The 288358-nt window shown below is 38.8% G+C and overlaps 3 protein-coding genes and 3 long non-coding RNA genes across 10 annotated transcripts; 3 read left to right on the top strand and 3 right to left on the bottom strand.

Moving 5' to 3' along the window:
• The first annotated feature begins 8612 nt into the window (after positions 1 to 8612).
• PPM1H (protein phosphatase, Mg2+/Mn2+ dependent 1H) lies at positions 8613 to 115785 on the top strand. Its single transcript, XM_060777538.2, has 10 exons — positions 8613 to 9414; positions 61020 to 61188; positions 65770 to 66114; positions 70173 to 70285; positions 85412 to 85496; positions 91519 to 91637; positions 102117 to 102180; positions 104865 to 104972; positions 109457 to 109608; positions 110756 to 115785. Exons 1-10 carry the CDS (start codon positions 9152 to 9154, stop codon positions 110901 to 110903), a joined length of 1566 nt encoding a protein of 521 aa, XP_060633521.2. The 5' UTR covers positions 8613 to 9151; the 3' UTR covers positions 110904 to 115785.
• Positions 115786 to 126979: 11194 nt separating this feature from the next.
• LOC137097190 (uncharacterized) lies at positions 126980 to 132500 on the top strand. Its single transcript, XR_010910039.1, has 2 exons — positions 126980 to 127130; positions 131317 to 132500. It is a non-coding gene; the product is annotated as an uncharacterized lncRNA (long non-coding RNA).
• On the bottom strand, positions 130757 to 132605 carry LOC137097191 (uncharacterized). Its single transcript, XR_010910040.1, has 2 exons — positions 132000 to 132605; positions 130757 to 131926 (listed from the first exon to the last, which is right to left on the bottom strand). It is a non-coding gene; the product is annotated as an uncharacterized lncRNA (long non-coding RNA).
• A 3911-nt stretch (positions 132606 to 136516) lies between these two features.
• On the bottom strand, positions 136517 to 205156 carry MON2 (MON2 homolog, regulator of endosome-to-Golgi trafficking). 2 transcript variants are annotated; one of them, XM_060777539.2, is made up of 35 exons: positions 204848 to 205156; positions 193502 to 193565; positions 186012 to 186139; positions 183737 to 183868; positions 182168 to 182297; positions 181659 to 181756; positions 180100 to 180225; positions 179124 to 179318; positions 177213 to 177337; positions 176864 to 177003; positions 176073 to 176226; positions 175244 to 175479; positions 173938 to 174019; positions 173169 to 173350; positions 172122 to 172234; positions 166727 to 166831; positions 166020 to 166100; positions 165843 to 165916; positions 165653 to 165743; positions 164323 to 164424; positions 159931 to 160041; positions 158912 to 159087; positions 157948 to 158110; positions 154937 to 155230; positions 153762 to 153960; positions 150940 to 151568; positions 149049 to 149192; positions 148542 to 148559; positions 148132 to 148260; positions 146479 to 146669; positions 144357 to 144417; positions 143582 to 143705; positions 141357 to 141564; positions 139389 to 139471; positions 136517 to 138237 (listed from the first exon to the last, which is right to left on the bottom strand). In XM_060777539.2, the coding sequence occupies exons 1-35, from the start codon at positions 204959 to 204961 to the stop codon at positions 138074 to 138076; spliced, it is 5166 nt and encodes a 1721-aa protein (XP_060633522.2). In that variant the 5' UTR covers positions 204962 to 205156; the 3' UTR covers positions 136517 to 138073. The 2 variants fall into 2 exon arrangements, with proteins under 2 accessions (XP_060633522.2, XP_060633523.2); XM_060777540.2 differs by lacking the exon at positions 148542 to 148559.
• A 58-nt stretch (positions 205157 to 205214) lies between these two features.
• On the top strand, positions 205215 to 222876 carry LOC137097192 (uncharacterized). Its single transcript, XR_010910041.1, has 2 exons — positions 205215 to 205425; positions 222145 to 222876. It is a non-coding gene; the product is annotated as an uncharacterized lncRNA (long non-coding RNA).
• On the bottom strand, positions 218943 to 274147 carry USP15 (ubiquitin specific peptidase 15). Of its 4 annotated transcripts, XM_060777541.2 has the most exons (22): positions 273852 to 274147; positions 262311 to 262438; positions 261492 to 261622; positions 258564 to 258690; positions 257497 to 257642; positions 253697 to 253758; positions 241969 to 242052; positions 237325 to 237469; positions 235761 to 235934; positions 234252 to 234410; positions 233190 to 233414; positions 231847 to 231930; positions 231651 to 231745; positions 231181 to 231372; positions 230158 to 230273; positions 228184 to 228456; positions 226875 to 226945; positions 225654 to 225769; positions 224871 to 225020; positions 223877 to 223980; positions 223703 to 223791; positions 218943 to 220804 (listed from the first exon to the last, which is right to left on the bottom strand). In XM_060777541.2, the coding sequence occupies exons 1-22, from the start codon at positions 274118 to 274120 to the stop codon at positions 220619 to 220621; spliced, it is 3126 nt and encodes a 1041-aa protein (XP_060633524.1). In that variant the 5' UTR covers positions 274121 to 274147; the 3' UTR covers positions 218943 to 220618. The 4 variants fall into 4 exon arrangements, 3 of the variants coding, with proteins under 3 accessions (XP_060633524.1, XP_060633525.1, XP_060633526.1); XM_060777542.2 differs by lacking the exon at positions 241969 to 242052; XM_060777543.2 differs by lacking the exons at positions 218943 to 220804; positions 223703 to 223791; positions 223877 to 223980; ... (11 more) ...; positions 237325 to 237469; positions 241969 to 242052 and adding an exon at positions 248982 to 253080.
• Positions 274148 to 288358: the final 14211 nt, after the last annotated feature.

Below are 288358 nucleotides of genomic sequence, written 5' to 3'. Positions count from 1 at the left end.
TATATTGTAATAGATTTATTTGACTCCTACATAATATGGCACTTCAGGGCATTAAGGCCTCAAGGCTAGTTGGGAGGATCTCCTCTGTGTCCCAGGTTGGATAGTAGAAGGAGAAGACCTTCCTGACTATGTCTCCCTGTTCTGTATAGAATGCTGGCTGGGACCTCAATGTAATGTCAAGTTACTCAAATTGATTGAATACTCAATTTTTTCAGGTTCAGCGATTATAACTTGGTTTTAGCCTACTAGATTGAGGGACTTGTTTTGGTGGTGTTGAACTTTTCAAAAACTGTTTACAGTGTTTAAAATAGTTTTACTTTGACTGTAAGAATTTTATCAATTCTAAGATTCATCAAGCATATCACTGGAATATAAATGAGTTTGTGAGTTAACTCAAGCTTGAGATTCTGTAAAATAGTCTCATTTCTGAAATGCTTGTTTTATTTCTTCCAGGCTGCAATTCTACACAAACATGGTTTTCAAATGTCCATTTGGCTATTCCTTTTTGGTAAAGTGAAATGCTAATGACATAAACCTAGGGTGGCATTAAAAAGGATGTTTTCTTAGGACACCAGTTCTGTAGCACACAATAGACAACACAAGTCCAATAACCTTTATTGCAGAGAAACACAACCTGTTGCCCTGCAGATTTTTGGGACTCCAAGTCCCATAAACCCTAGCCAGTTTGTCCAATGGACAGGAATTCTGGGAACTAGTCCAATCTCCTTTCCTGTAATTTGAACCCATTGCTCCAAGTCCTAGTCTGCAGGCGAGGTCTGAATAGAGGGGCACCATGATTTTACTGAATCTAGACACTATACTCCTTTTGATGCAGCCCAGGACCAAACACTTCAGCACCACACTAGTCACTTCTTTCCAGGATGAAGTGGAACCATTTACAAATCCATGTATTTACAGTATTTATATTTCACCCTTCTCACCCCAAAGGGGACTCAGGGAAGATAACATTGCACACATACACTGCAAACATTCAGTGCCATTTTTAGACATACAAGACAGACAGACAGAGGTATTTCGGCATTTTCCAACTTCGGCGTCTGGAGGTTATGCTCAATTCTGGAAACAGGGGGGTGCTGTCGCTCCATCTGCTATGATGTTTTTATGGTGTTGTAAAATACCTCCCCGCTAAGCAGTGTCTAATTTCTCTACTCACAGCTCAGCTGATTTCGAACTGCTTAGGTGGACAGTGGGCTAATGGTCGAGCACTCAATCCAACTCGGGCTTTGAACTTGCCACCTTCTGGTTTGCAGTGATCTATTGCTGCTGGTGATTAACCAGCTGTGCTACAACCCAGCTACAGTAAATAAATACTGTAAATAAATGTAACACTAGTATTGGAGCCCCGGTGGTACAATGGGTTAAACCCTTTTGCCAGCAAGACTGATGACTGACAGGCCAGTGGTTCAAATCCGGGGATAGCAGGTTGAGCTTCCTCTGTCAGCCCCAGCTCCCCATGTGGGGACATGAGAGAAGCATCCCACAAGTATGATCAAACATCAAAACATCCAGGCGTCCCCTGGACCACAACCTTGCAGATGGCCAGTTCTCTCACACCAGAAGCAACTTGCAATTTCTCAAGTTGCTCCTGACACAAAAAAACAAAAACAAAACAGTAGTATTGCCTAACCCACATTTAACTAGTTTGTTTGCAAGAAGATCACAGGAAACCTTGTAAAAAACTTTACTGAAACCAAGATATGCTACATCCACAGCATTCCTTGCTTCTACCAAGTTCTCTATTGAAAAAAATGATAAGATTAGTCTGGTGTGACTTGTTTTTGAGAAATCCATGTTGCCTTTGAGTAATCACAGCATTCCTTTCTAAGTGATTACAGGCTGCTTCCTCAATGATCTGCTCTAGAATCTCTCCTGGGATGGATGTCAAACTGACTGGAGAGAAATGGTTTGGATCCTCTTTTTTCCCTTCTTGAAGTTAGGGACAACATTTGTCCTCCTCCAGTCTGTTGGACTTCTGTTTTCCAAGAATTCGCAAAGATTATAGCCAGTTGTTCTAAAACTCCTTTCTTCTTTGACTGAGGTTTTGTTAACTGAGATACACTTATAGCATAATAAGGTTGCAATTCAGACACATGTGTATCTGTCCATTCATCCTGATTTGTTTTGTGACTTTCTCTGGCAATAAAAAGCAAGGTTTGGTACACTAACCTCCACCTGCTCCAGCCTGAAAATACATAGAAGGCTTCCACGTGTACAAGCTGTGCCCAGATTAGCCTCACAAATGAAGGTTCTTCCCATGAGATTGAGAAAGCCTGCATTTTGCAAGGAACATACTGTGTGTACAAAGCCCACTTGCCTGAAGCTAGCAGTGTAGCATTTATCAACAGATGGAGGCTGTGGGAAGGGCCAAGCGATGCACAATCCTACTCCACCCCCACCAACTTGATGTTAGTGATACACAGAGTTACTATCTGCACCTTTGATTCCAGCAACAGCAGGGCAAACCAGAATGAATCAAAGGAGAATTTTAGCAAGTAAAATCATCATTTGGCCCTGGTGTTTTAGACAAGTGACTACAGACATTTGAGTGACTTTCAGGCTCTGCTGTCTTGGCAATCCCAGCATTCCCTTCAGACATATGGGAGGGTATTCCATGTGTTTAGTTTGGGTTCATTTACATGGCTGCAGCATGTGGCAGGACAATCTTTCACACAACCAAGGCTTAGAAATAACTGTAACTCAAAAGATAATGTCAGCCAAAGCTGTTGCTGCTGCTACTGCTATCATTAATTTATATAGTGCCAGTACTGTACATGGTGCTTTAAAGAAGAAAAAAACAACCAAATGCTATTAGGAAAAAGACACTACAGTCAAGGAAAGAGGATGGCAGTCCAGAAAGGAATTAAGTTCAGCAGAAACTGTATCTTCTTCTCTTCCTCTGCAACCAGGGCAGTAGCAGTTGGGATGGATGGAGGACCTTTCATCTGTTGCTTGGCCCTGTATAATAGAACTGTGCCTCACTCTTCTTCTTTTCAAACCTCATCATGGGATTGTCACTTGTATCCTGTTTATCTATATTATATGATTATGCCAGTTATGGGTGATTTAAGTTGTATTTTTTTGTTAATTTTATTTGGTATTAAGTTTATAGTTAGGTTGCTTGTATATTGTTTGATGTACGTCAGTTTATTATATGATTGTGTCAGTTAAGGGTGATTTAAGTTGTATTTTTGGTTATTTTTTGGTAATAAATTTATAGTTAGTTTGCTTGTATATTCTTTGATGTATTCTGTTTTGATGTAATTTGTTTATATGTTCTTTATAGGCATTGAATGTTTGCCATGTGTGTTGGAAAGCACCCTGAGTCCCTTTTGCATTTGATTTTTATTAATACATATCATCAATACAAAATAACAACATTTAGCACAGCGGACAAACTATAAATAAAATACTAATGATAAAAAATGTGGATTTTTAAAAAAAACAAATGGGCAAAAGTTGTTGTAGGTTTTTTTTTGGGCTTTCTGCCCATTTGACAGAATGACAGTCTATAATGTAATCATAGAATTATGGTTTAGAATGTAATAATATATAACATTTATCCAGATGTTTGTTGGGCTGAGAAATTGTGACACCCACATGGCCACTTGAATGAGAGCTAACATATTTTTTTAAACCCATAAAAATGTTGTCAAGTACTGGGGAGAAATGGAATCACACACACACAAATCTCTGTCCCAACTTGTCTTTTTTTAAAAAAATCGGGAATTTTGAGTGCCTTAAAAACAATAAATAGAATAGGGTAAGTTGTTAAAATAAAAGTTGAGGATGTATGTATTGTTGAAGGCTTTCATGGCTGGAATCACTAGGTTGCTGTGAGTTTTCTGAGTTGTATAGCCATGTTTCATAAACATTCTCTCCTGACGTTTCACCCGCTTCTATGACAAGCACCCTCAGGGGTTGTGAGGTCTGTTAGAAACTAGGACAATCGGATTTATATATCTCTGGAATGTCCAGTTTGGGAGAAAGAACTCTTGTCTATTTGAGGTAGGTGTGAATGCTGTAATTGGCCGCCTTGATTAACATGCAATGGCCTAGCAGTTTTCAAGGTCTGCCTGGGTGAATCCTTTGTTGTCTTCTCAAAAACAGGGGAAATCCAGACTAGAAAGAATCAGGGCCAGCTAATCACCTCCCAAGAAAGGACTCCTCCAGGCAGTAAGAAAACAGACCTTGAAACTGTCAGGCCATTAAATGCTAATCTAGGTGGGCAATTTCAATATTCACACCTACCTCAAACAGTAGGTGGACCGTGGGGAAATACATTTCTGGATATAGAACTGAAGGACTTTCAGCCCCAAAATACCATAGAATCACTCTGGGGGACCTAAACATTGCCCAGAGAGGCTATATTTTGTCTAAATGAAACCATACAGGGCTCATACTGCTTTTGTAACTAGGAAAAGAAAACTAGAATAAAACATTGATAATTCAATACCCAGAAAGACCCTGATTTTTGAAAAACCTCAGTCATTTTCAGCACCTAAAATGCTGCAAAATACTGCTGTTCCTAAATCCACTCCACATTTTCTGAGCAGTTTTAGTGTACTGAAATCTGAGGAAGATCCAACCCAGGCTTTATTAAAGGCTCACCCCGACCCCCTCACATGCAGGTTAAAGGAGCAGCCATGAAAAACTCTGGCAGGCCTCAATGTACTGGCATCAAACAGAGTACTGACAGTGTTCATAGGTTTATTTATGATTTATGTATTATTTGTAATAAAAACATGCTGTACTCAGATCATTCCTCATTATTTTCCTGAATCCCTGGAGAATCTTAATAGGTGATAGGTAAAAGATTAAAAAGTAGAAACGTAGATTTGGAAATCATCAACCTGAATATAATAACCCTTCCAGCCGAATGTTGTTGACACTTTCATTTTCCACAATGCTTTTTTTTTTGTAGATTCATTGTGATCTCTGGTTGTTTCTATTTCTCCAGTTTTGTTTCTGGTTATTCTTTTGCATCACGTGATGATTTTGGCTTGAGAATTGCGTGGGGCGAGAAGGCAGAAGAAAGAATCTGAAAGGTGGGAGAAAAGGTTTTCTAAATAGCCTTTTGCATGCAAAAGGTCAGTAGGTGGTGATAGGAAAGGCCTCCAGCAAAGACCACGGAGAGCAAAAGAATAGACAACCCTGAGGGAGCAGGATAAATAGATTTTCTTGGCATATAAAGTCTTTTTTGAGCAACAAATAACTGAATGTCAGGGAAGTGATTTAGAGTGAAAATGAACACAAATCTTCTTGGAGGACCAACACAAAAATATAAATAGGTGCCTGTGTGTGTGCAAGCTTTCAAGCCTCTTATCAATTTATATAGATCCCATGGGTTATATACTTGTGTTCTTCTGAAATATAGCCTACAATGTGGGGAATTGTAAAAAGACACCTTGATGTGCTGGGTTGACTGGAGAGGCATGTGTTGGCAGTTGATTGGCTGAGCATGCCAGGAGCCAGAATTCTGATTGGCTACTGTTTCTGGCTTGCTGCTGAGACAAACGGTTTTAACTGTCACGTTCACCTCAGAGAGTGAAGAGAGTGCTGAGTGAAAATTTCCAGGAAGGAAATGACTGCCAACTCTCTGAAGCCTGATCATTTCTAAGGCATGAAGCATATTTTAAAGACTGTTTATTCCCTCTGTTCTCTGTGTGAATTCAGAGAGAGACTGCTGTATATATTGTTGTCCTGTTTGACCTTTTGAACTGAAGTTAAGATATTGTTACACAAGCCTGAGTGACACTTTATTATACTGCAGGATATATCTTGATTCAGAAACTGTGATAAAGCTTTTGTTTGTTTACATTTACAACCCCCAACATACAGCACCTGGTCTTCACTGGCAGTCCCCTATCCAAGTCCTAAGCATACAACCCCCCTGTTATGTCAGCTCTACTGACTGCCTGTCTGCTACTGAGCACAATTCAAAGTTTTTGGCTTTATAAATGGTTCTGGCCCAGCCTATCAGTCCAAATGCATCTCCCTCTATGAATCATCTCAGAGATTAAGATTGTCTGGGGAAGTCCTGCTCTCGGCCCCACCTCCTTTGTAGGTGCAGTTGGTGGGGATAAGAGACAGGGCCTTCTCTTTGGTGGCCCCTCAGCTATGGAACTCCCCCCCCCCCAGTAAAATCAGATCAGTTCCCTCCCTCCTGACCTTCACGAAGAAAGTATAAACATGGCTCTGGGACCAAGCCTTTGACCAGTAGTGCAGTGCAATAGGTGAAGACGAATATGTGCAATAGTGGCTGGAATGGCTTTGACTATGATTTCAGATTGCGTGGTTTTAATTAATGAGTTTTAATGTTTATATTGCTTTTTAATTTTATGTTTTTAATGTATATGATTATTTTATTATGTCTGTTTGGAATGGCTCTGAGTCCCTTTTGGGATGAGAAGGGTATGATATAAATACAGAAAAATGAATAAATAAATAAATAACCAGAGCTGGCCTTGCTTAGCTTCCAAGATCAGATGAGATCTGGTGTCTTTAGGGTATTTATGATTAGTGAGAAGTAAAAGACACTATGTAACATTATTTTTGTTCCTGGGTTATAAATATCATTTCCTAATTGGTTCTATCACAAGCAACATGAAAAAGGTTTATTAAACTGCAAAACCTTTGTTTTAGTGTGACACCCTGCAGCACATTTTGCTATAGTTTTTCAAAGAATATCTCATGGAGTCTTAAGCAGTTCAACATAGTTTGTGGCCGCCACAAAAAACAAGTTTCTGGAATATAACAATGACTTTCAAAGTAAGCATCACACAGTTAAACAAGAAATAATACTTTCAAACCAGGAACATGGACAACAACATGAACCAACAATGTCATGCAGCAGCTTAAAAGGCCAATGGGATTTTGGCCTGCATAAATAGGAGTCTAGTGTCTAGATCCAGGGAAGTCATGCTACCCCTCTATTCTGCCTTTGTTGGACCACACCTGGAATACTGTGTCCAATTCTGGACACCACAATTGAAGGGAGATGTTGACAAGCTGGAATGTGTCCAGAGGAGGGCAACTAAAATGATCAAGGATCTGGAGAACATGCCCTATGAGGAGTGGCTTAAAGAGCTGGGCATGTTTAGCCTGCAAAAGAGAAGGGTACAAATGTACCAAATAAATAAATAAATAAGAAGAGTCTTCTTCCATGGCTTCCTCTTGTTCTTTGAGGTTGTGATCTCAAATGGGGAAGAAGAGATGAGAGAAAGAGTGTGTGGGGAGTGGGAGAGAATGAATGAATGAAAGAAAGAAAGAAAGAAAGGGGCACTTGCAAACCTGTGCTGAATCCAGTCACCTGGAGAAGAGAGGGAAAGGAGAGGAGAAGAGTCTCCTTCCATTGCTTCCTCTTCTTTCCCATGCATTGGGGGTGTGATGTTATGTGGGGAAGAAGAGATGAGAGAGAGTGGGGAGGGAGGGAGAAAGAAAGAAAGAGAGAAGCACTTGCACACCTGTGCTGAATCCAGTAACCTGAGGAAGGGAGGGAGGGAGAGGAGAAGAGTCACCTTCCATTGCTTCCTCTTGTTACCCATGGCTTTGGGGGTGCAACCCCAGGTGGGGAAGAAGGGGTGAGAGAAAGAAAGAGTGGGAAGAGAGAGAGAGAGAGAGAAGCACTTGTACACCTGTGCTGAATCCAGTGACCTGAGGAAGGTAGGAAGGGAAAGGAGAAGAGTCACCTTCCATTGCTTCCTCTTGTTAACCATGGCTTTGAGGGTGCGACCCCAAGTGGGGAAGAAGGGATGAGAGATAGAGAGAGTGGGGTGGGAGGGAGAGAGAAAGAAAGAGAGAGAGAGAGAGAAGCACTCGCACACCTGTGCTGAATTCAGTGACCTGGGGAAGGTAGGGAGGAGAGACGAAGAGTGCCCTTTCATTGCTTGCTCTTGTTCCCCATGGCTTTGGGGATGTGACCCCAAGTGGGGAAGAAGGAGTGAGAGAATGAGGGAGTGGGGAAGGAGAGAGAGAGAAAGAAAAAAAGAAGCACTCACACACCTGTACTGAATTCAGCCCCCTTCCATTGCTTCCTCTTGTTCCCCATGGCTTTGGGGGTGCAACCCCAAATGAGGAAGAAAGGATGAGAGAAAGTGAGAGTGGGGAGGGAGAGAGAAAGAAAGAATCACTTGTACACCTGTGCTGAAGCCAGTGACCTGGGGAAGTTAGGGAGGGAGAGGAGAAGAGTCCCCTCCCTGGCTTCCTCTTGTTCCCCATGGCTTTGGGGGTGCGACCTCAAGTGGGGAAGAAGGGGTGAGAAAGAGAGAGTGGGTAGGGAGAGAGAAAGAAAGAGAGAGAGAGAGAGAAGCACTTGCACACCTGTGCTGAATTCAGGCCCTTTCCCTGGCTTCCTCTTGTTCCCTATGGCTTTGGGGGTGCGACCTCAAGTGGGGAAGAAGGGGTGAGAAAGAGAGAGTGGGTAGGGAGAGAGAAAGAAAGAAAGAGAGAGAGAGAAGCACTTGCACACCTGTGCTGAATTCAGGCCCTTTCCCTGGCTTCCTCTTGTTCCCTATGGCTTTGGGGGTGCGACCTCAAGTGGGGAAGAAGGGGTGAGAGAGAAAGAGAGAGTGGGGAGGGAGAGAGCTAGAGGGACAGCTTCCCATCCCTGGCCTGGAGTCGCTTCCCTTGAACAGATCAGGAAGTTCCCGAGACGAGCTCAGGGCTGCCTGGGGATCACGTGACCCTCTGGCCAGTCGGGTCGGAGAGGGAGGCGGGGGAGAGGGAGAGAGAGGGAGAGAGGAGGAGGAGGCAGCCAGGTTGGTCTGCTGCCGGAGGAGGAGGAGGAGGAGGAGGAGGAGAGGCAAGGCGCGCTCGACCCCCGCTGCTCGCTTTGGCTGCTTCTGTTGCTGCTGCTTCCTTGGGGGGTTTGTCCCCTCTCCATGCGGCGCCTCCATTGCGGAAGCGCTTGGGCTCCAGGGGCGCCGCAGGAGGAGGAAGAGGAGGAGGAGGAGGGAGAGGCTTCTGCTGAGCCGTCGCCCTGCGCCCTTGCCTTCCCGCCGCCCGCCGCCGCCGCCGGCCCCGCGAGCTGGATGCGGGCTCTCCCGGCCGCCGCCGCCCCGGGGCTGGTGGCGCAGGAGGGGGCGCCGGAGGGGCTCCGGGGACAGCCTCGCCCTCCGCCGGCCGCGGGACGATGCTGACTCGGGTCAAGTCCGCCGTGGCCAATTTCATGGGAGGCATCATGGCTGGCGGGTCGGAGCACGGCGGAGGAGGCGGAGGGGGAGGCGGCGGAGGAGGAGGGGGCTCGGACCTGCCCCTGCGCTTCCCTTACGGCCGCGCCGAGTTCCTGGGCCTCTCGCCCGACGAGGTGGAGTGCTCCGCCGACCACATCGCCCGGCCCATCCTCATCCTCAACAAGGAGAGCCAGCGCCTGCCCTGGACCACGGGATACGCCGAGTGAGTGGCCCCTCCGGGAAGGGAGGGAGGGAAGGGACACCTCACCTCACCTGTCTGCCATGCGGGGGGGGGGGGGGGGGAGTGGGGGAAAGGTAACGCCAGGCCACCCTTGAAAGAGTCACGGAGTTGGAAAACACCCCCAGCACCACCCACTCCCCTTCTGTCACGCAGGGAAATACAATCAAAGCACTCCCGGCAGGTGGCCATCCAGCCTCAGCTTACACACCCCCAGAGAAGGAGACTGGAAGGACACTGGCCTCACTTGAGTGCCGAATTCATAGACTCATAGGATCCTAGAGCTGAAAGAGACCCCCAAGGGCTATTCCATCCAGGTAGAAATACACAATCAAAGCACTCCCTGCAGAAGACCATCCAGCCTCAGCCTTCACACCCCTAGAGAAGGAGACTAGAAGGACACTGCCTTCACTTGAGTGCCGAATTCATAAAATCATAGACTCCCACTTCAGACAGAAATACACAATCAAAGCACTCCCTGCAGACGGCCATCCAGCCTCAGCTTTCACATCCCCATAGAAAGAAATTGGAAGGACACTGGCCCTGCTTGAGTGCCAAATTCATAGACTCATAGGATCCTAGAGCTGAAAGAGACCCCCCCCCCCCCCGAGCCATCCAGTCCAGGTAGAAATATATAATCAAAGCACTCCCCACAGATGTCCATCCAGCCTTAGCTTACACACCCCCAGATAAGGAGATTGGAAGGACACTGACTTCACTTGAGCACCAAATTCGTAGACTCATAGGATTCTAGAGCTGAAAGAGACCCCAAGGCCATCCAACCTAGGCAGAAATATATAGTCAAAGCACTCCCGGCAGATGGACAGCCAGCCTCTGCTTACACACCCACAGAGAAGGAGACTGGAAGGACACTGGCCTCACTTGAGCACCGCCTTTATAAACCATGGCATCCTAGAGCTGAAAGACACTCCCAAGGTATCATTCAGTCCAACCCCCTGCCTGCCAGGAACACATAATCAAAGCATTCCTGACAGGTGCCCATCCAGCCTCTGCTTGAAAACCTCTAGAGAAGGAGACTCCACCACACTGCAAGGCAGTGAGTTCCAATGTTGAACAGCTCTTATGCTCGGGAGGTTTTTCCTCATGTTTTCTCCTCTCCTGCAGTTTGGATCCAGAGAGTCCTAGTCTCCAGGGCAGCAGAAAACAAACCTGCCTCCTCCTTGATGTGACCTCCTTTCCAATATTTAAACATGGCTCTCATGTCTTCTCTCAGCCCTCTTCAAGCAAAACATTCCCAGTCTCCAGCTTCCTCCCTGCGGATGCAGCAGGGGCTACAGCAGGCATGGGAAACTTGATCCCTCCTGGCGTTTTGGACTTCAACTCCCACCATTCCTAACAGCCTCAGGCCACTTCCTTTCCCCCCTCATGACTGAGCTACAGGAACAGGGCAGGAGAAAAGGGAGAGACTTGTAGGGACAGCCTCACTGGGGTTTTCTGAGCTGGAAACTCACCTTTCCAAAGCAGAGCTACCCCATCATCCTTGGGACCCAATGCCCTCAACCCTGGAAAGATTTGGAAGCCAAGCCCCCAAAGAGCTAAATGGGTTTAGCTTGGAGCCAATAACAACAACAACAACAATAACAACAACAATCCGAGAGAAGGGACATATTAGCTGTGTTTACTTATTTGTAAACATAACTATGTTTCCATATCATACATTGAGGAAGGCTTAGGTTCTGCTGCCCTAGAGACTACAACATGGAGCAATGGATACAAATTGCAGGGAAAAGTTTCTACTTAAACATTAGGAAGAACTTTTTGATGGTAATGTTTTGATGGTATGTTTGGCAGTGGAATATTATGCCTTAGAATGTGGTAGAGTCTTGTTGAAGGCTTTCATGACCAGAATAACTGGGTTGTTGTAGGTATTTTGGGCTATATGGCCATGTTCTAGAAGCATTCCCTCCTGACATTTCACCTGCATCTATGGCAGGCATCCTCAGAGGTTGTGAGGACATCACAACCTCTGAGGATGCCTGCCATAGATGCAGGTGAAACATGAGGAGAGAATGCTTCTAGAACATGGCCATATAGCCCAAAAAACCTCCAACAACCCTGTGGTAGAGTCTCCTTCTCTGGAGGGTTTTAAACAGAGTCTGGATAGTTTTTAACCTGATCTGTCAGAGGTGCTTTGATTGTGTTTTCCTGCATGGCAGAAGGGTTGGGCTAGATGGCCCTTGAGGTCTCTTCCAATTGTATGATTCTATTAGAAGAGGCATTTCAGGCTTTTCTGTAGGAAATGGAGAATAGGGAGCCCTTAAATGCTTCCTTCATTAGGTAGTAATGTCAAGTATGACACATATTGTCATCTACTTGTGATTATTACAGAAGAAAAACTCTGTCCATGCTCAAAAGACATGTCACTCTTCCTGTTCATTAAAGTGCCAACTCATTAGGAACCTTGGTTGAGGTAATCTCTCCTTGAATACTTGTGTATAGACCAGACATGGGCAAACTTTGGTCCTCCAGGAGTTAAGCGGCTGAGGGGGGAAAGGAAGGGGCCTGAGGCTGTGAGGAATGGTGGGAGTTGAAGTCCAAAACACTCGGAGGACCAAAGTTTGACCATGCCTGGTATAGACTGTGACTCTTCTCGATCCCCTTAATTCTTCCCCATAAGTGGGCTCCAAATGGCTTTCTAAGTTTATTCGGAATGGGTGCATAATTTAAGCAATTTGTAACTCCCATTAATTCCATTCAGTAAGGCTTCCACCTTCCTTCAGTTCATCTGAAAGTCTCTGGGTCTTTCCTCCCAGGTTAGCTCACCTAAGTTTGCAGTTTTATAGTCTGATCCTGATAGTTGAACAGACTTGGAAAGAGATGCCCTTGGATTTAATGAGACCTCTTGTCCAATGCTGTAGTCATAAAATACTCATCTTTGACTTAAGGCTGGGGCGGTCAGGAGAGAATGCTTCTAGAACATGGCAATATATCCCAAAAAACCTACAACAAGCCAGTGATTCTTCTCTCGAGGCATAACAGTCAAATCTTATAGGGCTAATGGAGTTTTAAAGGGGGATTTTGCTGGAAAGGGGGAGAGGGTGCTGATTACAAAATGAGCATCACTCCCCCATAATACGTGGGCTGTTTTGTGTTTCGTTCTGCTGAGTGGCATTTAGCTGAGTGGGTGTTTGGTTGCAAGCCTTTGGGATTGTTCCTTGTTCCTGTCAGATAATATGGGGCTGAGGAGGTGCTGTCAGGATATGAGGATGGGGAGTGAGAGACCTAAAATAGCCTTGTCTCCTTCTAGAGGTTTCAGGAACGGGAGAGTGGCATTTCGCTAAGAGTCGCACACGCCCCCTTTCAGGCCTATGCTGCAAAAAAAATGATGCCTGGAGACTTTGCGGGTGATCTGTTCATTCTGAAAATTTTCCATCCTCCTGCTCTGCAATCACTCTCTTTGCCGTAGAAGCAGGGCTCAGAAGGTGGAATGAAGGAGACTACAGTAGTTTTCATGCCTCTCTGCCCATCTCCTTCATTTCCCTGTAATGCCACGTTTTTTATATATTTATATATGTATTTACTGCAGGCTTTTGTAGCCAAACGGTTTGGGCTGACAAAGTTTCCCCCTGCATTAAATCTCTGTTAATTTGTTGTATGTGTTAGTGATGGGAGTGATATATCGCTTTCGAACTGATAGCAAATGCCTTTTGAACCTCAGGATTTGAGGACGGATTAAGTTACTGCAGCTCAGCAAATGTTTCAGACAGATAAAAAAGAGCACTGGTCCAAATAGAGATCTGCAATGAAGGAAAGGCGATGAAGGAGGCATACTTATTACTTGGCATCCTTTTACACCTCCACACCCTCAAGGCCCCTTCCACACAGCTAAATAAAATCTCACAATATCTGCTTTGAACTGGGATATATGGCAGTGTGGACTCAGATAACCCAGTTCAAAGTAGATATTGTGGGATTTTCTGCCTTGATATTCTGGGTTATATGACTGTCTGAAAGGGTCCTCAGATCTAGCCCCCACTTTTCTTGAAAAGCAAATAATTTCCCCCTGGTGTATATGTGGGTTCTAATGTAAAGGTAAAGGTTTTCCCCTGACATTAAGTCCAGTCATGTCCGACTCTGGAGGGTGGTGCTCATCTCCATATCTAAGCTGAAGAGCCGGCATTGCCCATAGACGCCTCCAAGGTCATGTGGCCAGCATGACTGCATGGAGTGCCGTTACCTTCCTGTCGGAGCGGTACCTATTGATCTACTAACATTTGCATGTTTTGGAACTGCTGGGTTGGCAGAAAATGGGGCTAACTGCAGGAACTCATGCCGCTCCGCAGATTTGAACCTGTGACCGACAAGTTCAGTAGCTCAGCGTTTTAACCCACTGTGCCACTGCCACCGGGGGGGGGGGGTCCCTTTATAATGTATATGAACCTATTTAAGGATTTTGAATGGTAAACTAGCAGGAAGGAAACATACCCTGAGGATTCAGTAGGCAATTAAGAGAGAATCCAGTATTTCATGAAGATAGCAGCAAAGCTCTTTTTCTGAACATAATGAGGTCTGATAAAAGTCCAAGAACTTTCTGGTTACTCAGCAGATGCTTGCAGTTTGTTGTTTGCTTATTTATTTATATCTTTACTTTTTGCCCAATATGGGAGGCAATGTGACTCATAGCATAGATGAAAACAAAACAGAGGTAAGAAAACTATTAAGACACTATGGATTTATAACCATTTGAAGCAGTGTTTCTCAACCTTCCTAATGACTCAACCTCTTAATATAGTTCCTCACGTTGTGGTGATCCCCAACCAAACAATTGTTTTTGTTGCTACTTCATAACTGTAATTTTGCTACTTCTACAAATTGTAATTGCATCTGATAATGCAGGATATATTTTCATTCACTGGACCAAATCTGGCACAAATACCCGCTATGCCCAAATTTGAATACTGGTCGGGTTGGGGGGGATACATTTTGTCATGTTAGAGTTGTAGTTGCTGGGATTTATAGTTAATCTACAATCAAAGAGCAACAATGGAATTGAACCAAACTTGGCACACAGAACTCCCATGACCAACAGAAAATACTGGAGTTTTGGAGTTGTAGTTCACCTACATCTCTTCGAGTCCTATCAAGAGAGCACTGTGAATTCAAACAATGATGGATCTGGACCAAACTTGGCACAAATAATCGATATGCCCAAGTGTGAACACTGGTCGCGTTTGGGGAAAATGGACCGTGACATTTGGGACTTGCAGTTTATATTTCACCTACAATCAAAGAGCAATGATAGAATTGGGCCAAACTTCCCACACTTCCCTATGTTGTTGTTTTTTCACATGCTTTCCCTTGCCTGCACATGCACACAACACTGTGCCGAGCACACCTGCTCTCCCCTCCCCACATGTAGTCTCAGACACAGCCCTCCCCTTGGTTGAGAGGCTGGCTGAAAGGCCAGCCAATCACAGTGGAGGAGGGCTTTTAGTGGGAGGATTCCTTCTGTTTCCAAAGAGAAGAGAAGGATAGGCAGAGAGGTCTTCAGCCTTCTCTGCCATAGGGGTTCCTAAGACCATCAGAAATATATGTTTTCTGATGGTGTTTGTATCCCTCTCTGAAACCCCCTTGTGACCCCCTCAGGGGTCCCGACCCCCAAGTTGAGAAATGCTGGTTTAAAGCATTTTGAACACTACACCATTCCTCTTTGCAAAAACCAGTAAGTAGACAAACACCTATCCAAATGAAAAGGTTCTTGTCTGGCAGAAGAAGGACAGCAGTCCATGAGCGGACTAGTTTCCCATGGGAGTGAGTTCCACAGCCTGGGATGAGCCTTCTTGAGGCCCATCTACACTGCAGTTTGATACCACTTTAACTTGTATGTTGCAATGCTATGGAATAATGGGAGTTGTCATTTACAAGGTCTTTAGCCTTCTCTGTCAAGGAATGCTTTGTGGTTTTGGGATCAAGAGAAAACCTTCTTCTGAGCATCCCCAAACTCATGCAGGGTGATATGGAGAACTATATCTTTTTAGAGAGTTTGCACAAAGCCCTATGTATAGGGCTTTATATTGTGTCATGCTGCAGCTGGAGGCTCATAGTGTAGTGGTGGCACTTTCCAAAAGTCATCTTCTACATCTATGGCAGTGGTTCAGTTCTCAGAAATCCTAATAGCTGGTAAACTGGCTGGGATTTCTGGGAGTTGAAAGCTGAAACACCTGGGGACCCTCAGGTTGAGAACCATTGATCTATGGGAATAAATAACCACTTATATGCCTTTCCACATATGTTTACTTAAATATGTGATTTATTTCACTGGAATGCCATGTGACTGTTTTAATTATGTACGGAATCAAAACTCCTTGTCTGTCCTCACAGAGGAATCAAAGTATGTTGGTGAAGATATATGAAAGTCTCAGAAAATATTTATCTCAATGGGGGTTATTAGGGTGGGGAGTCATTTGCTGTTGAGGATTTCTTAGTCCATGTTTTAGTTACAACTATTCAGCAAAATCTGGGTGTTTGTATTTCTTATCCTATGACTATTTTTGTGAGTATTAGTGTACACCAGTGGTTCCCAACCTATTTTAAAACCAGGGACCACTTGACCAGGGATCCTCTCCAACATTCGTACCAAAAGGGTTACAAATCAGTTTTTGGTCAACTTTAGATTTGGTTTGGTTACTTGGGGTGCTGATTCAAAAAATTGCATTGTATAGACCACATCAGCTCTAGTTTCTGATACAGAACATATGCCATCCGTAGTCGCCATCTGATCGCTCACAGAAACCCATATTTAATAATCTAGAGCTGATGTGGTAGTAGTAATCTTTCGTAGGTAGTCAGCCTCTCCTTTCCTGACATCCCTGTTGCCTTGGCATTATAAGAGGGTTTTGTGAGACCAGTCACTCTAGTTGCTGCGTGGTTTCGAGGCAATGCTGTAGTAATAGTGAGGTCATTGTCTATATTTTCGTTCTTGCAGACCACTGGTGGTCCATGGACCACAGATTGGGAACCTCTGGTGTATAGAAAGCCAGGTTATGTTCATATATGGCAAATACATAGTAATGTTGTCCAAAGGTCCTTATCTTTATGGCTCTCAAGCCCCTGTCTCAATTTTTAAATTTAAACTGTCCCAACCCCAAACAACACTCTCTGGCTGAGAATCCCCAAAATGGTCACAATCAAAATGGCAACAGGAAGTATTTTGATGTCATTTCTGGTCACCATTTTGGCAAAATACATCCTCAAATAAGAGCATGTCCCATGGTATGGAATGGAGTTGAACCCAATCTCAGCATCACTGCTCCCTCCTGCTTTATAGTCTAAATTAGTTGGTAGATGAGTTCTCTCAGTTCGTATTGTGCACTCTTGTTTCTTAACTATTAGTCATTTGTAAGTTGGATGTTTGGATGTTTGCAACTTGGGGACTGCCTTTTAATGGAATGGCTGTTGAAACATAATTTATGTTTGCTCAGAAGTAAGTAACTACTCATTTCAGTAGATGCATATCTAACCTATGGAAAGGACTCCTGTTGGTTCTTTCAAAAGTTAACACATTGTTCAGTGTTATTTTGAACAACTGTGCATTATTGATGTACGCAGCTTTTCAGTCCCTCTCTGCTTTTTCTTGTCAATGTAGCTGCTAAATAACCACCACCATAGTACTATTTCTCCCATCAAGATGGGTGCCAGTTTCCCATGCTCATCTTTTCCTCAACCACTTTACCTACATAATTTCCTCTTCTCTAACAGATTTGTGAGCTATTGATAGCTCTGCACAGTTTATTTCATTATGACTATAATTAACCACAATATAAATGCATTATTATATAAATGAATTAGAATATATTCTTTTGAATAAGTGCTTGTGTTCCGAAAGTTTGTTCCTTGACAGTTAGAAATGCAAAATAAGATTTTTGCATAGCTGTTTGATAAATCTTTGCAGAGTAAGCCCAAAATTTTCTTAGTGGTTTCATTTGACTGAACTGTTCTTTATAATTTACAGGGTGTTTTTAAAAGTCTGTACTCTTTCATATTCTGTTTGAAACTGAAATTCTTTGTCTGCAGAAAATGAAATTTTAACAGGCTACTGTACAGAAGCCTTTGTCTCTCTTATCAGTTTGGGATCTGAGAAGATTCTTGCTGTACATGTGACTTCATTATGCAGAAGATTTTTTCCCTTGGAGACCAAAGTCTCTTGTAGTTATTCTGTCAGCTGACTGAATTCAATCCTGTTGAGCTTTTGCAGTCTGTCTGCCCCTTTCTGGATAGTAACAAAAGGGGATGTTTATCAACTTACAGTTAGAATTTCTGCTTTATGCAATAGTAACTTGCAATATTTTTGTGACCCAGAACAGAAAAGTATTTGTTCCTTATCTGACCTGTTCTGGATGAAAATGTTCTTTTCCAATATGTTTTCAAACTACAAGGGTTATCTGGTAAGTAATGTTACAAGATTTTTTTAAATACAAAGAATGAATATATTTCAATAAAACTTACATGGATTGTAGCATAGGTATTACATTATTTTTCAACATAATCTCCATTCAGTTACATTTTGTTATCTGTGGGATTGATTTTTGATGCCGGTGTCATAGAAGTTTCCCTTCGCCCTTTTCAGCCAGTTCGTCACTTCGATCTTCACCTCGTCGTCATTGGAAAAATGTTTTTCACCAAGGTGTTGTTTCGGTTTATTGAACAGATGAAAGTCACTGGATGCGAGATCAGGGCTGTGAGAGGGGGGAGGGGGGCTTAAAACATCCCAACCAAATGAAGTCAACAACTCTTGTGTTACATGAGCGGTGTGCAGAGTAGCATTGTCATGAAGGAGACAGACTCCCACTGTCAGCATCCCACAATGTTTATTTTGGATGGCTCTGCAAAGTTTCATCATGGTCTCACAATATATTCCATACCCATTTGGTCACATGCTGTTTTGACATTACGCATCTCTCCATAAACTGAAATGATTTCACAATGAATCGCAGCAGCATTTATGCCCTTAGCATTTAAGTAGCGTATTACAGTGCGAACTTTGCACTTGGAGGAAATCGAATGAGGATGCTCATCTCTAACCTTCACCACAATGCCAGTCGATGAGCTACTGATGACTGGCACTGTTCATTTGCTTCCACTGGCTTCCTGCTACACGGCAGTGATAACAACTTCCCCCACAAAAATTGCCCACAAGAGCTATGTGCCTTGTAACCTTACTTTCCAGATCACCCTCGTATTAAATGTAAGAAACAAATGTATCCCTACAGAATCAAATTGTACTGTACATATGTCTGTACATGCTGTCCTCAAATTATGAACAAGTTTGGTTCTGTAGGTTTGTTCTTAAGTTGAATTTGTGTGTAAGTCAGAATACATACATTTTTAAGTGTAACTCTAGCCAGTGTGTGTGTGTCTATATATGTATATACATGCACATGCTTTGGATATCATAGGGAAAGGTGTACACTCTGATGGTGTTCGTTTTGCTGTCTGTGCCTCTGTTCAGAAGATATCTCACCACTTCCTGCTTCTCTGATAATTGGAAAAAAATGAAAAAATGTGATTGTTGTTGAAAAAAGGATTGGTGATAAAGCTTCAGTGAGGACACTTTTTTTCCATGAAAACTGTTTCAGGAGTGAATTTACCTTCCTAGGGGTAGATTTCTTTTACTTCCTGTTGTCTCGCCCCTGTTCTTAACTATTAGACATTTCTAAGTTGGGCATTTGCAACTTGGGGACTGCCTGTATATGTTTTCTTGCTATATTTTCTCCCAAATATTAAGGTAATGCTTTGCATACCCTCAAGACATTTTTGACTCATGGCAACCGTAAGGCAACCCTATCCCAATCTTATGAGTTTGCTTGTTTGTTTTTGCAAGATTTGTTAAGAAGTTTCATCTTTATTTTTCTCAAAGCTTATAATTGTTGCTATCTTAAAAACCGCACTGAATCCAAAAAAGTAACTTTTCCAAGTTCTACTTTCTTTGAAGATAGAGGTTCTACATCCCATCCATCTCCCTGAAAATGGAAAGCCTTTGGGGAGTATAGCAAAGGGGAAAATGTATTTTAAGAAAATTCTCTGGAAAAAGTTCTTGGTTCACATTTCACAATTTTTCTGCAGCTTCAAATTTTGTATATTTATTCAGAGAGTGATTTGTGTAGGAAATCTTGACATCTGGTGTCTGAATGCCCTCTTTATATTAAGCCCCCATCATCAATAGCTTCTCTGTTTTCAGATATAGCTGGACAACATGAGGTAAACTGCAGTTGGTCACATTTTTCCGGTGTTTGAAAAACTTCACCTGCCCTTCATACCTTGCTTTTTTACCCTGTGCATTGCCCTTTTGCAGATGAAGTAAACATGAGGAGAAAAGAAATTGATTTGCTCATACTTTTCTGGTACCATAAATAGAGAGCTATTTCTAGGCCTCAACTCTATGAAATGTCTTCTGTATATTCCCTCTTTGAAAAACAACAACTTCATGTTTCTGTTCTTATGTATAGAATTTCAGATCTATACATAAGAATTTCAGATCTATACAGGCCTATTATTAGGCATAGACAGCTAAATGCTTCAGGCATTAAGTCGTAAAAGGACAGTGAATTGTTATCTTATTTATTATGATTGCCTTCTTTATTGATGGCTGCCTTTAGAAGCTTTTCTGCTCAGGAGTAAAAGTGTCATACTTAAGGAAATTTGCCCTTTGATGTAGGAAGAGGGAGGGATCATTTTATGCTTTGGTATAGGTAACAAAATGCATTGGGCTGGACTGCTCTTCTTGTTATGAGAAAACGACTAAGTAACGTAGATTTATAGGTTTGCAATGCAGCTGTATTCCTGGATTCAGCTTTGAGGCTCAGATTTCAGCAGTGACCAGAAATGCATTTGCACAGTTAAAGCAAGTGCACTGGCTCGTCCTGTTCCTGAAGATGTCTGATCTGGTCAGAGTGACACATGCCTTGGTTACTTTTAATTTGTAAAATGATATGGTGGGCTGCCAATGAGTTTCCAGTCCCAATTCAAGGTGCAGGTTATTACCTACAAAGCCCTAAATGGTTCGGGACCTGCCTATCTTTGCAATCGCATCTTCCTCTAGGAATCAGCACGGGTTCTAAGATCTTCCATGGAGGCCCGTTTCTCTCTTCCACCTCTGTCTCAAGCATGGCTGGTGGGGACGAGGGAGAGGGTCTTCTCAGTGGTGGCCCCCTGGCTCTGAAATTCTTTACCTAGGGAGGTCAGATTGGCACCTACTCGGTCTATCTTCCGCAAGAACCTAAAAACATGGATATTCCGCTGTGCCTTTGACTAGGCAGTTCCAAAGAATTGGCCAGTGTTACCTAAGTTTCCGGCACTTTAGCATGACCTCTGCTATATAGTTCTGACATTTTAACACCCAAGAACACTATTCTCCCAGCCCTGCCTTATTGAATTTTGCACTTTCCCATAACTCTATCTAGGAATTTTGCAGAAATTCAGAGCCCTCTGAACTCTGCACTTTGTTGTTCAGCATGGTACTGTTTTTATGATGTTATGTTTTATTGTGATATGTTTTTGTTTTGTTTTTGATTGATGTATTCTTTGGTCTTGTCCCTTTGTAAGCCACCCTGAGTCCCTTGGAGAGATGGAGGCGGGGTATAAAAATAAAATTGTTGTGATGATGATGATTGTTGTTGTTGTGTTTGACACATGTGGGCTACAGGGAGCACACAGCTGACTGCTGGCCCATTTTGTGCACAAATCAAAGTACTGGTTGTGACCACTAAAGGGACTTTAGCTCTCTATTTGAGTCTGCCTGAGCTCTGCGATCTTCCTAGGCATGATTGGTAGGACTAAAGGAAAAGGTCAACTTGGCAGCTGCTCCCTGAAACACCAAGTAGGCCAGGCTCATCACCTCCTTTCAAACCTTCCACTGGCAAATTAAAACTTGCTTAATGCAACAGGCTTTCACAAATTGATTGCAAGGGGCTTTTGATTGTGTATAGTTTTGTCGTTCTTCAGTTTTTTAACAAAATTTAAATGCTTTTAATTCTGTAATATTGTTTAATTGCTTTTAAAATAACATTTCCAATCAGTATCCCACAATTGCAGGTTGACCCGATTCACAGATGTTCCATTTTAAATAGGTATTGATGAGTCTCACTTTGTGATTCCAGCCTCTCTGCAGGCCTTGCAAGGTGAGGCTTGTAAGTCCATATTAAAAATGGCATGGAGTAAAGCAGAGGAGGCAGCAACTCTGTTTCTACTTTGCAAAGTATAAAGCATATCTCATTGGTGTTTATATGTTTTTGTTCTCAGTTTAATATTTTGTATACCAGCTTCGGTTCCATTTGAGGTAAATGAATAAGATCATCGTCCTCCTCCTTCTAACTGTTGAACAAGTCTTACATGTGGAGATTCAGTATCCTGGGGCGGGGGGGGGGGGGGGTAATATAGTTCCAACAATATCTGCTTTGTTAGTAATCCAAAGTGATCTGACAAAACATCTGAATGAAACCACCATAGATAGGAGCACAATAACAGAACTTCAAAAATTGACACTGCTTGGAATGTGCCACCTTATCCAATGGTACCTTGTAGATTTCTAGACTCTTGGATGAAATCTGAATAACAGATGGTCCAATACTTCAGCCTGTAATGCCTGGTAAACTGTGGAACAGATGATAATAATTAGCATTTTCTAAGCATTTGAGATGTCCTAAGTGTGTGCTTGAGAGCTGGCATGCTGTAGTGGTTGGGATGATTGACTTGGTCCCTGGGGACTAGGGTTCAAATCCTTCCTCAGCCATGGAAATCCATTAGGTAACCTTGGCCAATTCACATTCTCTCAATCTCTGAAGAAAGCAATGGTGAAACCCCCCTCTGACCAAATCTTGCCAAGAAAACCCCATGATACATTTGCCATAAATTGCAAGTAACTTAAAGACAACAACAAGCACATACCTATTTTGTGCCTTTTCATGAGAAGTCCAGATGGCTTTGGATAGTTGAAAAGTCCTTGGTGGTTATTTGGACATTGTAAAGGGAATTACATATCAACTGCTCTTTAAACTATGAGGTGGATCTCTTTACAAGGTGTTTTTTTTTTTTTACTTTTGATGCTGTGTGTACAACAGATATCTGGAAAATACCTTTTCTAACTGTGGTTTTGGAGTTTGACAGCTTCCAGTCTTTAATAGATGCACATCAGTAGGTGAAGTATTATATAACTGTCTGAAACATCATACTCCTTAATTATAGTAACAAGACTAATTCAAAAAAACGTTTTGAACAAGGTCTGCAATGGTTAATGTGTTTAAAATAATCTCCAATAGGGAGGTGAGAGGCCAGAATCATAGTTATCTAGTAACTTTATTAAAACCAACTAAAATGCCACTTTCAGAGAAAAATGGATTTTTTGTTGTTGTTGGATGGCTGGTGTCCGTGTGTGTCTGTGTGTGTGTGTGTGTGTGGTTTGTTCAAGCAGATGTCATTGCTAAACCAGTTAGTAATAGTATTTGGTGAGTGCCATGGATCTACCCTCCGCAATGAGGATAGGAGTTAGCCAAAATTAGTTTTCTTTTTTTGTACCTCCAATAGGAAGGTTTGACTTGTGTTGCCCTTCAGGCCACCTTGTGATGTTGCAGCATTCTGCATCACTGTGACATCATTCTGTTTGGTGCAGGAATCTCATATTTGTGGACTATATAGTGGCACTATGAGGGCAAAAAGCACATGCTTCATGGGAAGACAGGGTCAATTTCTATTAACAAAACCTATTTTAAAGCAATATTTAACTACCTCTTCAGTGGATGTGCTGTATTGTCCTAATCTCAGCTTCTATACAACTGTGGGGAAACCTGAAAGTGCATGCCCACTAATTTATACATTTGCAGTCCATGGCAGGTCTTGGAACAAAACTTTGGGTAATTTGGGGGGGGGGGGCAGACAATGGTGACTGGAAGTTACATTTCTGGTTGCATTGGGATGTACTGGTATGGCCCATGGCCCCATAGGATTGATCTTCAGCTCTGCTTTAGATCACCATTGTTCAAACTTTTCCAGATGTTGCAGGGTGACAGCTGATATCTTCCTTCATCATTACCCACATTCATACAGTTTTAGATTTGGGAGGGGCCTCATGGATCATTGAGTTCACTCATTGTTCAATGCAGGATCTTTAGCATTTCCAGTAAGCTAAGCAGTTGTCAGCACTTCTCTAGGCAATTAATTCCACTCCTGAACAGCTCTTATTGTCAAGAAGTTCCTTCCAATGTTCCATCAAAATCTACTCTCATAATGCAAAACCATTAGACCTGGTCCTCCTCTTTTGGGCAGCAGAAAACAATCCTGCCTCCTCTTCTCTGTGACAGCCTTCAAAGGCAATCAAGTCACCCTCAGTCTTCTCTTTAGCAAGCTGAACAGGCCTAGTTCTTTCAACCTTTCATCATGTTCTTTATTCTTCATACCTCTTCTCAGTCTTGTTGCCTTTCTCAGAACCTACTCCAACTATAGCCATCTTACAATGAGGTACCCAGAACTGAATGCAGTACTCCAAATGAGGCCTGACCAGAACAGAATGTAAAAGAACTGTTTGCTTCCGCCATAATTACCAACTACTTTGATTCTTGATCTTCTTGTTCCTTTCTCTACCTTTTGACATAGGAAATTATCTGCAAGACACAGCAGGAATTTGTTGGGCAGCCTATGCTCGAAAGAGTGAAGTCTCCCAACAAATATCACGGTAATTAAAGTTTCCCATAACTATTTATTATTGCATCTCTGAGATTTCTGGGATTTATTTCTGAAAAGCACTACCCACCACCTCTTGCATTGTTGCATTTAGTTCTGTCTGATTTTATTTTTACTCAAATTGTCTCACCTGGTTCATTCTGATCACTCTCATGGATTTCTGTACTGGTGAAGATTAGAAGAACTATGTCAACCTTCAACCCAATATAGATTTATGATTATGATTTATGCTAGTTTTTGTTATAAGATCAAATGTATTAATCACATTGAAATTTATATATGGGACATAATGTCCAGATGGGCCCTCTGGTGGTGCAGCAGGTCAAACCACAGAGCTGCTGAACTTGCGAACTGAAAGGTTGGCGGTTCGAATCCAGGGAGCGAGGTGAGCTCATGCTGTTAAGCCAAGCTTCTGCCAGCTTAGCAGTTCGAAAACAAGCAAATGTGAGTAGATAAAAGATAGCGCTTCTGCAGGAAGGTAACTGTGCTCCATGCAGTCATTCTGGCCATATGATCTTGGAGGTGTCTACGGACAATGCCGGCTCTTCAGCTTAGAAATGGAGATGAGTACCACCTCGCAGAGTTGGACACAACTAGACTTAATGTCAAAGGAAACCTTTACCTTTACCTTTACTTAATGCCCAGATATGACTTTTCCCTTCCATCTATTTGGATGCATATACATGGCAGCATTTGATTTACATTGCAAGAGACAATGTGTTCTTGGCATTGTATGCAGCCACTGTCTTGGATGAGATGATTAATGTTTCTTGGTTTCTTTTTTAAACAAGAAGTCATTTGGAACATACATTATACTCTGGAGGGTGGAGTGACCAACGGAGAAAAACACAGACAATATCAGAGTTAAAGCTGGAGACTGTAACTTACCTGACATAATGTATAGTTGTCATATATTCTCTCTTTTTAATATATATCCTTCAGTTAGGACTTTAGGAAGATTGTATAACTTATTTTGTTTCTTCATTTAAAAAGTTATGTTTTGTTATCTTTGCTGAATTTGATAACATTATGCTTAAACAAAGGGAAACACTGGTGTTTATGTGATGCAGTAGACTAAACATCTAACCTAAACTTTTATTTATTTGATCTCCAATAAGTATTTCGAATAATCAGTCTCCAAATTCAATAATTGGAACCCAATTACATGGAGTGCCTTCTACCACGTCTGTTGCTCTAAAGTAGCCTGTTTCCTTTCCTGATTCTCCCTCACAGAGCGTTACCCAACTATGGTTATTCCATTGACTTTCATCTTCTTGTATACTTCCGCTAATGAAGAATTTTCTCTTCTGACTATGCTTTTAGCTCCCAAGATAGGTATTTAGAATGGATATTCAATTCTTGTTGCCCTCAATTTGGCAAAACCACTCAGGGAGAACCCCTTTATTAGCAAACTTATTCCTCTTTGTGCCTTGTTTCAAATGATGGAGCTCTTGGTGTGGGCCTTACCTGTCTTGAACTGTCTCCCCCTAATCTTGTGTTGATAGAAGTCTGATCTACACTGCCACATAATTCAGTTAATTGAACTGAAGAATGAATTATGAGACTCTTGGGTACAACTATGTATCTTAAATTAAGCCTTTGACTGCAGAGTTTAGTAATTGATTATGATGTCAGTTCATGAGTTGACTGATGATATTATTTTATGTCGTTTTTATGTTGTTTTATGATGTTGTTCTTATGAATTTTCATTGTGCTGTGCTTTATTTCTGTGTTTGACCAGGCTTGTCCACATGTAAGCCACCCTGAGTCACTTCAGGGAGATGGTGGTGGGATACAAAAATAAAGTGTTGTTGTTGTTGTTGTTGTTGTTGTTCTTTTAAGGGTGTATTATGTCTGCTTTGCACTATGGAGGACCAAAGGAGACAAACCATTTTCTTTGTGTTTTTTGTTTAGAAGGAGGGTCATCACTTTGATCTCTTCTGAGGCTGAGAAAGTATGACTTGCCTAAAGTCACTCAGTGGTTTCCATGACTGAGCAGTGATTCAGACCCCGGTCTCCAGAGTCATAGTCCAAATCTCCACCCACTACATTGACTTATATTTAAACTCTGAGTAGCTCCTGTACTTATAGTATGAAGAACAGAGGAATTCCTTGTGTGGATTTCACTTTAGAAGGCTGGTAAAATTTCTTCTTATGATGAGAAGAGCTGACATGAGTGGAACCAAAATTAGACCACCAAGTTAGTGATACTTAGGTAAACTTTAAAAATAGGTACAGTGAGCATAAATTAGGCAGCATACATCTCTTATAATTTTATCATTTTTGAAAGATACTGTAGTTGGCTGGAACTCTAAATGGAGTCATTTCCTGCAAATGGGTGAGGAGAGGCAAAGAGACAAGAACACACAGTGACACTTCAGTGTAGTAAAAACAGCAAAGAGTCTTGTGGCCTCCACAAAAACTGATGCCAAATAAACCTTATTAATCGTTAAGCTATCGTATGTTCCCTGATTTCACTGCAACAGACTAACATGCGTATAACACCTCCCCCGCTCTCTGGGTTTATTGCAGGTTTTGCATGTTATTTATTTGGGGTGGTGTATAAATGTGACAGCAAACACAATGAGTAGCAATACCAGTAGCGTGTTTGTTTACTTATAATACAGGGGTTTTTGTCCCATGGTTGTACATTATAAAATCGTGAAATGGAAAAGCTGTTGTAAAACAACTGTCAAGAAATGATGGCTAATGGGGGTCAATTAATGTTTCTTTATTAAGTTGCAGCTTCTCAGTGGCTTTAATGGACAGAAAATGTTTCTTCAAGAAGTGCCAGAGGTTGCTGAAAGCATCAGTCTAAAAATGCTTTTAAATATGTAGCTGGCAAATATGCCTTTTTTCTTTTAACCCTTTGCCCCCTGCCATGGGCTAAAGTGGATCGGGGCCTGCAATTTGCAATTTGTGTGACCACAAATAATGAGCTGTCAGTGGATCACTTTGGGGTCAATTTCAGATTGCCGGAACCAGCCTCACAAACAGATCGGAACTGTTATGGGGGAAGGAAAGGTTTTTAATCCTCCCTTAACAGTAGGAACCTAGTCCAGGATCAGCTTCTCACAATCACTTTGGAATAATTGTGGAAAGTATTTGAGTGCAGTGCAATCGGTTCTCTTTAGCCACAGATTGTGTTTTGGTGGATTCAGCCACCCATTGCTTGAAAATACTTTTTTTAATCCAAAAAAGCAAACTTTGATTTTTCTCGTTTTATATGCAGGGCACCATATTACAGGACTGTTGCGCAGAGTGAGCAACCATGGATTTTTATATCTGTGGAGGTTCTGTAATCAAACTCCAGTGGTACCAAGGGCCCACTGTACTAGCTGCATTTTAGGGGTAATTTGTGGTTTAACTCTTTTATGGGAGACTGAAAGCAATTGGGTCTTTGCAGTATAGTCTTTGAGAGAAGGACTGAATCTGGAGGCTGTTTAAGTTGAGGTGATGCATATTATTTTATGTGGGTGCAGATACAATGCTTGCCTGCCCATCTGGTCTGAATATGTCAGTATAAATAAGCTGATAGCACCAAAAGACTGAACAAACATCATCTTGAGGTTCACCTCTCAAAGTTGCTGTGAAACACCTTTGTGGTGCCTTTGAATTCCCTCCCACTCAAAGAAGTAGTGATCTACACTAAGAACACTTTAGAAAAACTATCTGACAGACAATATTGGTGAGTGTAATTCTATAATATGACCCCATTATGGCAAGAGCAGTGCCTGAGATTTCCATTATGCCCAAGAAAACATGCAATCTCAAGCCATTTCTAGTTCCTCCAGCATAATTCTGTGGTATCCTTGGGACAGCAGTCCTTCATTTCAATACAGTCTGCTAATGTCCACAATTTCATGGCTGGAATCACTGGGTTGCTATGAGTTTTCCGGGCTGTATGGCCATGTTCCAGAAGCATTTTTCCTTGCGTTTTGCCAACATCGGTGGCAGGCATCTTCAGAGGTTGTGAGGTCTGTTGGAAACTAGGCAAGTGAGGCTTATATATCTGTGGAATGCCCAGGGTGGGAGAAAGAACTTCTTGCAACATTCAGACTTGTCTCAAACAGACAAGAGCTCTTTTTCCAACCCTGGACATTCCACAAATATATAAACTTCAGTTGCCTAGTTTCCAACAGATCTCACAACCTCTGAGGGTGCCTGCCATAGATGTGGGTGCAATGTCAGGAGAGAATGCTTTTGGAATATGGTCATGCAGTCCATAAAACTCAAAGCAACCCACAGTTTTGTTTATACACACAAAGCCCAAGACCTATCCTAGATGGATATTGGGTCTATACCCTACTTCTCTCTCAGATGCAGCTTTGTTTATTCCACTTATCCTTGTCTGTATAAATAAAAAAAACTAAAGAGAAGGGGTTCTGGGTTGTTCTTGATTTAATTATCCACATGATTATCATATTTTTTTTGTTAAAAAAAGAATCACAGCTGCAGGGAGAAAATTCTGTCCTTGATTAAAAGTTCAACAAAGCCTTCAGCATGTTAATATTTCCCTAGATATCTAGCCAATGCAATAACTTGTCAAACACACTCAGTCAGATGTATCTCACAGGACCTTGAGTTCATTGAAAGTAATGTGATGTTGTTTGTTGTTGTTATTATGTACCTTCAAGTCATTTTAAACTTATGCTGGTCCTAAGGCAAACCAATCATGGATTTTAATTGGTAGGGTTTATTCAGAGTGGCTTTGCTGTTACATTCCTCTCAGGCTGAGAGAATGTAGGTCACCAAAGGTCAGCGGTTCTCAACCTGTGGGCTGCAAGAACGAAAATCCAATCTGTGAACCTCCTTCCTATTTATTTATTTATTTTATTCCTGCTTCTTTCCCTAGAGCTAACCATCCCTGTTCCTTTTGGTACTAATGTTGGAGAGTTGTCCCTGGTCAAAGTGGTCCCTGTTCAAGTGGGCCCTGGTCAAAGTGGGCCCTGGTAAAAAAAATAAAAGGTTGGGAACCACTGGCATAGGTGAATGGGGATTGTCACCCTGATGTACTGAGACCTAATCCAATATGCAAACCACTATATCGTGCTGGTGGAGGTCTAGGTGATAAGATAATGAAATAAATTCTTGCAACATTCACACTGTGTTATATTTTAACTATGTTTGACTGGGCTTGTCCTCATGTTAGCCACCCCGAGTCCCTTCAGGGATATGGTGGTGGGATACAAAAATAAAGTTGTTGTTGGTATTATTATTATTATTATTATTATTATTATTAAAGTGGAAAATGTATGACCACCACAGGCTGCTGATCTTTTGTGGAAGTGATAAGAAATGCTTGCTTTAAGGTCTGTTTCTTTTGTGTATGCATGTGTATTTTGATCATTAACATAATACAATATTAAATTATATTCTGGCTTTCTGCTTCATTTGGAAATGAGTAGTTCAGCAATTCATTGAGGGGGATGAAGTTGGTTGCCAGCTCTCCTGCTGAGTCACACACACTCTTTGCAGTGCATAGCGAGTTGCTCACAAGGGGATAGCTCTTCCATCTGTCAAATGGAGGAGGTTATGTAAGTGTGGTTGTGGAACTTGGCCCACTCAGGAAGGTCTTTAATTGAGTTATGTTTTTTGAAGACGCAGAGGAGACAATTTGATGCCGCAGTGGTAGAGGTAGGACAATAAATAATCAATGTAAATTGCAGGAAAATAGATGTATCCTTTCTTCAAAGTAGTGTGTTCTAAGATAGGCTTGTCAAACATCATAGCCATAAAGTATGATATTTATATAAATTGTCACTTTCATCAGAGCATTGTTTGCCAATAATTTGGTGCTTAGTAAGGGTTTTCCATGGTTTTACCATCAAACTCTTATTCAGATCTTAAAGAAGGCATAGGACAGCCAAGCAACAAACAGTCCAGAAGAACTTTTACAAAGGTTCTGCAGCTTATAACTTTTCACTTTCTCAAAGGGAGAAATAAATGATTGAATCTGCACACAGATGTATAAGAATCTGGACTGAGAATTCTCCCACCTTGTGTCCCATATTGCGAGAAAGGCTAAGAAGTAAGACCTAGAAAATGCCTAGAAATAATGCCCTTAACTACTACTCATCACCCTTTTCTGTCCAAGAAATGTTTACATGACCCTGGTTATATAAAATAAGTATAAAAAACATTTACTCATAATCGATCAGCATTTGCAAGGCTTTCTAAACAGGCTGATTTTTCTTTTATGAAGTACAGTTGGAGCATTATCTGCAGAGTCCACTGTAAACACAGCAAGTTGCTGCTGGCAGATCCATGCAAATGTCTAGATGGCATTCAGAAACCTTTAACTGTTGCCAAATTTTTCATGACTCTTAGCACTGAGCTATGGGGAGCCCACTGGTTTGAAGACCCACAGTTTAAGAAGCAGTGGTCTAGTACATCTGGAGAACATCAGGTTGGAAGAGACTTTTTTAGAGAAAGCTGTAGGAGAGGTTCTTGGCTTATGGTATTTGAGAGCTAGAAGAATCTTTTAGTTTTCCTTAGATTCATTTATGCTTTATAATAATAATAATAATAATAATAATAATAATAATAACCACCTTATTTTTGCATCCCACCATCATCTCCCCGAAGGGACTTGGGGCAGCTTACATGGGGACCAAGCCCAGTCAAACAATAAAAATACATATACAAAACATCATAAAAACATAAACCATCAAACAACAACCAATAGCTGAGCATAGTGGACATATTCAGAACTAAGCGGTGAGGCAATACAACTGCAAGTACAGAGCTGATAGCAAAGTGCAGGAGCCAGATGATAAGTTAGGGCTAGAAGGGCCAAGTCAGTTAGTGCAATACAAGTACAGGGGCAGGGACAATAGTAAAGTGCAAGAGCCAGATATTAAATTATGGCTAGAAGGGCCAATTAATCTCGTGAACCGATTAATCAAAGGCACATTGGAACATCCACATTTTAGGTATTTATGGAAGGTGGGCAGGGTGGATGCTGATCTAATCTCCCTTGGGAGACAGTTCCAGAATCGGGGGAGGGGTCACCACCGAGAAAGCCCTTCCCCTCATCCCCACCAACCGCGCTTGTGATGGAGGTGTAAGCAAGAGAAGGGCCTCCCCAGTAGATCTTAAAGTTTGTGTAAGTTCATAGGGGAAGATGTGGTCACGAAGATAGGCTGGACCCAAACTGTTTAGGGCTATCAGGTAACCTATAATAGTCTTGAGGAATTCGGAAATGTCTCAGTACAAGGACATTTTCTATAGGGCTGCCTACTTTGAACAAAACTAAGAGAAATGTATTTATTTTGGATCACCAAAATAGGTGGCCCCAGATAAGCTGTTTGGAAGGTTTGCCTTTCCAAACTGAATTGACTTCTTGGAAAAATTTGGAATGGTGGTTTACTTAAAAAGCCTAAAACAATTTTTCTGGCTGGTGTTTCATAATGTTTTTTTTTTGCACGTGACCGTAACATTGTTACATGGTCACCGTGAACTTGGGTTTATGTTGGCATTGTGTGGTTTCAATTGAATTCCACTCCTCCCACTTAATAAAGCACATTATGTACCCGGAAACTAATTCCGAAGTACAAAATGGGTGTGCTGCTGTAACATTTGCATCAATGTAGAATTTGCATCTGAACAAAGACTTACTCTTTTTGGAATGTGACCTATTTCCTTCATGCAAAGTAACAACCAGGCAGAAATGGATGGGCTTTTCTCTTTGCAATCTGTGTCATTACTACATATTTTAGTCAAAATTGTGATTCACCGCTTCACTAACCAAAAATATATCTGAAAATATATTTTCAAAAGCTCCAGCTGTTGAGCACTGTAAAACACCTAGAGATTGAGAAACCAATTAATTCCTGCCTTTTCATATGTTAGTGATACACCAATTCCATTTTGGTTTTATATTATCACTTTCCAGTTTTATTCCAAAAAATGCATACAATTTGCATTTCACTTTGATAGAATTTTGTCCCTGTTCTAAGCTTTTTATATGCAGTGCCCCCTAAGCATTTTTGTATGATGTTGCTTCTAGTTTGCACATTTGCATTGTAAATGTGCAAATGAGTCCCTCTAGGAGTGAGAAAAGCAGTATATAAATAGTGTAAATAAATAAATAAATAAATAAAATTTTGAGGCATGTATGGTCCAAGGGTTAATTGCATTCCAGTATAGTACATATAGAAGTCCCTGGTGGCACAGTGGGTTAAACCGCTGAGCTGCTAAACTTGTTAACCGAAAGGTCACAGGTTCAAATCCGGGGAGCGAGATGAGCTCCCACTGTTAGACCCAACTTCTGCCGACCTAGCAGTTCAAAAACATGCAAATGTGAGTAGACCAATAGGTATCACTCTGGCGCGAAGGTAACAGCGCTCCATGCAGTCACATGACCTTTGAGGTGTCTACGGAGGTCTCTTCAGCTTAGAAATGGAGATGAGCACCAACTCCCAAAGCCGAACATGACTGACTTAATGTCAGGGGAGAACCTTTACCTTTACTTATTGTACATATAAGTCAGGAAAATATGAGTTAGGAATGTATATATAAATACATTCCAGTTTGCATGTTAGTCTACGAGTGCTCCTATCATCGTCATTAGCAATCACTCGTGGCTGAGCACGATTGTCTTCCAAGTGTTATGTCTTGGCAGTGGGTCCGTAGGTGACTGTAGAAACCTATTCTTGATCCGCATGTTCTTCTGCAGCGAGAACATCAATTTCCAGGTAGAAGGTGGTCCCGATCAGGGTTGGCTTGGCACGCCTTCCTCTTAACACATTTCTCCCTTTCGCCCTCCATTTGTGCCTTTTTGAATTTCACAGCACTGTTGGTCATAGCTGACCTCTACTTAGAGCACTCAAGGGCCGGGGCATCCCAGTTCTCTGTGTCTATGCCACAGTTTTTATGCTTGGCATTAAGCCCATCTTTAAATCTCTTTTTCTGCCCACCAACATTCTGTTTCCCATTCCTAAGTTGGGAGTATAGTATCTGCTTTGGGAGGCAATGATCAGGCATTTGGACAATGTGGCCGGTCTAGGGAAGTTGATGGTGGAGGATCATGCCTTCAATGCTGGTGGTCTTTGCTTCTTTCAGCAACTGACATTTGTCTGCCTGTCTTCGCAAGAGATGTGCAGGATTTTTGGAGGCAGCACTGATGGAATCATTCCAGAAGTTGAGTGTGGCGTCTGTGTCTGAACGTTCCATGTTCCAAAGTTCATTTTTATTTTTTGGCCACAGAGTGGTGACTCCTCTGGACGTCGCAGTCCAGGCAGGAATAAGAGAGGCAGACTATGTTTAGGGCACTTTTTTAGCCCCCTCCCCTTATGGGGTGAGCAGAGTGGATCCTCAAAAGGGCTGCTCAGTTGTGGATACAGCTGCTGGACTACTCAACTGCCTCGAACTTTGAGGTAGAATGACTGAATCCATATCCACCGCCCATGTGCCTGTCTGTAACTAGGACCTTCCAGATTTCACAGTCCTGCTCTCGACACCACCTGCTGATCCCCATGGGACTTTGGTTGGTTTTGTTTTTTTTTTCTTGTGAGATTTTTTTCATGTGTGGAGGTCAGTTCACAGCTGATCGACATACAGTCTTCACAGAATGAGGTGCACATCCTGTGACATGGTTGACACGACAACAGTGGCTTCTCATCTGTTGCAGCCTTCTTCTGCCGTCACAGCCATTGTAACATGTACCATGTTGTCGTCCGCATGGTCCATCATTGTGGTCTTCAGATTGTTCTTGGTCTAGAACTTCCCTTGCAGCCTCTCCTGGGAGTACATGATTCCAATGGTTATGCCCCCTCACCATGACAAGGTGACAATCCACCAAGGGGGAATGCTCCTATACCATAGAAGGAATGCAGGTTGATACCACTTTAACATTGTGGAATCCTGGGATTTGTATTTGCTGAGGCACCAGCACCTTTGACTGGATCTACACTGCCATATAATCCAGTTCAATACAGTCAATCTGCATTCAGGAACTGGATTATATGGCAGTATAGATGGGCCCTCAGTCAGAGAAGACTAAAGGCCTTGTAAACCTACAACTCCCATGATTCTATAGTATTGAGCCATGGCAATTAAAGTAGTGTCAGATTGCATTCATTCAGCAGTATAGATGCATCCTAAGAATTATGGGTCAGGTCATCTCAGAAAGCAAAGATGGGCAAGTGTCAGGGGTCCAAAGGTAATTCTTTTTCTCCCAGGATCATTTGTGCATTCCCAGCAGATTGTGGAAATACTTCTGCTTTTTCCTGAAAACCTTGCGGAGATGGATACATCAAGAAACAACAAATTATGTCTTCCTTTAAAGTAGAATCATGCTTTTTTGGAATTATTTGATATAGATCTCCTTCTCTAATGAAGAAATATTTTGGGTGGTTGGGTTGCGATGATGTGTGTGTTTGGGGGGGGGGGGGTGAAAATCCAGACAGGGGTCATGTATGATCAAGGGCTGTGTATTTCCATCTGTGTTGTAGGCTATATTTCAGAGGAAGGGAATGACAAAACCATCTCTGAATACTCCTTTCGTAAGAAAAGCCCATGAAATTGACAGGACCACCATAATTTTACAAGTAACCTGAAGCATGTTCGCACACACATATCCAATATAGAAATTCATAAAGAATGGCTATCTCAAGCTTCTTTACAATTTACAAAAGTGGCCCTCAAACCAGTTGTCCCTGGACCGTTGCCAGTTCCTCAGCCATTTGTTGGCTACTTGTGGCAGCTTTCCGGGGAAGAAAGAATCAGTTGCACCCAATGGGCAGAGATATCATTATTGTCCCTAATGCACTAGAGAACCATAATTGCCACCTCCCACTTCATAGATCCTAAGAAGCACTCGTTTATAAGATGGACCCATTCATAAAAAACATCTGTGTAAATTTGGTTCTGTGAAATATGTCCCTGGTGGCTGCCCTTGCAGCTGGTAGTATTAGATTTGGCCTTGCATCTCGTACAAGACTGCAGCCAGTATATTTGTTTCTTCTTCTTCTCTATAATCTTGTCCTTCAAGAGCCTCAGGGTCTTGATGAGCAGCCAGGAAGAGACTGTTAAGGATAAAATAAAAGAGGAACAAGTGGTGATTTTCCTTTCCACCATACTCCTCTCTTCTCTACTGCTGTGCATTAAACATCCTATTGTGTCTCCTCGATGAAGAGTTGATGACCTATGTTTCTCAGTTGCCGTTCCGGATTGATGATTGCTTCCTACCAAATACAGCTCCGCTACTGTGTGTCTTACTTTTGGCTAATGTGACAGCAGCATAATAGTATTTGTCAGCATGCAAGCAGAGCTGCAACCAAGTGAGAACGTTATCCTTCGAGAATGGCAGCTCCTATGAAAGAAAAAGTATTATATAATATATAATGTCATCATTAACGCTTTGATTTCAAGTGACCAGAGGCTGTATCATGAAAGATGGTGCCTTTAGTTGATTACTGAATTATGTTCCTCATATTGTAGGATTGCTTTCTAATAGCACAGGGCCCATAGGTGTACTGGATGCACCTGGGCTGCTTTAATGAAGGTCATATATCATTAATGCTTGTACTTGGAATAGTAAACATGGTAAACTGGAAATATTCAGTTTTCAGTATGATTTACTATTGTTTCAAATTGCTCCAGATGTGGATGTAATAAGCTGGTTTAATAAAAATAATGGCATTGCATGCCTTTCCCCAGAAAAAGGAATATATAGTGATAGCGGTTTTGAATAAGCACATATTTATTTGTTTGTTTGTTTGTTTGTTTGTTTGTTGAGAGCTTTTATAACCCAGTCTTCTCAACCTCTGAAGAGGGACTCAGGCCGGCTAACAGCAGAAAATTCATACACAAACAGAGTAAACATAATAGCATCATAATACATTAATACAAATTACATTAAAATACAGATCATACAATATCATACAACATACTAGAATGGCATTTTTAAAATCAGCGTGGAGGTGATGACTGTGTCCCTTAAAGTGCATGCCTGCTCCCTGGCTTACCAAGGTGCTGCTGAAGAAGTAATGATTATTCTTTTCCTTTCTCATTTTCATCAATGAGAAAATTGTCACTCTAGATAAGTGGTTCTCAACCTCCCTAATGCCGTGACCCCTTAATACAGTTTCTCATGTTGTGATGACCCCATACCATTAGATGATTTTGTTGCTACTTCATAACTGTAATTTTTCTACTGTAATAAATCATAATGTAAATATCTGATATGGAAGATGTATTTTCATTCACTGGACCAAATTTGGCACAAGTACCCAATACACTGAAATTTGAATAATGGTGGGGATGGGGGAGGATTGATTTTGTCATATGGGAGCTGTAGTTGCTGGGATATAGTTAACCTACAATCAGAGAGCATTCTGAACTCCACCAATGATAGAATTGAACTAAACATGGCACATAGAACTCCCACGACAAACAAAAAATACTGGAAGGGTTTGGTTGACATTGATCTTGAGTTTTGGAGTTGTAGTTCACCTACATCCAGAGAGCACTGTGGACACAAACAATGATAGATATGGACCAAACTTGGCACAAATACTCAATATGCCCAAATGTGAATACTGGTGGAGTTTGGGGAAAATATATCTTGACATTTGGGAGTTGTAGTTTCGGAGATTGATAGTTCAAATACAAGAGCATTCTGAACCCAACCAACGATGGAATTGGGCCAGACTTCCCACACTGAACCCCCATTCCTTGAAGGGACTCACTGGCATGAGCCTCTCTCCCACCTCTCATGCTCTCTCTCACCCTCATATACACACCATGCTGTCATGCGCCAAGCACGCCTGCCCTCCGCTCCCTACTTGGAATCTCAGAAACAGCCTTCCCCTTGGCTGAGAAGCTGGCCAATCACGGTGGAGGAGGGCTTTTGGTGGGAGGATGTGCCATCTGTTTCCAAAAAGGAAGGGAAGGGCAGGCGGAGAGAACTTCAGCCATCTTTGCTAAAGGGGTTCCTAAGACCATTAGAAATATATGTTTTCTGATGTTCCTTGGCAACCCCTCTGAAAACCCCTTGCGACCCCCCCCCCCCAGGGATCCCGACCCCCAGGTAGAGAAAGGCTGCTCTAGACAATGAGGAGAAATTTTGAAGGCCACGTGCATTTTGTCTCCATCTTATTAACAGGAAAAAGCTTGGACATTCAGCCTCTTTTCCAGGTCTAGTCACCACCTGAGCTGATACATTGGAAATACTTGGTTTAAGGTCAGCTGAGAATATCGTCATACATTGCATTCAGGTGCACTGAAGAAGGGTTAATCATAGTCAAAGAATGCTTATTTCTTTAATTTAGATCCCACCTGTCTCACAAAATAGATGTAAGTTTTGAGAAGTTAAATATTAGGTGGTACAAGAGTTTAAAAGGGATCAAACAATCAAAACATTGCTCTTAAGGCAGTAATTTAAACAATTTTTAAAGTTTTAAGTTACTTAAAGTTTAAAATTTAAAGTTCTGCAATGTTAGGAAACTTAATTAAATTGTATGTGGGAGACAGAATTCTTTCTTCAGGAAGTAATGTCTTCATATTGCCCCTCCAAACTGATCTGCATCCCTTCTTGTATTTTACATCTTCCTGTTTCATTAACATTTTAATGCAAAAAGTGCTGTTTTTCCCCCTTTGAAGTGTTTTACAGGAATACAGCCCATATGCTCTGCTGTAACCATATTTGCATAAATCTTTGACTTGTTTGCTTTTAGTAGTACACTTGTTCTCCCTCTCCCTCTCTCTGCTTTTGCTCTTGAGCACGAAGAAAAAGATTGCTCACTTTCGCACATGGAGGAGAACGTCGGTATTTCAAGCTGGGTGGATATATAATTCAGTTCTTGGTTCTAGTAACATCTTGTTCTTTTCTGTGTGGGGTTTCCTAGTCCTTCATCTTTTAAAAACAGTAATGTGGAATAACTTTATAGGCCTCTAATTTTGCCCCACCAAATATTTGGGGCTTTGGTGTCTAGATCCAGGGAAGTCATGCTACCCCTCTATTTTGCCTTGGTCAGACCACATCTGGAATACTGTATCCAATTCTGGCACCATAATTGAAGGGAGATGTTGACAAGCTGGGATGTGACCAGAGGGGGGCAACTGAAATGATCAAGGGCCTGGACAACAAGCCCTGTGAGGAGCGGCTTAATGAGCTGAGCATGTTTAGCCTAAAGAAGAGAAGGCTGAGAGGAGACATGATGAGGGCCATGTATAAATATGTGAGGGAAAGTCATAGGGAGGAGGGAGCAAGTTTGTTTTCTGCTGCCCTGGAGACTAGGATGTGGAACAATGGCTTCAAACTACAGGAAAGAAGATTCCATCTGAACATGAGGAAGAACTTCCTGACTGTGAGAGCCATTCAGCAGTGGAATTCTCTGTCCTGGAGTGTGGTGGAGGTTCCTTCTTTGGAGGCTTTTAAACACAGGCTGGATGGCCATCTGTCGGGGGTGCTTTGAATGCGATTTTCCTGCTCCTTGGCAGGGAGTTGGATTGAATGGCCCACAAGGTCTCTTCCAACTCTATGATTCTATAATTCCCAATTAACTAGGATTTCTGGGGGTTGAAATCCAAAACATCTGAAAAAAAAACCACTGGAGTACCATTGGAATAAATTAAGATAGGATAACATTAGAGAAGATAGCAAATTATGAACTTTCCTATTTAAGAATAACTTAATGGAACTTATTTGTTTTAAATCAACAGGGTTGCAATGTAAATATTGCACAAAGGTCAGTGGTACCTAAGTTGGATCCAAATAGCCAGAAAAGGTTGCACCAACTGAATCTATTTCTTTGGAAAGTTCAGTTTTTAAAAGAGAACTGTATTTGGCATATTTCATGAATCACCACTGTGTTGCCAGTTTTTAACATACTATGATCTTGAACAGAACTGGCTGATTCTAGTAGAAATTTCAGCAGAAAATAATTCATTTTCTATACTATCAGCACTCCCACTCAATTCTTTCTCAATAACTTTGTAGTATTACTAGTAATTTCCAAGAAGTTTATATCGTCCTACCCAAGAGTACTCCTAGTATGTCATAGCCATTTGGATATCGGACTATGACTTTGGAGTTCAGGGTTGAAATCCTCTTCCAGCCACGGAAACTCACTGGGTGACTTTAGGCAAGTCAAACGCTTAGTGAACAGCAAAGGCCAAACCCACTCTGAACAAACCTTGCTAAGATGATCCTGTGATAGGTTCTCCTTAAAATTGCTATAAGTCAGAAATGACTTGAAGGCATGCAGCAGTAACAAGAAGTATCTGCAGAAAATGAAAGCCACAGAACAGCGGGGGGGGGGGGGGGCACTGCTTCCTTTCGAAGCTCATGTGATAAAGCCTTCAGGAAAAAACATCTCATCAGCTCGTGACTACTATACGTTGAGTAGATAGTTAGAAGTTCCAGATCTTCAGCTTTTCATCCAGTTAGCAAGATAGGCCTTTAGTTTCAGTTTCATTGTTTTTATTGCGCTGCTACTGTGGAATGTTGAAAATTCTGCAAAATCCATAAATATCTTATATTTCTTACACAGGGGTTCATTACATGGAATCATACTTGTTAGACCCGATGAGCAAGTTGGACAGCTCTCAAAGACCTGCTGGAATAAAAGGGGCGTACAGAACTTGCTTGCAAAAAGATTGTAAGGAGAATGCCGGAAAGAGAGTTTCAGAGCCTGGGAGCAACCACTGTGAAGGCTCTTTCCGATATTTCTGCAAATGTACTTATGAAAATAGTAGAACAGCAAGCTGAACCTCTTCAGAAGATCTCAAAAACCAGACAGGTTTATACAGGGTTGAAGAAAATATGTGCTTTATATAGATCAGTGGTTCTCAACCTGGGGTCCCCAGATGTTTTTGGCCTACAACTCCCAGAAATCCTAATAGCTGATAAACTGGGAGTTGTGGGTCAAAAACATCTGGGGACCCCAGGTTGAGAACCACTGATATAGATAAACATGTGCTTTATATAGATAGCTGGAGGAAGTATGTGTCTTATATAAAAAAGAGATTAATAGTGTTCAGGCTAATGGCCATATGTGGTTATCAGCAGTACCATATTACCAGGTTTTTCAAAACAGCAATAAGGGACAAGTAGAATTTGTGACATGCAAGGTTGACACTTGGAAAATGGCTGTTAAAAAGGATGTGATCTCCCCAAAGACCAAATAAATATACTGATGGCAGTTAACTTAGTCACGTGTTTCTGTGTAAAATCGGAGCATATTACTGACATTCAAAAATTACATGAAGTACATATTTCTGTCTATCTGTATTCAAAAACACAGAAATACATAATGTTTTCTCACATTTTGTTAAAGTGAGAAGTTTTCAAGATAAGATACAACATTAATAAGAGAAACCTGTCAGTACTGCAAGGAACAAACTTTGACTCATAAATGGGATAAGGTAAAGGTAAAGGTTTCCCCTGACATTAAGTGTTGTCATGTCCGACTCTAGGGTGGTGGTGTTCATCTCCATTTCTAAACCAAAGAGCCGGCATTGTCTGTAGACACCTCCAAGGTAATGTGGTTGGTATGACTGCATAGAGCGCCCTTACCTTCCCACAGAAGTTTGAAATGACTTCAAAACACGTGCCAAGACGACAACAACAACAAGAATTAATGATGCTTTATTGTAAACGCTATCCTGTTTATAATGGGGCCCCTGGTGGCGCAGCAGGTTAAACCGTTGAGCTGTTTAATTTGCTGAACAAACCGCTAGGTTGGCGGCTCGAATCCAGGGAGTGGGGTGAACTCCAGCTGTTAGGCCCAGCTTCTGCCAACCTAGCAGTTCAAAAAAATGCAAGTGTGAGTAGATCAATAGGCACTGATTATGATGACTCTGCCATGGCTTTTTCTTCGCAATGTTTGTTTAGAGGAGGTTTGCAATGGTCTTCCTCTGAAACTGATAAAGTGTGACTGGTAGTTTCCATGGATGCAAAGGGATTCAAATCCTGGTCTCCAACGTCCTAGTCCAACAATGAGACCACAACACCACACTGACTCCTAGCAACCCTAATACACAGTCTAATTTTAGAAATCCCTGGCAAGAATCTCTGGTAAGAGCAATTTATCCTTCTCAAAGCAGCCCACCAGGCAAGGAGGAAGAGGGAGATAATAGGGGTAGGGGCCATCTTGGTTGTCTCATTAAAAATTCCCACCTGGTATGTGCCTCTCTTTCTTGAAAACAATGCACAGGATTCAACCGCATTAACTTAGAAAATTATCCAGGAGGAGAGATTATGCAGCAGGGCATTAGATTAATGAAGCAGAATCAGAAGACAAAGCTCCATCCCTCTCTCCTTACAAAGATTTATTTTCCCTTCTTGCACAGCATATTTAGTTTTCATGGTTCGGTGGTTGCTCATCCCATTTTCTGTCCCAACGGCTACCACTGCCAAACCTTTTCTCATAAGGCAAATTCATGCTACTGGCAATTCACTACGGAGATGCAAAGAGAACTTCAAAGCATTTAGTGGGGAGCAGTGAAAATTAATAAATTACATGGAATTATGCAAATTGACCGCATAAAGTAGCACATACGCTTAAAGCTGAACTTCAGATTAATTTAGGTAGCGGTAGTGTAGATTCAAATGCCTGTGATGTATAAAGGCAGTCTTTACAATTGGATTTTACATATTCTTTTTTAAAACTCCTGGTAGAGTTCACAGTTCGAATTTATTGTTTCTGGTCACAGGAATAATCTTAGCTGTCATTTCATCTCTCCCATTGTCACATGCATATCTTTTTTTACAGTTTGTATGTCTGTGTGAACAGATTCATGTTTACCCTATCTACGCACTATGCTTGTGGAAACCGAGAGATGCCTAGCTGGGTTAGGTTTGAAAAGCATGTTATTACAATAGTTGGCTCCTTCCTTCCTGAAAATGTCTCAGAAGGTGGTGGACGGCCAATGCTATTCAATTTTATACTTCTCTCGGATGCTACATGGACCTATCTTGCCTCTTGATCCTTTAAACATCTGTATGAAGCTTGTAGGGGAAGCATGGTGATGCTGATGCTTCCTACTATCCATGTTTTCCAACAGCAAATTTCATTTAGTCTGTGGGATATTGGAACCTTCTGGATGCACTTTTGGGAAAGATGAAGGTGAACAAACTGAAGCTTAATCCAGCTAAGTCAAAGCACTATGCAGAAGTAAATTGGATGATCTGGATAAATGGATCAAGCTGGTAAAAGGGGGAATTGTGCTCTTGTAAAGGACAAAGTTTGTCTTGGATATTCTTCTGCACGTTATGTGAAGACACCAAGGGTAGCAATGTCCAGAAGAGCCTTCAACCACTTGGTTTGCCAACTTCAACGTTATATATAAAAAGCAGCTCTAGTAGCTATCCTCTTGGTCACTCACAAATTAATAACATCCAGACTAGATAACGGATGTACTTTGTATTGTGAGTCTGCATTTGATCATAATGTGAAAACTTTAGCTGGTGAATCTTGTTGCTCATTTGGTATCTTGAATAAGACAGTCAGGGCATAATGATCATACAGAGGTGAGCAAAACACGGCCTGTGAGGTGGATTTGGTCCCCAGCCCCTCTTGGTGGCATTCCAGCACCTGTGTCCTCATAGCATGACACTTCTAGGGCCTTTTCTAAACACTTCTAGGGGTTCTAATCCAGAGATTTTCCTTGTGTGTTATAGCCTTGGTCCCTTTTTAAACTTTATGTTTCTCCTACCTTTCTCCTGATATAACCTCAAGGCAGATAACAGCAAACAATTTTGAGCTGTGATAAACTTGGGAGTGTTGCTTATATCTCTATCTGTTTATCATTTGTCTGTCATAGAATCATAGAATTGGAAGAGACCTCATGGGCCATTCAGTCCAACCCCCAAGAAGCAGGAAACTCGCATTCAAAGCACCCCCGACAGATGGCCATCCAGCCTGTGTTTAAAAGTTTCCAGAGAAGGAGCTTCTATCACACTCCGGGGCAGAGAGTTCCATTGCTGGATGGCTCTCACAGTCAGGAAGTTCTTCCTAATGGAATCTCCTTTCTTGTAGTTTGAAGCCATTGATCCGCATCCTGGTAAAAGGGTGGTTTTCGGTTAGGGTTAGGGCTAGCCTTGTCTATCTATCTATCTATCTATCTATCTATCTATCTATTACATATTTATTGTTTGGTTGCATCCTGTAAGTCGCTTCTGGTCGCTTCTGGAGTGAGAGAATCAGCCCATCTACAAAGACGTTGCCCAGGGGACGCCTGGATGTGTTGTAATCCTGTGGGGAGGTTTCTGTTATGACCCCCATTGGGGCTACAAAGAGGACCTTCTTATAGCAACACCAGAGGCACTCCAAGGGCCAGATACTGGTCAAAGGACATTTAATACAATGCCAAGTTTTTAAACTTTGTGTTTTCTCAAATACATTGGTTTGTTCCTGATACAATAAATAAAAATAAATATATTTATTCTGTTTGCCACCTGTCTTCCTACCTGGGTACCAAGGCAGGTTACAAAAACTGAGAAGATTAACTAAAATATTAATTAAAAAGTTAAAAGTCAATTAAGATAACCTCCTATTAAAATACCGCTACATTTTAAAATATGGTATATGCAATCATTTACAAACTTAAAAGTCAAGTTAAAAATAAATAATCCCTCTTTCCCCAAAATATCCAATTGGCCAAATCTTTGCCGAATGAACACGGCAACCCTCTTCCCGATTTGAGTAACATCCTGGTAAACAGAATGAGGGGCTGGCCAAAAATGGACCCTGAAAAGGCATGCCTTTTGGCCAGATTGCACACCTCAACTAGACAGTTCCCATTACTCTACAACACAAAATTGGTAGCAGAATGGTGTTTCGGCAACAAGTTTATGCTCCTGATTCTGGCTTTTCTGCCTTTTAAACCCCTGTATTAGTTGGAGACAGGGTTGCTTGCCTGTGACTTAAGATGGCACCAGAAGCCCTAGGTTTGCTTACCTTTAAGATAAGTCAGGTTGGCAAGCAGTTTTCCTTTTGTTAAAATGGCAGAGAAAGTAACAGGGTTGTGAATGTGTGTGTGTGTGGGGGGGGGGGGGGACCCACCAACAGCAGAACCTGCTAAAATTAAAGAGCTACATGATTATAGGTCGTTGTGAATGAATTGGATGACAATGCTACTATTTTCTTGTTGCTATTTTCAACTTTGTTTGTATTCTGCTTTCTCCCCCAAGATTGGGTTTCAAGACAAATTAAATTGTATTTTACTTAGTGTCATTCATAAATTGCTCCAATACCCTTGTAATCATTCCAACATAATATTGTTAGTATTTTTTTAGTATTTTTGAAGCTGTTATTATCAGGTTTGCAGAACACTTTCTGGAACCTTCCAGGTATGTTCCGCTCTCTTCTCTCTTGTGTTCTTTGACCCATCTCTGAAGCATATTTCAATTTGATTGTCTAGTGTTTTCCTTGGATGCCTTCATTTCTTTCATTCTATCCAACCCTGTTGCTAGGAATATTAGTTTCCTCTCCCCCCCCCCCCCCCAAAGTATTTGCATACTTAGCTCAGGCAGTAATGTCTCAATCTACCAAGTGTGAGGGTTAATTTTAAAGAAGTCATACAAGGTGCTGGAGATAGAATAGATGGCCATACCTTGGATATCCGCTTTGAAGTTCTAACTAAAATCTGACTCATACTGACGATCATCCCTCTGGCATAGACGCCACTAGCCTCGCTGTTAATCTCATTTTGAAAATCTTGATAGGGTGAAAGGAATTTTTTCCTTACTTGGTCTTCACCTTACTTCATACCTTATTTTCTTACACTTTTTAAAACATTTGCTCTCAATTTTCTTTATATTTGCTGTCTTTCTCCTATCAGGAGCTCTTGCAGTCCTTGACATGATATGTTTTTCTTTCCTGAAGTAACACATCACATCTCTTCACCTGTTAGTAACACATTACTTATTATTATTTTTTAAATATATCTGCTAAAATACATGAAATCTCCAAATAATATGTCAAAGTAGTAATCTTATTTATTGCAGTTTGTATGGGTAATAATATTTTTTCAGATTTTTATTTGTTACTCATTATTCAAAAAGTTAATGTCATAGCACTTAAGAGGGTTTTGCGAGACCAGTCCCTCCCCTTGCAACAGTGTGGTAATGGTGAGGCCGCGGAGCATATTTTAGTTCTTGTAGACCACTGATGGTCCACAGACCACAGGTTGGGAACCACTGTTGTATATCATTGAGGAACTATTAGAATCTGCTTTTTTCGGAGATGTAAATTCTACCAATGTCTTAGTTCACCGGATTCCTATTGAGCTATTCACAATGCCAGTAAATTTAATAGGTACAGAGGTTCCGAATGCCAGTAAATTGAACAGACACCTGTCGCTCTGTACAGATGAAGGTGACTTTAACAAAATAGGTGAGCCAAACTCTGCATTGTAATAGGACTCAATTACTAGTGGTTGGGTTTAGCCATAGAATATGGAAGTCCAGTGATCTTAGTCATGGTGCAACTCAAAATACCTTGCCTCTTACAGTGTGTTGCAGTCTTAATATGAAAATGCTGCATGATTGCACTATCCACAAAAGCTTCAATTTCATTGTGCCAGGATATAATTTAGGATGACAGTTTAACTAACTAGTCAGACAGTGGGGCATTCGAGCCAAAATAATTACATTACTAAATCAAAAATATATATATGCTAGATTCAACATCTTGTATTTCCTGCCAGTTGTGTGGAGTTCATTAGCTCAAACTAACCATGAGAACACTGCTTCTAATTGGGAATCTTCCCTCCGGTTGGAAAGGCAATAAATCTAGTTGATCAGAGTAAGACTTTTAACATGCTTGAAATGAAAGTGTCTTTAGGATTGGTTTGTGTAGGTAGGTGCAGGAATAAGAAAAGGAAGTGATAATACAGTTGTAATGCGCCAAATGTCAAGAACTGATCTTGTATTTAATGAGAATGAAAAGTCATGGGGAGAAAAATACTATCTTTGCTCATTAAAAGCCTTTCTGGGAGCAATGTGCATTTTTGGACTCTCCTGTCGCCATGATTAGCTTGCTGCCCTGCAGAGCTCAGTGAGCAATTGTAAGCATGCTTATTTTTTTCCGCCAGAAGTATCAGACTTATGAAATGAGCAGCCTAAGCTCACTAATATTATTGGAGATGACTGCTCCTTTTGCCAAGACAGGCTTATAGTCAGAGACATAGGAAAGTATTGTTTCCTGATGATGTAAATGAACACAGTCATCCCAATTCAGAAGGGTATGTGCATTCGTGCGCCTGACATTAGATGTGACTAACCACCATGACCTTATAAAAATGATTGATATATGTATTTGTACTGGTGTTGTTGAGGAAGTATGCTCTCTGTCTTGAACAAAGGATACATAACAGTTTATTGTGCTGCACACCTTACCGTGTGTGTGTGCGTGTGTGTGTTTGCACATACAGTCCAGTGAAGCAGTTGATGGCATTCTCTTGAGGTGCATCTACACTGAGGAATTAGTGCAGTTTAACACCACTTTAACTGCCATACTATAGAATCATGGGAGTTTTCGTTTTGGGGGGTGGGGTTATCAGCCGTCTTTGGCAGGTAACGGATTTTCCCTGACATTAAGTGTAGCTGTCTGAACCCCCAGAGTCGGAACTCTGGGAGTTGGTGCTCATCTCCATTTCTGAGCCGAAGATCTGGCTTTGTCTGTAGACACCTCCAAGGTCATGTGGCCAGCATGACTGCATGGAGCGCCGTTACCTTCGCACTGGAGAGGTACCTATTGATCTACTCACATTTGCATGTTTTCGAACTGCTAAGTTAGCAGAAGCTCGGGCTAACATAGGGAGCTCACCCCACTCTCCAGATTTGAACCACTTTTTAGTCTGCAAATTCAGAAGCTCAGCAGTTTGTGGGATGAACATAACTCAAAACCACTGGGTGAATTGACACCAAATTTGGCCACAATACACCTATCAGGCCAACAAGTGGCCATCATTCATAAAAACACAGCGGAAGAGACTTTAAAAGCCAAAAAACAAGAAGTACATTACAACGCATGTGCAAAACCATATATATATATATATATATATATATATATATATATATATGGTTTTGCACATGCGTTGTAATGTACTTCCAGTCTGTATATGTATTTTGTGTGTGTATATATTTGCGTATATGCATACATATTTGTGTTTGCATGTATATATGTGTATGTATGTGTGTGTGTGTGTGTGTGTGTGTATATATATATATATACACACACACATACACACACACACACACATACATACACATATATACACGCAAACACAAATATGTATGCATATACGCAAATATATACACACACAAAATACATATACACAGACTGGGACACAGCAACGTGTGGCAGGGGACGGCTAGTGGGTGTGTTTGTGTGTATGTATATATATATATATGTAAAAGGTCACATAAGTTACATAAGTAAATAAAAAGATACTGAACTTTCTAAAGACTACTTAAAAGTTTCCTCAAAATTCATCCAGCAATGATTTTTTTTCTATCACCAGTCTCCAATGTCATTATGATTTCCATGTTGGTGGTCAGACTTCCAGGTCTGTGTCTTTTTCAGCTATTTGTTATAGCTGATTAGGCAGACTTATTTGTTTTATCTCTTTCTCCACCACCACAACCCCTCGCCCCCCTTCTCACGGAGGGATTCAGGAGGCAGCTGCTCTCTACTGTGGCTGTTGTAAGAAGGCACAAATCTAAAGTTCCAAAGGGTTTTGTGCTGATGTCCACTTACATTGTGCTATTAGCTTCACCAAATGTGTAAGTTTTGTACGTTATCCCACAACTGTATATGTATGCGACTTTTCATTCAAGCAATGTGGTAGTTCTCAACCTTTGGTCCTCCAGGTATTTTGGGCTTCAGTTCCCATAAATCCTAGCCATCTTACCAACTGTTAGGACCAACTGTGGGAGCAAAGTCCAAAACCCTTGGAGGGCCAAGGGTTGGAAACCACTGTTTTAGTGTCGCCAAATGTGAGATTTCCTCTTAGGCAATCCCACTTCTGTAGCCAACACCTCAAACACCAAATGTGAAGCTTTCACAGTGTTCACTGCAAGCCTTCAGTGTGAGGATATTCTCTGATTCCCACTTCTGCTGCCCATAAGGGCCTTCTTCTGCCCCTCTTGTGTGACACCAACTGTGCAGTCAGTCTAAATGCCCTCAAGCTTCTTATGAGGACTTATACTGCCGTATATTCCAGGGTACTAGACGATTAGGGCTATAAGACGACCCCCCCCCCCAACTTTTAAACACAAAATAGAGTTACGGATATACTTGCCATTTAAGACAACTTAGCATTCCAGCCAGGTGGTTTCTTTTTCCTCTCCTCTACGCCTGGTGTGCGGTTGCCTCTGGGCTGCTTTTTGCACCTCCTCCAGAAGGGCCTTCCGTGCTGCCCAGGCCGCTGTCCTTTTTCCTGGCCCCACTCCACCGCCATCGCACCTCTGCTTCCCAGCCCGCCAAGCCTCGCGAGAAGTGCCTCTTCTCCCACGAGACAACATTGTCTCACGGGAGAAGAGGTGCTTCTCGCGAGGCCTGGCCAGGAAGAAGGAGAGCGGCCTGAGCAATGGCGGTTTCTTTTCCTGGCCAGGCCTCACGAGAAGCGCCTCTTCTCCTGCGAGATGTTGTCTCATGGGAGAAGATGCGCTTCTCGTGAGGCTTGGCGGGGCTGGGAGGCAGAGGTGCGATGGCGGCAGAGTGGGGGCAGGAAGAAGTTGAGCGGCCTGAGCAGCGCGGGAGGCCCTTCAGGAGGTGGCGCGGGAAGCAGCCCAGGTGCCAACAAGGGAGAGGCCTGGACCTGAGCAAGGAAGGCAGCCAGGAAGGGAGGAAGGATGTGGAGCCCACCCGGGAGGCCACCATGAGCCAAGGCAGCAGAGGAGGAGGAAGAGGCGGAGGAGGATGGGAGCCCGAGGCCAAGGCCCTCCACGTCAAGAGGCTCTACCAGTGAGGAGGAGGAGGAGGAGAGAGAGACCCCCAAGGGCTGCGGCATGCCTGGGATGGACTCGCTGAGGCATTCTGGGAGCTGTAGTTTTTAATTTTATTATTATTTTAATTTTATACCCGGCATACTAGATGACTCCCAACTTTTTATAAGGTTTTACATGCCTAAAAACACATCTAGTACCCCAGAATATATGGTACTTTTATCTCCAACAGAGCACCACCCTTCAACCTTCAATGTGACCATTGCATATCCTTTATCTATAAGCACCAGTGGGTTATTTATAAATAACATTTGAAATACCATACTCTTTCATTTCAGGCTAAATCAGATCCTTACCAGTCACTCAGTTCAAACATGTTAGACTGAGGCTCCCATCAAGCTTTGCTAGCATAGTCAGGGATTAAGGATGATGGAAATTATAGCCCAACAACATTGGGAGAGCAGTTACTTATTTATTATGTATTATTTTTATTTATACACTACCTTTTCCCTCCAAAAAAGGAGGCTCAAAGCAACTTACAGTAAAACCAATACAAATGAAAACCCAAAAATGTACAAACATTAAAATAGAATAAAATATTAACGGTATTAAAAATAAACAATGAAATCCATAACTGCACTACAGAATTTTTACCTTGCTTATGTTCTCATGATGTTTCATGGGTCTTCAGGTATACCAGCTTAGGAAAACAAATCACGCCGTTCATTAACCTATCTTGGAAAAAGAAGCAATTATATTTTGAACATTACCTAATGTAGGGGCAAAGTAACTTAATTAAATATCACAGAGTAGCGGAAAGAATGTGCAGCAGTGTAATGTGTTAGTCAGCAATTGTGCATGTGTGCCATTTGGATAAAATGAAGATTGTAAGTAGTAAAATAAATAGTGATGTGATTTAGGCCTGATTCCTATCTTACTGCAGCAGAATCAGTGTTGCCTCTGAAAAATTCTGCAAATCTCTTGGGAAGACGGGCAGACAAATGTCAGTGTGCTGGAAGAAGCAAAGACCATCACCACTGAAGCAGTTGTCCTCTGCCATCAACTCCGCTGGACCAGCCACGTTCTCCGAATGCTCGATCGCTGTCTCCCAAAGCAGTTACTCTACTCCGAACTCAAGAATGGAAAATGAAAGGTTGGAGGACAGGAAAAGAGATTTAAAGATGGGCTCAAAGCCAACCTTAAAAATTGTGGCATAGACACCTAGAAATGGAAACCCTTCGCCCTTGAGCACTCCAGTTGGAGGTCAGCTGTGACCAGCAGTGCTGTAGAATTTGAATAGGCACAAATGGAGGGTGAAAGAGAGAAACATGCCAAGAGGAAGGCATTTCTAGCCAACTCTGACTGGGACCTCCTTTCATCCGGAAACTGATGCCCTCACTGTTGGAGAACATGCAGGTCAAGAATACGGTTCCACAGTCACATACGTACCCACCGCCAGGACACTTGGAGGACAATCTTACTCAGACAATGAGGGATCACTTAAATATGAGAGCCGTTCTTGAGTTTGCCCTAGTAATATTTAAACAGTGCATGGTCTGTATGATTGGCTTGCATTCATGCTACATAATTGTGGTGCTGTTATTCCACTTTAACAACTGTGGCTACAGTCCGTGGAATTCTGGGATCGGGAATTTAAAGAATGACATTTAGAAATCTCAGCCAGAATGCAATAGTACCTCAACAGACTACAGGCTACAGCATTCTATGTAATTGAACAATGGCAGTTAATATTAGAATACTAGTGCTATAATTATGTGGTGTGAACAGGCCTCAAGTACCATTTGGTGTATCAGACCTGCCACCTTCTAGACCAGGGATCTGTGGCTTCAGAAAAATCACATCCGTTTACTGACTTGTGAATTTTGGAGGAAAGAGTGGGGTCTTTCCACATCAGGGTAACTCCTAGGCTGCTTCGGCAGCATATGAGTTGATTAGACAGTCAGGCTCCAATAGAGGTATGTGTAGCCACGGTCTCAGAAGCTTTGGGCACCAGACTTTCGGATTAGAAGAAATTTTGAAATAATCTTCATGTGATATTAGTTATGCATGTTGAAAACTATTTTTGTTAGCTTGGACTTGAAGGTGCAGTTAAGTCCCATTAATGTCAAGGAGGACCTGCAGATGGTAGAGGTGGAGACTGTTAGAATTAGTTTGCTGAGCAGCGTCGTCAATGGATCTGGTATAGCTGCCTTCATATTTTGCTCACGGGCCTGGCTATGGAGATTTTGTGATGAGTCTCAGCACTTCAAAATTGGCTGTGATATTAGCGGGGTCCAGTTCCTTGTATCATAATTCTAAGCCTGTACTACAGGCTTTACTTTTTTTTTGCAAGCCACAGGTTGAACAAAATAGAAGATACCTGTGGGGATTCGTTAATACTAAATTATGTTTTCCTGCTTTAAGGGCAAGGGCAAAGGCAAAGGCTGACTTTTAAAGATCCATTGACGACTTAAAAGTGTGTAGTTTCTTAGAATCTAATTGAAAAAAGGACACCAGCTTCCCTAAAGCTACTAATCTAATTAGCTTCAGTTGGATTAATTCAGGTTCTTAGAAGTAGTTGCATAGCACTGCTGTATACAAATATCTGTACCTTAGACAGCTTTAATCCAGTTGAAATTTGGGGCTTAATGCAGAGGAAGAATTGGTTGGGTGCTGTTGTTCTGGGATTACAAGCTACAATGACGAGGACTCAGTGCTCATATCCAGGGTCGTCTCCAAGAGTTGCCACAGATAGGACTTGCTGAGACTTCAGACTTATCTGGGAATCCACCACTTCATCAGTGTTACTATTCTTATTTTTCAGGGGGGCAAACTTGGAGCAGTGTCTTTTAATAGGTACTTTTGTAGAGACTGGAATATATTTCCCTCTCATATTGCTTTATTCCATTTGATCTAAGCTCCCTTGCCGTGTTTGATGGGTATTTTCCTTCTTTCTGCGATAAGAGTGTTACCTACTTCTCCTACCTTTCAGCCATTGGATGCCTTTTATCTTTTTAGGAACGAGATGACCTATGTCTGCTCATGCTGCCCCATCCCTTCTCCTTCCCTTGAGAATGCATTCATTTTCAACCCCATATTCGATTCCTGCTCTTTTTTCCAACTGTTGCCAAGCAACAAGCACTTTTCATTCATGATGATACTTTCAAGAACAAAAGTGAAAGCAAAAGAGAATTTCAGCAACGCCTTAAACATGACCTGCTTTGGTATACAGAGTCTTTTAGAACCTGCTGGCACATTGGTCTCCCCCCCCTCCCCCCGGTGGAGAATGAACTTCCATGGATTTAAATTTTCATGCCTTAGAAAATGAAGGTTGTGGTGAAACACATTAACAGGGCTAGGCTTTAGAAGTCAAGACTACAAAATACAAATCGGTAGGATGCATGTTAAGAAACTAGTGTGATGTAGTGGCTTGTGAGTTGGATACAACTCTGGAGACCAGGATTTCAATCTCTGCTTACTTGGTGCCTTTGGGCAAGTCATATTCTCTCAGTCTCAGAGGAAGGCAAAGGCAAATCCCTCTCTCAACAAATCTAGCCAAGAAAACCCTTTGATAAGTTCGCCTAAGGGTTGCCATAGGTTGGAAACAGCTTGAAGGCACATAGGAATGTTGATTATCTTTCAGGTGTTTTGAACACCATAGTGCCATGGGGAGGAGTTAATCATACAATCATCTGCATTAATTGTAGAATGAGTGTTGACAAATCAGAAATTGATCTAAGAAAAGGCAGGAAATGAGATGTAAATACCAGAAAGTAAAGGTCATGCTTCAAAACACATCTGCGTTTATCTTACCATTGACATGGCACCAGGAAAACATGAAGAAAGCAATAGTTTGTGGTATGAGGAAAGTCACAGAGCCTACTTATCAAACTACAGGAATTTGAATTGATGGGAAATGAAAAAGTTTGGCACTGTAGTAGAGATTGGTGGTTGATATGTGTCATCTGAATCCGGAACAAGGAAATGAGAAGACTTGAATATGAACAATGTGATTGAGTCTCCTTTGGAGGTTTTAAAACTGAGGCTGGATGATCATCTGGCAGAAGAACGTTGATTATGTGTGCATACACACATGTGACAGATGGCCTCTTCCAACCTGATGATTCTGGAATTCTAACACCCCCCTGAAACGTTCCAAAGAAGGCATAGGAAGATAAGATAGGTGCAGTGGTTCTCAACCTGGGGTCCCCAGATGTTTTTGGCCTATAACTCCCAGAAATCCCAGCCAGTTTAGCAGCTGTTAGAATTTCTGGGAGTTGAAGGCCAAAAACATCTGGGGACCCCAGGTTCAGAACCACTGAATAGAGCATAAAGGATTTATTTGTTTTCAAGCCTTGCATCTTCTTTTAGCTGGAAGCTCACAAAGAGTGTCATACCCCACGTTCCTCAAACTTGTGGGTCCAGCATGCTTATATTGCAGGATGGATTGACCATTGACAGTGCAGATTGGAGTGTATAGGACCAAATGACTTAAGTTGCACATGGCTGGTTTCATCATTAATTTCAGAGACAGGTGGCCATTTCAGTTGACTGATTCATTGTGTTGTTTTTTTTTAAATGATTGTTTCAAGAAAGGGGAACACACATTTGTTGGAGGTGAGGAAACCAGCATTTCCTTCCTGAAAATGCTATGGGGTTGTTCTGTATTTGTGCCATGTTAGCCTAATTTCCTAGAAACCATCACAAACTGGCAGACTTTGACTTAAAAGACCAGAACTGGGTCTGCACACCATCATTTTGAGTAGCATTGACAGATAATGCATCATAGCCATGATAGCAGATATTCATAACTGAAAGATAACATTTGGTAAAATTATGTATGGATCCTAGTACACTTTGGTACTGTTTTTTTAAAAATCCATCTAAATCTTTCTTTGAATTATATAAATAGGCCATGATGCACAAAGACGCATGAAGCATAAATATCTAGGGGCTATAATTATCATGCTGTAATGGTTTGAAAATATAAATTGGAGCTAGTACTTGCCTTCAGACCACATTCTTTCCAAGTGTTTGAGGCATTCACGTTGCATGAGAACTTGTGGGGGGAAACTATTACATAGTAGTTAGTAGCATGCCTTCTCCCCTAATGAAGGAAGCAAAGAAGTCCTGAACTACAGTAAACTTAACAAAATACACTTGGTACAGGTCTGCAGCACAGAGGCGTTCTGGGATCAATTACATTCTGGCTGTATACCCAGTACATTCATGGGCACAGCATCTTAATAGCAAGTAGAGCTGTATGAGATTGTAATCCTTGGGTCACTCTATCAGATCAATGACCTCTTGTTGGATTGATCTTGGGAGGTTTGTGATTAGAGTCATTAGGAGATGTTGTGGTGCCAAGAATGTTATTCCAGACCAGTTTTGTAAATGTACTTCAAGGGCTCATTAATGATGTTGTCACACATCCGCAGGTTCTCCTGTGTCTCAAATTAAAGTCCAAGTAGCATTGTTAGTTTTTCTAGCATCTCACTTTCTTCCTGTTGAATGTAATGGACACCTAGTCCTTGAAAACAAGTCATTAAGGGACTGTGTGTGCAGTAGCATGGAAGGGAATTGAATCCTTTTCTGTATCTTAGAGCCTCTTCTGTCATTCTTCTACCACCTATATATTTGTGTTACGGAAAACTGCAAGCTCACACTAAGTCAACCAAAGTTGGACTGGCCCTTTTTTAGTCCTGGGTTTTGGCTCCATGAGGAGCAAAAAATTGCAATAATTTTTTGGGTCACTCTTTCAACAACTCTTTTTTTTATTTACAGTATTTATATTCAGCCCTTCTTACCCCGCAGGGGACTCAGGACAGATCACAATGCACATATACATGGTAAACATTCAATGCCATAAACATACATCATATATAGACAGGCACACAGAGGCTATTTAAATTTCCAGCTTCATGAGGGTATGCTTTTGAATTCCGGCTACCGGGGAGCTATCACTTTACCGTCCACTTGTAACACCGATGGAATACATCCTCATTCTTTTGCAGGCTGCTGGAGAGTTTTATGACATTGTAAATGAGTTAAATTAGCCTCCCCGCATAAGTGATACCTAAATTTCCTACTTGACATATGTAACTGTCTTTTGGGCTGCAAAGGTCAACAGCAACCTAGACAAATGGTCGGGAGCTTACTCTGACCCGAGCTGGCTTTGAACTCATAACCTTTTGGTCAGTAGTGATTTTAATCTAGCTGACTCCCAACCAGCTGCACCACAACCAGGTCCAACAACTCTTTATCCCCTTCCCCATTTATTCCTTTCTTGCTGTCCCCCACTCTTCATATCATCCTTTTGCTTGTTTATTCCCATGAGCTCTCTGTCAGGCTTCGGCCTGTTAATTTCGTCATAATCCCAGGATTCAGTTACAGAATGTAAATAGAAGAGTAGTTGTGAACCTGTGCAAAGTGCGTTTTCCCCGTTTTTGCATAATGCCTGACAATTGCTTCGCCTCTCAGTGAGAATCATGTTATTTCCGCCCATCCTCTCTGGCAGGAGTTTTGGGAATGCTGTTAAACAGATAAATGAACAAACCCGCTCTGTCCTCTAAAAGGTCCCCATTTGTGCTTCTTGCAACCTAGGGGAAAATGTACCTGCTAACATGCCTTCAAAGCAATGCATAGTGTAACCTAAGGTTACATGACTTAGTGGTGTATGATTTGCAGTTGTTTTTCTGTGCATCACCATATCTAAAGGGCATTTCTGAAGGAAGTTAAATAACGTATCTGTCTCTCTGTGTTTCAATCAATATGCAATTTGGTGTAAGCAGCTTGACACCTGCTTTTGTGCTTGCATTGCCAAAATGTTGGTTGACATGGAAGAAGAGAACTGAGTGGAAAATTAGCATGATTATAGGATGAAGTTTCTCTGCGTGACATGCCTGCAAAATCTGGCCATTCTTGGCTCAGATAACAAGTTACCACTCAGTTTATCTGTGATAGGTAGGTCAGGCATGGGCAAACTTGGGTCCTCCGGGTGTTTTGGACTTCAACTCCCACAATTCCTAACAGCTGGTAGGCTGTTAGGAATTGTGAGAGTTGGAGTCCAAAACACCTGGAAGGCTGAAGTTTGCCCATGCCTGTAACAGATAGATAGATAGATAGATAGATAGATAGATAGATAGATAGATAGATATCTTCTGTGATTCCCATTCCAAAGAATGTTTAGAGTAGCTTTAATCTAAAATCAGGACAATCATTGTTCAGCTAAAAAGAGTATACCAACATCAGCCTAAGAAAATCCAGGCAAAACAAAATCAATAGCTAATTAGAAGCCATTTTTCAAACTATTGATTTTGTCCATTGACCTCGGTGTACAATACCATTTTAATACTGTTTCAAATGGCATGAGAAAAGGGGAAAACTAGCTTCGTATGGCCAAGTCTTTTGACATTACAACTATAATCGTACAACAAATTGACCTTATTTTTTTTACAAAAACTAATCACAGTATTGTGACTGTGTAGATCTATATTTAATAAAATACAATAGAGGTTAAAATGGTTACAATAGTGCAGCAGTTTTTAGCCCATTTTTTCACAGTAGGTTAAAAACTTTCTGTGGTCTCCAATGGTAGATTACTGTAACAGAATGATAAAGGCTCATGGGTTTCTATAGACAGATAGATAAACCCTAACAGGACATCATGGCAGAAACAGATAGCTGTTGATTAAAACTTCATACACTTATAGATTTTATGTTTTTTACTTGTTTGGTGGCGCAGTGGGTTAAAGCACTGAGCTGCTGAGCTTGTTGGTCACAGGTTCGATTCCGGGGAGTGGCGTGAACTTCCGCTGTCAGCCCTAGCTTCTGCCAACCTAGCAGTTCGAAAACATGCAAATGTGAGTAGATCAATAGGTACTGCTCCTGCTGGCCACATGACCTTGGAGGTGTCTATGGACAATGCTGGCTCTTCAGCTTAGAAATGGAGATGAGCACCACACCCCAGAGTTGGACATGACTGGACTTAATGTCAGGGGACAACCTTTACCTTTTTAGTATCATTTTTAAAAACAATATTATATGGTGACATTCTTGTATTCTATCTTGGTATCTGAAGATGAAGGTCAGGTTAACAAATATTTATAATAAACAAACAAAGCAGACTGTGTGTTTGCTGGTTTTCCTGCAGTAATTTCCAGTAAGGGCTTGTAATTTCGGGTCATGGATGCCACAGAAAAATATTTTCAGAGAGGGAACAAATCCATACCTGTGGGCAAAGTGTGAACTGTTCTGGCCAGACGATGAGCTGTCTGCTAATCAAAGTTGTCAGCTGTATCAAAAGGGATTGGCACCATCACTGCCTAACTTTGGAGTTTAACTTTCCACACATGTTAAATATAAAAGGAAAAAAATTAAAAGCTTTAAGTGCTTTTAACTTTGACTATTTCCCCAGAATCTAAGAGGACCCAAGTCTACAGTTTGCCATATCTATGGAATGTTACGTCTACAGCCCTTTACATATTTACCTAGAACTAAGTGTCACTGAACCAGGTGGAAGTTTCTTCGAAGTAAACAGTCTTATGTTATATATGAGGCTGATTTTAGAGAGAGATTGTAAAGATATGGAGTGATAGAAGGAATATTTTTTCTGTATGACTGAACATTGAAAGATAAAGCTGCATTTATACAAGTAATCCCCCTCATTTTCCCTGACGGTGTAAGCATCTTTACTGATAGCAGCGGAGATGCCTAGGAACAACCAAGAGCTCTCTGGATCTCTGCAGACACCTGCCACAGTAACAGGAAGGTGATACAATCCCAATTTTTCCCCTTTTCCTTGTGCTTTTGAGTGCAGGGATAAGTGGATGTTGCCATTGGGTGTGTGGACAGTATGTTGGCTCAGATTAGGGCCGGTACAGCTGTCCACACTCACCCCGAAGTCTGGAGGATTCCCCAACTTCTTGTCATGCAGGGTGAAACTGGGCAACGGGTTTTACCCTGTGTTATGGACATACAGGAGTTATTTCTGGTTGAGCATGGGGTTAGGAGACATTGCCAAGATACATAATTGAATACTAAACTCAGAATTATCCATGGATGTTTTCCATTTCTGCGTATGGATTGACACACAGGATCCAGTTCTGCTAAAAACTCATTTGTATTCATATGAGGCAAGGATCACAGAGCATTGTAAGTGTTCTGTGACTAGAGCTCCCAGCATTCCTTCCCCTAACTTTGGTTAGGGCTGCTGGCAATCGTATTCCAATACATTGGGTCACATGATTCTCACTAAGGCCCTTTTCACACAGGTGAATAAAATCCCACATTTGCTTTGAACTGGAATATAGGGCAGTGTGGACTCAGATAACCCAGTTCAAAGCAGATTTGGATTTTCTAGTTTGAGATTCTGGGTTATATGGCTATGTGGAAGGGCCCTGAGAGTGAAATGATCTGAGACTGATGAACATTAGGTAAAGAAGAAGGAAAAATCTTATATGTGATCAAAACAAAGTCAGCAAGCAAAACATCAGCAGCTAAACTGTTACAGCCTAAAGCCAAAACAAGCTTTCCTATATTTAGTGACAAGGCAAAAGCAGTGAAAATTGATATGAAACAAAAGGCAGAGATTCAGACATTATAATACAACTTCTGATGTAGACTGCACCATTTAGAGAATACAAGCAAAACAAGGATATGAAATAGTAGTCTTATACATGCCTGCAGTAGCTGGTCCTATCACAGTCCATGTTTGTATGGCAGGTATCTTTACATACAAACAGATTAAATTAATGCATGAATACGTTTTGTGGTATCTGCTAGGCATGATTGCCAAAATGTAATCTCGGTTTTCATAGATAAATTATCTCTGCCTTCCATATGTCGAGGATTAAGAACTGGATTATGTCCTGCTTGTGAGCCTCCATGAAACAGATGTGATGCCATTGTTGATAGACAGGTTGCTGAGCTAATACACTCTTGGCTTTATCCACCACAGATGTCATGTCTTAACACTGGAGATGGATTGTGCGCTCCCTCTCTTGCTGAGAGCTTTGTACCTTTTAAAGTTTTCCCACAGGCCATGTTTTCCCGCACAAGCAAGATATGGTCGTGGAGAACCCAACATTTCTCTTTATTTCCTTGTATTTCAGGCCTCACTGCTTGCTAAGGCCGGAGCCTATATGAATATATCTCTTTCGCTCCCTAACCCTACCCTGTTCCCCACCTCGGCTTTCATTGTGGCTTTAGGATTATTTATATATTTATACATACTGGACTACTATTTCTAACTATGGACTATATCAGGCATGGGCAAACATTCTAACTTGGGGGCCACATGGCGAGCTAGAGCAGGGTGGTTGGGCTGGAAGGGAGGGGGTTCTCCCCAAACCCCCTCCCTGCCCCTTCCTCACGTTCAAAGGCAGAAAGTGAAGGAAAAATGGGAAACGTTTGGTTCCTAAAAGAGTTGGCCTTGATCTGGATGAGATAGTGGATGGGAGAGAAAAAGTGTATCCATTAGACCCCGTATTGCCTACCCCTGATATAGAATCCTAGAGTTGGAAGAGACCCCCAAGGGCCATACAGTCCAACCCCCTGCCATGCAGGAAGGCACAATCAAAGCACTCCTAGTAGACAGCTTTTGTGGAAAAGCTTCCAGAGAAGGAGACTCCACCACACTCCCAGGCAGCCTATGCCATTCTCTAGGAAGTTCTTCCTAATCTTTTCATTTGAATCTCTTACCCTACCATTTGAAACCATTGCTCCCTTGTTCCCTGGTCTCTAGAGCAGCAGAAAGTCAGTTCCTCCCTCCTCCTCAATGGGACATCCTTTTTTAAACATGGTTCTCATCTTTAAACATGGTTCTCATGTTCCCTCTCTACCTTCTCTTCTCCCAGCTAAACATCCCCCAGGAAGAAAGGAGGAAGAAAAAAGAGAAGGGAGGGAGGGAGGAAGTGAAGGATGGAAGGAAGAGTGGAAGGGAGAGAGGGAGGAAGGGGGGAGAAGAAGGAAAGAAAAAAGGGAAGGAAGGAATGAGAAAGGGAGACAGGGCAAGAGGGAGGAAAAGAGGAAGGAAGGATGAGGGGTCAAAAGGGAAGAAAGTAGGGAAGGAGAAACGGAGGGAAGGAAAGAAAGAAGGATAGAATGGTGTGAGAGAGGGAGAGAGGACCTGAAAAAAGAACCCAAAAGGCCACATGGATTTGCTCATACCTGAACCATATGTTCACAACTAGCTTTAAAGCTAAATAAGTTGGATATGAAACATAGAAAAATTCATATTCATCTAGTTTAGTGTTATAGGTAGTAATTCTTACAATACTCAACTGTGGAAACCCACTGTATGATCTTCAGCAAATGACACTCTCAGCCTCAGAGGAAGAGAAAGGCAGATCCCTGCTGAGCAAATCTTACTGATCAAACCCTATGATAGCTTCACCTTAGGTCCTCATAACTCAGAAACAAAATGAAAGCAACTAAGAGCAATTTTTGTAATACATCCACTTTGTCACATCTGTCATCCCTAGAGCAGTTCAAGGCCCCTTCTACACAGCCATATAAAATCCAGATTATCTGCTTTGAACTGGATTCAATTCATATAATCCAGTTCAAAGCTGATAATTTGTATGGCAGTGTAGAAGGGGCCGATCTCCTCCCTGCCCTATCTGCTCCAGAGGTTTGACTGTACTAAAACAAGAAGAATCTTCTGTTTGTGGTCGCCCTGCAAATATTTGGAGATTGCAGTGAACTATTTGTAGCAAACTAGGACCTGGTTCCCAAATTGTTACACAGGTGGCAAGACAGACATTCAGAGAGGAGCTTGAGCATTTTCTCAATGACCCAGATATCAAATTTAGCCCAGAAAAGTATCTCTCAATTCTGTATGTTTATTGAAAATACATTATGTGAGGAATACTTGCAGGTTTTGTAAAATACTTTGGGAATTTCATCAAAAGGCCATTTTTAAATTTTTCCCATGCCAACAAATGTGAACGTAATATTTCTAAAAATCCCTTTGATTTGGTTTCTTTCTTGATAGGGTGATCAATGCGGGCAAAAGTACACACAATGAAGACCAGGCCAGTTGTGAAGTTCTTACTGTAAAGAAGAAAGCAGGAGGAAGTAATTCCACACCAAACAAAAACTCCTCTTCCAAACGGAGATCTTCATTGCCAAATGGCGAAGGCTTACAGCTGAAAGAGAACTCAGTAAGTTGCCACTTCCTCTCTTAACCAACCACAGAAATAGCTGGGTTTGTCATAAAATGCATGGTATACATGTGATCGGTTCCTGCTACAATTTTTATCTTGTGAAACATTTGTGCTTGAAAGTTACTTTGTTAGGACTACAGCTCCTTGAATTCCTTGGTCATTATAGTCTGGGAAGGGCATGTTTCTGAACTTGGCAGAAGTGCAGGTAAGGAGCAGACATTGCCATAATTTCAACAATACTTTACTCAGTTGCTGACCAAACCCATGATTATCCAATTTGAAAATGATATTTAGCTTTGCATATACAGCACAGCTTTTTAAGGACTGGTAGGTAGGTGTCCTCTATTATAAGAAATGCTCTCTGTTCGAAGGCTAGGAAGTTTTTGCTTTTCTATTGATTGAACAAGATGCTCCCCAAATTTATGGTATGGGCCTTTCTGAAAGCAAAAAATGTGGGTGTCATTTAATTTATAAATGTGGTAAAGGTAAAGGTTTCCCTGACATTAAGTCTAGTCATATCCGACTCTGGGAGGTGGTACTCATCTCCATTCCTAAGCCGAAGAGTGAGCGTTGTCTGTAGTTACCTCCAAGGTCATGTGGCCAGCATGACTGCATGGAGCGCTGTTACCTTCCCACCAAGGTAGTACCTATTAATCTACTCACATTTGCATGTTTTTGATCTGTTAGATTGGTAGAAGCTGGGGTTAACAGCGGGAGCTCACACCGCTTTCCGGATTTGAACCACCAACCTTTCCGTCAGCAAGTTCAGCAGCTCAGCGGTTTAACTTGCTGCACCACCAGGGGGCTATATGTTAATTTCACAGAGAAACACATGGCTCGGTTTACTGAAAATAATAATTTCATTTAATATTTAGCCAGAACGTAACATTTTTAAAAGCTACTTTCTCATGATCAACCCTGCATTTCATGAATTTTGACTGTTCCTTATTGTTGTTTTGAAAAGCATATGATATTCATGTAGTCACCATAATTGAACAGTTGACTTGGGACCCTTCCACACAGCCCTTTAACCCAGAAGCAATCAAGTTTGTTGAACACGATTGTGCCTGGGTTAAAGTCCCCATCTGCCCTCCCTAAAACCTCTTAAAAACATGGAAAAGTAAAGTAACTTTCCTGGCCACCATTAAACTGCTGCCGGAGCTCTTCTGGCACATTTCTACATGCCAGGAGATCTCCAGCAGTAGTTTAATGATGGCCAGGGAAGTTATTTTACTTTCCCCCTGTTTTTAAGGGGGTTTGGGGAGGGGGTTAGAACACTCTCAGGTATTCCGAAAGGGCAGGCCAGACAGTGGCCATACTGGATTTGACCCGGGTCTTTCAGGAAGACCTGGGTCTTTCCCGTATCAAATTAATTTGGCACAGAGCAGAGTTTTCTTGCTTTGTGCCAAATGCATTCGTTTTTACGTGGGTGTCATTTGGAGGGCCCATGTAAAAACGTGGGAGCTTGTGCTTTTAAGAGGCTGTCTGGATGTGCCCCCAGAATATCAAAGCAGAATAACCCACAATATCGGCTTTGGACAGTAATATCTGAGTCCACACTGCCATATATCCCAGTTCAAAGCAGATAATGTGGGATTTTATTCAGCTGTGTGGAAGGGGTCCTGATGGCACTCTTTGTAGTTAGTTATATTATTTTATTGTTTGTTTTCCATAATGAATTTAATGATGGCAGGATAAAGAAGCCTTTTTCCCCTCAGACATGGTGAAAATGTTGTTAAGGAAACATTCACTACTAGAGGGCACTATTACTCTAGAAGTGATTTTGTTCAGTGTATCGGCTGGAACTATGAAACTGGGTAATATAAAATGCATACTAACTTATGGGATAGCATATAAGTACTGCCAAGAGTTTCTTACTCATTTCTCCCCTCCTTTATTGATTTTCTTCACTAAAAATGATGAGTTGGAACAAGTGCCACACTACATTATACCAACACAAAAGTCAGACACTCCAGGATTTGTGGTCTTGCTGAGTTATTGTTGCATCTCTTACAACTTATTCATCAACATGGACAAAATCTGGGTGTCATAGCTACTTAGGGGACATATCCCAGCAGGGCACATGCTCTAAAATATTTCAAAAGGCACCTTCATGGAGCAGTCCTATTTACCCAGGAAGGAGGGGGAGATCTGTAATGGAGGGGTGAAGCATCTAAAGCCTTGCTGACTCACAATAGTTTACAACAGGAGCAGAGGGGGCAGCTTTTCATATGCAATTTCCCGCCCTGTTTTCTTTTTTCTTTTTACTCCTCCTTAAAACAGCAGGAGGAAATAAGCCAAACTAGTTCAAGAACTAACATAGCTTAAGACTTTCTACAGGAGTTGAGAAGGTTTTGGATCATAATGATTCTAAATATGATAGTGTTAAAGAAAGGTGGAATAATTATTTTGTGATATTTCATCATTGTATTACATGGTATATAATATATGTCATATCATGTGACAGGTTGAGATTCCAGAATATCTGTATTTTCATATACATAGTGATTAAGGGATGGGTGGGAAAGAGTTCTAACTAGAATGAGGGATAGGTGGGAAAAGGGACTCAATCATTATCAGAAGTTTGAAGGTTTCCAGGATGCCCACCTGGAAGGGTGGGAGAAGAGCACAGGGTGGATTGGCCAAGCGTTTGAAGGTTTCCAACATTCCTTGAGCTCAAGGTAGCCAAATACATTTGGACTTTTCCCTTCCCTAACACCTGTTTTTACAGGAGCTTTGCATATGCCAAGCCATAGGACCTAGATTATTTCCCCCACCTTCCTTTCTCCCCATCAGTTTTTGGATAGTGGTGCAATGAAAGCTTCTTGAGGAAAACTAAGCCAGCACTGGATGTGTAACTAGCTCACTTTCCTCAAAGGCAGAAGTGCCTGTGGCAGCAAAAAGTGTCAGGTTTTGGATAATTTCTGGAAACAACCTATATCATGTATTTTATTTTATGAAGGTTGCTGTGATTAACTTTTTAAACCTGTATAATTGAGCATTTTTTTCATGAACTACTTTGTGCCTGAAATGGAAAATCATACAAATGTTAAATAAAATTGTAGAAGGAAAACTTCTGAGTTTTCCAAACACAAACCCCCAAATATTGTTGGACTTTAATTACAAAAAAAGTCTAGTGTCTAGGAAAACTGAGGAATACAATCCAAGAACGTCTGAGGGCCCAGGTTTGGGAACCATGGGTGGAATATGTTTTAACAGTTGAACGAAATGAGCAGAGAAATGGTGGATATCCACATTTATTATGGTTCAGGAGTTCTTTTGTCCATTGTACTTTGTGACATGTGGGACAAACATATGTACGTTTGTACTAGAGATGCCACTGAATTGTTTTAAGTGGTCTGGTGGCAGATATTCAATTTCTTTTGTGGAAGAGCTGCAGTGAAACCAGTCCCTATTATTTCAGCCTCACAGATGAAATAATGTTAAATTACTATAGTCATGAATCCCTCCAGCACTGGTACACTGGTCAATAAGTACAACTGATTAGTTTCCCCTTAATATGCTTCTTAAGTTAATGTGTGTTATTACATAATGATGGTTTTTACAAGTTCAACTGAATGCCAGGTTTTCCTTGCCTCCTACAATATATTTTTTTGTAAGCAGGATTGTGGTAAAGACTGTAATGAGAATCTAGAATGAGAATTTGTTGTGAATTAATTCATCCACAGGGTATAAAAATGGAACGTAATCATACTTAGAGCAGACCCACTGAAATCAATGGAGCTTGGTGTGTTCTATTAATTTGATCCATTCTTAATCACGACTAGGAGTGCATTTGCACTCTAGAATTAATGCAGTTTGACATCACTTTAACTGTCAGGGCCCAGTGCTATGGGATCCTGGGATTTGAAGTTTTCTGAGAAACCAGTATTCTTTGGCAGAGAAGGCTAAAAACCCTGTAAATCTGAAACTCCCATTACTCCATATTGTTGAGCTAGGATACTGTGTTTCCCTGGTAGAGTACCAGAGAAGTGCGTGCATCTCCATCAACAAGGTCGGCTCCCCCTGTCAGGTCCCGGTCATTCTGTGCGTGCTGCAAGCTGAGGCATAGAGGGAGACATAGAAAGCAAAAGTAAAAGTCTCCTCAGTGAACTGAAGAGCAGGATGCTCTGCTTTAGGTATTGTGTTTCCTCGGGGGAAAGAAGTAAAGCTGTGGCTGCTGTTTTACTCAGCGCTGTGGGTCTCTCTTACCCAACACTAACCAGCAACAGTCTGTGGGTCTCTTTTACTCCCCACAAACACCAGTAAAGCTGCTGTAGATTGTTGTACCATACTTAACAAAAAATAAGACATCCCTTGAAAATAAGTGTGTCTTCTTGAGGAAAAATAAATATAAGACAATGTCTTATTTTACGGGGATACATGGTAATTAAAGTGGTGTCAAACTACATTAATCCAACAGTGTAGATGCACTCTAAGTTAGGATCTTCCTATAATCTCTCCTTCCCTCTCAAAGTCATATTGCACTTGGAAAATAAGAAACTTGTGTGCCCCCTTTTCGTGAGTAAGCCACCACTGACTCTTACATTATGTTGTTATGCTTTCTTCTTTAACCAGGAATCAGATGGCATCTCCTTCCATTACTGGTCATTATTTGATGGTCATGCTGGCTCTGGAGCAGCCGTTGTCGCTTCAAAGCTGCTTCAGCATCACATTGTGGAGCAACTACAGGAGATTGTAGACATCCTGAGAAACTCTGCTGTGCCTCCCCCAACCTGCCTGGGGGAGGAGCCGGAAAACATGAATGCCAGCAGCCGAACTTTGACTAGGGCAGCCTCCTTGCGGGGAAGCGCCGGAGCCCCGGGCTCACCTGGCACTCCACCAACTCGCTTCTTTACCGAGAAGAAGATCTCTCAGGAGTGCCTTGTTATTGGGGCAATTGAGACAGCATTTAGGGAAATGGTAGGTATTCCGTTTACTGTTCCTGGTGACCATTTAGATAAGATCCTTATGTGTGTTTGTGGAGATCCAGATCCCAAGGGAAAGAGGAGCACACAAAATCACATGAACAAACTTAAGAATGATACCTCCTGAAACCAAACTAATGCTTGGTTGCACAATACAGGTTGATTATCTGTTCTCTGGAACTATAAACTCCAAAATGCAACAATCAAAAATGTCTATATGGATGGCTGAGATATTAACACCTCTGCTTTCTGATGGCTTAGTATACACAAACTGTACAGTCAATGTACAGTCAGTCCCTTAGTTACAAACACCGTACTTACAAATAACTCATAGTTAAGAACAGGGGTGAAACAAAAGAAAGTGAGAGAAATCTACCCCTTGGAAAGGAAATTCATTCCTGAAAGAGTTATCATGGGGAAAAGATGTCCCAGTTAAAACTTTCTCACCAATTCTTGCTTCCACAAGTCAAGTTTTTCAAAATCCAGTTATCACAGGGACAAAAAGTGAAGTGAAATCTCCTGAACAAGGGCACAGACAGCAAAATAAAAATGCCACGCGGGTGTTCACCCTTACCTACGCTATCCAAAGCTGTGTGTGTGTGTGTGTGTGTGTGTGTGTGTGTGTATGTGTTAGTTGGGGTTATACTTAAAAATGTACCTGTTCCGACAAATTCAATTTAAAAACAAATCTACAGAACCTATCTTGTTTGTAACTTGGGGACTGCCTGTATTGTTAACCAAAAATAAATTAATGAAGGAAATAATTTTCAAAAATGTGTAATGGGTTTCCTGATTGTTGAGTGCATCACACCAGTGCTTGGAAAGTTACTTTTTTGGACTGTAGCACTCCCAGCCTGGAACTGCAGTACAAAAAAGGAACTCTTCTAAAGACTGTGCAAGATGCCTCTTTACCTACAAAAAATACAAAATCTTTAGGTTGGTAAAATACATTACTTTAAAAGTAAAATAAAATACTTTTACACCAGCAGTAAATTTTCACCTTAATGCCAACTTTGATGGCACATTGATAGTTCATAATACATTGTTGACATGAAAGAAAAATGGCTATTTTGTCCATCCCCAGCAATGCATTTGGGAGGATGCTAAATCCAATGATTGAAATAGTTTTATACTATGACTCCCCGAGTCTACCTGCCAGCATGGTGTATCTGCAACTTTTGAAATCTGTGTGACATTATGCCCTTATTTATTTATTATTTTTATTTACTGTATTTATACCCCACTCTTCTCAACCCCGAAGGGGACTCAGAGCAGCTTACAGATTATGGCAACATTCAATGCCGCACCATACAACAAATAATAAATACAACATATCAAATTATAAAACAATTAAAACATATAAATACAATAAAACATATTAAAATATTTTAACAGAGCAGATGTTCCATTGGGGAAGAATGAGATTCCAAACCAGGGTGGCAGTGTTCACTCAAGAGAGGGCTCAGGTGAATCAAGGGCTGGAAGAAACAAATGTTGGTGCTGACCCAAGGATGCTGAAATGGAGGCCAGTCAAGATAGAGTCCAGCAGCACCAAGTGGTTCCCAGAAGCTGAGTGAGTCCCTAGAAGCTGAGCCAAAGGCAGCAAGGAAAATAAACACTGCCCGTTCCCTCAAAGCCCCTGGTGATGGTCCACTTCTTGCTTAGGCTTGAGGCCCTGCAGGTGTGGTTCTTTTTATGCCCCAGTCTCTGCGGGCAAGCAGGTGTTGTTGCTGGCCTTGAGCTACAGAGTCAGGGCCTCGGTTCTGCCAAGACTGAGTCCACAGGAGCTGAGCCAGAGGCAACAGGAGAAACAAATGCTGCCCCTTCCCTCAGTGCCTCTGGTGATGGTACCTTCACTTCTTGCTCCCTTCAGTGGAAGTATTGTGTTTGGTGGGTTGCTTTGAGAAGTCCAGCTGCTGTGGTAAAGTAGATATTTTTTCCAGTGGAAAAATGGCAGCTGATTTTCATATAAAGCTCTCCACCTTAAGAACATTTTATACATTTTTCTCCTGATCTTGAACATCTACTGATTTTTGTATATGCATACCAGCAGTCCCCTGATATTCTGCAGACTTTTGTTTGGTACCATATGTACTAGAAGTTTGTTTATAATTGATACATTGACCTTTGTTATGTATGTTATCGTAATAACAAAACAAAATCCATGTAAATGTAGAAGGAATTATCCTTCTTTGTGATGTCTGGCTGTCAGTTTTCAAATGGTTATCAGTATTCTGGTCATCAAATTAATTTAGAAGGAAAACATTCATTATTTTTGTAGATGACACACTTTGTGATTTCTTTCATTTGATTTTACTTTAGAAAGACCATGTTCTTGAAATAAGACTAATGTTCAAAAGCTTTAGTTCAGCTGATGAAATTAAAATGTATGTAAAGTATTTATATTGATTGACGGTTAACAATAAATGCTAGAGTAATATTGAATTCTGTAATGGCAGACAGGAATGCCCAAGAAAATATTTTGCGAAGTGCTTTCTGTAACAGTAGAGGGTTGCAGTAAAGAAGGTGGATGAGAAGCTCTCAGATTGTGCTTCCTTGGTTCCATGCTGGAAGCACTTGACCTATCTGTGATACTAGAAACTTATTTCACAGTGGTTCCATTGTATGGGTTCCATCTTGGGGTATCCTGAGTTTATAATTTTGGAAGCAGCACAGTGTGACCCATGTATTCATGATGGATGGATTCCTGAACTTACCTTGGAAACAGGAAACCTAGATGATAGTGAACCCTATTAAAATACACAAATGCCAGAAGTTATCATACCATCATCCTGGAGAACCTAGATTTTTTTTCCATGTCAGGAGTGACTTGAGAAACTGCAAGTCTCTTCTGGTGTGAGAGAATTGGCTGTCTGCAAAGGCATTGCCCAGGGGCTCCACCTAGAAAATTATCATTGAGGTATATCCCTTCTGGGAATTTGCTAGGTCTTCCAGATCTGCTCTGTGGTAACTTCTGGTGGAAACATATCATAAAATTGTCTGGAAGATCTAGGAAATTCCTGAAGAAGACATATTTTGTCAGATGCAAAGAAACTGCAGAGCAATAAATCATTAATAGGGAGAAAATGAGAACTGTTGCAATTATGAGCTCTTAATGTGTAAGTTGAGGGCTTAGACATTTAAATCTTAACAGACGGGATTGAGCCCTCTGTATTGAACGCACAAGGTTTTTTAATGGCAAATGTTGTTTAGCATGACAAAATCAATTCACGATGCAATTTAGACATGAGCCGCAAGATGGCCACATTGGGCAATGCAGAAATTGCTTGTGCTTTGCTTTCTACAAAACCATCCACTGATTATTTATAAAACAAATGGGATTGAGCCTTCTGTATTGAACGCACAAGATTTTTTTTATGACAAATGTTGTTTAGCATGACAGTCCATATTCTGCTTTAGGTCATGAGAAATCCTACTAAGACACAATAGAAATGCTTGTAATTTACCCATTTCTCTACTTAACTTGATATTCACATAGGGCTTATAGACAATTTCTATAGGGCTTATTCTAAAGCATGGTCATCAATACAACTAGTGCATCTTGTTTTTAAAATGGTATGACTATGTGTTTACTATAGGTACTATAGTGAATTTTCAATCGAGGCGCTCTAATTCTTTACCATACTGCTAAACCCAGGATTCCATAAGATGTTGTCATGGCAGTTAATGTGGTATCAAAGTGCTATACATGTGTGACATGAAAGGGTCCCAGGTATTTCTCTTTTCTTTGGTGAGACAGCTTGTTGCTCTTCTGCTTCCCCCTAGCTTCTCTCCCCTATCAAATCTCTGTTATTATATGATCAATTTATATCATAGCTCTCCTATATAAACAATATCTTTAAAGTATTCTACAAAGTGGGAAACATTTGTCTGATTTGATCATTTTGAACTCAAGTTGATGCAGATGGAGGAAGACATCCTTTGTAAACTAGTTTTTAATACAAGTTTGCTTGCTCTTATGAAATAACCATTGTGAGCTATTTTTTAAAACTCTTGTGGAATTGATCCACTTTCTCCTTTTTTCACCTTCAGGATTTGCAGATAGAGCAAGAAAGGACTGTGTACAATATCTCTGGTGGTTGTACGGCTCTTGTTGTCGTGTATTTACTCGGAAAGCTCTATGTGGCAAACGCTGGAGACAGCAGGTAAGCCTTTGCGAACAGTCCCTGTATGTGTGTGTTTGCTTGAAAGTGAAGCTGTGTTGCCAAGAAAACATTTTTGGGAGAGAAGTAGCCATGGTAGTCTTCTGCAGTGACATTGTGAAGACTGATCAGTTTAATTTGTCGCATCTGATATGAGCCGATGCCAACAAATACACCAAGAAAAAATTGGGTTGCTGTGAGTTTTCCAGGCTGTATGGCCATGTCCCAGAAGCATTCTCTCCTGCTTCTGGAACATGGCCATGCAGCCCAGAAAACTCACAGCAACTCAGTGATTCCAGCCATGAAAGCCTTCAACAATACAAGAAAAACATGTTTTTAAGATGCTGTAGATCAATTTGTGAATTACACTAATTAAATTATGAGCAATTTCAGATTCGAACTGCCGATCTTTCAGTAAGCAGTCCTGCCAGTACAAGGGTTTAACTTATTGTGCCATTGGGGGCTCCTTGATATTTGCTTATTTGAAAGTGTATTTTCATTGTGTTGAATTTGCCATCCCTCATCCTGTGATCTTTCACTTTTTAAGATAAACCACAAATCCCTTAATCAGAATATGACTGATCAGTCCTGATCAGATTGCTCCTGCAGACATCAACCCTATGCTCCTATCAACCACCATGATTCAAAAACCTTTGAATCATATTTTGGGTTCATTGTTTGGGGAAACCTAAGCTGAACCAGTGAATGTATTCTATTTTGGGTTCAGGTTCATGTATACATGACTGATTTCAGCTCAAAACTCAACTGAATGCCACTCAAGCAGAGATGTAAAGAGTAAAAACCAAAAACAAGAAAATCCACAATCCATCTTGTAGCAGAACATTTTGAGCCAACCAAAGGTACAAAATACATCAATCTTTTGAAGCTTATCAGGTGATAGATAGTGAAAAGCATGCAGGAAAAAGAGTGCAACATTTTGGTGATAGCATGTATATTTTAAAAAATGATGTGTGTATAGATGCAAAGACCATTTATGAGTGGGAACAAAAGCAATAAAATGGTGTCAGTAAGGGGTAACCTTTCCCTTTGAAGTATAAAGCAGCCCTTCCCCAAACTTCATTTGGGTCTACCCAGCATGAAGCTATAGAAGGCACTTAAGAAAGAAGACTGCAGTTAGTATCAGGTCTTTGTAAGTAGATGCCAGGACCACAACAAGGTCACAGTCTTCCCTTGTATACTTTTTACTATTTGTCATTTCACCTGATGAAGAATCCAATAAAGACTCAAAAGCCACTGTGATAGACTTTTTTAGTTGAACTAGTAAAGATTTCACTACAGGAAGGAATTTTTACTTTCTCGTTAACAGAAACAAAAGGTTTCTTGAGTAACAAGTGTGTTGTAAAACATCAAACATGTATGTTGGTTATCTGATCATTTCAATGTAACAATTGTTTCAAATTTAGTTTTTCCTTAAAACCCTTCACCTCCCAGCTCTCAATTCACTTCTCAACTCTGCTCATCCCCTTATTCTTCCCTCGTTTCTACCAAATGTATCATATCAAAAGCAAACTGAGGGTACAATTGTAATGTATTTTTAAAAAACAAAGTTTAAATATCTTGGCATTATACTAAATGTCCTTTGATCAGAAGCTGGCTACTTGGAGTGCCTCTGGTGTTGCTATAAGAAGGTCCTCCATTGTGCGTGTGGCAGGGCTCAGACTGCATTGCAGCAGGTGGTCTGTAGTTTGCTCTTCTCCATACTTGCATGTTGTGGACTCCACTTTGTGGCCCCATTTCTTAAGGTTGGCTCTGCATCTCATGGTGCCAGAGCACAGTCTGTTCAGCGCCTTCCAAGTTGCCTAGTCTTCTGTATGTCCAAGGGGGAGTCTCTCATTTGGTTTCCGCTATGGCTTGAGGTTCCGGTTTTTTGCCTGCCACCTTTGGACTCTTGATTGCTGAGGTGTTCCTGCGAGTATCTCTGTAGATTTTAGAAAACTATTTCTTGATTTAAGGCATTAGTGTGCTGGCAGATATTTGAACAGGGGATGGGCCAGAGATGTTGCTGCCTTGGTCCCTTATTGGCTGCTACTTCCCGGCAGATGTCAGGTGGTACAATACCAGCTAAACAGTATAATTTTTCCAGTGGTGTAGAGAGTAGGCATCCTGTGATAACGTGGCATGTCTCATTAAGAGCCACATCCACTGTTTTAGCATGGTGAGATGCGTTTCACACTGGGTATGTGTGCTCCGCAGCAAAGTAGCAAAGTGCAAGGGCAGATGGCTTCACTGTGTTCAGACAGTGATCCCCAGGTTGTGCCAGTCAACTTTTGTATAATATTATTTCTAGCACCCACTTTTTGCTTAATATTCAAGCTGTGCTTTTTGTAGCTCAGAGTATGGTCCAGGGTAACTCCCAGGTATTTGGATGTGCTGCAATGCTCCAGTGGGATTCCTTCCCAGGTAATCCTACCAAATAATTAAGTATATCTACCAAATAATTAAGTAGTCAAATCTTTCTTTCTATTTTCCCCCACCACCAGCATACCAAGAACTTTAATTTGGTGCATTTATACGTCACATATGCTACTGGTGTAAATACTTTGAAAGCACCACATCCGATCTGATCTTTGAATCAAAGCAATGTCAACCCTGATTAATCCTTGGATGGGAAACCCCCACAGAATATCAGGTACTGTAGGCAATATTTCAGAAGAAGGAACTTGCAAAAGTGCCTCTGAGGATTCCTTTCCTAAGAAAACACTTTGAAAGTCATATTGTCACCATAAGATAATGGGTGACTTGAAGACACATGTACACACATGCAATGCTAGACAGGCCTTTGACCTGCTATCTTTCATAAAGATTGTTATCTGGAGATCATGGGAATTCAACATGTCTAAGAAACCATCATCTTAGAAAGTCTGACTTAAAAGCATGGGATCCCATTCTACAACACGTTTTGTCTCTGTTCTGTTTCGTTCTTCCCCTTGCTACATATTGTTCATTTATTCATCCAAATCTTAACTTGTTGAAAGTTATAAAGGAGTGTTGCTGAAGGAGAATGTGGAATGGTGGTATGTTTCAGTTAGAGCAGTGGTTCTCAGCCTGGGGTCTCCAGATGTTTTTGGCCTACATCTCCCAGAAATCCCAGCCAGTTTACCAGCTGTTAGGATTTCTGGGAGTTGAAGGCCAAAAACATCTGGGGACCCCAGGTTGAGAACCACTGAGTTAGAGGTTAAAGGTAACAGTAAATTGCCAGCTACAGCATTTGGTTATTGAATCAAGAGAGACAAACCTTTATTTTGATATTTTTGAAGTCATCAGCAAATTCACAACACTCCAGAGGGTTGTCAATAGAGGATTGTTAAGGTAACCACCCACATCTATTCTGGAAATTAGAACTTGCTGGTTATCTGTGGCCCTGAAACTTTTTCCCTCTTGTTATCTACAAAAAAAATATGGGCTCTTCTTTATCATCTTTTATGTTATGAGACGCAGACCAAATTGGAGTAGCTTCATTATATGCAGATAAAAAGGAGGCAGACCTTGCTCTAGTTTCAGATTAGATAGTGTAGTCATTCTCAGCTGTTAACATACAATTACCTCATTGGCTATATCTGAATCCCGTCCAAAGTGGTTTTTTATGTGCTCTCCAAGATCAAGCACCATCAGAATACTTGGCAGAGATTCCTTCTCCAGTGCAGCTCTTTTTAACGGTGTTGATCTCAAGGTGAAGCTATTGATTTTCTGTCATTTGGAAATGGCGCAAAGACATGAAAGCACCAACCTCAGCAGTGTTCACAGAAATTTATCTTTCTCCCATAGTGAAGCATTACTGCCCAGTGTTTTCTTAACAATTTAACAGTCCATTACATTGCAAGGGACAATGTATGTGCCATGTGCTGATTGGCAATGAGTAAACTATATATGCATTACAATCTGTACATATACATCATACATTCCCAGCATGAAATGTACTGATCCATTCTCACAATATTGTCTCTTTTGCTCCCCACTGTACTTAAAGAATAGCCAAGAAGGGTGCAGAAAGACAGCAACCAAAAGGGTCAAGAGACTGGGCAATTCCCTGATGAAAATTGTTTGGGGTTGTTTAGATGGAAGGGGCCTGCGCAAGAGGAGACAAAATTTACATATGAAAAGGATCTACTGAAAGATAATGTAATAGGTAGCTTTAAATATCTAAAGGGACATTATGCTGAAGATTGGGCAAGCTTCTGATGTTCCAGAGACCAAATCTGGATCTACACTGCCATATAATCCAGTTTCTGAATCCAGATTATCTGCTTTGAACTGGATTATATGAGTCCACACTGCCATATAAGCCTTAGACATAAACCACTGGCTTCAAATGATAAGAAAAGAGATTCCGGGTAACCATTAGAAAGAATATATTACTGTAGGATTTGTTTGGCAGTGAAATAGATCACCTGAAAGTGAGGGCAGACTCTTAATTTCTGGAGGCCCTTAAACATATTGGATGACATCTTTCTGGGGTGCTTTAGTTAAATGTGCCTGCATGGCTGAACTAGATGAGACTTTCATTGTATCCAGCATGTTTTTTCTCATGTTCTGAGTCCCTAATAACAGTGTTTTTGCAATACTAAAATAATCTTGTTCACTATGCACAAGGTGTACTAGAATATCTGTGATGATATAGCAACTCAGATTGTGATTAGAGAGGGAGCTGACAGAAAAATCAGTGTTTTTTAAGAAAACATCTCTGGACATGCTAACCATCGAAGTCCCTCCTGTAAATGTTTGATTCAGTGGCTAGTCATGAGCAATAACCAAAAGATTTACGACTTGCCTCAGACCAATCAGAAGAACAGACAAGTTAACATTTACACTTGTCTCAATTCAGAAATCCAGATTTTGGTGCCTCTCATTGACTGTAATTGGAAATCAATTACAGTCAATGTCAGAATTAGAAGTACTTTGCCAGCATAAGTAGCAATGGATCACATCTACCACATTTCAGGTGAACAGATGTGACAGGGAGGAGATTTCGGTTTTTAAGTTTGGGACGGGACTGATTCTGTTCTGTTCCCAAAACAAACCAAACATTTGATATGCATGAAAACAACACAGATCATAAAGATGGACTACAACTTTCAGTTAAAATCAAAATATCAGCCACCATTCCAAAAGCTATTAGAGGACTAATCTGAGACCTCTTCTTAGCTGGACATTACATACTGAAGGTAGCACCACCAAGAAAGTAACACCTGCTTATTTGCAGATTTTTGAGGCCCTAGGTAGAACCATGATAAAAAGTGTATGTATATTATTTGTTTACAGTATATATACCCCACCATTCTCACCTTGAAAGGGACTCAAAATAGCTTACAGAACACACATATGGCAAAACGTATGTGTGCTCTGCAAGCCAATTATGCAATTAACAAGGACAGATAACACCGCAGAGATAAAGGCAGTCTCCCCATCTAATTTCCAGCATCTTGGAGGCTGTGCTTGATTCCAGCCACAGAGGGTGCTGGAGTTCAGTTTTCCATGCCGAGGAGCTTTCCTCCAGTCAATGCCCTTAAGGGCACCTTTATTACCTCCCCTCTAAAAGCGGTACCTATTGTATCTACTTGCATTTCTGCTTTTGACCTGCTAGGTAGGCAGGTGAGCTGTGGCTAATGACGGTTGCTCAACCACGACCTGGGCTTGAACTCCCATCCTTTTGATCAGCAGGATTTTTCTGCAGCATAGCGGTTTATCCTGCTGTGCCAAGCTCGGCCTATCCATTCATATAATACAGTTATAGTTTTACATGTGGGTCTTAGGTGTTTTCTAAGTAAAGAGATTTGTCTTGGTGTCCAGATAGTCCGTTTATTTTTATTTTTTTTGTAGTTTGGAATGAGATAATATTGCTAACAATTTCATACAGTATGTAGCACTTATGAGTAGAAATGTCCATGTTTCTTCACCTCTCCTGAAACCCATTTCAGAAGATTGTTGCTACAGAATAAGCGCTGAGACTCTTTGCATCTGCTGTCAATGAAGGGTAGTTGATTTGCAAGCTTCTCATGCTTGACTTCAGAACAAATTGATTTTTGCATTACTTGAACTCTTTGACAGGTATGTCCGAGCCAAGGAAACTGTCTGCTAGCTTTCATGCTCATTTGCTTATCTGGACTCGTCATAGCCCAAAATATCTTTTGTGAGGTTTTAAAGTAAGAAAATAACTAGAGGCTACTTTGATAGACACTCTTCATGCTGTTCCCGTAACCAGTTTCCCATCACATTTGCTACTAGTCACTACTTCCCTTCATATTCCTCATAATTCTCATTTTTCATTTAAGTGCAGAATTAAAAGGATACGCATCTCCCATTCAGATTCATCCTCTTTCAAAAGTGAAACATTTTGAAAAACTTATATAAAACTAGTTTAAACTAAACAAGCTGTGCTTATTTTAGCATTTCAGCATTTCATGGAGGTAAGAAAAAAATCCTTCCAAAAAGATGATGGGCTAAATCTCAGTCCTAGCCTGGGGAAGAGAGATTATGGGAATTGTAGTCTATTGACATCTGAAGTACCACTCATTCCTTAATATTTCCTTAGCATTACAATACAAATTTTAAAATTAATTTTCCCTGCTTCTTGGGTTTGCCACATCCACTTTTCAACATGGTTCTTGTTTTCCGACCTTCTCCAAAAATACCTACTGTACATTTTAGGAAATGCCTTTCCTTATTCCCATACTTTGAGTGAATATACACTACGCCAGGGGTGTCAAACTCATTTTCATCAAGGGCCACATCAACCTTATGGTTGCCTTCAAAGGGCTACTGAATCCGTTGACAAAGAATCTGTGGACACAGAGGGTCAACTATATATATATATTACATAGTAGTCAGTGCTCTTTACTTTTTATATAAATTGTGTCTCCAGATGTTATTAAATGACAACTCCCATCACTTTTGATCATCTGTTATGCAGATGGGGATAATGGGTATTGCAACAGACATCATATCCATGAACCTTGTATCTACATTCAAACCCCACTATTCTGATTAAACAGAAGAAATGGCAGCCTTCCCTGTGTTACTGTATCACAACTCCAGTCAGCTCTAATGAGGTATAATGAGGTTGAATACATAAATTGTAGACCAGCATCTGGAGGGCCACATAGTTTGACACATGTGCACAACACAGTTCTAGCAATTCCACAGTAGTTGTTGAAGGCTTTCATAGCCAAAATCACTGGGTTGCTGTGAGTTTTCAGAGCTGCATGGCCATGTTCCAGAAGCATTCTCTCCTGACATTTCACCCACATCTATGGTAGGCATCTGCAGAGGTTGGGGGATCAGATGTGAGTGAAACATCAGGAGAAAATGCTTCTGGAACATAGGCATACAGCTTGGAAAACCCACAGCAACCCAATTCAACAGTACTTAAACTGCTTTGGTTTCATCCTATGGACTCCTAGCATTGGTAGCTTGGAGAATTCTCTATTATAGAGCTTGTGCATCCATTTTTCTTGAATTATAGCACTAAGCTCTGTAGCAGAAATGCTAAATATGGTACTTAAGCAAACTACACTTCCGAAGATTTCAAAGTGTGTAGACATTACAGTTAACATAGTATAAAACTGATATAATCTTGAGGTGTGGATCCTTGGTGAAGCATTATCTACACAACTGCAAGCCAGACATGTAGAGAAACACATCTCACATTCTCTGCTTGAACTGAGTGGGTTTGAACCTTCATATGTTTACATATTACAAACCTAACTAATTTCTCTGGGTTATTTGTTAGCGAAATAAAAAAAAACCCAATACCAATATTTTAGTATTTTATTTTTTCCTGTAAATTTCTGAAAACAAGAAGTGGACACATTCCAGGCACATAACAGCTGTAATAAGCAAATAAAGGAGGAAAATACTTGTCTTCACAGATTATCATCCTTTGACATTTCCCTGACGCACATAATCAAAATTTACTTGAGTGTCCTTCTGAAAGTAGCTAAGAAATCCTGCCTTAGTCAGTCTAGGTTTTGTTTTTTTTTTTTTGCCATCGACACATTTCAAACCCCTCTTCACTCAGACCAGATGTAGTTGCTTCACCTGTATGGAATTCACAATGTTCATTGCCTTCTGACAAAGTGAGCACATCTTCCCTGTGGCTTGGAAGTCATAACACACTGTCAGAAAGGGTTTTCCAAATGGTTTCTCTTTGTCACTTACCACCAGCTTTTAACATCCCTTACAGAAATGTGCAGTTCAGTGTTTTGTTTCAAATCTTTTCTGGCTGAAAAGATATATAATAGAATAAGGGCATCCTGCGAATACTCTTCACTGAAGTAGAGGGCTTTTCCCCCCTTTGTTGTTTTAAGTATTTGAATGTCAAACAACCAGCAAGGAGAGTGGAATTACCCTTCTGACTTTATACACAGCAAGGGGGCATTTTCTCTTTGTGGTTTGACCAGCGTGCCTTTTCCCTACACTTTCAGCTTTTATTTGCTAGCAAAGGAAAGTACACTTCCGAGGAACAAAACCATATAAGTGTGCAAAGAATTCATTTTTAGGAACATGTGGACATTTTCATAACAACATTGGTTTTCCTTGAATTAGTTCACTTCAGTTTCGTTTGTTTTAGTTATAAGCCATAAAGGTTAGGTAAAAGTAAAGGTTTCCCTATGACATTAAGTCTAGTCGTGTGGTGTTCATCTCTATTTCTAAGCCAAAGAGCTGGCATTGTCCGCAGATGCCTCCAAGGTCATGTGGCTGGCATGACTGCATTGAGTGCCATTACTTTCCCACCATTTTGATCTACTCACATTTGCATATTTTCAAACTGCTAAGCTGGGGCAGAAGCTGGGGGTAACAGCAGGACCTCACCCTGCTACCCAGATTCGAACCACCAGTCTTTTGGTCAGTAAGTTCAGCAGCTCAGCAGTTTAACCCACTGTGCCATCGGAGGCTCTGCCATAAAGATTAAACCTCCCAAAATGGGAAAATAAAACATTAAAAATAATACTTTTTGGCTCTTCCCACAATGTACTAACGGCATGGGGAAAAAATTGGAGACTAAATATCGACTATATATTGGTATTCTCTTTGACCTACGTTAAGTAGAGAATATAATTCCAGTTACAGCACGTCTTTCTCTGCAGCATCCTTATTAGCAAGACTAACAAGCTGAAAGATGCACAAATATGAATATCATTTGGGATCTGGCACATTTTGATAGGATTGAATGGCTCTTCAGTTAGCATGGACTTAGTCATCTCACCAGCATTACCAAACCTAATTCTGTGTTAGTAAAAATAAATTAATCCAAATAATCAATATAATAGACTGAGTGGCATGGGCTAGCGCTCCTCGCTATATACTCCCTTTGGGCATAAGCATCTAGGAAATTGCTTTAAAGTGCATAACTTTGCCAGTTCGGTTCTGCTCTAAGAGAAAAGGTTCAACTTTCATTTAGGACATTATGCTTGTAGTGCCCTTTCCTTTCCTTACACGTTCTCTCCATATTGGTGGCTACATGCGGCTCTGTGTAATATTCTCCTCATGCTCCTATCATCTTAAAATTTTACTTTATATTTATTGGAAAAGATTTGTTTATTTATTTATTTGGTATCTATCATGTACTTCTCACCTCCAAAGAGGGACTCAGGACGGCTGCCAACAAGCACTATTCAATGCCGATTCAATACAATAATATAGCATAAAATACAATTTGCATAAATTAAAACAGTGATAAATATACATTAAAAACCTCTGTGCCTCCTAGGAACTCTGGAAAAGAAGATTTTGCAAGTTCCCTCCTACACCTTATTAGTTTAGGCTCTTTTTCAAAGCCTCCAGTCACTACTTCTTTGGAGAACAGGCATCTCCTATAACCATAAAACAAGACATTGTAACTTCAAAACCTGGCAAAAATGCCCCCTTCTCCATTTCTGTGTATGGGTCGGGAAGGTTTTTTTTGTAAAATAAATAAATAAATTGGGGTTTAGTGTTTCTGGCATGAGAATTTATGTAGCCCTAACACCCTGGGAAGTTTCCTAACCCAGCCTCAAACCATATGTGTGTGTGTTTGTGTATTAAAATGTGTATGCAGTTTTAAAATACCGAGTAGCATAAATTTAATCTGTTGTGGCCAATGGATGATGACGGTGAATGTTTGACTTCTCCCAGTCATAAAGTGGCTCTGTATGAAGCAAATGTTTATTATTCCTGGTTAGTGGTACCACTCAAACAAAATACAGGCAGTCCCCGAGTTACAATCATCTGATTTACAAATGACCCACAATTAAGAATGGGGGTTAATATTGCAACATGATGCTTGGAATAATGTATAGTGAGATAAGGTCTATATAGGAAAGCCTGTATCAATTTTTGTGTGTGTCAGGAGCGACTTGAGAAACTGCAAGTAGCTTCTGGTGTGAGAGAATTGGCTACCTGCAAGGACAGGGGGTGCCCGGATGTTTTGATGTTTTACCATACTTGTGGGAGGCATCTCTCATGTCTCCACATGGGGAGCGGGGAGCTGGAGCTGACAGAGGGAGCTCATCCGATAAAAAGGTTAAGAACGGGGGGGGGGGTGAGACAACAGGAAGTGAAGGGAAATTCACTCTTAAAAGTGTTATCATATGGAAACGGTATCTCAGATAAGGAATACTCAACCTGTAATAGCATCAGTGGATAGGCAGTCCATGAGTTACAAACATCCAACTTACAAACAACTCATAATTCAGAATGTGGGTGAGACTACAGGAAATGAGAGAAATTTACCTCTAGAAAGGGAAATTCATTCCTGAAAGAGTTGACATGGGGAAAAGGTGTCTCCATTGAAGATTTAGGTGCTTCTGAACAGGCCCCAAATTCCCAGGCTTTCTCGGGATATATGTGTGTGTCTGTGGCTACATGCCATCCCAATTACAACTGGAATGGCATGCAGCCACCCTACCCCCCACCCCCAATTTTCCCCAAAAGATAAAACTTTTCTGGTCACCATTATGTTCCTCCTCATGCCAGGAGATGTGGGAGATGTGGCGAGCAAGGAGGAAAATCCCCCTCCCTGGTCTCCTGGCACATAATTTCCTCATGCCAGGAGGGCGTGAGGAGGAACATAATGGCAGTCAGGTACATTTTATTTACTTTTTATGGGTTTATTTAGAGTTTGGGAGGGTTGGTGTCCTCTCAGGTTTTTGGACTCCTGAAGTGTGGAAAACCATGATGGTTGTGTGGAGTGGGCTTGGGGATTGAATGATGTGGTCCCCAGGTCCAATCCACACAGGGCCCACACCTGGTAAGATCTGAATCTTATACCATAAGATCTAGATCTTTTCAAGTATTTAATTAATTCAGAAAGAAAGAAAACCTGGTTTGTTCCAAATTAATTCAGTTTTACTGGAGGCGTTGTTTGGATGCCTCCAGTAAAACAAAGATGGATCTCGGTTTTTGGGCCTGTCTGGATGGACCTTGTATCAGCAATCCAATTCTCACAGGGACAGAAAATGAGGTGAAATCTTCTGAACCGGGGCAGAAGCAGCAAAAGAAACACCACAGGGGTGTTAACCATTCCCTATGATATTCAAAGCTAAAATAGGGTATCTTTTACGGGCTGGAGTTACACTTAAATATGTACATGTACCGACTTACTAACAAATTCAACTTAAGAACAAACCTACAAAATCTATCTTGTTCATAACTTGGGAACTGCCTGTACTCAGCTTGATTCATTGCTTCTCTTTCTTAAAGTGATTTTAAGTTTATATTGTGTATGTATTTGAAAGTTAATTAATTTTAAAGCATTTTCTGCAGAATTGGCTCATTGAGGCTGGCAACAGAAGTCTTACTGCCAGGTGTTGGAGAAGCCTGGGCAAGTGTCTGTCGGGATGAGTGGCCAGGATCAGTTTGAATGTCATAAAAGAAATATGGCAGTGGCTGTGAATGACACATAGCTCTGTGAACCTGCCACATGGCCTGTGCAAGGTTATTTAAAAGGCCTTTAACAAGGCCTGTCTAAAGAACATTTTAAATCTGTCTTAAGCTGATCATTATCTTGTCCTTTTTTTCAAAAATGTATATCCATTTTGCTGAACTGTCAGCTTGATATTTGCAGTAGCAAATATCAAGCCAGTTTTCCACTGGCCTGGCCACCACATTATATTGTCTTGTCTTAGACTTAGAAGGTTCTGTTTGCTGGGAACTAGAATAACTACCCAATTTACTCAGTTCTAATGCTCATCAATTTTTTTTTTTTGGCTAAATTACCTCTTTAAAATTATGTTGCACATTATTTATTTATTTATTTCCTATATTTATACCCTGCCCTTCTCCCCCCAAAGGGCGTATTAGATTTTCATAATATGGTAATCTTAGTGCTGAGCCAAAGCAAAAGAGAAAACTACTTCAGGAGCTGCACCTGGAGCTCCTCTTTGAGGGTCATTGTCTCTAATTTAATTTCCTTGGCTCAAAGCTATGCAGTGCTGGGATTTGTAGTTTGCTGAAGCATCAGCATTTTTTGGCAGAAAGCTTTCAAGATATCATTTTATTTCACCCAGCTTGCCTCTTCCAGCTACTGTGAAATGCTATTACATCTGATTTGCTTCAACACTTAGTGGCAACCCAATGTCTGTTTGACACTCTTTTTCACAACAGCTTTTAAAAACTGCCCCCCCCCCCTCTTTTGTGCTTTTCTTTAATGTCTTTAATGTCCTTGGGTGGTGGTTAAGCCTTGGGTGAGGTCCATTTTCCCTTTTGTACAGTGTTTAAATATGAATAACATCATTATTCTGGACAAAGAAAACTGGTTGAATGTCTGTCTCTTAATTTAGCAAACATTTTATATCTATACTCTGTTTCATCAAGTTTGTCATCTCCTTTGGGCACAATCAGTCCTTCAAAAAGTTTGCATCAGTTGTATCCTTTTATTTCTGTTCGATGTAATGGGACATTGTCTATTTGTTAATGCCGGCAAAATGTGCTAGAATGTAGCTTTTGCTTGAAACATTACTTCAAATGTTTTGCTTGCAGAGAAAAATAGAACAGATAAGTTACTCCTGCCTTTATTACCCTCTGATCAACTAAGTTTACTGTGAGATAGATTTTGTGGGTCCCACATGTTTTCTTCTTTTTTGTAAACAGAAACTCTGTTTTCATTCGTTCTTCTAAAGAACATTGTTCATTCCAGGTTACTTCTGTGCCTTTTATTTCCTTAACTTCCCATTGCCTCATTTCTGTTCCTTACCTTGCATGCTCATACTCTTCTGTGTAGGAAATGCATATTTCTAGTTCACATGTAGAACTACGCTCTGTGAAGGAATTCTGCTTTGGTCTGAAGTAGCCATTGAAAAATATGATGAGTTTTGTTTATATGGCTCATTAGCTTAGGAAGGTTGATAGGGAAAATCAGCTGAATTTTGTAATGTGGCTGATGAGGTGTATGTCTGTATTGCAGTGGTTCCCAAGCTGTGGTCTGTGGACCACCAGTGGTCTGCAAGAATGAAAATATAGTCTGCAGCCTCACCACTATTACACCATTGCCTCGAAATCACAGGGCAATGAGAGCGATTGGTCTCGCAAAGCCCTCTTATAGTGCCAAGGCAATAGGGATGTCATGAGGGGAGACGCTGACTACCCACAAAAGATTACTGCTACCCCATCAGCTCTAGATTATTAAATATGGTTTTCTGTGGGCAAGCAGATGACGACTACTGGATGGCATATGTTCTATATCAGAAAGTAGAGCTGATGTGGTCTATCCAATGTAATTTTCTGAATCAGCACCCCAAATAACCAAACCAAATCTAAAGTAGACCAAAAACTGATTGGTAAATCTTTTGGTACTAATGTTGGAGAATAATTCCTGTTCAAGTGGTCCCTGGTCAAAGTGGTGCTTGGTCAAGTGGCCCCTGGTCAAAAAAAAAAAAAGGCTGGGAACCACTGATGTATTGAGATCTAAACTCCCTAAAGGTATCAGATCCTGTTTGTTCTTGGAAGCTATGAAGGGTCAACCCTGGCTAGTATTTGGGTGGGAGTCCACCAACAATTACCAGGTGCTGTAGAATATATTCAGACTATATTGTAGACAAATCTCCCTTGCTTGAAAAGAGGGTTTGAAATTCATGTCACCATAAGTCAACAGGTGATTCGGTGTCATATTTGTGCATATAAATGATAGACACTAGCTATACTTGGTGTATTTGTTTTCCAGCTGCCTAGTGAATTTCATCATTTGCTCTCTCTGTTTGTTGCATTAGTTGCATTTGTGTTTAAAGTATATTTGCTTTGCTGTGTCTTTTTGTTGGTAAAGCAGGTGTGTTATAGCATATTTGACCAATCAGTGACTGGACAGGAGCTTGCTTGACTCATGTACTTCTGTATCTATTACACTTTAGTCAGATCTTACCTGGAATATTGTGTCCAGTTCTGGGCACCATAATTCAGGAAGGATATTAATAAGCTAGAATGTTTCCAGAGGAGGACAACCAAAATGGGAAAAGGTCTGGAAGTCAAGCCCAGTAAGAAACAGCTTAGGGAGCTGGATCTGTTTAACTTGGAGAAAATTGAGAGGAGACATGATAACCATGTTTAAATACTTGAAGAGATATATTGAGGAGGAGGCAAGCTTGTTTTCTACTGCTGTAAGGAACAAGGAACAATGGATTCAAATTGGAGAAAAAGAGATCCCACCTAAACATTAGGAAGAACCTCCTGATGGGAATTGTTGCTTGGTCATGGAATATGCTGCCTGGGAATGTGGTGGAGTCTCCTTCTCTGGAGGTTTTTAAGCAGAGGTTGGATGGTCATCTGTCAAGGGTGCTTTCATTGTGTTTTCCTGCATGGCAGAGGGTTGGACAGAATGGCTCTTCCAACTCAATGGTTCTATGATTCTATCTCAAACCAGAGGATTTGAAGGCACCGAAGGGGTCAAAACCGCAAAGGGATATTCAGGAATGTGTGCTTTTGATCTCCTTGTAACATCCTGGGTCAATAGATTTTTTTCTGACATTCAGTGTAAGCAAAACAGACCAAGTGTTTTGTTTTCTCAGCAGTGAAAAAAGAAACAAAATATGCTTTATCTGTTCTGCAGAATGGAATGAGAAGTCACTTTCTATTTTCAAAATAGCTATATTCCCTTAAAGAGACTGTGCAGTATTCCCTCACTATGTCTTCTGGCTATTACAGGGCTATAATAGTCCGAAATGGAGAGGTCATTCCGATGTCATCAGAGTTCACTCCAGAAACAGAGCGACAGCGTCTTCAGTATCTGGTAAGAGTCCTAGGAGTATCTATTTGTGGTTGATTCAGAGTTTTCACCTACTCAGTTGTTATTTGAAAATGAACTTTTATAACATCCAGTTGAGGTCATTTTAAGTATATTGAGATTGATAGTGTCAGAGCTATTGGTCAAATCATAATGTAATTCATATAGACATACATACATATACATATATCTACACACACACACATATATATATAATGAATAAATGACAATCAGGCTGGTAACAAGGGTCTTCAATGTCTATAGTTCTCACATATATGAGAGTGTGAAACTTAAAATAATTAAATAGTGACATATTTTGGCCCATTCTGAGAGCAAATGCTTGGAAAAATTGGGAATGGATAAAAAGTCCTATTTACTACCCTTTCCAGACATGACAGTTGTTCTAAATACCACATGTTGTTCCACATGACCTCACGGCCTCTGAGGACGCCTGCCATAGATGCAGGCAAAACATCAGGAGATAATGCTCCTAGAACATGGCTATACAGCCTGAAAAACCTTCAACAACCCAGTGATTCCAACCATGAAAGCCTTTGACAATACATTACCACATGATAATCTCGGGTTTTCCCATGTTCGCTTCTGTTGTGGGAATAGTTTTTTTAAAAGTAAAAAACATCCTTTTTCAGACATTTGGCAAGCTTGCCCTGTACCTTAAATTCCACCACAGAAGACTTGCGGTACCTCCGCTAGATGCTTCAAACTAACGTGCTTTTTCTGTCTGTCCCTTTTAAAACAAGAGCACCTCAACCGTGGTGCTTGCTCTCTCCCACTGTGACCAGAGTCTTATTGAAGCCCGCTCATAAAGACAAAATTACTTGTTTTTCTAAGAAATGCTTGCTCTGAGTACAACATTGCTTGGTTGGCTGTAAATGCAGAAAGTGTTGCGGTGGAGTAAGAAACTATGTTTGTTTCCACTCAGATTTCATTTCTGTTATTATGTTGCATTGCCAGAGTACAAAATGTTTCAGAGGAAGAGACTACTTTAGGGGCAATGATATTCACAGCGACGAATACAAAGCAACTGCAATAAATATTTATGCTGCATCCTAGTTTTACATTTATGCTGCCTATATTGAAAATAATGTGTTTGCCTTTTAAATTAAAGATGATCTATATCATCTTGAGGGTAGGGTGTTACTTGAAGAAAGATAAAACATAGCCTGGAAGGGTCTTCTTTTCCTTCTCCCCTGCCCCCCGGTTTCTCTTTTGAAGTTCTTCCAGCTTGGATCAGAAATCACAGCAGCCAATTTGAGAAACACTTTTGCCGCTTCCCCAAACTTTTTCTTTACCTTTGTTTGTTTACTTCATCTCCATATGTAGCAAATATGCTTGGGTTATGGATATCATGTTCAAAGAAAATATGGGGAAGATACCAGAAGCGTGAAACCACATTAGAGAAACACTTCCAATGCATTTAGAACAAATATGTAGGCACCTCTCAGTACTGGAGTAACAATGTGCCCTTTAGGATTACAAACCTTAAAAGGATCTAAGTTTTAATAGGTCCCACATCCCAAAAGCTTCGTACAGGATTTAAATCTATGTGTTTCTACTCCTTTAAATTAAAACAAAACAAAACATCAGTACTGAAGTACTGTATGCCGAAAAGAAATAACAAAAGCAGGAATGCATTGATTTATCTCTTTAGCTATCTGGCAGCAGGCATATGCGTAACTTACACAAATAATTACTGATTTTTGTTAGTTTCCCTCTCCTCTTATCTTTGCCATTGACCATTCCACTCTAAGAAAGTGCATGGAACTTTGGTGGGCATATGGTGAAAGACCTCTTGTTGACATATGAATAAGAGGGAACTCAGGTTTCCATACATGGATCATATTCTGCTGCTCCTCTGCTCAGTTTATAAAATGGGGTTTCCCCCCTTTCTGACAATGCAGTTTTCCATAATTATAATACCCATGCAAAATTGTGGTCATCTCACTTGAATGTTTAGTTATATGTTTGTTTGTTTTAATTTATTTGTAGTATGTTTTTAAACTTTGTTTTTGATCCAAGAAAGCTCTTGCCAAGTGTTTCCAGAGATCAGAATGATAGACTAATAGAACCTTAGAGTTGGAACTACTGAGCTGCTGAGCTTGTTGATTGAAAGGTTGCAGGTTCGAAGCTGGGGAGCGGGGTGAGCTCCTGCTGTTAGCCCCAGCTTCTGCCAACCTAGCAGTTCGAAAACATGCAGATGTGAGTAGATCAATAGGTACCACTCTGGTGGGAAGGTAATGGTGCTCCATGTAGTCATGCCAGCCACATGACCTTGGAGGTGTCTATAGAGAACGCTGGCTCTTCGGCTTAGAAATGGAGATGAGCACCAACCCCCCTAAATCAGACACGACTGGACTTCATGTTAGGGGAAAACTTTTACCTTTACCTAGAGTTGGAAGGGTCCACAAGAGGCATCTAGTCCAACTCCCTGCCACACAGGAGTACACATCTGCAGCACTCCTAAAAGGTACCCATCGAGCCTTGGTTTAAGAACCACCGGAGAAGGAGGAGAGTGAATCAGGAAAGTGCAGCTAAGTCAATCCCTGCACTTTAAAGACACAATGCAAACAGGCAGTGGCTTGGCCCACCATCTGGCTACCAAATGTAAGTGAAATCTGCATTTAAAATAGTGTGGAATAGTGCCCTTTCCAAAAGCTTTTGGATCAGCCATTGGTCAAAACAGAATGCTATATGTGGTGTTCCAACCAAATGAGCTTTTATGTTCTTAAAAAAAAGGTTTTGTTTGTGTAATGTATGGTCAGACAGTTGATGGCATGACTTCAAAATGGTTTCAAGTCCTGACAACTCTTCTGTAGCTTTCTCGGGCTATTTTAGGAGGCCAAAAATAATTTAGCAAAATGTTGTGAGCTTGTACACTGTTCCACTATTTAGGTTTTAGAATTACAGGCAGACCCTGCGTTACAAACATCCAACTTACAAACAACTTACAGTTAAGAATGTGGGCGAGACAACACGAAGTGAGAGAAATCTACCCCTTGGAAGAGTTATCCTGGGGAATAGGTGTCTCAAGGGAATCTTTATCTCCAACCCTTGTTTTCAAAACAAGTCAAATTTTTCAAATTCCAATTATCACAGAGACAGAAAGTGAGGTGAGTGTTAACAGGAGTGTTAACAGGAGTGTTAATCCTTCCTTATGCTACCTAAACATCTTGAGGTGGGTTACAGCATTACTAAAACATAAACCAACACATAAAACAGTTTGTAAAATACACATATTAAAACATACCTCAGTAAAATACATACCAAAATTCACAAAACAAAAACAAGGTATACAGTGTAGCTTAAAATTCATCATTAAAACTGTCTGGGTAGGCCTGCCAAAAGAGATAAGTCTTCACTTGTATCTTAAATTCTGACAGCTGATCCAGCTGTCGGAGCCCTACAGGCAGGTCGTTCCAAAGTTGTGGAGCGCCCAATGAAAAAGTCCTCAGATGGTGGTTGCCAATCAGGTTTTGATTAGTTGGAATAACTGACCCCCCGGAGGATCTAAGTGTTCGGGGCGGATTGTATGGGACAAGGCAATCTTCTAGGTAATCTGCACCCAAACCATGTAGGGCTTTAAAAGTCGTAACCAACATGTATACTTTGCCTGGAAACTAATTGGCAGCCAGTGAAGTGACTATAGGATAGGTGTAATATACTCACTCCTAGATGTTCCCATAACTAGTCTGGCTGCCGTATTTTGAACCAGCTGGAGTTTCTGAATTTAGTACACCTGTCACCTCCACATTGACTCTTTCTAAAATTGTTTTGTCTGCTTTACTGCTGTTATTTTCAAGACTGGGATAATGCACCTTCCAACAGGCAGCTTCATGTGATGAATATATATATTTATTTGTATGAAATTGTTAAAAACATTAAACAGACCGGGTTGTTGTAGGTTTTTTCGGGCTATATGGCCATGTTCTAGAGGCATTCTCTCCTGATGTTTCGCCTCCATCTATGGCAAGTATCCTCAGAGGCTCTGAGGATGCTTGCCATAGATGCAGGCGAAACATCAGGAGAGATTGCCTCTAGAACATGGCCATATAGCCTGAAAAAAACTACAACAACCCAGTGATTCCAGCCATGAAAGCCTTCAACAATACAGTAAACAGACCCTTTTCTCTTCCTTTTCTATTGGACAATTCCTGTCCTCCTTTCCCTGAGAATTGGTGTCACTTGTCTTACTGAGTATTCAGGATGCTCCCTGCCTCTCCCATCTCCTTTGCCATACCTATTTATATTGAGCTGGAGAATATCTGTTAAACTAGGTGTTTTTTGACCTCAGTTCCTGTCAGCACTAGCCTACATAGCTTAGGATGAGAGATGATGAGAACTGTGATCTGAAGTAATTTGGGATGAGACCTGTTTTCCATCCCTTCATCTTAAATACTCTTCATAGACAACTTCTATGAGGATCAAGAGACAAGACCAATTCTTACTTAAACAACATTCTGTGTACAGTTCCATATATGTGCCTATAATGTAGGCCCTGTTTCAATTTTGTGTACAACAGCTATTTTCAGAGATCAAGAAAACTGATTTCTGTTGCTCACTTTCATGAGATGAGATCAATAGAAACCTGGGACAGAAAAGCATTTTTGATAATGCTGAATTAGCAGCTCTCTGGATATTTTTTAAATCTGTTTTAAGCTATCTACTATATATACATTGTGTAAATCTGCCGATATTCTGAGGTATGCAACACCATGCGTGCTTTTTTCTTTAATTTTCTTCTACAGAATAGACCCTCCTTAGAGCAAAATTAGAATCTATAGGTTTGATCCTATATAATGAGTGGTAATAGTACTGCATTTGAAGAAGTAAACACAAGTCATTTATTTAGAATAGAACTACATTTGTATGTAAATGCAATATTCCTGCATATAGTTTGGAAATATATGATTAAAATCCATACAGTCTTGCATCTAGTAGCTGATGTCACACATGGAGGCCTCTGGTTTAAAAAGGTTTGGCTGAAATGGTGGGATAGATTCCAGGTTGTTACCTTTAACCACTAATTGAAACAATATCACCATTCCATATTATCCTTTAAGTAAAGCTGAAGGTTTCCCCTTGACATTAAGTCTGGTTGAGCCTGACTCTGGGGGGTGGTGCATATCTCCATTTCTAAGTCAAAGAGCCGGCGTTGTGGTGGGGAGGTAATGGCACTCCATGCAATCATGCCAGCCACATGACCTTGGAGATGTCTACAATCTCCAAGGTCATGTGGCTGGCATGATTGCATGGAGTGCCATTACCTTCCCGCTGGAGTGGTACCTACTGATCTACTCACATTTGCATGTTTTTGAACTGCTAGGTTGGCAGAAGCTGGGGCTAACAGCGGGAGCTTACTCTGCTCCCCATATTTGAACCTGAGATCTTTCGGTCAGCAAGTTCCGCAGCTCAGCAGTTTAACCCACTGTGTCACCAGGGGCTTTAATCATCATCATCATCATCATTATATCATCATCATCATCTTTATTTATACCTCACCCCATCTCCATGAAAGGACTTGGGCGGCATAAATAAATACAATGAATAATATATGCAGAGTAAAAATAAACCAGAAAATAACATGGCAAATCAATATAAAGGCAAAACAAAATAAAACAAAATAAACAAATTGATCTCTCAGTAGTGCTAGTGCAACTTGATGAAAATGTGGAATTAATCCAAAAGAATATGATATGGCTGAAGAGCCACAGGGCGATGGTCTCCACCAGGTCAGCATAATACAAAATATGAAAACAAGCTGTTTTGAGTTGTAAATAATTAGCAAAAGAAGCTGAGTGTTTGTAAATGGCAAGAACTGCAGAATGGTAAAATATGTTTCCAAATGGGCATGGAAAACTATTTATAATCATATTCTTCTGGAATATTGTTCATTGCCATTTGTTTATTGTTAGCACTTCTCTTTGAACATTAGGAGAACAACAATTTGGGGGAACTTCAAGAAAGATTGTTTTGTCACTATATTCTCTTTCTTTTTAAAATCCTGTAGGCATATATGCAGCCCCATTTGCTGGGAAATGAGTTTACACACTTGGAGTTTCCAAGGAGGGTTCAGCGTAAGGAAGTTGGAAAAAGGATGCTTTACAGAGACTTCAACATGACTGGCTGGTAAGAATGTGTCCCCTTTTCGGGCACAGATGTGCCCATTCATTGCCATCATGTCACAACGTCTTTTCCAAAATAAGGACTTCCTTTAAATACTAAAGGTGGGCAAACCTGTTCTCCTTGCCATGCCACCACTGTGATAGCACAATAGTAGCAGTAAAATAGCAATTTATCATAGAAACAAACTCCCCAGTCATGCCAGCTCCACTAGCTGCCAATCTGCTACTGAGCACAATTCAAAGTGCTAGCTTTAGTTCCGGCCCAGCTTACCCGTCCAAATGTATCTCCCAGAGTGGTGGCCCCTCGACTCTGGACTCTCTCCCCAGGGAGATTAGATCAGCACCCTCCGTCCTGGCCTTTAGAAAGAGAACAAAGACATGGTTGTGGAACCAACCTTATGACTAGTAAAGTAATGCAGTACAAGAAGTAAATATGGAATATGTGTAATCGACATCTGGAATGGCTCAGTCTACGAGTTTGGATCATGTGATTTTCATGTTTTTATTAGGTGTTCTTAATTTTTATACTTCATGTTTAAATGTCCTATTATCTTATGGTCAATTTCTCCTGTTGTATTTTATACTTAGTGATACGTTGTTCAATTTATGATTTGGTTTATGTATGTAAGGCATTGAATTTTGCCATTATTTTTGTAAACCACTTTGAGTCCCCCCAGGGGTGAAAAAAGTGGTATATGAATACTGTAAACAAATTAATAAATGCAGGGTGCATTGCCAAAATTGTGCTCAGGTCCCACTGCCAGACTTCGTTGGAGCATTGATTTTTTTTTGTTTTATTTTTTTAAAGGAAATTGCTTGTTTTTGCTGTGCTTCTTTCTGTAAATCAGTAATTTTACCTATCTGGACCATCTGCCTGGAATGGTTCTAGGTTGATCTCTCTGCTTTGTCATATCTATATAAGAAGTTGACACATTCTAGTTCTGGTTTAAACCGCTTTCTCCCTGCCCTTTGCATTTTGCATCATATGGCTATGGCCAAAATAAACTAGGAGTGCTTTCTGGAAAGAGATTTGTAAGCCAAGCAAAGATGGAGTTGATGCTTGTTGGACATGACAACCTGTAAAGTTTGGCCTTGCTGTTGGAAGACCTGTATTCTGTGAGGTTTTAACGTTAGGTAAAGGTTTCCCCTGACATTAAGTCAAGTCATGTCTGACTCTGGGGGGTGGTTCTCATCTCCATTTCTAAGCCAAAGAGCTGGCATTGTCCATAGATACCTTCTAGGTCATGTGGCCAGCATGACTTCATGGAGTGCCATTACCTTCCAGCCAAAGTGGTATCTATTGATCTACTTACATTTACATGTTTTTGAACTGCTAGGTTGGCAGAAGCTGGGCCTTACAGCAGGAGCTCACCCCACTTCCCAGATTCGAACCAGCAACCTTTTGTTCAGCAAGTTCAGCATCTCAGTGTATTAACCTTCTGCACCACTATTGCTGTTACACAATGCCATTTAGCCCCCAGTAGGCACCGTGTCTTTATGTTCATATGAGGGAGATTTCAGAGGCTATAGCCCTCAGGACAAATGATACACCCCTCTCCAAAATGAAGGGAAACAAACCCTGTTGTTTCTTTAGCATCAGTATTATCTGCTTTCTTGGGTAGCAGTCAGTTTACATGGTATTGCTTTTCCTTTCTCGTAGATGAGATCTCTTGAGTCTCTCTCATTTTTTTAAAAAACACACCAGCATTGTAATCTTTGTTTTCTGTTTTGTATGCATATGTTTTAACATTTTGTCTGAGTTGACCTTTACTTCTCCCTTGTAGATAGTTTCAAAGCTGTGAAATTCTAGTTGTCAAATACACACACAAACACACACACACACACACACACATTCCCAGGGCCCCTCGACTAAAAGCGGCAGCTCATGTGAGCTTTGCTTTGTCTGACTTGCAAGTTGTGTTCAACAAATATTGTAGCTGTGGGCACTCTTGTTTTCTTTATTGTTCTGCTCAATGTCCACTGACAGCCCCAGCCAGGCAGTCTGACAGGGAAATGGATAAGTAGATAGAGAAATGCCACAGAATATTTTATGAAGCCAACACCAGACTCGCCTGGCCTCCTCCCATCCACTTTAATCCAAATTGATTGATTGAATGGAACACAGAAGCCCTGTTGCAGAAACCTCCAGTTTTGTTCTCCAGAGGATCCTGCTCCCCAATAATAAAAAAAGAGACCCAACTGGCAATCCTCATTATCTTAGCCATAGATCCCAAGGCAGTGCTTAAAATGACAGTCTCCCTTTTCCAGACCTGAATTTATCTGTCAGCCACCACCAGTCAGTCTAATTAGCTTACTCTTATTGCTCTTACTCAGATAAGTGGTTTTCCCTGATAGTTTGTCTCTGGGGTACAAAAGGAAATGGGCAAGCAGCCAACTTTCTGTTACAACCCGCTCATTTGTACCTTGTGCTCAATCAACACAAACCCCAAATGAATATTCTGTATGGGGATGTTGGTTTTCTACATAGTATGAATGTTCAGTCAAAATCACAGTCGTATTTATTTTACTTTAGCAGGAATTCAGAAACATAGGAGCCTCCAGTGGTGAAATGGGTTAAACAGTACTTGTGCCGGCAGTACTGCTGACAAACAGGTTGGCGGTTCGAATCCGGGGAGTGGAGTGAGCTCCCGTCTTAACTCTAGCTCCCCGTGCATGGACATGAGAGAAGCATCCCAAGGGTGGTAAAACATCAAACATCCGGACATCCCCTGGGAACGTCCTTGCAGACGGCCAATTCTTTCACACCAGAAGTGACTTGCAGTTTCTCAAATTGCTCCTGACATAAAAAAAAGTCTGAAAAATAGCTTTCACAAGCTTTGCAGGTCTCACATGTCTGCAAAGGAATGGGATCAATTCCTAGTTTGTGGAAAAGCAACCTTTACTTTGATTATCTTGAAAGAGAGCTTTCTTTCAAGATAATTTCAAGAAGTAATTCATTTCTGTACTTCTAAGGCACATGCTTTTCCCATTTTAGGGGCTCCAAAAATGAGGAGCACCTTATGAAATGATGGTGCCTTAGATTCACCATTTTTTAGAAGTTTTTTTTTTACATTGTAATATCTCCAGGGGAGGGAGATGGGGAGGAAGGGCCCCAGCCCCAGACAGTAATACCAGTCACCACCATTTTGTCCTTAGCTTTAACCAGACAGCACTTTACTGGTCTGGCTGAACTAAGTGCTGCTTCCTCTGCCTCTGCAATGGGTCCATAAATTTAGTAAAATAGACTCATGAAGACAAGATGAAGACAAGAAATGTGTATGCAGAGGAAATTATGAAAAACATTCAAAGAATTTTTTTCCCAAAAGTGAAGCTTCAAAAACAGGGTGTGACTCTAATTTGATGGCATCTTACATTTTATGAAATACAGTAATGTATGAGACCAAAATAAAATTTCTGTCAGACCAAAATATGGGGAAAGTGTAATTGTTTGCTTTCCAGACCATTAATCTGTAGTGGATGACAAATTGACAGAAAAAGACTGAATTAAAAATCAGAATTAACCCAAATCCTTTCTTTGTTTCCCAACTCCATACATGCAGGCAAAGTGTATGTTTTTCCCTGGATTCTATATAGGAAACAGTTCAGTGATGATAAATGGCTGTTCACAACATGCATGTTCTGCATCTTTCCAAGATTTGCAAGCTATAGAGGCAGGAACAGCAGGGGAAGAGATCTAACCTGCTGCGTACAGCACATCTCCTGGCAATGATGGATGGCTCTTCCTTCCCTTAAGAGCTTGTGTGCCAGAGGAACAGAGACAGGTTGCAGGGGTAGACTGAACTGGATGGAGAGAGATCGGAAAAGTATCATAGCCACCCCTTCTCCCTGACCTAATTACAAAAGAAGGAATAGCAATATAAAGTTTGTTTACCTTGATAGTGGGCTTCTTTCTGTGAATCTTTGTAGTGCCATTTCATTTTTTAAACTTCCAAATGCATGTCTTAGTGTGTAGTGTCTTATTTCGTTTTGTTTGGGTTTCCACCTCTAACAGATTGGAAAGACCTTGAAATCTCTGCTTTTAATTTCTACCTTAATACTTCTATTCAACATATTCTTAAGTCTTTAATATTCTGGATTTCACTCCTGCCATGGCTAAGCTGCCAGCTTGGGAAATTCTGGTTCAATTTCCCATTCAGCTGTGAAACCTGCTGGGTGGTCCTCCTTGCACGCAATCTCAGTCGCTCTCATTAAAATACTACTTTGTCTGTACAGTGTTCTGGACTGAAGCTGTACCTTTTCCTCCTGCCAGCTAGTGTCTTGTCCTCTTCTCCTGACTCTGGAATCTTTTAAATTAATTTTTTGTGCTTATTTATCATTTTAAAATTTACACATCTAATGTTTTTAATGCTAGTTGACTGAAGTAACCATCCATTCTTATTTTTGTGTTTAAATTATATGTTGTTTTATTGTACTGTACTCTTTATATAGGCCTCTCTGAAATCCTTTCTGGAATGATGTATCTTTGATTTTTTTGGTCTGCAGCCATCCATGTGTTCTTATCATTGGTTGAGCTTCTGGAAGTTGAAGTGTTAAACATCCGGAGAGTCAAAATTTCCTTGCCCTTGTTATATACAGGGTGTTTCAAAACAATGCACCCAATATCAAAGCAGTGCACTTTCCTTTACATAAACAGCTGGTTTCCTCAGGTTGTTGGTACCAATGCTGAATGCTCTTTGGCATTGGTGGTTCAATGCCAAAACACCATTGAAAAGCACACTGCACCCAAATTACAGATTAACTTTTCTAACTGCAGACCACAAAGCACCTTATGTTATGGAGTCCCCATCATGCAAATGATGGAGGCTAGAGGCATACATCAGTGATAATTTGAAACTCTGTGCCCCATCATTTCAAGTTGTAAGAGTTTCATTCATGGGTGGTTCATATTTGCAGAGATACAGAAATTCCAAATTGGATCCATCTTTTTGAAGAACACTTGTAGAATGTATATTCTGCTTGGGGTTTTTTTTTGAACGTATGTTTATGGTTTTACAGCCCAGAAAAAGACACAGCCAGAGTATATATGTCTTGGAAAATGCAGATGGTTCTTGAAAGAGATGTCCTAATCCCATAAAATTAAATACTAAAACATTTTTCTGCTTCTCCTTTTTTGAATAAAGCACTTGAAAGGGATAAAACTTCTGCCAGACTTGTTTTGCTGAGTTTTTTGCTTTTGTAGGGATCCTGCTTGAGAGATGTATGCAATTTTACTGCTTTTTTGTCCATTGTGTACTATCACTATTCTAAAATGCACTGTTATGAAAGCAACTCAGTGCCTTCGCATTTATATATCAACTGCAGATATTTAGGTTTTTTTCACCACTGTGGGTTCTTGGCTGGTTTGTAAGACATACTGTGCCTTGGCTTAGCTTTTTCCTTTCCCACTGCCATTTCTTTCTTCTAAGAAATTGCATGCAAACTCTAATGTGGTGCATGAACAAGATTGTGTCCTAGAGGATGACACAATTGGAGGATGAAGGTGACACAACATAACTTAAGAATAGCTCATTTGTAGTAATCTGAAGACAGATTACAACAAGAGAAAATTAGAAATTAGTGCTTGGGAACTTCCAAGTATTATTTTAATAGGCAAGTATTGGATCAGGTCAACCTTTAAACAAGGTCAAATGCAGAAGCCTTTGACAACACATCAAATGCAGACGTGATGATTTTTTAAAATGAATAATTGTGCAATTTCTCACTTGTGTTTTGGAAAAGGCATCTGTGAAGAAGTATTAATGCCACCAAATATTGTAAGGAAGTTCCGAGAATGTTAAATTAAACCTGCCACCAAATGTATAGAGACGCTGGTATTATAGTCTCTGTTGTGTTGTGAGGTAACTTTGGTAGAGTGGGTGCACCGAACGTAAAATCAATGGAGATGAGGCAGTTTTAAAATAACAAAGAGAACAAGTTTATTGTTAAACAAAGCGTATTGTTGCAATATGAAAATGTTGAGCTTGGCATATGCTTGATGGTTACAATATGGCTTGGTTGAGATACAATTCAGGCTTTTGATGTTACAACTTATAAACTCTTTCTGTAGTGAAGCGCTTTATTATTTCAGTGTTCCCTGTTGTGAATATTCTCACTGTTTGACCTATACTGGCTCAAACCACTGATCTCCAGTCTTCCACTACTGGCGATCCTAAAACGCCTCTGTTAGATTCTTTTTCCTCAAAGTAATCTAACGAGGTTTCACCTTCAGCTCCTTTGCTGAAGAAATATTCACAAACACTAAAAACTAACTGAGTCTACACTGCTTCACTTCTCAGAGTCCCTTCCTGACTCTGCTACTATCTCAGAGTCCTTATCTGACTCTGCTACTCTCCTCAGGGTCTCTTCCTCCTGACTGAAACTTAACTGTCACTTTCAAACCTTTTTCTCTCTAAGCTCCTCCCACCTCCTCTTCTGCCTTGTCTCCATGGCAACCTATCTCTCACAGCTAGGCCATACACCAATGTAAAACACAAATACCGATATTAACACATTATAATAAACACTTTATAATAAACACTTCTCTACAGCATCATAACATTTGTAGGATTTTCAGCACCTGAAGTCTGAAATTCTTGTATGCCCATAATAGGAGGGAAACCCTGATAGTGGCATATAACTTTACATTTCCAAGAGTCCTCCCAGCCACACCTTTTTCAAATAATGTGTCCACAGTATCTTCTTGTTATGTACACTTTTTAAAATCAAGGATTTAAAATAGTTAAATGGTATTATAATGCCAGTGTATAAACACATGGTCTATAAGTCTATGTGAAAATAAAAGTAATAAATATTTGTATACCGCTCTGTCTCTCCGAGGGGACTCAGGGCAGTTTCCAGCCTAGGTAAAGCATTGCAATTACCGACATAAAAACATTCGGAAAATAATTATAAAAACATAAACACAATACTATATTACAGCCATACATATTTAAAATCATAAACCAGTTAAGTACGAATTCCATCGGGCAAGCTCAGCTTCCAATGGCCAGAATTCCAGAGTGGGTCTCAACAACTATGAGAGGGCTGGGCTAGTACAATGAAGTAGACTAGGGCCCGGGGAGTGGGTAAAGTGCAAGCATGGTCCTGCCTGATGGTCAGGGTGGGATCTGGAGCTATTTAGACTGATTCATTAGCTGATGTTGAGCTGCATATTTCATTATACCTTTTGAGTACACTGCTAATGGTTTTCTCCATCTGATCTAAGAGAGAGTCAGTTAAAAACTTGGGGAGGGAGCTGTCTGAGGTATTAAGCTATCAGTGGTTCTCAACCTGGGGTCCCCAGATGTTTTTGGCTTACAACTCCCAGAAATCCCAGCGAGTTTACCAGCTGTTAGGATTTCTGGGAGTTGAAGGCCAAAAACATCTGGGGACCCCAGGTTGAGAACCACTGAGCTAAATGCTCCCCTGGCAGGTTAGGAAAGAAAAGGCGCCATAATATATTTCAGTATTTTTCCCAGGACAGGGCTAGTGGGTGGTCCTCCTGTATCACTCCAGGGTTTCTTGAGTATCAGCTTTTCAATTTATTCTTTTTTATTTGGAGCATTCCATTGAGAATTAACTTGTTTGGCCTTTCTTTCTCAAACGTCTGAATGTTGCCGTTTTTACATCTCAATTTGAAACCAAATGCAAATTTGTGCATATACTTATCCTTTAATGAGTGCTCCTGTCCAGTTGGACAGCACTTCGGAAATACTGGAAGGTTGTCAGCAGGAGAAGAGAGCAGCAACTTCACAAAGTGTGGCTGCGACTATATCTGATCCTGGTTTTGCTTTTTCCTAAATGGTGTGGTGCTAGCAGAATTTAAAAAGATTCCAGATCTTAAGGTTCACCTTTACGATGTACACTTTTTGTCATGATTTGGAGGCCATTGAGACATTTCAGAGGCTGAGAAAACAAGGGGTAAACTGGAAACCTGCCACTAAGCTGTGATTTTATTGTTTGTTGCTTCTGAAACGAATAGATCTCTTGAGGGGTGTCATGCTGGTCCACTTGAAAAGGATTTCCTCTTCTGTGTCTGTTTATGGGATGACAGCAGTGGCAGAGTATACTTTATGCACCGTGTTCTTCCCATAAAAAAGACAGACAGCATAAACACCATTTTATTGCGTAAAAGCCAGTGAAATAGGCTAGAAGGTTGTAACTGTGTAATAGAGACCAATGGAAGAAATACGTGTGTGTACATAAGCTCATGTTACAGGGCAAGTTTAGCAAACAATGGTTTACAGCTTATTTTGATCTCCTTTCTGAATTCTCAGACTTAGAAAAATAATAGCTTTCACTTAATAGATTCCAGCTGTGTGTTTTAGGTCAGTTTCTCTCAAGCAGGTGTCCTGTAGCTTTATTGGACTGCAACTTCTGTTTTAGCCAGCTATGCTCTGCTAGTTTGGAGGATTATGAGAATTGCAGGACAGTGAAGGTGAGAGAAGGCTGTTTTAGGATGCCTCTGCGTTGTGGAATGGATCCAGCTTGACACCACTGTAATGGCCATGGCTCAGTGACATGGAATACCGGAAGTTGTAGTTTTATAAATCTTTAGCCTCCTCTGCCAAAGAGTACTGGTGCCTCACCAAACTATAGATCTCAGGATTCCATTGAAGTTAAAGTGATACTGGGCCATGGGAATTAAAATGATGTTAAACTGCACTAATTCTACAGTGTACAATTACTACACCCTTAGAAGAATTTGTGGTCAGGTTCATTTTTTATTACCTCGAAGTCTTTACACAAGACTAGCCACACTGGCACTGAGTAAACTGGTTGATGCTATCTATGGTTTGAAACTTGCTTTAATATATTTAAGTTCTGAATGGATCTCAGTTTTTCTATTTTTTTAAAGAGCTGGCTCATAAATTATTTAATTATTTCTGGACTACATTTACATCCTGCCCTTCTCACGCCAAAAAGGGTTTTTACCTCCTTCCTGAAGGTCAGGAAGGAGGAGGCTGCTTTAATTTCATTGGCAAGTTAGTTCCATAGCCAAGGGGCCACTACTGAGAAGGCCCTGTCTCTCATCCCCACCAGTCACATCTGTGAAAGAGGCAGGACCAAGAGCAGGGCCTCCCAAGATCTTAATCTCTGAAATGGATCATAGAGGGAGATACATTTGGACAGGTAAGCTGGGTCGGAGCCATTTAGGACTTTATAGGCCAGTGGTTCTCAACCTGTCGGTCCCCAGATGTTTTGGCCTTCAACTCCCAGAAATCCTAACAGCTGATAAACTGGATGGGATTTCTGGGAGTTGTAGGCCAAAACACCTGGGGACCCACAGGTTGAGAACCACTGTTATAGGCTAAAGCCAGCACTTTGAATTGTGCTCGGTAGCAGACTGGCAGTCAGTAGAACTGATATAACAGCCAGCTCCACTGTTTGATCTTTGAATCCTACTGCTTGTCAACACTACCAATTAATAATGTAATGTAATAATGTAATTTTGGAATGTTACTACTATTTGGTGGTGCTGTGTCTTGCAGGGCATTCCAGTTTCTTTTCCTATCTGTTATTAAAACAGAAAGGTAGAATGGTCTGTATCCAACTGCTAGTCCAAAGTGCAATGGCCTTGTTGAAGCAATGTGACTGAAGTGTGAATTCTCTTCCAGCACTTGATTTAATGAATCCATGCGGGTTGAGAAACAATAGCTGTATGAATGTGTCTATAAGCTTACATGAAACAGTACAACTGTAATGGGCGGATATTGGCCAGAATTCTGTTTGGGGCATACAGCCAGTCTTCCCATCCACAGATTCAATCACTGTGTCTTTTCAAGAAGTAAGACCTTTTGTTATGCCATATATTTTGTGAGTAGCTCATGTGGTATAATGGTTTGTGCTGAACTAGGACTCTGGGAAACCAGGGTTTGAGTCCCCATCCAGATATGGAAACATCAGGTAACCTTGGACAAGTCACATATCCTCACTCTTAGGCCCCTTCCACACTGCCCCTATATCCCAGGATCTGATCTCAGATTATCTGCTTATCAGATTATCTGTTTATCCCAGATTATCTGACAGTGGAGACTGATATAATCCTGTTTAAAGCAGATAATCTGGGATCATATCCTGGAATATAGGGCACTGTAGAAGGGGCCTAAGAGGAAAGCAATGTCAAACCTTCACTGAATAAATCTTGCCAAGAAAATCCTGTTGTAGGGTCACTATAAATTGGAGTCAACTTGAAGGCAGATAAAGAACAATGTTTTTTGTGAACTGCATCTTCTTTCTTCCAATACATAACACTTCCTACATCTGAGCTGTAGGCCATGGTTACTCTTCAAAGTGCCAAAAGACTATGTGTTTAATGCTCATCTATAATATTTATTACGGAAGCAAATGCTTGAGGAGGTGATCAGGAGTCCTTTGTAAAGATGCAGCATTAACTCACAGAAATAATGCTACCAACTAGTGTCAGGCAACTGGCTCAATAATTGAGTCCAAGCTTTATAAAATGTTGTGTATTCTCCCACAGGGCATACAAAACCATTGAAGAGGATGACTTGAAGTTTCCTCTTATATACGGCGAAGGCAAGAAGGTAAGAATAAGTGTTTTGCCATTTCAAAAGAATACGGGGTCGTTTTCTGTTTACCACTCAGTTTAGCCCCGAGCTGTCCAATGTTTTCCTCTCTCTCTATCTCTTTATTTCATCATTCTGTCAGCTTGAAATAATATTGTGTGTGTCATAAATCACCTCACCCTGTCTATAATGTGGGAGGATGGAGGGGAAGGATGCAGTAATTCGATCAGTTTTGGAGCATTTACTGCTGAATTTTCTGATTTCAGTGTCCTAATTTTTTAATACTGGTTTTAAACCACTTCATTGGATGTGTTGCAATAGCAGATTCCCAGATTAGTTTAGTGTTTACACCTTATTTTATTTTTCTGGTTATTTAACATTTAATGTTTATTTTACTTAAGTGATATTTGTCTTTACTGTTCTAATGTAGCACAAATCCTATGTAAAACTACGTATTTTTGACATTAATATTGAAATCTGAAATATATACAGAAAGTCTTTGTACAATCAAAACAAGGAGACGATTTGAAAAGGCACATTTTGTTTCATTTTTCCATTTGCTTTGAATGCAGAGTTCAGTGTAACTCAGTAACATAGGAAAAGGCAAAAGGCATAATTTAGTTTTAAGTTGCTTGAGTAAAATGTTCAGTCTGCTGGGTTCAAATAAGATTGAGTTCCATTGGTGAGGTACCAGTAGTCCATAAAAACATTGTACTACTGTTTTTGTAGTTGTGCTTACTGTTTCACTAATTTCAATACAATTTCTTTTCAAAAATGTGAAGAAAAGCCTAAGAATGCCATTGAAGTAGCGACATGTTATCAAACGCATAATTAGGAACAGCAAGAATATTTGTATCCATCCCAGCAAGCCACATAGACAGGGCTCTGAGATCAATAAAAGGACACTGAGATGTAAAGGCTGCTAGTGTATTAGATATATGCATACTCTGTTTCTCAGCAGTTCATTGCCAATAATCTGACTGCTTTCTTGAATTTTATATAAAATCCCTCCTTTGTCTTCAGAATAATCTGAGTTTGCAGGGTTCAAATGTGCTATAACTCATCAATATGTTTTAATTGGATTTTTGGTTTTCAAATGTGCTTTCACACCTGCAGCTTTTGAAATCCATTTTTCTTTGTTTTGTGTGCCCAGCATGTTGTATTTAATTATTGGAGTATTTTAGAGGCAGGTTTGGGAGTGTTTGGCATTTTTAAGAGCAGTCACAAGAATTATAGTATGAATTTTACTGCTAGTGGTTTGCACTACTCCCTCGTTACTTAAGGCTTGTAGGTTCTACTTTTTCTTTGACATGAACACTGAGTTTAATTATCTGGAACCAAGAACAGACTGAGACCAAATGAAGCTGGCGCTTCAGATAATATGCTTGACCCAGGACTTTGTAGAGTATCAGAACCAGTCTTGCTGGTCTGTTCACAAAAATATTCTGGTCCACATTTGTCAGCAACTTAAATGAGGGGGAGAGGATCAAATGTGATAACCACTTCTAGTTGCTGGTTTTTTTAAACAATTGGGAGTTCAGAAATGCTTATCGGTCATTTATTTATTTATTTATGAAAGTATTTATAGGCCATTCTCTATGAAAATATCTCAGGGCAGCTTACAAATAATATGTAAACAAAGTTAACAGTTTAAAACAATATCATAAAAATAAGCTTTAGTTAATAGACTGAAACATTTTAAATCCTGTTGGGGAATCCAAACTGTTAGGCTCAAAGATAACCCTCAGTTGGGGCAATTCCACCAAAATATAGCAGAGTACAAGGACTAAACTCCATAACCAGCAGTAACTTATATGTGGTGAGCAAAAGAAGGCTTCTGTTATTTAGGATGGCTTAGAACTGCAGAGTCAGAAGTTTGGTTCAAAAATATTTATTGAAGTAAAAATGAAATACTTTCTTGATAGAAAAGTCTTGGAGTTAAGCAGCTTACTAAATCTCATCTTCTAAAGAAGATAAAAGGTAAAAAAAAATCCATGTAGCTACATTGTGCCTAGAGAGAGGCAAAATGTGCATCCTCACTGGGAGAAAGAAAAGCAGACCCTAAAAATGGTGGAGACCACATGGTCAATCCAGTGCAGTTTAAACTTAAGATGAAGTTCCCTCACAGAAATTCCATTACTACATCATCAAAAGGGGAGGAGACAGTGGCTAGCAGGAAGAGTTAAAGACAAAGCCCTTTTTGGGAAACATGCATAGGAATGTTGGAGAAGGAATCTCTATCCTACTCATTGAGGATTAGAAACTTGTGTAATCCAGGGATGAAACCCAACAAATCCAGTGATCCACATGTAGATGCTGATTGACCTTTTGTCCACCTCTCCTTCTGAGAACTTTGTCCATAAGTTCCTTGAACTCCATACCACTGTACAAATGTCATCTGCCTTCTGAGTACCATCTTCTGGGAGCTCAAAAACCTTAGCAGGAAAAGTGGGGAAAATGATGTTTTCTTCATGGAAGCAAACATCCTTCCTTCAGGAAGTACAGCATTAGATCAGAATTCCGAAAAAAATGGAGCTACAGAATCTAAGGGTTTGGGTGGAGGTTGCAGTATAGAAAAGCAGTTGTCCCAAGCTCTTTGTCAAGCTTTTTGTTTTGATGACTGGGAAAATAAGATGCTTTTTGGAAGAGTACTTGGTGTTAGTTTGTTCTTTGTTTCTTACGACATGTTTCATTATTCCTAGGCTCGTGTCATGGCAACAATTGGGGTGACGAGAGGACTTGGTGATCATGACCTGAAGGTGCATGACTCAAACATCTACATCAAGCCTTTTTTGTCTTCAGCTCCGGAGGTAGAACATTCACATCTTTCTAACAGGGACAGGCTGAAGGGTCAACACTGGGAATTATTATTGTTTAAATCTTTGAACACAGTAAAAAAAAAAAACCCTCTTCAGGCAGCAGGTGTTGGGGAATTGTAAGGAAAGTCCTCCTGAGCCCGTCATTCCTTTCTATTGGAAGATGGCCTGTTTTTTTTCTACTTAGCTTTCTCTTTTGTCTGGTGGAAGTTGCTGTTCCATTCCTAGTCAGTTTTGCACGTGGAATGGGTAAGGAGTTATCTTCCACATCTTATGTTTTTGATGACCTCAAAAATGATTAGTAGATGGGTGGAATAACAAACAAACTTGATAATGTTAAAGAAAGATATGGTCATATCTCACACTTCTGTCTCACTCTTTAAAAGTGCCCTATGCATTGTTACGTAGAAGTAGATCTACGTGTATCTGTATTTTGAAGTAAGCCTTGTTGTGTTTCTCTCTTGTGAATAAGTTCAGAATTGCAACCTAGGATTGTTAGAGAATAAATATTAATTTAATGGCCATTTAGATGTATTAGAAAGCCCATAAAACATTTGATGAAACATATAGAACTGTAAAGTGGTCAGTTGGTACTTGGTGCTCAAAGTTGGCTGCATGCAGAAAACAGAATGATGTTGTTTGGTGTTTTCTGTATTAAAAAAACAACAACCCTGAAGCGCCCTGAAAGGAGTTGATAACTTTTGCAGATAACAGTGCTGAGGATCAGCACTGTTATCTACATCTAAATCCCTTGGGTGATACTGAAAGCTTGCCTATTTGTTTGTGAAAATTGAGTTAGATAATGCTTTGCATAAAAAAGTACAAAGCCATTAAGAGAGGAATTATTTCACTGAAGTAGCTTCATTGATCAGTAGTAAAGTAGCTAGTGCAAGGCTTTGCCTCCATCGACTATTCTCTTAAATTCCATGAAATTGAACAGGCTACTTCAGAATTGAAGAATTGCATTTCATCATTTGAACTTTGTATAGCTTGCAAAAGATGTTTTTAACTCATTTAGAGAATATTCACAATCAGCTTCCTAAGCCAAGGGTAAATAGTAGATGAGATTTGCTCCCCTCCTCTCATTCATACTATTATGTTTGTATGATATATGGGCTAAACCTTGTTAGATAGTCCCCTTTAAAATAAACCTATCATGCCAGTTGTTAACCAGTTAGGTAAATTTAGAGGTAAATCCTATGAGTTAACATAAATCCTGTTATTTCAGCTTTCGTTGGGACTAACTGTAGCATTCAGACAATCTCTAGTTGATAGGGAAGCAGGTTACCCAAGACTAGTAGGGATGAAAAAGATAATGACAACTTTTGAATCTACACAAATTATTAGCATATCTACTTGGATGTAGCCTAAAGAAGACAGGTGGTAGATAGATGTATATTCCAATAGTAGGTGTTCTGGTTTCTAGTTGGATGCTGCACTGAATGCCTTGAAACAACATACAACAGCAACTTACCCAAAGGAAATATAGTCTGTTTTAGGAGATGTTAAACCTGGAAAATGGCAGCAAACCAGCACAACAAAAAGAGGGAAGTGTTCTTCAGCCCTGGAACTTTACTTTTTACATTGATTAGAGTTGTAATGCTTGAAAGTATATAGTGCAACTAATGTGGTAATAAGTTATTTTGGTGTGGGAGTGAACAGCTATAATGAAGACACATCAAAGGTAAAGGCAGCAAAGTCACTGAACTACTGACACTAATATCATTTTCTCATTCCTTTTTAAAACTTTATATTAGAGGCATTTTTCTGCTGTTTTTTCATCAATCCCAAGGCCCTTGTTCATTACAAGTAATGAATTGAGCCAATTTCTAAATAGGGATATTAGTAACCACAATTAATTTCCCAATAACAGGTGACAGGAATGAATTACTGTACTTTTAAAAATGAACTTTTCAAGCTCATCTCTGAAGCTGATACAGTTTTGGTGCTATTTTTGGTCCTCAAGACAACACATTCTTCTCATCCATTACTTAAGAGATAAAGGTCAAATGGTTCCTTGTTTTTATGTGCAGTGGGTCACCGAAAGTCAGCTTCATGTATGTTGTTTTTACATGGGCCTTCATACATTAAGTAGCTATTCCTAAGTTATATGTTGCTTGCCCATTAATGCAGCAGATAGCTTCAACTGATTGTGTTTGATAATTGCCATATTCACTGTGCAGAGTTTCTGGCTGCAATTGTCTTCACGTGTCATACATTTAGCATGATGTTGATTTTCTGCTTATGTTGTGCATGATTTTGCATTTGTGGCAATTTGTAGGTAGGTTATAAATTTAACTCATAACTAAATAAACAATGAATGAATGACAACTTGGTGCTTGAGTTTTAGAGATAGAACATAGGAATCCCAACCATGTTTGTTTGTATGTGCATTGAATTTAGCTGTTGACTTGTCCCTATGAATTTAATTGTGTTTTCTCAGGCAAAGAATACTTCGAGGTGGTTCTGCCAGTTCCTTCTTCTGGTATATAGGCTTTAGCACCTGTGTTCATTGGCAGCCTGCAATCCAGTTACTAACCAGAGCTGACTCTGCTTAGTTTCTTAGATGGGATGGGATCTGGTTCCTTTAGGCCATATTTGCACCCAATTTCCTATGTAAATCTGAAAGCATTAAAATTACATGTCCTAGAATATGTTTCTCAAGATTGCAAATCAATTTCATCACCAGTTCTGGCTATGCTTAATTCATTCCCACCCATTCCCATCCAAACTACATGCAACTCTTTTTAAAAATAATTGCACTGAAATGTGGCTTTTGATGCCATTTTTTTATTGGTCAGGTAGATAAATCTCCATGGCTCTCAACAGATTGAGGCTCCATGTACTTGGTAGGACATTCTGATATTTGAGCAGAAGGGAAGTGTAAATCCATGAAAGCATATAAAAAGCTATTTGAGGGAGGAAATGATGAGCCCCATTTTAGTAGGTGGCATTTATGGTCTTCCAGTGTTATCTTTATATTGGTGTCTAAATGCCGGAGATATCTACCTCAGCAATGAGTTTACCGACATTTGAATTCTGTTTTCAGCAGTTAGGAGTCTATTTGGGTTTTTCTTCCTCATTGGTTTCTAATCTTTGACAGCACTTTTTTACTTTATTAAATGAAACTAAAATATTGCTTCCTTTCAAAAATCAAATTTTATCCATTAGAAGACAGATTGAAGGTTTACACTGGGACATAACTGCAATAAGGGACCTTGGCCCTCTGCATAGCAGCCTTCTGTGATGGGGGCAGGGGAGGGGAAGGGAGCCAATAATTGCAAATAATTGCAATTTACATTTGGGGACTTTCTGTAAAAATCAAATCATTTCAAAAAAGAAAGTTCAGCAAATCTGCAAAACTTATTGTATAATATTGTCCACTTCAGAAATTTATCATTTTTATTGTGAGAACAAAATGAGTTAAGATTTATATCCTCACTTTCAGATGTCTTGGACTATAAATCTAGGCTATCTGGCTTTGATGATTACAGGATTTGTAGTTCAACACATATGGAAGTACGAGGTTGGAGAAGACTCCTATAAGCATTTCGTTTTCCACAGTTTCTAAGATTAATGCAGCACAAACAGAAGATAAATTGCTCTCAGAGTCATGCCAAATGTATTTTCTAGCACATCAGTGGAGTCCTGACCCTGTCAACTACAAGGATAATGCAGCATCACTGCCCAGGTGCTGCTTCTAAATCCTAGTCCAGATAATAATTTCTTCTTGTCTAGTATGACAAGGTTACTTCACTTCTCTGAAAATACAGCCATTGCTGGAGTGATTAAAGTGCTCGGTTAGTAGTTCAGAAGGACTCCTGAAGGTTTCATTTTTGGACTTCAAGGAGACAGTTGGTTTGACAACAGGGAGTACAAGGCAGGCAACTATGATACCTGTATCTAACAGAAGACGTGCTTGGAAAAACAGAATGACCTTTCTCTTCATGCTGGTTCAGTGAAATATGGAAACTCAGCCAAGGAGTATATTATAGAGCGCATTCAGTGGAATGTTAGAGATTGCTTCCCCCCAACCCCCAATAAAGCCAGGAACAGGACTGTGAGAAATATTCTAACATGAGAGAATTTTTCAAATCTCATGAATACCCCAAACTTTGCATATTTTGGTTGCTTCTGGTTCAACCAGAATACAAAATGATACCTGCTGTTGTTTGCCAAATGAATATTCTTCCTTGGCTCTGGAGCAAGGCAGAATATTTCTACCAGAGACAAAAATTGACTGACATGGACCCTAATATAATATATAATTCCTGTTTAATACATTCAATCATTTGCAATTTTTATTTTACCAAATTCCTTCTGAAGGGTAGTGTTTTCAGATGGCCTAGGAATTGGGTGGGGGCCTTGTGTTTCAGCACTTTAAATCACCTACTAGGATAATTAAGTTGTTTTTCTAAAGAGGGGAAGGGAGATTATTTTTATTCATTAAAATATCTTGGTTTCCCCCTTTCTTTCAGGTGCGAGTGTATGATCTTCTCCAGTATGAACATGGCCCAGATGATGTGCTAATCTTAGCTACTGATGGACTCTGGGATGTACTATTAAATGAAGAAGTGGCAGAAGCTGTGACTAACTTCCTGCCAAATTGTGACCCTGAGGACCCCCATAGGTTTGTAGTCTCCGGTGTTTTTATTGCTTTTGCAAGGATATGGTTCAGACACACACACAGCCATTTTTGTGGCTAATATAGACTTCACTTTTTCTCTGTGTTTGGCTTCTCTGTGACAGAATTGCTTCCTGGAAAAGATTATTCATTCATTCATTTGGATTACTCCTTTCCCTCAATACTGGGACTCTTCTGCTTCTAAATTGTACTTTTTACTGAGTGCAGGACAAACCCATAAGAAAAGTTTATGGAAAGGATGAAGAAAGAAGGCACAGCTGATTCTAGTTTTAAAAGCAACATTGTAGTGTAGCTCAGTGGTAAAACACAGAGTTGCCAGATTCAATCCCTGGTAACTCCAGGTCATTCTGGAAAAATTTCTGCCTGTAATCTTTGAGAATTACTATAAATTATGCTGTGAGCTGGATCAATGGTCTGATTTAAGGTAGCTTCTTCTATTCCTGTTATCTTATACTACAAAATATGAAATGTAAAGTAGGATTTCATTACATGGATGACCAGTTAAACATACAGTTGACTAAATGATGGAATTCATATTTTGCCCTTCCCTAAGCTCCGCTAATATAGAGTATGGTCTAGAGCAGGCCTTCTTAAACCTTTCCCAACCCTTACGTGACCCCAAGTATATATGAATTTTAAATAGGTATAAAACCAAACATTTAGCACCTCTGACTATTCCTTCCTAAGAAAACCCCTATGAAATCCATGGGGTCACCATAATTTGACAGGCAACTTGATGGTGTGTGTGTACATAGGCATGTACAGAAAGACAGTGTCACAAGTTTTCAGTGTCACAAGTTTATAGGTTTCTGACTCTTTTATAAGCCCCACAACTATACACCAACATTGTGTTGTGGTGGTTCTCTGCTTAATTACCACATACTTCTGCCAAGTAAAGAAATCATTCCCATTGCCCAATACTTCTCTGTGCTTAGACATATGTTACTGTGAACTACCTTGCCCACACTGAGGGTTGACAGTCTGCTCAGTTTGAATAGCCTTTGATATGGAAGCACAACTGATGAGTTTTACTTCAATACAGGATGTTTGGATTGATTTACCTGCCCTGTAAGCAATGAAACTTTCATTTTCTCCAACATGTAATATCTGGATTTTTCTTCTTCACCTACAGGTACACATTAGCAGCTCAGGATTTGGTCATGCGAGCCAGAGGAGTGCTGAAGGACAGAGGATGGAGGATATCCAACGATAGACTGGGTTCAGGAGATGACATTTCTGTCTACGTCATTCCTTTAATACATGGAAACAAACTCTTGTAAAACCAGCACCAATACTAGTAATAGGGAACATTTGCTTTTTAGTAACAATTGATGGAAGAGACAGGCTATTAAGAAATGAGAATATTGTGTTTCTAACATATATATTCTTTACTGAGTTTGGTTGAACCTGGCTATTTCTACTTGAAATGTAGGGCTGAATTGTACATGATTTAAAGGTATCTCTTAGAAGCTTCCCTATGTTTATGTTTTTGGTGCATAAGAGGATCATCAATTTATGCTGCTAGAGTATTAGTAATTTCTTGTTAATGTCCCTCCTGGTGAGGACCAATTGTGATCTGATAGAATTTATCTTTCGCAGTTTGATGTAGCCTGAAATGTCACTGGAGATATGAATTTGGAATACCATAGTTGAAAATGGTAAGACAGCCCCTATTCCCTCAAGTCTCAGCTGATTTTACTTTTAAATGACTTTAAAATTCTAAGATATTAAGGTGAATGAAGCCTGATACATGTAGTTATTGTTTTTTCAAAAACTCTCAGTGGAGAAATTACAAAAGTTTTTATTTATATACATGAGTTCTACATTTTTGCTGTTTCACACTGTCATGAAAATATTAGTACATCACTGATCCTTTGATGTGTTTATGCAACAAAGTCCACTTTTTCCCTGGACTTGGTCCAGCACAAGGCGGTCCTTGTGGTCCAGTAAAGGTGTCTGAAGGAACAGAAAGACTGATTGGGAAATGTATTCTTGTGTTTTGTTTTTGTTGTTGTCAAAATTGGTGTATGTGTGCAACTAAAATGTAGCAGACTGGGAGGATTCTTATTTGCAAAGATGTCTCTGCAAATCAAAAAGTTCATTTGGCTCCAGCTATTTTTCATTCATTGAATGCTTCTGTCACCTGAAGTTACATCCTGTTGAAAGGATTGTTATTCAAGTACTGTTTTCTTTGTGGTATTTGGCAGATTTTTGTTTTCTTATTAATAATCTAATATTAATGTCTCCTCCAGAAGAACAGCTTTTCTCCTTTTCCTATCAAATGCTTCCAGCATTAATTCCCTTTACAGATTCTGTGAGATTATATTGACAGGTAGCAATATTTCTCATTTCAAATTCAGATGGGGTAGGAAAGGGATGTTGGCAAAAGACAAGAATCCTCAGCATCTTGCTTTTCAGTACCTATGCTTTTATACATCAATGCAGTGTCAGAACAGATTGCTGTAAACATTCCAGTAAGAAACACGATCAAGTAAGAACTATATATGTACATGGCTACAAATCACCTCTTCTAGGCTGGGTTTTATGTGGATAATTTAAACCATCATTTCATTGGTTACCAATGACTAGCAGTTGAGTGATTCGTGTGTTTCCTTGCAAGCCAGAAGCTATAGAAATATATCCTTGCTTGTTGTTTTTTCAAAGTCATGTTGGATAGCTGGGAAGAAATGAACTGTCAGAAACAGTAGACAAGCGATTAATGATCTCAGAAGTGTTGAATTCTTCCCAAACGAGAAGCTGCCAATAGATAAAAGAATGCCACATGTTCTTGTAAGTGTCCCATGTTTCTACATTTCATCTCATTGCAATAGAATTAGCTTGAAAATAAACACTATAAATGCCTGCATACTATTATTAGTCCCAACTAGAGCAGGTTAATTCAATCAGTAGACATTACTTGTCTGTTGACTCATGATCCAACAATGGATTCAATGGATTTGCTCAAATTGGAATTGACTAACAGGATTAAGGTACTATTTTTGCCAGAATACACATTTCATTTACTCCATTAAACTTCACAAACCACCTTTGCATCAAATAACAAAGGTAGAGATATTTTTCAAGAAGTGATTCCCACAGTAAATAAAATTTCAATCTAAAATTGAACCAGCTAGAAATCCTTAGTCTGTAATATGATGTAAGTTTGGGGGCGATAATGTGTTTTTGTAGCAAGGTCTCCTAAAATCTCTATTTCTATAAAAAGCAACATTTCATCATTCAGGCTTTTTGCAAATCAGAACTACTTCTGACATAATTTCCTATTTGAAATAGTACTTCCTTTCTACTACAGGTAGAAATCAACTACTACTTCTTACTTTTCTGCCTTCCTCCATAATAATCTGGCATGGATGTAGTAATACACATATTTGTTTTTCATTTTGGGCCAAATTCTAACCCAAGCTTAAGTCTCGTTTCCTTAATTCTTATGAAGTATCTCGTACCCTTCAGTATTAAATCAGCATCACTTTGTAATACAATCTGGACCTTAAAATGCTACCAATTTTGTTCATCCTGTGTAGTAACCACAGGATTATCAAAGTACTTTTTTGTGCATCGGCCACTTGTAGTGCCAGAACAGTAAAAAGAAAAATCTCTTTGGTAGTTCACTATAACATTGGTAGCAGCCCTTAAAGGAGGATATTTACCAGCACAGAAACACTCTAGATTGAAGTGTCAATGTTTTCTACCATGATGACATGCCACATTTGATTACAATTCTGCAACATGAGTGGAAGTCAATATGTCTGAAAATGATCAATATCAGGAATTAAACACATTTGGCATCAAAACATCACATGGATAGAAAGTTCCTTTTTATTATCAGTAATCAAAAAGGCATTATCTGAACCATTTAAATGAAACAGTGTGCTGTGTGATTCTATATTGTTTCATCCAGATTAAGGGACAAAATTGCAAATGCTACTTAATTTGCATAATGTGCAATGGAAGATTATATTCCCCAAAAGATTATTTAAGATGTAGCAGTAGAATGCTAAAAAAAAATTAATATATATATATATGTATTAAAAATGTGCTGATATTCAGGCATAGGATTTAACCTATTTAAAAAAAGCAATACACCTAGGGTTTCTTGTTTTTATGCCTCCAAATTACCAGACCCGATCATGTTATTCCTTTCTATGGCTTTGTCTATGTAATTCTGCAATGACTGAAGAGCACTTTTGGAAGAGTGCCAAACCCTACTCAGGATTCCTAAAGAAAATGTAGACATTTGTGTTTCCTGCATACTAAATGACACTTCATTTCCCTTCCTTGAATGAATTCAAAAGAGTAAGTGGCAGAGTTTATTTTAGTCTCTCTTGCAAGATGCAGTTAGCCATCCTTTTTACTCAGTTGGAGTCCCTTTGTTCCAAATACACATTTATATAAAATATTTCAAAACTTGTTTGAAAGTGATGCTGTTGAAACTGCATTTTCTAGATGAATGCATTTTATAAGAGCCTGTGGCTAGGATTTAAAGAAGCCTCCTTGAAAACCTTATCCCAAATTTGGGACTGTCATCCGATGAACTGGCTATATTTTAATGTCCTGCCTCACTACTTGTAACATATGCTTTGAGTGGCTTTGGGGAGTTGGACATCAGGCCTAGTGCTGTATTCTTTTTTTCATGTCAGGAGCGACTTGAGAAACTGCAAGTCGCTTCTGATGTGAGAGAATTGGCTGCCTGCAAGGACGTTGCCCAGGAGATGCCAGGATGTTTTAATATTTTACTATCCTTGTGGGAGGTTTCCCTCATGTCCCCACATGGGGATCTGAAGCTGACAGAGGGAGCTCATCCGCACTCTCCCTGGATTCAAACCTCCGACCTGTTGGTCTTCTGTTCTGCCAGCATAAGAGTTTAACCCATTATGCCACTGGGGGCTCCTATATTAATCCACTATATTAATATAGTTTAATAAACTATATTAAATATATATTGTATTAATAAACTATGACATGAAACATTTGCAAAGCTCAGCAGAGGCTATGCAAATGTTACTTCAATTTTTATTTTTGGAAAAGGCAAGTTCCACAGGATGACAACATTCAGGTCACAATTTCATAACAGATCTTTGTTCCTGACTGACATGTGTGTACTAATACTTAAAAATAATTTTCTTCTGACTTGATGGAAGTCATTGTCCAGATATAATCAAAGTACATTCACTTTGCTGTAGCTTCAGCAGTTGTATAACCCTAAACTTTCAGCCCAACTTTTTCTTTGCCAGGTTCATCAGTTTTAGAATGACATTTAGCCTCTTTCTAACTGTGATAATGATAACATTATTTAAAAATTTAAAAATATTCCAATAAAGAGACCCCTTTCAATACTTACAAAATACCCAGGAAAAATAAATCAATTAAAAATAAGAAACTACACTCACAAAGATTTTGAAATAATTCAGCTTATTCAATAAGAAACTTTTCAGTACTTTTCTGACCATTTGTTTCAATTGCTCAGGAATGCTGTCCTATATTTAAGCTTTGATTCTTGTCTTTCTGAATTATACACTACAACCTTCCTAAATCCCATCTCAGTTCTCTTGTCCATTGCATATGCACTCTTGTAGTTTGCTTATGTTGAGAACTATAAAGATTGCACTCCCTCCTCCCCACATCTTGCTTGCTCTCATCAGTTTGATTTCCTGTTGTGTGAAGATGATACGCTGAAAATGATGTAGATAGTGGCCAAATACCTCTTCAATAATTCTGCCAAATTCTACCTATATTATACTTGAAGGAGGCTTTTTCCCTGTCAACCTCCACTTTGTTTTATCGTTCCATTGTGTTCCATTTTAATTCAGCAGCTGCCATTTCCTTGATCCCTTTGTTGGCACAGTGACTGTACTGAAGGAATGTACCATTTTCTGGGCTCAGCATTCCACACAATAAAAAAGAATCTGTTGGATTTAAAGGGGGGGAAACGAGAGGATTGGATCAATGTATTTAAGCGTTGTGACTGTGAAACGTCAAACTTTTTGTAACCTGAGAACAAAAATGTTTAGTAAAGGGATATATTTTATGTGTTTTGAAACTTTTCAGTGCGATGTAATAAAGAAGGGAGCTGGAAAATGTATGCACAATAAAGTTTTAAAATGAAATTGTAAAAAAATAAACATAAAAACTTATTTTGGCTCTCTATTTTGGACAGTGTTGCTGTGAGCTTTTTTTTTAAGTGTGGTTGAGTGCTGATTGGCAAAAGCACTTGAAATATTCCAGTCAAAGTATAAAACCAAACTCAGAACTCTACACTATGAGATTTCTTATGAGCTGTTTATATTGCAAATATAGAGTTCTGTAGATACTTTAAATGTTCCCATTTTGCCAAGTCCTATTGGAGACAGAGAAAATTGTGTTGAGTAAGAGCACTGGACCATCTACCCAATTTTGTCACCTCTGTTTGGCAGTGGCTTTCTGGACTTTAGGGCAGCTAGGATTCATTACTGGCCCCCTGGTATTCTTGATGTATCATTCATCTAAAGTACAAATCAGGACTGATGGTTTACAAAATCAGATAAAATAATCTGTATTCAGGGTGATATGGTGCACAATAGGGCTGGACATCCCCTGGACAGATGCCCAATTCTTTCACACCAGAAGCGACTTGCAGTTTCTCAAGTCACTCCCGACACAAAAAAATATCCGTTTGCTGGGGATGGTGGGAAGTGTAGACCAACACACAGGAGGTACCAAGTTGGCAATGCAGTTGGTCCTCCACATTTGTGGACTTAACTTTTGCTGATTTGATTATTCACAGATTTGATATGTTCTCTCTAGGTCTTTCAGTGTAAGTTACATGGTCAATTTCTACTAGAAGCTGATCATAGAATTATGCTGGAGGACCTAGAGCAGGGATCCTCAAACTTTTAAAACAGAGGGCCAGTTCACGGTCCCTCAGTTTGATGGTGTTGGTGACTTCAAGTCATTTCAGATTTAAGGCGACCCTAAGGTGACCCTCTCATAGAGTTTTCTTGTCAAGATTTATTCAAAGGGGTTTGTCCTTGTCTTCATCTGAGGGCCCTTCCACACTGCCCCTATATCCCAGATTATCTGTTTACCCAAGTTATCTGTCAGTGGGGATTCATATATTCCAGTTTAAAGCAGATAATCTGGGATCAGATCCTGGGATCATGCAGTGGGTTCTGAACCAGTCTGAGGTTCAAACCACTGTACCATGCTTTCTGAATTCCTTCCTTCAATTTCCTCCTTACCTTCCTTTCTTTCCCTCCTCCTCCATCCCGCCTTCCCACTTTTTCCTTCCTTCTCTCTCCTTTTTCCATCCTTCTTTCCTCATTCTCCTTCCTTCCTTTTCTTTCTCTCTTGTTCATTAATTTGTTCTGCTGCCTTCTACACTTTCTGTGCTATCCTATCAATCCACCTTACTTTTGGCACAACAAAAACAAAAGGAGAGGAAATAATACACACGGACCCACAACACCCTTTCTTATTGGCTCCAAAGAAAGTCCAGGTGCAGGCACAAATGGCAGTGGTGACTCACAAATGGTGAGTCTAAAATCTAGGGCAGGGGCTGGGTAAATAATCTTGGCAGACTGTAGTTTGAGGACGCCCGACCTAGAGATTCTTAGAACACTTTGGGAAGAGGTCCGCTTCCAGTGTTCTGCCAATGACAGCTGGTTTTTTTTTTCCTTAGGCAAGATTGTGGATCTAGTTTCCCCCGACCAGGAAACTTTCACTAAGAACAGGACTAGTGTTTGTGTGCATGCCTTTGAGGCATTTCTGACTTACAGCAACCTTAAGGTGAACTATCACAGGGTTTTCTTGGCAAGATTTCTTCCTAGGTAGTGAGCCACAGGCAGTAAGACTGAAAGAATGTGATTTACCCAGTTGGTTTCTGTTGCCAAGTGGGAATTTTAATCCTCAACTCCAGAGTCTTAGTTCAACACTAAACCACTATGCAACACTGGCTCTTCAATAATGTATCAGTGTACTGGCCCTTAAAACAGGGGTGAACAATTTGTCATCCTCCAGATGTTAGGGCTATGTTTCCTCTCAGTCTCGGCCACCACAGCCAATGATGAGGGAGCCCGTCCAGGAATATATAAGATTGCAATTCACATGCCCCTGCTTTAGGAGTCTCTGATGAAGAATAAGAGAAGAATCAATAATTCTGTTTGTTTTATCCCCAACAGTGCTTTTGATTGCCTGATTCAGTATCTCCACTGGAGATTGCTTAGGAGAGGGGGTGGGAACATCAGGTGCTTTCTGAATGAACTGAGGAATGTCCCAGTAAGTGGGAATTTATTTTATTTATTATTTATCCCAGTAAGTGGAAATGTATTAATTTATTAGGAATTAGGGGGGATTGGGAAGGATTCACTACCTAGCACTGCAATTGCAGTGTTAGTGTGCATTCCTTGTGCATGGCACACAAACACTGTGTCGTGTCATTGCTTCTTCTGAGGCTGAGAGTGCGACTTGCTCAAGGTCACAAAATTGGTTTTTGTGACCAAGCAAAGATTTTAATCCTCATCTCAAAAGTCCTAGTCCAACATTCAAAACCTCTATGTAACACTGGCTCTCTGATATTATATATATACACTGATAATCTGTCGTTATTATAAACACTGTTGTTTTGTCCCATTGAATCAATTGTTATATGGTGAGTAAAGACATAGTAAATTTAACTGATTCAGTGGTTGTTCTCTAGCTTGGACGAACAAATAAGATACAGACCCAGATCAGCCCAATCCCTCACTTGCAAATACAGAGATAACAGTAATCAGTTCTTCATTGCAGACAATAACAGAGGCCTCACAACCTCTGAGGATGCTTGCCATAGATGCAGGCGAAATGTCAGGAGAGAATGCTTCCAGAACATGCCCATATAGCCTGAAAAACACCGACAACAACCCAATAACAGAGGCTTTGGCAGAATACTCTTCTGCATCTTTAACTCAGTTAAATATTATTTTGCCTGTGCATTGAGGAAAGCTCAGCAACCCTGTTTTTCATTCTGGAAAGAAAGGGAACTTGACAAGCTCATGGATGTGTGGGAAAATAAACTTGAAATCTGTAATTACGGGTCTTTAGAATATGGATATTGCTGCAGTCAGAAGGAAACTGAAGATTCAATGCTATCCCTTGTTTTTAAGGGGGGGGGGGGACCCCAAATCTTAAAAATTCAGATTGGGAATGCAAGTTACCACTGATTACAGTTATGCTGAGTTAATTCTTCATGGGTCAGACAAGTCTTGAAAAGTTATTATTACAAATAATCTCACTCTTTATAAAACTCTGTATGCTATTAGCTTATGTTACATTATGAGATAAATATTGCTTTTTGTGTTTCCAGTTGTGTGTGCTGACCTTAACATAAATTGATAGATCTTTCAAAATGTGTACTACTATTACTACTTTCCTTGGAAATTAATTCCTCATAAATATACTGCACATTTTGAATCTGGCACACAAATATTTCGACTACAATGATATTACAAATACTGCTATAGTAACATGCCTTAAATGCTTACTAGGTATTTAAAAATACCACAGTGATCAATTAAATGGAGAAACATTACCATGAGGTGACAGTAGCCCATCATTCCCATTTTTTTTAGCAATGCTCAAATCTAACTGAAAACAAGCATTTTCTAATTATTTACTTATAAAGGTTTATTCCACAACACAATACCCCCTGCTATCATGACAAAATGCCAGATAATGTTGGCATCACTACAAAAGCCAGTGTTTTAATAAAATGCTATGAAATAAGGTGGTCCACTTGAAGTGGGAACTTATTCAGATTCTTGCAAAATAATTTTGGCTGGAATCATTTGTTTGTTATGAATGTGTAACCAAGAACTAAGGTCCTAATGGCTGTTTTGTATTTATGATCCCTATGTAACCTACATGAGGTCTATGTAGGGACCATGAAATCCCCCAATCTCCACTTCCCAGGAAGGAGCCCCTGCAATCAAGGAACCTGTTATTCATGTTAAGAGTACATGTAGCATTAAGCTTTATTGTAATAATTCTGCAAAAAAAATTATGTTACTAACATAGCTACTTCTTAGGTCAAGAGAGGAATCATGGGAAGCCAAAAAGGTGGAGAAAACATCTCTAAGAGTATCAGTTTACATCACAGAGAAGTCTGGAGATATAGAGGGTTGACACTCCAGGTCACACAAACTATCTACTCCCCAATGTGAGGTATTCTTCACTCTTCAGTGCAAAGTAGTTTCATTTCCAACAACTATGTTGATTGGGAAGAAGCTGCTTAACACCATCTCCTCCTGTTAATGATCTTTGGAACTAATTGCAACAGGGCCCCTGCTTCTGATTGTCACCCCAATTGCTCAAATGAGGGGAGGGGATTATCAGATAGCTGCTTCCCAATTGACATGGGAACAGACTCCCATCAATCGCAGCACCTGCTTCCTGGTAAGTGACTGGAGAGATTGGGGTTGAGCGCATGGCATTTTATGTACAATGTTGACACGTAAATAAACTCCCAACAAGATTCCAACCTTTTATTTCCTCCCTGCACAACAGAAAATGCAGGGCCAATAGTTGAAATACAAGCTTCTCAAGTGTTTTCCATTCTTAGTACTGATACAGGCAGTAACATATCTATTAATAGACTCAAATGCATAATGTATACTCTGGCCTGGTAAAAATGGAGGGGAAATCTGGAATTTCTAAAAAAAATTCATTGTTCAACACAGACAAGAATAGGCCAGAATCTAGAGCTAAAAAAAACAAACACCGAATACAACTTGCTGTCTTCTTGCTTTGCTCTAGCCCTGGGGTCCTCAAAGTTTTTAAGCAGAGGGCTGGTTCACAGTCCCTAACTAGTGGGGGGGGGGGGGGGGGGAGGGGAGCTATAGTTTGAAAGAAACATGAATGAATTCCTATGCAAAGTGCATATATCTTATTTGTAGTGCAAAAAATTGAAAGAACAACACAATATCTTAAATGGCAAATAATTTTAAACAACATAAACATGCCAGTATGTCAATGTGAAGTGTGGGCCTGATTCTGGCTGATGAGCTGATCAAGTTAAATTAGGATTGTTGTTGTGCCTTCAAGTCATTTCAGACTTAGGGCGACCCTAAGTCTAATGTTTAGTGCGGGTAAATGAACTCCTCAACGCATTAACTAAACAGACTCCATGATGAATATCATCAGATATGCCTGACCCTTTATGAGTGATAGAGATGTAGACGCATGATGTAATATGATGTCATCATATCCTTTGTTGCACTTGCCTCAGGTTATGGGGGGGGGGGGAGGGAGAAACCTTGGTTACCAACTCTCTTAATACCATTTTAACCTCCAATATTTTTGAGATAAAGAGTACAAGATACTACTGTATGAATACACATTCTGCAAAACCCAAGTGGCAGTATTACACTATAGTAAAAATGATGTCATTGTACTCTATACATTCCATGGGTTTGCTCAAAGGAATCACTATTTAGAACACATTTAAGAATGGTCCCTGTTATTCCTTGTGTTACTTGTATAAATTTAAAACAGAATAATGCAGCCCAACAAAAACAATTGTTTTCTTGGTGTCTTTGTTTTTAGGCTAATTCCTGGGGTTATTTGAGGCACTCAGAAAATTGTATTGGATAGACCGCATCAACTCTAGTTTCTTAAAATATAGTTGTCATTATTTCTGGGTGAGCAGATAAGGGCTGGTATATGGCATTATGTTCTATAACTCAAAAACTAGAGCTGATAGGGAAAATTGGTGCCATTTCTGGAAGCAGCAGGTCAAATTAGCCTGGACTAGGTCTTACATTTGAGGGACCAGTATGTGTGTTGGCCAGTGCAATTATTGTGTAACCTTACCCACCCTATATATAGTAAATAATATCAGTGCCACTTCTTCACACTGGAATAATTTATTATAAATTTATGGGCAATTACACACTAACAAAGCAGTGTCTTGTTTCCAAATTGGTGGCACATTGCTGGTTTTCTTTGAAATCCACTGTTACCAAGCCCTATCTTACTCCTTTGTCCTGCCATCTATCTTGCTCAATAATCACTCTTCTTCATGCAAGTAAATGTAGATGGAAAGAACAGAACAGTGAAAGGTTAAAATGGAAGCAGGCTATCTTTCATCAACATGGTAATTTTTCTGCTTGGCTTGGCGCCAAATGCTTGCTGCAGCCACTAGCTGCCATTCCAACATGAGTGACAGGATCTTTAATAAGAGTGTAAATAAAAGCCAGGCTGAGAAATGAGTTTTCCATCCCAGCAATCACTGGCCTAACCTCTGCTGTAAATAGTCTTTCAGAGCATCGCAGATGGAATACCTGCACCTGGGGATCAAGGCAATCTCTGAGCAATGCAATTTAAGCAGCTGGGTACCATCAAAACATGAATTAGTTGGGATAGGCTGAAGAATTCCCATATATATGTGTGTGAAATCTTTTGTAGAAACAAATAGTTCACTCAAAATTTTCCTAACACTACAGTCTTGCTCTCTCCCCCCCACCCCAATGCCATTTGTATTAAGCCATAAGATTTTCCATAAGATGGTTGTAACAATGGGCATTTAATTCATGGTTATTGATTAAACAACTTTAAGGTGATTGATTTGACCACAGACTAAGTATGTAAGGTACAATAAACACAATAGGTCATTCTGCTCCTGGGATGGGGGGAGGGGCAAATGGTTTCCCTGGGACAAGACAACAATTTTAAAAATCCTTTAAAAATGTTAACAAAAGTAGAAGAGCTCTGTAATCTATTTCAAAGGCGAATGGCTACTTTTGGTGGTTTTCAGGTGGGGCAAGAGAGAAAGAGCCATTTGGGCAAGGTGAGCACATGTGTCCTGTGGCCACTTCCCCCTCCCCTAGACTAAAGGCCTACTCTGAAATTTGATTTACTGACTTAGGTGTACCTGTCAACTAGACCCCTTAAGATGAATTTTAAAAACCTTTATAACATCAGTATGAATGTTTGTTAAGTATTTCTCTGAGACACAGCAAACACAGATATTCAGATCTACAGATCCACTTACAAATATTGTGCTACTCGTATAAATATTTTAAAGAAAAAAGAACAAAAGTTTTTAAAGGGCTAGGTTCTTATTCTCTTCAACATGTAGCAAAAGGTCTGACTCTTGGCCCTAATGAAAGCAGTCACATTGCTTGTTTAATAAAGCCCACTAACTAAAATTCCATTTTCCCTTTCCAATATTATACAATGTATCTGTCATTTATAGCTAGAAGGAAATTTAATTTATATGTTGGATTGGAAGTCTCCTTCCACTTACAGAAAGCATTTTTTCTGAAAGGACTATTTCCAACTGCTGAGCAGGAAGAAACCTCAAATTCATGTTTATGAACACTGAAATCTTTTTGATAGCTCATTAGTTCATACATTAAAAATAAGAACACTCCTTATTTACCATCTTTCTCATGTAGATCTACTGTGAAACTACATGAACTCTTGCACAAGTTAATATTTCCTCTATTTAGTTACTGAATTCAAGAAACAATTTCTGCTTGAAAAAGGTGTGTTATACTGACCTCAACTCCAGAGAATTATCTATTTACAGATGCCAATGTGGCACAATTATTAAAATGAATTGAGCTATATGCTTATTTACATTCCTTTCATTTATTTTTGAAAAAAAGAAGACAAAATTCACAGGAATTAAGAGAATATCTAACTTTTTAAAGCAAGATTTCAATTTACATAAATTTAATTAATAGGGAATTCTATTATACTTTGTTGTACTTATGACAGATTTTACAACTTTTAAAAATCAATGCTTGTTATAGATTTACTAGGATAACAATTTAATGAGTTTAGAAATGGCACCAAAATCTAAAAACAAAATTCATTGTTTCATATATTCTTCATATGCATAGCCTAACAATAATGTTAAACATGATATGTTTAATAATTTTTGCATGAAACAAATTTTATGCAAAGTAAACCATCAGAAAGCAAAGGAATAATTATCTCAGTGACCAGTGTGGACAATTTTGTATTTTAGGAGTATTCTGGATTATGTATGATGTTCAAACATTATATATAATGAAGAGGTCAAATGTGGTTCCCAGCATTTGAGTTAAAATGAAAGAACTACTAATGAAATGCAAACATCAAAGTTAGCTCAATAACAAAAGTTGAATTGTATTGCAACAACACATGAATTTGTTTTGAGAAAATCTGTGAAGATTATTTCAAAGTTTATTTCACCTGCAAAAATAAATTCCTGGTGTTTAAACAGATCCTTTCCAACCTTCTGAAGTTAGCTTTAAAAAAACTGCAATATTAATCACACATATTTGGAAACATGTGTCCCAATCTTTCTTCATGGGATACCACTGTTAAACTATTTCTGTTGTTTTAACAATACTGAGAGATGTATTTATTACTGCAAGATGGTGGGAGAAGATTGTGTTTCCTTTCATGCATCTGATCAGACTTTCCACGTCCAAGTTTTTGCTACACTTTTGTGGTGGGGGGGGGGGGGGGGAGGGAGAAGGCTGAATGAAAATTAGCAAGGTATCACAACCTAAACATTTCTCACCACTGTCTGGCTAGTGCCAAACACAATTTATTCATCAATAAAGTTCTCTTTAAAGGTATCATCCTGTAAATTCATGCCGTAAGGCACTGGAATTTCAAATCTGGAATATGTGCTTAATTTAACAATTTCTAAAATTACCTAATATTTCTACTTTTGAATGCTCTAACCACACAAAATTGTATTAAGACAACAATGAATTTTAAAACTAAGAAGGCCAACTATATAAGAAAGAACCCCAATAAGTTTTAAACAATGAACTTTCACAAGTAAAGATACATTATTGCTTTCTAATGAATAACTTTATATTTATTATTGCAATACAAATTTCAGTTTAACAAATGACAATATCTGTAATAATCATACAATTTGATTATTTCAGTTTTGTATTTTCCATTATGTCTTGCATAAAATAGTAACTATATTACAACTCTTTGAAGAGACACAAAAACACATACACTTATTAAACATGAACTTAAACTAGAGTTATATAGCTTTAGGTCTATAAAAAAGCAATTCCTCTCCAAACAATTTTGATATGTTCTTCATTAGATATTTTTATTTTTGTGAATTGATTTATTTATTTATCGTATAAGAAGCAAACCAAGAGTATAGTTGTAATGTATTTAAAAACACAAAGTTTAAAACTTGGCATTATAACCAGAAGCATGAATTGATAAAGTTAGAGATTTTTGATATTAGAATATTTATTGACCTTTTTATTATTACTCTCCGTGCTTTTGGAATACACAGGGATGGGATTTTTTAGACACTTCTACACACTAGACAATTTAAATTTAAATGAATTATAAAACTGAACACTAGTTTATAGCACCTTTTACTAGAAAGAATCAGAATTATAGAGTTGGAAGAGACCTCGTGGGTCATCCAATCCAACCCCCTGCCAAGAAGTAGTAAAATCACATTCAAAATTATGTTCATTTTACAAAACTAAAAACAGTATTTGCATTACCTTTTCTGAGACTTAAAAAGATTTTTCAAGATTTCCTCAAGTATATGGAAAGGTCTTCCTTACATGCAGCAGAACAGCCTAAAGAAACACTGTACACAAAGGGCACTCAACATTAATATCTTAAAATGTGTTTTATTCATGTGCCCTTCAAACCCAAATTTCAATAGCAATTATAATTCAAATATATCTGAAAGTCATCATTTAAAAGGATGGACATTAATTCATTTGCTTCATGATATATCAAAACCTAATATATTATTCCTCATCTAAAGACAATATATCTGTCATTTATATGATATATATAAAATGGTATAGTGCAATATAGTAATATATAATACTGATATTGTATTATGCTATTAATATAATATATTGTATAAAATATATATATTATAAGTTGCTCTGAATCCCCTTCGGGGTGAGAAGGGCGGCATATAAATGCTGTAAATAAATAAATAAGTGTTGAGATGTTACCACATGCAAGGTATACAACACATACCAGTTATCCACAAAAGATTGGTGATGTCAGCACACAACAATTTTATGAAATAGCCATTGTCAGTCTGTTACTGATGCAAAACTGACATATTTAAAAAATACATAAGGCATTTGCTAAGGGACCACACAAGTAAGTACTCAAGCAGTTCAAGTTCAGATCCTTTAAAGAAACAACAATTCCCCTCCCTCTTCTAAAGGAGACTAAGGGCCCTGCCACACAGCCATATAACCAAGAATATCAAGGCAGAAAATCCCACAATATCTGCTTTGAACTGGGTTATCTCAATCCACACTGCTATATCCCAGTTCAAAGCTGTGTGGTAGGGTCCTTAGGCCCCTTCCGCACAGCAGAATAAAATCCACATTGAACTGGGTTATATGGCAGTGTGGGCTCGGATATTCCAGTTCAAAGCAGATATTGTGGATGATCTGCCTTGATATTCTGGGTTATATGCCTGTGTGGAAGGGCCCTCAGACATATGCCACCTGAGAACAATGAGAAAGCCTGGCATCCCGAAGCAACCCTGGAAGGAAACAAAAGGGCTCTTCATCCTCCAGCGTCTTCCTCCGCAGCCGATCATCACCAGCACTAGCAAGGCAGTAGCTTGCGCAGTTATCTCCACAGCGGGCAATGTCACAACCCGACCAACAGCACAAACTACTACCTCAGCCAGGGCCATGGTGCGATAGACACATCCATCATCCTGGAGGGAGAAGGAAGAAAACAGACGGGTTGATGGTGGGAATCACATTTCGATTGAATGATGGCAACGACGACGTCGTCCTCCTCAATTTGCAGCAGACACCAGGCAGGCCTTCTTCTTCTCCTTGGCCTGGCAAGAAAGGCAAGCCCCGCCCAGGCCTTTCATGAAGGGAAAAAGGAGGGAAAGAGGAGAGGGAGGGAAAGGGAGGACGGGGCCAAGTGGGAGAGGGGGAAGCCCGCCTCTTCTCTCCGCCTTCCCTCAGGCTCCTTCGGACATTTTGCCTCCTCCGCCTCAAAAGCTCCCTCTTTGCTGCCTTCTTTCCTTCCACAGGCGAGGCCCAGAGGCGCCATTTCGGGATGGAGGGAGGCAGAGGCCTTCTCTGAGGCGCCTTGAACTGCCATTTTCCTCTCCTTCCCCCGCAATCTCCCATTGAAGGGTCATAAAGGCCCTCCCTCACGTCCCTCTCCGCTCGCCTTCCTTCCCCACCGCCTCTTCCTTCTCTGCCTCCTACTGACTAAACCATAGAGATGGGGAGGGAGAGAGAAAAAAAGGCTTCAGCCACGTGACCAGACTCACCCGTCATAGGCCGCCGGCGCCATTTTGAACAAGGAGGGGGGAGGGGGAGGGGCGAGCCGAGGAGGGCGGGTCTCTCTTTTCTCATTCCTTCGGGCCGCCTCTCCACATCCGGGTAACTGGACTGTGTTCACGCGCCGTTTCAGGCGGAAGAGAAAGAGGCGGGAAAATCTTCCTAGGCTGAGGAGAGATGGGAGATGTAGTCCAGGCCTAAACGAAGCAGGTAGATTGCAATGAACAGCAGATAACGTTTTTTCTTCTGCTCCTTCTTGACCGCGTAATATTTATTTATCGTGTCAGGGGCAGACCAAACAGTTGCGTTGCATTTTCTAACACACAAACAAAACACAAAGTTTGCAAACTTGGTATTCGATTAAATGTCCTTTGACCAGTGTCTGGCCACTTGGAGTGCCTCTGGTGTTGCCACAAGAAGGTCCTCCATTGTGCATGTGGCAGGGCTCAGGTTGCATTGCAGCAGGTGGTCAAGTGGTTTACTTTTCTTCACACTCGCATGTCGTGGATTCCACTTTGTAGCTCCATTTCTTAGCATCTCGTGGTGCCAGAGCACAGTCTGTTCAGTGCCTTCCAAGTCACCCAGTTTTCTGAGTGCCCAGGGGGGAGTCTCTCATTTGGTATCAGCCATTGATTGAGGTTCTGGGTTTGAGCCTGCCACTTTTGGACTCTTGTTTGCTGAGGTGTTCCAGCGAGTGTCTCTGTAGATCTTAGAAAACTATTTCTTGATTTAAGTCGTTGACATGCTGTTTGATATCCAAACAGGGGATGAGCTGGAGATGTTGCATAATATGAAACCAAACACTCAAGATATTGAAGAAGAAGGCACATTTTGAACGGGGTAGTCGGAATAGAGACAAGTTTAGCATTCCTTATTATTATTATTATTATTATTATTACTATTTTATATTATTGTCCACTGAGGGTAATAGTATGATAGCTGGGTCCGGAAGCTCCGAGCATTACAGAGATGCCGCATTGCTCCTTCAAGAGGGCTGTTTGCGCAGGAGAGACAGCTAATGTAAGCCAGGCCGGAGACAGATAATATAGGAGGAATGTGTTGTTCATTCGTTCAGTCGCTTCCAACTCTTCGTGATCTCATGGACCAGCCCACGCCAGAGCTCCCTGTCGGCCATCACCACCCCAACTCCTTCAAGGTCAGTCCAGTCACTTCAAGGATGCCATCCATCCATCTTGTCCTTGGTTGGCCCCTCTTTCTTTTTCCCTTCCATTTTCCCCAGCATCATTGTCTTCTCTAAGCTTTCCTTTCTTCTCATGTGGCCAAAGTACTTCATCTTGGCCTCTACTATCCTTCCTTACAACGAGCAGTCGGGCTTTATTTCCTGAAGTATGGACTGGTTGGATCTTCTCGCGGTCCAAGGCACTCTCAGAATTTTCCTCCAACATCACAGTTCAAAAGCATCTATCTTCCTTCGCTCAGCCTTCCCTATGGTCCAGCTCTCACAGCGGTAGGTTACTACTGGGAATAGCATTGCTTTAACTATACGGATCTTCATCGTATAGTGTGATGTCTCTACTTATCAAGATTGGTCATTGCTCTCCACCCAAGAAGTAAGCGTCTCCTGATTTCCTGGCTGCAGTCTGCGTCTGCAGTCATCTTTGCACCTAGAAATACAAAGTCTGTCACTGCCTCCACGTTTTCTCCCTCTATTTGCCTGCTATCAATCATTCTTGTTGCCATAATCTTGGTTTTTTTTATGTTTAACTGCAACCCAGCTTTTGCACTTTTTTCTTTCACCTTAATTAGAAGGCTCCCCAGCTCCTCCTCGCTTTGGGCCATCAAAGTGGTATCATCTGCATATCTAAGGTTGTTAATGTTTCTTCCAGCAATTTTTACCCCAGCCATGCATTCGTCAAGCCCCGCACATCGCATGATGTGTTCTGCTTACAAGTTGAATAGGTTGGGTGAGAGTATACAACCCTGCCGTACACCTTTCCCAATCTTGAACCAGTCTGTTGTTCCATGGTCAGTTCTTACTGTTGCTACTTGGTCCTTATACAGATTCCTCAGGAGAGAGACAAGGTGATTTGGTATCCCCATACCACCAAGAACTTGCCACAATTTATTATGATCCACACAGTCAACGGCTTTAGAATAGTCAATAAAACAGAAATAGATGTTTTTCTGAAACTCCCTGCGTTTCTCCGTTATCCAGCGGATATTGGCAATTTGGTCTCTCGTTCCTCTGCCTTTTCTAAACCCAGCTTGTACATCTGGCAACTCTCGTTCCATGTATTGCTGGAGCCTTCCTTGCAGGATCTTGAGCATTACTTTACTGGCATGAGAAATAAGGAATGTAAGAGTTCTTTAGTGGTGAAAACCTAACCCTGAACCGTACCATAACCCTAACCCCTTAACCAAACCCTTGCCCTAACCATAACCCAAACCCTAAATCTTACACTAACCCAAACCCTAAACGTTACCCTAAACCGTACCCTAACCTCTTACTGTAACCCAAACCCTAAACCTTGCCCTAATCCTTACCCTAAGCATCCCCTCCTTTCTATCCTTCCTTCATTCTCCCCACTCTTACTCCACCCGCTCTTTCCTTATTCACAGCTGCCTTTGCAGCATCTCTGTAACGTTCGGAGCTTCTGGACCCAGCTATCATACTATCACCTGGCTGAGATAGAGGCACCTCTGCTTTCTGATAGTTCAGTGCGCACCATACTGTAAGTCGCTTCTGATATCCTCTGTTCGGATATCAGCCAGCACGCCAACTCCTTAAATCAGAAAACAGCTTTTAAAGATCTACAGAGATACTTGCAGGAATACCTCAGCAAGCGAGAGTCCAAAAGTGGCAGGCCAACACTTGGAACCTCAATTCATGGCTCCAAGTAGCCCCCGGCAGTGCAACGGGTTAAACCCTTGTGCCAGCAGGACTGAAGACCAGCAGGCCGCAGGTTCGAATCCGGGGAGAGTACAGATGAGCTCCCTGTGTCAGCTCTGGCTCCCCATGTGGGGACATGAGAAAAGCCTCCCACAAGGATGGTAAGAACATCAGAACATCTGGGCATCCCCCCAGGCAACATCCTTGCAGACAGTCAATTATCTCACACCAGAAGTTACTTGCAGTTTCTCAAGTAACTCCTGACACCACAAAAAAAAATCAGTGGCTGATACCGAATGAGAGACTCCCTCCTGGACATGCTGAAGACTGGGCGACTTGGAAGGCGCTGAACTGACTGCGTTCTGGCACCACAAAATGCAGAGCCAATCTTCAGAAATGGGGCTACAAAGTGGAGTCCACGACATGCAAGTGTGGAGAAGAGCAAACCCTAGACCACCTATTACAATGCAGTCTGAGCCCTGCCACATGCACACTGGAGGACCTTTATAGCAACTCCAGAGGCATTCCAAGTGGCTAGCTACTGGTCAAAGGAAATTTAGCATAATGCCAGGTTTTTAACTTTTGTGTTTATAAAGTGTACCCTCAGTTTGCTTCTGACATGATAAATAAATAGCCTGTGCAATGTTTCATGGACATAAGTGATTAAAAATGTTATGAATTATATTATCTTCAGGCTATGTAGAACATCTATGAGACATACATGAATATTGTTTTTAGACTTTTGTGTGTATATGCCAGGCATGGGCAAACTTTGGCCCTTCAGGTGTTTTGGACTTCAGGTACCACAATTTGACCTGAAGTCCAAAACAACTGGAGGGCTAAAGTTTGCCCTTGCCTGGAGGAATTCCAAAACAGGGAAAAAAATCCAAATACATTCCCAAGCATTTTTTTATAAGGGATAATCAGTCTCTATACACAGGAGCAGAATTATGACACAGGTCACTTAATACACGGCTTTACAGAATGACGTTTTTACACGAGTCTTTCGTACATTTTATTGATGGTTTTTTTTTTACAGCATTCCTGAAAATTGAATGAAAACACATGAATTGGATCAGAAACATACTGTCAAGGGCGAAAGTACAATAATTGGCCCTTGGTATCCACTGGAGCTTGGTTTCAGGACACCCTATGAATACCAAAATATATTGATATGCAAGTCCCATTATCATAGAATCCTAGAGTTGGAAAAGACCAGTCCTGCCCCTGACATGCAGGAACACACCATTGAAGCACTCCCGACAGATGACCATCTAGCCTGTGCTTAAAATTCTCCATCACACTCTGAGGCAGTGTATTACACTGTAAAATAGCTCTTTCCGTCAGGATGTTCTTCCTAATATTTAGGTGGAATCTCTTACTGTAATGTCAATCCATTATTCCATATCTATATACGAGGTTGTCTCAAAAAGTAATGCCTCCATTGCTCTAACTTTTATTTCTTTCACAGCTACTGGACGATATGATATGCATGATATGATAGAGGTAGCCTTACTCTACTGATAACAGTCCTTTCTTTCTCAGATTGACTGATTAGAACCATGAACCTGAAGCTAAAAGAAAGAGCCGTCATTGAATTTCTGGCAAAAGAAGGTTGTGCACCCAAGGAAATCCATAATCGCTTGAAGAATGTTTATGGGGACACTGTAATGGACATCAGCAATGTGCAGCGTTGGGTGAAGAAGTTTGAAAACGGAGAAACAGAAATTGCAGATATACCGAGAAGTGGCAGGCCGACAACATCAGTCACAGATGCAAATCGAGAATGTGCTGATGAATTGATTTGAGGAGACAGACGCGTTACAATTCAGAATGTTGATGCATTGAATGTCTCGTATGGCTCTGTCCAAGGAATTATTGCTGACTTGGGATATCACAAAGCGTGTGCTAAGTGGGTTCCCAAGCAATTGACTTAAGGAGGCAATAAGAAAGGAGAGACCTGTAAAAGACGTTTGTTCTATCAAGCTTCATACCGATAATGCACGCCCACACGTCAGTTTTCACAGCCCAGACAATTCCTAAAAATGGGCTGGTCAGTAGTGCCTCACCCACTCTACAGCACTGATTTGGCCCCTTCAGAATTTTACTTGTTTGGACCTCTGAAAGACAACCTATGTGGATTCAGATTCACTGACTTGAACTTTGAAAAATTCAGGGTTTTGCTCTGGGACTCATGATTTTAAAGCTCATAGGTCCCGGAGCAAAACCCTGAATTTTTCCAAAATGGTTTTGATGCCCGGGTTATATGATGGTGCAAATAGTAGTTTTGTGTAGAGGATAATTCAGGCAATGATCTGTAGCAACATCTGCTGTTATAGGTTCTTTCATAGTGTTTTTTGATGCAGGAGGCAAAACCTTTTGACCCCTTGTATATATTGACAAAAACAAGGTTTGCTTTTTGGCTTAAAACATTTTTTTTCAAGCCATGGATGGTTGAATCTTTGGATGCAGAATCTGTGGACATGGAAGGCCAACCCTAACCTGTACTGGATTACATTCCTTAGTATGTGCTAAACTATGGGCAGCTTTAAGAGAATTTCTTTCCCTTTGTAGATTTATAAATGTTCATTTTTAGGATGCCGCAAACTCTTTTGTCTCTATTTAAGATTTGTTGAATCCTTAAATGGCTTGGATTGGGCAGCCCTTCGGTTATCCTCTGTTGTAATCATCTATAGAGTCTGGAACAAATTAAATCAAATTGCAATTTAGTGAGCATCTGTTCTTTTTCATACTTCACAGTCTATGCAAAACAAGGAAAAAAGACAGCTCAGATGATTTACAGTTACACAACCAATGAACAACCATTTTTATAATTAATGGTAGACTTTAAAAAACTGAATCTGCACCATCTATGGAAAGGGACTGTGACTAAATCACTACAAGCAAGCTAGATAGTAACCATATTTATTATATATATAAATAAAATAATACCCTGCTGTCTAGCTCTTTTCTAACAGTAATAGCCTTGCACCTTATTAATTACACTTACATGCTGTCTTTTCTCCAATAACCTTGAGGGTGTTAGTTTTATTTTATTTATTTTTAAAATGACCAAGCCTTAAAACCCTCTCTAACCTGCCTCCCATATGTCAAAAGGTTTGTTACTTAAGCTGTTTGTCCATGTACAATAATTGAACTAAATAAATATCATAAAAATTACTGCACCACTGCTACAAACCATGCGGAGATATGCTTCTGTGGTTACTTTTTTGGCCCCATCTCCCTAATACTATACATGATTTCATATAAATGACAACAGATATTCTAGAGAAGCTGGTTTGGACTAAGAGAAATTCTATACTACCCATGGGAATCAACACAAACCTAGTTACTCTGCTTTCACAACACTAGAGAATACTACTCGGTGTTGGTTTCATCCATGACTGTACAAGTCTCCAGTCCTCAATGGGTAGTTATCCTAGATAGATTAGAATGAGGGATTCCTTCCCCAAGTTCCCTTTGCATGCCTGTCTCAAGAAGGGGCTAAGAAGAGGTGTTGTCTTACTCATCCTGTATGCCACTATCTCCTCCCCCCTTTGAATACGTAGCAATGTGATATATTCAGGGAAGACGTAATTTCCTCTTTAAAGGTATTTTTTTTTATTGCCCTGGGCTTGCCATGCAGCCTGTCTCCATTTTTCTGGGTCTCTTCCTTTGTTCTCCTAGAATGAGGATGCATCTTGCCATTCTCCAGGCAAGATGTAGATGCATGGTTACTTTGTTATTTCTACTTTTTCTTTTCCTTAGAAGATAGCTCAGTGAAGCTAGTTAGCTCTGAGAACCTTTCCTATCCAGAATGGTTTTTTTTTTTTTTACTACAATAAACATATTATTTTTAGAATCTATGAAGTTGTGGATCTGCAATCCTGCTGAATGGAAGCTAATCCTTGCTCTCTTCACATAAGCTTCTGCTGGTTATGAACTGTGCTTCTGGCACTCTGCTATATTTTTTATGGAATCACCCCCAAGTGAGGGTTATTTTTGAGCCTAATAGCTCTTGATTCCTAACACTTGGTTTGTGCCCATTCTCTCTCATTGATTAGCAACGCTAAAACGCAACCCATGAAACTAAAATCCCATAGGACTGAAACACCAGTACCACATTTAAGCCCCATTGACTACAACTGTTCCTCTCTTTTATAGACATTTCTATCATTTGGCAGCCCGTTTGCAAACTACAACTACAGTACTTCCAGTCCAAAGTAGTTGAGGTAGTTGCATATACATTACTATATCGAGTTCTATAAATACATTGGAAGCAGCAGAAAGCAACAATTAGTATGGTCTCGTGTAAGTTTTTAATATTACTGCTTTTGCAGAACATTCAGTACTTGAAAATAAGTGGACAAATATGGTTGGCTGACACTTAGTATAATCAAAGAAAAGCAGCCAATCATAATTTTCCCCACTTAAAATTGTGTTAATTAAACTAGTGTGTTAGCAATCTAACCTTTGGGGCAAAACATTTACAATGATAGAAATTAACACTTTCATCTGGTGACCCTACGAATAGACCTATATTAACCTAAGTGGCTGTAGATAGCAACATTTTCATACATTGTGGTTTTCACACATTTGAATAAGATGAGGTATAACTCATCACTCAAGTCATAATGCATAAGTATTCATCAGTAATTCCAATGGTCACATGTCGCTGAATCTCTGGCCTCACATTATATACATTTAAAATACTCCAAGGGGGAGCTCTGGAGTTTGAAAATGGGGGAAAGGAGCATGCTGAATTCATTTGGGAACTTAAGCACATTGTTAGCACATCCTACAGTCCTAAAATGCAACAGGCCTAAAGATTTGCCAGCTATTTCTACTCTCACAACTAGAGGTACCAGAACAACAAGAGAAGGCTGGCTATATGCTGCACAGTATAAATTGTGTTTCTAATTACACCTCCCTTTTTTTTTTTTTTACAATACATCTCTTCTGACCTCTTCAGAGTTCTACGAATTTTCATCATAACCATATTATTGCCACTTGCAGAAAAATCATTCTTGTTTAAGACAAAGCATTATAACTATTATCACTGGGGGCCAAGTCCTCATGTTGACTCTTGTCATGAGATCTTAGATCAGGCATGGGCAAACTTTGGCCTCCAGGTGTTTTGGACTTCAACTCCCACAATTCCTAACAGCCAGTATGCTGGCTGGGATTTCTGGGAGTTGAAGTCCAAAATACCTAGAGGGCCAAAGTTTGCCATAGATGCATGGAACAACACAAAACAACACAACCGCTGCCAATATGTGTTACACTGCAACAGTGGAGGGAGAAAGGATGAACATAGTCCTCGGTGTAGCCTCCCCTTATTTCTCAGGTGTAAGGCTGAGACATGAAGAACTGGCAAAGGAATCAGAGGAATGAGGACAAGGTGTTCAGGTGTATTTGAAAAACCACATCCATGTCATTGATTCTTTTGGCATATGAGTGGGAATGATAGGGAATTGGGTTCATAAAGTTATGGTTTCCTCCTTGGGAGAAGTAGTGCTAGATGTTTCTTTTAGAGAATAATCATACAGTTTCAGAAAAAAAGTACTCTGTTCCCTAAAACTGAGGACAACAGGCTAGTGAATAAATTCCCTTCTTGGACAAGGGGCTTGAGTATCTTCCAGTCAAAACTAGACATTTCTGTTTGATGTTTTAGATTAATTTTAATTAGATTGATGTTGCCTTGGCTGCCCTGAGGGATGTCCTCTGCTGAAGTTCTCTTTGACCTCAGTATATCATCAAAATTACGATTATTGGGAAGCCTCATTTACAATTATTGTTGCAGCTTTAATGCGCACTCTAGGTAGTGCAGAGGAATTACTGCACTGTTCTGTGGCGCTTTTATAATGGGCTTCCACCAGACCTGATTTTATCCTGTGTTATTTACAAGCGAGGCAAAATGGTGTAGTGGTTTGCACACTGGGGGTAGGACTTTGGAGACCAGGATTCAAATCCCCGTTAGGCCATGAAACCCTCTGCGTGGCATTGGGTAAGTCACACTCTCTCGGTCTCAGAGGAAGGCAACGGCACCCTTCTCCCTTTTATGATCCCTGGTTGATGGGATCATAAAGCCTCATTAGTTGCACTGTCTTCCACTTCTTCAGTCCTATTCAAAATGTTGATGTTTCTCTTTAAAGTCCTATTGATGTTTGGAATCATATACCAGAATATTAACTTGCTCCATATATACCTGCCCTTGGAAAACCACCTCTAATTAGCCATCCTGAATGAAATTACAAGGGTGACTAAGACAGAGAGAAGCTACAAGTGATTTTTTTTTCAAATTAAAAAGTTTTAAATTAAGGCATATATAAATAAAAATATTTTATGCATACAACTTTGCCTTTTTGTTACTATTGTCTCAATAGGCAAAAGGTGAAAGTTAACAAAGTACAATAAACTGTCATTCTTGTCATGGAGAGTTTGAAAGAAGGAATAAAAGGACACATGTCTGTACCATGCAAGAGTAGCTAATGAAATGTGTAGTATTGCTGAACATATTTACTTTATCTTTTTGTGCATTTCACTTTTATTTAAACAAAATGCTTGGAATAAAAATGAAGAGAAGGAGAAAAATCTGCTGATCCATATTCTTAGCAACTCAGTCCCTTTTGGTGTTCAAAGATGAGCTGGTTACTTGGCATTTTTAGTATTGTTGGCATTTTTTTCAGCCCTTTTTTGTTGTGTTTCTTTGCAAAGCGCATGTTCCTCAAGAACATAGATCAACCCCTTTTAGAGATTCATATCTATTTGACCTGGGTTTCTTAATAACATTTCTGTGCCACTTGCGAGACTGATTGTGGGTGGTGTGGTTCTTGGACTTGGCCATGGCTTAAACCTCTGGTGCCAATACAGCTTGGAAGCAAAACCGGAAGAGATATTTACTTTATCTTAGTGACATCTTGCAAGTCTGTAAAATGTGATATCTGTCTGATAAGTTACTATTTATCTGTTACCTTCTCCTAGAAGGAAAAAATATGCATCTGGTCAACATTGTTACCAATATAAAATCATTAAAACTTAAGTAGTGTGGCTAGCTATCAAAATTTCTGCAGCAGTGACAAGGTCTTAAAAAATACTTGCTGCATGGTATAGTAAAGGGAAACAAACAACTGTGTTTCATGACAGTTTACTGTATCTCTAAACTATCTTCAAAAATACATTTCTTGGTTTTTATCACACACATATTATATTCAGAGGGTAGAACAGTTATTCTTCAGATCAAAAAAGACATTACAAAACAAAGCACTTAAGATTATTCAAACAATGACATGAAATACAAGTAAAATATTGCTGATATTTGAAATAACCTTGCTTTAGTTGTAATTCAAAAATAGTGACCAATGCCATTTTGGGCCAAAACAAAACAATTACATATTATGTTTCAAATGGAAAGCTTAAAAAAAGCAAAACATAAAAAAGGATTACAATAAAATATTTAGCAAACTGAGGTATGGTAGTGTTTGAGTGCTACACAGCAATCTCTGCCTATTTATTTCAAAATGGCAGCTCACAGACTGTTTGCCACTATCTTTATTCATACAACCTGTTAGTAGCATTATTATTCATTGGCCACAGTAAGATACATTCAAATATGCCAAAAAGAAGAGGAAGAAATCAGTTGCATGATCAGATATGAATGAGCATATCTGCCAACAAAGAAGGCAAATATTAAGTAAAATGCAAGCATACAACTTAGTATTCATATAATAAATACATTTTCAAGCATTTAACATTATCAATGTTTAAAAAGAATTTTAAATAATAAATGCAACTTTTTTTTACAGAAACTATATGATTTATTATACAGGCAAGTACATCTTCCCTTTGTTTACAAAGGCTGGTTACAGATAATGTGGAATGTTACAGTACCATCTTGCATAAAATTTTAGTACAACTTTGTACTTGAAAAAACTGGTGCAAAACACCTGCTTAATAAATCCAGATGAATCAAAGTTTCTTCTTAATTACATCATTAATACACACAACAACAAGCTGTACATAAGCCCACTTTTCAATCACCACTTCAAGTTACTGTACTTTAAAATGGATTCCACTCAGTCAGTCAAAGGCTTGCACTGTCGCTCACCCAGAAACATTTCAGATGCAAGCTTGAAGTGATACGAATCACAGAGTTCTTTCTGGTTAGTACAGTTTAAAGGCGGCCAACACTGCTTGCCAAGTGTAAGTCACATGAGATTTCCTTAAAGATGTCTCACATCAGAACAAAACTATCTTTTAATAGATGCATTTTTCTTCAAAAGAGTTTTTAAAAATTATTTGGTCAGGACTCTCCATTCTGTACCTTGGATGCTGGTGGGTGCATGAAATCCTTAAAAGGAACTAAAGCCTCTTTGAGTGCAGAGCAGACTTCTGAAGATGAGCAGGTGATACATTCTACTAATGTCGGGTACAAGGCAATAACTTGTGCCCACGTATTAGCATCAACTGTAACAAAATGTACAACATATATTATTTCTTTTGTTTGATTTCTTAAGTCACCCCTTCACATAGTAAAGTCATTCTCTATGGCTAGGGATTAACTAGATGTCATTTCATACCCAGACTTGGTTTGGTCAGAAGAGGATTAATCAAACTAGCAGCATTACAGGAAATAACTTTTGTGAATGGACAGGATGGTCAATCACTGGAATTTCTAAAGTATTTATCAATGCATGAACTAGTTTTGAAGGAAGATGACTTAGGGTTCCCTGTTCCACATGAGGCCATCATATATGTTTGTGTGAAGAAATAGTTCAAAGAGCTGAATTTGCTCTATGTGGGATTACACTGGTGGTCTCCCCAGAAACCTGATGAAAGTGAATTTCAGGGATGTGAGTCTCCACAATCTGCATGCGTATGTGCACAAATGTTGTATCAGAGAACATCATAACTCTCTAGTAACTAGATTCTGTAATGCCAATCAATACTATGGTTCTGACAATTGAAGAAGGCAGAGTCTGTGACTAATGAAGTCCTAAGGTGATCCTTTCACCTTGAGGAAGATAAAACACTGTTCATGTTATCAAAAAGTAACTGAATTTTGAGTGGTTATTTGTCACAGCAGTCTTCCAGGTCCCACTGTTAGTTGAACTGCCTTTTCCAAGATAATTAAGAGAGTGTACAAAAGCTGCATTCAGTAGTAGTGGAGGCATGGGGTTCCTTACTGCTCTGCAAACGGTGAGGCTGGTGAATGGTGTATAGCTTCCAGGATAGTTATTTCGCCCTGCCAGCCTCTCAGCAACAGTGAACATATAAGAGTCAAGATATTTCCCTCCATGTACCTTAGATAGGGGCGTTGAATCTCCCACTCTCTCTCAATTACAGGTGAGATGTGGAAGCCTACTACCCATTGAAATGTCCAGCTACCAAATGCAAGAGCCATAACATACAAAGAAGTTGTTTTGTGAAAAAAATCTTACCAAAAAGCGTCTTAAAATTTGTATTACAAAAGCCATACTAGAATAACATTTTATTCCATAGAAACATACATATAGATGTATTTTAGGCCAAGTAATACATAGAATGTATGGTACTATAATAGACTGTCATACATGGTAATGTACTACATGTACAGCTATTATATGTGTTTTACTTACCATTTTCTGGTTGAGTCTTTTTAAGAGAATCTATGAGGGTACTAACAGCTTTCAACACAAATATTATTTCTGTTACTTGTTGCCTATGAAGAATGGAACAAAATAGGGTGTGAATTGATGGCTTTACAAATCTATCAGCTTTTTGCACAGCTTTCACAACCATACATAGAAATTGGAAATATGATGACATGGATAATTCTAATTTTAGCATATAATTAGTTCCTACATAACTGCTCTTTGAAATCCCAGCCTTCTTTTGATTCCTTGACTACAGTCTCTATTCTGATTAATGACCAAGCCAAGGTATAGAAAACCTCAGACTATTTCAAGGTCTTAATCCTCTATTTAAATTTTTACATAAGACACCTATGGTCATTATTTTTGTATTCTTAATGTTCAATGGTAAACCTGCCTTTGCACTTTCTTCCTTGATTTTCTTCAATAAATTGTTCCAAGTTTTTGCTATTTATTGCTACCATTATGGTGCCATATGCATACAGACAGTCCCCAAGGTACAAACACCTGACTTACAAACAACTCATAGTTAAGAATGGGGGTGACACAACAGGAAGTGAGAGAAATCTACCCCTAAGAAGGGAAATTCACTCCTGAAAACATTATTATGAGGAAAAGGTGTCTGCACTGAAGCTTCCTCACCATTTCCCCCCCTATAACATGCCAATGAGGTGAAATCTTCTGAATTGTGACACAGACAGCAAAACAAACACCATAGGGGAGTTAATGCTTCTCTGTGCAATCCAAGAATAAACCTACAGAATCTATCTTGTTCATAACTTAGGGACTGCCTATATTGTAAATTTTAGATATGATTTCTAGAACTTCATGCCTCCTTCCTCTGAGTAATCTTGCCAATTAGAAACCATTCAATTTCTCATAATTCCGTCCATACTGAAGCATAGGTTACACATCAGGACAATAAAATGCTGTGGCACACTGATTTCTTTAAAAGCAAATCACAGTTTTTCATGATCTACACAATCAAAACCTTTGCTATAATCTATAACGCACAGGCTGTTTTTCTTCTGAGATAATTTGGTGTGCTCCATTAGACAATATTTGATCAACTTCTGCCTAAACACAAAACATGATCTTTCAGTATCTTCTTCTGTTTCAATAATTGGAGCATAAACTTGGATGATGGTTTGAATGATGGTTTTCCCATGTTGCATAGATATGATAAGACTTTGAATTATATCCTGTGACTATTTTTGCTACACCTCCCATTACTATTAATGCCACACATCTCTTCTTAGAGTGTAATTCCTCATTAAAAAACTATGTAACTGTCTGACTCAAAATGTCCAATTTAGTGAACTCATTCTCTGTTCTTGTTGTACTATGTCTAGCTTCTCCTGATTCATGCTTCCCACATTTCATATTTCCGTAATATTTTTTGCTCAATTTCAATCTTTCCTTTCACCTCTGAACTTGTTAACAGCTAAATAACCGTTCAGCTTGATTCCAGTTGGGTCATTAGCCACAATGCTGCTAGAGCTGTCCTCTGCTGTACCCAAGTGGCTTGTTCAATGCCTTCTGACTTCGAAGGCTCAGCTTCTAGCAATATCTCTTGTTTATTTTAGATTGTCTCATCATAGGGATTTCACGGTGAAAGATATTTTAAAAGGTGTTAATTGTGCCCTATTTTGCGAAGTTGTAACTTGTTAGTTATGATGCAATTTTCATTGTTTATGAGATATCCTCCATCAGTATCTCATTCCACTACTGCTGCTCAGCAGCTGTTTGGCATATTCAATCTGACTCCCTGACAAGGGAGACCCTACTAACAGCACTGCTGCCATTTGCAGTGGGGTTCCTTTTGACTCATAGGAACATCATTGCAGAAGGATAGTCTATTGAATTAGGTAATACAAATGATCAGTGCATATCCAATAATTCTTTTCAAGGCACAAATTGAAAACAAGGTATCTGCAAAACTGGCGCACGCACCGTGGAAGGGGACATTTGCCACTCAGCCTTTCATCTTCTATGTAACGATACAGTACATCTTGAGATCGTTTTAAGAGAACGGAAAGCGCCATTCGTGAAATGTAGCCTTCTTGAGGAGTGGTTACTTTATTACTGAATGAAAACTGAAGCAATGTTTCGAAACACATTTTGGAAAATTCCTCTCGCATACGAATATCTATTTCTGCCTCTGAAATAAATAAATAACAGCATTTAACATCCTTATCCTAATATTTCACTTTTAAAAGAACTATTGGGAAGAGCAGCCAAGCATTCAAGGAAAAGTAATGATTACAAAAGCAATGTTTCTTAAAGACAGTACAGAAATATATTTAAATTGGAAAAATGGCCAATATTTTCATCAGCTATATATAAGTTAAGTATATGAATCTTTCCTGGCCTCACTTCCCCCCAAAACTGACAGAAACACATCTGCCCATGCTCCTGTTGTTGGTAGAGTGAAGCTCTTGGTCCTCATGGAGCCTGGCAAAGAAGGCTGTGTTTTGGGATTATGATAGTGGCAATATTGTCACATTCATGACTATTCATAAATAAGAGAACAGTTGCGGATGAGTAAATCTATGTAACTGTTCAGTATGCTTAGCAAAATAGCTGACAGAGCAGTGTTTGTCACCTTCCTAATGTCGCAATCGTTTAACACAGTTCCTTATGTTGTGGTGACCCCAACCATAAAAGTATTTTCATTGCTACTTCATAACTGTAATTTCACTACTGTTATGAACTGTAATGTAAATATCTGATATGCAGGATGTATTTTCATTCACTGGACCAAATTTGGCACAAATACCTGATATGCCCAAATTTGAAGACAGGTGGGGTTGGGGGGGAGGGGGTTGATTTTGTCATTTGGGAGTTGCAAGTTGCTGGGATTTAGTTAACCTACAATCAAAGAGCATTCTGAACACCAATGATGGAATTGAACCAAACTTGGCACACTGAATTCCCATGACTAACAGAAAATACTGGAAGGGTTTGGTGGGCACTGACCTTGAGTTTTGGAGTTGTAGTTCACCTACATCCAGAGAGCACCATGGACTCAAACAATAATAGATCTGGACCAAATTGGAACAAATACTTAATATGCCCAAATGTGAAGAGTTTGGGGAAAATAGATCTTGACATTTAGGAGTTGTAGTTGCTGGGATTTATAGTTCACTTACAATCAAAGAGCATACTGAATCTCACTTAGGACAGAATTGGGCCAAACATTCCACACAGAACCCCCATGCCTTGAAGAGACTCACTGCCGTGAGCCTCCCAGCCTCGCACGCTCTCCCTCGCCCACACATTTGCACCATGCTGCCATGCACCGAGCACGCCTGCTCTCCCCTCCACACTTGTAGTCTCAGAAACAGCCCTCCCCTTGGATGAGATATCAGCTGAAAGGCCAGCCAATCACAGTGGAGGGCTTTTGGTGTGAGGATTCGCTGTCTGTTTCCAAAAAGGAAGAGGACAGGTGGAGAGATCTTCAGCCTTCTCTGCCAAAGCGGTTCCTAAGATCATCATAAATATATGTTTTCTGGTGGTCCTTGATGACCCCTCTGAAACCCTATCACAACCCCACCAGGGGTCCCAACCCCCAGGTTGAGAAACACTGTAATAGAGAATACTGCACATTCCAGCCGTACAAGACAGTTGTTTTAAAATATTGGCTGGAGTTCTGCACCAGTCCAAAGCAAATTAGCCATGCAACAGAGCTTCTGAAATCAATGAGTTAAGTTAACTATAATTAACTCCTATCCTGATGATTTTAGTAAGATTTAACCATGGCTAACTTTCCCTGAACAACTGACTGTTATCATCTTCAGAAAAGAGAATGATAAAACAAAAGGGACCACAATTGGTTTAGTTAAAACTATATTCATAATGGCATATGCTTGCCAATTTAAAGAATTAAATTCACAGATGATACTTCAAACTACAGAGTTATTCAGAATCCTGTTGAACAGTGAGTGCATATCAGGTTTATAGCTCTGGGGTACTCAAGAGGCAATTTTATCCGACATCCCAATCCATAGGGGATTTGTCATTTAGGTTTCTTTCTGCTATGTATACGCATTACATTTTCAAATGCTTATGTCTTCATTATATATTTGCTGCCCCTGGCACTTAATATCCTAACATTTACTGTAGGAAGATTACCTCTCTATGATTCTTAACTACAGTGTATCATTTAATTAACATACCTGTAAATGAAGAAGACTGTGAATGTATGGAGCCTCTATTGAGCATAGTCATAATCTGACCAACAAACTCCTTAGGAATAAAATTAGCATATGGAAGTATTTCTGTGCTGATGAGCTGTACCACCTAAAATAGATAAATGTATACAGAATTCAGAAAATTCAGACATATCCATAATATTTAGGTATTTTTATAAAGTTAGATTAAAGTTACTAAGGGCCAATGCCAGTAAAATGTTCATATACTTATACTTATAGGAACAAGCTATTTCACTAGAAGCCAATGCCTGTCCTGTCAGTGTATAATGGCATTGAATGTTTGCAGTATATGTGGTTTGTGATCCGCCCTTAATACCCTTTGGGGTGAGGAGGAATATAAATATTGCAAACAAACAAACAAATAAATGGCTGCTCAAATTTAAGATTTGTTGCTGTGTTTTCATTCAAGTATGGACTACTTTACATCAATGACTTCATCAAGACTCATGAAGAGTTTTTTGATGCAAGATTTTGTGAGATATTATCTAGGGAATGTGTTCTGTTTGAAAATAGATGTTATGCAAACCGGGTACAAAGAGTACGATGCATTATTAATTCTGCACTGATGCACATACTTAACAGTCACAATGATTATTTATATTATTTATCAATAAACATTGAATTACTTGGGAATACTATATTATTCATAATAAATAATTATGTTCTGATTGACTGATATGATTATGGATCATTATGCTAACAAATCTTTGCAGACGCTTGATAGGAAAAGCATACTCACTTCAACATCAATGCTTTCATTTCTTTGAAATTCTTGGATAGAAAGATTATCTGGAGGTGAACTGAAAAAAAGAAGAACCCAATATAAACATAGAAAGGATAATTTGAAGAGTCACTGAGGGACACAATGGTTGGATATATATATCTATATCATGGCAGTCTGGAAATCAACTGAAATGTGGCTTGTTGATGGTGAGCCAACATGCAAGCTCTATCCTGACTGCAGCAAAAATGGCAAAACAAACACATTTACTGTGACATCTCAAATAAAAATACAATTTTCTGGGTAGTTCTCAGAAAAAACAAACAATTTTTTATCATAAAATAGAACATTTTAATGGGAGAACAAACTAGAAGAACATTAGCTGCTGTTGTTTCAGACATCATGTAAAACAAACTATGTACTGAAAGGTCAGCAATTGAGAAGGCTGGAAATAACGTTGCTTTCCCATTATAAGAAAATTCATTTTGAAGTCTTGACTTACTGTAATGTGCAAAAGAGCTCAGAGTACTCCCATTGGCCCAATATTGAAATTCCCAGTGTATAATTCATACTTTTAGATTACCAAATGTTTTTATAGCCCCTGCAAGTAGTTAATATAACTTAGTTTACAAATAAGACATGGGGCTTAGATTCTAGAAATGTCCAGATCATAGAGTGAACCACACAGTTAAAATAAATAAGAAAGAGACACACTAAACAAAGTCATTTATAACTGAAACATCTTTTCATACTTCCCGGTTTGATTTTAAGCTTACCCCCTCCAAATCTACTAAACTAGTTATTTCCAGTGCAGATTTCTGTTGTACTTATACAAGGAGAAGCACATATCTGTATGCCAATTGATATAGCCTAATTGAGTACTATTATTATGGAGGGTTTCTTTTCCCTCTTGACACAAATATTCAGCTGTTCAAAGTTTGCAGAGAGCCTTCAGATGTTTTCTGAAAGGTCAAGTACAGAGTTTCTCCTAACATAACAATTTAGATAAAGACCATGAACTACCTATTATCCTAAAGGTACTTATTAAATTTTTGTGAGCTTGCAGAAACAGTGGAATAATTGGTTAAAAGATATAAAAGAAATACTACCACCTAAATGCTGCTTGTTGGAGTTTCATTATACAAACACTCTGCTACTCTTGTATTCAATGGGCATAGTACATATGTTTGCAACAGCAGTTTCAGATGATTGTTCTGAAAACTTCAAGTGCCCATATTCAGAAAAAACAAGCTTGTTAGAAATAGGTAGAAATAATTGATTTTTATGGTCACTACACACTTAGTAATAATCTGACTGAACATACTTTTGACTTCATGCCATGATGAGTGAGTCAACAAAACCCAGAAATCAGACTTTTTGGCCTTTATGTTTTATAGTGCTACTCAAACTAAAATCACATCAGGGCTACTCAAAATATTAGGATCCACTGTATGAGGGAATATAATTGTGTTAAACTAACCTTATTTGTTGATAATATATTCACCAGCTCACTAAAGATATATCAATAAAATTATTCATCAGTCTTCTAAGGGATATCAGTGTAATGTACACTGATACGAGCCTGAATGTTTCTCCATGTTACAAACAGCAACAACATGACTTTTGTTCTTGCTGTTACGTGCTGCAATTCAAATCTGGCTTGTGGTGACCCTACCATAAGGGTTTCTTGAAAATATTTATACAGAGTTGGTTTCTCACCGTCTTTCTCCAAGGCTGAGGGACTGTGATTAGTTCAAGATCACTAATTGAGTATCCACATTTGAACAAGGATTCAAATCTGGTCCTCCAAGTGTTGCAGTCCAACACTCAAAACCACTACATCATGTTGTCTAAGCTAAGACACACCACTAAATATAAAAATTTGCTTCTCTGTTTATGTAGTATTTTTCTAGTCATGGAATCATCTAATTCCTTTCTAAATCTTGAGAATGAAACAAGAATTAATAAATCAAGACTTAGTGATCTAACAAGCTTTTTATCTTTAGATATTTTTATCTGAACAATATATAGAACACTGTAAAAGCGTTCAAATATAAGGTCTGAAAACAAATAACAAAATTAAATGTGTACTTTAAAAAATTCTATTTGTATTCCTCCAAAATATGAAATTGAACTTTACCTTTTTGTAAATAAAAAGTTTTCAAAAGTGTTGGCCAACTCTGGCCACATACTATCAAATTTTCCAGAGGAAGCATGCTGTCTTGCAACCGGAAGCCCAATGGATAGAACTTTTAGAAGAGAAGAAACAGCCAGTTTCCATGTACTTTCTGAAGGGCAAGCATATTTCAGACTAAGTGGCATCCTCAAGGTCTGTAAAAATAATAATGCTTATGTAAGCCAACCTGTGAGAGAATCACATGGCAAAAAATATGGGTAGGTTACCAAGTCCTCCAAACTGCTTTATAATTTTGAAAAGTTAAATCCTACTCAAGTGTTAGTTAAAAAGACAACTGGAGGAAGAACATGAATGAAAGCAAATAAGTAATCCCTGGGAACATAAAACCACCACTTAGTTTTTGCACTATTAAATGCAATCATTACAGGGTGATAGAACTAGGAAAAGTTATTGTTTTGGAGTATGGATCCCCAGACCAAGGCTGTGGCCGTGATGCAACCTCCAAGGTCATTTAACTGGCCCCATCCTAAACTTTAGACTTAGAGTTGCCCTAAGTCTGAAATGACTTGAAGGAACACAACAACAATTCTAATTAACTTGACTATCTCATCAATCAAAAGTAGGTACACATGTATCTTTGAAATATTGGTAAGTTTAGGTCGGTTAACATTGTTCTTCATTTTAAATATTGTATTGTTCTTTCATTTTTTTGCACTACCTTTGCAGTGTGCATAGGAATTCATTCATGTTTTTTTCGAACTATAGTCCGACCCCGGACAGCCTGAAGGACTGTGAACCAGCCTTCTGTTCAAAAAGTTTTGAGGACCCCTGTTTTAGATAAAGCCTGCACAACCTGTTCCTTCTAAAGGGCCAATATTAACCCCCAAAATCTTCGATGGGCCACCCCTTCTCCCTCCCTAAGTCATAGTCCCGCCCCTTCCCAAGCCTCAAAGCTAGGGAGGGGCTGGAGATTTTCTCTCGGCTGCCTGGCAAGCTTAGGCCAGCCTTGGTAAAATAAATAAATAAATAAAAACATGGTGGCAGAGCCCTTGCCATTAGGGAAATCAAGTAAAATCAAATAATAAAATTAGATTCAATGAGCCCAGCCAAAAGCTAAAGCTGTGAGCGGCAAGGCAATCTGACTTTACAGTGATTGAAGCACCTCTCTCTTAGAGCCAGTACACAACTGAGAAATGGAGGTGTTGCCCCATTAGATAGACACAGCTTGCATAAGACATGTCATGACTTTCTTCTGTTCTGATTGGCTCAACAAGCAGGGCTCATAGGGAAACACTGTGCAAGCACACGGCAACCTCTCCGTGTGAACCCAAATAGAAGAAGGTAGCCATGACTAGCAGCCAAGGACTAGTCTTGGTCAACCCCCCCCCCCCCCCCCAAAACCCAAAACAAAACATGGTGACGGCGTCCTTGCTGGCACAGGTGTCTGAACAAACTGAAGGCAAACAGCTAAAATGGATCTGTGCACAAACCTAATGGCTATGGATAAGAATTCACAACACATTTCTCTATTGCTAGGATAAAAGGAGATTCACTGTAAATATTGCAGAAAAATCCATAATGCACACTCTCAGACTCGTTAGACTTACTGCAATTCAATTTAAAGGGTCATATTAAAATCTAAAAAAAAATATTTACCTTGATAATATTTTGAAGGACCCTCTCATTTACAACAGCTTTGTGACAAGCTGTTTTTTGGTACAGGTCCACAACAACTTCTAAGGATCTTTCAGCAAATGGTACATAATTCAATGCTACCCATTCCGCCTAGAAAAACAACAGAGGAATATTACTGCCTGTAAAAAGCACACAGTGTGAAAGAAAAGCAATCCTGTAATGGACCTATTGAAGTGGCATGCAAAATTTTCAAAGAATTCCACAAGAACAAAAAATTTGGAACCATGAAAAGAAACTCCCATACCCCAGCATATAATGTAATATTATAAACAGGAGCGGGTGATTGTGTAAAGGTAGATTTCAAGAAAGGAAAATGTTACAATTTTTGTAGCAAAAACACTAAGCACAATCTGTAAGGAATGTTAACTCACCGGTGCAAATAGTTGTATCTATTGTGATTCCATTGTGTTGCATAATAAACAGAATAAGGAAAAATTAATACATGTGAATATATATTGCCTATCAAAATTTTAATGACACCCTCCTGTTTGAGTATGGTTAGTTTTGCAAACACATTCAAAGCAATGCTAGCATGTTTCATTTGCATTAAAAAAAAGAATGAAAAGAAAGCCAAACTTGAGATTTCCTAATGCGCAAAAAGAAGTGCAAGTTGATTAAGGCAACTTTGTTAGACTAATGTATATTTATTTTTTCAGACAGCATCACAAATACATTTAAAAAAAATACTTGAATGAAGGCACTGAAGTATGAAGTCACAAGGGAAAAAAGGAAAGAATTAGGAATTCACCTCGATCATTTCATTACATTGATAACAAAAATATTGTCAAAGTTAAGAAGAAAAGTGGTATTTAAATAACTCATGCAAAGCTATATTTGGGAGCCAGTGTACTTTTTTAAGAACAGTTATAACATCTCACCTGATTGTATTTTGCATTTGCAATGTTCTTAGTTTCTAGTTGTCCATATTGTGGTGGTTTACAAGAAAATTCAACAAAGGCTAACAACTGATCAAAGATGGCAGGATACATGATCTGCATGCTTTCCGAACCTACACAAATGGCCTAGAAAAAGCAAGACATCAAAAATATATTTAACAAGAAAAAATAAAATTGATAATAGAACCAAACTGAAAATAAGGAGAAAAATTGTCACCCATTGGAAAACATTAAAGGGGGAGAGCAAATAATACAAAGAAACAAGAAAGGACAATGTAGACCATGGTAGAGAAGATTGGAAGTCAATTTTTCCTTTTTCCTTTATCCTTTTTCCTTCCTCAGATCCCTAGAAATTAGGGTTTACATATAAACTTTTTCTTCTTCTTTCTTCTTCTTCTATTTCTATTTACTTGCAGTAGTATTCCCCCACTCCCCACTATTCCCCTCTTTTTATGACATTGTAAATATTAGAATTTTACATTCTTAACCAGTTAAATTATTTTAAAATATATATATTTACAGAAATTTTTACAAGCAGAAATTAATTTTATTTTTGTTTTTTTTAAAGCAAAACATTAACAAATAAAGGAATTTTAGCAACCAAAAATGAATTTTGTTTTTCTTAAAACACACACTTTTCAATCACTGATAACATATGTGAAATAAATAAAGGAATGAATTCCTGACAATTCATCCTTGTGAAATCTTTGTTGATTTAAAAACCCATTTCTCTCTTCTTCTAAGAATGCCAAAAGCATAAGATGTTTTAGAGAGATGGTCTGAGCAGTAATTTTGTGAAACATGAAGCAAGGCATAGCAAGCAGTACTAATGCACACATAGCATATACTGTGAAGTAATCTGGTATGTTGAACAGTGACATGGCACTGAGAAGAGGCATTACCCATTTGGGAATTTGCATAATTTTAAAGTAAAAATGGGTCACATATTTCCACAGTAAACAATAAAATTAACAGCCAACTACCCTTGTAGCACAACAGGTTAAACCACTGAGCTCCTGATCTTGCAGACCGAAAGGTTGGCAATTCGAATCCTGGGAGCAGGGTGAGCTCCCTCCCACTTTTAGCCCCAGCTTCTGCCAATCTAGCAGTTTGAAAACATGCAAATGTGAATAGATCAATAGGTACTGCTTCTGCGGGAAGGTAACGGAGCCCCATGCAATCATGTTGGCCATCTCACCTAAGAGGTGTCTATGGACAACGCTGGCTCTTTGGCTTAGAAATGGAAATGAGCACCACCTGCCAGAGTTGGACATGACTAGACTTAATGTCAATGGGAAACCTTTACATTTACCCTTGTTAAAGAAGTAAGATAGACGTGTCATGCAGTGCCAAGCATAAATCTGTGTGTTATATGCCACTTCTTTTTTTTTTATAAAGATGGCAGTTGGACATTCATTTTATTATAAGTTCACACACTGGAGGACTTTGAGGGCTACTCCTGTCACCACTTTCTGGCAATTTCCACCTTTCCAAGTCCACCTTTCACAATCTGTGGAGCAATTTAGGTTATTCGTTAATGCTGTGATTCCTACTATAACAGCTGATCTTTATGGTTCCCACTATAATATCTCCATCAGCATTAGGATTTTGTTTCAAATAAAATCACACTACTCTAATGTAATATTCTATAAACTTGAAGCAACTTCATGATTTCCATCTAACTGCAATGCAGTAGAAAAGGCAGGCTTGAAGCTGGCCCTCTTTCAACAAGCGGAACAACTATCATATGGAATTATTATTTCAGTTAATTGTGTTTAATAATATTTAACTTATTCATATTATAGAGGACTATTCAAAAGATGTCCATTGAGTACCTTTCAGAAAGTACAGTATTTAAAAACTACACTGTTACCTTTTGTAAAACATCTAAAGCTGTAAGAACTGCTTCTTGCAAACTTGTCAGAACTGCCTCTGTGTATGATGGAAGGATAAAAGGGGATGCATCTGAACTGATTGGAACAGAGATAGCACCATGTAGAATGACACCCAGTTTTTGGAGATCATCCATGCTGAAGCCTGTTTTGATGTGCTGATAAAGGGCTGGAAAAATCTGTATTAAAGCTGTAAGAAAAGGCTGGCTGGGAATAAAGGTCATTTTGTCACAGGCAACTGGAGGCTTTGTACTCTCTGAGCCAATCCTAAACCAGCTGTTCCAGGCAGCCCACCAGAGATCCAAGTCTTCTATTTCATCTGTCACTGCAGGAGGCTCAGCTGCATTATACCTTCCAATCCTTTCTCCTATAGAATCAGTTCTCATAAAAGATCTTCCAAGACCAGTGGCAGTCACTGTTCCTATGAGGACAGGCACAGGTACATTAATAGCAGGTGGTGTGTCAGGTTTTTCCATTTCTCTAACAGGAGACACAATTTGCAAGATTTCCTGAAAACTCTTCAAAGCAGCCAGAGAAACTTCATTGTTTTTGCTGAGTGCGGCTGACTGAATGTGATCAAGAAGAACATCCCAAGCTTGAGAAAAATCTCCTATTAAGAAAAAAGAAAGATAAGGGATTAGTTCCATTAGCATTCCATATGAGTTAATGTGTTTTTAAAAAGAACATTAAACTAGTGGAATCATTATCACTATTGCCATCATCACCATGATTGTGACCGCATCATAACAAATTTACAATACTTTTTGGAAATCAATTAACTGAGTTATTGGTTGAAGCACAAAAATAAATACCATATGCATTCATGTATAAGTCAACGTCCTGTGTAAGTCAACGGCAGGTTTTGGGGCCAAAATTATCGATTTTCTATATGGCAAGGTATACTGAAAACGGAATGAGTTTTGAAATCATCGACACCAAGGTTGGAGCAGATATATGTTAAGGAAAAAAGTTCATTCTAGTGATCAGTACATGCAGGCGCTTAATTAAAGCCATTAAGTTTGGGTCACACCCGGTGGAATAAAACTGGGTGTGTTTTAAGATACATGCTTGCTCTCTCCTTTGGGAGTTGGAGAAGCCTTGCTTACTGCATTTTGTGATGCATGCAAGGACTATGTAAGTTTGTTACTCTGTAGGATTTATTTTTGTTGCAATGCTACAAGTTTATGTTTTTGACTCTGCTGAATAAGAGTAACTTTGGACAAAAGAATGATAGCTGGGACCCTACGCTGGTTGCACACCACGGGTCAGGATTCATGAAGGGAACACGTATGCGAGACAGTGCAGCGAGTGAGAGACGCAACTGTGAGGGAGGAGGAGGGGGGGTCTACGGCTCACACGTCCTGCCCTCCTGGGGTCCTGGCTCCTCCACTGTCAGAAAGTGGACAGGGGAAAGCACAAGAAGAGGGGAAATAGGGGTGGGGTGGGGGGATCTGGTTCCTGCCACTCCATTCACACTAGGGCCTTGTAAAAACCTTCCTTGGCCGCCAACACAATTTCCGCCATTCGAAAAAAGCAGCCCCAGCAGCTGGAAGCAGTCCAAAGCGGACTTCCCTTCATTAATTCTGACGTGCGTTGTGCAACCAGTGTATGGGTTCCAGCTATGCGTAGAGTCCCAGCTATCATATTTTTGCCTAAATTTGGTTCCTCTTTCAACTGTGTGAAGCTATGGTGTCTTTGATAGACTCGTTTTTGTACAATCCGCAACACCACCGATATTTGAGGGTTATTTTATGGAGAAAGGAAAGCACCAATGCTGCTTTAGCATTGCGCCAGCCATCACTGTCATTTCCTTGCCACGCCATTCAAAAAGGCCAAAAGTGGCACCATAGTGTTTGTTTTAAATTCTTTTAAGACAAACTCTTGCCTTTTGCCACTCTACTCAGAGAAGAAGATGGTTCCTTTTTGACAAAAGATAAGTTGAAGTAAATTGACCTGTGGGCAAATCAGCCTAGTATTTTTGGACGGTTTTTTAAATGAAATTTCTAGACTTACACATGAATATCTAGGATAATTCCTAATTATCACACCCTCAAAGTTTGTTTTGTATTACCCTACATAAGTTTACTTTTTTTGGTGTCAGGAGTGACTTGAGAAACTGCAAGTCGCTTCTGGTGTGAGAGAATTGGCCATCTGCAAGGACGTTGCCCTGGGAATGCCTGGATGTTTTACCATCCTGTAGGAGGCTTTTCTCATGTCCCTGCTGCATGGGAAGCTGGAGCTGACAGACAGGAGCTTACTCTGCTCCCCAGATTCAAACTGCCAACCTTTCGGTCAGCAGTTCAGTTGATACAAGGGTTTAACCCATTGCTCCACCGCAATGACTGATGGAAAAAGAATAACACTGGCCCACATGCATTTAGGTGTCTCAAAAGTTAGACCTGTTTCTAAGTATATTTGACCTGCTGATTCCAAAAGACATCCGTTTTCCTCATCAGCTCTAGTTTTTGACATACAGAACAAATGCCATGTCATCTGCTTGCCCATAGAAAACTATGATAACTATATCTAAGAAACAAGACCTGATCCTATATATTAAATACAATTTTCAGAATCTGCACACCAAATAATGCCAAGAACAGGCCTAAAAACCAAGGTACCAAGATTTTATTTGGTGGGGTGGGGTAATTCAACATACATTCACTGTGATAGCTAAGTTTTTCATACTCAAAACTTCCATCTTTATCAATTATCTTTTAAGAGAAAGGCAACAGAAAACTCTAGGACCAGTTTTTAGTAGTAAAAAATCTCAAGTGGCCATCTTAAACATGATAATCCATTATACCTAAGGACTGCAACAAATATCTCCTTGTGTTGAATATTCTAGCCACTCCAGCCAACGTTAAGACCCATGTCTCAGCCCACTGTTTCTCTGCTGTATCTCTTGAGTGGTGGATGAGGATATTACCACCACCAGACTCAATCTTTTCTTTATCAGCTGTTGTAGAAGACTCCCGCACTCGATCCAGCAAATGAAAGAGAACCTACAGTATACAAATATCAGAACTTGGTATTCTAGTCATGTCTAGAAGTTTAAACACAGACACAAAAAACTGACACATTGATACATTTTGCTTTCTCAGATAAAGAATGTGGAAGATTTCAATTTATTCAAATGAGCCTTCGATTTAACTGCCATTAATAGAGAGTGAATGTGGCAATAATACCGATTTGCTTTAAAAAAAATTAAAGTATGACAGGTGTAAAAAAGTGTTATAAATAAAACTCATGAATATGAGATAATAAGAAACATTATCTAATAGTGGCACCTTCTGGCTTCATTAATCAAATTTTACATTGGATGAAGGCTCTTAATAGTCGAACAGAGGTCCTGACTACAAGAGTAAACTGATGGCTTGGTCAAAGAATAACTTCAGGTTTTATCCAAAGAAAGGAAAATGCTGTGCAATTCTTCTGCTCTATTGGTATTTAAGTACGCATTCTCCACAATGTTTCTGTAAAAGCCAAAGATTGAATTCACTCATCTTTAACGTTATGAATCAGAACACAGTTATCTATGGTAGTCTCCATTCTCTGAATGTTATGATGCATTTCCTGACTTAAAAGGAAATGCATCATATTAAGGAAGAATGAATGAAATAATTTACTTGAAAATGCAGCTCATACAAAAGCATCTTCAATTCCTACAACAAACATAATTAAGAAATAATAATAAACTTTATTTGTATACTGCCCTAACTCCCCACTTAGGGAAATTTCCAACATGTAAAGCAAAACATTTAACTGCTGGAAAAAACTATACAATTATATCAAAAGAAATACATTCAATCATATAACAACCCTAATTAAACTTAACCGACAAAGTAACAACAACTGAACATAACAACTGATCATCATAAAATACAAAAAAATCTGCAAAAACACATTAAAGATGAAAATATTAAAAACTAGGATAATACATGCTATGGTAAAAAAAAATCTTAATTTGCTCTACGTTACCTTCCATATAACTGTGTGCCATGTTGAATGCTGAAGTAATGTTCCATGAGCGCCAATTGTGGAGAATAAGGTTTGCCCAGCGCTCTTTCTAACTGCTGGCCGAGGATCTACACAAAGCTCCCCCAGTTTGGCATACAAACACAACCAGAGGCAGTCAAATGGTGGTGCTGGATGGAAAGGACGGTTCAGGGTTATTCCCTTTTCTTCAGCTTGCTTCTGTTGCACTGCTTCCTCTTTGTTCAATTCCTTTTCAATCATTTCACCTCTTTGGAAGAAATAGTCTGAAATATTCCACTACAAGATGAAGAACATTTCTTTGTAAATTATTACACAGCACATAGAAAATTCATCCAAGTGAAGAAATCCAACTAAAACTTATGACAGACTGTGTTTAAGTATTGTTTTTGAAAGTGAATTATAATGTTTTTTGTGGAAATGATTTTCTGTAGGTATTGCTAGAGTGAGAGATGCCATGTAGTGTGGTTTGAGAACTGGACAACTCTGGAAACCAGCGTTTAAATTCCTGCTTGTGTATGTAAATCTGATGGATGATCTTGGGCCAGTCTTATTCTCTCAAGCCTCAGAGGCAAGCAAAGGACCAAATCTTGCTTAGAAATCCTCTCTGGGAGGTTTCCCTTAGGGTAGTGGTATCAAACACGGGGCCCTCCAGGTGTTTTGGACTTCAGCTCCCAGAATTCCTGACCATTAGGGATAGGGCTTCTGGGAGTTGGAGTCCCAAACTGCTGGAGGGTCAAAAGTTTAACACCTCTGCATTAGGGTCTCCATAAACTGGAAACAACTTGAAGGAAAAGAACAACAATTACTTGAGTATCAAACTGAAATTCTCTCAGGATGATTTTCTTGATGTATTTTAGCTTGTCTGGTTCTAATTATTGCTTTTAAGAGGTATGTTATTTTAGTTGCTTGCTTCATTATATATTACTTGCTCTTTTATAGGGAGAAACAACACACTTAATGAATACATAGCTTTTCTATATTGTTTTGTATTTCCAGCAGAAAGAAATTAAAAGTATATGCAGATAACATGCTAGTTACAATGTTTTCCTGATCAAGCAATCATGTAAAACAAAACTCCCAGATCAGTACATTACAGATGGCTACAAACCGGATCCAGATGTACACTCAATATTGTGAATTAAAGCAAAGCAATACTCAAATTGCATATTACACTTGTTCCATAGCCAGGCCTGAAACCCGATTGAAATAGATCTAGAGCATACTTGAAAGCCTACTCAACAGCAATGGAGGCAGCAGAGGAATCGTTCCTTGCTGCTACTATTGCATCTCCAAGGAACTGTTCATCTGTTTCGAGTGGTCAGAGGGCTACTATATAGTGGTCCTCAAGGAGACATCCCTGACCATTAGGCAGGTTTATGTGAAGAATTTGCACGGTATTTTGCGAATAAAGTTGCTCAGAGGCATTCCAACTTGGATGTTGTTTTTTGACACAGATCTAAAGGATGTAACTTTGGCTCCTGCTTGTCTAATGTTGATGGATACTTTTCAATTTGTGCAGCCTGAGATGTTCTACAGGGATACCCGTGCCAGGCTTATCTTACCTCTTATAGACAAGCACCCAGGCCATTCAGGACAATTTTATACCTCCCTGCTACTTGCAGATACTAATTCAGCTACAACCTACAATGTCGCAAAGTTCTGTGCAGCAGCATACAAAATCCGCCAGGGAATGACTAGTTCCAAAAGTCAACTGTGTGTCCAGTAATCTTCTTCCCTGAATCTACAATTTTGTGATGGATCTGGGCATTGTATGTTTTTACCCTGTTTCCCCTTCTGCTCTCTCACCCATATTGTGTTTTTAGTAGTTATATTTATATTTTTAATGTACCAAACATGCCAGGTTTGTATGGAAATGTGACACTATTTCCTGTGCTGGTCAATGACCGAAATAAATGTTTTTGATGGTGCAGCCTGAGAATGTGGACAGGATCACTGGAGAAGTGAGAGCTACCACATGCATTCTATATCCTTGCCCTTCCTGGCTGATCAAAAAGGTCAGAGAGGGACTGGCAGAGTGGGTGAAGGTGGTGGTCCATGCCTCCATAGAACAAGCAAAGTTCCAGCTTGCCTTAAGAAGGCAGTTGTGAGACCTATATTTAAAAAGCCAACCCTGAACCCCTCTATAATGGACAAATATTGGCCAGTGTCCAGCCTCCCCTTTCTGAGCAAGGTCTTGGAATGTGTGGTGACCTCCCAACTCCAGGGATTTCTGGATGAAACTGATCATCTAGATAATAATCTTAATAATAATCTTTATTTATATCCTACCATTCTCCCTTACAAAGGGACGTAAAGAAGCTTCCAACATATAAAATACAGTGAAAGACAACACAAAATCAGCAATCAAAACTGATGTGCGTAGGGAACTTGACAAGGGAGTGTGTCTCTGTTGGTTTTCCTGGACCTTTCAGTAGCCTTCAATACCATAGACCATGGTATCCTTCTTGGATGCCATGTAAGAATGGGGCTCGGAGGCACTGTTTTTTATTTATTTATTATTTAAACTTATATGCCGCCACTCCCCTGGGGCTTGGAGCGGCTTACAAGAATAGCTAAAATCTAACAAAATTTGCAGTGGCTCTGGTCATTTCTAGAGAATTGTTCCCAGGTTTTGCTAGGGGACACCTGACTGACCCACAGCCATTGTCTAGTGGGGTCCCACAGGGTTCAGTACTGTCCCTCATGGATTTTAACTGAGTTTTTAAATGCTGCTTTTGTTTAATTCTATTTTAATATATGCATGTTTGTATATTTTAAATTGTAGCTTAATTCTTTTATGTCAAGCTGCTTTGAGTCCCCTTTGGGGAGATATAAATAAATATTTATTTATAATATAATAATATTTCTTTATGATATAATAATAAAATATAAAAATAATAATACAAACAGAAGATAGTAATTTCAATCTATGTCTTCCTAAAAATATTGTTAAAATGTTAAGAAGTGAAAGTATGACAGTTATAGACACTCACCAAGAGACCAATTGATGTTAAGCTAATGTTTAATTCTTGATTGTGAAGGCCAAAACTTCCAGCAACATCTACAACGATCTGTAGACAAGTACATGGCATTGTTGGCAAAAAGTCGGTCACAACCAACTGTAGGCACTGGAATGCAGTCCGTATTAGAGACTCCCTATTAACAAAATCAAAATATCTTGATTCTAATTTTATCAAGTAATTATGAATCAATATAAAAACAGAGGCACATGGTTCTGCTTAAACAAGTGAACAGATGACATGGTAGTTCTGCATCTGTAAATCCCTTATTTCTAGCTGCTAGCCACACAGAACTGTCAATTTTACCTGAAGCCACCCCATTACAAAGCTATATGGAAACACTGACAGAGCTATATAATGTGTGACTACACAAGAATGCCTCTTTCATGAGTTTTTTAAAAATCTGGCTACAATGCTTATGTGCACTGAGAAAGCAACTGTAATATAATGATTTTCTCAGATGTCAACTCCCCTTGTAGTACACTAAATTCACTTAAGCCTTAGGAGGCCTCAGTTTTTGTTTCTGACACACCCTACAGATGATGAAAATGACACCTGGAGATCAACTGATGACTGAAAACTGTATATTACATGTAAGAACAGCATTCTTCAACCAAATGTTCACCAAATGTGCTGGACAAGAATTTCCACAATCCCTAGTCAGAATTCTAATGGGATGCACTGGCTGGGGATAATGAAAATTATTGTCCAATTTATCTGGAAAGCACTATGCCAGGAGAAGTTATGTGTGAACTACAATCATGTCTTTTAACCCCAGAAAGCCCGCCTAATCTTGAATAATATGGCACAATATTTGGTGTAATAATTAAAAAACAAATAACTATTCAGAATCCTGTTACAAAGTTAACCAGAAGACTGGAATGAAAGGCAGCAATGAAGAGCAAAATCAATGTAATCTTAGCTTCACAAAACATACCCTTGATCACTTCTGATTGCTCCCATGACTCCAAGGACTAAGGGCCACCCAGGACCTAGACTGTCACCCTGGCTCTGCAAAATTTGTAGCACACATTCTAGCTGTTTAAGTCTTATATCAGGATGATTAATGTTGGACAGTTCTTTCAATGGGTTCAGTAGCAGCAACTGAAGTCTCTAGGGAAAAATGCAACATTTATTTAGAAAAGGAAAGCATCTTGGTACAAAATGAGATCCTAAACAAATGTAATAAACCTATTGGAACAGATGAGGCCTACTGAATATTACCATTAATAGTGGAAAGCAAAATGCTGCCAGATAGCCTGAATTCAGGCAATATCTAACATCAGATAATGACAATAGATCTTGTCCAGTAGCTAATGCATATACCCATTCATAAGTAGAAATTTTAATGGAAAAATCAACCCAAAAACATGTCTTAACTTATCCATGAGTCATCTTTAATAGTCTGTTTATGGATGAGGAAGAGCTGATCTAATACATAACTTGGAAGATATACTTGGTTGGACTATTGTTTTCAGAATCCTACATTTAGTATGGCTACAACATATGAATCAATTCCACAAATAGCTGAATTTTAATGACCAGCAAGAAGACATTTATTTCAGAATACTGGGTCACAATATCTACTATGAAATATAGCAGACTTTAAATACATCTCATAGATTTTTAAATACAATGAATGTAATGCCATTCCTCTCTACTGAATATCCCACATTTTAATAGCAAATTTGGGGTGCACTATTATAGAGATTCCATGAGATTTACCTTTGATATATGCAGAAATATAACATTATTTAGTCCAACAAGCAGTCAATCACATAAAAATGCGGTGTTTTAAGAAAACATTCAAATCTATATATTCAATGAAATCAGTAGTAAATAGAAATGTGGAACATAACCTCAACTGATCTTATGGGAAAGTATCAATTATTCTTTTGATTTCCATGGATCATTCTTCCCTCAGCAGTATAATTACATTCTGAAATATTATGTTACCTGATTTTGAGAGAGTGGGGGTTCATGATTAAATGTTAGCCCAGCTTTGATGAGAGAAGTTAAAGCTTCTGCTCCCCATTCCCTCATCCGTGAGTTTGGATGCTGGCAAACCTAAATATACAAAATAATTTCATTCAACACAGACTACCGATTTGCATAAAAACAACATTCAGTGTATGTAGTTGCATATTGTAAGTTCAAACCAGTATGATACATACATATAGCATTTTACTGCTTCGTTGTATTTGTAGGAATTTCCGTGTTCTATTTAACACACAAAGTTATTTGTTGTTTTTATTATCCGAGACCAACTGAGATATGAATTGTATACTAGGAGCATACAATTTAGGAGGACAAATTGGTCCAAGACATGTAATCTTTAATTATTTAATAGGCTAATATGAAACATATACTAATTATAATCATTCTGCACATATCAAAACTCATCTTTTGTTTGGTTTTGTAGTATGATTTATTATTTCTCAACAGCAAAATTGAGGAATAACACATTAATTCACATAGTAAATAGGCAAAATAAACTTATAGGATGAGCTTACCTTCTGAATAAAAAAAGAGAGGAAGCAATAAGGGAGAAGGAAGAAAGGAAAAATATGAAAACCAAGACAGTTCAAGCAAGATGTATTACTGCAATATCACTGATTTTACTCCATAAATAGTTTGCATTAAGACAGTGTCTTTGTAGCACCCGTTGCTAAGAAGAATGGAAGATAATCAGGTACTGGGAAGAATCAAATTCAAAATATAATTTAACAATGTATCTAAATGTGAACATACTAGTTTAGAGAACTTGAGCACTCTAGCTCCAGAACACTCCAGAGTGGAGATAGGCAACTGCGCTTGAGACCACACTCTGCATTGGGGGGGGGGGGGGGTACTAGATGAGTGATAAAAGTAAATCAACATATTTGTGGTAAAAATATGTCCAGAAAATCATTATGAAATTTCATAATCATTTTTGAAGCATATTTTTACCACATTATGTTGGTTTACTTCTACCAGCCATCAAGAACCCCCCCCCCCCAATGCAGAACGTAGCAAAATAACTTTTGGGGGTCACTAGAGGGGTTTGGGGAGTATAAATGAGGCCCACAAGCCTTAAATGCCTTACCCTTGCTCCCCATATATATTTATGGGATTAATTTGATTCTGGAAATTACGTAATTGATTATTCCAAGCCCCGTAGGGGGTTTGTAATGCTGTATGTGTGCTCTTTTGTTTAGATTTTGATTTGAAAGAAAGGCAAAGAGAAAAGGGGAAGGTCAGTTTGGGGCAGAAAGCCTCTCCTTGGGCTTTCAAGGAAGTTTTTAGAGTTAAAAACTAGAATTTGGGGGGAGGGAGAGAAGATAACACAAATGTTAACAATATGAATAAACAACCTTAAAATTAACAATTTCCTGTGCAATAACAAAAACTATGACAAATTCCAGTTCTCTAAGCATAATCCCATTACAATTAAATGTTTTCTATATGTAGTACTATTACAATAAAATTGTATTAGTGATGTAAGAATCTCCTAGAAACTGAAGTAAAATGTAACTTGCCCTGAAAGCTCATTTTTGGTTTGGCACAGGAGCAATCCATTTCTGTTACGTTCCTCTGTATCACAATCACAATATAGCAGGAAAATAAAAAAAATGTGTATAACACCTCGGGCCAGCCGAGATTATACCTTCACAATAAATTTAATATCACACTCTCCTAAGGAGGAGCTGAGCAATCTACTCTTTGAGGGTGACCTTAATTGCCCAATCCAGAAGTCAGAATCACTTGGGGTTTTTTTTCCTTTTGGGAGATTCTACTCCTTCTCTATTCAGTTTTCTTTCATAGTTTTGCATGTGTAGTTGTAACCAATAGGAAAAAAATAGAAACCTCGTTCCATGCAAGAATTTCCCCCAGTATGATATAACTTCTATTTCATCATCATAGCTATCAATTGTGGCTGAGTATGATTGCTTTCCAAGTGTAGGGTCTTGGTGGTGGGTCTGTGGGTGACTGTAGAGCCCTATTCTTGATCTGCATGTTATTTCACAGAGAGGACATTGATTTCTAGATGGAAGGCGGTCCCGACAAGGGTTGGTTTGACACATCTACTTCTTGACATACTTCTCCCATTCACCCTTCATTATCTCAGCCATCACCTGGCTGTGAAGGATTGTTCCTCTACACACGAGAAGAATGAGCTTTCAGAATAAGTAATCAATGTCTCATTGAGGAAGAGGAGCAATATACTTTATGTGGACACAACCATGGCCAGATACCTTCTGGCTGGGAGTGAATGCAACCATTCTCATACACCGTTCTTTTGAATGCCGCCTTCTTTGATGTACATTTTAAAGTTTTGCAATGTTGAATAAAGGCTCTATAGAGTTTCTGCAAAGATTAATTTGAAGGACTTGCTTCTTTCTTATACTGTAACATCACAGAATATAAGGCTTAACCCAATGAAACAAATCAGTTTTTGTAACCCATTGACTTAAAACCTGCATTTCAAAAATGCAAACAGGGCTTCCAATTCCCTTTGTGCATTTACTATAGACCTTACTGCATATTGCCATTAAGTGTATAACACTAATTATCTGTTGAATTTGACAAGAACAGAGAGAAATGAAAGTGCTTGCATAAAATGGAAAGGACTTCAAAATTTAGGTATAAATATGGAAGCTAAGTGAAGTGTGACTTTGCTAAACATATTAAATATACACTGAAATGCAGCACTGACAACTGAAATACAGAAATGTCCCTCTACAGGTTGACCTCTGGATGGCAGACTTGTGCTTTTTGTGCTCAGGGTAATCCATATTAGCAAATAAAGAAGTATACATGAGATTATGCAACCATTCACTTTCCTATCTATCATTTTCTATTACATTAGCCTGTGTCTTGTACATGCAGTGCTTTCTGTTCATTCTCATTTGATGTGAACTGATCAGACAATCAGATGACTTAAGCAAGATAGATTTGTGCCTACATTCAGCAAAGGAATTTCATCTTCACCTTTGTTTAATTCCAAGTACTTTTTGAGTTTCCAAGCATTGCCTGAATGCTTGTGAAGAGCTTTCATGTTTGCAGAATTAGAATTTTTATGTAAATCTATTTTATCAGCTGCATATGAATTCATTATTTTTAGAATCACTATTTAATACATTTTCATGAATATGTATTAGAATTGCAAACTGCTAAATTGATTTTCTCTTAAACGATTAACATATTAAATTATACGAACTGTACATAACCTAATGGTAATGACAAGTCTGAAACCACATTTTTAACTCCTTCAGGTGTAGATTTATCACCATGATGGTGTCAACTAATGATGGGGACTCCTGGAGGTTTCTCATGCATAGAGTCATCATAACTTTAAGTCAACTTAATGGTAAATAACAAAACAGGAACTATATAGTCACTCAAGGATGAATGTGCAAGCATAGCAACTCTAAAATTCTCTGCCTGCTAAAAATAGTACCCATTAAGTAGCTGACTTGCACTTTTAAAACAGCACATGTTATAACCGGCCACTTCTGAAGCTGTTAAACTGTTTACTAAAAGATTAGGTTAAACTGTTTTTGAAAATCTGTCTTTATCCACACTTTTTACAGAGTATTTTCTCTTTTCTGTAGGAAGGTTTGTCTTCGGTCTGTATAGACAAATCGTGCCATCTTTCTTAACCTTTTCCATAAAAAAATATTTTTTGACAGTTGATAGAGAAAAGGTATGGTAATCAGGAAAGTTAGAAAACCAGTAAGGCAATTGCTCTTAAATTAAATACTGGGAAAAGGAAGGAAAGAACAAAATGTAGATCTGCTTAGGGCAAAGGCAGGAGATAAAAATAAAAATACTGGGCAGTGCTGGGTTACTTCACCCTGAACAGATTACTTTTTTGTAGCATAATGAAATGGAGATTGCTCACTAGGAAGAGTGGCTTGTACTATGCACTTACTTCAAGGCAAACATGTATAGGATTTTTGATGGTAAAGTTTTATACAACTTTTTCTGTAAGAGTGACTTAGACTATACTTTTGAACATATATGTCTGTGTATTAGTGCATGTGTGTGTGCGTGCGTGCGTGTGTGTATGTATGTAATGTGTTTTGAAATATTGGGGGTTTGGGGTTCACAATCACCAAAAAAAAAAAAAATTATAACACCCAGATAATACAAATTTTGTGGTATATCAAAGCAATATAAGTGACATCTTTAAATGTTAAGTCTAAAACCATCTAGAAACAGGAAAACAAAGATTAAACTAAAAAGCAAACTAATATATTTTGCTTCCAAATAACGTTCTCTTGATAGTTAAGAGAAGAATACTTCAAATACTGTTGTTCAAATACAAAGGCTAATATATATGAAGTTTACTAAAAGATTAGGTACCTCTAAGAGATGACCAGTCAGTGGTCTCCACAAAATTTCAATTCGGTGCATGTTAACTAGTCCTGTTTCCAACAATTTAGCAACAGCAAAGAGGGATGGCTCCTAAGCACAAATAAGATTTATAATAAAGTTATATTTACATATTTTCAACCCACATTTATGTCATACAACAGCCCTCCCAATGTTGATGAAAGCAGTAAAAAACATTTTAAAACAATGCATAATTAGGAGTTTATTCAGAAGTAATAATGCTTTCTGAAGAAGGCTGTGTAAGGTCAGTTATATACAATGCCCATTCCCAACCTCTTTCATGTTAGTGCTGGTAAAATAACTTTACACTAGTTTCTCATCTTCCTATTTGAGCTGTAGTCCTTAACTCAGTGGGATTTATCATACATCATGTACAGGATACTGCTTTTAATATTTTACCAGAAATTCCAGTTGTGTATCTGCTCCTCATTCTAGTCTACATCCAGTACAGTGTTTTCACTACTGAATGCAATTTTCAAATCAACCACAATGTGAAATCCAAGGGTTTATAATCATAATGAGTAAAACTGCAACAAGCAACACAAATATTGCTGTGGCTTGTGAATTGCATTTTATATATATATATATATATATATATATATATATATATATATATATATAAACTGCTCATAATCATTTGTGTACCATTTTCCCAAGGGTTTTGCTATTCAGCTACACAAAAGAGGCCTTGGGGCTTTCCATATGGGCCAATTTGCAACAAACATTATGTTGTGTAAACATTTCAGACAGTAATGTAAGACTTAAGGGCTTATAAGGACTACACATTAAATTCTGCCATAAGGAGGCCATTTAAATAGTTCCAGACAGATGTTTTCAAATTATATGTGGTTTGAAAACACAAGTTTAATCAACATCATTACAAAAGAGAGTCTGAATACTGTAGTTTTGTAAACAATTACACCTTTAAAAAACTGTTTAAAAAGCTAAACTATACAACGCGAAGAGTGCTAACTTTCACATGATACATTTTTTTCTCTCCGTCATCATAACTTGGGGAGTTATAGATAAATTGAATATAGATTTTTTCTGTGTGTCCAGATTAACATTTCTCATCTTAACAAACAAAGATATAGAAAACATGTGCATACTTTGAAGTATAAAGTAAATCAGTCTCTGATTAAGAAGACTATTCCATTTCATCCAAATAGGAAAGCTAGGACCATGCCAATTTTTGTTGACAAAGACAAATATTCAGCTGCAAGAAATTATCAATCAAATATAGGACTTAGTGAATTTAAAAAAAATGAATATCTGAAAAGGAGGATACAATATTCTATACCTTATTATTTCCATAGGCCATGTCCATGGCTTCCAGAGATAATGAACAAAGTGCATTTATTAAATGATGCAATGAAACATCATCGAGATACCTGTAGGATGGGGTTGGGGGAAGAGAGAAACAAATTATCAGAACTCCTGCCAAGATTAGTTAATAACAACCATTCGGATCATAAAGTAATTTCTCTTACTGTGAGCTTTCAAACAGCCTGGAAAGTATGTTGGAAATAACTGGTAAATCAGTCATAACAGCTGTAGTCAGAACCTGTGGAAACATTTAAGTCGTGTTTTGTAAGTAAATGCCTTATATATAATATATAATAATATATAATGTGTAAATTCATTAATAACAGTAAGTAAATGCTTACAGTGCTAGGCCCTTCTACAGCTCTTCCAGGCTTCAAAGCACCCCCCACACCTGGTTTTAGACCAAGAATCCATACAAGATGCTGAAATGAAGAAAATACATTTTAAAAACTGAAACCAGTGTGCACGTTTTGTCTATAGGTAAACAAAAAGGATGTAAATAGATCGTCTTCCAATTTTAAACTTATGTATTGGTTATGAAATATAAATCTTTTCATATTGATTATATGAAAGCTGTTGGTTTTTTAAAACTCAGATGACATGGTGCTATGCAGGCTAAGGTATCCAATTTTTCAAGAAGCTGCAAGACTTTGATAAATACACATGACTGGAAATAACTTGGATCATGGGATAAATTGTATCACCGAAACATTAAAAAAAACACGAAGTTCACAGTCTGATGAAAATAAGAAGCCAGGTAATCATTTTAATTCTGTCTTATTGGTTACAAGCGGTATGCTGGTGCTTCAGCTTGCTTGCCTCTTATGTTTTGTCAAATAGCACACACAACACAATAATATTTGCTTGGTTACTCTTGCTGTAACTTGGAACAGCTGAGGATGCACTAAAACATTGCTCATAGATCTATGGTAATCTGGCTTTTCATGTCTTTTCAGCCCACCCATTGAAAGAGACACATTCACCTTTGCAAGAATGTTTACATGGTACCAGTCAATTAAAAATAAGATGATGATAGTTGACTACTCACCTGGAGAGTAGCCAAGACAAGCTGCCATGATGTACCAAGAACAGCTCCATGGCAATGAGCCAGGCTGAGTAGCGTCCTCATGCATTGTATATTCTTAGAAGTAAGCTAAGAGAGCATTTTAAAACAATGAACATTTGGGAAGTTTGAAAAGTGACATTTATAGATGTGTTGAATTTCAACAAAGTTAATAGTAAAACGAAATGGTTAAATAAATCCCGCAGTTCATTATTTAATTCTTTTTCCTACGTCTAATCCTGCATGTATGTAATAGTCAATAGTGGTTTATATATAATAACTATGACAGAAAAACAGCTAAGTAATTTTATACCATTCACATATAGCATATGCTGTGCTTTACTGAACTAATCATTATGATGGTTGGCCTGCTCATATTAGCACTTTTAAATGTTTCAATAAACAATGGCATACAAAGGAAACACTCCAACACACACACACTGATTACAGACAGCTACTTTAATTCTTATTAAATACACTTTCAATATATTGAGTGCAAGTTTGGACTTCTTTCTGAGGTCAAGTTTTAAAATGTACTAATTAAGTGGATATGGTCTTGTAAAACTGGGCTCAGTTTTGTTCTTATAAAAATAGGAGAGGGGAGGAGGTTGGAAGTTGTGTATTTTTTTTTTTCAGGAAAAGATGAATTTAATGTTGGGAGGAACTATTCAGATAGTCTTTCCTCAGTATGGTCCTATGGATTTTACTGCACACAGAACACTTGACTGTGTTCCAATACTCTAACTGAATCTACAAAAAGAAAGTAAATTTTAAATTGAAACCCGAGGAATGCCATTATGGTCTTCTGAAAAAAACAGCTTAATTCGCATATAGGACACTGAAGCCAGTTTTTATATTGATGGTATTGCTTCTACATATCTGAGAATTCATTTCAGTACAGAACTAACATTTATATTTACAGCTAGTAAATCAGGATTCTCATTTTAACCTAGGATCTAAAACAGACTATGCATTGACCACCAGAGCTCATATTTGTTCCACTATACTCACTAATTAATAATCACCATAACTTCAAATATTCTTGGATAAAAGAAAGAAACCTGTTTTTAACTTGGTTTGATGAAAAATAATGACAACACTAAATGGCGTTATTAAACTTCAAGAACATGGCACACATAAACTTTACTAACTGCTGATTGTTAATCAGTCCTCAACGTTTACAACAACAAATAAAGAAGCATGGAATGATATAAGAGATGATATAAAGCAACACATGACAAGAAGTTAGTCATACAAGAATCAGTAAGCATGGGTCCAATAAGCTAGATAGTAATGCTGAAAAACTTTCCATTTCAGCAGTAAAATCAATGTTACATAGAAAGAAAATTCAAGATTGAAATCAGATTAACGAAAAATGAGAATATCATGAACAGGAATTCAAGTTAGAAGAGAATTCTATTGCCAAGTTAAAGAAAGAACAAAAAGCTATATAGGCAGCAACATCTGGGAATACTTGAAAGCAGGAATACTTGAAATAAGAGACAGAATTAGACTTGTGTGAAAGAGGGGACAGTAGTCTTTCTAAGGAGCTTATAAAGAAAACCTATTGCAAAGCACCTGAGTCCTGGTTTAACAAGGCAGTATGGGTTCATTGAAGGCTTTCCTTTTTGTCCCCAGATAGATGAGCCATAACAAACATTAAAAGACCCAAGCCTGGCGCTCTAGTTGATAAGCCTGGCTCATCTAAATGGCGGATGGCAAGATACCTGAAGATCTGAGTGTGTTGATGGGCTACCCCTTCTTTGCATGCAGGAAACAGGAAGGAGAGGAAGGGAGGGAAGGTGGTGAGAATTTTGCTTCTGATGGGTGGCTGTTCCTTTCAGCAGGTTCATAAAAAAGGAAAACTGGGGGGAAAAACATGGATGAAGCAACTTGACAGAGAAATGGAAAAGAGGAGGAAGAGCAGACAACACAGAGAACACAAATACCAACTCTCATAAACCAAAATATAGTTAATATTAGGTTATATGCTAGCATAGCCATGCAATATGTGCCAGGAGAATGCTATGCTTCCAGCAACAGGCTGAAAAGCTTCAAATGCAGTGGTGTTTTCTCAGTGGCTCTGGATTTTCTGTCTAAAATTTGCCATTAAAGAAAATATTTGCGCTTGAGAACAAAATAGAATTACACTTTAGACCTAGGCATGTTTCAATGTATAATTGGGGGTTATACATGAATGTTTTGACTGTAATAAGGATTAAATGGCTTATTTCACAGGCAGACAATCTGGTGTCTCCCTGATGTTTAGAGTATCGTTGTCACAAACCTTAATGCTTTGGGATTATGGGAGTTGTACTCCAAGACACCTGGCTACTGATTTGAAATATGTTCTTAGTTAGGCATATGGCTGGTTCTGGAACAACTATTCACTTACTATATCCCCAGACGCAAGAGCTCTTTATTTCAATTTCTTTCATTTGCTTTATTATGTGATTAATGTTTTTGTTTATCCTATTCCATCCTTTTTAGTTCTGAAAAGTATACCATATAAAGAATAGGTAGGGAAGGTATAAAAAAGGTAAAGGTTTCCCATGACATTAAGTCTAGTAGTGTCCGATTCTGGGGTGGTGGTGCTCATCTCCATTTCTAAGCCGAAGAGCCGGCGTTGTCCATAGACACCTCCAAGGTCATGTGGCCAGAATGACTGCATGGAGCACCATTACCTTCCTGCAGAAGCGGTATCTATTGATCTATTCACATTTGCATGTTTTCGAACTGCTAGGTTGGCAGAAGCTGGACCTAATAGTGAGAGCTCACTCCGCTTCCCAGATTCGAACTGCCAACCTTTCAGTCAGCAAGTTCAGCAGCTCAGCGGTTCAACCCACTGCACCACCACGGGGTCCCTAGGGAAGGTATACATACTTGAAAAACTACATTAAGGATTAGGAAAATAGGTTGAAAGGTTTTTGGTTTTTTTTTACAGGCATGACATACTAACACTGCCATAGCAAACAGAAAGCCACACAAGTTTGGGGTCCATTCTAGGTTTACATCAACAATGGATACTTCTGCCTTAGAAGCTGGTATACAGGAATATAACTTAGCTTTTTGTGAATTGCTCTTCTACACCTGCCAGAGAATTATGCGACTCTTTAGAAAGGGTTACATAATCTTTGTTTTTTAAAACATTAAAAAGCATCCAGATCATGTCTCTTTAGGCAGTGTCAGGGAGTAAGGATGAACCCAAGATATTTAGCTGCCTGAGATTGGGAAGAATATGAAGCTTCCTCCATATTCATAAAAAGGTACTCATCAGGCCAGCAACTGAACCTCATTTTAACAATAGTGGGAGAGGATTATGTCCTTCCCTGATATATGAAAGTGATTTGTGAGCTCTGTACAAGTATTGAATATATACTGTCTTCTCCCTCAGTATAGCATACAAAGCTCCATCCTCCAACTGGGAGGATCCGCAGAGGGCTTATTCTGCTGAACTATATCTGCTGCCTGTCACAATCACCACAATAACTGAAGAGCACATTTATCTGAGAGGGTCTCCTTATTCCCCCTTTAGTAAGCAGAGCAATTTTTTTTGTCGTGTCAGGAGCAAGACATTGAGACCACTTTCTCACATATCTCTCAGAATATACTGTAATCACAGTTGTGAGGAGAATTGATATTTGCCCACTCATACATATAAGGAAGCTGCAAAAAGATATAAAATGTCTATTGCATCTTTTAAAAATGTTTGCTATTTTAATTATTATGGTGTTGCTTCATTCCAGAGACAGAGAAACAGAATAAAGGAAGAATTATAATAATCAGGAGAACACCTCAAGAAGGTAATTGCTACATAAATTGTTAGTTATATATGTTAATTGCTATTGTAAAGTGTTTGATTTCTGGTTTGGATGTGTAATTTCTAAAGCTTTCATGAAGACATGCTGATACATGAGTAAGCTTTGCTACTATTCACGCATTATGATGCATAAATATCTTGAAAAACAAATGAATGATATACTCCTTTGTGTGCTGACCCAAAAATTGCATTTCCAAATAAATTTACCACACTGAACTCTACCTTAATATGAATTTATCACAATATGAATTTAGCACTACAATATGAAACCTAGTATCTCAAGCATCTTTTAAAATGTTTACAGAAAATGGGATTCAAAGTGGATTCAAAGTGGATCCATCATTTTATTGTGCCAGAAGTGACTTGAGAAACTGCAAGTCGTGTCTGGTGTGAGAGAATTGGCTGTCTTCAGGGACGTTGCCCAGGGAACGCCTGGATGTGTTACCATCCTGTGGGAGGCTTCTCTCATGTCCCTGCATAGAAAGCTGGAGCTGACAGACGGGAGCTCACCCCATCTTGCGGATTTGAATCAATGACCTTCAGGTCAGCAGTTTAGCCAGTACAAGGGTGTAACCCATTGCACCACTGCAGCTCCTATATTACTGCTCATAAAAAGAGGTTATGTACTTCCTGTAGTTATTCTAGTTGCTCTTTTTACTGGATGCTTTTAAAAAGCTGGACATGGTATAAATATTTAAAATATATCTTTAAATAAATGGCATAAATAACACTCTCAGAATTGGGTAACTAAATCCGGACATAGTGGCCTAAATCCAATTATTAATTTCAGTTATAGAATAATAATTGAAACATAAGTGCTGACTTATTATGCAGCAAGTGGGTTTAAGGTAGCAGCTATGAACTGAAGTTCATGGGACCTTTTGTGTAAGTGCCAGTACATAAAAAATCCTCACACTAAACTCCTAGTTCTTTGCTCTCTTTTTTGGGCAGAAGATCCCTTCTAAACCTGATACCTTCAGGATATTTTAAGCAACAATTAACATTTTTTAGACTGGGCTACTGGCAATGCCAATTGTGCATATAAACAAACAAACACATCAGACAAAGACACACACACAAAAATGATTCGTAGACAAGTATGGGGGAATAGGAAAGTAGACCAGGTCTAATTTTGATATTTTTCATGTGTCACCTAGTCATATCAATATATTATCAATGAAAACTCACTTTCCATATTTAACAGTACTCATTATTAAAACTACTTTGTCTGCAGGCCAACCCAATGGAGAAAGCAGCTTATAATTAACAGAATATTTCAAACTCCAAATGTTGATCAACCAGATTATGCGCTATTACTACTTTTGCATCATTCAGCACTTCTCTCTTCATCTCTTTTAACAACTTACTTTTGAATGTGATGATTCTCACCATTTTTGCTCAAAAGAAGCTGTACCATAAAAATATTAACAACTAGCCTTAAAAATGGCTTTCCAGACTATCAAAGCATTCGTGGTTTTGTGACATCACGCATGACTTGATTATGAAAAAAATTCTAGGAAATAGCATAAAATAAAACATTATTTATGAACAGCATTTTACCATCACTGTTCCTTGTGGTTGGAGAGCGAGTGGCTGTCCTACTGCTACAACTTGTTGATGAGACTCACTTGACGGACTGATCATCTGCACGTTCTGCCCCTGGATGGAATATGCTAAAAATACCAAGAGAATACTTTTACACAGAATATCATACTACAAGCACTATAAATATGCAGATTTTAGCATACCTACTTATCTAAGTGATTGGTACTGAATACTTTTTAATACTTGCAACAAATATCTATTTTAATAAATTATATTTATTTCAGAGAGCCAAATAATTAATGAGCCACTCACATCAGAAAACCATCAAAGATTACCGATATTTTCTCATTAAGTTATGAGAAAATACAGCACTACAGTCCTGGTTAAACCAATAACAGCAGGCAAAAATAACTCAACATCTTCATATTCATTTCATGTAGTTCTAAATGATAATATTCCAATTCTGCTACTATATTTTATTTTCCTTTATGAAGGAAACATAAGAAAAAGAAATGACGATTCCCCTAAGCAAACTACAGTTGGTCCTATGTTTCCATGAATTCCATATCCACAGATTCCACCATCCATGGCTTGAAAATAATCTTTTAAAAATCCAAAAAGCAAAACTTGATTTTGATATTTTATATAAGGGAAACTATTTTACTGTGTCACTGTATATAATAGATTCAAGCATCAGTTGATTTTAGCATCCACAGTGGATATCAAAGTACTTCAAAATATATTTCTAATGTTAAATGTATTCAGTTTTCACCAAGAGCCTATTACTGAAATGAACACTATGCTGTATCTAAAATACTGCACCTTCTATAAGTGGAATAGGTAACAGGTCGGTAAGACACTCAACTGACTTCATATTTGAGTGATAACTATCCAATGTGATAGAAGTGGCACTCAGTTACCTAAAATTAATTGATTTATTTACTATTCTAACATGAATTTGTTTATTAAGCATGCGTTTCCTAAAATTAAGTGTCATAGCTGTCAATTAACAATATATATGTTATTAAAAGAGGGGAAATAAAACAAAAGTAATACTCTTACTTTTATTGGAAAGTGCAGCAGTGGTAGTATTCAGTACTGTTAGGGCATAATGAGGAGGCAAGGAGCCTTTGCAAATGGCGGTAATAAAGGCATCTCTTGATGTCACAAGACCTAATTTTCCACACAGAGCAGCCATGGTCAGCTCTGCTTTTAAAATATTTTCTGTGGCAGCTTCATCGGTGCTGAAATAATACAAAGAAACCATTAGTAACATTCATACATACCAGGAACTGTTGACAACAAACAAAAACTAGACATACATCTAAAAATATAAACATTTAAAACAAAAATGCTGGGAAACATCATAACTGCCCTATTGATCTATTGAAACCTCATCTCCACAAACTTCCCAATCAGGCAACATTTATATTATTTTCCAATCACGTAAGAAGCTTTAACAGAGCAAGAACATAACATTAACGTTCCAAATCATTTTGACATAGCTGTGTGTATTTTCTTTCCAAACTGAAAAAAAAAATGGAAAGTTCAATGTGGTTGTGTTCATATTTGTAGTATGTTAATTCACAGTAACTATAAAAAATCTCCATAAATATGGGGGAGGTTGAAGAGATTCAAATTAGACTTTGGATCTGCTAAAATTACTCCAGAATGAGACACACACACACACACACACACACTTTTCCTAGCACATTCCTCTACCCTAACTTTTGAGAAATGTGGTCTAGAAAGTAGGCTTTTTTGGAGACTCCAATCACAGATGAGAAAATAGGCTCTTGAGAATGAAAAATAAATTATAAATAGACTTCACCTTGCATCCAGAAGTAAAGACAGTGCAGCAAGAAGACCACACCAGCAGGCATTCACCATTTCTTCCCAAACAGCTCTGCTAACTTGAAGGGAGAAAGTTTGTGGTATTATTAAAAAGATAATAAAAAAGCAAAGATATAGAACAGACTTGTTTCCTAATGCATTTTGCTTACAGTAAGAATCCTCAAACTATAAAAGACGAAATTCATGTTTCACAATGAAGCTCTTTATGTATTCCTTTGACAGTAAACTGGGACATAACCACTCAGATTAAAGTTTTAAATAATGCTCTCTTTAGGCACAGTTACAATAGCAAAACACATACTGAAATAAGGAGATACAGGCATCCCTGAGTTATAAAAATCCAACTTACAGCCTAGTTAAAAACTGAGATGAGACAACAGGAAATGAGAAGAAATCAACTCCAGGAAGAAAAATTTGCTCCTGTATGAGTTATCACGGAGAAAAGGTATATCCACTAAAGTTTTATCACCAATCCCTGTTTCCACAACAATCTAAAATTTTGAAAATATAATTGTCACAAGGACAGAAACTGAGGCAGGTATACAGGCAGCAAAACAAATACTACAAGGGTCTTACCACTTTCCCTATGCTATCCAAAACTAAAAAAAAAAGTCTGGAGTTATACTTTTAAAATGTACCTGTTTCAACTTACATACAAATTAAATGTAAAAACAAACCTACAGAACCTATCTTGTTTGTAATCCTGGGACTGCCTGTATATCAGTACAGTTACACAAGCCAGACGGGATCATCTGGGATCTTCCTTCACCAGTTAGTTTTGACATCTGATCTGGGTAACGGAAGTGTGATAAATTTGATATTAAATTGAAGGGTCTACTTTTGTCTAGCAGAGCATGCTTCCAAGACAAAGACCAACATCCAAAAAACCTACTTTAGGCCTTGTTCAGCAGGATTTTTCACTATTTTCAACTGAAATAGAGTCCACTTTTCTGAATAGTTTTTCAGGTGTAAAAACAGGACTGGTTGTTCTTCTTTTTAAAAAAAATCATCAGACGAACAATGGATCAGATGATATTAGGAGGCAAATACAAAAGCTAAAAATTAACATTAAAATGTCAAAGCAAAAGTTCATTCTTAAACACTGGGGAGGAAGGCAACAGAAAGAAGTAAGTAATTAAAATTAAGTCAAGATACTTTAAGCAAAGGTGATGGGGTGGTAAGAGGGAAGTAAGAACACACAATGGCAAAAATATTTCTACCTGTTTGCTACACAGCTTTATATTTCTATTAACCTTAACCCATTTTCAGCCCCTATCTTATACCTGTTTCTTTATCAGTTTGGTCAGATGCTGAATGAAAATCTTGCAGATCTGAAGACTGTGACGGTGAAGACTGTGCATCACTTGGTGCTATTGGACTCTCTGTTTCAACCTGTCCCAATTCTTCTTCAATCATATTAGTGATGCCACGTACAAGATCCAGTAAACAATGGAATGCTACTGACATGGCATAGCCTTCAGGAATTGTAGGTGGTTCAACTTTATCCAACATTTCTAGGCTAAAAAATTTAAAAAAACCCCAACATAGTTACCATATATAATCCTGTGCAGGTTCATCTAATCTACAAGTCAAGGGCAGCTTTTGGTTCCAAAATTAGGAATCTTGATATGACCCGTGGATAAACTGGATGAATTTTAATACAACTAAAGTGATTACAGTACAATAATTTCTAGTGCATCCAGATTACTTTTGAGATATGATTAAAAAAGGAAATAAATAGCTTCTACTAATGTCCAAATATATTAACAGCCATTCAGGTTGTATACTGGGAGTGTCACTGGCTCCCGTTCCCTTGACTAGTTTCCAAACCAGAGGCCACACCTCTCTGTTTCTATTTTTTTTTTTTTGCTATAAAATGTGAATGAGATTTTTTAATTTCACTGTAGATAATTTTATTAGCATAACTGTTTTATTTTTACATTCTTTTAAATAAAAACATGAAATAATTCACATCCCCACCTCATTTTTCATTGCCTTAGATAGAATTTCTGGATCATTTCTAGGTGAAATTGAATGGATCTTAATATGCCCACCCTGTACACAAAGCAACTGTTTGAAAGTATTTAGATCTCTCTCTCTTTTTTTACTTACTAGGTAGCTTTAGCACTGCCTTGTGCTGATATACTTAGGATAGGTATCCAGGTACCTCTATATTCGAAAGCGGGCAATACAGTTACACCTCCACTCATTCCTAACATTCCTGGATTGGTCGGTGCTGAGGCTGTACTAACAGGCACATTGCCTCCTGTATCAAGGAAACAAAAATGACCAAATATTTCAATTCTACTGGTGTGAAGGAAGACAACATAAATAATGGCGGATTATTGCACGGCTGTCCACAGAATAATTACTGTACAGTATATCCTTCTTTAGTATCACAAGACAACATATTTATAGGGAAGGCTACTCAAATTATTTGTTCCTGTCTGTTCTGAATCCCTTCAACTGCACTGCAAAACAAAAAACCCAATGAGCTCAGAAATGTTAAATATTTAAATATTAAATCCTATAATTCCTTCCAATGGAGCATATGTTAAAGCTTTTGAAAAATCTACATAACTGAAACAGGCACAAACAGGAGTTGGTATAGTGGTTTTATGATGTGACAGTTTTAATTGCTTAATTTAACAAGTGTTTGCAACCCTTCAATCATGTTATAAAACTATGACGCTTCCTCCAAAAGAGTTCTAAAACACATCATCCTTAGATTGCAAGGAATTGTTCCTGGAAACTGTTTGTTTCAAAACAAAAAACAAAATTATCAACATAAAAAGTGATGTATAAACAAAAACAAAAATAAAATCCAGACTATCAACAGGTCTTGCTTCTAAAATAAATATTCTGGTAAATAATTCAGGAGAAATTATCAATGTACAATTTACCTGTTTGGCTTGCAGCAACTGCTACATTTCCTGTGTTTGGTACAAGAAAGAGTGACTGAATAAATGATCCCAGTGCATTCACAATGTCACGAAATACCTTGGTAGAATGCTGTTTCATATCATAAGACTGGCAAAAGGACCTGTCAAATATTAAAAGTTTTAATTTAGAAAACTCATAAATTAACCAACAGAAGGAACAGTGTTTCTATACTGATTGGAAATTATGACAAAGACAGACTTCTTGTTCTAAATGCAAGTGCTAAAACAAAGGAAGGCATGCCTAACAGGAATCTTATAAATTATTGTTTTAAATTCTAATTTTTTAATTAAAAATAATTTATTTCAGTACCTTAACAGCTGAGGTTGTACACAAAGTCTGTGTATAGATTCTACTGCCACAGCTCTCAGCCATTGAGGTTTATCTGCATCCAGAAACTTCACAAGCAATGATAAAAAGATCTCACATTCAGTTACCTGAAGAAAAGCAGTTTAAAAATTGAAGAAAATTACAATCTCAGAGTGTTAAATCCATTAACACAGAATTTACCTAAGGATAAAATGATTGTCACTCTGTGAAAACCATTAAGCCAAGTAAATTCCACTGATATCAATGAAATTAGCTATTGAGTGGACATATACAGAATAGCAGTTTTATTCCTATTTCCTAATGTTTGAAAGAAACATCCAACTGTTATCTAAACAAACAAGGAAAACCCCATTCTGTAATAAAACTACCCTATATAAGTAAAGATAAAGGTTTCCCCTGACATTAAGTCTAGTCGAGGTCGACTCTGGGGGGTGGTGCTCATCTCCATTTCTAAGCTGAAGAGCCGGTATTGTCCGTAGACACCTCCTAGGTCATGTGGCCAGCATAACTGCATGGAGCACCATTATGCCTTCCCGCAGAAGCAGTACCTAATGATCTGCTCACATCTGCATGTTTTTGAACTGCTAGGTTGGCAGAAGATGGGACTTACAGCGGGAGCTCATCCCGCTCCTCGGATTCGAACAACTGACTTTCTGGCCAGCAAGTTCAGCAGCTCAGTGTTTTAACACGCTACATCATCAGGGGCCCCCTATATACTCATGTATTTATGACTAAAAATTTTAGTCAAAAAATAATTTGAAAAACCTGGGTCAAATTGTCCATGTGTTAATGTGAGCACGTAATACACTTGCTAGAACACCTCAGCAAGCGAGAGTTCAAAAGTGGCAGGCTCAAACCCAGCACCTCAATCCGTGGGTGATACCAGATGAGAGACTCCCCCCTGGGCACACAGAAGACTGGGTGACTTGGAAGGCACTGAACAGACTGCGCTCTGGCACGAGATGCAGAGCCAATCTTAAGAAACAGGGCTACAAAGTTGAATCCACGACATGCGAGTGTGGAGAAGAGCAAACCACTGACCACCTGCTGCAATGCAACCTGAGCCCTGCCACATGCACGATGGAGGACTTTCTTGCGGCAACACCAGAGGCACTCCAAGTGGCCAGATACTGGTCAAAGGGCATTTAATCAGCTACCAAGTTTGCAAAATTTGTGGTTTTTTATCTGTTTGTTTGTTTTGTTCTGTTAGAAATGTAATACAATGTTCTGGTTGCGGATGACACGATAAATAAATCAAAAAAGGAGCAGTCTACTTCAGCCCTCACTATTCTCTATTCCGTGACGCCACTTCTGGCCTTTTTGAGTGCCTGGGCATAGAAATGGCAATGATGGCCAAGGGCTGCTGGCCCTGTAAGATGGCCTTGGAGCTTTCCTCTCTCTGCAGAATGACTTCAACTTATCCATGGATTACATCAAAATCCACAATTTTGGTCCCAGAACCTGCCCTTGACTTATATATGATCTTAAATTATGTATGAGTATGTACATATAATCATCATGATTATTAATAAAGTGCTCTCAAGTGCGTGGTATAATGTGAATGACACCAAAGCTAAGAGAGGATAGCTCCCTACATGAAATGTAGACATAAGGGATACACAAAATGGGAGGGAGGCAGGAAGCATATAGAACTTATAATGGACTGTCTCAGTTACTGTCTTTATGAAAACGTCAATTTTGAGGAGACGTTTGAAAGAATCAAAGGGATGGACATAAATAATTTTTTTGTAATCATTGTTTTTTGATATTTCATAATCAAGAAGTTTTGTCATTCCGTCTTTTGTGACCCATTGGGCTGGATTCAATTACTTGAAATGAAATACACCCAGGAGAACTTAATGGAATTAAAATATATTCAGTATATAGTCTTACCAGCAAACTATAAAACTGTTTGATCAATACAGAAACAACTCTCAAAAGGCGCATACAGATAGGAAAATAAGGTTTTTCTACTGGTGCTGGTGAGGATGAAGTACTTGAACCTTGTCTGAATTTGATATTTGGCGAGAAGAGTTTTATCACAAGTGGACAAACCCGTTCTTTTAGGAGGAAACTGAATTCTTGATGCTGGAAAGGAAAAGAAGACAACAAACGTTAAGAATGACATGAATCCAGATGTAATAATAGAATTACTTATTTATTTATTTACAATATTTCTACTCTGCCTTTCTCAAACCAGAACGTGACTCAAGGAGGCTTTATAACTTAGGCAGTTATGCGATGCCATTAAAACAATGTAAAAATTACAATAAACATGTAAAACAGAATTATAAAAATACATACATTAAAACCTTTAAAAACATATAAAACCACTACCTTCACTATCAGCCTTGTCATTCAAAAACAACATCTAAGCCATTCCAGTATTCGATTTCACATAGTTCTGTGTTTATCTATTGCACTAGGTTCCCAAAGGCTTGTTCAAAAAGCCATGTTTTCACTTTTCTGCAGAAGGTCAGGAGGGAAGGGGCTGATCTAATACCCCTAGGGAGGGAATTCCCCAGCTGAGGGGCCACCACTGAGAAGGCCGTCTCTCGTCCCCACCAGTTGTGCCTGCGAAGAAGGCGGGACCGAGAGCAGGGCCTCTCCAGATGATCTTAAACTCCTAGATGGTTCATAGGGAGATATATGTTATATATAGACAGGTAAGTTGGGCCAGGGCTTTATAGGCTAAAGCCAGCACTTTGAATTGTGCTTGGTAGCTTTAACTTACAATCTGACTGAAACTGCAAATAATTTAAATTAGTCAAACTAGTACTAACTCAAACAATCTTGTCCAATTTTATAAAGATTTCAAATCAGAAATTGTTTTCCTTTCCTGCAATTAAAAATAAACAGAGGTATTCACCTGTAAAAACACTTGTGGGAAATCATTGAGGACAGACTCAAGCAGTTCCAGGCCAAAGGTCCGAGTCATTTCTGTCATGCCTACAAGCCAGTATGGGGCATCAGCATTAACTAGCTGACAAAGATCCTAAAAATAACGACAAAAAAGCCAAATAAATAGGCAGAAAGATTTGTAGTTTTCAGAGGGCCAGAAAGGGAAAGACAAACGAAAAGACCAGTGAAACGAATTCAGATAGACAATATTTTTGGAAAGTGTTAAGTCCACAAAATACTTGAGGCAGGGGGATCTGTGGCATCTTTTTCTCTCCCTGGCAGAAGAAGCCTCCTCCATTTATTTCTTGGAAAGTTACCTCCTCCTCCAGAGAGGGCCCTTAGAACTCGCTTTTCCAGTGGCACTAACATAGGGTGTGCATTGAAAGTTCCTTTCAGAACATGATGGGAGTTGAAATTTCTGTGTGTGTGTGTCTATCAGCCAATAAAAAGCCTGGTGGTGTCCATGCTGATTGGCTGAGAATGGACACAACCAGCGACTACAATTCCCAGAAACCTGTCTTGCGGTTTGTCTGATTTTTAAAAATGTTATGTTTAAAACTTAAAATAATTCTAAAAAATCAGTAGACTGGTGAATTGTTTTCAAAGTTGGCATGCCTACAGTTGTAAATGGGGTCTACAACTGAGGTAGGTTTCACGCAGATAGGCCTTAAAATGGCTGAGGATTGAGCCTTTAAAGTTTCCCATTGTAGCCAATGAGCTGAATCTCTGCCGAATGAAATGGAAAACACCTCTCCCCTTTCGGGTAACTTTTTGGTAAATAAAATGAGGGGTCAGATGAAAACAAACCTGAAAAACAGTATGCCTTTTGGCCCGAATGCACATGACTAGACTCTATTGATAGTTCTCTCATTTGAAATACCTTTTAGAATCTGCTAAAAAGCCAAAAAAAAAAAAAAAAAGGCACGGTTTCTGTAACAGACAATGAGTATTATTCCCGCTTTCCTTTTCACAATGCTGATATTTGATCAATTTATTATTCTTCACTCATGCAGCAAATGTACCAGATATAAGTAACGGGCAGGTTTTGGGGGCAAAACCCCAAATGATATGACTCATGGATAAGTCATTCCACAGAGAGTGCAAAGTACTGGTGCTGCCTCATCACTTCTCACCCAGACATTCAAAAAGGTCAAAAGCGGCACCGTGGCAGGCACAATAGGCAATGCCATTACTTCTTTTGGTTTCTCCTGGGATGGACTAATTCCCCATTTTTCACTACTCTACCCTGAAATATAGCACTTTAACCAAAGAATTAAATCTGACGTTTTTATAGTTAAAATGTAGAGAAAGTCTTGAATGTTGCACTTTGCATCCGTGATACTTACAACACCCATTATACTGCATCTTAATATGTTTTCAAAACACTGAGTAAACCAATTTCCATTCAAATGGATATAAAAACTGGGGTGATTATTGTCTATACACATAAACTGGCCTGCATATAAATTATAGTTTATAGAATACAGGGGAAAGCCTAATAATAAAAATGCAAACGCTAGTAATTACCTGAAAAAGCATATATGCATCTTTAGCGCATGGTTTCAAGGTGCTGACAGATCTTCTGTTACTGTTTCCTTGAATTCCTACTGGTTGTTCAACAATATCTGCATATAACCCAGAATATAATATCGTAAATTTAACATCCATGCATTTCTTTATTTACTTTAACTAATATATTTCATATACATTCGCTGATGTAATTTCTTTGAGAAGTGGCCTTGATTTTGCTAACTATGGAAGCCTAGTGTATGAATTTTCATCTGAACTGTGGAGATTTAGGTTGAAATCCCCACTTAGTTGGGAAACACACTTGATTACTTTCTTTTTCTCAGGTCTCTTGAGGACAAACTAGGATAACCCTGAGTATGAACCTTGGAGCACTCTGAAAGCAGTGCCATGGCTGCATATAAATATGACAAATTTTCTTAGAGATTAACTTGCTTCTTACAAACAGCATCTTACCCTAAGAAGAAAATAAAAGTTATATTTTCATTACAATATAAGAATATGCGTACCTTTATAATGTTCATCTTCTGCAACCACTCTTTCAAAAACAACAGTAACTACTTGCCGTACTGTAGCTGCTGCAGTATTATTTGTGATATTATCTTTTGTGAAGTGCAGCCGAAAACAGAGCACAATTGCCTAAAGAAAGATTTTTCTTTTAATATACAAATTAAATTCTCTGAAAGTTATACATGTAACAATAAGAGCACAAATATAATGACAATTCCTCCAAACTTTCTAGAGAAGCCATGGAAATTGTCAGATTCCAAAACCTCAGGTTTTGAGACGCTTAAAGAGATAGGGTTGTTTAGCCTGCAGAAGACAAGTCTGAGAGAAGACATGAGAGCCGTGTTTAAATATCTGAAATGATGTCTTAAGAAAAGAGGGAGCACTCTTGTTTTCCACTGCCTTGGAGACTAGGACTTGGAGCAATAGGTTCAAAGGAGAATCCACCTGAACATTAGGAAGAACTTCCTGACTGTAAGAGCTGTTCAATAGTGGAATTCACTGCTCCAGATTGTGGTGGAAGCTCCTTCCTCAGAGGCTTTCAAACAGAGGCTGGATGGTCATCTGTCAAGGGTGCTTTCACTGTGTTTTTCCAGCATGGCTGGGGGTTGAACTAGGTGGCCCTTGTGGTCTCTTAGAAATCTTATGATTCTAAATAAACTTAAATTTTCAAGTGAGTAAGAAAGATGGTCATGTGATTCCCACAGTTGTTTTCAACACATTTATATGATGCATGTGTCTTGATTACTCAGTAGCTGCTTTACAAATTTAAAACTCACTTTATTGAGAGATTTAAACAAAGCTCTTAATGCAGTTTAATATCTTATTCATTTGCATTTTAACTGGAATTTTTTCAGGCTTTCATAGGGTACTTGCTACACAATTGGAATGTAATAAAATTAAAATGGGTATAGATATATGTCTGTTTTTTATTATGGCATTTTACATAAGTTAATGAGTTCACCAAAAATGAATTAAATTTCTTGAATAACTATTGCCCCATGATGTCCACCTACTATAAAGATGCTTTTGTTTTGGCTAGGAAAGTTATTTTGGCACTATTCCAATTGTGGTGATAACTATTGAGGGAATTTTGCATTTTAAGTCAGTAAACCAACAGAAAATGCAAGAAAATATAAATAGGCTTTAAATGTCAAAAGCATACTTCTTTAGATGATATAATGTACATATTTTGACATTCAGTTATTAAAGACAAAATGTAGGTGTTAGAAAAAAAAATAAACCAGACTACCATATAAGTTAATTATCCATGTTACCCTTTTCATAATACTGTAATTTGGTAAAGTGATATTGCTAAAAGCACGCATGGGACAATGGCTCAATTTCATTCTCTCGGTGTGTAAAATCCCTCAGCTGAATTTGTATTTGAATCCATGAATAATGTAAAATAAGCAAACCTGGTGGCATTTCCCTCCCTAAATATATATAGGCATGTGAAAAAATGGTATAGGAAATTTGCTTGTAAATTCACAGAAAAACCTGCAAAATCAGCACTTTGTTAGCATAACACAACTGCTGCTGTTGTGATTTGCATTAGACTGAGATCCTACCTTAGACAGCGCTTCATCATGGACAACTGTATTGGTGGTTAATAAAACAAGAACAGTCTGAAGAAGTTTGAGCTCTTCAAGGCTATTTTCCATGAGTTGCCAAAGCATATTAATAACATTCCCAGCTGCAACCTTGGAAGAAATTATCAGAGATTACGGAGTGTCAAGTATTTTGCGCAGAAATGGCTAAGAAGTATATGTCAATAATTACAATAATTACATGCTGAAAATATTTTCTGCCCATGCTTTTGTGTCTATTGTATTTTCACATTTCTATTCAGAAATTTTAAGGCAATGTTAGCACCTCTAACTATCAAAAAAATAAATATATCATAGTGGGATACTAACTTTTTCAGGTTGAAACCTATGTATTTAATCTCTAGGATCCATTAACATAGGCTTTATAGCATACCTCTTCTTAATACTGCTGAAACCTGATCATTTAAAATATTCAGCTAAAACAGAAAATCTTTATTACACCAGAGTCTTCATTATATTAGTTTATATATTTACTTATATAGAACAAGAAAGTGTAAATAAATTACTTCTAACAGTTTATACCAGAATATATATGTATATCTAAGTTTACAAAGTCTCTTGACAGTTGTTCATTCATTCAGTCGTTTCCGACTCTTCATGACCTCATGGACCAGCCCACGTCAGAGCTCCCTGTCAACTGTCACCACCCCCAGCTCCTTCAAGGTCAAGCTAGTCACTTCAAGGATACCATCCATCCATCTTGCCCTTGGTTGGCCCCTCTTCCTTTTCCCTTCCATTTTCCCCAGCATCATTGTCTTCTCTAAGCTTTCCTTTCTTCTCATGATGTGGCCAAAATATTTCATCTTTGCCTCTACTATCCTTCCCTCCAATGAGCAGTCGGGCTTTATTTTATTAAGTATGGACTGGTTGGATCTTCTGGTGGTCCAAGGCACTCTCAGAACTTTCCTCCAACACCACAGTTCAAAAGCATCTATTTTCCTTTGCTCAGCCTTCCATGTGATCCAGCTCTCACATCTGTAGGTGACTATGGGGACTACCATTGCTTTAACTATGCAGAACTTTCTTGCCAGTGTGATGTCCCTACTCTTCACTATTTTATCGTGATTGTTCATTGCTCTCTTCCCAAGAAGTAAGCGTCTCCTGATTTCCTGGTTGCAGTCCGCGTCTGCAGTAATCTTTGCACCTAGAAATACCAAGTCTGTCACTGTCTCCATGTTTTCTCCATTTCCCAGTTATCAAGCATTCTTGTTGTCATAATCTTGGGGTTTTTTAATGTTTAGCTGCAACCCAGCTTTTGCACTTTCTTCTTTCACCTTGATTAGAAGGCTCCTCAGCTCCTTTTTGCTTTTGGCCATCTAAGTTGTATCATCTGCATATCTAAGGTTGTTAATGTTTCTTCCAGCAATTTTTACCCCAGTCATGCATTTGTCAAGTCCTGCACATTGCATGATGTGTTCTGCATACAAGTTAAATAGGTTTATTTATTTATTTATTTACTGCACTTGTAGACCGCCGTTCTCAGCCCTAGGGCGACTGAGGTTGGGTGAGAATACAAAACCCTGCCGTACGCCTTTCCCAATCTTGAATCAGTCTATTGTTCCATGGTCAGTTCATGTTTATGAAGCCTTTTTATGCACAGATGCAAATGTCAGGCTGCAGCAGCAGGTCTGCAGCAGAATGCAATAAAGCTTGAGCTGAGAAAGACAGGGATGTGAAAATCTTGCATTAATGGGTCAACATATTCCTATCCTTCTTTTTAAATTTGAGCAACATCTGCATGAAAGTTAATGCTAATCAAGTCAGATCAACAGTCAGCATACCTATTTAAAACCATGGGCAGTCCCTGTAGCTCAGTGTTATACTAGATATTTATACTGGCTTTCAAGAAGTTCAAACCAGTCTACATGATGCTCTACACCAATTACCTGCTTGTAAAATAGAATCAGCCAAAAGGCAGAGATTGACTCTAGATTACTTAGTGAGTTCATGGCTGAGGTGGGTCAGTCTGATCTAAACTCAATATGTAATACAGTATATTCTATCACTAGAGCTCTGAAGATACTACACTACAGTATAGTAATTGTATTTGGCTTACACTGAAAGGGAAAGTTGCATGAACATAAGATCAGAAAGACATTCCTCCAAGGCCGCTTTACATCTGGACTGAACCTCAGCTGATATACACCCCTATTGATTTACACTCAATTTTATTGTTAAGTCTTGTATGATACTTGGAAATATTTTATAGTATTCACATGGGCTATTCCAGTCTTACCTCTGAAACAACTTCATGAGACATGAGTCTCTGTATAGCCGCTAAACATAACTGAGTTATCTTTGGTTCCTTTGTTCCACAGCCCATCAGAAAAGGCTGAACCACTTCTGAGCTGTTCTCTTTCAAAGCTATAAAACAGAGAGGGGAACGAGGTAAGATCAGGAGTTCTTCAATTTCATTAATAAAAGTGCAGGGGAATAAAATTTAAGGAAAAATATATGTAAAAATATTCAAGAAGAAAAATAATTTTTATCTTGAAAATCTTAGTTGAAATCAATATGTCAGGTAATAATTATTTTGGATAAATCTTCTTTTATATGTTAGTTAGCACATTATTCACCTCACTTCTTCAGTCATACCTGACACAGATTTTCCCATAGTATTTATTCAGTTGTTTCTATTATATGTCCATTTTACTACATATGAACCAGAGTAGCAGAGCACAGAAAGACATCTGAGATCTTAGAAGCACACCTCTATCAATTAGAATACCAGTACCTCTCTAGATAGACCAATGGTCTGATGAATATATTATAGTCTAAACCAGGGGTCCTCAAACTTTTTAAACAGAGGGCCAGGTCACAGTCCCTCAAACTGTTGGAGGGCCGGATTATAATTTGGAAAAAAAAATGAATGAATTCCTATGCACACTGCACATATCTTATTTGTAGTGCAAAAACACTTAAAATATACAATAATTAAAGTGAAGAACAATTTTAACAAATATAAACTTATTAGTCTTTCAATGGGAAATGTGGGCCTGCTTTTGGCTGATGAGATAGGATTGTTGTTGTTGTGTGCTTTCAAGTCATTTCAGACATAGGTTGACCTTGAGCGAGGGCCGAGTAAATGACCTTGGAGGGCCGCATCCGGCCCCCGGGCCTTAGTTTGAGGACCCCTGGTCTAAACCAATGACGGCGTACAATACATACTTTTGGATTATTGAACAAAACTACACTTATGCAATTTTCTATCTAAAGTCTTATAGCTATGAGGGTTCACTTACAAATTTTCTGTGTATCAGTCTTACCCAAACTGGTAACTCATAGGTATAACGAATCAGTGGCCCTGCTGAATTGGGTTGATAGGAGTTATAGTCCAATACATCTGGAGGGTAAAGGTTTGGGGAAGACTGTCTAACATAAATATCATGCTGTCGTACTTACTGAGTTAATACAGACCAAATCAGAGAATTATACCTGTGCTGTTTTCAAAGTCATTGCACAGGAACTATAAATTACATTTTAGGTACAAAACTATATTCAGAATAACAGGTTGCGTATCCTTTATCCAAAGTGCTTTGGGACCAGAAGTGTTTTGGATATATCCATATTTGTATATACATACATAATGTGATATCTCAAAAATGGGACCCCAGGCTTAACATAAAGCTATTTATTTCTCATATATACCTAAAGCTCATACCTGAACACAATTTTACACACAATAATTTTGTGCATGAAATAAAGTTTGTGTATGTTGAGTCACCAGAAAGCAAAAATGTCACTATCTCAGCCATCTGTTTTGGCTTTTGGAATTCTGGACAAAGGATACATAACTTATACATCTATCAACTATGAAGAAAGCAAACTTAACTTTTAGAACTGTAGCTATGCAGAAGGATGTACACCCAATAATGTAACATTTATTGATTCAATTCTTACCACTATAATTTTGTTCTAAGGTACATTTATTAAAGTTACAGTCCATTTTTCAACTAAAAAAATAATGGTATTGTTGAAGATTTGAAACTGACAATAAGTAATTTTTAAAAAGTAAAACTATAAAATCATTAAAACAAATTACAAAGCCAGTTTTAAGGTAGTCAACAGGATACTATCAAACTAATTCAAAACAAACATATGTCATGCAAAGAAGCATGATATGATATGCTAAACTGGACCACTTCCATGGACAAGGAACATATTTGTGGCACTGGTATGACTGTTTCTTTCTTTATGGAAAATCACTATGGACCGATATACCATTGATTGGCACCAGCCTGTGGACCACTACTTCGAGTAGTACTACACTGGAAGACATGCAATGCCACTCTTGAATTACCCACACTGGCTTCAATTTTGCATTTAAGCTCAGTTCAGGATTCTTTGCAAGACCAGCTCTTCCCATGTGAACCGGCAATGGATTTGTGATCCTCAGCTGAAGCTCTGTTGTATGACATACTACTTTGAAAGGACAGATTATTAAGTACATCTGACAGGGTTTTCTGTCTTTCCAGGAATGTATCCTTCAAAGTGCAGATTGGCTTATCCCTACTTAACTTCCAGGGGACAACCAAGACTCTACTGTGAATTTGGATGTATAGCTGACGTTACCTGTTATAGCTTTCCCACTTATGTCAGCATTCACGATAGCAAGAAAACAAAAGAAAAAATGAAATAAAAGTGCTGTAAAGAAAGGAAAGGGGAAGGGCCGCTGTTCCAGTATATGTTGTTATACAATTTGAGTAGGCTATATATAACATAAATTAATTTTTGAAGATCCAGTTAAATAAGACTACAAAAAAGTAAAATCATGTTGGTGTTCTTTTTGATGCCACAGACTAAAATAACCATCCCTCTAACAGGAAATTAGTGTACACAGAAGCCATTATACATCTTTCTGTTGGCAGTACTAACACTCAAGATAATGAATCATTTGCCAACAATCAAATTTTGTTCTAAGCACTATTCTACTAGTTCATAATATTCATCTTCATCTTTCATATGTATAGAAATACTTTCAGGCTATGTGTATAAACTGAAAAAATTTCAGATGGATTTTGGGTCCCATCTCTAAGATTATATATATGTATGTATTCCAAAATCTGAAAAAAAAACTCCACTAAACACTACTAGCCCTAAACGGTTTCGATCTAATTTACCTATCGGAACGTATTTACCTATCCTTACGAACCATCCAGAAGGCTAAGATCTTCTGAGGAGGCCCTACTCTCGCTCCCGCCTTCCTAACAGATGCGTTTGGTGGGGATAAGAGACAGGGCCTTTTCAGCGGTGGCCCCTCGGCTGTGGAACGCCCTGCCTAGAAAGATAAGATCGCCCCCCTCCCTCCTGTCCTTTCGAAGAATGGTGAAAACCTGGCTTTTCGAACAGGTCTTCCCAAATATGGCATAGATATATGATATTATGGACAACTGATGACGCAACTGGACAATAATTTGAGATGGAGATGCTTTGACAATGTTCCAAGTCACCCTTGGGCTGAGAGGGGCGGTATATAAATGTAGTATATAAATAAATAAATAAATAAATAAATACTTCCAGTAAGGAATAATCTGTATCATGAGAGGCCATGACCCTAGAAAAAAAAACAGAAGTCCTTGGTAAGGTAGAAGGCACTAGGAAAAGAGGAAAATCCCATTTCAGGTTGATAGATTCAACCAAGGAAGCCGTGGTCCTGAATATGCAAGATCTGAACAAGGCTTTTAAAGTATTGTCGAAGGCTTTCATGGCTGGAATCACTTGGTTGTTGTAGGTTTTTTCGGGCTATATGGCCATGTTCTAGAGGCATTCTCTCTTGACGTTTCGCCTGCATCTATAGCAAGCATCCTCGCTAGCTCTGAGGATACCTGCCATAGATGCAGGTGAAACGTCAGGAAAGAATGTCTCTAGAACATGGCCATATAGCCTGAAAAAACCTACAACACAAGGCTTTTAATAATAGCTCTCATTTAGAAGGTGGGCATAAGTCAAATCAACATGATGCAAATTAACAACAAGGCAATATAGGAGCTTTAATTTGCTAATTAACTGTGTTTTAGTACTTTTTAAAAGTCTAAATAAAATAAGAGAACAGTATGCTATGAGGTGTTATATTTACAAGCAAAGAAAGTACCAGGCTTCACACCAGTTACAAAAGCTCTTAGTCTGACACACCAGCAATGTCAAAAAAGGTTATAGCTGTCAAGTGTTGGACTCACTGTACCAGTACTGTGCGAAGTAAACCAGACACATTGTCATAACGCACTACTACAGCCCTGTGAAGTAGCAGCCTGTCCCCTGAGTGACCATGAAACAGGGCTTTCCTGCATCATGGGAGAGTACAGCTCTTGCTTAATTGTTCCTGGGTTTAAATTGAATTGTTAATGAACCTGTGGTTTGTTAAGGGCACTCTATGACATGGTTAACTAAAGAAGGTTCTGAAGGATCCAATAGGGAAAAGGGTAGATATGTTTTCAAGTGCTCAGTGGATGGTTTTTTTTTTAAAAAAAATCTTTTTAGAAAAAGTCCAATGTATTTCAATGGCTTTCTCCAGAGACAATGTGCAATATAACACCAGGAAACTGGAACTGAACATCTCATTTCATTTGATGGACCAACAAAAAAATTGGACAATCAGGCTTAATATTTTAGAATATATATTCATACGGTGAATCATGTTGAACTTTTTCTAAAATAAAATAAAAAACAAAACCCATCCACTGAGTACTTGAGAGAAGTGTCTCGCCTTTTTTTCCTATGGATTCTGTTGAGTACTCTCCAGTATTTCCTCTTTTGATACTGAATGACTGAAACATTACCACATGAATATTAATTAGTTAACTTAAACTAATTAATATAGACTTTTAAAAATGAGAAAAAAATCAAGAGGTAAACAGTTCTCGAGGCTGCTATACCAAATTTAAGGCGAACAGGGTTTATGGTCTTGATGCAATATGTCTTACAGATAGAAAAAAAATCCATGCCACCAACTGCTTGGACGTGACTGTCACATCTGTTTGAATTTTCCCCTCCCTTCTCAGTTACGAGGGTTACTGTGGCAGAATGAAGCATCAGATGGTGGCACAGCTGGAACCACTTGAACTTTCCTTTCACTTCCCAGTTATGTGGTTCACTTTCCTAAAAGGGTGGAAAGTGTGTTAACTGACAGGGAAGCATTTGGGATGTCTACCTTTTACGTGGCAGATGGACCTGTAAAACCAAGGTACAAGAACTAGAGTTCTTCTTTCCCTCTCTCTTCTGTTTCCTCTTTCAATTTCTGATGGTGGAGAAAGAGCCCATTGAGGAAAAACTCAAAGGCATTGGGCAGGTGACTATCTCTCGTCCCACCTCCATCCCTGATCAACTATCAATATGGAAGTAATAATCTATGTATATAATAAAAGTCAAAACTTGTATGTGGAGGACAAAAGTGTGGCGGGAGGAGTATGTGCCAGTGTTCTGATTGGCTGCCGCTGTGGTGCTATTTGCATATGGTCTCTGATTGGCCAGCTTCAATAGGAGCCCCTGGTGGGGAAAAGAGTTCATGACAGAAATGGGGACATGAGAAGGAAATTTGCATATGGTCTCTGATTGGCCAGCCTCAATTCCAAGATTCTGAGATGACAAAGAGATGAAAGGAAAAGGCCAGAGGGGGCTGGGACAGAAAATTACCAATACAGACCAGACTTGGCACACAGAGCCCCCATGACCCACTCTACATCCTATTGCAGTTTGGAGGATGGACCATGGATGTTGGGACTTGCAGTACCATCACTCACATTCTGAGACCACTGTTAATTAACCTCATCTAATGACTGATCAGGACCAAACTTCGCACCTAGACCTCTCATGACCCACTTTACGTCCTGGTGTGGTTTGGCCGGGGATGGACCGTGGATTATGGGACTTGCAGTGCCATTGCTCAATTCTTCAGACTACTGCAACCCTCATCCAATTTCCAATAAATACCAAACTTGGCACACTGAGACACCATGACGCACTCTACATCCAGGTGCAGTTTGAAGGAGGATGCACCATGGACGATGGGACTTGCAATACCTGCACTCCCTTCCTAAGACCATTACAACTGCCAACAATGATGGATCAGGACCACAATTTACACAGAGACCCAGCATGACCCATTCTACATCCTGGTGCAGTTTGGAAGAATTTGACAATGGATGATGGGACTTGCAGTCACTTCACTCACTTCCTGAGACCACTGAGACCCTCGCCGATGACCAATCAAGACTAAACTTGGCACATGGAGGTCCAGTGACCCACTCTACATCCTGGTGCACTTTGGAGGAGGACTGATCATGGATGATGGGACTTCAAGTATCTCCACTCCTCAAGACTGTTGCAATCTCATCTAATGAACAATCAAGACCAAAGTTGGCACACAGAGCCCCCATGACCCACTCTACATCCTGCTGCAGTTTTGGAGGAGGGTTGACCATGGAAGATGGAACTTCCAGTACCTTCACTCACATTCTGAGACCTCTGCAAACCTCATCCAATGACAGATCAAGACCAAACTTGGCACATAGATCTCTAATGACCCACTTTACGACCTGGTGTTGTTTGGAAAAAATTGGAGATGGATGATGGGACTTGAAGTACCTTTGCTCACTTCCTGAGACCACTGAGACCCTCGCCAATGACTAATCAAGACTAAACTTGGCACATGGAACTCCAATGACCCACTCTACATCCTGGTGCAGTTTGAAAGAGGATGGACTTTGGATGATGGGACTTGCAGTACCTTCACTCACTTACTGACACCACTGACACCCTCATCTAATGACTGATAAAGACCAAACTTGGCACACAGAGCCCCCATGACCCACTCTATATCCTGCTGCTGTTTGGAGGAGGGTGGACCATAGATGATGGGACTTCAAGTACCTTCACTCACTTCCTGAAAACAATGCAGCCGTTATCCAATGACCAACAAAGACCAAACTTGGCATACAGAACCGCCATTACCCACTTTCTCTAATAACCCGGGCAGCGCCGGGTCCCCAAGCTAGTAATAAATAATAACAAGTACAAGTACAAGTATTTAAAAAACCCAGCAACCCTGAAATTTGAAACATTTCTGATCCTAAGCATTTTGGATAAAGGATACCCAATCTGAAAGTGATTACTCTTCAACATACTTTGTTGTAAACACCAAATAAATCCTCTTAATATTTTCTAAGCCCTTCTCCCGGAATTCACAGTCATCACACTGTGACCCACAGTCACACTTTCTTGCAGAATTGACACAGAACAAAACCTATCTGCTTGGCATCTGCAATCTTAAAACTGAACATGTGCATATATTTTCCTCAAATTTCTACAACTGTATTTTTAAACAAACAGTGCCTCTACAAATTTTTGAGTGCTTTTTTTGGCCCAATGTATAATAGCGGGACAAACAATGTGTCATGCTTTCTTACTTTTATTCTTTTTGACAAACCATGATGATGCTTGACCTCATATGGGGGAATCAAAATTTCCTCCAATGGCGAGGACACTCAAATTCATACGGAGAATTTTAAAGAAGACCTGGATCACAGCCTCAAAGCTAACAACAACCTAACCCTCATTTCCTAATGCTCAATCCAATAGAACACATGGTTGGTTCAGAAAATAACTCACGAACCAGACAATCTTATTTCCAGTTTGGAAAAGCAATATATACATCCAGTATCAACCACATGTGAAATACCTGCTTCAAATAGCTTAACATAAACTGATTTTTATCCTTTATCAAGTAATTACCTGCCAAAATGTCAGTGTTTCTTGCAGCTATCGTTTTTACTTTTATTATTCCTGATTCAGCTGCCTGTAAAAAAAGGAAACAATATTAAGAAACCATTTCTTAGGAGGCACAGTATTAATGTATATGTTTAAAGCATTCATAGAATTTATAGTCTACTCTTTTATCTACAGTGATTCTCAACCTGTGGGCCCCAGATGTTTTGGCCTTCACCTTCCAGAAATCCCAACAGCTGGTAAACTGGCCAGGATTTCTAAGAGTTGTAGGCCAAAACACCTCGGGACCCACAGATTGAGAACCACCGATCTACAAAATTCCAGATAAGATTAAATGGCTATAAAAACAAGAAAAACAAGTGGAAGTTTAAAGAAAAAGACATTGCATAATAGGAAAAGGGATGGATACGCAAAAGGAAAACAAGAAGATTCAGGTACAAATTCTTAAACTGACAAAGTTTACACAATGACAAGACTTAATATAATTATAATGATATAATGCAGACCCATCCACTATGTTTCCTCAGCCTGGTGGAGCAAAACTGAATGGCAATGTCTATGAGGGACAGTCTGATCAAACTGGCTTCCTAGAAGGCTTGATTATGTTTTGGCATTCCTCTCTCCCCTTTCCTCATGGAAAACACATTCCTTTACCAGAGAAAGAGACGAAATGTGTTTAATGTGCTTCAAACTGCTATGCCTACAAAAATGTTGTTTTACAGCTACAGAAATTGCTTCCATAATAAGACTTCACTTATGGTATCTTAGACAAGAACCAGATATTGTATCAAAAAAAAAAGTTACCTATCACTAATTTAAAAAGTACATTTTGAAGAAACTAGTGCAATACTTGAATAAATATCTGAGATACCGGTTCATTTTCTACTTAAGCAAATTCCACAAAAACCAAAATCTGTTTCTCAAGGTTAATAGAAAGATTAGGTTCAGTTTATACAGGAGTCACATAGGAGCAGATTTGAGAAGAGATGCAGAATACTATGTTTGCACAGAAGTCTTACAATATTACTGTGGCACCTAAAACATCAACTGTAATGTCATAACATTCTAACCCCCCCTATCAATTTAGAAAGAGATGTGAATTAAATAAATTTATCTTTTAGCACAATCTACTGTATAGTAGGTCTATTTGGCATGAGCTCCCATTGAGTTCAGTCATATTTTCTCCATGTTAATTAGGATGATAAATCCTTTAGGATAGCTGAGTGTAAATGTAATTACTGTTACATCATCACTACCACACATTGCATGTACATGTGTGCACTAACACGCAATCTCTGAAACACTAAAGAATGCCCATTAACTACATACAAGTATGTCAAAGGCAGATATAAGGTCAAAATATTGATAAAAGCATTAAGAACTCAAGTTCCAAAATTATAGCCTACCCCATTCTATGATTTTCGTACTCCTAGAACTCTCATGATCCCGAGTACCAACTTAGTATCCTGAACATGCTGATTAGCTTTACTGTCATTTATTGGCAATATTCCAATTAGAGAACTATTTGTATTAATAGCGTCAGGCAAATTGGTTCCTTCAGACATCTGGACTATTTTCTTAAAGTAAACTTTTAAATATTCATTACCCTCAGGTCCAACAGGGAATCTTCCCGTAAGCACCTGACTGGCCACTGTCTGAACAGAATGCTGGACTAGATAAACCTTTGACTAGTCTATTCTGGCTTTTCTAATGTTCTTAATTAGTTTCTTTAAAAGTAACAATATGCAAGAAATGAAAAACAAAACCTTACTGCTAAAGCAAGGGTTCTTAACCAGAAGTCTGTTAGTTCAAATTGAAAAAGAAAAATCAAAATTATCTTTATATTCTCTGACCTCTACCATTTCCTTCACTTATGAATGTATGCAATAAAACACAGTAGTATTCATTTTGTATCAATTAGTTGTTGCATATCTTAAAAACAGCTTATACTTGTTCGACAAACAAGTAAAGGAGCCCATGATTCAATGGGCTAAAAATATAGGATGAACAATAAACCTAGAAGAATAGGAACAACTCTGGAAGAAACAACTACAATTAATAAGAAGTTATACTGCAAAAGAGAACTTCTACAAAAAGATGTATAGATGGTACATAACTCTAGAAAAACTTGCAAAGATATATAAAAGTTCAGATTTATGTTGGAAATGTAAAAAAAATTGAAAAGAAAAAGAAAGGAACCTTTTATCACATGTGGTGGACCTGCACAAAGACCCGCACTACTTACTTAGGTGACAAAATATTTAGAAGAAATACTAACAGTATAGGCTCAGAAGAGAAGAAAAAGATAGGACAGTATAAGAAATAAGAAAATCAACAAGAAATGGAATTTTTTAAAAAACCCAACTCTTTTTGTTTTTCCTAAGCAAAAAGACATTGTGAATTTAACTGCTTTAAAAAAATATTTGTAACAATACTCTCCCCTTCCTCATTCTTGGATGTACATTAGATTATGGATAGACCCAATTTATTAACAAAACTTCATAATCAATTTATTATAGTTTCCTTGGCCTTTCCCCCCACTCTTATGGTGTGAAAATGAAATTTAAAAAGTATGACCAAAATTGGTTATACTCAGCCATACTTGGAAATTATGGTAGTCATTAAATCTGATGCTAGATCACATGTTATCGGTTCACATGGTTAAACCCCTGTGCCAGCAGGACTCAAGACCGACAGGTCGCAGGTTCAAATCCGGGGAGAGGCGGTTGAGCTCCCTCTATCAACTCCAGCTCCTCATGTGGGGACATGAGAGAAGCCTCCCACAAGGATGATAAAAACATCAAATCATCCAGGCATCCCCTGGGCAACGTCCTTGCAGACGGCCAGTTCTCTCACACCAGAAGCGATTTGCAGTTTCTCAAGTCACTCCTGACACGACAAAAAAAAAAAAGTTCTGCTGTGTACAAACTATTATGAAACATGAATATGTTGAGTATCATAAAACTATCTGCCACTATATTCTGAGTGGTTTTTGCCTGACTGGCAAAGGGGTCTCTTGTTGAAAAAAAGATTAACAACCCCTGAGCTAAAGCCTGAAGTTCTGTTGAAATAAAGAAATGAATTAGGATTGTTTGAAATCACATATTTGTGAAATAGGTATAGGATTTTGGTCACATGAATCCCCATTTTCCTTTCTCCATTTAAATGTTTAAATAGAATTAGAAAAGCTATCAATCAACAGGAGCACAGCACACACTTAAGGAAATTAATTACATGCAGACTACTTTAGCAGTCAAATCCAAAATTTGTCAATTAGCAACAGTCCTTTCGTTAGTAAAGATCTTCAATATAATCCTCATGGTTTCCATTAACCATTAGTATAGAATTAATCAGAGAGTTAAAATAATTAGCTAGTTCCTTGTGCAATGAGTACCATGCAGTTCAATCCTAATTAAGAAACAAGACATGTACTACAAGCTAACAAAGAACAAAGACCACTCTATACTCCCCACCTCAGATTTTTCTTTTTTAAAAATCAAGTCCTTAACATACTCCAGATAACAAAAATAACAGAGAATAGAACACACAAGCATTCCGTGTTGTATTGTATTATACACACACACACACAATGCACAACTACTTTCTGCTGATTCCATAATATGCCTGAATATCCAGGTTTTAAATTCAATAGCTAGACCCAACTACAATGCACCCATTTACTCAATTGCTTAATTGTAAGTCAACTTATCTATCCCATTGTTCCCTGGTGAGTTCTAAGTGGAAATAGCAATTTGATTTAAATGAAAATCTGTACTATTTTATAGGAAGTAAAGGAGGATTTGGAAAATCAGTGATTACCAAGTTTTGCTTTTAAATTATGGAGAATAATAGCTGACTCTTGTTTTAAGATAGTCATTTTTTCATTGTTCAAACAGGCCATCATTCCTCTCCTACTCATCTGTTCCAGCCATTTCTACAACAATGTCCAAAGCACCCTCTGCAACCAACCTGGCAAATACACAAAACTGATGCATGACCGAGCAATGGGTGATTTTTTGAGAACTGTTAATGTGGAAGATTATGTGTTTCTGGGTTGCTGTAGGTTTTTTCGGGCTATATGGCCATGGTCTAGAGGCATTATCTCCTGACGTTTCGCCTGCATCTATGGCAAGCAAACCTCTGAGGATGCTTGCCATAGATGCAGGCAAAATGTCAGGAGAGAATGCCTCTAGACCATGGCCATATAGCCCGAAAAAACCTGCAACAACCCAGTGATTCTGGCCATGAAAGCCTTCAACATTATGTGTTTCATTTGCAACTTTATTGTAAAGCAGTATTTCTGGAGTCTTAAGATGTTCATGATGCCAGTGTCATATTATGGTTAAGTGGACGAACACAGAGAGTGCTCACTAATGCTTCCTCTTCATCTTGGAAAGAAGTGACAAGTGGAGTGCCGCAGGGTTCCGTCCTGGGCCCGGTCCTGTTCAACATCTTTATTAATGACTTAGATGAAGGGCTAGAAGGCATGATCATCAAATTTGCAGACGACACCAAATTGGGAGGGATAGCCAATAGTCCAGAGGACAGGAGCAGAATTCAAAACGATCTTGACAGATTAGAGAGATGGGCCAAAACTAACAAAATGAAGTTCAACAGTGACAAATGCAAGATACTCCACTTTGGCAGAAAAAATGAAATGCAAAGATACAGAATGGGGGACGCCTGGCTCGAGAGCAGTACATGTGAAAAAGATCTTGGAGTCCTCGTGGACAACAAGTTAAACACGAGCCAACAATGTGATGTGGCGGCAAAAGAAGCCAATGGGATTTTGGCCTGCATCAATAGGAGCATAGTGTCTAGATCTAAGGAAGTAATGCTACCCCTCTATTCTGCTTTGGTTAGACCATATCTGGAATATTGTGTCCAATTCTGGGCACCACAATTCAAGAGAGATATTGACAAGCTGGAATGTGTCCAGAGGAGGGCGACTAAAATGATCAAGGGTCTGGAGAACAAGCCCTATGAGGAGCGGCTTAGGGAACTGGGCATGTTTAGCCTGAAGAAGAGAAGGCTGAGAGGAGATATGATAGCCATGTATAAATATGTGAGAGGAAGCCACAGGGAGGAGGGAGCAAGCTTGTTTTCTGCTTCCTTGGAGACTAGGACGCGGAACAATGGCTTCAAACTACAAGAGAGGAGATTCCATCTGAACATTAGGAAGAACTTCCTGACTGTGAGAGCCGTTCAGCAGTGGAACTCTCTGCTCCGGAGTGTGGTGGAGGCTCCTTCTTTGGAAGTTTTTAAGCAGAGGCTGGATGGCCATCTGTCAGGGGTGATTTGAATGCAATATTCCTGCTTCTTGGCAGGGGGTTGGACTGGATGGCCCATGAGGTCTCTTCCAACTCTTTGATTCTATGATTCTATCCTGGCCTCCCAAAAGGAAAAGCATATATGTAAATACCCAATTCTTATATTAATTGTAACATTATTTGAAAGTATCAGTTTATGTTTTATAAATTCAAAAAAACATTTAGTATTATGCGTCACTCATTAATGCAGCTAGGATGTAGAGAGTTGAAGAAATTGGGCTACTTTATTAATGTGAGTAAAGGCATCATATGCCACACTGTATTAAGACTTCCCCGGCTCTTCTGGCATTAACTGCAATCTTTATAGTATCTGTGAAGGAAATATGTTCAAGTCAGACCAAGACTTTTGAGTTTATAAAATAAAACAACTAATTTCAAGGAGTGGAAACTACATATTCCCCTTCTGCATTTATACATATAACAGGGTTTAACAACAACAACCATTTTTATTGATTAGCCAATTGGCCTTATCAAAAACAAACAGTGCAGACATAACATACAACATACATCTACAACTGGGTTTAGCTAATGCCTGAAAAGCTTTGACATAGAAGGATTTGTCCGTATGCCTGAAACATCCTAGAACAGCATGCTTCACTTCATTAGTGCTGAGATGCTGACTTCCGAGGAACACTTGCCATCACTCTACCTGTAGACGAAATTGCTCGAATATTTTTTGGTGGTGATGAGTTCACATACTTCCACTACTTTGATGCTCATTTTTATTCCAGAGGGTTTTTTTTCCCCGTGTCAGGAGCAACTTGAGAAACTGCAAGTCACTTCTGGTGTGAGAGGATTGGCCGTCTGGAATGGACGTTGCCCAGGGGAAGCCCAGATGTTTTATCATCCTTGTGGGAGGCTTCTCTCATGTCCCCGCATGGGGAGTTAGAGTTGATAGAGGGAGCTCATCTGCACTCTTCCTGGATTCGAACCTCTGACCTGTCAGTCTTCAGTCCTGCCGGAACAAGGTGGCTCCTTATTCCAGAGTGAAATATATGTATCATGTCAGAAGCAACTTGAGAACATACTGCAAGTCACTTTTGGTGTGAGAGAATTGGCTGTTTACAGAGACGTTGCCCAGGGGACACCCAGATGTGTTACCATCCTGCTGGGAGGCTTCTCTCAACATGAATGTGTAAGAATATTGACAAATCTTCCACCCTAATTAATATCTAATTACATTTTGTTCCATACCACTCAATGGCCCCATATACATGGTAAGATATATGTGGTAAGTTACAAGTATCTTTAGAAACGTAAAACTATGTGAACATGAAAGGACCCCTAAATATATGAGTAGCATAAACTGTGGCAATGAAGGGGGAAACCCGTGAGGTAACATCTGCAATACGGGTTGAGTTTCCTTTATCCAAAATGTTTGGGACTAGATGTTTTTCATATTTCAGAACAGCTGTATTTGCATATACAAAGTGAATGAAGGATGGGGGAAAGAGGGCTAGTCACACAACCAGAACCTGCTCAATTTTTCCTCAAGTAGCCTTGATGGGGGAAAAGAGGAGAGGAAGAAGAGAAGACTTCACTAACACAAGGCCCTGTAAAAGGCAGCATACTTTCCGCTCTTTCAGCAAAATAGCTGGGATGGGAGGGAAAGTCTTTTTCATTTGGTTTGGGCTGGATATAGGCAGAAAGACGCTGGTGTCACTCCATGCTTGCAGTCCATTTCCAGGATGCCTGCACACAACATGATACCATCAACCAGGGACACCTGCTTTTTACATGAGCCTTGTGTAAGAGGAATCTTCCTTCATCCCCATTTCCCTCAGAGAAAGGAAAAGTATATTTAGTGCAGAAAAAGCATTTATTTTTACACCTATGTTTTCATTTATTGCATAAATATCAACACACATAATCACAGTTTTACTACATCCACACTGAAGTATGGAGGTTGTATTCTTGTACAGCTTTAACATGACTCAAGTCTACATAAAGAAAATGCTTCAAAATAGAGGGGTGATGAGAAGTAAAAAATTCCAACAAATAAAATTACGTTTACAGAGCAAGATATTGAAAAGGTGCTCTGCTTCTTATAATATTGTCCTATAATGTCACAAAGATCATTATCATGTGATATCAGCACATGATATGCAGATCTAATCAGGGATAACTAGCTATTGCCTCCTAACCTGTCAGGCTTGCTCCTAACTCTCAGGTTTGTCTATTGTGAAATTTGTAAGTAAAAACTCAGCACAGCACAGAAATTATAGATGTGTTCACATACAAAACGCATGGAATTCTTAAGTACTATCCAAGTTTGAAGTTTCAGTGACTATCCATTATTAATCATTCCTCAAATTGGACAGGTACATCTACACAGAAAATATATGAAATTATTAAGAACTATCAAGTGTGGAGACAGACTGACTATCCATTATTAATAATTTCTCAAATTGAACAAAAGGCAATATATGTATCCAGCACAATACAATGAATGACCTGTTTACAATGTAAAACTGCAGAAAAATTGGAGAAGAAATTGGTTTGAAGGTAAACAAAGTGTATCAGGGTGAAGTGTTTTTCTGCTTTGTAGGGCAATCCTATCTTGGCAAGATTTTTTCAGAGGAGCTTTGCTTTGGCCTTTCTCTCAGAGAGTATGACTTGACTAGGTCCACCAAGTGAGTTTCTATGGCTGAATGAGGATTCAAAACCTTATTTCCAGAGCCACACTTCAAAGCTCAAGCCATGACATATCACTGGCCAAGTGACTTGGCACAGTAACAAAAGATTTTTTTCATGTCAGCTCCTGCAAGCTGCTCCTGGTGTGAGAGAATTGGCCATTTGCAAAGACGTTGCCCAGGAGACTCCCATATATTTAATGTTTTTACCATCCTTGTGGCAAGCTTCTCTCATGTCCCCACATGGGGAGCTGGAGCTGTCAGAGGGAGCTCAACCCACTCTCTCGGGATTCAAACCGCCGACCTATTGGTCAGCAGTCCTGTCGTCACAAGGGTTTACACAAAGATAAACAAGGCACAAAAGCTTTTTTGGGTACCAAGAAGCTCTTTCTTTCGAAAGCAGCATCAACTACTCAAAAGGGCATCACTGCAGGGCATACAGAAGTGAAGTAGAAAGTTAGTCCACTTGAGACCAAGACAAGTTGTATTTTTACAAAGTTTTTAACTCTGTCAGTGAAAGAGTGCTTTGTGCCTCATCAAACTAGGCTAAAAGTTAAAATACAAAGGGATATAAAAAAGCTGAAACACAATATACAAATAACAAAACATTTTATAATTGAACAACTACAAATCCCAGGATTCCATAGCTCTGAGCCATAGCAGTTAAAGTAGTGTCAAAATACATTAATCTTACAGTGTAGATCAGTGGTTACCAACTTTTTTTTTTTTTAACTAGGGAAAACTTTGACCAGGGACCACTCTCCAACATTAGTACCAAAAGGGTTACGAATCAGTTATTGGTTAACTTTAGATTCGGTTTGGTTATTTGGGGTGCTGATTCAGAAAATTGCATTGGATAGACCACATCAGCTCTAGTGTCTGATACAGAATATATGCCATACAGTACCATCTGCTCACCCACAGAAAACCATATTTAATAATTTTGAGCTGATAGGGTAGTACTAATCTTTTGTAGGTAGTCAGCCTCTCCCCTCCTGACATCCCTGTTGCCTTGGTACTATTAGAGGGTTTAACAAGACAAGTCACTATCATTGCCATGTGGTTTCGGGGTAACAGTGTAGTAATAGTGAGGATGAGGACCATATTTTCGTTCTTGGGGACCTCTGGTGGTCCATGGATCGCAGGTTGGGAACCACTGGTGTAGATGCACCAATAGTTTCAGCTTAAAGACTGGGTGGGTGAACTGGAAGAGGGAAGGTATTACGAATAAATATTACAAAAAATATCACAAGTAAAATAGTAAAAGTAAAAACTTGGCTTTGGGACCAAGCTTTCAGAGTTCAGTGCAATAACATATGTGGAATATGTGGAATGACTACAGAACGTCTTTAGTCTACAATTACAGCTGGCGTGATTTTATATTGAATGTAATGTTTTCAAAAGTTTTAAATGCTTAATATGTATTAATTTTAATTTAATTTTAATGTTACTAGAATTGTATGTGTTTAAAGGCACTGAATAATTGCCTATATGTAAGCCACCTTGAATCCCCTTCGGGGTAGAGAAAGGCAAGGAATAAATAGGATAAATAAATAAGGTGGGTTAAACTGCTGAGCTGCTGAACTTGCTGACTGAAAGGTTGCCAGTTCAAATCCGGGGAGTGGGGTGAGCTCCTGATGCTAGCCTCAGCGTCTGCCAACCTTGCAGTTTGAAAACATGCAAATGTGAGTAGATCAATAGGTACCACTCTGGCAGGAAGGTAATGGTGCTCCATGCAGTCATGCTGACCACACGACCTTAGAGGTGTCTACGGACAATGCTGGCTCTTCAGCTTAGAAATGGGAGATGAGCACCAACCCCCAGAGTCGGACACAACTGGACTTAATGTCAGGGGAAAACCTGTACCTTTTACTAACAATATCTCACAGAGCTTGTCAGTCATACATGATTTGTTTTACTGGCTGAGCATCCCTCATCTGAAATGTTTGCTTGGGACTAGATGTGCACTAGATTTTGGAATATCTTTATTTCCTTCAACAAAGGAGATGGGGACTACGTGTAAACATGACACTTCCTTATATTTCATATACACGGCCTGTCATTGAACATCGAGAAAACCAAAGTGGTCTTCCAGCCGTCACCAGCCAATCCCTCTCCAATGCCAGAAATACAGCTCGGTGGTGGCCCCCCGGCTGTGGAACACTCTCCCTGTAGACATCAGACAGGCGCCCTCCCTTATGTCTTTCCGTAAAAGCCTAAAGACATGGCTATTTGAGAAGGCATTTAACTAAGTGCTACAATAATTTGGTAAAGACGACTGGAACGGAATATGGATTATGAGATTGGTTACGATTCTACGTTGAGACGGAGCGGATTTTTTAGTGTAACTATATAACTGTTGTATTATGGATATGTTGTTATTTTGTTATTGCCTTTTGTAAATTGCCTTTTATATGTTGTACACCGCCGTGAGTCGCCCTAGGGCTGAGAACGGCGGTCAACAAATGCAGCTAATAAATAAATAAAATAAATAAATAAATTAATGCTGTAACATTAGAAAATGTTGATAATTTCTGCTACCTTGGCAGCCACCTCTCCACAAAAGTCAACATTAAGACTGAAATACAACACCACCTGAGCTCTGCGTATGCAGCTTTTTTCCAAATGAAGCAGAAAGTGTTTGAGGACTGGGACATCCGTAGGGATACCATGGTGCTTGTTTATAAAGCTATTGTCTTCCCAACCCTGAGAAACGTGGACTATCTACAGACATCACATGCAACTCCTGGAATGATTCCATCAGCGTTGCCTCTGGAAAACCCTGCAAATCTCTTGCGAAGACAAGCGGACAAATGTCAGCATGCTAGAAGAAGCAAAGACCACCAGCATTGAAGCGATGGTCAACTCCGCTGGACTGGCCATGTTGTCCGGATGCCTGACCACCGTCTCCCAAAGCAGTTGCTCTACTCCGAACTCAAGAACGGAGAACGGAATGTTGATGGACAGGAAAGAGATTGAAAGATGGGCTCAAAGCCAACCTTAAAAACTCTGGCATAGACACTGAGAACTGGGAAGCCCTTGAGTGCTCCAGCTGTAGTTCAGCTGTGACCAGCAGTGCTGCAGAATTTGAAGAGGCACGAATGGAGGGCGAAAGAGAGAAACGTGCCAAGAGAGAAACGTGACAAGGCATGGGCAAAGTTGGGCCATCCAGGCGTTTTGGACTTCAACTCCCACCATTCCGAACAGCCTCAGGCCCCTTCCTTTCCCCCCTCAGCCGCTTAAGCGGCTGAGGGGGGAAAGGAAAGGGCCTGAGGCTGTTCGGAATGGTGGGAGTTGAAGTCCAAAACACCTGGAGGGAGGGCCCAACTTTGCCCATTCCTAGTATAGATGCCGCCTACTGCCTCACCCCTTCCTTCCCCCTCACTCACCTCCTTGACGGGCGGGAATTTCTTGCGACACTCCAGGCTGAGGCCCCTCAGGTCGCCCTGCATGTTCTCCAGCAGCTTCTTCACGGCCTCCGGGCTGCTCGTCGTCCCGGCCATGGCTCCACGGCGCTCGAGGCAACGGCGACCAGGCCCAGGCCGGGCCAGCCAGGGCCCCGGGTGGAGAGGAGAGAAAGCAGGACCTCTCTCCCTCCCTCCCTTCACTCTCCGCCTCTCTTTCTGTCTCTCTCGGAGAGGGAGGCCCCGCTGCCGCGTCCACGTCCGCTCCCGCTCCCACAATGCCCCGCGCCACACGTCAGGCCCGCTTCCGCGCGCAGGCCGCCTCCAGGGGAAAGGGGCGGGGCGACGACGGAGAGCGAGCGACGCAGCAGGGAAGCTCCTCGCGTGCCTCTGAGCCGGGGTTGCCTTGGCCTGCCTCTGAGGCCGAGAGAGTGTGACTCTGAGAGTGGCCGGGGATTTGCTTTCGCCTCCCCCTGAGGCTGAGAGTGTGTGACTTGCCCAAGGCCACGCAATGATAGCAAAGGTGTCATGGAGTTGGTTTCCTCTGCAAGAGTTGCTCTGAGGTTATTGCCTTTTCATCCCTCTGAGGTTGAGAGAGACAGATGGGAGGTTTTGTTTTTTTGCTTCCTCTGAGGCTGAGAGAGAGAGAGACTTATGTCAGAACCAAACACAAGGGTTTCCTTGGCAAGGACGGAGGGAATACCCTTCTCCCTATCTCTGAGGCTGATTTGCCTTCGCCTCCCCCTGAGGCTGAGAGAGTGTGACCTCACAAGTCACCTAGAGTTCGCTAGAGAATGCCTTTGTCACCCCATGAGGCTGAGAGAGTGTGACCTCACAAGTCACTTAAGAGTTTGCTAGGGAATGCCTTTGTCACTCCATGAGGCTGAGAGAGTGTGACCTTACAAGTCACCTAGAGTTTGCTAGTTTCGCTTTGTCACACCATGAGGCTGAGAAAGCATGACTTGCCCATTGGGTGAATTTGTGATGGGGTTGCTCAGAGAATGGGATTTGCCTTTGTTTCCTGAGGCTGAGAGAGCGTGACTTGTGGGGAAGAAGGGGGTTTGTCTTTGCCTTCCTCTGAGGCTGAGAGAGAATGACCTAGCAAGTCAGCTAGAGTTGCTAGGGGGACGCCGTTGTCACACCATGAGGCTGAGAGAGCGAGACTTGCCCATTGGGTGAACTTGTGATGGGGTTGCTCAGAGGATGGGATTTGCCTTTGTTTCCTGAGGCTGAGAGAGCGTGACTTGTGGGGGAAGAAGGGGTTTTGTGTTTGCCTTCCTCTGCGGCTGAGAGAGAGCATGACCTAGCAAGTCACCTAGAGTTGCTGGGGGATGCCTTTGTCACCCTATGAGGCTGAGAGAGCATGACTTGCCCATTGGGTGAACTCATGATGAGGTTCCTCAGAGGGTGAGACTTTCCTTTGCTTTCCTATGAGGCTGAGAGAGTGTTGTGCCATTACGCCCAGACGCTTTAAAATAAAACTTTGACGTGCTGCTATCTAGGTCTGGCCGAACTGCTGGGGTCTTTCTTTAGAAGATTGAGTTTTCTTGAATAACTGAGTCCACTTCAAGTTTGAAACATCAAACAGGGTATTTATTCACGAAGTCCTGGTAGACTTGGCTCAGCTTATCAATATTACAAAACAAACAGTCAATTGGGGTTCAGTAGTTGAGGCAATCTTTCTCCAAAAAGGGTATAACTTTCTCCAAAAAGGGTATCTCTATAACTATCTAGATAATCCTCTATAACTATCTAAATAGTTCTCTTTTAATCTATCTCTAACTAAATAACTCAATCAAACTCAATTGTTTTCTATCTATGACTCAGTTACTCAATAAATCTATCTATCTATCTATCTATCTATCTATCTATCTATCTATCTATCTATAGGTCTCAATTGTTTTTACAATGGTATCTTCGGAGGTACCTGTCTGCCAACAGCACATCATGGATTCTTCCTTAAGACTGAAGGGGCAGGGAAACCTCCAAAATGGCTGCTTCTACCCTGGAAGCAGGGGCAGCCCCAAAGAGCTACTTTTTGGCCAATCATTGCAGAGGGCCTGCAAACTGGCTTTCCTACCTCTGGCTGCTAACTTTTTAGGCCTTGCAGAGGCTGCAGCAGCCTGGGAGAAACACAAGGAGAGGCTGTTTCCAGCAACTTAAAGGTAATGCAAAACCGGACTTCCGGTGGGTGATGGCGACGGGCAAGCCTCGTTGAGAGGGAGCTCTGACGGGGGTCCAGCGTAGAGGTGCCTAAGGGTGAGCTTACAGCTCCCCCACCCTTGCCGGATTGAAGGCAAGGGTGCAGCGAACCCGCAGAGGCTTGTAGAGCCCCTAAGAATCCTCTTCCCTCAAGGAGGGGGGTCGAAGGGGTTCCGAGCCGGCGGGAAGCAAGTGCCCCGCTGGGATCGGGCGAAAGCCCGTTTCAACCGCAGCCAGCCCGCACAAAATTATAAGAAGAAGGAAAGAAGAAATCTCGAAAGAGAACTTCAAGAAAATCTCACCACCAGGTAATTAGAGACAAAGAATTAAGCGAAAAGAGCTGAGAATTGAATTGATAGTGGAGTAAAGAAAATAAGGAAGAGATAAGAGAATTGGAAGAGTGATAGCGAATAAATTGAACTCTGATTTTATTTGGAAAGAAAAGACTTAAAAGATTATAAGGACTAATGAGACGATTGGAAACACTAAATGAAGATTATTAAAAGAGTTATACAAACGAACTGCCGTTTTTGAAGAGAGAATGAGGGTGAGAATTGACAATATAATTGTTAAAAGTTCAGAATTTTATTAAGAGCAATCCCCTCCTCCCTAACCTCCTCTCTAACCCTCCCTTCGGCTGAGAAAAGAGAAAAGGGGAAAAAAAAGACAATACGACCTTGGCGCCATATTGTTGTGGCTAGAGACCCGTCTTCTTCATAAACAAATTGGAAAGACAACGTGGGAAGTGGTGAAGACGGAAAAAGGAAGTGACGGGAAGGAAGAGGAGGAGCTAAGAAGAGGAAGGGCGGAAGAGGAGACGGCAGGAAGGGCGGAAGTTAGTAAAACCATAGAGAAAAATCATAGAGAAAAACCATAGAGAAAAAAGCCATAGAGAAACATCGCTACGGAGCGGCAGGAGTGATATACTTCTCTTACGGAAAAGAAGGACGTAAACAAGATAAGTGGATAGCGGAGGAGAAAGCAAGGACGAGAAGAAGACGACTGAGACTAAGCGAGGAAGAGAAGCAGACGAGGGACCAGATCCAGGAAGAGAAGTAGACGATAGCCAGGAAGAGAAGCAGACGAAGGACCAGACCAGGATGAGAAGTAGACGATAACCCAGGAAGAGAAGCAGACGATTACAGTGAGAGAAAAAGGGGAAACAGCCAAATCAGAGAAACCCAAAGAAGAGTGAAAGGTTGGGGATCAAAGAGGGGAAAATAAGTGACTGACTCAAATAGGGGAAAATAGCCATTGGATAATCAATTAAGGGCAGTAAAGAAGAATTCATATTATATTGAATGAATGAATGCTGAAGAATTATTATTAAATTGAAGTATCAATTATTATCATTATTAATATTAATACTGAATTATTGGATTAATTTGATTATAAATTAGATTGATTAAGTAGTGAATAAATTAAAGAATATAGATTAAATAAATATATATATATATATAAATAAATATATGAAATTAATACAAAATAGATTTATAAAATTCATAAATTAAAGTGAATATTTTGAATCAATTAAAGAAATTTTAATAAAGTATTAGAAAGGGGTTTTGTGAGTAATAAAAAGTAGATGTCATCAAAAAGCAAACAAGAGAAGGAGAAGATTCAATTAAGAAGAGGATCACTCGATACCAGCCTCAACATGGAAAATATTCTGAAAGAAATCAAAAAACTATCTGAAAAACAAGACTCATTAAAAAAAGAGATGGCGGATAAACAAGAGGAGTTCTTTAATAAACAAGAAAAGAATTATAAAAGTATGACGGAAGAGTTTCAAGGTATGAAAAAGAAAATGGAAGAGGAATTTGGGCAAATAAAAAAAGATATAACCCAATTGCATGGAGAAGTAAAGGAACTGAAAGATAGTAAGGAAAAGATGGAAGCAACACAATCCCACATTTTAAAGAGAATTAAAGGTATAGATAGACAAAAGGAAAAAATAGAATTGGAGCAAGAAAAACTACTTCAGAAACAAATGGACTACTACTTAAGATTTAGAAATATCCAAGAAGAGAAACAGGAAGATATCGAGCAATTGATGACTAATTTGATTGCAAAATGCCTAGAATGTGAAGAAGATGAACTGGAGATGGAGCTAGACCAAGTGTACCGAGTATCTTCATTTTATTCAAGGAAAAATAAGACACCACGGGATGTGATAGTTCAATTTACACGCAAAAAAACTAGAGATGACGTGTTATATAAAAGTAATAGAAACCCAATTTTTTACAAAGAAACCAAGATTGCTGTTCTGAAAGAATATCCGCAAGCGACACTGAGTAGAAGAAGAAAATACTACTTCCTTACAGACGAATTGAAGAAAAGATCTATTAGATTCCGATGGGAAAGAATTGAAGGCATTATGGTTACATATAAAGAAGAAAGATATTGGCTGACAACGGAGCAGAAGGCCAAGGCCTTCTATGAGAGCTTAATAAAAGAATCAGGAGAGGAAAAACTTGGAGAAAGAAAGGGAGACAAAAAAGCATTGACACCGGGAAACGGAAACGGAAATGGTAAAGAGAAGAAAAAACCAAGAATTGAGACCCCAGAAGAATATAGACGATTCAGTAAAAGTCAAGGGAGTGGTGTACCAATGTCAGAAGATCTAGGCGAGGGAGCCTACGGACCGGATGTGACCGCGCAAGGAATTTCGGAATTGAACCTTGGAGATATAGGATCAGACACAGACTTACTCGGATAAATGGCGGAAAGACAAATTAAATGCTTCTCGAATAATATTAATGGTCTGAACCTGCCCCAGAAACGCAAAAAAATATTTGGGAAATTACAAAAGGCAAATTTTGACATAATACTATTGCAAGAAACTCATATTTGCCACAAGCATGTGGCACATTTGGAAAACAAAAGATTAGGGAAGACATTCTATTCATCATATGACAAGAAAAAAAGAGGGGTAGTCACATATATAAAGGACAATTTGACACCGGAATTGGCATTTAAGGACGTAGAGGGAAGATGTGTCGCTGTCAGAATTTTGATGGGCACCCTGAAAATTCTTATATGCAATATATACGCACCAAATGGTCCAAAGACAAAATTTATTCAATTCCTGTCTACAAAATTGAGAGAAACAGAATTCGACGAGCTTATAATGATAGGAGATTTTAATGGAGTGATGGATAAGAAAAAGGATAAGAGCAAGGCAAAAGGAAATGGAGATGGTGGAGGACTGCTACCGCAAAAATTTTTTGACCTACAAAGAGAATTTGATTTGGAAGATACTTGGAGAGTCAGAAATGAAAAAAAGATGGACTATACTTTTTATTCTCACCGACACAAATCCTGGTCACGGATAGATCTCGCTTGGATAACAAAAAATTTATCAACTAAAGTTGAGGAAATGGAAATACTTCCTAGGGACATTTCAGATCATTGCCCATTGGAAATAAAAATAAATCAAAAAAATTATCAAAGGAAATGGAGACTAAACGAAAATTTGATCAAGACGGAGGAAGACAAGATACAATACAACAAGATTATCAAAGATTATTTAGAAATTAATGATACTGATGAGACAAAAGTACAAGTGACATGGGATGCGTTGAAAGCTGTGCTAAGAGGATACCTTATACAACATGGAGCTAGGAAAAATAAAGAAAGAAATAGACAAATGAAGGAAGTGATGGACAAAATTGAATGTAAGGAGACTGAATTAAAAAAGAAACCGGATAGCAAAAAGCTGAATAAGGAACTAGTAAGACTCAAACAGGAGAAATCCCGTTTGGAAACGGAAAAACATGCAAGAGAGCTGAAATTTTTGAAACAACAAAGGTTTGAGAATGCGAATAGATCTGGGAAATGGCTAGCAAGACAAGTTCGTAAGAAGAAACAAGCCACACAGATAACGAAAATAATTGATGGGGACAGAACAGTTACGACAGACAAGGAAATTATGGAGGAATTTAAAAAATATTATAGTAAATTATATACTAGTGATGGAATAAAGAAAGAGGAGATCACTGAGTATATAAGTGAATTGAAACTACAAAAAATCTCAGAAGAAATACGGGAAAAGTTGAATAAAGAAATTACGGAAGATGAGATAGATAAAGCAGTGAGTAAAATGGACTCGGACAAAGCTCCAGGCCCAGATGGATTCACAGCTGGTTTTTATAAATCAATGAAGAGAACGGTCTTACCAATATTGAAAAAGGTCTTAAATGAGGCACTGTTATATCAAAAAATCCCAGACTCTTGGAACCAAGCTGAAATAGTAATGATCCATAAGGAAGGTTCGGTACCAGAAGATATAAAAAATTACAGACCTATCTCCTTACTAAATGTAGACTACAAAATATTTACGAATATCTTGGCAACAAGATTAAAAGAATTCTTGACAGATTGGATAGGGGAGGACCAAACAGGGTTCCTCCCAGGGAGATATATGAAGGATAACATACGGACAGTTTTAGATCTGATTGAATATTTCGAAGCAAACCACCAGAAGGAAGTGGCGATATTATCGATAGATGCAGAAAAAGCATTTGATAATTTAAACTGGGACTTCTTCAAGATCCTAATTCAAGAAATGGATATGGGAGTGAAATTTACAAATGCAATTAATGCCATTTATGAAGAACAAAGGGCGAAAATACGGATAAACGGCCAACAATCTGAGGAATTTGTAATTACGAAAGGAACTAGACAAGGATGTCCGTTATCACCTCTGATTTTTATAATGGCTTTAGAACCATTAATGAGGAAAATAAGAGAAGATACTAATATTAAAGGAGTAAAAGTAGGAAAATATGTATACAAAATTAAAGCTTTTGCGGATGATTTATTAGGAATTGTAGAAGACCCAATAAAAAACCTGGAGAACTGGATAAAGAAGTTACATGAATTTGGGAGAGTGGCAGGCTTCAAAATTAACAAAGGGAAAACTAAAATCTTAACAAAAAATGTCAAGATGGAACATCAGGAGGAAATAACAAAAGCAACAGGAATGGAGATAGTTAAAAAACTAAGATACTTAGGAATCTGGATAACTGCAAAGAATTGCCAATTGTTGAAAAACAATTATGAATCTACCTGGAGCAAGATACAGAAAGACCTTAAGAATTGGAAATCACTGAAACTATCTCTGTTAGGAAGAATAGCATTAATCAAAATGAATGTGCTACCAAAATTATTGTTTTTATTTCAAAATATACCAGTAATCAGAAATCAAGTAATTTTTAAGAATTGGAATAAAGAATTGCTTAAATTTGTGTGGAACGGAAAAAGACCTAGAATTAAATATCTAAACCTAATTGATAAAAAAACAAGAGGTGGTCTAGGATTCCCAGACCTAAAAGCATATCATGATGCATGTGCTCTCTTATGGATAAGAGATTGGATGTTGCTAGAAAATGAAAAAGGTTTGAACTTAGAAGGTCATGACCTACGAGTAGGATGGCATGCCTACTCGTGGTATGATAGAGAGAAAAAAGAAAAAAAATTTGGAAATCATTTTATAAGGGCATCCTTGATAAGAGTATGGATGAAATATAAGAATTACTTTTACAATAAAACGCCTTTATGGGTGTCTCCAATGGAGGCTCACCAAAGAAGATTACTGGGATGGAGAGCGTGGCTAACATACAAAGATATCCTGATAGAGAAGACAGCGGAGATTAAACCATATCAACATCTGAAAGAAAAAAATATTAATCTGACATGGCTGCATTATTTACAGATGAAAGAATATATCAAGCAAGATAATAAGATAGGCTTCGCTTGGGAGGAAACAATTTGGGATAAAATCCTAAATTTAAAGAAAAAAGTAATTGCAGTTATCTATAATACACTCTTAAACTGTCTAACGGAAAGTGAACAAGTTAAATCATGTATGATAAAATGGGCAGAAAATATAAGAAGGCCGATACAATTTAAAGAGTGGGAACAGATGTGGAACAAAAAGTTGAAATATGTGTACGCAACTGACTTGAGAGAAAATTGGATAAAAATGTTCCACAGATGGTATACCACTCCAAAAAAATTATCTTTAATGAATAAAAACTCCTCTGATAAATGTTGGAAAGGTTGCCAACAAACTGGTACTTTCTACCATATGTGGTGGACATGTAAAGAAATAGGGAAGTATTGGTCTATGATACATGAAGAATTACAAAAAATTTTGAAAAGAACTTTTAAGAAAAAACCAGAATATTACCTACTGGGCTTTACTGATATGGATTTACAATTACAGGAAAATGAGGACAGACTTTTTACTTATATGACGACGGCAGCTAGAATTACCATAGCAAAAATTTGGAAACAGAACAATATTCCTACTAAGGAAGATTGGCTTGATAAAATCAGAGAAATAAGAGAGATGGACGAATTAACTTTTTGGTTGAAAAAAAACACTGGAAATCCGATAAAGAGAACAGATTGGACAATTTACGATAAATACGAGAAAGAAGGAAATAATTAAGAGCCTGATTTTAAAATTTTTCTTGGGAACAATTTTATTTCAGAGACACAGCACCTGATGTTGAGATGGAAGTCAACCCTTTTTTTTATATTTTTTTCTTTTTTTAATTAGTATATAAGTTTTCTTTTTTGCTTTTTCGATTTTTATTTTATTTTTTTTTCCATTTTTTATATATATTCACTGTCTTTATAATATGCTTCTCTTTTCCACACTGTTCTATCTTCTTTTGAGTGTTCTCCCTCTTTCGTTGTATTTACTAGATAACCCAATAAAAATCTATACAAAAAAAAAAAAAAGGTAATGCAAAACCCATACTCCTGGGACACGGAACAAGCGTGACTTGTGGGGGAAGGGGATTTGCCTTTGCTTTCCTCTGAGGCTGAGAGAGTGTGACTTGTGGGCGAACAGGAAGGTTTGCTTCTGCCTTCCTGTGAGGCAGAGAGGGAATGACCTAGAGTTGGTAGGGGATGCCTTTGTCATCCTATGAGGCTGAGAGAGTGTGACCTGCCTAAGGGCCACCCATTGGGTAAAGCTATTTATTTATTTAGAATATTTGTACAACACCTTTCTCCACCTACGGACTCAAGGTGGCTTACAACATAAAAACATACGAATTACAACAGTTAAAATTTGTAAACAACAAGAAAAACATGGTAATACATCAATTAAAACAATAAAATTATAATCCGCCACTGCCTTTTAACTTCTATTCTATGAAGTTTTATCCATTTTTTCTGAAACCGTACACCATTTTAACAAAACGCTTGAGCAGTCTGGCAATCAAAACAATATTTTGCTTGTTAATTATATCATGTGGCTGGTTTCCTTAGCAAGAATTACTAGAGGCTGAGAGAGCGTGACTTGCCCAAAACCATCCAGTGGACGAAGTAATTATGGGACTTTTATTGCTCTCCTCTAAGACTGGGAATGACATATAGGGGAACCTGTCATGCGATTTTCTTGACAAGAATTGCTCCTAGGGAAGGATTGACTTTGTCTCCCTCTGAGGCTAAGAGAACGTAACTTGCCCAAGGCCACTTACTGAGCCAACTATCATGGGGGCTCCTTGACAAAGAGGCTGAGAGAGTGTCCCTCTGAGGCTTTTGCATCCCTCTGAGGCTGAGAGAGTGTCATTTATTAGCACCCCTATTGCAGGGTTTCCTTGGCAAAAGTTCCTCAGAGGGAAAGGTGGCCTTTGCCTCTCCCTGTGGCTGAGAGAGTATGACTTCCTCCAGGTCATCCAGTGGGTGAATCTATTACATCTGACTACCAGTATTTAAAAAAAACCTCTAAAATTACGACAGTAAATAAAGAACAACACACAAAATGGGAATTCCAGACAAGAAACAACCAGGGCCAGCTAATCACCTCCCGACAATATATTCCCCCAGGCAAGAAGCAGCGAAGCTTTGAAGCTGCAAGGCTATTAAATGCTAATCAAGGTGATCAGTTACAACATTCACAGTTACATCAAGCAGACAAGAGCTCTTTCTCCCACCCTGGAAATTCCACAGATATATAAACCCCACTTGCCAACAAACCTCACAACCTCTGAGGATGCCTGCCACAGATGTGGTTGAAACGCCAAGAGAGAATGCTTCTGGAATATGACCTTACAGCCTGGAAAACTCAGCAACCTATTACAAGGTTTTCTTGGGCAACTGCTCAGATGGGAGATTTGTCTTTGCCTTTCACTGATGATGAGAGAGCGTGACTTGGCCAAGGCCACCCACATTACATTTCTATTAAATTCAGATTTTTTTCCTAAATTATAAATAAGAAATATTACATATATTGATACTGGTGTCTTCCCTTGCAGGCAGGCAGGTTAGCCCCACAAAGAACACCGGTTGTTCTGTGAAAGCCTATTTTAATTTTTGTCAAGGAAATTGGCATAGAAAGCTGGTGGCCGGCTTTTGTTGTAAGATTAATGTTTTTCCTGAGGCACTAGAGTCCAGTGATATTTATTTTCTCGCTGGAACAGATTATGGAATACGGAATTTTGGCAGTGTTACAAAATGACAAATCTCTTGCCGCAAGCTATAAGGAAGCTTCCTGTTTGGTCTTACCAGTATGTGAAATGAGTGTAATTTTCTGCATTATATGTTTAGCCACACACCTCAATATTTGGGTATGTCTTAAAATGAGAGTGGATGGAAGGCATTAGGATCTCTTGCCAGATCTCTACGATTTGCAGCAGATTGATAAGGTGTTTTGATTGATTATATGACCAAGAAATTGTCTCCTGTTGACTAAATAAGGGGGAGGGCAGAAATAGACTGCTTTAAGATGGTGGCAAGATAATTTTTGTTCTGAGATCAAACCAAAACATGTATCCATGCCTTCAATGATAACTCTATATGTCATTTTGCTGATGCAATTTCAAACTAGTAAAAAGATAATCGAGACCTACAGACCAGAAGTTCTATATGTCACAAAAATATATTTGAATATATGCATCAAAGTGTGCATCTAAACTGTAGAATTAATGCAGTTTACACCAGTTTAACTGTCATGGCTCATGGCTGTCATGGCATCTTGGGAATTAAGTATTTAACCTTCTCTGCCAAAGTAAGCTGGTGCCTCACCAAACTAAAATTCCCATGAATCTATAGCATTGGGCTATAGATTCAGAGTTGGAAGAGACCTTGCGGGCCATCCAGTCCAACCCCCTGCCAAGCAGCAGGAATAGCAGTTAAGCTGGTCCAAACAGCATTAATTTTATGGTGTAGATGCACCCAAAGTCTGGAGTCAGCTGACTTTGCTGGCTAGGGCGCATAAAGTTTCAAGCTTTCTCAATGTATGTGGAGATGCTATCAGAGATCCCATCCACCTGCAAATATAAATATATTTTATTTATTACTCTCAGTCCTCTGTATCCATTGATTAAACCATCAATATCTTGAAAATATTTTTTAAAATAATCCTGAACGCGAATATGTAATATGTAATAAGGCTCTTAAAAATAATAGCATCATGTGAGGTAGACTGCCATGTGAGGTAGATGACTTCAGTAAAAAGACTTGAGAAGAATCATGTCACTGCAGAAGTACATGATTAGGATTTCATTTATGTGTATCATTAATGCACATGGTTGACTAATTTTTTTGTCCTTAGTATGGCCACTCAAACTAACAACTAAACTATTATAATTGCATCCTCCCACGCAGAGTTTAATTATACCTTGCAATCTGAAATGTATGTTGAGGCATATTGAGATAAGAATGCATACAGATAAAAGTACAATTCAAACTTGTGAGAAATGGAGATGGCAGTGATGCAAGATGGCATATTGGTTTTCTGAATTTCACTTTTAGTTAAAAATGCTGGTTACTTCTGATACTACAAACGAATACCCATTATCTATGTACAAATAACTCATTGTATGGATTTTCTATTGCTTTGTTGGAAGGGAATAAAGATCTATAAGAATGGGCAATATAAAAACTATATAATACATTATATTTATAATGGAATTTATGTTATTACTTACATTATTATTGGAAGTATACTACCTGTTTATATTACATATATACATACATACACAGAATATTTATTTATTTATTGTGTATAACATATATACACGTCTATGTGCAAATGTGTGGTCTAATACAGGCCAATGGAGTGGCCGAACATTTAAAGGATAGTGCCTTCATAGTTTTCTGAAGATATGAAGGATATGAATTGTAGAAAATGTATGTTTGTAAATGTAGCTTGTCGGTCAAAGATTTTTAGAATTTCAGTTTCTGTTTTTTTGTTGTTTTTTGAGAATTCTCATATAACAGTTTAAATTTTGGAAGATTGTAGTGGGCAATGTTTATATTTTTTCATGTATTCACAAATTCGATTCAGAGAAGATTCTACAGCAGGTAATTAAAAAATCAGTTTGTGAGAATTTGCAGAATAAAACAATGAATAATAAATGTTTGCCTAGGTTTCTAAAAAACAGTGCTGGACTATTCTGTTTTTTAATTAAGTTACAAGGTTGACAGATCAGGTGATTGATGTGGATCAGTATATCTTGATTCAGTAAGGCTTTTTATACAATACTAGCCGTCTCCCACCACGCGTTGCTGTGGCGCAGTCTGTGTATATATTTGTGTATGTGTGTGTTTGCATATATGTATGTGGTTTTGCACATGCGTTGTAATGTTTTTGTTTTTTTTTTGCTTTTAAAGCCCATTCTGCTGTGTTTACCATTTTTATGAGTGATAGTCACTCGTTGGCCTGATAGGTGCATTGTGTCCAAATTTGGTGTCAATTCGTCCAGTGGTTTTTGAGTTATGCTAATCCCACAAACAAACATTACATTTTTATTTATATAGATTCTTACAGACAGGCTGAGAAAATGTTACAGTTCACGGATTTATAGCTGGTTGTAATGATTCTTTGTGCCATTGGACTTTATACTTAGCTTAACATCTTTATGAATGCTTTTGATGAAAAAATACAGGGGAGATGAAGTCAAATTTTAAAGGGTAGCTGATATCGTTCCTATAATAAATATTTACCTCCCATCCACACCTAGACCTCTATTTTAATTCTGGCAGCACAGTAACATATATATTGTGCCTCAGAAGTGAAAATCAGGTTTCAGATTGACTTTAAACAGGCTGGGGAACGAGATTAAAAGGAATAAAACAGAAATTCATATACAATTCAAGATTAATGCCAACAAAAATCAAATGTAAAAATATAAGATGGCTTGGAAGTTGTATATGTACATGTGTAATTGATCTGAGGTTCTCGGTTGATCATAAACAAAATGAATCAATAGTGTGAAAAAGAACAAAACCAAGCCAAAATTAATCATCCAACAGAACTGGAAGTTATAGTCTAGGCTTAACTCAAATGAGCTGCAAAATCAATCCACTGTGTGTTCCACCAGGATAAGTCTTGAAATTTGAAGAAAAAATATTTTTGAAGACCTGCTATGATTTTATTTTTTCCACTGCAGAAATTTTCCATTCTACAACACTGGTCCCAGATAGCTGTCAGGTGCAGCAGCTGACTTAACTGAATAGGGTCTGTTCTGCTTTCAAAACATGTGCGCTCTGTTGCAATATGGTTCTCCCCTTGAACACATGGTGCATCCGATATATGTCTACAATTGAGTTCAATGGAATTGAGTTTACGCCCAGATTAGCCTTGTATAGGATGCAGGCTCAATTGCTGTCATACACACTGAAAAAAGCCAGTTCCCGTTTAGGAAGAATTTCATTTCAGGAAGAAAAATACCACAGGCTTTCCCAGTATGTCACACACTAGTATTGCTATCAACTTCTCACTCCTTCAAGACAGCTGAAATTTTAATTTCTTCAGACATTTTTATCTTCTACTATAGCATATGACTTTTTCACAGCTCTGGGTAATATGACAATATTTACAAGAGATTGCCAGTAAAAAATAGAAAAGACTATATAAGGCCTTGAATAGCTTTATTGAAATTTTTATAAATAAAACATGCGCGTTTCAAATGTAAACCCAAGTGAACTCAAGTGCAGACAATGTTTAACCTCTGTCATGCAGGAGGCTAGCTTACATTTAAAAAAACAGAAAGCAGCTTTAAAATACCAGGATGAAACACCAGCTTTTAATATCAAAGTATAAAGCAAAGCCATGTCCACAAACCTAATTTTTTTCCTGGTCAAATGCAGTTTTATACTTTTAAATGCTAACATAAATAAATAATTTACCAAAATGTGCACTCACAGAGTGAACTTTATTTACAATACACAATTTATAACCTATTGTATTTGATTAGTTCAAGTGAAGATCATACTTTTTGCTTTAACAATGGTGGGACTTCAGGTAGTAGATATGTGAAGTGTGCCTCCACATTTTGGGAGCTCCTGTCAAAGGCAGTATTGTATATGAACCAACAATACATTCTTTCAACTATATCAAAGGGAAAGCAGCAAATAAAAAATGTTTCAAACTGACACACTTATTTTTGGCATCCCAGACTCCTTGAACACATTTAATTAAAATCCAATTCAAGGTATGTATGCTTTATCTACTTACTGTACAGGTTCTGACTCTTGAACATGCAAATGCCAATTCTTCTATAATAAGTTACCTTTTGAGTTAAGATGTAAGGCTATGGTGAATTCCACCAAAAACGCACATGAAAAATTAACAGACCTACCTTTAAACCAGTTGCCCATTAACAATTTGAAGGCAAGTTATATGGAAAAGTCATCTAAGCTTGATGCACAGTCGTTACTATGAATACAGTATACTATTAAAAATCGGACCCTATTACACTGTTTGTAGTTTGTAAACTGTCAAACTACCAAAAATGGGGGGAAGGGATTTACAGCACAATTAAAATTTTTGGACTGACACCAGATTAAAGTTACGCACATCTTATAAGCAAGGTAACAGGAATTATGTTTACAAAGTAGATCCAACAAGCAATGAGGGATACTTACACTGAATTGAAAAATTCAATTCCTTAATGCAGCATGAAATCCAGAACCTGTTCCACAGCAGAAGTAAGATGAACATAATATTCTGGAAAATTATTTATATCACAAAAGGTTAAAACACCTTTTTTTCAAGTTATTTTCTTCTATCATGATTATGTTTCTTTTTAATCAAGATTTATTTCAGGGAGAAACTTGAAAATTTGGTGTTCCAAGAATACTGCTGCATTTATTAATCACATATACTAGACAAAATTTATTTTAGGTATGTGGACTTACCCACCCTAAGATACAGGCTCTGCAATCTGCAGTAATATTCTTGTGGTGTTAAGACAAAAACCAAATCTACAAATTGTTGGCATTGCATTCAAAACAAAGAAACCATAATTCATTCAAACTGCAGCAGAAACTGTAAAGGGGTTTATTTGTGATATCCTATATATAGCTTGTGAATACAAGATTGTAAAGTTATTAGAGACAAATTCGGTTAACGTTTTCATTGTGTTTCACTTCAAGTACTGCACAAGTTAAAATTGAATAAGGATTTACATTCTGTCATCTGAAATTTCCCATCTCAGATTTTATTTTTAATTTGGTGGGTAATTTCAATGTTTCAATAGTTATCTTCCACAAGGAAGTTAATTATCTGTATGGCTTCTAGATCTTCCATTAGTTAGTGTGCATACAATTTTCATTCTCTATATCGTTGTCATTTTCATTACTGTCTTCATCACTTTCTAATGGGATGCCAGTGGCAGCAGAAGCACCTAGTTTTGTGTCCCGATCAAGAGGGAAAAAGCCAGTCCCACTGATTGTGTCCTGCCTCTGGTAGAAAAGCACATAGGCTGCTTTGGACTGTAAAATAAGAAAAAGCAATTTTAGTAGGAATTATTAAATACACATTTTCCACAATCTTCCTTTTCAAAGTCTTATATTCTTATTGCAAAAATAAAGAAGAAACAGTTAACCTTGTCTTTTACAGGATCCTGTATGTTTCAGCATCCATGGATGTCACATAAAACATTGCTTACTAGAGCTAACAGACACCTGGTTTTAACAAGCAGCCACAGAGGGAAGGGGGAATTAGTGGTGTCCTTTTATCTATGGTGTTTGCAGTCAACTATCAAGGCACCAACAAGGTCAGAACTCCATGGTGAGGCAGACGGTCCTCTGTGAAAATGAATGTGCAACCCGTGGCCAGACAAGAATGAAAACTGCTTGATTGTGTAAGCATAAAGAAAAAGAGTGCGAGAAAATGCAGCAAAAGAGAAACAGGCAGTATGACTGAAATGCAGACTCATTGGAACTGCTCATATAGTTGCAACTAACATTTTGAGTTCAAGGAAGTAAAACTCTAGAACTATAAAGCCAATACTTCTGTTTATTATCTTGACAATCTGCTTCTGTGCTTTGTGTTATATGGTGATCAAAGTAATGCTGTTTATGGTGAAATTTTTAGTGTATGTACATTTATTTTTCCTTTTTAATTTTGCCCTAGGAAGAAGAATGCTGGATGTTTTTGAAACCACTTATGTCTGAATTACAGTTTAGCTTCAGATTTATCAAAACTAATTTTGTTAGAAATTCAGCAACCCCCCCCCCCCCAATTAGAAAAATGAAGCTGTAAAGTTTTAATGTTCTGCTTGAAATGTACAAGCTTTCAAATGAATAAGACATAGCAGATCTATCCTATATAATCTTCATTTAAAATGTCAGTTCAATATACTTGGCAAAAGATATTGGATGCTGAACAAAGCAGGAAGCTGAAGAATTTAATCTGGCTACAAGCCAATGAGCAGGGGGGAAAGGCCCATCTCACACCATGAAATAATTAAAAGTCAACATGCTCAGCAAGGTGATGTGAAGTGAAGGATGACTTTCAACAGAAGATTTTTTAGAGAAAACAGAAAGTTAGCCAAGGTAGATCTGTAATAGAAGCCCCTACTAGGATGCAACACTTGAAAATGGCTCAGTTTGAGATCATGAATGATGCTGATATTATTAATTATCCTAAACAGCTGGATAATACACACTATTTGCCAGAATTTCTTCCCTTTAAAGTATAACTTTTGCCTCACTGCTTCATGCCACGTATATTTGTGCAACCCAACACAGTGCTTTGTTGTAGATATGTACCCTCAAAGAATGAATTCTGATTGTGCTTCCCGTTGTACCCCCCATTCCTTTTAAATCAGGTCCAGAAGAATGCTGGTATGCTGTATGTACTGCAGCTGAGAGAGGAAATGTGTAAGTGTGCTGTGGTCAGCTGGAATAATGTTCCATTAAGGTATCCTTTAAACTGCTCATTTAAAACCAAGCAAATAGACTTAGGCGTAATTTATGTTTACGTTTACACATTTTCTTTATGGTATATGTCTCTCTTATCCCTCTAAATGTTCAGAGAAGAAATGACTGTATCAGGTAACATGGTTTTTCTATTGTTTAACAACTTGCTGCAGGAGGATAATCTTTCTGGTGGAAAATCTGAAGGGGGAGTATTTGATCAAGCGTGGTGTAATGGTATCAAATTAATGAATCTGCTAGTGTATAGGCAAATTTCCTTCAGGACATATAATTGAAACCCCTGTTTTTAACAGCCAAGAGGAACAAAGTTTTTGTGTCTCCCCCCACAAAAATAATTTAATTGCTTCTGTTTCAAATCAACAGGTACCTGGTATATCTTATCTTAAAATAACATATTTTGTACCTAGAGAATACCAGAGGGAATATTCTAAGCCTATGAGGAATTATCCAGTATTACCATGGGACTTTCTGGGAATAGAGCTATGGTGTGGTTAAGAATCTATCACAAACATTTCATTCTCAATTTTATTTCTTCCTTTTCCCAGCTAAATCAGGACTGAGTCGCCTGCGGGCTGATATGGGCAGGATATAAGTGATGTAAATAAATAAATAAATAAATACATGATCAAGTTCACAAACTTTGTTTAGGAATAGGTTTACAGTGAAAAACAAGTATCCATATCCTTGATGTAATATTCAAGGTAATTAAAAAATTTCTATTGGCCCTTGCTTTTACTGTAGTATCTAGATCACACATATAGAGTAAGATCATTAATCTTTGCTGTAGCTCTTTTTTTTTTATAGAAAACGTATTTGTTTGGACAGTCTTTTTATATCACCACGTTTGTCGCAATCACCCAAGTACTACACTTTGTATGTTTTGGAATCTTGTTATTCTGTTGTTGTTGGTAGTCAATTCAGTTTTGATTCATGACAATCCTATAAGCAAAAGCTATCCAAGAGCCCTAGTAATCAAAACACCTGCTCAGATCTTTCAAACTCAGGCCTGTGGCTCTTGTAATTGAATACATATATCTATCCGTAACGGGGTACCCACTACCTTCCCCATTTCCTATTACATTCCATTATTTTGTTTTCCAGGTAGTAATTTTACAGTAGGTCCAAAGTATATTGTAATAAAATTTTATACTAAGTTCTTTCTTAATTTTTTCTAGGACCCATTCATTTGTCCTTTAGGCAGTCCATGGCATCTGTAGTGCTCCTAACCAGTACCATATTTCAAATTAGTTGATTCTATTTCATTGTTATACATAAAAGTCAAAAATACTATTACAAGGATGAACTTTATTGAGGTTAATTATATATCTTATGCTAAAGACTATTGTGTATCACTTCAAATGATATAAATAAAGTAATAAGCAGGTTTGCCTTAATTTTTATTCTTGAGTATGACTGCTGTATTTTTTTAGGATAACAAAAGATACTTGCCACAATCTGTTCCTCAGAGGCAGTGGACACACTACTGTCATCAAAGTAATACCACTTTCCATCATCTTTGTTTTTTGCAAAAGCAGTATCTAGGATAACAAAAAAAATGCTTTATTAAAAGTACTGAAAACAGAACAAAAAGGTGTCATTCTACAAACAAATTAAGTTACTTACAATGCCCTCCTCCCATGCCTCCATAGTGGTTTGACACAGCAATCAAGTTATAGCGGCAAGGCCCAGCATTTGGATTAATAAGGAACTCGGACATGTCCAAATCACTGTTAAAGGAACAGTTTAAATTAATTGTGGAAATGGTTGGTGAGTTTTTCATTTCACTACAAAACAACTCACTGAGATGAAGTGGTGACAGTAAATTCTTATGGAAAGCAAGACGTGAACCTCTTTGAAAACTTTGATAATTAAGATGTTGTTTCAAGAGATAAGACTCCCTCCCACTATTTGTATCCATTCATTTTTTTATAATTTGCTTTAATTTTAATCATTTAAGTACATTTGAATGATAATCCGATTGTATGTCTCTATATTGTTTTAATATAATCTAGATTGTTTTAATGTTGTAAGCAACCATGAGTTCCATTTCTGAAGAAAAAGGTACAATATAAATAAAGTTAATAAGAAAACAAAACAAGATACATGTATTGGATGCCCGATCACAAAGGAAAAATAGGATAAAGCAAATATAATAATTAGAAAGCTAGACTGGAACTGGAAAGACCCAGCTTCAATTCTCTACTAAACAATCAAGCTCTGGTTGACCTATGTCTAATCCATTCCACTGGGCTGTTGTGAATATATAGTAATTTGTTTGAGAATTCCGTTCACTGCTATTGAGAAGAGCGAATGAGATTATACTAAATAACTTCTAGGTTAATTTCCAGATCAACAAATGAAACCAAAATAAAACACATGTGGGGAAAACCAGTACCAGTCCTTTGGGGAGGTCCCACTATATAGATGGGCTGTCATCACTGAAGAAGCCCTCTGTTTTGTAGCCACTTGCCTTGCTTAATTTCACAAGGGCACTAATGCTAGTATTACTAAGTTACTGATATTAATACAAATATTTGAATTTTTAAATAACAGTACGTCAAATTAAACATCAAATATACCAGTAATAGTCAATTAATTTTAGATATGGTTCTCTTACGTTATCGGGAACTCAACCAAAGTATCCAACTTATCTCTCATATATCTGCTATAAGAAAAACGTTTTAGATGAACTACCAATACTGGCGGCAGCGACCACAAATCTAGCTTTTTGGTTGCTTGCTGATGTTCTTTACAGTTTGGACAATACCTAAAAGAAAAGACATTTTAGATTTGAAATTTGATAAGTTGATATAGACTAAGTAGAAGTGTATGGTCAGTAAATGGCAAGTAAGCATTTCTTTTTTCTAAAGCCAGTGGAAACTGAACGTTATGGTACTGCTCAAAGAGTCAATAAAGAGCCAACCAGGATAAAGAGCGAACTTTAAATATAAGTTCGTTCTTGCCTTCCTATTTCTTTATAGTATTAAAGCATTTCAAAGACAAAACCACATGCATTTTATAGATAAGGAGGAGGAGCAATCCACAACGAAGTAGGATATCTCACTTTTGAAACTCAGCCCCATGTAGATGACTGGCTGTCATTCATATGCAGCAGAGGTTGCTCTGAGGACACATTTCCCCTACAACTTACACTGACAGGACTCTACAGGGTAAATAAATATACTATGTAGCTAAGTCCCTAAAACACACAGCTCTTTCTTTAAACTGCTAAAACACTGTCCCAAAACATCAGTTTTCTAGTTTGGTAGAAATTCTCATTTTCCAATACATTTCATTTCTGGACTAAATTACCATGTAGATAAAGTGAAGAATTACACAGATAAATGATGGATAGAATGAATTCTACATTTGTACAAGCAAGTCTACATTTTTCTCTTACCATGGATCTTCAGCACCTAACTTTTCCTTTGTTGTGAACAATTCAATGCAATCTTTTAATTTCACAAAGGGTTTTTTTGGAGGTCTATATTCCACACTTTCATGCTTTTCAAAATCCTAAAGAGAAGTATTTCTTGAGTTAAGAAAACAAATGAAACAAAACCCATTTTAGTGATATTGTCTTGATGTAAATAAGGACTACATGCTCCCAAATTTGAAAAACGACCCCAGAAGGAAAATTAAATATTTTTATTAATAAATGATCTATGAAACATTATGTTGAAAGGTTTTAGTGTCCAACAGGATTGGATTCCTTTTGCTTGATTTCAAGTTTGGCTGACTTGGAAAGGGGAATTTGGGTAACCAATATAATGGGGTGAATTATTCATACATCATATCCTTGGTTCACTTTTAGAAACAGACCTGAAAAGTTACTATTTAAAAGTAAAAGTGCAAAAGTGTGCTTGACTAGTAAGTAGTTAACACTGTAAACAGAGAAGTAGCTTGTCACATTGGTCATTGCTTGATGCTTTTCATTTGTTTTTGGTTTTTAAAGAATTTACAAGATAAAGTAACAAAACTTAAAAACATTCCTGGCAAACTGTTTCTAAAAAAATGTGGCAGGAAGTCATAGGGGAAGAGGCAGCAAGCTTGCTTTCTGCTGCACTAGAGAAAGGACATGGAACAATGGCTTCAAACTACAGGACAGGAAATTCCACCTGAACATTAGGAAGAACTTCCTAACTGTGAGAGCTGTTTGGCAGTGGAACTCTCTGCCCCCGGAGTATGGGAGCTTCTTTGGAGGCTTTTAAACAGAGGCTGGATGGCCATCTGTCAGGAGTGATTTGAATGCGATTTTCCTTCTTCTTGGCAGGGGGTAGGACTAGATGGCTCATGAGGTCTCTTCCAACTCCATGAGTCTATGAAAACTCAAATGTTGGTTGTAAAAGTACCTTTAAAAAAGCAAAGCTCTGCCTTGTGACTATTATTCTTGCCTGAGAAGAAACAGCAGCTTTTAAAACAAAGAAAGAAAAAAACAGAAGGTAAAATTTAAAAAAGGAAGAAATATCCCTAAAGCTAATATGGTAAACCTCCTGATAGTCCTTTGGGCACTATGTTATCAAAATACAAGCTGTGATACAGATACCATAAATTTGTCCCCTGATAATTGATCAATATTTATTGGTCAAATAGTAAAATCTTTTTGCTAAAAGTTACATACCTCAGCAGCATTTTCATCAAAGAATCTCTTTTTATATTCAGGATCCCAATCCAAAGCCAAGAAAGATCTTTCTAAAAAGTTAATACAAACCTCCTTTAGAAATGCTGCATTTATTTAAATTTAAAAAAATATTTTTTTACTGATGACTAATCAAAACATTAAATGTCTATTATGAGTTCTAAGTAAAAAAAAAATCACAAAACAATGATTCACACTATTATAACCACAACATTTAAAAAGTTAAGTTAGCTGAATCAAATATGCTATAGAATCCTGCTCGCTGCAAGTATAATAACTAAAATCATAAATGGGTTAGATTCATTTGAATGGGAAAACTGCCAAAAATGACCAAAAATAACTAATTCTTGCCCACTTTTCCTGTTGTAAGTCTAGTACAATAGCTACTGACACTACATGGAAAGAGCCTCACCTTAGACTTCCATGTTTTGGTAATGTCAGATTAAACAACTACAGGGTGTCCCAAAAAGTCTCTATACATATGGATTGCTTGCCATGGCCCTATAGAATGTCCTGCGAGATCTCCTGATCTTCCCTCACTCGACTTTTACTTGTGGAACCACTAAAAAGCCATGATGTACAAGGAAAAGATTAGAAACACAGATCATTTAAAGGAATGCATTTGAAATGCAGATACTTGTATAACAACAGATACCTTGGAATGTGTCCTCCATGAATGGGGCAAAGATGACCAACACATAGAGAATATTCTGTTTAATTTTGTAATGAATATTATGTAACTGAAGGTACATTTTGCTATAATTTCCCATTTTCCTTATATATGGCAACTTTTTGAGAAACCCTGTATGCATAGGGACAACTTTGGACAGATTGGAAATTACAGCTAGTTCAAACACAGCTGTAAGATTATAATCCAGGATAGAGCAGCAAGACCTTATACAGTGGTCCTTTGTCAAATGTACATAATCTGATTTTAATTTTGGAAATTTCTCTGTATTTGCCTGTACATTGCTAATCTCTACTCTGAGAAGTCCTCTCTTTGAATTCTGCCACTGTCTGAAAGACACAGGGTTAGTACTGACCAAAGTGCCTTGGCATTAGTAGCAGTACAATTGTGGAATCTCATCTACCATCTACTCTGAAGTCCTTTGGCATGGGGTGAAGACCTTATTTCTTTAAGTCATTATTCTTCTTTTAAAAACATGTTTGTTTTAAGCCATTTAGTGAGGGCTTGCCCTAAAAGGCACAGGGAAATGAAATTATAATTAAATATATTGTTCTAAACAAAATAACTGAAGAGAATCAAATCTGTTTCACTAGAAAATCTTACCATCTAGCCTAAGTTGCCTGTCATCAAATCGTATATGCCTTGTATCATCTTTGACATAATTGATATCGGTATTGCCTAAGCTGTTAAACTGGAATGTGAACAATCGTTTTTTGTGCCCTATAAGTTGATCTTTACAGGAGTCTTCTGTGCATAACCCATTCTCAGAATCATTATCTCCTCCAACAGAATCTTCTGACTGGCTGTTTTCATTTTCAGAAGGAAGTTCCTGATCCTGGCTGGATTCATCATCTTGCTCATCGGTTTCCATTTCACCTGGAAATGAAAATACAGAGACACCCTCTATCATACATTATTGCTATACCTTTATTAAAGGGAAGCTGCCAAAATATACAACCACAACTGTGAGTCTGTACTTCGCACTGGTCCTTTGGGATACTCTTCTTGGCATATGTCAGATATGTAAGAAGCATTCCTATGACCTTGCAGATCAAAATTTGGCTCTGCTGCTGCCTCTTGGCTTTCAGTATTGGACAAAACACTGGGTTTTTACTTTATGAGGATCCTGTCTCACTATCAGATCAGATGGGGCAGCTTCTACAAAGTATCTACTGCTGTAAGGAAAATACTTACAGTACAAGTTGAGATTCAGATTCAATCACATACTGACTATGTCATTTCTATCTCAAAACTAATGTTTAAATTTACGTAAATGACTATAAATACATGTATAGTTGCAATTACTTGTTTCATTAATTAAAAAGACATGACTTCCATAATGTTAGCTCCTTTCATTTTTATTTTTATTAAATTAATTTTAATCTGAAATAAAATGTTAATATTTTGATACACTTAACATGTTTGCATTTGAAGATACTACCATGTGAATTAAAAACAAATTAGATGACCTGGCAGAAAATACCAACCACAACAACTGAAAACATCCTTTTCACTTAAATTTGTCAATATAAACCGTATTTTCAGGCGTATAAGACATCTGGGTGTATAAGATGACCCCCAACTTTTCCAGTTAAAATATAGTTTGGGATATACTTGCCATATAAGACTACCCCTCTTCCAACGCACACCAAATAAAATATTTAAAAAACATCAGATTTGATTTCAATATGGTAATTTTCCCATTAACATACTTCCTTCTCTGCCTCACAGATCTCACACATGCATGTCTGCACTGCTTCCCTGCAGTCCTCAGGAGCGAAATCGGAGAGGCAGAGAAGGAGGTATGGTAATACGATACAAGGGTGGAAAAGAGGCATGTTTTTTGGGCACAGCACCATTCTATCTCTTTTTTTCCATATCCCGGGCTTCCCAGACGCCTGCAGCTTGCTCCACCCTTAACTTATACCTTCTTGGTGAGGCGCCCCCTCATCTCATCATCAGGACCGCATCAAATCACTTCTTTCCACAAATCCTGGTGAGTGGATTTTCTTCTACCATATTTGTACAGTGCCACCCTTGCTGTTTTCATACAGTTGCCGCGTACGGTGGGGATGCGGCCACAGCCATTTTTGATCTCCCCCCACCATATGGGGCAACTGCAGATTCTCCAGTCCAGCTTGGAAGTTTCAGCACCCACCCTATAAAATGACACACAGTGTATAAGATGACCCCCAACTTTTGAGAAAATTTTCCTGGATTAAAAAGTAGTCTTATATGCCAGAAAATACAGTAGTTCAACATCTGTTGAATGTGTATATAAGTAAAAAGCCCTATCACTTAGAATGGAGATGGGCAAATAGTGGCCCTCCTAATAATTTCAGATATATCCAATGCGGTAAAAAAATGTTCAACCCATATTAATCCAGGGGACAACAAAGTGCAGGCCTCTAAATGATGTTGGACTGTAACTCCTTTTAACCTTACTAGCACACCAATTGCTAAGGATTGATGAGAAATCAGTTAACCGGCATCTAATGGGCTACACAGTCCGATTATTTTAGATTATCTCCAATGACCAACACAGTTTTAAGCAGCTGTTTGCAATTCATGCCTTACTTGGGGATCCTTCTTCATGAATTCCATTTGGGCCATTGCCATTGATACCGTTATCTTTGCAGCACTGCAAGGATGCTTCAGTGTCTTCTGTTTCAGTAGAGGTTTTCACGTATCGGCTGGAAAATAGCAATCAGTAGTTATACAAACAACTCTTATTAAATATGTATATTTTCTACCCTAGATAAAGTTTTCTCTAAAATTAAGAAAAACATACATAATATTAACTTTTATTGTTTATTTATTTTGTACTACTTTATAATGTTTGAGTGGCCCCTAGTGGCACAGCGGGTTAAACCGCTGAGCTGCTGAACTTGCTGACCGAAGGCTGGTGGTTTGAACCCGGGGAGCGGGGTGAGCTCCTGCTGTTAGGCCTGGTTTCTGCCAACCTAGCAGTCTGAAAATATGCAAATGCGAGTAAATCAATAGGTACAGTTTTGTGGGAAGGTAACGGCACTCCATGTAGGCATTCTGGCCACATGACCTTGGAGGCGTCTACGGACAAAGCCGGCTTTTCGTCTTAGAAATAGAGATGAGCACCACAACTAGATTTAATGTCAGGGGAAACCTTTACTTTTACTGTTAGTGTATGTGAGCGTATTTTAAATTGTAGCAGAAACTTACTTTATTAAAGAGTGGCTACAAGATTAATGAAATAAACAAAAAACAAAAGCTGTTCTAGGTATAGCTCACAAAAATACTTTGTTATTAAATGGGATTAGAGCAAATTGACTTTGTGAGATCTCCCAGCTGTACACTCTAAGAATACCGTGAATATCAAACCATGTAAAATTAAAGGCTGATCTTCAGATAATCCATCGAATAGAAAAAAGTAGTCTAACTATGGAGGTGGTACAGTGCACAACACCAAGACCTATGATGCTCCCAGATTATTAATGTGCATGAGAATCCAGATATCCCCTTTCAGGCTTGTGTTGTCCATAGATGGACAGCATGAACAGGATTTTAGCCCACATGTTCTAATGCAACAAAAAGTGCAATATCAGTATTTTCTTGTATACTTACCACATTCTTAAGAGTAGAAGATTATACAGCTTATCTTCTGTATTGTTTCTAGGCACTGCTATAAGGAAAGGTTGGCCAAAATGTGTGGAACCGCTATGATGGCTATAACCACTATGCCGAAACTTCTCCCTTAAACAAACTGGAATTACAACTTGCTCTGTATCTTCAGTTCTGTTGATACCAATTTCAAATCTAAAATAACCACCACCAAAAATGTAAAAAGGAAAGAGAGAGAAAGAGGAAAAAGAAGGAAAGAACACAGCGTATATTAAAATATTGCTATTTTCCCAGCAATGGTGCATATGTGGTCTTCAATTGTGTTGGACTGTGAGTTGTATTAACATTCACCCTTATAAGGACAGAGTTTAACACCTTGTGGAAAGAGATTCATTTACAATCCATGCTTTAACCAATCTTTTACTAGAAACCATAAGAACACAACTTTTTGGGACATTTTAATTTGTACTTACACATAGATGTCATCACGCTCCATAATACTACTCAAATTTTCATCCATTGCAAATATCCTATGGAACCTATGGTTGTATATATCTGTAACTATCATCTAAAAAGAAATAAAATTAGTATTTTACTGCTATGAATCTAAAAAATCATTGTTTAAATGTATATATAACAAAATATAACATTATCTATGAAACATCATACCTTATCTGCAGCAACACCAGACAAAGTTGACAATGCTGTGCAGAGGTCTTGTATATTTCCAATTTTTGGAACTACTACTTTGTACTAAAAATAAAATACAAGCAGTGTTATTTCAAGAAAGCAAAATGCTTGACATTACTTTGAACATTTAAGTATTGTTAAATAATTCTAGAGACAAGATGGCTAATTGCACCTCTAAAAGGAAAACAGCTTTTTGTTAAAATCAAGTGGGTTTTTTCTTGGTGTAGGAAGGATTTTCTTTAATACTTCAAGAATAATTACTTAGTAACCACAGAAAAACCTGGGAAACCTATAATTAGCCAAATTTATTGTTATAAATGAGGAATACTGATTCAAATGTATATATAATTTTGGAAGGTTCTTGACTACATTATGTTAACTTTCTATGACTAATTAGGACAAGTAGAAATGGCAGTTCAGCAATTTCCAGAAAGCAAAACTGTAAAGCTGTATATCAAGTCCGCAGTGCAAATCTCAAGGAAGGGGGAAAAAAAAACACCCTCACAGCCACAGAAAGGGGCAGAAGCCAGCCAAATTAATTGCTAAAAAGATATAGAAAAATAACCTTCTGAAGAATCCACCAATGTTGTGAATATCCATTTTTCCTTCTAATTTAGGGCAGGGACCAAATGGCCTTCCATATGTTGTTGGGGTCTACTTTTCCTCAGCAAATGTTAAATATTATTGTAGCTATACGTCACATGTACCCTAACCGTGTTGAACAACATGCAACCCATGGTTTTAATTGAGAATGTGCTGTAGGTTCACACAGTCCTTTCTTTTCACATGACCAGCTCCCTTACTAGTTGCTTGCTAATTTTAGCCCAGTTTGTCTACGGCATCCAAACTATTGTCCAAGTATGTATTAAATGCCCATTTTAATCAAAAGGGAGTTCTCCAGTTCGTTCAAAACAGTGATTCCATAGCAATAACTTTTGAACAGGGACAGAGGAAATATAGTAGATCCCCTACTTAAACGAGTATTGGGGGTGGTAGTCTGGAGTAGCTTTACAAGCATGCTATGCAGTTTAAGCCTTTCATTCTTGATTGTGTAACAATCAATACTTTAATACTTTTTTATTTGGACTGGTTTATGCCGCAACCTAAGACTACTACAGTGACACTATAAGGAATGATAGCTTCTGCCTTTGGTCTAGTCTAGTACAATAAATAACACACAGTAAAGGAAAAAGACTGATGCACCATAAAGTTGAGGCATATATTTCAAATGCAATATTAACATAAGCAAAATAATTAAAATAAGTTTTTGACAGGCTGTGGAAGGAGAAAATGTTTGAATATAGTATGCAGATACTTCTCACCTGCATAGGTTTGGCAAGCGGATCCATTCTAACTAAATAAACTTCCAAACTGCGTTCTTTTTTCATGGGTAGCGGAAGAGTTAAGTAGCAAAAGGGATCAAATGTTACAGAGATCTTGGCACATTCTGGACAAACTAAGGTTGATTTAAAAAGTCCATGAAATATATCTACAATGATGGAATCATTTCGCTTTAAATGGTTTTCCCAAGCTTCTTCAGCAACCACCTAAGCAAAAAAAAACAACAACATAAGTATAACGTAAGTTTATAAATATATTTTCTTTAAAATTCTGAATAAATATCTAAACATGGCTGGCGCTTCTTTATTCACATTAAATTTGATTTGGAAGATTATGCATTCAAGCAACACTCGACTACTGGTTGATGGTTATTGTTGTTTTGTGTTGTTATGATGTCTCTTGTTCGATGTTATTGTTTTAATTACTGAAATGCAATGTATATTAATTGTGCAATGTTTCATTCTGTTTTGCTGGGTGTAGTCCCCATGTAAGCTGCCTCGAGTCCCTTTAGGGAGATGGTGGCGGGGTATTATTATTATTATTATTATTATTATTATTATTATTATTATTAAACTTTATTTGTACCCCGCTAGCATCTCCCGAAGGACTCGATGCAGCTTACAAAGGCCAAGGCCTCAACCACAAGAATAAAGTTGTTGTTGTTGTTGTTGTTAACACGTAAATGAATGACAGCTGTGTGAACTGGCCATAAAGAGTTCTTGCTGTGCCTGTAATGGCTTAATTACAGTTGGATTAATCTTGTATAGTTGTGACTCTCCTTGAATAAGCAGTTCACAATGGAATACCTGTATACAATTGTGCATGTTGTTACACTTGTGTGATCCATGACAAAGGTTTACCTCGTCAATGCATTAACAAAACAATAATACTTGATATTTATTATGTTGTAAATACTTATCAAATACCTACTTTTCAAATACGTATCTCTGAGTTCCATTCTGAGTTACAGCAATTTACAAAAGGTTTAATACCACTGGATTAATGTTCCAACCCCAAAAAATTACAACACAATTAACACATACCTTGTCTGGCCTTCCATCTGCATCTTTTAACTGAATATAAGGCTTTTTCCTAATTCGATTCAAATCCTCGTGTAGGCCATCTAGAAGAAAGGCAAGTAGTTCTTGGCAATCTTGTTGCTGATACCCCGAGAACTGTGGAGCAAATCGTCCAACCTGGGTCTAGAAAAAATAAAATGTGCACACTGGTGTCAAATGAAAAACCAAATAATTGTTTTCTGTAATGATAAAAATGCATTTCTTCCCTTAGAGGGAATTTTAAATATATGACTGAATTAACATGTAACCAGAATGCGTACTGGGGGGAAATGCATTTTTTGCAGGAGTTATCTTTGAATTCCAATGTTCTTGTTCAACCAGGCTCCGATTTCAACTGCTTCTATCATAGGAATGGATAACTTTCAGAATTTAGAAATCATTTGACCTCTGGGATTCGCTGAAAAGTCACAAAAGTCCTTTAAGACAACCATTGTTCTTGGGGCATCAAAGCATCTGGAGGTGTGTGTGGTTCTATGCAGTTCATAGGCTGACAATTTTCTGTACAGCTCACAAGTAAACTGGCATCAATAACAGAAGACTATCTTGACATATTGCCATGGACCCGTATCTGGTGTGTTCCAGACACCAGAAGACCTCCATGCCATGAGTTTCATAATGAAGGTTGAGGAATGAAAACATCTGGGGCCCTGAGCAGTATGAGCCTGATAACACAAACTGGCTCAGACTGGAAGACCTGGAGGCTGGACGGAGAAATTTTTGGGAGCTGAAGGGTGGGATTTTGGGGGGTATTGAACGGAGAAGATTCCATGTTTTCTTCATTTGTAACTTTGCCGTATAGCAGTAACCTAGTATTAAAGACATTTCCAAGATTTCCTTGTGAGGTTCTGCAATCATCATACATATACTGACCAAGTCTCTGCCTAAAAGTCTCCATATTTCACTGAGGAAGTATCAGTAACAGTAACAAAGGCTGAAAGATACAATATGAGGCCATTTAAATAGTATACATGAATAAAAAAGTAAGGAAATTTTACAGATGAAGGCAGAGTAAAGGCAATTTATTTTCAGTAGTACAAGATAGCAGAATTTTTGGCTAAACATTAAAGAACCTCAATTAATCTTGACCATTATCAAGGCAACTGTAGATTTGCATTATATTTAAGAAAGTTTTCAGGCCCCATCTTCTGATAGTTTCCAAAAGCTAATTGTGGGAATAAATATAGGCCTAATGCTTTCCTGCTGATTGGTTATAATAGGCTGATTTCTGTTCCCTCGTTGCGAGGTGAGTCTAAATTTTGATCCTTTTGTTTACATATTTATTTATCTATTTATTAGACAGAATGCAGGTTACAACTTATTATCATATGTTGAAATAGTTAAATATAAATATTAGTGGTCAAAAACCAATAAAAGAAGATAGGACAAGAACTGAAAACAAAAAATAGATTGAAAATAACTAATTTTATATGAATAAACATAAAAAGAACTAACCTCAGTTGGTGTTATACTTACTTTAAATGCCCGTGGAGTGACGTAACTGTATTTTCCTGACCACATTTGCTTGATGAGCTCAGCATAAGATTTGGCAATTTCACCCCTCATTCCTAATGGATTGTCAAAATTCAGCTCCTCTTGATACTTATCATTCAGGAAGTATTCTGTGAGTGGAGGGGTGTTGCTCAGACACTGCAAATGAATGTAAATAAAATATCTGTGTATAACACAGAGTAACCTAGCTACTCAATTCCAACTTCCGTTTTCACACTTTCTTATACATTCTAATTTCCTTTTCTTACTGTTCACGCAAAAGTTCTTCAGTAACAATGCACAGGAAACTATGTTTTCCCCAATCCACAGTAATTCCATTATCCATGATCCATTAGTCTCCTTTCTTGAAATCAATAACCCATCAGTCTTCCTATCTGAGCTGACAGAAACACTTCCAGATAAATCCTACAGGGAGACTAGTAGATTCCAAAAAGCTAATGCATGTTTGTGCTGGTGCAGTCTATGGTTCTTAAATAACCAGGTGGTAAAGATCACTCATAAGCACATATGTTTGTAGTCAACATGGGGTGCGGGGTATGAAGGGTCACTTCAAAAGCTGCTTTCTTAGGAATATAATGAACAGACTCTTCTCCTCAAGGGCTGTAAGGATACATAATGGCAGGGATGGCTTGACTTTTTTCATCTGCGGCAGGCTAGACGGCTGGCCCCTACCTGTCCAGGGACGACCTAGCTATGGTGATCCAGGCCACGGTCATCTCAAGACTGGACTACTGTAATGCCCTCTACATTGGCCTTCCTCTGTCGGTGATCAAGTTGGTACAAAATGCAGCTGCTCGGCTTCTTGAAGGAATTCCGATGAGATGCCACATAACACCAATCTTACTACAGCTGCATTGGTTACCAATTGAGCACCGGGTCACTTTCAAAGTGATGGTACTCATCTTTAAGGCCTTGCATGGTCTGGGGCCGATGTACCTGAGGGACCGCCTCACCCCCTACCAACCCCAGAGAACCCTGTGTTCTGAGGATCAAGATCTATTGGAAGTCCCCAGTGTCAAGACCTTGCGTCTAACTGCAACCAGACGCAGAGCCTTCACAGCAGTGGCACCATCACTCTGGAATACTCTGCCACCTGAAGTCCGTGCCTTGCGGGACTTACCAGCTTTCCGCAGGGCATGTAAGACATACCTATTTCGACAGGCTTTTAATGTTTTATATTGCTGTTTTTAAATTGTTTTAAATTGCTTTTAAATTTTGTTAGATTTTAGCCATTCTTGTAAGCCGCTCCGAGCCCCAGGGGAGTGGTGGCATATAAGTTTAAATAATAAATAAATAAATAAATAAATAAATAAATAAGGTCAGAATGTGTTAAACTCCAACAGCTTTACTTCAGGTCTTCAGTGTATCAACCTATAAGCAATCTACCCAAACATGGGTATTTTTTGGTACTCTTCCTATATGAATTGGCTATACTGAGGTATTGATAGCATTCTATTCCCCACATTCTACAGAAAAAGAATGTTTATATAGCAAAATAAGGAAGTTCACATAATATTAAAAAGGCTACCTGGATTGCTGAATTCATAAAACATGTATTCCCCAAGTTACTTAGGCCACAAAGGCCAGGCTGTTCGTTGTGCCTTCCTGGCTCAGAGTAGTCATAATTCTTATAAGCAGTGTAAGAGGGGAGGCAGTAGTTTGAGTTTTTCACACTAGAAGAAAACAAAACATTTCACAAAATAACTGCATGATCCACAGCTGTCATAAATATGGGCAGCTGTAGATTATCACAAGAACACATATATTATTATTTAAAACTCTTCTTGCTGAAACCTTTGGAGAAAAAAAGTCAGTCCTAAAACTGGTCAGTCCTAAAACAGGCTGTTCTATTTATTCTTTCTTTTTATGTCTGAAGAATAAAACAGCTTAATGGCTCACTCTTTTCCATTTTTAATGAAATGTAACAGTGTCAGATTTGAAGCACCATCAGCAAAACAGAAAAGACTCCTCTTATATTCTGCTACTATTTGAAATCAATAAAGAAAATTGGGATGGAAGAGTTATTATTAAGTTACAGAAGAAAGTTGAGATTCCCTAGGCCATCATGACATCACTGGCCCAAAGCAGTGAGGATTCTATTTTTAGATTGCTACTGAGTGAGATGGCAAACTGTAGAAGGTAGCCTGGAGTGACAAAGAATGCACACAATACCTTCTAGCAATTTTAGCATTCAGCTTGTTTAATTACAGCTTATATTGTCAAGACATATAGGCCTAGGAGGAAAGCTGTAAATAAATAAAAAAGGTATTTCTATTGAAGGACAATGTAACAAAGTGTATTTAAAAAAGCAAAAAATAAATATATTCATATAAGTAAGGACAAAGTATCATAATGAACCACCACATTGTTCGAGATCTAACATACTTTTGTTGTACGAATGTGCATAGATCTGGATATGCATGTAAGTAACATTAAGGTTAAGGTAACATATATACATGTAACTGAGATCAGACTTCCAACCCTGGCTCCAGCATGTGAGATAAAGATACAAGATGTGGAGCTGAAATCTGTGGGGTTTTTTTTTTTTTTTTGCAAAGATACATGAATGCACTGGACTGTTGATAATGTGCATAAATTTTAAATAAACTGAATGTGCTGCTATGTTGTTAGTATCCAGAGTTGAAACAGTCCAACCATACCTCAATAAACACAATTTTAGAGGCCTTTTCTGGTCTGATCTGAAAAGTCTGGGAGTCCTAAAAAACTCTTATATTTTTAGTTGAAAGGATACTACATTATTGTTCAAGAATCCAGGGAATCGTTTCTTTGATGAGTGCCCGTTTGGAAATCTACCTTTCCTGTGAAAGCAACTGAGCCAATGCCAACTGACACAGAGAACCAAAACAGATGTGATGTTTACCACCAATAGAATGTATTATGACATTTCTGTGCATACCCAATCATGTTCAAATGAACTACTGTATAAATGGTAAATGTCCACATATCAGTAAAATGCCAACTACTGCCAAGTTGGCGGCTATACTCATTAGTAATGTTACATGTGAATCAGCCAGTACATATACGAACATTTAAATGTGATGGGGTTTGCATAAAAGACTCACATGCGTGGATACTTTTCCCAAGACTGCTGTCATACTTGTTTCAACCCAAACAATAGAGGTATCAAAGTATGTTTTACAAAATAATATTCAAATGGTCACGTGTACACTTTTTCTGATACACAATCTAGATTGCTTACAGTATCATTATTATTCAAATATGAACAGTTGCAAGTCATAAGGAATCAGCATATTGAAAGGAGAAACAAGTTTAAGCTAGGCAGAGGTCAACGTAGGGCTTTATGAGTGCATTCGTATGAAAAAATATGAATGGGGGCGGACCTGAAGGCTTTCAATGTGGAATCTGAAATCACACCTGGGTTATAAAATGCTGCTGCTGAACGTTTCTGAATGTAAAAGAATTTGAGTAGCAAAGAACAGACCCCTGATTATGGTATCCAGTTTCAGAAAAAAGGTGGTTTTATACATCAGTAATAAATAAAAAAGTGGTTTTATACATCAGTAATGAAGTCTAAGAGAATACCAGATTAAGTTTACGCAGAAGTGTCTCCTTCTCGCTGAATATCACCCTGATCAAAATGTCCCATATTGCTTTCAATGAAGTCTTCCCATTATTTAAACACTTCTGTCAAGATGTTGCTGAAAGAACAGTTCTAAGAAAGTTGTAAACAGAAGATTGCTTCAGCTGCTCAAGAAGGATGCAAAGGTGATAACAATACAGTTGCACAACCACTTACTATGATTATGTACAGGTCTCTCCACAATAAAAGTGAGATATACCCTGTGACAATGTCAGTTGTTGCATATATCTGTTTTCTTCCCCAGTCATCTGGATATGTGAAATTGATTTTTCACAGTAAGTTATTTTCAAAAGAACCAATTTTGTTTAATATTTCAGATTACAAGAAAAAGATATGAAAAAACTTAGTCACTTTTATTTTGACAAACAAGCAGAAATCTCCATTTCAATTTTAAGGGTTTTGTTCTAGCCTTGAAATCAAATGGGCTTGAACATTATGAATTAGAGAAAAGTTTTGAAGTGTGTTAGAGCTCAATTCCTCGCACCAGAAAGATCAGTGTGAAATGGATTATCAATAATTTTGAATAAATATTCATATTCGGTTCATATTAGATAGTGACTTTCCTAAAAGTTTTTCCCCTTAGGACGAAAAATAATATAATAAAAACTCACATTTTTGAAAATCTCAAAGAAAACGCATCATTTTAACAGTTGATTAAGTAATATTTTCCCCATACATACTATTAAACGTATGCCTTTAGTTTAATGGAATTGACCCACAGTGTTTATAGTTCAAGACTGTACATCAAATGTCTTGTGTTATTGTAAGATAGTAACAGTGCAAGCTAATACATGTCTAGGTAAAACTAGTGCTACTGATTTGAATTGGGCCAAATCTCAGTTAAGTGGGTAGAGAATTGCAGTCTAGATTATCTTTGGAACATTTTAAATCCTACAAATCCAGGGAGAAGAATACATATTGTTCACTGTACCAAGGCAGAACAGTAGGCAGCTCATGAGAGTTGTGTTCACATCAGATTGCGTACTGCTTATCAATTCTCCTTCATTACGTAAATCCAAAAATGGGGCCCTACAAGTCAGAAGATGGATGTGGGCACCTTCAACATAACAAAAAGAGCCTCTGAGGATGCCTGCCACAGATGTCGGCAAAATATCAGGAGAGAATGCTTCTGGAACATGGCCATACAGCCTGGAAAACTTACAACAACCCAAAAAAGAGCTGTAGTTACAAGTGGCAAGAGAAACCTTATGTGTAGAACTCAAGTGCCTGGGACTATGCTTCCCAACACTTTTGAAAATTCAGTGTGCAATAGTGAAAAATGTTTTCATTACTAATTAGTGGAGAGAAAACTATAGAAAACAATCTATAGTTTCTAAATGCTTTTTAAAAGCTTAATAGCTTTAGATATAAATACAAGTCTATGAAAACCCTTGAGTTTTAAATTAAGTTGAATTAAGAAGTAAACCCCAAAGCCTCTTCTTCTAAAAATGCAACTTCTAAAAGAGAAAAAAGTGCCTTCTGAAAGCTGTTTTATAGTTCAATGATACTGAAGTGTAGCCGCTCCTTTAAAATATAAGCCCAGGGCACTTTCCATTTTTAAGGAGGCAGTAACTGCCCCATTGTTTCAGATGTTATTATGTAATTTTTCATTTGATATAGGCTATCAGTATTATAATACAAGGATAATATCCATTTAGATTGTGATTAAGTTGTTTATGCACACCAAAATATAACTGCTTTATTTATTATACATATACACACCGTACAATAGACTTCAGTTAAATACATGTATTTGCTTAACTGAGAGAGTTGGGGCTACTCACAATTAGTAGAAGCATAACTGCCACTTCACCCCTTACGAAAACTCCCTTCTCATAAATGCAGTATTTAACTGGAAGATACTGTATAAAATATTTAGATATATTATGTTATATACTACAGCATTTTGACATTTGATTCACAGGCATTTAATTTAAGACTGTAAAGAGAATATAAATTTGTAACTCCAATTATTTCTCCAGCTAATGATAAGAAATCGTAATTGTGTACTATTTAATAGATACTTCAATATGTGTAGAAGACTGAAAAAATGCAGTGTATCTGCAGTTATATGTATTCTAACTTAGCAGGTTTACTTGATGATTGTCAAAATTTTAGTAGAGTTTTGTTATGCTACATCTTTGTTCAGGAAACATACATCTTCATCAAAGAATGAGATGATGAGAATAATGTAATCTACTGGGCTATTACTTTACTTGGTGAAACACAATATTTGCTGAGGTTACAGAAATTTCTGGTGGTGAATACGAAGTCCTATCTAAGGATAGCCTTAATCAATTAGGATCAGATCCAAGGGGGATACTATATACTATGTGGCTACAGTATCAAGGTTCTGAAGCAAAAACAGCTTTTCTCTATTAATTTCTCTCTTAACACCTTCTAGTCTTGATGACCTTTAAGTCTTGGCATCACTGCATTTGCACAGTAATACAATCCATCCAAGTTATTTACCGAGAACTATAAACAATCTTCTTTTGAAATTATACTTGGATGATTAAAACTGTAAGTTCTTTAAGATGTGTTGCTTACTTTCTGTTGTTGATGTTGTTATAATTATTTGATAGAGATGGAGAGATCTTTGGTAAAGTTGAAAAATTGGATGCACCTGGGGACCTTTAAAAATATGAAAATGTTAAATTAGATAAAAATGCGGAGATTGCAAAATTAATAATGAAAAAGGAAAGCTAACAGATGAACAATGTATGAAAATAAGTATGAAAAATAAGATTTTTATGAATAGAGCAAGAAATGCACAAGAGAAGTTATCCAACCTCAAAACACATTTTAACCAACTTAACTCCCTAATGGGTAAAGGGGAAAACAAATCACAGGAACTAAAATCAGTCAAAGATACAATTTTGATGTGGCAAAAATTACACCAAATTCACACAAAAATCACAAATTAATTTGAACACAGATGAGATACATTTCTTCCATAAAAACAAACTTCCCATGTTGTTATGATTCTAATAAATTGCTGGGGGAGAGGTATTATGAAGATACATGGGTACATTAATAATGCTACATATGTGTGAAAGCTGGTTTAAAAATACTTTAAATCAACAATTCAAATAATTTACTTAAACAATGCTACACTAGAGAGCGCTACAACAACAGCCTGGTGATTACTCGGCTCAATGTTACAAAATATGGTATTAGGTTTTTAAAAATCAAACCATCAAAATAATGAGGGATCTTTACATTAATCCAAGGACACCAACTTCCAATCAACTCCAAAGAATTTAGGGGGATCTAAACATATAACGTCACTTCATATAACAAAGTCAGACAGAAAAGGACAAGTTCACAAACACTGTACGTGGTTAGTCCTCTGGTTTTCATTCACCCTTCTCAAAGAAAGGAAAAATGCTACTCTAATCTTGGGCATCAATGTATTGGGCAGGGTCTAACAGTGGACTACCACTGGTGGGAAACTATAATCCAGAAGAACTAGAAGAAGAATGATCTTCTCCTTCCACATTGCAGTCACCGGGGCATATCCAAAACATATGCTGAAGAGCTTTAAAAAAAACAAACACCAAAGTTGGTTTTTGGAAAGCACAAAGGACAGCAACAGACAGTAAAGTTCCAAAAGTTGTGCTGGATTAATGTAGCTCATACTGATATCAACACAGGCTAGCTACTTTGTACTATCAAAATTACTATATTTGGCTTAAGTATATCTTTCTTTCCATGATCCAAAACGAAAATAAACGCTGACAATGAAAGACTACTGTTAGGTATAACACTAACCATGTGCAAACAAATTAGTCATTCTTCAAAACCAAATCAATTCACTTTTATTGCACAGAATTAAAATTTTTGACCAATCAACCTGAACAAATGCCACCAAAGCACAAAATATCCTAATTAGTGTGAATTACTGCTAATTCTAAATAAGTTTTATCAACACACCTCTATAAACTAGTAGAATCCCTAATCAAAACAGATGATAAATGGTACAGTTAGGAAACAGTCACTAAGATTCCTTCCAGTCTACAGCAGTTTTTACCACCACCATCACTCCATAACCATTCTCCAATAACAAAACCAGGGACTTCAGAGTCTATTGGGTAAGAAGATAAATGGGGGAAGAATAAGATATTTCCTTCAACAAACTTCACAAATTCTTAGAAGTACTGATGTTTATACAGAAATATAAAAACTTGTACTCGAATCAAACTGAGTGAGCATCTATATGAAGAAATGGGTTGGTGAATGGGGAAGTAAATAGAAATCAGACTTCTACTATGAGACCTTGAGTAAAATCATATTAAGTGTATGGAGATACAATGAAGACTGACCAAGTTTAGTGACCACATGTATCTATTGAATGTCAAGTGTCAATTGAAATGAAAGTATAGAGTGAAGGAGCAGGACAGAATGAATTGGCACACTTGAAATTCCAACAGGAAAGTCCAACATCTGGCTGAAATGTTAAACATTTTAGGTGCATGTATACTGTAGAATTAATGTACTATGACACCACTTTAACTGTCATGGCTCAATGTTTTGGAAACATGGGAGTTGTAGTTTTACAAGGGCTTTTGCTCTTTCTGTCAAAGAATGCTAGTGCCTCACCAAACCACAAATCCCCACGATGCAGATTCCAATAGACATTCCAATTTTAATGTTACAGCTTGGACTGAAATCCCAACTTTGACATCTTTAAAAATGATGATAAGGATCATCACTATCACCATAATGCAGACAGGAGCGACCAAAAAAGTGCCACAAAACAGAAATATTTTTTTCCAAGATGATAATGTATTTTGTGAAAAAACAGAATGTAAAAGAAGATTATGAAGTGACACTTAGCAAAATATAAACTGTGAAGCATTGCCACTGAAATATTACATTGACATTTTTGCCTTCTATGAGATGCATTCTCGCTCATGTTTCTTGATCCCCAAAGACACTGTGCATACACTATGCTGGGCCTATCTACAGCCTACACTATAAGCCAACAAAGTGGTTTTTTAAATTATTATTATCCTTACAAATTTTAAAGATATACTTTGCAATATATACTTTAAGGTAGTGGCAAAAATAGAAAAATATTGCCTAGAAACTTCTGTTAAAGCCACAAGAAACATAAGACAGAAATACAGAACAAAACACACCACAATAAACACTGTTTTTCTTATTAGTGCGGTAAAACTTTTTTTACTGAATTAGGGCAATAGAAACACACATTTCTACCTCAAATTATTTATTTATTCCTAGTTATGTTTATTAACAGACAAACCTATTCTAATGTGGAAGTGCATTTCAAGTTCAAATACTTTCATAGGGAATGTGATTTTATTTTTTCATGATGTACTTAATAAAATGTCAGCTTAGCAGCTATGTAACAAAACACAGTTCTAATCTTTATTAATTAATTAATTAATTAATTAATTAGGACATTTGTATCCCGTCCTATCTCGACCTCCACAGAGGGACTCAGGGCGGCTACCAACCAGCACAGCACAGTGCCAACAACAAAGTAAAACAAGCATAAATACACATATTATAATAAAACAGATATAAAAATACATTAAAAAACAGTTTGCTGATTTAAGTCATCATCCTAAAAACAGTCCCTCATAATCCAGTAAAACAGTATCTTTGCCAGCAAGTCAGTCTATCCTGCGAACGCTTGATGCCACAGCCAGGATTTCAATTTCTTTCGGAAGGTCAGAAGTGATGGAGCAGATCTGATCTTGTTGAGGAAAGAATTCCACAGCTGAGGGGGGGGGGGGCTGTCTCTCATTCCAGCCAAACCCAATTGTGATGGTGGAGAGACCAAGAGCAGGGCCTCACCAGACCATCTTAATGTCCTAGGTGGTTTGTAGGGGGAGATACATATAGGGCCATATAGGCTAAAGCCAGCACTTTGAATTGTGCTTGGAAGCTAATAGGCAGCCAGTAGAGCTGGCGTAGCAAGGGTGTTGTGTGCTTCCAATATCTTGCTCCCATAAGCAACCTGGTTGCCAAGTGTTGGACTAGCTGAAGCTTCTGAACAGTCTTCAAAGACAACCCCACGTAGAGTGTGTGGCAATTATCTATTTGGGATGTGACCAAAGCGTGGACCACTGTGGCCAAGTCCGACCTCCCAAGATACAGGTACAGTTGGCGCACAAGTTTTAATTGTGCGAAAACTCCCCTGGCCACCGCCAAGACCTGGGGTTCCAGGCTTAGTGATGAGTCCAGGATCACTCCCAAACCACGAACCTGTACTTAGTCATGACAAATATCTATTTTAGTGCCTGAAACAATATCATATAGAAGATAGTGCTGTTGGTTTTGGTCCCAAGCACTATGGTCAACAGTACAAGCTGAAGGAAATGCTACTTTAACAATTGGAAGATTGCAGAATTAGATGTTTGTACTCACTGTGAAAATGCATTTTTGGAGCAGAAGAGAAGCAATCCACTATCTATTGGGCTGTATTTCTTGTGCCAGCTTTAGAGGCAGCAGTCACATGATTTTCCGTTATTTCCATTGACTCCTCTCTCCCTTCTCAGTTTAGTTACATTGCCTTGCCATAAAAGAGCTCAAAATGAAGCCAAACATAAATGTGGTACAGAGTAGAGAGCAGACAGAATAACTGAGAGCTGAAAACATTATTTCACTCAGTTACTGAAATTCACTGTTTTTGCAGCTACATTTCATGGATGGGTATGGATTGTTCTTCTACACTTCTGAAAATGAACTCTAGATGATGTAGCAGAGCAAGCCATTGCCAGTAGGACATTCTAAAACAATCAGACGATTGGGTGGGAGTAGCTGCTTCTCTACTGGCCTGTTGCTTTCAATACATTATGACCAAAAACTAAACTACAGATAGAATGTACCATATAAGTACCATATAAATCTTTGGTTGAAATCACAGAATCTATCCCCCCCCCCCCCCCAAAAAAAAGTATCAGTTATATTGTTAATGCCAAAGTCTGCGGCATTAAAGAAAGGTATTGTTAATTTCAGACCATTTTCTGACTTGCATCTGCTTCTGGCTTTCAGAAGGATATAATCTAAGCTTGGAAATAATTAAATTGCCTGTTGTCTAATATGTCAACGGTGAAAGCTTTTGTCAGATTCCTTGAAGGACATAAGTAGGATGAAAGAAAGGGGTTTGATTATAATGTTGACCATGAAGCCGATAATGCAGAAAACAAGACCGTTGCCATTCAAACTTGATGATAAGTTATATTGTTACCAGAAGAAAACAAGTCTATTATAAATTGTTTGAGATAATTTGTGCTTATAGTCCTGAGTATTTCAGGATTATCTTAGCTTTGGGGTTGTTAAGAAGCATCTTACAATGATTAATAAAAGTATTTTAAGCTCTTGGATCAATCTTCTCCTTCAAAGCAGGAAAAGATATAAACAGTAGTTTCATTTTTGACAAAACGGAGAGGATGCTATTAGTTAAAAATTTTATTCATCAATCTTTTACCCAAATTTAGACGGATTTGGAAAAGTAAAAAAAAAATGACTTAAAATGGAGAAGTTAACAATCTTCACTATGCTTTTATATTTATATGCTAATTGAAGGGTTTTTTTTTCTTGGAGCTTATCCAGCTTGAAGGCAAATTGCGCAGAGAGGCTTAGATGGCAACCTGAGTCACTTGTATTTTCTGTGACTGCTACTACTGCCTTCTGGATTCACCACTAGATCACTAAGAAAAGTAAAGGCTTTTGTAGATAATCCTTGCCTCCTTCTATGTTTTTTTCTAGATTCAGTGGCATGTTTTAGCCTACCTATCTCCTTTCAATGATACTGCCATCTATAGACTTTGAATCCTCTAAACTCCATTAACGAAATCATCCCTTACATTTTTTCTAATAAAAATTATACTGTAAAAATGAATTCATTATATTTCTATTTACATTTACTTATTGTGAGAAATTCATTTGGGAACTCATATATACAGATGGAATTTTTTCTATTAAAATAAATTTGGTGCTGTAACAAAATTATTCTTTGAATTATCTGATTGCAGACGGTTGAATACAATGCATATATCAAACTGAATAGGAGGCAGCATAGCTTCCAGTTTCCCCTTAATCCAAATTTTCACTCTGTCTACATCAGATCTTTCCCCTGAAGTCAACTGTCACTTTTGGGAAAAATCTTGTAGCAGGAACTGAGTGTTCCTAAACAATGAATGTAGGTAGCAAAGGAAAGTCTGATATGTACATTGGGCAACACAGGAATGCTACAAATATCTGTCCTTGTCTGCCATAAACAGCAATTCCCTATTTCTTACACATGCATAAGAGAACGTACTGCTCCTGAAGGCCAATCCCTTACACTCTACAAGTTAGCCCCACCTTTTGTATCTGAATTCCCTTTGATTCAGCCATAATAAGACCTTTATCTGTCTTACCATGCTTCTCTTTCACCAAGTCAGCCACTAATTTCCCCCTTAAATTCTCTTTTGACTCCTTCCCTTTCCTACAATGATTATATTCCCATTCTATTCCCTTTCTTTGACATTTGATTATTTTTCTTTTTCTCATGAATGCATTGCATTTGTCTCTTCTATGGAGATACTTTTAATTTCAGATGTTGCAACAAATACATTCCAGTCAACCTCGTGGAATTACTGTTACTCGAACAGTATTTCCCTGAGTAACACTTCTGTTGCTAATCAGAGGCGTGCTGACATGCAGTCAATTAAATTTCTGAATCTTGCTGAGAGACTTGTTGAAATGCAATCAAATGAGCATCACTTGGTCTGGATCTTTTGACTCATCCCCTCTCTCTTTTTTTCCGGAGGCAAAAGTAAATCTTTCTCTGATCAGAGTCCACTGCTTTTTTCTTCTTCCTAAAAAAAATCTGTACTTTATTTAAATAAACCTGTATGCTATTTAGATAAATCTAAATGCTATTATGTTCTCCCACTAATCTGCAGAGCTAAACATTTTAAAGAAAGGGAGGACTTTTTGGAGGTGGAAAGAAAGCAGGTAGAAGACAATGTCTGCAGCAAGAAGAAAAAAATAAGAGTAGGATTAGCAAATAACTTTGAAAAAGTAGGAATACTCAAAAGAAAAGACTGAAAATCATTCAGCTGCAAGGCAGGACAGGAAAAAAAACAAGAAGGGAGAAAGGACTCAATGGAAGTAATGGAAAACCATGTGATACCTGTTTCTGAAGCCAGTGCAGGGGGTACAACTCACAAGATAGCGGATTACTTATTAGTACCATTTAGAGGAGACAATGAGCAATGTGAGAAGTTCTTTCATTAATTTCAAGGAAAGCAAAATAAAACAAACAGGTACAACAATAAGATGTCTACAACTACTTGACTAATCAACACACTTTATGATTATATGGAACAGCTATATGTTTTTTTGAATAGTTTTTATTGAGGTTTTTAAGTTAAATGTACATAGAGAAGTTGTCAATCATCGACATATCTTCATTTAAAGAACAGCTATATGTTTTTAAAACGTTTGTATGGGGCAGAAAATCTACAAGCTGAAAAATACGGCATTGATAGCATTTTTTTCATAGCCATAAAAAGCTTTACAATATCTTTATCATAAAAAGCTTTACAATATCAATATCATGACCAAGAGAGAAGGAGCTGCTTCAGTTCCTACAAGAGATAGAAACACTTAGTAGAATTTTTGATTTGCCAGTCCCTGCACCTATGCTGTCTTCTAATGCAGTGGTTCTCAACCTATGGGTCCCCAGGTATTTTGGTCTACAACCCTCAGACACCTCAGCCAGTTTACCAGCTGTTAGGATTTCTGGTAGTTGGAGGCCAAACACATTTGGGGACCTACAGGTTGAGAACCACTGTTCTAATGTGCTCTAGAAATACCCTTCCACCTCTGAAGCAATTTGGAGTGCTCAATGAGAACAGGTTTCTTTTTGTTTTGAGAAAAACAAATCAAACAAATTCCTTGATCTTGTTCCTTCAATGATACTGTAAAGCTTTTGAATGGGAGTCCAGTCAACAATGTATTTCACATTCCCAGGTTTATTTTAATAAGAAACTTACAGCTATTTTCAAGGCTGATAAATCAACCACTTCATTTCAACTAAAAGCAGCCTAAAATACTTCTACTAATATTGGACACTATTAGATTGCTTGTCTGGCCTTTGAAGTGCCCCTATGTAGTCCAGACAATCTACCGTAGTGACAAAATGAAACAAAGTCTATTTTATTAACTTGGATAATTCTTATGTCTTGTCCAGATGTGGGCAGAATCTACTGGTAAGTATTTACATGACAGTGGTAAATTGCCATAAGTATTTGACTCTTTTAACAATAGATGCTCCTCCCAACAACCAGTGCAAATAATGTATATGTTCACTTAGGGGGGAAAGCACAATATTTAATGAAACTGATTATCAAATAAAAATGTGCAGGATTGCAAATAATTATAATTTTATAAATTTTTGATCTTAAATACAGAAGACACTCATTCAAACATGTAATATGGGTTGTGTGTGTGTGGATGCGCACAGAAAAATGTTTAGGTTGTCTCAAAATTTTACAGAATACAAAATCACGACAGACAAGCCAGCTGCCTGACGTATTGGTGGCAAAGCGGGAGGAGAACTATGGCTGCTGCCTCATCATGATGGTAGGATGACTTCTCAGGATCTCCTTTCAGTGGTGGATCATTGGCTTGCAAGCTCCCCCTACCCAGATGTATGGTTTTTATTCTAGTTGGATGAGATGATACATATTTAATGTTTCTGCCAGAGACCTGCCATTGTGGTCAATGGATACAAATATGATACCATTCTTTAGCACAGTCGATTTAGATCTTAGTCTGATTGAATTAACGAACAATTTAGCATACAGTCTTATAGAAACATTTTCTACAAATGCATTGTAATACCAAAACCAGCTATCACAAAATCAATTTAGAATCTTAATTTAGAAATAATAAAGTATAGCCAAAAAAAAAAGAATCCTTACAGATTAAATTCAAATTAAATGATCTGTGCTGAAGAGAAAATTTGGCTGAAATATAATTGTTATTTAAAGTAAAAGTATGAACCAGAGTTTCTCAAACTGTGCTTCTCCAGTTACTAACAGCTGGTAAGCTTGCTGGGATTTCTGGAAACTGAAGTCCAAAACACCTGGAGGAGTAGAGTTTGAGAAACATTGGTATAAACTATCATCAGATCACTATATAAAAGGAAATATTTTACTGCATTCTGTTATTTAAGAAGGGTATAGTCAGCTATCCACATTTATTGGCTTTAGGGACACATGACCTCCACAAAAGTGAAAAATGTCAAATAATAAAACTGCTATTTTTTACATGAGAGAACACCTCTCTAGAAATTCCTAGGTCCTCCAGGGTTACTTTGTGATCAGCATCCTTGCATTAGAGAACCTAGAAATTCTTAGAGAGAACATTCCAATCAAATCTATGAATTATCTAATCTACAAAAGTCCATTTTCAAATGTAGGAAGCTGACTGTATCTAGATATATTTTTGTTCTCTACATTTTAATTAATTTGAAAGCTTGCAATGTGCCATTAGGGTGTGCTCTCCTCACCTCTACTTACACATACAGAACAATCATATGAAATTGTACCAAGACACTGTATGTATATTCCAATTGGGCATTTTTTTTAAAATTCTGCACCATACATATTTATTTTAAAAAGATACTGATCCCTTCTCTCTTCCATTTTTTTCACAGCATTATTTCTTTTTCATTTCCCCATTCAGCAAAATGTGACAATTGGAGGATGTATTTCACAGAATTATAGAATTGCAAAATTGGAACGTATCCCAAAGGGCCATTTAGTGAAACTTCCTGTCATGGGGGAATACAAGAGCAGCATTCCAGAAAGATGCCCATCCAACCTTTTCTTTAAAAGGCCTCCTTCTTTAGAAATGAAGATTTTTACTAGAAACTTTATCAACCTGCTAGTGATTGATATACAACTTTTGACAACATATATAAAATTAACATATAAGATTGGAAGACGACTATAGTTTAGGAATATGTGAGCTTATTTTGTTATCAAAATATTGGCGGGCCTTGGATGTTACCTCGGATTTAGCTCCACAACAGTAACATTGTAATAGTTTGAGAAATGGGGCTTAATTTAAGGATATAATTTAGACATACTCACACAAGGAACCCTAAAATTCTATGTAAATGACAAAAAGATAATGTGATTGCCAAGGAAAGTAGATGTAAAAGTAGATCATATTGTTGCTCAATAGGCAAACTAAAATATTATTATCACACAAATGTGAAATAATGGAATATAAGTGTCACAAAAATGGTCTGAATGAGGTATTTATTCTGTACAAAAATTGTGTGCCTAGATCTAAATTGTATTTCTAATCCCAATTAGACTACATTCATTCAATCAACTTTTGAATGGTGAATTAACACTCTGATAAATCCTACTAAAGTAATGTGTCTGTTTTAGTTTAGACAATTCATGTCATTATCACATAATTTTTACAACACAATTTAAACTCCTATTACACTTTATCAACATCTTAGCACATACTAACTAGTAAGGCTGTGAATTATAAACATGGCATAATAGACAAGATCTATTTTGAAATATAAATGCAAACATTTACACTTTTCACATTTAGCAATTTACAGTCACAATTATATTTTGGTACAGATTAGATGTATAGGTTTTCATACAACATTTACTTTAGAAAACACTCTCCACACATAAGTGTTTTTAAAACCACATTTTCATTTAAACTTAGTAGAACTTCAGGCCTGTTTACTCACCAGTTTTGAGACGTGGCAAAACAGGAAACAGCCAACTCCAGAACTATTGGAAAATGTCAGTTACGGTGATTACACCCAAAAAATGAAGATTCAAGCCTCAGGCAGAAAAAAAAAATGCCTTCACCCTTGTGTCCAGCTTGCATTTATGAGTTAAACAGCAGCACGCTACATGCCTTATTTGCCTCAACTTCTATTTAAATTTGATACTTCTGCAGACTATCAAAACATTTGGGACCATTTGGATCAGTTCAGACTTACAGTCCACCTTCACACCAGTTTCATTCTTACATTTGAAGCTAATGTCAAGGGAATGAATGGGTGGAAACTGCAATGCGACTTGTGAATTAACCAAAACTCTTATTGTTGCTGCTTTTCAATATCTTTATGTAACTTCCAAGAAAGATAATTTGATGTATATATCAAAATGCAGATTGACTCAAATTATAATTTTAATTTCCATTGGATGCAGGAGTGGTAACTGCTTTCTCAAGTGAGTTTCTGGCTGCTGTTAGAGATCAGAGATAATAACTGAAGAGATAATGGGTACGATTATTTTATCTTTGCTGAGTGAGAATCACATCCCTCAAAGGAAATACATGCTGAATGTTACAGAGTCAACAGAGACTAGAAACACGTTGTAGTATGAAATTGATGTGTCAGGTGAAGTCCATACTTTGTGACAAGACCTGGCAACCATAGTCATTCATGACTTTCTCATCTGGACTGTAGAAGTGTGCACTATATGGGGCATAGTTAGATACTGCAAATCCCTTTAATTTGGAAGAGCTCTGTTCAGTTATTCTTCTTCTACCCAGCTAAAGTCGGTAAAGGTGATGGAGTCTTCCTCAACATGGAACCCTATTTATGGAATGCTCTTCCTAAAGTCTTCTTGTTAGCCATCTCTTTAACTACAGGGAAAGGAAATTTATTTTTAAAGTTTGTAGATATCTAGACAGTCCTTGTCAGAGTTTAATATTTATACAGTTTCGTCATAAATGTAGCTTATTGCAGATATGTCTGTTGTGATACAATGTTATTATATTTTATTCCTATGTATGTTACTATCTTATGGCAGTTGTTAACATTTCTTGGCATACCCACAGACAAAGAACACTACCAACAAGTATGATAAAGACATTACAGGATTAGTCTAATTCACTGCTATCATAGCATTGCAAGCCAAAAAGACGGAGGGACAACAAATACAAGTGACAAGGAGTAACATTACACAATGGTTACTGCTTAAATGTCTTCTCAAAACACAATAATAGTTTTTAAATTATAGAAATTTCCTAATATTACAATGACAACAACATGTTATCTCCACAGAAATTAATTATTCAACCAGCCTATACTGCTTCCAGTGAAGTAAGCCTGTCCATACTTGACTATGTTGTCAATCAGTGCAATTAATATTATACAGTTAAGACACATGATTTCCAAAACCACAGAGAACAACTGGGATGGGGAAGGATGATTTTATTTAAAAGTTGCAGGAGACACTTGCTGGTTTTAATCACTTACTTTGGAGCTGAAGGGCCTCTTGGCCATGTTCCATCTTCATTTCTTTGTTCTATCACTAACACCTACATGAAAAATAAATAAATAAAGAGAACAATGAACTTCATCAGAGATTAGAATGGCATGAAAGTTCAAGACTTTACCAACTACACATTACCTACAAGAACAAGCACTGAAAGATTTTCATTAAGATTATTCTGTTAGTTTAAGATTTAGGCATGGTTGGCTATATTAGTAAAATATTTCCTTTTATGTCACACCTCTGGATGTAATCTATTGGTAATTGAAATCAGAACAAACAATTTACTTTGCAAGAATAATGTTACAGAATGTTGGTAGTAAAAAAGGATCTTGAAGACAATCATACCACCCCAAACACTACTCAATTAAGAATGAGTATTTTATATACTTTTGTTTCCCTTAAGGAAACAATAAAAATGTGAAACACCAAAATTATCATTTTATTTGTTTTCAGAAAAAATTGAAAATAAATCTTTATTTCTCTAACAATTCCTGCAGCTTCCAACAAATGTAAATAAAAGCACTGATCACACCTCTTTGCCCATTTAATAATTCCTTTTTTCACTCATCCATTCTGTGATTACCATATGCTGTCATTCCTATCCCTGCAACAAAATTATGTTTTAGTAATGCTAGCATACTATTATTTATCACTACATTTCACTACAAGAAGGGATATTATCTCAGTCTTAAAGTCATCTCAGATTAGCTCATGATTTAAAATGACACTGATATGCTTCAAACTGTAATTTGTTCTATTGTTGGTAGGTGGGTGGCCTCTTCCCCATAAGTTTCATCCAGCTCATAAGAGAATAGAGCTTGCAGAATCTCCTGTGTTATTCCCTTTCCTATCTGTAGGCCATGAGTAAAGAAGGGAAAGGAGTAAACTTAAAGATTGGACAGAGCACCGGGGATTCTTCAGCACTTCAGCTGGGGGTTTCATGTCATCAAGAAACATAATCTATTTCATCTACTTTTTGCCGTATGTGCCAAAAGCAATATGATGCTAATCTATCATGGTTACTGATAGATTAGTATCGCCTGAAAATCTGAGCTCTACTGGCTTCTGTGTATCCCAGTCAGCATTGTAAGAGTTAATGCACTCTACAAATGTAGTCAAGGTTTTCCGTCTGTCCTGTACTTTACTTGATTTAACAAGAAATTATTACCACCACAAGACTAGGCTAGATATATGCCTTCTTGACTGCCAAATTTACTGATCTAGTTTAACTACTAAATGAGTGATTCAAACTAGCTCATCTAAAGTCATCGTAGGAGTACCCTGTGTCCATGAATCATCACTATCTCAAAAACAAACTTACTAGCACTTATAAAGAGCACTTCCTTCCAAACAACTTTGCTTATTTCAAGACCTGCAATATACAATAATCCAGGATGTTGTGGTATTCTTCCTTCAGGCACACATATGTAGTCTGCTAGTGCTTTAGGATCCTTCTTTGTCACTAGATGGCAAAGTGATCTCAGTGGCAAAGAACCCCTACTACTTGTTTCATGTGAAATAACAGCTATGTCCATTCACTGACAGGAGGAACGTATCACAGTAATTTATGCTCCAACAACCTTGGACTAGTATAATATTTGTTATATATAGGTCCTTAGGCTTTGAAGAGGCCAGACTGTTTAATGAGGTCTCCTAAGGTAAAAGTAAAGGTTTCCCCTTGACATTATGTCTAGTCATATCCGATTCTGGAGGGTGGTGCTCATCTCAATTGCTAAGCCAAAGAGTTGGTGTTGTCCATAGACACGTCCTAGGTCATGTAGCCAGCATGACTGCATGGAGTGCCGTTACCTTCCCACCAAAGCGGTACCTATTGATCTACTCATATTTGAATGTTTTCGAACTGCTGGTTTTGAGTGTTGAAAGTTTCCACTTTAATTGTGAAGATGCGTTTACTGAGCTACATTCCCAATTGTTTACCAAAGTAGTCTTCATTTCCTAATTATTAACTTTTATAAATTGCACTCAGTTTTTAATTGTTTTTACATGTGGTTTTTCTTTGAGTTATCAGTTACATTTTATGTTTTTATTTACTTTATTTTATACCCTGCAGAGATATAAAACCCTTTGCTTGTTTTATACACAAGCAGAGTTAAGCACACATTCATTTCTAGTTTCAAATCATAGTGATGGAAACATTAATAAATCGATCTACATAGAATTATAGCTACAATATCAGTTACAAGCTAAAATCTCAGGTTCTGGTTTTACTTAAGAGAATATCAATATTCAATAATTTACTTATATAATTATACTGAAAAATAGACATTAATAAATAATTCAAGTGTCAAAACCATCAGCAGATTTTTAGCATATTTTCAGACTGAATAATTTTCTTATCGCAGTGAATGATAAGGGAGGATGATGTAGCTGTAACAAATTGTACAATTGCTCTTCCAATATTGTCTCTTTCTCACTAAAGTGAACTTTACTTCCTGTCTTAAGCATAGTTAAATATATTTAAGACTATTCAAAACTCCTGCCAAACCAGATCCTGAATCTTGAAAACCTCTCCTGAAATGCTCATTGTGATTAGGTCAGGCTCCTTACGTCTGAAGAAATCCAGATGACCAAACAGCCAAAATTAAACTGATTATCTTACCAAAATTGGGTTGAAATCCATGGTACCCTTCCTCCAAGAGAGAAAAGAAACTTTTAGATGTAACTCACTATTTCTTATCCTCTCAATTCACTTTCCTGAGTCTGTGTAATAGTAAAAAAAGTTTTTAAAATAACAAAACCAACCTGGTGCTCTTCAGGTGTTTGGAACTATAAGGGTCACCATCCCTGACCATTTGTCATACTGGCTGGGCGCTGGAGCTGTAATTCAAACACCTGGAGGGGACCAGTTTGAGGACGGCTGAGATTTTCTTCTGTCCTTCAAGAAAAAGAATAGCTCAGAACTGTTACAGTGGTTTTGCTCCAATGTACAGGGCCAATTCAAGGCAATGACATTGGGGAATTCCTGCTTAGTTCCATGGCTATTAATCTGTACATTGCCACAAGGTTCCACCCAATCCCCATGTTGTTTAAGATCTAAATGAAGTTACAGGATGAGGTAGGTCATCAGGAGTTTTGCTACCACCAGTATCCTGTCAATTTAGCTGTAGTTCTCTTTGTTGCTGGCATCAGCTTGGGCTGTGCAGAAACTGTACCAGTGTCTGGATGCTGTAAGGCTGGATGGAGATGATAAAACAGAGACTCTGTCTGGATCTACACTATCCTATAAAGTCCAGTATCTGATCCTAGATTTTCTGCTTTGAACTGGATTGTGTGCCTCATCACATTTGAGCATTTATCTACTTTAATCCACTTTAAATGCCGTCTGCAGAATTCTGGGGTTTGTAGTTTAGGGAGGTCCAGGGCTTCTCTGGATGCACAGTTTAAAGGTGGAGGGGTATTTCACAAACTGATACTTCTGTTTTTAAATTTCAAAAAACAAACAATATATGAGCTGTTGTTTAAGAAATTTTATTTTATTTCATTAGTTAAACTGTTTTCTGGGTTCTTGTTTATGTGTTTTGGGGAAAATTAATTAAATGTAAAGCTGACAGAAGAAGCTACTTCAATCAGACCTTAAAAACAAGATAGTATTACTAAGCAGTCTCATAACTGAAAACATGTGATTTACTACTAACATAAACAAGGGTCATAAAATCTCAAATGTCATATTATATCACACCTGTCTTGATATAAGCCCCTAAAACTAGTGAAACTATCTGCCCAAACAATAAATATAGTTATATATTACACCATACCATACCTGTCCCTGATACAAGCCAGCATCTTGTATGGTGCTATCTGGTTTATTCAACGGTTCAAACGTGTTACTCATGTATTTGTTCCACAACCTGGTCTCTTTTTCATCTGGAATATTGAAGATTTTCCTTATCTCTTTTTCAATTGTGTCTATGTTGGAAGAAACAAAGATCTTATTTAATTGTTAATGGTATCATGTATACACTAGGGATGGATTTACATAATTAACTTGTTACGGAATGTAAACACCTGTGTGGTACATTTCAGTGTATGAAAAGAGCAACTGGCAAACAATGCCAAATATCAAATATATTTTGCACCCATTTGAACTAATTTAAACAGAGTGAATAGAGGAAGTGGGATGGATATGATCTATACCTCAATGGATAGAATTACACATAATGCTCCACTAATGTTTAGCTTTACATACACAAGCTAAAGATGAGTCTCCTCATTCCCTCTTTTTTCATGCAGTCGGAAGAAGCACATACAAAGGAAATTCTAGCAAACTAAACAATCCAAGCAGGCTGTTAATTTGTTTATAGACTGCCTAATTTTTCTTTCAAATTTCTTGATTCCTGGTTCATAGTTAAAATGAAGCAGGTACTTAATGAAACAAGCCTCAGCATGTGAACCCAAGACTTTGCTGAGGTTTGTAAAAGTTATCCTCCTGATGCTAAATTCTAGCTTACTGTTAATATATAAAGGTAGCCAATGTGTCAAAAAACTGACTGTATACATTTCAGAAAGAACAGCTAGGATTTCTGGCCTGATATTGTTTCATTTTTTCTTGTAGATTCTGATGTTAAGTGATTTTTCTAAGACTATAACAAAATAAAAATCATTGAACATAATGGGAAAATGCACTACGTTTACATTTCAGTTTGTTTTTATTTTACCCACTGTACAAAGTTTGAGGGAATTTTAAGCAACCTTTTAACAAACAAAAATCATTAATATTGTGAAGGCACTATAAAACATGTTTAATGGAAACACATGACCAAAGAAATGCTTTGAAAGGTATTATAAATTTAGTAATCATAATTATAAATTATATAACAATGGTCATACCTATTGTGTCAGCTTTACTAAATCGCCGTGTAACTACATTGTTCATATTTCCATTTTCACACAATTTTAATTCTGTCAAATATACTTCTACTTTGCAGTGCTTGACAAACATACCCTGTTCAACTACCTGAAAATAAACAGATCAAAACTGGTTATTTGAATAGAAAATATTTAATCCCTAAATGCATAATACAAAATCTTTAGCAGCTCAATTACTGAACTTTTGTTATAGAATTTAAGATTTTTTTCCAGGACTCATTTCTTACAATTAGTTCAATAGTCGTGAAGGCTAGTTCATGGTAAATCAATTATAAAAACATTTTAAAAATTAACTAATCATGTCATTTTTAAATATATATATTAATGGACAACAACACAAAATATCAGGAAAGAAAAAATACCCACAAAGAGTATACACCATCAAGTCTACCATATAAGTTAACTGACTTTCTGAAATGGATATACTGAATGTTACCTTTATCTAGAAAAATGTGTTTTAGTTTGCCCTTTGTCATAAATTACTAACAATTAAGAACAATTGCAAATTCAAGTAAGCAGAATATTCACATTCACCTCTTCATGTGCTCTTGTATGCGGTAGCTGCGTAAAAGTCAGCCATGTAGACTGTCCTGAAAATAGCCATCAGCCTGATATGTGATATATCAGACAAATATGGTGAAGGGGGAGGTACCAAATATCTGCTAGAAGTCATGCTACAGCAATAGTTAATGAATACTCACTAAAGGAGAAGAGCATATAAATAAACAGCAGCTTGCACTGGACTTTTGTAGTGAAGGCATCAAATTGCAGTATCCTAGGAATCTTGACTGTCTATTTCTTCAAAACACTGTTTTTAGAACCTAATTCCCCTTTTTGTTAAATTATATTTGGAATTCATTTTCCATCCATCAAGTTCCTGACTTATAAAAATAAATTTGAGTAAGTTAAATGATATAATGTGGTTGTAAAACTCCCCTTGAAAGTGTATTGACAGTGCCAGGTGAAATCTTAGAATTAAGAGAAGAAGATGAAAAAGGGAATGCCACTACACAAGGGTAGTAGCGTTATTTTTACATCACCTCATAACAGAATGGTGCAGAATCATTGTGTTGTCTTTATCTTACCACATAAAGCTAAATTGTATGAAGCAGAAAAAGGATGGATTTATCAACAGAAGCTACACAAAATTAGCAGAATTCCATATGGACAATGGCAAATACTGTAGCACACTGCAAATTTTGATAGCATTGCGACTTTCAATTCCTCTCAAAACATTTTTTGCTTTGAAGATGTCTGATAATGACAGATCTGCACTCAGCTCCTAATATAAAGCTCTGTTTTAAACTTTGTTGGGTTCATCCTGTTTGTGCAACATGGCCCCACCCTTTCCTTTTTTTAAAAAAAAGCCATAAAGCAGTGAATTGTTAATCTGAAAGAGAAAACATTAGGCCACAAAGGAACAGCCCTGTGCTAGAGAAAGTTTGATAGGGAGCCCTTCCACACAGCCTTATAACCCAGAATATAAAGGCAGAAAATCCCACAATATCTGCTTTCAACTGGGTTATCTGAGTCCACACTGCCATATATTCCAGTTCAAAGCAGAAGATGTAGGATTTTATTCAGCTGTGTGGAAGAGGCCTAAGGAGCTGACCGAACAACCGTATGGAGTATTGTCAAATATGGTCCTAAATCAGAAGTTTCAAACTAAACCAAGATTGTGTGTACCAGTGAGGCTGCATAAGACAGACTTTTCTTTTCTTCCAGTTTACATTTGCAATATGTATAGGAGGAAGTACCTTCAAACTCAGTAGGTCTTAGTTTTATGTAACCATGCATAAATCAGCTTGCAACATCTCATAATACTGTATTAAAACCTAGGAGTTCTTAAAATGTTTGTGTGTGTGTGTTTTTCATTCAATAAAAATGGGAGGGGCAGTCAGATGCTTTGAGGGGGTTCTCTAGCCCTGATTTCTGGCATTTTTAATGTCTGGATGGGGAAATATTGGCAGTGGCCAGGGCTGCTTGCCTCCCTGTCAGCATTGGTGCTTTCCCTCTGAGGAATGACCCTCAACATATCCACACGACATATCAAAATCTGTCATTTTTACCCCAAAACTTGCCCTTAATTTATACACAAGCTTGACTTATACATGAGTATATAGGACAATTCTGAGTATAAATCCCAAGAAATACTACACCGCCCTCTCTCCCAGAAGGGACTCAGGGCACTTTACACATGCAAAAAGGCAAGCATTCAATGCTTCAGGGGAGTACAAACGTATCAAAATAATGCACAATAAAGCAACAGTAATAATAGTGAGCTTACAGCAAAAAAAATTAAGCTTTGTGATGAAAATTTTTTTTCCAGTAATACATAGTTAACTAAAAATAAGTAAACATTACAACAAATACCCTAAAATGAATTTAAAATACAGTTACATTAAAAATGGCTGGTGCTGGTGTTCATTTGTTTTCAAAACAAAATTTTACCCTGAAAATAATACCATGTATCAGTGAACAGTATGTAAGCAAATGTTAGTAAAGTACGGTAATCTTGAGTTATACTGGTAAACTGTTAAGATCACTTATTTATTCCGAAGGAAAGAAAGCAACATTTTTCACTTCTTGCATCCCCCAAAAAACTTCTTGCATCCCAAAAAAAACAAAAAAACAAATCAATGAAGAGAAACACTTCTGTTCACATATCTGAAACTGGCAAGTATTCAGAAAGAATGACAATCATATTAATGATTTGACCCCAAATCATTAATATTCAAACAAAATTTTAACACAATTGTTTATATTTATTAATTTGACCATGACACAATGTGATAAGTGCACATACAAATTACTCCTATGCTTTGGATGTGAGTATTAAACAAAGAATACATGCAAACAGCGTATATATTTCAACAATATAAGCAGTACCTTGCGTGCAATTGGTTCCTGGCTTTCCAGAAGTGTATACCAGCTAACAAGCTTGTTCCACCCTTCAGTTGGTAAAAGAATGTAGTCCAGCTCATCAATGAGATGTTCTTTAAGAGACTGACAATCTCCATCTATGAAACACAAAGTAGGATGTTATCTGCATATCTTTTGATGTTCTTTCCCCCAATTTTCATTTCACCTTCTACAGTGTCAAATACAATGGTACATTCAACATACAAGTTCAATAGATAGGGTAATAAAAAAAACAGCCTTTCTTGATCCGTTTGCCAAATGGAAACCACTCTGTTCCTTCACATTCTATCAGTGTCTTCTTGTCCTGTGTGTAAATTAAGCATTAGGATAATCAAATGCTATAGTACACCCATTTCTTTAAGAGTGGTTCATATTTTTTCCAGATCTACTAATCAAAGACTGCTATAATCTATAAATTATAGGCTGTTTCTCTTCTAAAATTCTCTGGTGTGCAAAATTATCCAACATATATTGATAATTTGATCTCCAGTGTCTCTTCTCTTCTGAGCCCAGATGGGACATCAGGAATTTCTCACTCCATATATAGTAAAAGTCTGTTGGAGAATTTTGAGAGACACTTCACTTGCATGAAGTTTGAAACTTGAGAGACTTTGGGACTGATGATAACCTTTTCTACTGATTAACAAAGGATGGGATCACAGCCATTACACGGACAGTACCAAAACATACATTTCTGATTTGAAGTGAGGAAACTACAAAAATAAACAATAGTACTGAGAAACATCAGGGTCCTTCTTTTTTAAACACTTGAAAGTCATTGGTTACCTTTAAGAAGTCCAGAATTATCAATAGGACCAGGGTAAACATTCTGATCTCCCATTTGGTATTTGTCCCAGCTGTCGAATCCAACATACTTCTTCCACTGTTTGAACCAGCGACTATCCACTAAATACCTTGAAAAGAAGAGAAAATCCAAGTTTTAGAGACCAATAGATAGGTGTATTAACTACTCAAAATGTCAAATTGTTTCCAACTTTGCCATTCAAGATGGCAAACAGGATTCCAAACTTGACCTGTACTATACTGCTGTGCAGGCATACCCTGCTGTACAGGTGTAAAAGAGAAAGAAATCAAAGGGAGAGAAAATATAAAAAGAGAGGATAGCAGCAATATTAATGAAAAGTATAGGCTCGGAAAAAGCAAGCAGAGGAAGAAAGAATGGGGAGAATTCTTCCTAGCTTGGCAGCTGCCAAACCCATGTGCCATGCCAGATTTTTTTTTTCTTGTCTTTCATTTACTGCTCATCTTGTGTGCCATTTGTGCCAGCAACAGGACTCTGCCCTCAGCAAGCTGGAGCTGGACAGATGGAATTAAATGTATCCTAAAGACTTATCTGCTTTTGCTGGTGTGATGTTATCCTTTTCATATGTGCAAAATAAACTCAAAAGGAAGAGATCTCACTTGCAATGGAGCTACCTGGCAACATTTGTACATGTGCATGCATTCCAATGCAACTTTGCAAACAGCCATATGTTGGATAGGTTGGAGATGGGGGAAAGGGATCTTCCATCAGAAGTCATTGAGAGAATGGATCTCTCTCTCTCTCTCTCTCTCTCTCTCTCTCACACACACACACACACACACACACATACACACAAACATATAGTGTCCCTTTTCCTCCTCCTCAGCTAAAGGGCAAATTGGAGGTGGCAGCAGCAACTTTACTCAGATTGATGACCTGAACCTCCCTGGCAGGTAATGCCATGGCCAGAATGCATAACCCTGGGTAAATGGCTGCTACAGAATCACTGGGAATTATTATGTGGATCAATCCAAAACAAATTTTAAATCTAACTTTGGCATTAAAATTATCTTGGTCACACTTAAACAGGTGTTTAAAAACACATGTGTGAAACAATTGATGAATAGAAGATGAAGCAAGTGTTTCAGAGCAGAGAAAACATTCCACTTGATTCTGCTAGTTCTCTGTTTCTCTCTGTCTCTGTCTGAGTGGGGGAAATCCACAAAAGAGCCCTTGCAGCCCACCATGCCCCAAATGTGTGTGTACACTCCATTATTACCCATGATACATTCTTAGAAAAGCTTTTCAATCTGAAAACCGATTCCATTGGCTCCATTGACTATCAGGGGAACAGATTCCAGAAAGTGTTCGAAGGACTTCTTTCTTGCCACACTGCCACCTGAGTTATAGGATCCTATAGGGATCCAAACTTATCTTTTGTGTTTTTTACAATTTTTCTATGATGCTGCCATGTGGAAGATGTCAAAATTCTAGGAGAGTTATTCAACTGACCTTGTTTGTTTGCCCCAGTTGTTTAGACCTCCTCTCAACGTTGAATGAAAAAAGAAACATAACAGCCCAGACTATTTAAGAATGTTTTATTCTGTGCCTCTTGAAGTTGAAAGGAAACTAAGTGGCTAAAGCAATTAAAGCAGCACTCCAATTATGATTGGATCAATGTAATGTTGCTATGAGGTTATGCTACTCTGAGATAAATAAAACAACATCTCTTTTGGTGCAGCAGCGCTTCTCTGCATTGGTATACACAATTCCATGGTGTATCCTGCTCCTATGATACCCAACAGAGGCCAGGCCATGGGAAGTAGTGACAGCAATTTTCCCAGACACAAAGCATAAAGTAAGCTTTTTCTGTCCTTCAAGGAGGGTCACCTGGCTAATGTAAAATGTTACTAGGCTAGAATCAGGTGAAGCTCTTTCAATTCTACTGTTCCCTCTTCTTCTTTTTTAAAGATAAGGACTTTTACTTTGGAATTTTGACCTGGCTTTTGCTCTGTTAATTTTGTATTTTATTATATTCTTTTTTAACAAAAAGCTACCCTGATATATTTTGTAGAGTGGTTTTCAGAAAGAGTCACCAGAGTCACAGCAGAAAAGTAGCACAATATGCAATCCATGCTTTTTTTTTCTTCATGTAATGCAAGAATCTACATGTCAAAATAATCTGATACTACTGTGCTATGCTAGCATTTGCCTGTACTATAACAAGGGATAGGACATGAGCATACAAATACTTCTACAAAATGTTTCCAAGTCTGTTAAAAACTGTCTGAAAATCAGAATACAGGGATACTTTGGTAATATGACTGGTTAGCTTCCATAACAACATCACCTTATAGCAAATCACAGATTGTTTTTCACTTGCAAGCGTGTTTAAAATGTAAAAACGCATTTACTGTATCATGTATTAGATTCACAATAGTACTATGCCTGTTATGACACAAATGCTATCTGTCTGTATTGTCCCATGTCTCTAATGGGAGTTCTAAACATTGCCACTGAAGTACCAATCTACATACATAATAGAAATCCATAAAGTACCCTTGTGAACTTTGTATCAGATGGACACATGTGCTTACAGATAAAAGAACCACTACTCATTGCTTCTTCAAGATTCACTTCCGCTTGTCCAACAAGGGTCCCCACAATAAAACAAAAGCTATCATCATGTCTATTTTTGCTTGCTTGAGAAAGGTCAAATGAGGCCAAAAATCAACTCTTGATTATTATTTGAGTTTTGATTAGTAGTAATTCATTATTGTATAAGAACAAAGGACTTTCACAGTCGTGTTCATGAGGATAATTAAATTTATATCAGCAAGGGCATGAAAATTTATTACAGATACTTCTAGTCTGCTGTTCAAAAATAATTGATTTCCAAATTAAAAATAATGAAATTATTTTTTCAATAATCAAGAAAATTCCCTACTACACTTTACAGCCTTTTAAATATATCTGTCTACAGTAGATATCTTTTGTTATTAACTGTTGTTGCACAGTGTTAATAACAAAAACATTATTAGCAAGATTGTTTTTAATATCTGTGAGCAAGCACACATCCATGATACTGAGGACACTAAAGTATTCCTATGCAAGTAATGTATGTTGTTCATGAGTGCCCACTGCTAACAATCTTCAGACCAACCATTCCAAAATGTACAACAGAAGGGAACTGCAGTCAAAAAACTGCCCTGCTTACTGAAGAAAGCACATATTGATTGTTCTTTGAACTATCTGATGTGGTGGATCAGCAATCTTGCACTAACATTTGCCAAGGACTGCTACAGTATTTGTGCCATATTATTATTGTATTTGCAGTTTCCTGGAAACTCCCCACAGAATTACAGCCAATGGCTTGCAAACAGGCATGGGTACACAGAGCACTGCTATAAATCAGCAGTACTCAAAGTTATGGCTATGGATTGATGCTTCATTGGGTACTGCTCTGTGGCAAGTATCCAGGAAAGAAACAAACAGATGAAGCCAATGGGCAGAAATATAATGCCAGCACAATCAGGGTAAAGCCCTGCCACTCAATTTCATCAGATAGATTAGAAGCACTCACACAGATATCTGAGAATTGGTCTGTTCCATAACATTCATATGTACTGTAACAGTCCAAGTGTTATTAATTTCAATGCCACATTCCCTATCTTCCAAATCACATTCTGAAGACTTGACATGAACTCCAGCCCTGGCTCTAACTTGTAATATAAGTTGAACATCCTTTATCCACTCCCAAAAACCAAAATACTGCAAAATTCTCCACATGGGTGGATTGAAAAATGACACTTTTCTTGGTTGCTGTGAGTTTTACAGGTTGTTTGGCCATATTCCAGAAGCCTTCTGTCTTAATGTTTCACCCACATCTATGGCAGGCATCCTCAGAGGTTGTGAGGTCTGTTGGAAACAAGGCAAGTGCGGTTTATACATCTGTGGAATGTCCAGGGTGGGAAAAAGAACTCTTGTCTGTTTGAGGCAAGTGTAAATGTTGCAACTGGCTACCTTGATTAGCATTGAATGGCCTTGCAGTTTCAAACCCTTGCTGATTCCTGGATTTTCCTGGATTTTCTTTTCAGTAGTTCAATTTATCCACATTTTGCTTTGTGCACAAAATTAAAAATATATTGCACAAAATTAGCTTAAGGCTATGTGTATAAGGTGTATATGAAACAAATGAATTTCGTGTTTAGACTTGGGTCATATCTCTAAGATCTCATGATATACATGTGTGCAAATGCCAATATTTTAGAATCTAAAAAAAATTCAACTTGTGGTCCCAAGTATTTTGTATAGAAAATACTCACCCTATATTAATAGTGGTACACATTGCAGAGTAGTGAGACGTTAGATTATCCCAAGTACAGCCCTCCACTCTGCAATCTGGGAAGAAGACCCTACACTGGCATAGCAAGTGTTTAAAGTTTAAAATGTTGAAGAACACAGAAGGTGGAAGAAAAAGGAGGAGGGTAGGATAAGAAAAACAACTAGTCTGGTCAAGCTGCTAAGAAAATTTAATAAATATCCTAAAGGTGAGTATTGTGCTCTGGAAGAATGCAAGACATTAAAACTCTGTTGCCTTATGGATACAAGGTAATTTCAGTAAAGTAACAGGAAAGGACACACTTTACTCTATTCCCAAACTCCAGTAACTTTCCACTCATACATGACAATACATTCCTCAGTTTTGTGGTTGACAGTCAAAGGCACAGAGAATAAAGATTTCTGAGAAGGGAAGAAAAGGGTGTTTCTCCAACTCTATTTTGCCTGATATTTCAATTTCCCGGCAAGTCAAAAACTTTTTACAGTACTATTATTCCATCTTGGGTGGATCCGTAAACATTTGTATTTATATTGCAAGATTTTTTTGCATGTTCATACTGGTTTTAATATACATTCCAAATTAAAAATAATACATCTAGAAAGTCATGCCACTCAATTATGACCAATATGATTTCCTAATTGTTGAACTGGAAACCTATTAAATCCCTCCACTTTAAGTTTTCACTGATCGCCCTCCCTCCTTATGGTGAATTAATAATTAGTCATTCTCCATCTTGTGTGACTGTGGAGCAGAACAAAGATATCTGCACCTGTATGCTTGTCCACAATGCCCTACCTCATGTACAGGGGAAGAATTGTTTAAAGCTACAGACAATGCAGTCACTGTTCCCCAGTTTTGGTCAAAAATTGTTTAGCCGCTTGTGCTCTTTCTATTTTTATCAGTTCTATACTTATGTATGCAATACTTTTGACGTGAAATAAATAAATACTAATATAAAGCTTCAGATTTGTGAATTGCCTGAGTTCTCCTTTAAAGACAACAAGCATTAAGTTAAGATATTAGGAACACACTGATATATCTGATAAGACTAGAAGCTTCTAAGAAGAAAAGTATTGTGACTTGAATTCAAAGACTATTTCAAGACTAAATATTACTTCACATTCACTCTTAAAGTATGAATTGCCCAAGATTTTGAAGTATGTATTATTTTTGCACTACAGAGAGATGGGAATAGCATATTGTGCAAGACTTATTAAAATTTTGACTGAGATGAGATACAATACAGGTTAGACCTGATTCAGACATAATGGTGCCACTCTAACAAACTATTGCGGCCTTGCTCAAGAAGAAACTTCAGTTTTCTATGACATTTTGCACCTGGAAACTATGGTTTAATATTGTTCCAAATTCTGACTTTCAGAAAAGTGTGTGGGCAGGATTTAAACTTCTATTTTCCAGTTTGAACGCCATGAAAAATTAATGTAACAAACCAATAGGTGTCCCCTCAAGCTGGACACACAAGGAAGAGAAGGTAGGGTAAGGTTCAAGATTGTTGCCTATTCAGTTCCTTACATATGAAGTAAGCTTTAATGTCCATGTACTTTTGAATGCACTATGCATGGCAGATACACAGGACAGAAGTTCAGCCCAACTGCTAAAAAGAAAGTAATTGACAGAATTTTAAAAATGCTGAGAGTTACAGCTGAAGAATTCCAATGAAAACGTCCAATCAACTCTCCAATCAACAAGTCCTAAATTCACTTGTTAGAAGGACAAATCCCTTTGAAAATTATGGGATTTATGTCCAGGCAGATATATGGTTTATAGGATTTTATCCTATCCAGCAACAGTTCTCGAAAGACTCGGATGTCACATATGTGTGAAAGTCCAAAAAATGTACCCCATGGATGGAAGTGGTTTCACACTGCAGCAAGCCATGTGCTATTATGATTTGTGTGGTAACATCATTTCTCAGAATTTTACATAGCTGGCCCTCAAGCTTTCTGATAAACCTGTTTGAGACAACAATTTTGTAGCAGCTGTTTGTTGCTTTAACCTCCAGAATGTACGCTTTTCCATGTTTCAGAAATAAGCTTTTTATGGTCTCTATAAAGACACCTCATACTCAATATATGCTAAAATGTTCTTCTTTTCAAGACTTAGCACACTGAGGTACAAAATTTAACATAGTAATTCCCATGTATTTAATAACATAAAAAGAGCCCTGATGGATCAGAGCAAAGCCTAATGGAATTCAACATTCTGCTCCTTACCCTGGGAAATCCATAAGCAGGGCCATGAATGCAACAACCTCTTTTCACTTGTGCATCCCACCAATTAAGTGTTTTAGAGGCACAGTGTGTGTGATTCTAGGCCTCACCAAAACTAGCAGCCACCTACCCATTGCCTCATTTTGTCTAATTGATTTCTACAGCAACCTAGGTTAGTGATCATGGCCATACCTTGTGGCCGTTGTAGAGGCTCCTCCACGACATGATGGCAATAGTCTTGGACATCAATTGCTCCCAAAGTGACCCATTTAAGTGGAATCAGGTGTCAGACAAGGATGTGTTATTGCCCCAACCTTATTTCCATCTCCATTGCTATAATACTTCATCTTGTTGATGGGAAGCTTCCCATCGGAGTGGAAATCATCCATAGGACAGATGGCAAGCTATTTAGTCTCAGCAAACTGAAAGCTAAAACCAAGGTCATAACAACATCTGTTATAAAACTCCAATATGCTGATGATCACATAGCCTGTGTACATTCAGAAGATTACCTACAAGCCACTCTAAATACCTCTGCAGAAGTATACAAGAAGCTCAGCCTCTCATTGAACATTGAGAAAACCAAAGTGCTCTTCCAGTAGTCACCAGCCAATCCTTCTAACTGGAGGTCATTGCTGCAGAATTCGAAGAAGCACGAATAGGGTGTGAAAGGGAGAAATGTGCCAAGAGGAAGGTGCGTCAAGCCAACCCTGACCGGGACCACCTTCCACCTTATGACTTTCCTAGCGTTATTTTAGGGTGGCAGAAACCAAAATGATACTGACTGAAGGATCCATCCAAATGTAAAGTTATGGGCCGCTATCAGGGAGTGGATTGCCCAGTTTGACACCACTTTAACTCTACATTATGGAATCATAGAAGCTGCGGTTTGGCTAGGCACCAGCACTCTTTGGCAGAGAAGGCTGAAGGCCTTGTAAGACTACAAATCCCAAGGTTCCTTAGCACTGAGTCTTGGCAGTACAAGTGGTGTTGAAGTGCATTTACTCTACAACACAGATGCACCCTAAGACACAATGACAGCCAAGCACTGAGGCATGGCAGTTAAAGTGGTGTCAGGGAAGACCTTACAGGACTACAAATCCCATAATTTCATTGCATTGTGCCTTGGCTATTCAAGTGGTGTTGAAGGGCATTCATGCTACCACGCAGATGCACCCTAAGCCAAGCATTGATCCAGGGCCGTCAGAGTGATGTCAGGGAAGATCTTACAAGACTACAAATCCCATGATCCCACTGCACTTAGCCTTGGCCGTTCAAGTGGTGTTGAAGTGCATTTATTCTACACAACACGAATGCACCCTAAGCCAAGCATTGTGCCAAGTCAGAGTGGGGTCTACAAGATTACAAATCCCATAACTCCATTGCATTGAGCCTTGGCCATTCAAAAGGTGTTAAAAGTTCATTCTACAACACAGATGCACCATGACAGCCTCATCACACTAGAGCAGTCATGGGCGAACTTCGGTCCTCTCGGTGTTTTGGACTTCAACTCCCACAATTCCTAACAGCCAGGGGCCTGAAGTTTGCCCATGCCTGAACTAGAGCACGGATCTACTTTAAATTCAGTTTCTGCCTCATTCAGAATTCTGGAGTTTGTAGTTTAGTGTTCCAAAGAAGATTAAAAACTTGGATGTTTGAACAGGCATTTGGTTAATCAGTGCAATGAATGTGACGATTACAGGAATGGAAATATGGACGACGAATCTGGATCACGACTCTAGTTATGAGATGCATTGCGTTGTTATTGTTGTGTAATATTGTATATTGTGCTCTTGTGGTTTTAAATTGTATATCGTGATTGATTTTATCCTTGTTGTAAACCGCGTTGAGTCGCCGGTTAGGCTGAGAAACTGCGGTATACAAGTAAAGTAAAGTAAATAAATAAATAGTCAGGTCCAGGACCTCTGTGGATGAGTAGTTTAAAGCCGCCCCGCTAAACTACAAGCCCCAGAATTCTGCAGGAGACAGACACCGGATTGAAAGTGGACCCATGCTCTTATCTAGGGCCCTTCCAAACAGCCACATAACCCAGATTATTCAGGCAGAAAATCCCACAATATATGCTTTGAACTGGGTTATCTGAGTCCACAATGCCATATAATCTAGTTCAAAGCAAATATTGTGGGATTTTCTGCCTTGATATTCTGGGATATAGGGCTGTGTGGAAGGGCCCTAGGGTCCCTTCCACACAGCAGAATAAAATCCCACATTATCTGCTTTGAACTGGAATATATGGCAGGGAAGACCCAGATAACCCAGGGCCCTTCCACACAGCCATATAACCCGGAATATCAAGGCACGCATTCCCACATTTTCTGCTTTGAACTGGATTATATTTTATTATTTTTTATTTATTTAGAACGTTTATATCCCGTTCTTCTCTACCTCTGTGGAGGGACTCAAACCGGCTAACAACAGCAAAAATTCAATGCTAAACAATAAATAACATTTTAAAAACAACGTACATAATAAATAAGTTATAAAATACATATAAAAGACAGTTCGCTGAGTTAAAAACATCATCCAACTCAATCCAAACATTATGGTCCAATAACTCTTAGTCTTTACCAGTCAATCCATCAATCTGCGAATGCCTGATTCCAAAGCCAGGATTTCAGTTTCTTCCTGAAGGTCAGGAGGGAGGGGGCAGACCTAACCTCATTGGGGAGAGAGTTCCATAGCCAGGGGGCCACCACAGAGAAGGTCCTGTCTCTTGTCCCCACCAAGCACAACTGCGAAAGTGGTGGGATGGAGAGCAGGGCCTCTATGGAAGATCTTAAAGTCCTTGATGGTTTATAGGGGAAGATATATTCAGAGAGGTAAACTGGGCCGTGTAAAGTTTTATAGGTTAAAACCAGCACTTTGAATTGTGCTCGGAAGCTAATCGCCAGCCAGTGGAGCTGGTGTAACAGGGGGGTTGTGTGCTCTCGCGAGCAACCTGGCTGCTGAGCGTTGGACTAGTTGGGAGATTCCGGGTAGTCTTCAGCGGCAACCCCATGTAGAGTGCGTTGCAGTAATCTATTTGGGATGTAACAAATGGCAGGGTGGACTCTGTTCTAAGCAGATATTGTGGAGTTTTCTGCCTGGATACTCTGAGGGCCCTTCCATACAGCGTTATATCCCAGAATATCAAGGAGGAAAATCCCTTATTATTATTATTATTATTATTGTTATTATGATTATTATTAACTTTATTTGTACCCTGCTAACATCTCCCGAAGGACTCAATGCGGCTTACAAAGGCCAAGGCCTCAATAAAAACAACAGCATAACAATACACATAACATTATAAAGCAAATCAAAACATTAAGCAATAACAGTAAACAATAAAAACAAAACACCATAACACAAAAAACTAGGGCCGGGCCGAATGTAATGGGTACATATTAAAAAGTGCTGAGTATGACAGGTGAAATGTAGGATTTTAGGGTAAGTGCAATATGCAGACAATCTTAAATCTCTGATAAAGTGCTTCTGGGACATATTGCTGGAGTTTCCTATTCTGGAAAGGCACACCGGAACAGCCAGGTCTTCAAACTCTTCCTAAAGACTGCCAGTGTAGGGGCTTGTCTGATGTCCTTGGGGAGGGTGTTCCAAAGTTGGGGGGCCACCACAGAGAAGGCACTGTCCTTCGTCCCCACCAGACGCGCCTGCGACGCAGGTGGGATCGCGAGCAGGGCCTCTCCAGATGAACGAAGAGAACGTGTGGGTTCATAAACGGAGATGCGGTCACGCAGGTAGGCAGGTCCCAAACCGTTTAGGACTTTGTAGGTGAGCACCTGCACCTTGAATTGGGACCGGAAAATGAACGGCAGCCAATGGCGCTCCTTAAACAGGAGGGTTGACCTCTCTCTGTAAGGAGCACCAGTTAACATCCTGGCCGCCGCCTGTTGGACTAGCTGAAATGTCTGAGCTGTTTTCAAGGGCAGCCCCACGAAGAGCGCATTACAGTAGTCCAATCTAGAGGTGACCAAGGCATGGACCACCCTGGCCAGATCAGCTTTTACAAGGTATGGTCGCAGTTGGCGCACAAGTCTCAATTGTGCAAAAGCCCTCCCGGACACCGCTGAAGCCTGGGCCTCAAGCGTAAGTGATGAATCCAAGAGGACTCCCAAACTGCGGATATATCTGCTTTGAACTGAGATATCTGAGTCCATACTCAGATAATGTGGGATTTCCTGCCTTGATATTTTGGGACATAGAGCTGTGTGGAAGGGCCCCTAGTTCAAACCAGATATTGTGGGATTTTCTGCCTGGATATTCTGAGGGCCCTTCCATACAGCTCCATATCCCAGAATATCAAGGCAGAAAATTCTACAGTATCTGCTTAGAACTGGGATATTTGAGTCCCCACTCAGATAATGTGGGATTTCCTGCCTTGATATTCTGGGAGATAGGGCTGTGTGGAAGGGCCATTAGTCCAAATCAGATACTGTGAGATTTTCTGCCTTGACATAACCCTAGCCTTAATGACAGCTGAGCCTTGAGCCATGGCAGTTACATGGGTGCCGAACTGCATTCGTTCTCCATCCTTGGGTGAGGGATACTCCACCCTAGAGAGTGTGAGAGGGCCCTTTCCGGCAACACAGGCCTCAGCGTGGAAGCTACTGGTGGGAGGGGAGGCTGTGGCTGAGAAGCCTTGCCTAGAAAACACACCAGCACAACAGACGCATTTCCTCACGCCACCCTGCTTCGGGGCCCGTTTGAAGCAATGGGGCGAGCCAGGCCCTCCTGAGAGCGGGAGGATGGGGGCGGGGCGGGGAATGGGGAGCCCCAAAGCCTCCCACCTGGCAGCAAGGTAAGCCCTTTTCCTCCCTTAGAGGAAGGGAGGAGTGCTTCCCTCAGCAACCAGGAAAAGGCAGCAGCAGCAGCAGGAGGAGTCGCGCGCACCTGTCACTCAGGAGGGCCCTCCAACCCCCGCCCTTCCTCCCCTCCTCTCTCTCTCTCCCTCTCTCTCCCCTTCGCCTCACCAGGTGTCGCCTTTGCGGAGGGCCGTCTTGAGCAGCGCCGTGATGTCCGAGCGCTGGGTCTCCAGGTCCGCCGCGCCTCCCTCCGCCATGTCTCCCAGCCCCGCGGCGCCGGCGGCGGCGGCGAAAGTGACGGCAGCAGAGGAGGAGGAGGCGGCGGTGACAGGCGCGGCGGCGGCGGCAGGAGCGGGCCGCGCTGCATGCTGGGAGTGACGCCGCGCGGCGACCGGGGAAACGCCCTCCACGACCCCCTCCCACTTCGGCAACCCCATGGATGGGCGCGAGGGAGGGAGGGAGGGAGGGAGGGGAGGGGGCAGCAAGAGGAGGAGGAGGAGGAGGCGAGGCCTCGCGCAGGGTCTGCGGGAGGGAGAGAGAGCGACTCCAGGCGGCTTGGAGGACTGCGCCGCCCTCTGCGGGACGCGCATGCGCGGTTGGGCACAGCCCGGTTTAGGAGCGGCTTTAGCAGAGAGGAGGGGGAAGAGTCAAAAATGGCCGCGCTCTGTAGGAGAAGGGAAGGCGCCTCTATGGCGGATTCTGTTGGGTTCTCCCACTAGTCCAGTGGTTCTCAACCTGGGGTCCCCAGATGTTTTTGGCCTTCAACTCCCAGAAATCCTAACAACTGGTAAACTGGCTGGGATTTCTGGGAGTTGTAGGCCAAAAACATCTGGGGACCCCAGGTTGAGAACCACTGCACTAGTCTATATAAATAAAAATGTAATGTTCGTTTGTGGGATTAACAGAACTCAAAAACCACTGGACGAGTTGACACCAAATTTGGACACAAGACACCTAACAACCCAATGTATGTCCTTCACTCAAAAAAATTGATTTTGTCATTTGGGAGTTGCAGTTGCTGGGATTTATAGTTCACCTACAATCAAAGAGCATTCTGAACCCCACCAACGATGGAATTGAACCAATCTTGCCACACAGAACTCCCATGACCAACAGAAAATACTGGAAGGGTTTAGTGGGCAATGTCCTTTGGTTTTGGAGTTGTAGTTCACCTGACCGCTGTGGCTGTCTGGATGAGGACGAACAAGCTGAAGATTAATCCTGACAAGACAGGTCCCCTGGTCGATCGTAAACCAGACTGGGGTATAGGGTGGCAACCTGTGCTGGACTCCCCCTGTAGTCACAGGTCTGCAGTTTGGGGGTCCTCCTGGACTCATCACTTACACTTGAGGCTCAGTCATCAGTGGTGGCCGGGAGGGCCTTTGCACAATTAAGACTCGTGCGCTAATTGCGACCGTACCTCGGGAAGGCGGATCTGGCCAAGGTGGTCCACACCTTAGTCACCTCTAGACTGGATTACTGCAATGCACTCTATGTGGGGCTGCCCTTGAAAACGGCTCGGAAATTTCAGATGGTCCAACGGGCGGCAGCCAGGTTGTTAACTGGGGCTCCTTACAGGGAGTGGTCAACCCTCCTGTTCAAGGAGCTCCACTGGCTGCCATTCATTTTCCAGACCCAATTCAAGTGCAGGTTCTTACCTACAAAGCCCTGAACAGTTTGGGGCCCGCTTACCTGCGTGACCGCATCTCTGTATACGAACCCACACGATCTCTTCGATCATCTGGAGAGGCCCTGCTCTCGATCCCACCAGCATTGCAGGCGCGATTGGTGGGGACGAGAGAGAGGGCCTTTTCGGTGGTGGCCCCTCGACTCTGGAACTCACTCCCTAGAGACATCAGGCAGGCCCCAACTCTGGCAGTCTTTAGAAGGAGCTTGAAGACATGGTTGTTCCAGTGTGTCTTCCCAGAATAATGATCCCATAGCACTTTGTCCTCCGAAGCACTTTACATTTTAGGTCTGCTTGTATATTTTCCACAAATGCCACTACCACCTTTTCGCCCATGCTCCAGCATTATTTTCAATTTTAATTTTATATTTGGTCCTTCCCACAGTTTTAATTGTGTGTTGTCTTATTGTTAATGTTGCATATCTTATTGTCCATGTTTTTTTCATTTTAATTGTTTGTATTGTTGTTACAATTGCGTGTATTGTTGTATTTGGGCTCAGCCTCATGTAAGCCGCACCGAGTCCCTTGGGGAGATGGTAGCGGGGTACAAATAAAGTGTTGTTGTTATTATTATTATTATTATCCAGAGATCACTGGACTCAAACAATGATGGATCTGGACCAAACTCTACACGAATACTCAATATGCCCAAAAGTGAACACTGGTGGAGTTTGGAGTTTGGAGAAAATAGAATCTTAACATTTGGGAGTTGTAGTTGCTGGGATTTATAGTTCACCTACAATCACAGAGCATTCTGAACCTCACCCATGACAGAATTGGGCCAAACCTTCCACACAGAACCCCCATGTGGACCACAGCACCACGTGGCAGGGGACAGCTAGTTTTTTTAAATATTGATATAGAAATTTGTATTAAGATTTGTGTATACTAAGGCCTCTTCCACACAGCTGAATAAAACCCCACAATGGATTATGTTGACTCAAGATAATCCAGTTCAAAGCAGATATTGTGAGACTTTCTGCCTTGATAATCTGGGTTATATGGCTGTGTGAAAGGGCCCTAAGACATATTTCAAACATACAAGCAAGCATGCTACAAAATAAACTACTACAATCTATATAAGTCATGGGCAAACTTGGGCCCTCCAGGTGTTTTGGACTTAAACTACAACTATATTGTTGTAGCAGTTTCTTTGTAGAATGCACATAGGACAAGACTGGTTTTGCTTGTGTGATAAATCTGAAAATGAATTATTTCGGAAGAAAAGACAAGAAGGAACAATGTGTGATGGGATCTGAGAAACAGTACGATTTAATTTCTAAAGCTTTGTTGTTGTTTATTCATTCAGTCGCATCTGACTCTTCGTGACCTCATGGACCAGCCCACGCCAGAGCTCCCTGTCAGCCGTCATCACTCCCAGCTCCTTCAGAGTCAAGCCAGCCACTTCAAGGATACCATATTGCCCTTGGTCAGCCCCTCTTTCTTTTTCCTTCCATTTTCCCAAGCATCATTGTCTTCTCTCAGCTTTCCTGTCTTCTCATGATGTGGCCAAAGTACTTCATCTTTGCCTCTAATATCCTTCCCTCCAATGAGCAGTTGGGCTTTATTTCCTGAAGTATGGACTGGTTGGATCTTCTCACGGTCACTCTCAGAATTTCACCACAGTTCAAAAGCATCTATCTTCCTTTGCTCAGTCTTCCTTATGGTTCAGCTCTCACATCCGTAGGTTACTACGGGGAATAACTATGTGGATCCAACCGGACATAATGTCACGGATATATGCTGCTCCCCTCCTAATGGGATGAGGTCTTTTCTGTGGTTATAGAACATCCAACTTCTCAATAGAATTAATGTTACACTCATTCTATTAAACAACCCATTAGTAATCAAATCCAAAAAGTGTCAAGGGCTTCCAATATTTCAAAAACTGTACTATATTTTTTCCTCTAATTGGTAGACAGTTTGTCAATTTCTGCAATGCTTACTTTCAGCAGTGTTCTTCAACCTCCAGAAGTCTGCCTGCGATAATCATATACTGAAGTATTCTCTCATCACTCTTTCTAGTTCATCAATCCCATTCAACTGCTTTTATCATGAATTGGATACCATTTAAATTTTAAAGCTTTAGGCAGTCTGTAGTGTATCAACAAGGTGCCTTTACCTAATATTGTAATACCAAGATCTTACAAAATTAAACAGACTAAGGGTTGAAATGTAGCTTTAGGAAGTTGAGATCTGCATAGTACACACATATTACTACATTTTTGTCTGATGATAAGGTTTGGAATTTCTTTTGCAAAGTGCTTTTTTAACCCTCTGATAAAATCGTTAACAGTAAAATCATATGAAGGACAGTTTTCTCTTAGGATGTGAAGAACTATTCCTTGTCCTCCCAGTTCTGTCTGCCTATACGGTCAGTTTATTATTATTATTATTATTATTATTATTATTTATTAGTTTGCTTTGTATTATATTGGTGGTTTTGTTTTTGTTTTTAATTTATCTGATGATTTGTTTTGTAGTTGTATAGCTTTGTATTTTGTTATTCCTCCTTCCCTAGGTGTATGTATACAGGCATATTTTAGATTTTACAACTTTGGGAGGACCCACTGTTTTAGGCTACTTCACTATAAAGAACAATGCATTTTAATAATGCTGTATAAGTGAACAATTTTGTTTTAATTTATTGTAATGCAGTATAATTTACTGTTCTATGTTTTAATTCTGTTGACTGGGCCTGGTCCCCATGTAAGCCGCCCCAAGTCTCTTTGGGGAGATGGTGGCAGGATATAAGAGTAAAATTAGTAATAATAATAATAATAATAATTTTATATAAATATTCACTTCAGTACCTGGCAATGCCTGGGTAAGGTCATTAGGAAGGAGAAACATTAGAAACAGGCATTGTTTGGTTTTGAATTTTATGACTGGACACATTAGATAATGCATAAGTATGTTGGTGAACTACAAGTCCGATCATAGCAGGTGACACCCCCCACCTGTTAAAGTTGGGAATGATGGATATGTATGCCAAGTTTGGTCCAGGTCCATTCTCAGTGAGGTTAACAGTGCACTTTGCATATGGGTGAACTATACCCCTCATTGTCCTCCATCATTGCCTCCCAGTGCTCTCTAGAAGTTTTCCCTGAATGTGGGGAGAACTGCAATTCCTATCATCCAGGGTCAATTTCCCCTCTGCCAGGAATATTTTCTGTTGGTTATTGGGAGTCTGTATGCCAAATTTGGTCCAGTCACAGTGATCTCTGGAAGTGGAAGCTGTCTTTCTTTATACAAACACACAGGAAGATACGGTGACAAATTTGCATTCTTTTATGTATTTATATTTTACCTACATCCTACAACATAGTAAAGAAAAATTGAAACGTGAAATTGTAAAACTAGTATTTATTAAAATCAACAATAATAAAATTTGCAACTACACACAAAAAGTTAAAATTACAAAGGATAATGTTAAAATAAAAATTATGAATAACATCAAAAATAATCCTAAATGAGAAATATGAACCTGGTGCAACAGTGTATTAGTGTTCAGCTCTATTTTGTCAGCAACATGATTTAAAATTCTGAAATACTTATTGTGCTTGCACTATTATTAACCGCTTGTCACACAACATGATTTCATACATGTTGCCTGTTTATAGTATCATACTGTAATCAACTCCTTATATGCTCGTGTTCCTGCCAGTGCATGCTGTTTCTTCCAACAGTGAGCAACATGCTTGCTTGCTAACACTTGCCTGTTAAGACCGGTTGAGAGATTTGATCACTAAGCAGTTACAACTTACATTTTGCATATTCATTTGGAAAATAAAGTACCCACTATGACTTTAACTATGTTATAAAACAGATGAAACATTTAAGAATGGTTTTTATCTTTCTTCTTCTTTTATGTTTCCACTACATCCTTATATTTATTCCCCGCACTTCAGTTGTCCCCCGGACTACTATTGCCACTCTGAATAGTTCCAGTTCTTCCAAGGGGGCAATATCACCCATTTTGGGAAGCACTACACAAGAGGGTAAGCCTACTTTGATGTAAAGGGGTTTACTTTGTAATAAGCATGGATAAGCTTGTTCTGTGATATATATTTTTGATGATCTTGTTGTTGAAAACAGACCACAAAAACAAGGAACGAATGTATTGCCTTATGAGGTTCCACTCTACACTTTCTCCCAAACCCTATAACTACATGGAGCCTCCCACAGGGGTTTGGCTCCAAGACGGCATAAGCGCCACACATTTACCCACACTATCACTATAAGTGGGGATTGGTCCTGACCAATCTCCTGCATTACAACGATTCTAAACTCAGTGAGAACTGAAAATCTGTTTACACACCTCCTTGCCCCTTTTGTAACATATGAAGAGCCCATTAGGGTACCTAAGCACCCATTGTCTTTGAATCACATGACCCATCAGTGTGCCTGGGAATCCCATTACCCCAAAACCTTGGAACTGTAGCCTCAGATAATCTCCTCAAGGACCTGTTATCTCTCAGTCATGCCCAAATTCTATTCCTGGACCCTCCCACAACAGGCAACAGATAAGCTTCAAATGCAACCGATGGCAATTTGTTGAAATTCCTGCCAGACTGCTCAGCCAATTAGAAACTGAGAATCACAGATGTTTAAACTTCTAGGCAACCAGCAGTCGGGAACAGACAAGGCCTTTTGCCCAATGACACTGGAAATCTTAAAAGGTTCCCCAATTTCCTTGGTTTGTCATGTCACCAGATGTGCATGTTTTTCTCTATAATGCCCATGCTTGTATCTTGAAACCACACTGGATTGGAAAACTGATCCCAGTGTCCACTCTCACCAGAGCTGAATAAACTGATTTCTGTACTGCTGTGTGAATCTGTTTGGGCTGATTTGGAGCTGCTGCACACCAGGAAAGAGCCCAAGATTTTGGACAACAATCTTAAGCTTAGCAGGAGTCAGTAGTGTGGTAGTACAAAAAAAGCGAATGCAACTTGAGGCTATGTTGACATATATAAGAAATGGTAGGACACCAACTCCTTTAGTCAGACGTCAACTGATGTACAAAGTCCAGTTCAGTTCACCATAGAATCAGGACTTCATCACATGAACCTTGCCACAATCACATTGCTGAAGAAAATGGGAACATACTGGCAATGTAACTATTTGAAAATGATCATATCTGTCTGAAATTGCACTGTTGTGCCTTCATCCTTTGCTTCTCTCTTTTCCTGTCTTATTTTCTCTTCCTGTGCTCTACTCTGGCTTTTTTGTAGGCTTTGCAAAATCAGTCCTTCCAACTTAAAAAAAAGAGTTTTAAAAAAGTGTTGGAGAGGCAGACATGGGTCCCTTTCTGTCTTTCTCTCTCTATTTGAATGGCCCACTTCTGGTGATCAGGGGTAGAAGGAAGTGTGAAGCGATTGGCCCAAGAGGGATTTACAAAGGGATGATTCAAGTTGGTATGAAATGTGCTAACTTTTCTAAGCCTCCAATCACCCTTCCCTGAAGTTCACTATTCTGTAGATAAAACGAACCCAGCCTGCTTAGAAAAAGCAATAGGAAAGGGGGATGGAAGGATGGAGTGGAGGAGAATTGGAGAATCACAGGTACTCGCTCAAGTAGTGATATTGGGAGCCATTGTTGGGTTTTTACTTGTCAGTGAAAAGATGCGCCTCACCAACAATTTAAATGCAAAGCAGCAATGGGAGAAACAGAATGACATGTGTTCAGTACCAGTTACAGGTACTATTATCCTAGTGCAATTGCTTTTTACTACCTTTTGTGATAAAGTTCTGAGAAAGGTGGACTATGCCCAGGGAAGGATGACTGAAATTGGCAAAAGGTCTGTGACAGATCCCTTTACCCAGGCTGGCCCCACAACCACAATCCCTAGGAATCCTGTCATTCACCTTGCCCTTGTTCATCCAATTATTCCCTTGCTGCATTTGTTTATGGGTCTTCAGGGTGACCACTGTAAATGCGGACTTGTAGCTGTGCTGTAGGGTGGGTTTGTTATGCATGGCCTGACTCTTATTCAAACTTGACAGACAGCCAGGGACAGGCTTAAAACAAAAAATATGAATTGGTTTATTGAACAAACTAGAAAATTTATTCAACTCTATTCCTTAGAACCCCCAGTATTCTAGGTAGTTCTCTTTTTTCATCTAAACCCAAACACTGTCTTTATCATCTCAAACTCCTGCCTGTGTCATCTCAACACCCTGTCAGCTTCAAACCCTGTTTGAATCTCCTCAGAGGCAAGCCTTTGCCTTTTGATACATTCTGTTCCCCTGCAGCACTTCTTCACAGCCTCCTTGAGCCATAATTGACTGCTTTGAAGCCAAGTCTGCCTAGTGCTTCCTCACTCAAGCCCTGTAAGGAACTGGTATGTTTAGCCTGGAGGAAAAAAATCAACAGTACCATACACTCCTGAATAGGAGTTGCCAAGTATTATCCAAAAGCATCTGTAGAGAACCTAAATGTAATATGTCATAGACATTAACATGCTTTTAATTGTGGAGGACCAAGTTCTTATCTGAATAATTGTTTGGAAGATATATTCTGCTTTACATTTACAGCCTGATGAATGGAAGTAGCCTGCTTAGTATGCTGAATGTTACAGAGAGGAACATCATCGGCTTTCCACAGAAGAATTTCCTATCCATACCTACCTGAGCACTGATATACATCATGGAGGTCCTTCTATGTCCCTCCTGCAATACATAATGTGGAAATATAAAGTAGGATTTTCCTTGTTATGGTGTCCTGGTTGTCATATTCTCTTCCCTAAGAAGTGCCCTGTTGGTGCTGATGTTATGAATAACTTTTCAATAACTTTAAAGCATAGGTTCTTTTTATGGCAATTTTCCATCAAGAGAAAGGGTATCAGAACTTTTACAGAACAACATTTAGACAAAGAACTACACTAGACATACAGGTATATAGAGTCTATGTAACTACATTGAATTCATAAACATCTTACAGTTACATTGGATAATAAACAAACAAAAAGGGGGAATTACATTTTCACTCAGCATTCACACAAATATTCATTCATCCATCAGCATGCATACACCACAATTCCTCCTGCTGTCATCTAGAGAAGAACATCTCTCAGGCCAGACTGCTTCCTTGCAAATCTGCCAATGAATAGTTCCAAAACTTCTATAACTTCTAGAATGCATCATTTCCCTAAGCACAATGCCAAGGACCAGATCTGTGTTTTCCCTACAGCGGAAATTGACTCCCTGCACAAGATCTAAGACTCCAAAATCACAATCCTTCCTCTTTCCTTGAGAAAAGGAGCCCAAAGTATACAGAATCCAGCTTTCCATAGCAGATCTGACACTCTCCTTAGGTACATTATCTCTCTCCTTCCCAACGGAGCAGAGCATATCGGGTGAACCAGATTCCTCTAGTCTGTCATAATTTTTTTTATTAGAAGTTCTCTTATATAGCAATATTTCTGCTGATGTTGTCCTAAAGTTGTAAATTACTGATAAGATGTTTTCCATCCTGAGACATCCTGTCTTCATCTCAGTTTTCTGGCAGATGTTGACTCAGTTTTCTGGCTGATTGGTGTTGGTCTTGTGTTGACTTCCTTCTTAACATTGCAAACATTTCCTTGACTTAATGAACCATTGTCTCTGATTAATAGATGTAAACATGTTGCTTTTCCTCAAAAGTGCCAACAGATAATCATTTGTTACAGTTCTTATCAATGTCAGCAGCAAGTTTTAATTACAGTCCAGCAAGCAGTAGTTGTTTTCCAGGCCTTAAACTTTTAGAATGGTGTCTTCAAAATTATTAGCTCTCATTCATTCAACTTTCATACAATTCCATTCAAACTATATATCATATCAAATCCACATTTATTAAATCTGCACATTATATTTCTTCACATTGACACTAGCCTCACTTGAATGCCAAGTTTATAGATTCATTGAATTATAGAGCTGGAAGAGATCCCAAGGGCTATCCTACCATGCAGGAACACCCAATTAAAGCATTCCCAACATTCAGCCTCTGCTTAAAAACCTCTAGAGAAGGAGATTCTATGACACTCCAAGGCAGCATCTTCCACTGCTGAACAGCTCTTACCACTAAGAGATTTTTCCTAACATTTAGGCAGAATCTCTTTTCCTGGTATTTGAATTCATGGCTTTTGGTTATGAACTACAGGATTGTGGATCTCCATCCATTGTTTGATCATGTTTAATGCTATAAAACTAGTTTTATTGCTGTACCCTGCCCTGATAGATAGAATTTAAATGTTTTAATAAAACAATAAAGTCTTCTGTGGCAGAGCAGCACATAGTGTCTCAATTAATTTTACTGAGTCCTCTTTCTTGATGCTCTTGATAGCTATTAATGTCAGTGGGGCTTTCATCGTAGAAGATGAACATATTACACCCCCGCTAGAAGTAGTAGAAATCCCATATCTTGCAGATCAGAGATGGTGCTCTTTTAGATCTGTATTGTTTTCTCTTCTACTGTGGTTTTGTGCACATATTTTGTCTTTCACAAGCCCTCAAAACAAAATCTTTCTTACTTCCTTTTTTCTTCACTGGCTTTTCAGAGTAGGTGAATTAATGCCATGCTGAACTCCAAAAAGTAGCATCATAGAGTCAGAAGAAACCTCGTGGGCCATCCAGTTCAACCCTCTGCAAAGAAGCAGGAAAGTCGCATTCAGAGCACACCTAACAGGGCTATCCAGCCTCTGTTTAAAAGCCTCCAAAGAAGGAACCTCCACGACACTCCAGGGCAGAGAGTTCCACTGCTGAACAGCTCTCTCAGTTAGGAAGTTCTTCCTAATATTCAGGTGGAATCCCCTTCACTGTACTTTGAAGCCATTGTAGGTTTATTTCTTTATTTTTATTAATTAAACTATTTCTATTCCACTCTATCAAAGTATCTAGATGGGGTACAAGTAAAATAAATGCAAACAAGTTGAAATGTTAAAACAATAAAAATTATCTGACTAGACTAAAATATTAAACAAGATTAACAAAGTGAAACAGGTTTAATGTGTTGTCGAAGGCTGGACACAGCATATTATTTGAAAACACAGAAATGCTGGACCACTCTAACAGTTACCATGTCAGACTATACAGAAAAGCCACTGAAATCACCAAGCATGTGGACAATTTCCACAAAAAGGAGGAAACCATGAAAATGAACAAAATCTGGCTACCAGTTTTTAAAAAACTCTAAAATCAGGACATTAAATAAAGAGCAATACTCAAAAAGCATGGGAATTCCAGTCCAGACAAGAATCAACCAGGGCCAGCTAACATCTCCAACAAAGGAGTCCCCCAGGCAGCAATCAGCCAGGCTTTGAAGCTGCGAGGCCATTCAATGCTAATCAAGGTGGCCAGTTGCAACTTTCACACTTGCCTCAAGTAGACAAGAGTTCTTTCTCCCACCCTGGACATTCCATAGATATTATAAACCTCACTTGCCTTGTTTCCAACATACCCCTCAAACTCTGAGGATACCTGCCATAGATGTGGGTGAAACATCAGGAGGGAATGCTTCTGGAACATGCTTCTACAGCCCTATTCTTTTCCTATTCTAAGGTTTTAGAGCTGTTAGCCAGCAAGGACAGGTCAACTCTGTATCTGGATGTAATCAAAGAAAATGTTTTGTGTCTTCCATTGTTGTTAACTTGACTGTTTACCAGTTTGGGCAAAAAAACTATGCCCAGTCCAGAACAACTTAGAAGCTATATTAAAATGGAAAGCATAAAGTGCATTGATAAGGTCAAATGTATTGATATATAATAAAATCCCATGTTTGGAAGTTTTAACCCTATTTCCACTGAACTCTTTTTAATTTTACAAATTAAACCTGTAAAGATTAAATATAACAAATTAATAATGCAGAACAGTATCATGCAAAATGAAAGCAAATGGAAACATTGGCATGTCAGTGGGGAAAAAGGACGGAGAGAATACAGAACTAAACGAATTAATGGAATTTATGGGGTAAATCCAGGTGGAATGCAAGTGATGATTACTCTAAAATGATTTTATGGAGTAGTGAATAACATTATATTGAAAGATAGTCACGGATACAAAACCAACATTAGAACACACATTTATCTGGATATAATTATTATTGGGTGTATAACTCTGGCTACATTACTGAACTATGAAATGTATTACAGCCAGAAATACAATAATTAAATATTTTGAATGTGTGTTCTCGATAAGTTTGCTAATTATCATTATTATTTTCTTGGAAGAACTTTTGCCTTAAGCTGAATAAGGCTCTGTCTCTAGTATTTCTCTTATGCAAGAATGTTTTTGCTGACTTTCTGTGAAGCTCATAAAATTAAACCAGGAATGGACAGCTTCAGTGTCCTTGGACCAAAACAGGAGTCTAAAGTCAAGTTATGGTTTTCAAAAACAGTATTTTAATGCTAAAATAGTTAGGTGAGATTGCAACATATTTATAAATGAATTGGTACTACTGTAATGCACCCCTTTTTAATTAGTAGAAGTAAGCTTTTTGGCGTAATGAAAATCACACGTAGTTCACATTTTATCAGTCCACACACTGTCTTTCCAGAGAAAGAAAACATGCTATGCAGATGATCAGTAAAGTACAAGTAGTTTACTCTTTGGAATGCAAAAGAACATATATACAATTATGTGATCAGTTGCATTGACTCACACAATGTCCTTTGAGAAAGATTTAAATTGTTTTCCGGTGTCCATGTGGAAGATCTCCTTCCAGCAGCTCATGAAGCAAGAACTGTCCCTCTCTGTTATGCTCCGGAACAACTCATGTTGCCAAAACTCCCAGGCTCAGCTAGCTCCCAGGGCATAGTCCAACCAATCAGCTTTCACCATTTTACAGTCAACACACTCACCAATTGATTTCTAACACGTCCTTATAAGCTTTAAGCAATCCAGAGGTACCAGCCCCCCCCCCCCAAAAGCAATCTTCAGGAGTCACATGTAGCTTCACAACTGCACTTCAGCTACTTATGTTAAGGTACCATTGTCTTGCCCTACCTAAACTATAAGAAATTCTATTTCTGGGTAACATGGCACTATAAATGCCTAAATTCAAGTTTGGGAGGGAAGTAATATCTACTAGGTTCATTCTTTTGCTTCTATCTACAATGGTCTCATTCACGTTTATCCTATGAGGCAGATGCATGATGAAGCTTAGACACCAGTTTTTTCCTTGAGAAAATATTTTTTTTCTTTGTTCTTATCTACGTTTGGATCAACATTGGTCTACGTCCCAGGAGCCAATCCTAGATAATCCGCTTTGAGCTGAATTATATGAATCTATGATGCCAGATAATCTGAGATAAGCAAATAATCTGGGATCAGATCCTGGGATATAGGGCAGTGTAGATCCAGTCTATGTTTCAAGGGAATTGACCCAGCATACAATTTTCATCATTCTCCACTATTGCGCCCCAAACACCACCAGCACTTTAAGTTGGTCATGATGGATATGCAAGCCAAGTTTGATCCAGATCCATCATTGGTGGGGTTCACAGGTCTTTATGGATGCTGAGTGAACTACAACTCCCATCATGCTGAGTCAATTCCCCCTGAAACGTAGGCTGGATCTACACTGCCCTAAACCTCACCAACAATGGATCTGGCACACATAATGATCATGACCAAACCTGGCACACATACCCATCATGGCCCTCTTGGGGAGGATTGACCCAATGATAGGGGTTGGAATCCACCCATATCCAGAAACCACTGAGAACCTTACCGATGATGGATCTGGACCAAATTTAGCATACATACTTCTCATAAGAAACTTTAAATGATGATGGGAGTTACAGTTCCCCTCCATCCAGAGAATAATGTAAAGACCACTAATAATGGATCTGGACCAAACTTGGCACACACACCTATCATGTCCAACTTTAAGTATTGGTGGGGTTTGGGGGCAATGGGAAAATAATGGGAGTTGATGGATGTTGGTGGTTTCTAGACAATGGCCTCTAAGGATTAATGGGGCCAAACAAGCATGTATGGAAGGAAATAATCCCACATAACCTGATATCGGACCATTAAGAACTTTATAGGATAAAATATATACATATGATTTCACCTGAAAATAAACTAAAAGCCAGCACAGAATATAAAATTCAGGCATATTATGCCCAGGATGACGCAGTCTTGTTTTTCAAATTATAGAGATTAAAATAACCCCAGAGCATTCCCCAGCTTTGCTTAACATGGTGCTAAACTGACTTAACCTGGTTTACCCTACATTAAGGACTGGAAGTCCCTGGATATCCAGTTTTTACTTCTGGTCCACTTTAGGTTATAGGGCTGGTGTAGACAAGCCCTTGCTGTATGTATTACAACCTGCATATTTCTCTTTGTATTTTAAAGTGGAAATTCTTTCCTAGTCTGGGTAAACAAACAAATTTGGCTGAAGGAATTTGAATGCACTGTTTAAAGTGAATATAAGAAAAAGTAAATCATGCAGCTTTCAAAGAATACTGTATAATAGGGGTGTGCATTTTTTCATTAGTCATCATAAGTCATATCAAATTTGTTAAATTTGTACTTATGATGTGAATGATCTCCTGTTATCTTGTGTCATTGTAAAAAATTTTTTAAGGAGATAGCTCTTGTAGATTTTTTAAAAAATATTGTTTATGAAACTTTGAAAATTCCCCAAAAATCCATGCATAAGTGAAATATTCTAAAACTTGATGGACTAACAGTAGCAAATATGTTTTACCATTATAGCAAGTTTCACTCCAATGACTGTTAAAATGAGGGAGAAAAAAGCTCCTGAAGTTTCCCCACTTGCGCAATTACTAAAATTAAAAGCAACGAAATTTCGTTACTCTTGTTATAGTAACAAAATTTTCACTAATAATACTTTAAAGACACATTAGAAACAAAATGCCAGTGTCGCCTAATTTTGTAATGAGTTTTGAAACATTTTTTTCATCGATCGCACATCTCTACTATATAATTTTGAAAGACAATGAGTGGCTAATTGCAGAGACACATCAGGGAACAGTAAA

The sequence above is a fragment of the Anolis sagrei genome, chromosome 5 (assembly GCF_037176765.1).
Source record: "Anolis sagrei isolate rAnoSag1 chromosome 5, rAnoSag1.mat, whole genome shotgun sequence".
NCBI classification, from domain to species: Eukaryota; Metazoa; Chordata; class Lepidosauria; order Squamata; family Dactyloidae; genus Anolis; species Anolis sagrei.
Note: the sequence above shows the minus strand (reverse complement) of the source record. Positions and strands in the feature narration are given on the sequence as shown.

What these genes read in the sequence shown, in the direction of transcription:
- PPM1H (XM_060777538.2), top strand. Translation starts at nt 9,152, where the DNA reads ATGCTGACTCGGGTCAAGTCCGCCGTGGCCAATTTCATGGGAGGCATC. An exon ending in AGACAGCATTTAGGGAAATG is followed by an intron (nt 66,115 to 70,172) that starts GTAGGTATTCCG and finishes TTTCACCTTCAG; the next exon opens with GATTTGCAGATAGAGCAAGA. An exon ending in GACCCTGAGGACCCCCATAG is followed by an intron (nt 109,609 to 110,755) that starts GTTTGTAGTCTC and finishes CTTCACCTACAG; the next exon opens with GTACACATTAGCAGCTCAGG.
- MON2 (XM_060777539.2), bottom strand. Translation starts at nt 204,961, where the DNA reads ATGGCCGGGACGACGAGCAGCCCGGAGGCCGTGAAGAAGCTGCTGGAG. An exon ending in CTGTAGAAGGGCCTAGCACT is followed by an intron (nt 165,917 to 166,019) that starts GTAAGCATTTAC and finishes ATGTTTCCACAG; the next exon opens with GTTCTGACTACAGCTGTTAT. An exon ending in TCCTTCAAAATATTATCAAG is followed by an intron (nt 146,670 to 148,131) that starts GTAAATATTTTT and finishes TTATTTTTACAG; the next exon opens with ACCTTGAGGATGCCACTTAG.
- USP15 (XM_060777541.2), bottom strand. Translation starts at nt 274,120, where the DNA reads ATGGGGTTGCCGAAGTGGGAGGGGGTCGTGGAGGGCGTTTCCCCGGTC. An exon ending in AGGAACCAATTGCACGCAAG is followed by an intron (nt 258,691 to 261,491) that starts GTACTGCTTATA and finishes GTTTATTTTCAG; the next exon opens with GTAGTTGAACAGGGTATGTT. An exon ending in TTGGTTGAGTTCCCGATAAC is followed by an intron (nt 223,981 to 224,870) that starts GTAAGAGAACCA and finishes TTCCTTTAACAG; the next exon opens with TGATTTGGACATGTCCGAGT.